At 29.5% G+C, this 239,521-nt stretch overlaps 2 protein-coding genes across 6 annotated transcripts; one reads left to right on the plus strand and one right to left on the minus strand.

The window, feature by feature from the left end:
- Nucleotides 1-2,129: 2,129 nt before the first annotated feature.
- unk (RING finger protein unk) lies at nt 2,130-44,572 on the plus strand. 2 transcript variants are annotated; one of them, XM_075375541.1, is made up of 15 exons: nt 2,130-2,203; nt 2,300-2,509; nt 2,649-2,835; nt 4,533-4,632; nt 9,073-9,208; nt 16,483-16,685; nt 17,868-17,989; nt 20,688-20,855; nt 27,313-27,547; nt 28,596-28,721; nt 29,898-30,052; nt 33,450-33,650; nt 37,137-37,292; nt 41,527-41,688; nt 42,052-44,572. In XM_075375541.1, the coding sequence occupies exons 1-15, from the start codon at nt 2,130-2,132 to the stop codon at nt 42,238-42,240; spliced, it is 2,424 nt and encodes an 807-aa protein (XP_075231656.1). In that variant the 3' UTR covers nt 42,241-44,572. The 2 variants fall into 2 exon arrangements, with proteins under 2 accessions (XP_075231656.1, XP_075231657.1); XM_075375542.1 differs by lacking the exon at nt 20,688-20,855 and having other exon boundaries at nt 2,133-2,203.
- Nucleotides 44,573-75,351: 30,779 nt separating this feature from the next.
- LOC142330573 (putative inorganic phosphate cotransporter) lies at nt 75,352-209,849 on the minus strand. Of its 4 annotated transcripts, XM_075375953.1 has the most exons (10): nt 209,585-209,849; nt 170,891-171,021; nt 107,588-107,796; nt 99,295-99,528; nt 97,079-97,166; nt 94,938-95,161; nt 89,530-89,679; nt 85,808-85,940; nt 82,492-82,730; nt 75,352-80,742 (listed from the first exon to the last, which is right to left on the minus strand). In XM_075375953.1, the coding sequence occupies exons 2-10, from the start codon at nt 170,922-170,924 to the stop codon at nt 80,521-80,523; spliced, it is 1,533 nt and encodes a 510-aa protein (XP_075232068.1). In that variant the 5' UTR covers nt 170,925-171,021; nt 209,585-209,849; the 3' UTR covers nt 75,352-80,520. The 4 variants fall into 4 exon arrangements, with proteins under 4 accessions (XP_075232068.1, XP_075232066.1, XP_075232069.1 ...); XM_075375951.1 differs by lacking the exons at nt 170,891-171,021; nt 209,585-209,849 and adding an exon at nt 128,592-129,045; XM_075375954.1 differs by lacking the exons at nt 170,891-171,021; nt 209,585-209,849 and adding an exon at nt 121,184-121,243.
- Nucleotides 209,850-239,521: the final 29,672 nt, after the last annotated feature.

Raw genomic sequence — 239,521 nt, forward strand, 5'->3', positions numbered from 1 at the left:
TATGTTTTCAGAATAAAATTTATATTTATCTTACACTAATACATTTAATACTGTTTGCTAGGGTAGAAATCAGATTCCCTGCAACATATATATATAACCTAGATATCCTTCAACCATGCTGCATGTTTATCTTTCATGATTATGTTTCACATCAGTGTATATTTTCAAAACTTTAACGTTTTGGTTGAGGTTAGCAGTTAGTCCCAATAATATTCTCATGATATATAGAAACTATTATTATTATTTTTTTAATTTCGTAGTCTACCTGTTTTGCTGGTGTAATAAATTAAGATGCATTTTAGTTTTACTATATTTCAAGCAAGCATTCATATAAGACTTTCTAGATTGTAGTGCAGATGTGTATTCATAAAAATGTTGGGTTTTTCTTAAGAGTATAGCTACCTTAAAAAATATTTAATAGTTATGAAGTAAATCTTACAACAGGATGAATCTGCAGTTTAAAATAAGTCTGGGAAGCATATACTTCAAAGTATCATCATGCATTTAGTATTATTTTAAAACTGTAAAAATAATAAGAGTTCCTATATCAGTTTGTAATTATCAAGCTTAGTAAGGAATTGAAATGTAACTACTGGTATTACTTGAAAAATATGTAAGGCATTACAGATCCCATGTAGGTTTACTTTTAATGATTTGCTTAATCTTTTTTCTGTGGGTATATCTTATTTAAAATATTTATGATGACAAAAAGAATAGTCATACATATTGCTTAGTGGTAACAATAAAGTACGGTCTACATAATTATATATAAAGCTGTTAAAATTGTACCATTAATTCAGTAGTCCTAATTTTTTTAAAGTTATAACTTAGTCGACCCTTAAATTATATTCAACAACTGTAATACTTAGGGCAAGTTTTAGGCCATATTGAGTTGAATATAAATGAATAAATTTGACATTTTAATAAAATTTTTAGTTTGGGAACAACTTTTGTGAGGATTTGAGAACCACTTGTAAAATGAAAAAACTCTTAGCGTTATAAGTGAACTTTAAAGTTCACTTTTTGTATCACCAGACAATAATGAAGAAAAGAACATTACACAGACTTATTTATATTTTTAATATTAACGTGTTTAACATAGTATAAAAGCTTTTCTAACATAAAAGTTAACTACATTAATAATTTATACCTTTAAGTCTGTCACTTGATCACAGAAGAAAAGTAAGTGTGCTGAATTGAACTAAATGTTTATTTGAATATTCTCTCCGTTGCTAATTAAAAACCCAATTCCCGATTAATTACAGTACCAAATGATATTTCTAAATTCAAACTTAAAAATCTTTGCCAAGTTTGTAATTAATATAGGAACAATTTATTTAGTTAATCCAAGGATGTAATTATAATCTTGAATATTTTTAATCGATTCTTTCTTGTCTATTAGCTGCTTCTCAAAAATTCTTTTTTGTAATACATACGACAAAAATTTGTAATAAAGGTGAAAAATCTTCGGTCTCTCAAATTGCAGATGTCTAAAATTTCAACCCAGTTCAATTAGTTTATTTGTCAGAAAGATGTGTCAATTTTAAACGATCTCTATTTTGAATACGCGGTTTATTAAAAGAGGCGGGATAATTTAATAACTTGAATGCCTAAAGTTCATGGCTAAATGAAAGGGAATATGTGCATAATTCCTGTTCAGTACATCGGTCATTAAATACACATCCACAGACCAGCTCATGTTTTTGGGCCACGGGAATAAAGAGTTAATTCTTATTTTTGTGCCCGATACCAGTTTCATTTCTGTAACTGATACGAGAGTTGCCTGAACGTACGTCGAAATTCAATAGTATGAATGAAATTCAATCAATACATTAGTCAAATGATCTTATGCACGAAAAATAAGTTACAGAAACGTCCGAGCAATACATGTAGTAGGAACGAAAAATTACTTTTTAAATAATTAAACTAAATTTTCAATCCCAGTATGTTGTTGGTCATTTTTCTAGTTTTTAAATTTAAGTGTAAATTTTGAGCTGTTTACTTTCTGATCAAAACAGAAATGACCTTGGATCGAGTTCTTTATTTTGGAGAGTTCACGTGATATAAATGACCAATCGTAGTGTTTATATTCTGCAGCGTACCCTGCGCGTTAGAGGTGCGCATAAGCAATGCAACTCCACAAAATGCCGTCGGAGTCGAAACCTTTGTTGACAGCTCAAACCGAGAAGCCAAACCACTATTCGTAAGTATCAGTTTTGTTAATGTATTACAATATTTCCCATTCACCGTTATAAGTAAATTTAACTATAAATTGTTTAAAATCATTGTCGTTTTTTAGGTATTTGAAAGAATTTCGAGTGGAACAATGCCCCTTGTTTCTTCAACACAAATGCACGCAGCATAGACCTTTCACTTGCTTTCATTGGCATTTTATGAATCAACGACGTAGACGTCCTGTAAGAAAAAGAGATGGATCTTTTAATTATAGCGCAGACAATTATTGCACAAAATACGATGAAACTACTGGATTATGCCCGGAGGGAGACGAGTAAGTAATAGGCTACGGTTAGGCTAGCTTTAATGTAATGTAATTTAAATGAGTTACTAAGGTATTGAGAGTTATGATTTTAGTTTCGATGTATGTTGTTGAAAATCGTCGTGTAATATTGTATCTTAATATGTTTTAGATGCCCTTTTTTACATCGCACAGCTGGTGACACGGAACGTAGGTATCACTTGAGATATTATAAAACATGCATGTGTGTACACGATACGGATGCAAGAGGATTTTGCGCCAAAAATGGCCCACATTGCGCGTTTGCACATGGAAATCATGATTTAAGACCTCCTGTATATGATATAAAAGAAATTCAGGTAGGTGTATTAGTAATTTTTAGGTTAATTTACTTATTAATATATGTTTACATTTCTAACCTAACCTTAGAAGGTTCAATTTGTTAGTAAATTTAATTTTTCTGATGTCCTTTGATTTGCTTTCAATTTTATTACTTATTCTGTTAATTATTTTGTATTTAACCTCATTTTAGTTGAAGTTTCTTTAAATTGTTGACTAACATGAGCAGAATTATATTCCTCGTTTCCTTGAATTGCAGTTAAGTAGATGTAGAATGTTTTTGTTACAAATGGTGACTAAAGAGAAAATGTAATTATTTTTATAGTTTTGTGGCACTTTTCTGTTCTGAAGGTTGATAATATGATTGAAGTTGAGTAAAATTATAGTCAATCAGAAAATTATATTAACAAATTTAGATTTGTTATATAATAATTTTATATTAGTTTTTATAAATAAATCTGTTGTGAAAATAGGTGGAACAGTTGCAAATAATATAAAATTATATTAAGCATATTGGGTATGTTTCATAGCTTGAAATGTGAATTTTTGTTAATATTTTTTTAAAGATATTAAAATACAATAGAAAAGCAATTGCTTTTCTAATTTTTTTGTGGAATTTACATGTGACAAGTAGAACTTAAGAGATTTGTTAATTCTTTTTTGGTATCTTATTGAAATAAATATTCACTTAAAAAAAGTACACATTTTTAAATACAACAGTTTACGCTTCCATCATTAATATAAGCTGTCATAATTTGTTCTGATGGTCTAAGTTTTTGAAAGTAATATTTTTTTATGTAAGCAGTATTAAAAAACAGTTTCTAAATGTTTTCTATTAATATTTATAACTGGTCTACGTATATTTGCTAGTGCCACCTTTTTTATACAAAATTGTATAGGATTATAGGATGTATTGTATAGAATTGTATAGGTATCATTCATTTTTCTCAGTACCACATTGTCTTATTGTTTTTATAAACCAAATTTTACCATATGTTAGAACAATTTTTTTTTTAGCATTCTGTCATGACATTTGGTACCATTAATATTATTTGTTTATTACTTTGTTTTTATAACCAGTATATTTTATAAATTATTTTAAAAACTAATTTTTATAGGTGTATTACTAACAGTTTTGTACACTGAAACTGTAGAGCAGTTAGTACTAATAATTTATGTAACAATAATATTAATTGATTCCTTTAACTAACTATATATTGCTTTGTCTATTTGCTATTTGCCTTATTAAAGTTGCTACTATAATTAAATCATTTGAAATTTATAAAAATGTTTTAGAGCACAACCAATCTTTTACTGGAAGAAAATTGTATGCTGTAGGAATATTGTTATATGGTCATTAACTTGACAATTAATGATAAGGTTACTTTAGTTAACTCTCAAACTGTTATGTTGACAAAACCCTCAGAATTTTTAATTATTTAATTAAAAATATTTTTAATTTTTTTTTAATTACCTTGAGAACTAATATTGGTCATAAACAGTATTTTGCCTTTCTAGTTTTAGTTATTAAAATTTTAATTGAAGGCCTTTTAATAATCAAAATAATACTGGTTTATTTTTGCTTAATAATAATTTGTGAATGGAAAACTATACAAAAATTTTGTACGTTCAGAAAAAAAATATTGTGTGCTCCATAGATTTTACAGATTGTGTTGGGATACTGCGCTTAAATTTGCTATTTTATTTTTGATTTCAGGCATTAGAAAATCCTGATGGTGAAGGTAATGCATCTAGCAATGGTCCAAATGTATTAGATAAAGAAAGAAATTTAATGAATGAAGATCCTAAGTGGCAAGGTTAGTACAACCAAGTTTGCATTAATATTATTTTTTTGCTTTCATCTTATTAATTGAAATATTGTTTAATTGTAATTTCTCAAAAATTATTTTTCTAGCTTAAAATAGTTCATTTAGTACTGACAGTTTCTTCATTAAGAAAATGAAATTTTGTTATATATATATATATATAGAGGTGAGTACGTTACATACAGAAGAGACTGAATTTTATATATATCTTATAAATGTAAGCTTACAATTTTTCAGAATTATTTTGAAAAATTAAATTTGGAAATTGATCAATGAGCCAAAAAAATATTGAGGTTGAGAAAATAGTAATTGTTAACAACTGTTGAAGACCGTGTGATGAAGACTTAAAAAAAGATACTGCCCTGTTTTAAAAAGACGAATTTAGTTTCAAGTATCAAGACTAATCACAATTACAGTATAATACTATAACTATTTAAAAAATTATTACAATCTTTTTTATCTGAAGTGTAGAGTTAATTGTGAGTTAATGAACACTAATTGTAACTATTCATTTTAATGTTTCCATAATATATACATAAATTTTACCTTAAAGAATTAATCTTATACGAAAATTTAATAACTGCTAGTTTATATGTAATTTTATGTTCATTTGATGTTGAGAAAACTGCTGCTTATTGGGACATCGTGGTGATGCTTGATAAACACTTAAAAATTCATCTGAGATTTTGGAAAATGTAGACACAAAATATGAATTTCTGTTGAGTGAAAGAAATGAATGTTTTGTGGGGTGGAGGGGTAAGGGTAACAATGATATTCATTGTTACAATCATTTGTGCTACAAATCAACAAGTGTTACATCTTTGTATTACATATGTGGTTTGTGCAAACCTTATATTTTTTCCACCCTATTATTTTATTTATAAAATGTTAAAGAGATGCACAGTTAAAACTTTCTTATGACCGACAAAGTTTGTGTACTTTTTATTTTTATCTTTATTGAAAATTTGTTCTTGAAGTTTCATCTTCTGTTATTTCTTAGCCTCTTGATATTTAAAAAGTGCAAATGTCATCTATAATTACCAAATTTATACTTTTAAATTTTATAATGATTTTTTTTTTTTAATAACTTTAAAATGTTTTTGGTTTTTTGCCCATTTTCAGCGAAATCAACGAAAATGTTCACTTTTTTTGGTATAATTTATGAAATTTTATAGAATTTATTTAAGCAGTATCCTTGCATACAGATCATTTTTTTCTTGTAGCTTGATTATTTTCTATGAAAGTTACATCTTGATGAAGAAGAGACTGAATTTTTAACTTTGAATGACAGCCAAGCTCTTAGAGAACAGCATTGTGAAATCCTAGTTGTAAATGTGGTCATACAAAGTTCTGTGATTCCGGGCCCTGAGCATGCATTATTTTTCCCATGAAAATTGTATATTAAAAAAAAAATCATGCAAGAATATTTATTTAATTCATTATGCTAATAAGGTAATTTCATTTGTAAGAAGTAGGTGCAAGTATATCAATTAAAACTTGTGTACTTTTTAATACAGTATTGCCTAATGTGCATGACGAAATATAATTTTCTTAGTAAAATAAGATGTTGGTATCAGAATCAATAAATTTTGTAATTGAGGAAACTGATTCAAACTCACTGATCAGGATATGTTTTGATCCTAAAGATTTTTTCTTTTATCAAAATTTAGTATATGGAGATAGTAAGTTACAGTTTTATTTTACTGCTTTTTTATTGTTCTGTCTAAAAACTTCTTATATAGTATAACTAATCTGTTGTATTTCTCTAGAAAGTGAATAGATATAAACATTTTCAAGCATTAACCCTTTCCATTTGGTAATATTTAGACCATGCTCTCCTGTCCACATGTAGTTACTTAGTGCATTTTTAGACATTTCAGTAATTATCAGTATGTCTTCTGTGTTTCTTAGAATACTAAATATTATGAAGCATGAGAAATTTTTATTTTTCATTTATCCTTTCACCTAATAAGGTTTGTAACTTTTCAAGGTGTGATATCACTTGACGCAGTCTCCTGGATGTAAACCTGGCTTTGTTTTGCATGTCTTGCAGAAAAAATATGTTTCCCTTCTTCCACTTGGTACTTTCCTATTACTGCAAACTGCACAGTCCTTGAATTTTTTTCAAGTAAGGACTATTCTTTTTGATGCTGCTTTTGGTTGAGCTGGTCTTTATATAATGTCGATGGATGTCCAGGTTTGCTAGCTGGTGCTTGGAAATCTCCAACTAGTTCTGTCAATATTTCTCTGAATCTTTTGTAGGCTATTACAAGTTCCCATGTTTTGATGATGCATGTTATATAAATGAAAGTTGTTAGAACAGACACTTTAAACAACCAAAAGAAAAGTTTTTGCCACCATTTCAAAAACTTTTGTAAAATTATAGCTTGCTATATAATGATCAGCAATGTTTACCTCTCGCTTGAATTTGCTATATTCACTTATCACCAATGGCTTTACAATCTCAACTATACCACTTTTTGTTTTTTTTCTTAGGTACAATCCATGTTTTGTTATTGTAATAGGAACTAAGCATGAAGACGTTCCTTTTATCTCTCCATACTAAAGCAAGAATGTCATCGCCATGTCTGTAAGCTTTTGTCTCATGGACCTTCAGTTTGACATTTTTTTATTTATTTGAACTGGTAATCCTTTTTTATTACCCTCTACTGTTCTAGTGAAATGCATTTTAATTTTCCGCAGTTCAAGAGCCAACTGCATACCAGAATAATACTGATCCGTGAGCATATGAAAACCACAGTCAGGATAACTTTGATGCAGTCTTACTGCAAGATGTAAAAATGTTTGCACAGGCAGGTCAGGTCTAATAAGTTTAACCCACTGGGTTGGTCTAGTGGTGAATGCGTCTTCCCAAATCAGCTGATTTGGAAGTCGAGAGTACCAGCGTTCAAGTCCTAGTAAATTCAGTTATTTTTACACGGATTTGAATACTAGATCGTGGATACTGGTGTTCTTTGGTGGTTGGGTTTCAATTCACCATACATCTCAGGAATGGTCAGACTGAGACTGTACAAGACTACACTTATACATATCATCCTCATTCGTCCTTGAAGTATTATCTGAATGGTAATTAATAGAGGCTAAACAAAAAAAAAAAGAAAGCTCTAAGGTTAGCAGTAGTAGGAGCCCCAAAATATGGTTCAAATGAATATTTATAGCCACATCTTGAATCAGAAACAAAAACTTTTAGATCCTTTTTGTAGGTTTTTGTTTATTAAAACATTTGAAAATGAAGCGGCCTTTAAAAGAAATAGTACTTTTATCAACACATACCTCATAAGCTGGAGTGAAAAACAATTTGAATTTATTCTGCAAATAGAAAACTACACTTTTTACTTTGTCCTACCTTGTATTGTTACTTTTATCTGAACTGGGAGGTGAGTCACGGAGAGACCAGTTGCAAAATTCTTTTTCTTAAAAAGACATCACTGAAAAAGGGCTGGTAATGAGTCCAATTTTTGCTAAAATAATCCTCAGTGGAAGGATTAGGAGGAGGTAAGCCATGTTTATAATGACACCAGAAAATACTTTGATTTTTAATATACCAACAACATCTTTCCATGTATACCAAATAGATCTGCAAGAAAGAGCATTGTTTGAAAGTCTCTCCTGTATGTGGTCATTCATGTATCTATTGGTTTCTTTGACTGTTTCATCTAAAAGCTTGTAATTTCAAAAATAACCTTAAAAAGTCCAGAAGAGATTCTGGTATTTTACCTGGTGGGTTTTTTTTATTCAGACACTATTATAAAAGAAGAATTTTTGAAAATCCTGGATATTATTATATTTACTCCAGTTTACATCTGCATCTCCTCTAACATCATCAGATTCCATATAACTTTCCTCATTTTTGTTATCACTGTTAACAACTGCTAACATTCTCTCTGGTAAGGACTACTTCCGTATTACTGTCCTCAGAATAAGAACTGAACTAATCTTCTGATGAGAAAGCAGCTTATATTTCTGTCTGTCAATTGACAGTTTGGTTCTGCCATGTCCAATAAATAAAATATTTTGTAAAAACAAGTTCAAAATCAGTAAAAAATAATTTATGACAAATAGTTTCAAGTAATGAAAATCATAACCTACTGAATAAGTCACCATAACAAACAGAAATGTTACTAAAAAAAATATATACAAAATATTTGTTTATAAATATAATAAATAACTGGTTGAAAAAACACACGCATGTATGTATCACAAGCAATATTGATTAACTTCATATCTTGCAAAATGAACAACTAACTAGAGCGATGTAAACAACATGCACAATAAACACGTGGAATGGCTGCTGATATACGATATACGAGTTTAATGTTAATTTTCAGAATGTCAGCTATTTGTCGACATATGAGTGCAAAGGGTTAAGATTATTTAATTTATACAATTGCATTTTTTTTTGTGTTTTAGATACGAATTATGTACTCTCCAGTTATAAGACTGAACCATGTAAGAGGCCACCTAGGCTTTGTAGGCAGGGATATGCTTGTCCTCAATTCCATAATAGTAGAGATAAACGAAGAAGTCCAAGGAAATTTAAATATAGGTAAGTGTGTAATTTGCATTTAATATACAAATCATTAGTACGTAGTTATAAAATTACTATATTAACAACTGCATAATTAAAATTTAACAAGTAGTTTTATATTTTTTGAATTTTGGAGCCTTTAAAAAACATTGGTTGTTTCTAATAAATGCTGTTTTATTTCGAATGTTCTCTGGTAAGCTGAATTACAGTAATTTTTATCAAATGGTGATGTCTTAAGTGCATTAAGCCATTCTACTTATGTAATTGTTTATTACATTCCACTAGATTTTTGTTAGGTAGTACTGGATTACAAATTAGTATGCCATTACTGGGACATACTGAACATTTTAAACATATAACTGAGCTTTTTTCGGGAGTTTTGTTTGGATTTGGAATCAGTTTGCCTGAAGTAAACAAATTTAACTGGCTTGTCAGATGATAAAAACTTCCAGGTGAACCAGTAATGCTGTGAGTGAAAAACAGCATTTTAAAATATGATAAACAGATTTATTCTCAAAATTGTAAACGGAATAAGGGAAAACAGTAAACAACTTTTCAAAAGCTGCTTTCTGCATATGGTTCAAAAGAGTGTACTTTAGAGGATTTTAATGTTATTCCTCATAGATTCCAAATTTCATATAACCCTAATGCCAGAAAAATATTGTAATTTGTGATATAAATTGTTAAAGCTTTGTTATATTGCCATCACAATTGTACCTTTCTACTAGAATAAGTTTTACCTGCTTTGCTTGTAAACTTTATTCTCCAGACCGCTGTATTGTTATGTGTTATTTATGCACATTTTTATGGTTCTATAAATCATTACTATTACTGGTTTCCGTTTTTAAAATTAAAAGGTTAAAATTTAATAATCTTATTACAAAATACAGTTTTCTAAATTCTGTTCATATGTACGAGGTCTGTTTAGAAAATAACTGTACTTTATTTTTTTAACATTATTAATTTTATAAATTATTGGACCTTATCCCCTTCAAACCACTCCCCTTCCAGCAGTATTTCCACTATAGAAAGCAGTTCTGGATACCTTCATTTGAAATTGCCATTAAGGTCTGTGACAAATTTGCTTTAATATCATCAATAGTCTTTAAGTGGCATCCTTTCATAACTTAATTTAATTTTGGAAAAAATCACAAGGAGCCAGGTCTGGCAAGTAGGGTGGCTGAGGGAGGACAGTCATCTGATTTTTGGTACAAATCTGAGTGTGGGCGCAGACCATGAGTTGTCTTGCCACAACTCAGGTCTTTTTATGCGGACTTTTTTCATGTAACTGTTGTAAAATGCCTTGATTGTACACATGGTTCACACTGTTTCACCTTTGGCCAGGAATTCAAAATGCACAATCCCATTAAAATAAAAAAAAAAAATAAGAGCATCACTTTGACATTGGATTGAGACTGATGTGCTTTCTTGGGGCTTGGAGATACTTTGCCAATCCATTATGAGGATTGGACTTTTGTCTCAGTGTCATAGTCGTAAACCAATCTTTTATCTTCCGTTATGATCCTTTGCATGAATTTTTTGTCATCATTGGCATGTTCAAGAAGTTGCCAACAAATGTCCTCTGTATGTTTTTTCTGCTGTTCAGTCATCAAATGAGGAACAAACTTTGCTGCAACTCAATGCAATGTTCAATTTTTCAGTCAAAATGTCATGGCATGATCTAATTGAGATGCTAACATCTCTTCTGCAAGTTCTCTGTCAGCTGAATTCAAACGCCTTCCTGGTCGAGGGTTATTTTCAATTGACTAATGACCACTTTTAAATCGTGAAAATCATTTATAACATTGTTTACAACCCAGTGCATCATCTCTGTAAGATTTTGTTTCAAAAGTTGAAACGTTTCTGTAAAAGTTTTCCCCAGTTTCACACAACTTTTATGTTGTATCATAGGTCCCAAAAATTGCACATTTCTAACATCGCTACTAACATTTAAACATGTTGCACTCAAATAACAATAACAGGAAAACTAAACGAGATATCAACAATCCAAGAACATGTGGTTACAGAGGAGGTTATGCAGAACACAATGCTGCCAATCACCACTAAATATGTTCGCGCATAATTAAAAATACTCGGTTATTTTCTGAACAGATCTTGTATATTATGTATTCATAAAATTTTGTGTTACATGTCATGTGAATCTTAAGATGATATATTACATACTGTAATAATGTTTTAAAAAATTTCAATTTTTAACAGAATTTTTAATGACATCGTTTTGGCACTTATGTTTTTATCTTATTGTAGAAAATGATACAGTAATAGATAAATTCATTAATAGATTTTATATTATTCACTTATCATTTACTCATTACTTGTGATTGTAAATAAAGTTTTTCATCGTTACACTTTTGAATATTTTTATTTTTCGGTATTACATAAACAAAATTTTTAATGATAACCTCTTATAATTACATTATTTTATATCTGGACAGTAGTGTTTTTAATTTTAAGGATCTAATTTCTTTCTGGTCAGTGACATTATTATTTTACTAGTTAGTATGAGTGTTAGTTATTTTGTTTACAGTATTATCTGTTAGATAGATAGGTTTACAGAAAAAAATTGTGATTCATTATAACTTCTTTTATTTTATAGGCTTATCAATAGTTTAGTTGATAATTTTGTGGTGGTTTGTGGTTAATAGTTGTATTCTCTAATCTTTTTCATAAACTTAATTGTATGAATATTTTTAATTTTAAATAAAACTGTCTTACTGAGACTGATTAAATTGTATACCTTGTTTTTATATATTGTTTATAATTTAAAAATTTCATAATAGTCAATGCTAGTAACATTTTTATTCTATGCTAACTTGATCACTTTTAAAATTTTTCACCCAGCTATTAAATTTATAAGTTTGGTAGATCTTAAAAATTCATTTATTTTTTGCAGTGACAGTTTTTTGATATTTAAAAAAGTTAATATATATTTATACATTTTTTCTTTTTTAACATTAAATTTTACTTATATTCATAAAATAATAGAATATATATTCCAGATGGCTGAAAAGTAACTTACACCTCCTCCCTAACTATTTTTATAATTGAGATAACTGAATACGGTTTCCGACATTCTTCCTTGTAATAATGGGCCACTTTTAATGTATATATTTCACTCTTTATGATTTTTAGAGGGCTGGGGGCAACTAAACAATTTCAAATTGGACCAGTGATCATTTATATCATTTTAAAAAGTTTGTTTAATTATAATTGTATAATTTTTCTTGCCTAAGAAAAATGATTCAATAAAAACTAAATTCTGATCTCCAATCCAGAATGTCAGCCAATAATAAACAATTTGTTTTTTTCAGATAGCTAGATCTACAGTTGTTTACTTCCCTTTTAATATTTTTTTGTTATTGCTATTATTATTATTATTTTATGTACTATTATTTGTTATTATTATATGCTATTTTATGTGCTATTATTATTATTTTATGTATTGCTATTTTCTCTCTGAAAATCTTCTTCGATGAGGGAGGCTAACTCATTAAGTCCAAGTTTAGAGCTTTGACCTTTCAGGTGGGAAAGTGATGGTTAAATTGTTTTGAAAGGGACATATGTTCATGTGATATATTGGTTTTGTGAAACAAGCAAAACAGTATCAAAAAAAATTAAATTCTGAATATTTAAACCAAAATGGTGACCACAAATGCTATTACATTAATTAAGAATTGAAAAAATTAATTATTAAAATTTTTCAAATGTCTTTTATAAACTTTGGTCCTTAAGAATTTAAGTAAACAACAGTTTGCAATTTAATTACAATTTTATCTTTTATTTAAAAAAAAAGTCCTATATATATCTCAAATTAATTAAATATTAATTAATAAAATTATTTCAGTTAATAATTTTATTGCTTTTTCACCTAATATTAAATATTCAAACTGTCCTTTGTGTTCCACCATGCGTAATACAGACACTGCTCGAAAGCTTTTTTCGCATTGTGAAAAGTTTCTCGGGAAATCTTCCTACATTGTATTTCAATGTGTACCCTTAATTCTTTGAGAGAAGTGCTGTGAGCTATATATGGTTGAGTTTAAATGCCCCTACAGGAAAAAATCCAAAGGGATTCAGGTCAGGTAATCTGGCTGGCCATTCAATACTACCACATTGAACCATCCAACGATTTGGAAACTGCTGGTCTACTGCATTTCTCGTGTTGCGAGCATAATGCAGAGGAACACCATTTAACTGGAAAAACACATCTTTTATCATGAATAAAGGATGTCCATTTGGTCTATGAGTTAATCTCAGTCAAGTAGTAGAGAGCTGGAGCTATCTGCTTGTTCAACAAAGCACAGTATATACAGGTTGTCCCATATAAAACGCAACCCAACCTTATATTGGTAGGTATTGAAATAATAAAAAGGCATGTGTAAATGCAAATTTAATTTTTATTATTACCATCCATTATCATATATATACCTCAGGTTGATTATTCCTGACTTGTATATCCTTGCAGATATTATTTTTTTTATAATCTGGGTGACGTTATAATCTAATTTATCTTAGTAGGCCTACATATATCATTTTACCATAAACCTAGTACTTTTAGAAACTTTTATTAGTTAAATGTTCTACTTCAGTTCCGCGGTCAACTTTTCTTCATTCCAACTGTTTTGTCAGAGAAGCTTTCCTAGCTTTTTGTAATCCAAGCTTTTCCTTATGTCATTACAAAATTATTCTGACTTTGTCTAACCTTTTCCATTTTAAAGAATTTTGGGCAATATGTTTGCCTTTGGCAAAACACACATATGTGCACGTGTACACATATATGCGCATGTGTGTATGTTATGAAGACTTGTTCAACAACCACTGCTGAGAGACAATTACAGAATACTATATTTCTCTGAAGCTTGGTCTAAGGTCACCACTGCATGTTCTTGCCGGAGAAAACAAAATTTGTTGTTTTTTAGCCGCTATGAGATCCTTTTATTCCAAAAGTCCATCTCAATGGAGAGCCAATTGCTATCTCCTAATGTTAAAGTTTTAGGTTTGCTTTTTGATAGTGGTCATGTGGTCAAACTTATAAAACGGTTAAAAATGAGATGTTTAAAAATGCTAGATATGCTACATGTCCTTAGCAACACCAATGGGGAGCCAACCAATCATGTATGTTGCGTTTTTGATTTTCTTTAGTTCGGTTTCATCTGGATTATGGTTGCAATAACTACTTTTCAGTGCGTCATACTTAAAACTCTGGTTCTGTACATCATGCTTTTTTTCGCCTTGGTACAGGAGCCTTTAGATCAATTCCTGTCGTAAGTGTACGTGTTGATTGCAGTGAGCCATCATTTTGGTGTAGACAGGACCAGCTGTTCGCATCTTACTCTGTCTGTCCTAAAGAATAACCATATCACCCGATTTTTAAAGCAGTCCTTGCAAACCTTCATTTAGAACGGTGTAAAAACTATTCACATTATACAGAACCAATGGTTGTTTGTACCCAGCGTTTACTATACTTTTTAAATTTTGATGAAGCTTCTATTTTCCAATCTATCCCTGTTCATATCCTCCATGGAGACTCACCCCATAAATTCTAATTATGACCTCACTATGTATAAAAACAAAAAAATCAACTATTTTCTTTCAGCAAATGTTTTACCGATTTTAAATAAGACAAACCCAGACACAGTAGTATAAACAGATGGGTCGAAACAAAATGATATCGGATAAGCTTTTGTTATAAATGACAGATGTACCAATCTACTATTACAAGTGTCGACAATGCTGAACAGTATGCCATCAATAAGGCCTTGAATATCATTAACACAAAATATCGTCACATCCTTATTTGTAGTAATTCATAATCTTCTAAAGCTTGGAGTGCACGCCAAGCTTTAGAAGATTTATATTCTAGACATCCATCCTATCGTCACCGAAATTCATAATGAATTGAACTGTCTTGACACACAATTAAGTTTCTGCTAGCATATCCTTGTGTTATGTGGCAGTGCACCATAAATTTAAATTAGGAACTAATATCAAAGATATTCTAGGGGACAATATGAGAATGCTATTGATATCTTGTTGATCTTAAGGCCATTCATCTGTATTCCATTATTTAATAATTATTGTAATATTATGTTTGTTCCCAGGTGATAACGCAAAACTGTTTTTGCCTTAAAAAAAAATTCTGAAGAAATACATTTCTGCAGCTTGCTTACAGAATCCCCTTTTCATGGTCATTCCAAGGTTCTGTTCTATAACGTTAATGTAGATATCATCTTTTAAAATTTCCCATTCCAAAATTCATTCTTTAGAGGTTATTTTATTTTACCATAATTGTGGTGCAATTGAATTGTTTTGTAGTCTGTGATTTTATAATAGCTTTAAATCATATTCGTATATGGTGTCTTTATTTTATAATGGTTCATAAATGGCATTAAATCCTTATTTCATAATGATCTTCTCTAAAACAAAGATTGTTATTTTTAACTTTTAAGTATTTCATTTAACATTTTAGCCATTGCATTTGTTTTTTGTATTGGTAACTGGATATTATCTTCAGTTTTTGAATTGCAACTAAATTATCTGCTAATCTTAAGATATTTGAAGAAATTCAGCTCACCTGTTCCAAAAGGCACTCTTAATTTTTATTTGCCAGAACCTAATCTAAATAAATGTTTTTGAAAGATAGCCACAAGCTACATTGTTCTGTCTTACGAACAGCTTGTCTCAGTTTCTTATAATGTTGTTACTAATAATGTGTTTTCTGTTATGTAAGCTCTTTAGTATGCCTATTATAAAATGCTTAAGAACATTTAATGTGTTATGACTAATTTGCATTATATTTTTTTCTTATGCACCAGAATGCAGGCCTACCTAAACGATGAGTGCTTTTTTCAAAGTATGACTTCTAGACAGGTTTCAAAATTTAGATTATTTTCCTATTTTTTAATTACTTCCTTAATATAAAAAAATATCAAAGTATGTATACCCTTTCTAAAACTTGCTTTTTTTAAAATAAATTTTCTTAATAGTAAATACTGGCTTATAATGAATTCTCTAAACCTGCTAATAAATAAATATAGCTTGTGATTATTTGATGAGACTGCCATCTTAAGCAATAGTAGCCTTACATTACTACCTACAGCATTACATTATATGACTATAATACAAGAAGCTGGTAAAACGTCTTAAGGGTAAAAGATTCTTATTAACATTTAAAAGTGGACTGTTTTTATAGTAGGAGACTTTTATTTATTTATTTCTGTTGACATGACCAAAATGATATTATGATATAAATTTTTTTTGTACATTTATAGGTCAACACCTTGCCCTAATGTAAAACATGGAGATGAATGGGGTGAACCTGGAAATTGCGATAGTGGTGATATGTGTGGTTATTGTCATACAAGGACTGAACAACAATTTCATCCAGAAATTTATAAATCTACTAAATGTAACGATGTACAACAAGCTGGTTATTGTCCGCGTGGTGTTTTTTGTGCTTTCGCACATGTTGACCGTAAGTACTGTCAAATTGTTTTAAGTTTATAACATTCTTATATAACTTTAATTAGTTATTATTGACTCAAGTCATTTGTTTTTCTTTGATTATCTATGTAGTATCAGTCAGTGTGATGCATGTAATCAGAGTTATGAAAATTAGAATTAGAAAATATTAGCAACTTTATAGATCTGTGATAATATGATGCAGCTCGCAAGTTGTGTGTGGCTCATTTAACACCGAAATAATTAAAAAGTAGTTCTGGTTTTGAAAATTTCAGTTTTTAACATATTAAAGTTATGATTCACATGTATTATATTTTGTTACTTACATTATCATTATTATTTTACATTTATATTTTTCTTTTTCTTTATTTATTTTTTAATGGCTGGTCTGATACTAATCAATATTCCTTTTTTTCTATGCTAAAAAAAACAATACTTTTCGTACAACCTCATCTTATGTTGTCCTCAGTTTTCTGTTTATTTATCGCAGTCTTTGTCTACATTTTATTCCTTCTACATATCTTTCTACCAGATTAATTAAACCTTGATTCTTCAGTATTCAGCCCACCAACTTAGTTCATTTCATCTCTTATTCTGTCTCAGATTTCTATCCTGTCTTATACGTCTTAAGACATCTTCATTTCAAATTATATTGTTCCTCCTAATTTTCATTGTCCTTAAATGTTAATGTAGTAATTTTAATATTTGTACTGTAAGCAATCAAAATCAGGGCAACCGTTATTTTTTATTTTTACTGTTAATCATAAAATCATATATAACTAAGTTTATTAAAAGAGGAAGGAAAGGTAAACAATATTTTCTGTTTATTTATAAGATTATCTACAACAAACCTTTACCTTCCACTTGAAGATTGTTTCTTGCAAATAAATTTATTGTTAGCTGGACAGGTTGGATGCAGGCAGCATTTGTTAATAAAATTAACAATTCAAAACTCTTTTAGGTAATGGAAGTTGTGACATACTTATGGTTTAATCTTCATTTTTTATTTGGGAAATTAGTTCCACAGCAGTGCTGATTTTTAAGAATGCAATTGGACATTTTTGTCATGCTGATTTTGATGCAGTTTTTGATTAATGATTGCAATAGTTTAAAGGTAGGTTTAGCTGTTATTATCTGTTAAATTTATATTCATATACTAATTATGGATTTTATTGTTTTGTTGCTGTTAACACAGAAGAAATGAGCATAGCTAGAGAATTGGCTGCACCTTTAGATATCGGTACAAATCTAGCCGATATATTATCTAATGCATTACCAGCACAACAGAAAAGAGACCAAAAGAGCAGCGAATCTTCTGTAAGTACTCTTTTTTGGATTAATTTTAATGAAATAATTTTTGATAATTCTATTAAACATATTTTTATTATGCTGAAATGTTAATTATTAAGAAGTATTTAAGAACAGTTTAAGCAATAGGACTTAACTAATAATAATATGTTTGTCTTAAAATAGTTTCTGATTGGTACCATTATCCTCAGAAGCACACATTAAGTCATCTGGATGTGTATTAAATCGGTAAACTTAATTGTCATCAGTAACATGTGATTATATCATCTGGACATGTATTACATCTGTAAACTTAATTGTGACATCAGTAACATATGATTGTTGTGTGATATAACAGTTCTGTAATGTTAAAAATGATTTATGTGATAAGTTTAAAATATAAATATTTTTAAATTAAACCATATTTCATTCACTATTGAGTAGTAAAATAAATTCTCCTAATGACTGCCATGATGAATACTAAAATCTGTGTCTATTATTTAGAAAGTTCTTAGTTCTAATCCTGATAAGGCTAGATTTTATAAAATTCATTTCTCCTTGGAAGAAAAGAAGGGTTGCAGAATTGATTTTTCTATATGTAATAGCCAAAGTGAATAAATTAATTGTGAAAATGTAGCATTATACTGTTAATGTGAATGCAAATTTGTTTCAAAATCGTGTAGCAATATTTGAGAATTTTTTTACCTATAATAATCTTCTGAAAGTTTTTCCGTGCTATTTTAAATCATTCCATGTATGTTTCTAATATATATATATATATATATATATATATGTATGTATGTATGTATATATATCTTTAATAATGAATAGAGAGAATGATGTACCAAAATAAAGAACCCAAAAAATACTTTAAAATAGTGACCTGTTTTACTAATTCATTAAAAGTTAAAAAATTTTTGAACTTTGTCAAAAAAATTTCATATTAGATTAGTTTCCCTTAACCTTCTGTTGACCCTAAATTTAAAGGCTTGCTCAAACTTCACGTACTCGGAATTGCAGTATGGCTTTAAATGTTTCTACTTGCCCCTTGTATTTAATATCTAGAATTATTGATGAATATTTAGAGCACTCATTTTGAATTCTATTTTCTATAATGAACTCAAAATGATTGGGCTTGATGTTGTGTATCAAATACTTTTTGAGAAGTCCTATGAAAAGGTAAAATATAGCCAAAAGATTTCTACTTTGGTCGATCTACCTGTTTGGAAATGTTCTAATCTGATGATAAATAAAGGATGATAAAAATGAGCTGGTACTGCTTCATGTTAGGAATACATTCATTTTCTTGAAATACATTTTTTTTTAAAAGTTGTAGCTCAATTTGAAGAAAGTTCAGGTAACCATTACCCTTCAGTTTACTATGAAAAAAGTAATAAGAAATTACACATTATAATCACACTTTCTTTAAGATGTTAAACTAGTTTGAGGATAATGTGGATGCGGTCCATTACATAATGTTTGTCATATACTGATATGTGGAATTTGCTAACATAAGATAATCTTTGAGTACTAATAGTTTAATCTTTGCTATATCAAAGGTGATAATTTTAATGATTATTTTTTTGCTGTTCTAATGTTTCTGTAAATGATTTTCTTTCCCTTATTGCTTATGAATGTTAATAAGAACATATTAATATCTTTCACTTGGAGAATCACTAGTGAGTGATATTCTTTAAAAGTTTATATAACATTACCAAAACAGTAATTATGAAATGGCCTAGTGTTTCTCTTTTATTGTTCTGTTATTGTAGACAATTTGGAAATCCATAGAATCACTTAAACATGTTGAATTATATTTATTAATCATGTTCAGTTACATACTGAAAGTTAACTGTATCAGTGTGTCAATAAATATAGAATACTTGTACAATCTTATCGGTGACACTACCTTAACAATGAATGAAAATGGTTCTCAATATGGAGTACTAATACTGTATACCATTATAGTGACCCTATTAGGGCAAAGTAATAGATTACTACATTGGGGATAAAATCAGTTACTATATTGCAAGGCAAATATTTCTATATATCTTTTTCTGTATTATTTTTTTTATAGAAAATACAACTTTATACTCTTCTAGTGTATTTACTCTTGATTATTTTAACACAAATTTGTTTGAGAATTAAATACTTTACAAGATTTAGAGTAAAACATTTTTTTTTAGTTTTCTGCAATTAAAAAACCTGTTTCACATTTCTGAAAAAAAAAAATTTATTAACTTTACTATTTCATAGAGATTTCTCAAAAGTATTAATTGCACGACATCGGGACCAATTTTTTTTAATATAATTCTTAAATGTATTAATATCTAAAATCATAAATTTAGCTTTATAAGTCGTGTTTATGTAAGTACAGTACCGCACTGTTTTAACTTTGAGGCTAGAAAAGAGAAATTTTTTAACCAGCAATGACTTGAAAACAAAGCGTTTCTGAACCGGTATTTATTTGCACTTTTTCATTATTTTAATCAGATAAATACAGTATAAAGTTTAACAGGAATCTGCTGGAACATTATGTATGTACTTTACTCCATGATGTCTGTTCTTCGGCTGAAATATTTAAAAATGAAGTCGATATAAGTCTGAAGTGACTTCTGTTACACAGGAATGCAAAAGTTTTCCATTATATTTTAATTTATTTGTACATATTCTTATTTGTAATCTTTCTTGTCGTTTGCTGAATTTTTTGTCATTTGTTTGTATTTAGAACGGTAGTGGTGAAGTTAGTGAGTGCGCTAGCACAAGTAGTTTGGGATCAAATAGTTCACATAGTAAGGCACCTGGTGCACAATTATCTCATACACGTATGGATAACCATGTCGGTAGCCAGCCATCTTCATATACAAATCAGTTACAAAACGATTCGATACAAATGGTGAGTTAATGAAGTTAAAAGTTTCCAAGCCGGTAGATAGTCAAATTACAATACATAACTTTAAATACAAAATGCTGTATCACTAAACATAAATTATTGACATAAAACCGACAGTCTAAGTAATAAGTGTACATTTTAAATTTGTTGTCGATGCGGTACTCTGCAGTATTAGCAGGTTTTTTTTTTATTGCTCTGCCTTAACAAAATTTTTAAAATCAATATCATCAAGCATAGATTATTGATACTTCAAATATAAATTACTTTTTTCTTAAAAAATTTTAATTTATCAGTCTTTTTTTTTGGAATTGAACATAAGGGCATCAAAAGATAATATTTTTTGTAGTATAGAGATGTACTGTAAAATATTGTCAGTGAAAAAAATGATCATTTTGATACCCTTGTTTTTGGACTTTTCCCAAAGAGAGCTAGATCAAAAAAGAAAAAAAACAAGAAGATTCTGAAGTTTACAATAGACAGAGAATGGAGAAAACAAAGAAGAAAATATTGTTCATAATTTTACATTTCATGAAATTCTTCTCCAGTATTTGTTAATAAATTATATTGTACATTTTAGGAATTTGTGTATTGTTAAAAAACCTGAGAAAAACTACTTGAAGTTCCGTAAATTTTAATAGCCGTACACATAAAGAAAATGAAAAGAGAATGCAGTTACATCTTTTACAACCAAATTGGTGGGAGTAAATGTAAACCTATGTAAAAAACTTAATATATAATATGTAACTGTGTAAACCAAATATCTTTGATTTAAAACATCAAATGAAGGCTAACATAAATGATGAGAAAAGGTGCTATTTCACATAAAACTTAAATGAAAAAGAAGTTGTTTTATGCTCAAATTAAAGACATACTCAATATTTATTGAATACAGAGGATATTTACAAAACAGAGAAACAGTGTGAGTTTTGGCTGGAAATGACATAACATCATGAAATGCAAAGGATGGCACAAGAAATAAAAAAGAAGCTTAGTTGAAAAAATATATAATAGTACTACGTGGTGGAATATATATATTATATATATATATATTCTTGGATTAAGGTGGAAGATTTCCAAGAAAAAATGTCTAGTTTCAGTGCAAAAGAAAATAGTATTCTTTAAAAAAAAGTTTTTATTTCTTTTTCTTTTTGTGCTTCTAAAGTTTCATGCTTAATTTTTAATTCATTTGCAATTTTTAAAATTTTCTTAATGTGGAATTTTCAGTTCAGTTGAATTAATTACCATCCTAAAAATTTCTTTCTTTATTTATATATATGTATAATTATGATCCACTACTAACATTTGCATTTTTATTTGTTTTTCAAATGGTACTGTATAATTTCGCTGTTTTGTTGTCACATCTGTGGACCTGAAGGTTTATAAATTTTTTTTTTGTATACAGTAATGTGTAGAATTTGAGTCGGCATGGTAAAATAAGTATCTTTAAAAACACTTCTGTCATTTGTCTTAAAAGAAACTGTTAAAAATATTTATTTCCTTAACATTGGGAACTTGTAGCTGGATTTTTTCTGTAATTTGAGATCATACAGGATCATAATAGGCTACAAGAATGGTCACAGTTTTGTAGAAACTAACAGTTTATTACTTTAATAACAAATCAAACAAATTATTCTTTATGTTTATTCATTATGTAATATATGTGTCTACATAGAGGCGAAGGGACATAGATCCCAAAAATGCCCTTTTACAACAATCATATATGAATATTAATTGTAAATTATTCAAATAAAATTTGAACAGAACTATCAAATTATCCTTTCAAAGAAACAAAAATTAATCTTGTTTACCTACAGAAAAATATTTTTATTAGCAATGAGCGAATGGTAAATAAGTGACTTCTGTTTTTATCTGAATAATTAAAAAACTATCTCTTATGTAAATAAAATTAAAAAATGGCACGTAAATTAATTCACAGTTATTTAATTAAATAAAATTTAATTAGAAAATAAATTGTCTGTACAATTAATAGTATCTACCAGCTATTATGTCATCCTTTATTTGTAGCTAGTTTACTTATGTAATTTTGATTAAGATGTAGTCAATTTTTTTTATTCATTTTTTACTATAAATTACCCAGAGGTCAGTTTATGTGTTAAAATAATTGTCTAGATTTTCAAATGGATTAATGTTTATTAGAGTTGACTGGATCATTTGAATAGCGTATTCATTTAAAAATTTGTTCACTTTGGAAGAACGGGTGCAATTGTACATTCTTGAAAACTTCCATTTCTTTGTGGAAAATTTTTTTATTATTACGTGGCAACTTTGCCGGTAGTTATATGTTCATTGCTTTAGTGAACTATAACCACTGTTACTGTAGAATCAGACTTCAAAATATTTATTTTTTTTTTGGGTGGGAGGTTTTAACTGAATGTTGGATATAGGCTTGTGGTATTTATTTATTTATTGATTTTCATAACTAACAGTATGAAACACTTTGCTCCAAAATATAAAAAAAAATATGTAAAAAAATAAAATAACTTTTTTTATCTTCTTAATACAGTTGGGTCAGTTGCCATTTGAAGTGTCCCAAAAAAGCATAAGCTGGTTGCTTGACCATTTTAAAAAAAAGAAGAAACTTACCCACTGGTTTCCTACATGTTTCAGGATCTTAAAACTATTTTTTTTTAATCTTTTATTTAAGCTGTTTACCTGTGAGCCCTTTTTTTTACAGTGCCCATACCTATTTTTGTGATTGTAAGGGTTACGGAAAAATCATAACTAAAAAACTATTGATCCTGGAAGGATGAAATAAAAATAAATTTAATCATATTTTTTCAAGGTAAAAGATTGCCCAATGGTTTATTTACCTATCTCTCTTCTTTCTATGAGAAAATTACTAATAAAGATGAAGATGAAAACCTATGAAATTTCACTTTGTCAATTTTTTTCAAGAGGCAGGGATGGCATACACAGTTTGAATTATTTTTTTATATGTAGGTATATGTTAGTAGCTTTACTATAAATAATATTAATAGTGATATACTTGCCTCTAAATTTTTATGAATTTTTGAAAACTAATTTTTTTTAAATTCAAATTTTGGCTTAAAATAATGCTGTTGGGGCGGGTGATAAAAATCTCAAATTTGCACAACTTAGTGTTTTTGTAAATGTTTATGGCAAATAAAAAGTTTCTTGTGTACTAATAAAAAAGTTATAACCTCTCAAAAAAATGAAAAACCTGTTAAAAGCGCTACCATTTGACTAACTAAATAAGTGCTCCAAGGGGGTTTCTTGTCTTCTTTGCACTTTACATTTTTTTATATTTAGCTCCTATGTAGTTGAAGTTGACATTCTCAATATTTTAAAAATATTTTTTTAAAATTAATGATAGGTCGCAATTTAATAACTTAAACCAATACCAGTAACCTAATACAATTCTGATTCAAAAATGCTTGTAAAACTGAGATTTCAATGAGTAGCCTACATCTTTTTTCAAGAATTCATTTTTATTTTTATATTGGTTTATTTTTGTAAACACTATTGAAGAAAAAATAAATTGTAGCAAAATTTTAATTATTCTTCAATGAAATATCCTGTTTTTCTAGCAATGAAAGTTTATTATTTAACAATGTGGTTAACCAACAGCTGTGATATCTCTTCTGATAATTCTCTTGAAATTGTGTGAGAACGACCTGTCACTGTAGTTAGTTCAAGTGATGTCAATATTTACAGGATTTTGCAGATTAGTACCCACAGTTGTTCTTTTTGAGACTTTTGAAATGATGCACATGATCCAACTGGCTGGAAAAAATGAACCTGCACATCATCATTTTTGAGGCTAATATCTATCACTTCTATCTTCCACTGATCATTATATATACAAGCATAATAGTCTTTTTCCCTAAGTGAAGATGGTCTTCATAGTCCTTGAAGTCTGAAGTAAAGTAACATTTTACAATGCCTTTTGACACAGGAACATAATTGTGGTAGCTTTTAGTACCAACTCTTTCACAGTAGTCAAAACGGTTTTTAAAGTCTCTGAAATCTTAGCTGTCTCATCTGATTTAATTAAAAAAATTCTTGATGTTTTTCAGCTTGTGATTACAAAATGAATACATTTCATCAATGTTTAGTATCTGTCTGTTAAATGGCCTGTGCAGCTTGCCTTTGCCACCTCTCATTTTGTTGTTCCTCCCATACCATCACAGTCGTTTTTCCCATGGGATGATCCAAAGAAGTGCCATTTGGCTTTCAAGGATGAAGTCTTTTTTGTGACTGCACAAATTAGCAAAATTCTTTTTATTTTTTAAACTGACTTGAAGCATTTTCATTTTTAGAAAATTTGAATCGAACACAATTCAAGATTCTTTTTTGATTTTTCAGATACCTTATTTATTTAAAATTTTAAGCCTTTGATCCATGCTTAATTTTTTCAATTTTAATGAGGTGACACCCAAAATGCTACAAGCAGCATCCAATTTTTCAATATTGTGATGTGGGGCAATGTATTGCTCTTCGCATTCATATAGTTCTTTGTTTAACTGAGAAAAAATACTTTTGAAATGGTTAACACAAAGAGATTTTCCAGGAAATAAATTTAAATTTGGAAAAATGTGTTATTTAAGAGCTTGCTCTAATGTTATTTGTCTTAAGTTTTTTTTAACTGTTTTTATGAGTTCTCAAAGGGTCACAACAGAACTGTCCATACAGGTGAATGAATTTTGAAAAATCATTTTTTTGTGATATTTACAAACACTAGACATCTGAATTAACACATAAAAATTTTCATCACTAAATTCACAAATTCTAATGAGTTTTTTGGCACTGTACCATACACTGTTTTATGACGCTCTTCATTCACATAAATTCCTATGGAACATTGTTTTATGAAAATAATGTAAAAATTAACTGATTTTAAAATTTGTAAATATAATATTATTAAGTAAAACTTATTTATTTAATAAACACTTCCAAACACAGGGTGAAATTTGAGACACCCCGTAAAGATGTCACATGTCACTGACTAATGTCAGACTGACTAGTGTGTAACTGCAAAGCCAAATGATGCAACAAGTATAAATGAGTATGTTGCAACATAAATTTTCCTAATGACTGGAAATTACTTAAGCGCCTGTTATTACACGAACACTGCAGTTGAATGGTTTAAACAAGTCTATTTCAACCATAGTAATAAGTATAAAAATATTAAAGTGCCAAGAAAACAAGAAACCCCCAGAGCACTTTGAGTCAAAATGATATTGCTTTTAACAGGCTTTTCATGATTTTTGAGAGGTTATAACTTTTTTATTAGTATTTGAAGCCAAAATTTGAATTTAAAAAAAATTAGTTTTCAAAAATTCATAAAACTTTAGAGGTAAGTATATCACTATTAATATTATTTATGGTAAAACTACTAACATATACTACATATAACAAAATAATTCAAACTGTGTATGCCATCCCTGCCTCTTGAAAAAAATTGACAAAAGTGAAATTTCACAACTGTTCATGTTCATCTTTATTAGTAATTTTCTCATAGAAAGAAGAGAGATAGGTAAATAAACCATTGGGCAAGCTTTTACCTTAAAAAATATGATTAAATTTATTTTTGTTTCATCCTTCCAGGACCAATAGTTTTTTAGTTATGATTTTTTTCATAAACTCTTAGAATCGCAAAAAATAGGTGTGCACACTGTAACAAAAATGGCTGCCACAAGTAAACTGCTTAAATAAAAAATAAAAAAAAAAATAGTTTTAAGGTCCTGATACACAGAGGAAACAGGTGGGTAAATTTCAGTTTTTTGAATTGATCAAGCAACCACCTTTGGGTCACTTCAAATGGATTGAGCCAGTTGTGATTGGTGAGCTTTGTTTGGTCACAGACATAAAATCAAATAGTCATCATAAGTATCTCTGAATCCTTACTCTTAAGTCTAAAGCAATTCCTGACTTTGTTTACTTTTTTTCACTGATAACAGATTCTTTTAGGGACTAAATATTTTCTGTGCCCATATGTTCATTCTTTCTTTGAAGCAAAAGGAAAATACCCCTTTAAAACGGTTAAAAAAAGCATTCCCAACAAGTCGATCCCACATTCATAAGCTGTGAGTTGTACTGTTGTGCTAAAGAGAAAGAATTTTGGGATATTGTCATGCATGTAAGGTGTGTTTTTTTTTTGTTGTAAAACACCGCCTAAATCTCTAACAAACCAAGCAGAAAAGCTAATCCACAAAATACTATGTGATCTATGTAACTACTTGATGAACAAAGGATATAATTTTACATTTCACATAAATCTGATTACATAGAGATTTCATAGATCAGGTGAGGCTCTTAATATTTAAGTGAATCTTAAAACTGGAAAGAAACAGAAGGTTTTTTGATTTTTCATGTCCATATTAACCCGCATCCTTTCATAATAGTGAACAGGTAGATTAGTAACTTGTATTAGGAGGTTGTTATTAAGTTTTTTCAAATAATTTATTTAATTTTACAGGAGATGATTAAAAAACAAATGTTAGCCGTTGATAATGATCCATTGTTGGATCCTGTAGAAAAGGCGCAAAGGAAACAAAGTTTATATCTAGCTTTAAGTATGAGCAATCATAATCAAATAAATAATCAACAAACAAATACACAACAGCATCAGCAGTCTTCTTCATTAATACCTATGTCACCTTTAGGAAATCATTTTTATTCATCTTCAATAGATCCAATAGAATCAGTTGTCGGTAAGTAGCTTAATTTATTGTTAAACAGCTATATATTAAATATAATAATATTTGTAACATCTTTGGAACCTCAAAACCTTGTTCTACAACACTGTACTTCTTTGGATGTAGCATTTAAGAAAATTTAAGACTGAAGTATAAATAAGATTAAGATCTGATGGGTGAAAACATATGTAAATTGTTTGTTATATACCATTAAAGTTAATAAAACATTGGAGTTGTAGTTTATCTTGCCTGCTACTAAATTTTTTTTGTAGTTAATGCTGTGTAAAAAGTAAATAATAATTATTAAATCTGGTGCTACTGGTTTTTTTTTTTTTTTTTTTACTGCTTTCTTGTATAGTATAAATTGGTAAAGTGGTATGTATTCTGTTTATTGTGTTTTGATGTGAAATGTTTATATAAACTGATTTTGTGTTCATCTTGGTAAGTAGGGGAATCCATTTATTAATATGTTTTCATAATTAATCGATATAACACATTGTGAGTTTGCTTATCAATTGAAATAAAAGTAGAAAAAATAATCAATTTTAAATATTTCCTTTATTTTATTTTTTGAAGAACAGATAAAGTTATACATATACAACAGGTAATATTTGTGTGTGAGAATATTTCTTGTTAGTTTTTAAATGTTACTGTATTGACTTATGATTTAAGTTTTGGTTTAAGAGAGAAGTACTTAAAACCAAGAAAGTTTATCTAGTCTTATTCTGTCATGATGCATCAAAATGTGTATAGCATGTATAGTGACATAAAATAGCATTTCTATTCTTGTTGTGTATGTAAATATTAATTTTGTGGTTCTCATAGATTCTATTATAGAACGTTTGTGCTGGATTTCTATGTTGTAAGTAAGGTTGTGAACGTGCTAATCTTATATTTGTATTGACAAAAAGTTTTTCTCTATTAATGTTTTACTGATGAAAATTGTGTTGTTTTACAGTTTATTAACTGAGTACTTATTTTATTAAATATTTATTTAAATTAACGAGGTGATTGAATAATATATTTGTGGTTATTTATTATACATGTGTGTTTATTAATGTAGGTAATCCACTGGATGATTTACATTTAGATGAACAGTTAGGACTTGTAGCATCAATAGATAGAGACTATGAAACTGGTTCACCGACCACTGTGTCAAATTCAATATCTGCTGGACTAGCAAGTTCAGGTGACACTTATTTATATATCTTATCTCTTATAATTATAATATTAATCATGTATAAAATAAAAGTAAATATATATATATATATATATATATATATATATATATATTTATGTAAATATATATATATATATATATATATATTTATGTAAATAAAAAATAATGTAAATGTTTGTTTGTTCAAAATCTTAAATCTCCAAAAGTTCTTTACCGATTGCTTTGAAGTTTTGACACAACATGTTGCATTCAAATACGTGTGTGTTTTTATATACCTAAGATGTCACACCTGTGACAGGTAAAAACATGTTTTTTTTTGTTTACAAACAGTGCTATCTGTTTGTCATAAAAGTAACATATGCTACACTAAATATTTTAAGATTCCATTTTAATGTTTCTGATATGTGTGTCTGCTATAGACTAAAAAACTACTGGACCAATTTATGCATAGAGAAAAAGCGAAAAATCAGAAAAGGTGAAAAAATGAAAGGGGGAAAGAGAAATAAAAGAAAGAAATGGGGAGGAAAAGGAAAAGTGGAAATGGGGACGGAATATGATAAAAATGAAGATGGGGAAAGGAGGAATAGGATAAAAAGGAAAATGTTAAATTTTGTGAAGTGCTGTAATGTTCCATTTTGTTAATGTTTTATCAAATTTTCAATTGTGTTCATTTAATTTATATATATATATATATATATATATATATATATACACTCAGATCTAGCATTAGCAAAGCACTGCCAGGTTTGTGTGTATGTGTAGGTGTGTGTGTATGTGCATGTGCACGCACGCACTACTAATTACATTACATTTAAATGTAATGTAATATAGTAATTTCATTTAAATTAAACATTAAAAATTAAAATTATCGCATATATAGTGTAAAATATACAGTGAAAAATTAAATATTAAAAATTAAACATTCTTAATAAAATCAAATTTTGAGGTTTTGAAGTTTGAGTACGGAATATAATGGCTGACCTATGATGGCATGTCTATATGATAGAATCTAATTGTTTTTCATTGGTCTGCCATGTTAGTTGGTGAATTACAATCATATTTTGTATTAATAAATAATGAGTATTTGCTGAAAAATAATTACCTGTGTAGTTGTAATTTCTTTTTATTATTTAACAATTCCTCTATTATCCATCTAAATTTATTTTTGTGAATTGTGTACTGCAGGTCTATTGGGTAGTTCAGCTCCAGTAAATATTCCTGGTAGTAGCAATAACAGTTTAGCCGGACAGTTTTCTCCATCTGCTTCTTCACCTTTGCATCATTTACATTCTGGGTTCCTTTCGGCTTCTAGGTTTTCACATCAGGAGCCATTAGATACGGTAAGTGCCTTTATTTTATGATTATATTTTGGATTTTTAAGAGGTGTTTAAAATTTTTTTGAGGTTACTATATTGTTAAATTATGAGAAAATATTCCGTGCCTGACTTTAGCTTTGGTTGCATATTTTGTCGCATGTGGCATTTATATGTTGTTATTCACTTTACAAACTGATTGTATGAGTCATCAGCAAAGCATTGTGTGACAACACTTGAGTGATGTAAAAGGTGTGAGCATTGAACATAATTGTAAATAATAAGAAGCGATGAATTTATTTTAATTCTTCAATCTCCTGGCAAAATTTTACCATCTCTACTGTTTTTTGAGGTTAATATGTTAATGTTAAATTATGAGAAAATTCATTCTGCGCCTGACACTAGCTTTGGTAGCATATTTTGTCGCATGTGGTATTTATGTGTTGTTATTCATTTTACAAACTGATCTTACGAGTCATCAACAAAGCAGTATGTGACTTGAGCGATGTAAAAGGTGTGAGCATTGATCATAAATATTAAGTAATGAATTTATTTTAATTCTTCGATCTCCTGGCAAAATTTTAGCATCTCTACTGTTTTTCTAAGGATTCAAGTATGGTACAGCATTTTTCACATTCTACAAAATTCCCATATATTCCATTCATAAACCTTTAGTTTTTAGTGACTTAATCATGTAAAAAAATTCTATTCTTACCTGGTACCTACTGAAAATTCTGTTAATAACAGTATTGGATCCTGTCCTCTTCCTATGGCAATAATGAATTAAAGATGTCTACCTGGTTGTAGCCAAGTAATGTTATCTGTAACTGGCCGATACAGCTTAACATTGCAAGGAAGTAAGATGTTACCAGGAAGAAAATGATTACTACTGTGGGTCAGTATTTTGTATGTGGTGGGGGGGTGGTTGGGGAACCACTAGATCTGTCCTGTTAGGTGGGTCTCTCTCTCTTTTGGATTATAGATCTAGAAAGAACTTTGAAACTGGTTGTAAGATCCTTTATAATAGAATGTACTTTTTATAAAGTAGAAAAGATATCACATATTATGCTAGAAATCAATCTTATAAGTACATAGTAAAATGCTTAAATGGAAAAAAGAGAAAGTATAATATTAGAATAATAGCCTGTAAAAATCAAACTGAAAAATAAGCAACCCATAGAACTATTTATTATATTAGTGAATGAAAAGCTTCTAAGTAGAGAGATTGAATTTAATGCATAATTACACTAGAGAAAAGAGTATATTAACTTTGTGGTCTATTTTTCCAGTCTTTTTATGACATGCTTTTAAAGTCCCAAAAAAAGTTTAAAGGAAAAATGTAAATATAAAGGGTTGTAATCTCTGTAAATAATGATATTTACTATACAGGTAGAAGAGTATTGTATGTTTTTTTTGGTGAGCTTTAGCATGCTGATTTGCAATGTCACATTAATCTTTGTGATTATGACAACTGGAAATCACTTATTTGGTTTTCCCAATGACCCAATGAAACAGGTGTAAAACTTTGTATTCTTTTATCTCATAGCTCTTTATTCTTGGGTAACTATGCTACTTTCAGGAGTGACTTGTGCTTCAATTCAGGTCACCTACAATAATCTGCTTATGGCTCCTGATGGAAACGATAAGGAAATCAAACAGTTCAAACATACAAGTTAACAAACTAACAAACCAAAAAATAAACATTTACAATGTATTGTATGATTTACTTCAGTAAAAGACAAATATAAAAGGGTGTAGACAATAGACCAATACGAATTGGGTTCACTGTTGCAAAAAATATTAGAACATACATCCACACAGGTACATTATACAGCCCCTTGCCATTTGCATATTAAATTTGTCACTCACTATTATTTCAAAGTAAATTTATATAGGAAACTGTGTTTTTTTAAAGGACTATTTTTTATTTCTTTATGTTGTACTGATTACTGGCATTTTTAATAATTATTAAAAATTTTATGAAAACCAATTACATGATGAGAAATAAATTTGAATAATTTTAACATAAATCAAATTAAACATTTTTATCACTTAATTTGCCTTGTATATTCTAGATGTTTGTTGGAAAAGAATCAAAATAAAATAACAGCTTACAAATGAAAGTTAGTTAAATAATATTTTTCATTTTTAAAATTGGGACTTACTGTCCACCTTTAAAGTTATAAATTAAATTACCAGAAGAAGTAAGATTTATATTTTCTTCAATTATAATATAAGAAATAGAATATTTCTTTTTTTTTTGCATTTTTAATATTTAATTTGGAAATTATAATAATTAAGGTTGAGCTTAAATTATTTTATCTCTTATTATACTACATAATCTAATCATACAAACTCAAACAATTTTTGTAGCATTTGATCCTGTTAACAAAATTTTTTTTTTTTTTAACTGTTCGGTTTACTGTATGTATCTAATTCTTCTGGACTTCTGAAGTTATTTTACTTCAAAAATTAGTTGAGAGAAAATAAAAAGTTGTAAATAATATCATTTCACCAATAAAATTTCCTATTTTTGTTATTTTCCATGAAGTTGGGTAAATTTATCTAAATGCATCAGTGTGTATTACAAAATGTATAAGATAGATCATTATTTTATTCTTATTTAATGTGTGCAGAATCTTTGAAAAATTATGAACTAGTTATGTTGGTCGTCGTATATTAAGACATCAAAATTTAGTTAATATGATAATAACAGGGATTTCACATAATATGTAAACTAGAGAGGGAAGCAAAGATTGAAATTAGAAAACAGACAGCTGGGGATATAGGATTTATTAAGTAATTATGTTGTGATTTAAAGATTAGAACTGAAGGAAATGGAAAAAAGCCACCAGACTAGTAAAATAACTGATGACTCAAAAAAGGTAGTTTTTATGTATTTACATCTATTTTTTTTTTCATCTTGTATAAACAAGGAAGTAATTCAATATGATCTATTGTACTCATAATGAAGTGCAAGAGACCCAGGAGAATGTAAATCCTCCATTTAAGAAACCACGTTAAGAAGAAATTTAAAATAATGAAGAATTGATGATTTGATTGTTATATACAGAGGTAGGAAATTGAGTGTAATGAAACAAAAATTGCAAACTTCCTTGAATCTGGTGGCAGAATAATGTTGTCTTATAAGTTTATTTTTGTTATTGTGACATGATTTCTTCTTAATTATAATGTAGAAAGATTACCGATATACAGAAATGATGTAAATGTTAATTTACTCACATATATAATATTTTACTCCTTTGAAAGTAGAAAAAGTCTTTGAGAGACATATCTAAATCAACCTGTTAACAGCAGTTGTACTTTCATGACACGTATTTTTAATTTAATAATAAAAAGGTATCACTTTACCTCTTACTTCTAAATAAGCATTTGTCTATTTAATAATTTATCTTTCTTTCAGGGTTTTATATCATCATCTCAATTGGCGCAACAGTTAAGTAATAGTGCTTCAAAATTAGGCAATTTCCAGGGTACCGGGGGTGGTCTGTATGATTTTAGCATGTCACCGGGGAGCAGGGCTAACACCCTGCCATTAGCACATTCACCTTTGGTTAATAATTTTTCTGTTAGCCCTTCATTAGCACCGAACACGTTAACAGAGGTACTTTGTTTTATTATTCTTTTTCAGCAATAGTTGTGGTTTAACATTAAGCAGTTAATTTATTGCTGTGATAAGCCTGTAAGTTTTGTTAATACTCAAATCTGCTGTTCTCTTCTTGACAGATGCACTTGACCTTGGAATAAATATAAAAAAATTACCTAGGAAAAATCTTTTAACTGAGGATTGTGGTCAGTGCTGGTTACTCTTATCAGTAGGTTGTGGTTTTGGTGTTCAGATTTGGCATTTTTAATTATTCATCTCATCATTGCAAAAAATTAATTAGTTTGCAGTAATCTGGCTCCAGTCTGTAAAATAAAAGTGTATTTCTAAGTAAATTTTTTTTAACGCAAAGTAATAAAAGAAGAAAATAAATTAACAGAATTCACCAACAGTTTTTAGTCCAGGTACTTAGGCTATGTAGTCCTGAAATCCTATCTGTTTTGAAAATATTTAAAAAAAGTTCTCTTAAGGAAGTGAACTTACCTTATCTGAAAAAGAAAAAAGTACAGTGTATATTTTATAAATATATAAAAAAACATTTTAATTTAAAATTGTATACATTTACACTTTTATCTTAATTTAAGATCATGAATAATTTTTTTTTAAAGAAAAAAATTCTACGACAAAAGTAATAGTAACAAAATGTAAGAAATTTTCAAAAAAGCACTAAATCATGTGGATCTTCTTTTTTTCCCTGTTTTTTCCTGTCCAGGAATAACCGTTCAGATATTACTTCAGAGGATGAGTGAGGATGATACGTATGAGTGTAAATGAAATGTAGTCTTGTACAGTTTCAGTTTGACTATTCCTGAGATGTGTGGTTAATTGAAACCCTACCACCAAAGAACACCGGTATCCATGATCTAGTATTCAAATCTGTATAAAAGTAACTGTCTTTACTAGGGATTGAATGCTTGAACTCGCGACTTCCAAATCACTGATTTGGGAAGACACGTTAACCCTAGACCAACCTACTGGGTTATGTGATACAGATCTAAATTGTAATAATGTAACTCTCAGTTATGTTGTGTTTAACAAAATTAAAAAGTAAACAACCTTAAACATCCAATAATGAGAATATGGCCTTTGGAATAAAAAAAGTTAATTATTCAATAAAAGAAAATCACATATTTAATTTTTGTAATTAATAAAATATAATGGGCATAAAAACTCCCAAGTGTTCTAAAAAATTAAATCAAAATGAATTTATTAGTAGGTAATTTTGTTATAGTTTAAAAAAAAATTATTTAATTATCACCTTATTTTTGTTCGAGTGTATTTATAATCTTATTTTCCAACTAGAGTGTAGAAGTAAGATTATAAAAATTGTAACAAAAAACACTCAAGTGGTAAGTAAAAAAAAATACTCATAAACGAATAAATTCTTCCATTGGGGATCTCTTCCTAACTACAGTTGGGTTACTAGCCATGTTTTCACTTCTAATTAAAATTAATTATACGTGAATTATATTGTTTTAATTCCTTTGCAAGCTTAAGACAATGAACAGCACCTGCATGTGAAGGCATATTATTTTAATTACAATACACTAAATAAACATTCAATTTAGAACTCATTTTAAAGTTGACATGTGGCTTTAAAAAGATTTAATTAGTTGTGTAAAATTTAAAGTGTTTAATATGGTCACTGCATTTCATTATGTGTAATGCATTGAACATACACAAATTATAAAGTTAGAAGGATGAGTAAAATCAGTTTACAATCACAAAAATTTGAAATGTTCTGATGTCTTTTTAAAGTTTATGTATAAGTTTAATAAAAGGTGAAAATTATTTTAAATGCAGAAAAATGACTCATTAATGTTGAAATTGAATGCATAATTCAATATTGGTGTGCACAATATAAAATTATACTTTCTAATCAAAAAGTAAGATGAACAAGTAATTGGAAAAATTCAGCTCAGAATATAGGAATCCAAGAGGGAGGAAAATTTTGAAACAATAAATTGAAATTTGTAGATGGCTGAACGAAGAAACCAGTGCTTCTCAGATTTTCACTCTGCTGCAAATTTTGCTAAGCTTGACTAATTAAATTGGAAATTTTATTGTAATATTTTAAAATGTTAATCACAAGTAATATATGTATTATTAAAAGAATTTTATTACTATGAGATATGATAGCCTGAGAAAATTTACTAGGTAAAATATTCAACATATCATTATGTAACTTAAGTGAGTTTTGTGAACTGACATTTTTAATGGGTGCTGAAGTACATGGAAACAATCTGAGAAAGGTTTGCTGACTGTTATATTTTTAATCTTGCAGTAAGGATTGTCTAATAAGATATTTGGGAGGTTCTTCCAATGGTCGTCATTCACAGTCTGATAATTCAATTTAGAAAGCATATTTTGTTCTGTATAAATTAAAGCATTGAAGAATAAGCCCTATTTTCAGTTACCCATTGAAAATATATTAGTTTATTCTTATGCGCAATATCATTGTATTTAAAAAATGATATTGAATCTTAATAAACCAAAATTAACAAAAAGAACTGGCCACCCCAAAAACTCTTGATTTTTGAGCCCTGTTTACCTTGTACGTTTACTGTTACAGTGTACCTATAAAACATGTTCAGGAATGTAAGACAATCAACAACAGATTAAAAAAATGACAAAAGAATTTTTAGGGAAAGGTACAGAATTAAATCTGCTTGTATAAAATTATCTCCCTGTTATAGTTTCACCCACGCTATACTGATACTTGCATTTCCCATAGTGGTCAATCCTTTTATTTTATGTTTATTAGTAAAGTAACTGGAGGCAGGTGCAGCCAGTTACACATACAGTAACAGTAGCAGTGGCTGTAGTGGTTGAGCCACAGTCATATATTTTCCCAACCCTTAAAAAATTTGAATTAAAAAAAAAACCCGAAAATAGTTTTTAAATATTTATATGAAGAGTATTTGCAAGTCCAAATCTACTGAGTATCTTGTTTATTATAGTTGTGATTGGGAAAATTTACAATCATTGTTCAAACATTTTTTTAACTTTCTTCATTCCCTTTAAAGGTCGATTTCCAGAAATCTAGAAAATTGTTTTTTGACATGAAGATTACCACTCACCAAAAATCAAATTGATTTCTTCTTTTGTCACTGAGAAATTAAAAAAATAACAGGCTTTCAAAAAAATTAAAAAATCAATTTTAACTTAGAATGAAATTCAAAAAATTTAGAAATTGATTTTTATATTTCATAATTAATGTATGAATCAAACCATTTAAGTTTATTCTTTAGGAAACACAGTTTTACTATGAGAAAGAGAACATTTAAGTAACAGTTGATATTTATTAAGTGTTATCAAGCTAAAGTTATGTATTAAGATTAAAATACAAACTTTTTTAATGTGAATTAAGCATGTACTGCATGCCAAACAGTAAAATTACTTACCAGATAGACACAATTCATAATTTGCTTTAAAGGTTTTTAAACGAGTAATATATTTGATAATTGAGCTTGTATTGTTTTATAGGTACAGAGGTTAAGAGAAGAGCTTGCCGGTAATAGAAGTAAATTAGCATCATGGGAAGAAAGAATTTCACAAGCACGAGGTGCATGTGAGGCTTGGCAGCGGGAAGCGGAAGATGCTAATAGGAAAGCTAATATTGCTGAACAACAGCGCGATGAGGTAAGCTGAAATACTTGCTAATCATCTCTCTTCAGTTTTCTCATTGTAGTTTGTATTTATTTTCATGTCTTAAAAAAGCCTTATGTATATATATTATTATAATAAATGTTGACCAAGTCTTATTTTTCAAGAAAAACATCTGGGGACTGTGTATCTATATTCATTTCTGTAATTGAAAATAATTATGACAAGATTATTGTCTTTATTATAACATATTTTAAATAATAAGAAACTTACATTCAAAAGTTAACATCACTGTCTGTAAACCTAAACAAATAGGATTTTACAGATGAAAACTGAGGAACAAATGATGATTCTGGTTAACCAAAATTTATGGTTGATAGATAAGATGATCAAAAAACTAGTATTCAAACCTGAAAAAATGATTAAATTTTAAATTAAGAAATTCCTAGAAGATACATTCTGCATTATGAGAATATAATTTTAAAATTATAATGTAGAGAACATAAGTATGGGGGAAAGCTTGTAAAATGAATCCCTTATGGAGAAGAATTGCATAGGTAGTCTCAAGGCATGAGATTTCAAACTGCTCTGTGTAATTTTAGATGTATTGCCTTCTCATTTAGGATCTCACAGCTTAGATGGAGTGACCTATAAGATACACAAGGCAGTTTAAACATTATTTTTCTTTAAAAACTTTAAGTTGATGTTTTTGCAGAAGATTTGACTGATATTTTCTGTTTGTACATAAGCTATTTAAATGCTTGCTCTTATCTATAACAACACATTCTAAAAATTAGTGACATAAAATGCAAAAGGGAAGCAAAAGCTTTAAAGGTAAAAATCTTACATATTTTCATGTAAATAATCTTACCTTATTAATAATACATTTTATGATTTTTTTCTTTCTTTTACACAGTTATTGATAGAAAAATGTAATAAGTAATGACTTAATTCAATTCTTTTGAAATAGTATCTGACCATATATTTTTTTCTAGAAAGAACTTTGAATGCGAGCAGAAAACCTGGTACAGCATAGAGTACAGCACAGTAGTAGTTGCTCATTGCATGTGGATGTTTTTTGAAACCTCAGAACAAATGTTATTGTATATGTTAATGTAATAGGTGTCACATTTGTATTTTTTAACCAATTGTGGAATGAGTTGAAGAATGTTACTGCATCTGAGTTGTGCCAAAAGCTTGTTGGTATCCAGAGCGAAATAATTTGTAAGATTAAGAAGGCTTTTGGAGATTTTTTTTTACAATTATATGATATAACTTTTCTCAAGACAGCTGAACTTGAGTTGAGAGTGACCAGCTACATTAGGCTATTGACAAGTTGCAAACCAAATTTCATTAACAATATGAACAGTTTGACTATGGAAAATTGTTGGTCAACTGTCCCCAACGAATTGTGATTCACCATGGATCGGTGATGGTTACATACAAATAATTTTAATGAACATATGAATGTACATACAGTGATTGTGAAATTCGTACCAAAGCTGTTTTTGCTTAAACAGAAAGAGGGTAGTTTTGATATTAAACCTGACATGCTGGAGAACACAAACAGCATTTCTTATTCTCGTAAGACTATATTAATTGATGATCAGTCTTTTGATTGATTCTGGGTGCAATCCAGAAACTACACTCATCACAGTGGAAGTCACCATTGCTTCCAAGGCAAGTGAGGAGCTAAGTGAAAGTAATGCTGGTCTATTCTTTTTCTTCTGTGAAGTTGTGCTTTGTAAATACACATCAGAAAACCAAACTGTTGACAACTATCTGGAGTTTCTTACATATCTTTCTGATGCAGTTTAGTGCTAGAGACCAAACCTGTAGAATCCTACACATTGCAATTTTAGCTTAATGTACTTGCCCATTTGTCATGTCTAATCAAAGATTTCTTGGTCTAGCATGGACTCCTTACTCACCAGATGTCGTTACTTGAGATTTCTGATTGTTACCAAAGTTGAGGTGCTGCTGAAAGGGTCCTGATTTGACAGCTTGGAGGACAGAATGACAAACCAACAGGACATCTATCGTAGTCTTTAGGATGATGTGTTTGGTTAACTGTGCAGAGCCATAAGGGAACTTCTTTAAAAGAGACTAGGATTGGAAGCCATTAGAAGGATAAAAGGATGGATACGTTTTGAACAGACCTTGTATGAAATATATAAATAAATAAAATTTGATTACAGGAGGGAGAGGATTTTACTACAAGTTAAATTTTGGGATCATAAGAGAAATAAAATTAATAATTCAGCAAAAGAAAAGAAGGTTTTTAATTCAGAAAAACTTAGCTGTATTTTAATTTTATATTATTTTAACTGAGATGTGTTTGGGGATTTTGCATTATAAACTGTCACATTACATGACAATGCATGAAATTTCTTAAAAAAATTATATCAGACTTAACAGTAAATCTAATTTTTTCATTAAAAAATTATCATGGTTTAATTAGGATACACAACTTAATATAATGTATTAAAATTTATATTCAATTATTTTTCATGAATTAGCTGTGTGGTAACACTAGATCAGCAGTATAGTAATTTTTTAGACATTCATAGATAAGTTAAACAAAAGCATTTTCACACCTACAATGAGACTAATTTTTTCTTTTTTTAGATGCACAAAAGTCTATAATTACTTTCTGTACTTGCTTCAGAATTTCTGTACTAAAATTACCAGCTTTTACAGAACATTTTAAAATTTCTTTTTGTAGAACTTATAATCAGTTGTTTCTTTAAATATCTTCTAAACTGTTAGATTATGTTGGTTACATGAATTCATCATCAAAAGGGTCATGAATAGGCATTGACAACAAAATATGTGGCTTTAAAAGATGTTTTACTACAGGGTGTCCCATATAAAACGCAACCCATCAATTCTCATCCATGAAATTTCAAAAGTCAAGCTTACTCCCCTACTCGTTACTGAAATGGACTCGTCCAACATTTGAACATCGCGGCGACACAGTAGAACACTACCGATAGTAACAACAATGCAATCATAACGTTCAGTGTATTGCTAGATACAAGATGGTGTTTTCGCTAGATGAACGTGTTTTCATTGTTGAGTCGTACTTCAGTACGAAATCAGCGGTTGCAGTGCAAGATTTGTTTCGCCATAAGTACCCAGATAAAGCAGCTTGTAACAAAACATCAGTATTAAGGTTAGTTGCAAAATTGAGAGAGACTGGTTCTGTTAATAACAAGGAACACAAAAGATCTGTGTCAGTGTTGAATACAGATACAGTCACTGAAATCAAAGACCGATTACTTGCCTCGCCAAATAAATCGATCAGCCGTCGTCTGCTGAAATTAATTTGTCTAAATCAACTGTTAATCGGGCGACCAAACAATTACAATTATGACCTTATCGCATTCAAACGGTTCATCAACTTCTTGAGCCTGACAAAAAAAAAAACAGCTACAATATTGTCAATGGTTCCGTCGATTTCTGCGTGAGGGAATTAATGTTATGGATTCGTTATTTTTCACAGATGAAGCACGGTTTTATTTGGATGGCTACGTAAACATCCAAAACAGTAGAATTTGGAGTGCTGAAAATCCCCACGATTATCACGAAAAATAATTACACCCGCAGAAGTTGGGCGTGTGGTGTGCGATATCATGGAAGAAAATAATCGGTCCTATTTTTTTAGAGTACACCATTAATACAGAACGATATAAGGATATTTTATTTCAGTTCATTGCACTCTTGGAAGAGGAAGAGAGACACTGCTGGCTACAACATGACGGTGCGACATCGCACTACACAGGTTCAACTTCTGATTTCGTTGAGGAATTCTTTGGTAATCGTGTTATCGGTCGAGGCTTGTGGCCACCAAGATCTCCAGATTTGACTGCGGCGCATTTTTTCTATGGGGTTACCTCAAAGAAAAAGCCTACAGCAACAAGCCACGAACACTTGAACAATTGAAAGTCAATATTGAACAAGTTGTATTAAATATCCAGCCACAAACTTTGAAAAAAGTTTCAGGAAACGCTGTAAAAGGAATTGAAGCTTGTATTCAAGAAGATGGCAGCCACTTCCAACACTTACTCTAAATGTAAGGTAATGGATGGTAATAATAAAAATTACATTTACATTTACACATGCCTTTTTATTATTTCAATACTTACCAATATGAGGTTGGGTTGCGTTTTATATGGGACACCCTGTATAAGCTAATTCAGTGTAATTATTTATTCAAATTACAATATATAAAAATAATATAATGCTCAATTTTCTTCTTTTTTTACAGGCTGTGTCTCAAGCAAAGGCATTGCAACAGGAAGTTGATTTACTTCAGGGTTCACCTTATTTACATGGTTTGCGTAGGATATCTGAATTGAGGAATTTATCATTAGCTACTTTAAAGTCATTACAGGCACAACTTAGAAGTGATCTTGAGGAAATCGATAAGGTATATTATTCGTTTTTGTTAGCATCTCAGAAGAAGTGTAATATTTGTTAAAATTTTAAAGAGTTAGAATAAAAAATTCTTTCTTATGACAAAAGAGAATATTGTAATTAAGGAAAATTTCTATGTGAATATTTTGATATTTAGTAAGTTTGATATTTAGCATTGTCAATTTAAAAAAAAAGTTAACATGGGAAAGGTTAAAAGGTTGAAATGGATGCATTTATTGTAGGGTGTTACAACAGGAGAAACTCATGTTAGTCCAGTACTTTTGTTGTACCCATCAAATTTGAATCTAAAAGAATAATGTAAATTTGTTGTATTAATGTTACAGTTTATCATTTTCATTTAATTTTGTGTGTGCAGGTGTTATATCTTCAGACTGCAACAAAGTGTATGGTGTGTGAAGAAAGAAATAGAAGTGTTACATTAGGTCCTTGCAATCATTTTGTTATGTGTAGTACATGCGCACCGACTCAGAAGAATTGCCCTTACTGTCAGACACCTATAATAGCACATTCTACAACAACTTCTGCTAGTTCATTGCAGACATAGTCTTCTTCAACTGCTTCTGCTACCGTTATTACCACTATTATGTTAGATGTTACATCCAGCGATAAATTAAGTGTGAAATACGTCAAATCATTTTTCGATCGATCAGTCATTGATTATTGTTTGCTGATAGTGTGTGTTTAACAGTTATTATGCATATGAGTTATTAATTTCATCATCGTCTACATATTTATATAATTAAACTGGGCAATATAACAATGATTAATTATCGATTGGACATTATGCTTTCACATGTTCTTTTTTTATTATTTTGTTGTATTGATTCTTTGTAACATTGTTATTAGTATTATGCATGCATTAAAATATGATTTACAAAAAATGAAACAAACCAGTGGTACAATTATGTAATACTCATTATTTTTTAAAAATTAGATTTTTAGCATTAATTAAATTTCTTCAGTAATGGAGTTCACTTTGTTACATCAGTTAATTTTTACCACTAAATTTGGCAATAACTTAACGCATAATAGTTTTATAAATTTGTAGTGTATGTCTCTCTCTCTCTCTGTGTGTGTGTGTGTGTATGTATGTGTGTGTGTGTGTGTGTGTGTGTGTGTGTATAGTATGTGTTGATGAGTTTTATATATGATTTTTTTTACCTATGCACATATACATCTAACTTTTAAATTATTGAATTACATTTTATTTGTCAAGCAGACACAAATTTCTAATATTTTAAGTATTTTATTATCTAAAACATTTAATATTTTTATAATAAACCATGTTAGTAATGTGTATAAAACATATATATATATGTCTCAGTACACGTATTACAAATATCAATCATAAAACTATTATGATTTAATTAAATTCCTTTATAATAATAATTATTTTCTCATTTTGATGCAGAAAATATTGAATACATTATATTGTGTGACTTGCATAAACCATTTGATTTTACTTTGATCTGTATGTACTATGATCATGCAAAACTGATGTTGAAGTCTTTTTAAGTAAATTACTGCCTCTTATCAAAAAATACGATATACATTTTCATAAAAGAAACAAGTCCCAATAAAAGATTGTGGTTTGGCTTGAAACAAAAGTAGCTGGTTTAATTTTTATTGTGGGTGATAGAAGAAGACAGCTTTATGAGACTTAGGTGTTGATGAAATTTACTTAATAGTTATTTCAAAATTTATTTCTTAGGTAAGTCTTTGGTAAGGATCCTTAGAAATATCTAAAGAAAAAGTGCTTATTGGTACAGCATTTTATTTTTTTCTCAGATGTTTTATTAATTGTTATTCATGAAAGAAAAATCTGTGGTGGTGAAGGAAGAAAAATGGTTCATCCAGTTACAAATTTTTTACTTAATCAGTCTCTCTTAATATTATCTAAAAAAAAGAAAATCATCTTTCCCTTCTTCATATTTTAAATAATTATTGGGTGTTTAATTAATATTAAAAATTTGAATAGAAATCATTCAAGTGATTGAAAAAATAAATCTAAAACTAGATGCGCACTTTTAGGTTCAGTAAAATTTCTTTATTTATGATTTTATTTCTATAAGTATGTTTCATAATAGTTTTCTCTTTGTAGGTCAACATTTTTCTTGAAAGAGAAAAAAGTGATTAATAGATTATCAAAAAAAAAAAAAAATTGTAAACCTAAATTTACTTTTGTAAATTTAACTTAGGAATTTTCCAAAAAAAATTAAAGCAATAATAAAGACATTCGATTAAATCAACTCATCATTGTTTAACTGCATAGTTGTTAAAAATATTCGTAATGTAATAATTTTTACTTAATGAATTTGAATTTCATAATTTTGTTAAATTATTTGTCTTAGTTCTGAGAGTATTATTGTTAATTTTATGCAATTCCTATATTAGTACATATTCTCCTGCGGTTACAGTTAGATTATAAGCTGTTATAAATTTTGCGCATAGCTACTTCCTGCCCACTTATAGAATGTTAGTTGAAGTAAAGTAATGAATAATGTTATCTAAAAAAAGGAAGTTTTCAGTCTTCTTTATGATCTATATTCAATTAATTTTCTGTACATTGCTAAGGTCTAAAATCTTAATTTTATATATACTGTTAATGTTATAAAATTCTTTCTTTTTAACTTTGAGTACTATATTCAATTGACTGATATTTTTATAGTTATGAATAAGAATTTACAATTAAAATAATGCAGAACAGGATTTAATGTGAGAAACTGTTATATCTCTTTCCATTTTAAGAGGTTTTTATTTAAGGATGATGCATAATAGTTTTATCGAGAGTTATTTAACTTTATTTTTCAATTAAAGAATAGTTAATTTTAAATTTAAGACAATTTATATTATTAATACATTCATTTTTATTTTAAAAAGAGACTTATATTACATTTCAGTTACTGGTATTAAATTTTGTATAACTGTATATTGATTGGCATTCATGGTGTAGAATAAATTAAAAAAATTAATTATTTTATTAAACTTAATTTACATAATCCATAAATCCAAAAACATTTCTACACGTATTCCATTAGGTGTGAAAATTTCCATAAAATAAAAAGTATTATACAAATTTAAAAAGAAGAAAAGATTTTCTGTATTTGGTGACTTTTGAATTGATAAATTAAACATTTTTAGTTATCAAAATGAACCATATTTGGCTGATGTTTATTTTGATACATGCAAACATCTACTAGAAAATCACCTTTTTTTAAAATGTTACATTAATTTCTTAACATGAATCATAGTTATTTTATATTCATTATATTTTAAAAATAATTTGGATCTAATATTCTGTTTTATGAATTATCATTATTATTAAGATGAAATGCCTAATTAAGTAGTAAAGTAGAACTTCGCTAATGAGAGATGACTTTTGATCCTTAGACTGATTTATTAATTTATTTGATTCTTAATTCTGATTCCTAATTATAAACTTGCATAAAAAAAATAGTTAAGTTAATATTGTTAAAATTGTACTAGTATGTTATATAAGAATGGAACAAATTATAAAAGGTATTACAAGAGAACAACCTCATTCATTTATATAATGATAAACATTGTCTCATAAACACATCTGCACATTAAATTCCATTATTCTGTGTATATCACTTAGAAATTTTTAAATATGCATATACGAATTTCTTTCTTTTTAACTCTTAGTGGTTGTATTCCTATATTAGCCTGTAGCCATCCATTGTGTTTATTGAGATGTGTGTAAGAAATCAGCTGTATCTTTTGGATAAACTTTAAAAATTCTATAATGGGTGTATCTTACTGGTTAAAAATGAAACATAATCTGTAATTATAAAAATATTGGCTTAGTGTATCAGTAAAGTAGATGATAAATACTAAACTTTCGGGTTTAAAGATTACTTATTTCTACGGTCTGTGTTAAAAGTTGTTTTAGAATAAACAAAAATAATTGTCTTATATATTGTTTATTATTTATACTGATTGTTACCTTTTATTAAATCATGTCATGAATAAAATAAATCTTTTTAACATTTTTAAAAATAGTTATGAGTAAATATTTATAAAACAAAACTTTAAATTTCATTAATTTATAGTATAACTTTTGAAAAAAAAAAGTAATATAAAAACAATAAAATATTTCATTAACCCATTAGTAAAAAAGAAAAAAAAAACATTTGACAGAATTTTATTATATCCTGGAAAAAAATGTATATTTTAACTCGAATAAACAAAATTAATTTTTTTCATAGTTATTATTACTTTTTCCAATAATTTTTCAATTAAAATATTATTGGTTGTTCTGGTTAAAATTATTCATTGTTCTTCTCACAAATGATGTTTTGATTTACTATATACTATTATTTTTTATTTAGAGTTTTTAGTGCAAATATTTCATGACTCATCAATATCACTCACTTGGAAATGGTAATTACTTAAATAATACATTAAATGAAGTGGTTTTTTTGTAAATATTTAAAAAAAACCTTCTTTTATTGTGAATAATTTTATGTAATGTATGAAAGGTATTTATACAACCATTTTTATGCATGTTACTGAAGTTTGAGTTAAATGTGTATAATTTACTGGTCTATCACATTTAAAAAATATTTCTTATTGCGTTTCAATATATTTAAGACTAAACAAGTTAATCAAATGTCTACTTATCAGTTGATCACAAATATGATTGACTGCCATTTATTGTAATTGTCAATACAGTACCTTTTTTTACAACGTGCATTATTATAATTATATATATATTTTTTTTGTTCTTCTATATATACCACCTTACTCTTGACAACGTATTATTAAAGATTCAGTTTTAGGTCTGGAGGATTTTGGATTATAAAAGTTACTTTATGTTTGATTGAAATTCAACTTGTTTCCTATAGTGATAATTGAATAGAGTTTTGGTCAGGTTATTAAGATAAATTTATTTAAAAGTTATATCTTTTAATAATATTTACACACATAACAATTACCATGATTTTTAAGAAAATCCTTGGTGTGATTTCTTAATAGTTATAAAAAATTTTATAAATACTTAAGGAAATATTAGTTTGTGAAAACTGTAAATGTATTCAGTTATAAAAAGCTATCGAAAATTAAATTTTACTAATTCTTTATTTTAAATATTAATTCTAAAATAATCTTTATATTTTAATTAATTTAATCATACAAAAAAATGGGTTATTTTTATATTTTAAGTTATAATTAATATTAAATGAAACAGATACATGCTATCGGTATGAAGAAGGAATATGTGTTTACCTGTGTTGGCTGATCAAATAACTTCAGTATTGTTAATTATTAAATTAGGCATTTAGTAGATAAGTTTTTAAATTTATAGCTGTAAATACAGGGGGGTAAGTGATTACCTAGCATTTATCATACCGGTGATAATTTAATTATATTTGCCAAAGCTTTTCATTTAACCACATATAATTAGGATTAAGATCATGTTTATTTTTTTTTTAGAAAAAAATTTACCCGCATACAAAATTGTCAAATTGTTAATTTAGATTAAGAATTTATTTTGTGATTTAAAAAAAGCTATTTCTTTTAGTTGTTCATTATACTTAAAAAAGAGCTTTTATTATTAAATTAAAATAAAAAAAAAAATTGTCAGAAGAGTAGAAAAAATTATGAATGAAAATGTTTAAAATTAATTGTCCCAGAAGTGCATAATTTTTTTCTGTACTAACATACTTTTTATTTGCATGGTTATAAACCTAGTTTTATATTTTATTTATATTTTTACTTTAATTAAGATTAAAATCTTTATTAAAGATTAATCTTTATAATATTTTTGTTAAAAAACAAAACAAATTAATGTGTGTGCACGCATGTGCGTGTGTGTGTGTGTGTGCGTGTGGGGTGTAGATTTTATGAAATGTTTGACTGTCTGGTACTACATTACATTTAAGTATATGTATGTTTAATATATCTTATTAATATTCAATGCCTGTATTATAAACTAGAGTAAATAAATTTAATATAAAAAAATGAAAGCATAATGTTCTACTTTACAATATTTTTAGTAACTATCAATAAATCACACACACATATATATATATATATATATATATATATATATATATGTATGTGGAAAAAATAAATTGGTGCGTGCTTTGTATTTACTTTAAATGAATTTCTCAGTGGATTTGGTTTCTGTAATAATATAAGTAAAGATTAGTGAGGTGTAAGAATATCTTTTCGTATTACTTATATAATTGTGTGTTTTTTCATGAATATTAAATAACATATTTTCAATAATGCAAAAGAATAAAAATTTAATCAACATTTAATCAGTTTAAATAGTATGAATAATAAAACAATCATTTTTTCAATTTATACATATTACATAGTTAATATATTTGTATACTTATATATAATTAATTATTTATTTAATTAATTGATTCCATTATTAAGTGTTTAGCATATATTAATTAAATAGGTATATTATTGAATAGAATGAAGGATAAACAAATAAACTTTATAACAACTGTCTAATAGAAATTATTAGTTTATATTACTTATTACAATTTTTTTTCAAGTGTTCAATAGTATTTATGTTTATTTCCTTATAAATGTTTAATTATTAAATTCATGTTTTTTTTAGCATATTTGCCACTGAGGTTGTACTTTGCTTGTATTAGAAAATTTGATTTATCAATTTTGTTAAAAACTATACTGTTTAAATTTAAAAAAAAAAATTATTAGGTGAATTTAATTTTTAAAAAAATTAGGATTATATAAAAGCAGTAGGTTAAAAGTACATTGTAATGTGCTTATATTGTGTAATAATTAATAAATGATTATTGATTTAAGAACTGATAATTAAATTAATTTTTTAAGGCATGACAAATCCCATACTCACAAAAAAGTAATGAAGCTATTAAAAAATGGTAATTTATGCATTATAATTTAATGCTGATTTAATTAAAGTTTTCTTTTTTAGTTAGAACAGATCTGTTAAGTATTTTAACTTTTTGACATAATTATTTACAACAATTAATAAGAAATATTTATTTAATAATCTTTAATAAATATTGTAAAGGTATGTACAATAAATTCATGTAACGATTATTTTTAATATAAAATTGCATAGAGCAAAAGGTGTAAGGTAGGAAACCGGCTTACAATTAAATTACACATTGCATAGAGCAAAAGGTTTAAGGTAGGAAACCGGAATTAAATTACACATTTATTTATGTCATAGAAATTTCTTAATTGCAGAAGACAACTGCAGATACAATTTAATTAGAATGGTAAGGAGAGAATAATTGAAATTTTTAAAATTAATGCATTTTTAACAGCCATAAGTGTTACTCTTAAAAATTATAACATATAAAGAAAATTTTTTAAATTTTATGACTAATTTTTAAATTGCATATTTTAAAAATTATTATTCATTGTTTTTGATTTTTGGTATGAAAATCTTATAACTAAAAATATTGTTAAGTGTACTATTTACTTAGAGAGTTGTCTTAGGAATGAAGAATGATTTTAAAGTAAGGGGATGGTGTAATCTATCACCTCAACAATTTAAACTGAGCAGAATGAAGTGACTCGTATTCAGCAGTGGCAGACATATTACAAATAATTGTATGTTTGATTTAAATCTGAAATCAAGTATACCTATCAAGAGTTTAAAAGAACAATTAATGTGAATTGAATAATCTTACATTAGGTATGAATAATTGATCATTATGCTTTACAGGTAGGATATTCAATCCTATGTCAGTTAAGCGGCTTGTTCAGATCTAGAACAAATAGAAATGATACTTCTGTTATAATCTAACTACCCATGGACGTATCTAGTAGCATAATATGAATGTGATCCAAATTTATTTCTTTAAAATATACTTTTATCTTATGTATTATATTGTGACTGGATAAAATTAGAAGAATTTGTTAACTATGTGAAAGCTATATAGCGCATTGATATAGTAGTTTTTAAACTATTATCAGAAGTACATTCCATTTTTACTGGTCGCATTTTATTATTGCAGGTTTGCTTATAAAAAAAAATATTAAATATAAAGGATTCTAGTCGTTAATTAGACCATTGTAGTACTACTTTATTAGTTAATTACAATACATGTATTACTGAAGTCTGCCTTTTTTTTTTAAATAGTTCACCGCATTGTCTGGGGTAGGTTTGATATTTGTTCAAATTGTATTACACATAAAAAATATTGATGCATTCCAAACACTATTTGGTTATAAAATTGGTACTTGCATACATCATCAGTGGTGAATCTGTTGAAAGAAACAAGCTTAAACAGCGGTTATATGAAAATTTTAATTATAATGTAGGTTTTTGTGAATCTCATGTAAGGCAGAATTAACATTACATAATATATATATATAATCGCATAAAATACATCAGTTATTATAAATGAATAAATCGAATGATCTATAAGTAGTATATATGCATAATAGTAAAATAATAAAAATAAATATTGTTATATTTTTATTGATTTGTTTCAGTATTTTTATGATGTAATAGATATAGTATTTTGTATTATTACAAATTATAATATTCTTATACGGACGATATGTGAAATAATTATTTATTATTAATGAATATAATATTAGTTGCGCATAATAAATAAATTATGAAGAGACTTTTTTGGTTATTATTTTTTTTAATTTAAAAATGAATATCATTGAATTTCTAGTTATTAATATGGACTGCTTAATTAATTAATAAATTTATAAAAGAAAGTAATAAATTATTTAATATATTTATGAATATTATGATAATGAATGTTTGTACGTATGTAAAATTTGTATGTTATGTTGTTCCCTTTACATTTTAATAATGAATTAATATATTTATCGTTTTAAAGTGTAAAGGAGTATGTATTTTATATATTTATGTATTAGTTATACTTATATATATATATATTCAAAGCAAAATAATATATTTGTTTATTTATTTCAATGAATATTATTAAAATGATTATTTATGATAGCAAATAAGAAGTATTTTTGTCCTGTTGAAAAAAAATATGTGTATTTAGTAATTATATATATAAATATATATTAATTATGTATATATTCACTTTGCAAATTATATATTTAAGATCATGAAAAATTTATTTTAAAATGTTTTTTGTTTGGTCGAAGAAGCTTGGAGTTAAAATTAAATTTTCCCTCTTGTTGATCTGTATTTCTGTTTTAACAAAAAAGAGATCCACAAATTATGATTTATTTGTCACAAAATTAATGTGTTTATCATATTGAATGTCATTAGTAAAGTTTTATGAATTTCTTTCCATTTTCGTTTTTTTTATTATATACCAGTGATAATACTTCCTTTGAAGTAATCCTTTATATTCTTGCATCTTTACTTACTAGATTATCATTTCACATTGTTTTAAAAGTTATAAAATAAATAATACTTATATGATGTTTATTTAATGAAAATTATTGCTATTATTTGTTTTGTCCAGTAGAATTTATATGTTGCGTAAAAAAACATCTTATATAAAGTAAAAATTAGTCAATGAAATAATAGAATTTTGACCTCTATTATTATAATTTTATGTTTAAAGATGTTTTAGTAGTTAAAACATCCTCTGTAGATGATTAGAGTAAAACAAGCAAGTTTTAATAGTATGGTGTTTTTTTCATACATAACAGTCTTATGTCTATATTAATACCTTTATTGTCTCCACAATGATGTTTCTTGGAACTTTCTTTTGGCTGTAATATATAAATATTTACACAACACACTATCTTAATGGCTAAAGCTAAGAAACTCATTCTGTCATGATTTGAAATAAAAAAGAAAAATTATTTCTTTGTTGTTATTTTTTTGTGGTATCCTTTAAAGATAACTACTATTATTAATATTGTTTAGAAGATATAATAATGAAACCCGATTGTGTTCATTACTATATCTATTCTGCTATAGTATCTAAGCTTTTTCGACCTAGAAAAATTATTTTATTTTTTTTTACGGTATATATTTTAAAAGTATAATGGAAGATTACTTTATCTTACAGAAAAATTTGCTTCTTATACAACCACCAAGTACACACCAAGGTCTTATGTCTGTATTTCTGCACCTGTGTTAAATATCAAAACAGTTGTAATTTATTGATTTTTATTTATTAGAATTTAGGGAATTAAAAATTCCTGTATTCCAGTTGGTCTTTCCTGTATTCCAGTTAGTTTATATATCAAGTATATATATTCATTCATTTGATCACTATAGGCAGGTACCTGATACAAAAACTTTTTTGTTACGATGAAGAAGAGCTAAAATCATTTTTGGAGTTGAACACAAGGACTAGTTGATAAGTAGCTGATATGATACCAATCGCAACATAAACTGGCTGACTAGTAGTATTTTTGGAAGTGTTTTATTTAAATATTTGAATTGATTTTTCTAGCCGGAAAATTTACATTGTAAGGTTTTGGTTGCACATCACTAATGAAATGAATTGCGGGACTGGTATTGAAATGAATATGATGATTATAATAATCTATGTGTATAAAGGTTAGTAATTTTTGTCTTTTTAATTTATTTCTCTGAAATTTTTTGACTAATTGAAAGTGTTTTCATATATGGCTAACATAAAATAGTACACTATTAGATAAGTATGTTTCATATCTAAAATTTCTTTAAAATTAATTTTGGAGATTATTTAGTTTTTAAGAAAAGAAAATTTTTTGGCTTAGTTTCAGCAAGACTAGTTAACACAGTTAAATCACTGTGTAATAAGATGTAATTTTTTTCTTAATGTTTGTTTGACTACATCTGTACATATTTCTTAATTTTATTGTGTAATAACTTTTAAATCTATTTTTTTTTCATTTTCACTATTTTCTATTTATTTTACTAAAATAACTTTTTTTTAAACCTTTGGGACCACCTTTAGGTATTGCTTCAGAGGATGAGATGAATGATTTGTAGCATGAAAATGACATACCTGACCAGGATTCAAACCCGGGGCCTCCAGATGAAAGGTCAAGATGCTACCACTTATACCATGGAGGCTGGCAACTAATCCTTGGGGCCTTATTACATCACCCCCTGAATATTAAATATTTTGTAAGAATCGGCTGTGAGCTTATATTTCCTCTAACTCATTTTTTAATTTCTTCAATATAAACTTTATTAACAGACTAAATTTAACATCATTAATATCAAATTTAAAAAATTTCCATCTTTTTCTTTTAATTTTGTATATTCCGTTGCTTTGTCAGGTAAAATGTCAGTGTTAATTTTGGTGGATTAGGAAGAATGCCTTTATCTTATAAGTACTGCAGATAGTTGAATGTTTTGTACAAGCACCAGTTTACACGCAGTAAACTGTAATGAAATACCTGTAAACCACAGGTTTATAGGAAGTTATTTAATTTTTACATCATACTAATCCCAGAATGTATCTGGCTTTGATCTGTAGAAATTAAACTAAGGAATTCAGGACCAAGCACATAGGAAAAGGAGTTGATGTTGAAAAATGATCATTTTCCAACTGAAAGAGGAACTATTACATGAAAAAAAAAAACAACCCCAACCAGAGATTAACTTTCAAACCATCTTCAGGCAGATGTTGTGTTACAGTATATCTTAGCCATAATTCCGTGGGAGATGTATTTAAAATTCGGGTTTAGGAAAAGCATATATTGATCAAAACTGTGAATTTCTTCCCCATTGATTACCACTGTTAATATGTTGCAACATTTTTTGCTTCCCTCTAGAAACTAATGATGAGTCTTCTCAAAATTAAATTAGGCCTTCTGTAGGAACATTATGATCCTTGGAATGAAACCCTTCAACTGAACTATTAAATATTCTGTCAGTGTTTTAGTAGTAACACCATACCATGGAAATAGTCACTATATGTATATATATATTTCTGAAAGATTTAAATTTGTACATACTGTTAACTGTAAATTTATTTTTTATAGACATATATGAGATGTGCAGTTGCTGCCAGCCATTCTTTATTCTATAAAATAAAGCTGTTGTGCACCAGTTACTGGTTGATTACAGATATTAGATGATATGTTATAATGTCATAGACTTAGAAAAAATACATGTAAAATATATGTAACAGATAGATATACAATAAAGATAATAAACAAAGTTTAAGTGTTTCATATAATAAGCAAAAAAAATAGGAATTTGTTACAAAAGTCTTACTGGCCCGATTTCATTTATTAAACAATGAATAATACATATCACATTTGCAGAAATAATGCAATTCTTTTGATTATTCATTGTTTAATAAATGGAATTGAGCCGGTAAGAGTTTTGTAGCAATTTTTGTCTTTTTTTTTGTTTATTATATGGAACAAACATTTATTATCTATTGTCTGTTACATATATTTAACTTGTGTTTTTTTTTTTAAAGAAAATTCTAAATTAATAACAGATTTTGATAATAGAAATTTGTCTTACCTTTTTTGATATAATTTTTTGTTTTTGAGCTGAAGAAATGGTATTTGTGAGACTTACCATATAGTTTACAATTTCATTGTAATTTTTTTGGATTCACTGCGTTTTGTTAGATTATTTTTTTGTGAATTGCTGATTATTTTATGTATTTATTATTAAAATTTATTGCCCTTTAGAACAAACAAATTGAATATCACGGCTAATTTTTTTTGTTGATAATCATATCAACACTTAATTCATTCACTTCATACCATATTTTTCCTGTTTTAATAAAACTAATATACCTTTACAGATTGAAGATCCATGATCTTCAATATTGCACTTATTACTTTGAAAGTATAACCCTTGATTTTTATTGTTAAATTCAACGAATTTAATGATAAATTTATACATAACAATAATTTTTATTTCTGTTTTATTTATTCTTTTTTTTATAAAACTAGTGTAATTTACTCTTGTAAATTAATACTATTTTTTTTTTGAAAGAAGTGATGGGAATTAAAAAATTGTTTCTTCAGTACTTTCATTTACATAAGAGCATTTACTATTAAAACAAGCTGTAGTATATTTACTCTAGTACATATCAACTTTTTGTACGCTACCTAATATTTTCAAGTACTGCTATCTAGCGGCACGATTTGTAAAGGTACATTAATAAAATGACATATTTGAGTCCTGCGGTTCATCAAATGGGAAAAAAAAAGTCTAACAAAATTTGAGTTATTTTTTTGAAAGTATTCTTTATTACACATCTAATTGAATTGAAATATAATGTTTTCACGTTTATTTTTATAATTTTTTTCCAATTTTCATTTCACTGTTAACGTTAGGTCATGTTTAGAACTGTAAACACAATTCGTTGACTTTGTCGCCTCTTACCGAAAAAGTTCTAATGAATTCCATGATGATGAAAATTATGCAACTTACATATATGTCAGTTGGTTAAAAAAAAAATAAACGTGCTTAATTGTTTTTGATAGAAATCAATGGAAAAAGGTTGCCTTCTGACCTTATTTTAAATAAATGTTGCCAAAAGAAAAAACTTTGTAATATAGAAAGTTAGAGTACATTTACAACCGTACACTGCAAACTATCAATATATATATTTATCGTTGTTCTGTATATCAAAGATTGTTATTCATTTATATTATAGGTTAGTGCTTGGGAGATCATCTAGTTATAAAATTTTGGTGAATTCCAGAAAATATAAATAAATGAAAAAGATTTATGAAAATTGTAATTTTTTTGGAACTCTTAAAATAATTTGTAGTGGTACAAGAGTGTAAAAAAATAATACATTTATTATTCATCTTTTCATTTCTTAAATTAATATTTTAGAACTAAATCATGATAGAATCTTTCAATTTTAAAGCACACATTGCACAGATTCTATAAAAAAAATAACCTTTAAGATTAATATATAATTTACAATTAGCAATGTTCTTTAATTTCTTATAAGATTCTGTATTACACTCAGAATATATGTTTAAAACCGCTGCAGTAAGTACAGTAACTAAAAATTAGATTCAGTTGTCTGAAGTAACAAAATAAATATACTTGTTCATATAATAAAATGATTGAATTTCTCCAAGTGTAAATAAATTGAGATGTGGAGTGTGCTGGACATTTACCATCCTTGAAAACATGGTTTAAAGGAGAATCAATTTAACTGTACACAATCATTGAAAATTAATATCCAAATTTTGTATTAATTTTTAAAACAATTTAAATAAAATATCTGTTTTATTGATTATCATTGATAATAAATGGATTACCTAACAGAGTAATTGGTGGAGGGTTATCGTTGATTCGTAGATCACATGTCCATCCTTGATTTTTAATCATGTTTTTTTTTAATGCAGTAGTAAATAAAATTATCATAATGAAAGAGAGAGGCATTCAAATTTTAAAGAATTGAAGTATTTGAATTCTGTATAACCTGCAAAGCAGTTAAAATTCTTTCTTAATTTATTATGGATTCAACGTATAAGTAATAATTGGTGTAACACTAAGTTCTGCTTCATGACATGCTGGATTTTCAATGTGATTAAATAATTTCAGAGTAGAGAAAAAAATGTTTACCTCCTGCGAAGTTTTCATTAAAAATATTTGAAAAATTTATACAGTGCATTTATCTGATGAAGGCCTGTGCAAAAAAGTTAACAATTGCCTTTTTTGTTGTTACTTTTAGTAAATAGATTTTCAAAATAATAAAAAATTATTAAACACTTAATCCTTACCTTATAATTAAAATTTTCCTTGAAGATTATTTTAAAAAGTTTTGTATGCGAGTATAAAGAGAACATTTCAACAAATTGATGTAATCAAAATAAAATCACCAGTTAGGAGAAACTGAAATTCATATAAAGAAATAGCTGAATGATGGCATATGAAAAGTTTGGTTTTAATTTTTTTTACTAGTACTATTCTTTAAAAATTTAAGGAGGAGAAGTTCTTAGACCATATTTTTTATTTATGTTGAAGCATACTTTTACTCAATGGACTGATAAAATCTCTTATGTTCTCTACATTCAAATTTTTATTGGGATGTAAAAAAATAAGTACATTTTAGAGAGTATTAGTTCATCTTTGTAGCAGTTTTTTACATAATTAATCTGAATTCACTTTTCAATTTTTTTTCAAAATCTAGGTTTCTTACAAATTTTTTTGAGTACTTACATTTTTTCTGTCAGCATATGCAAACAAAAAAAAATTAATACTTTTCACTTCTTTATAATTATGATTAATAAATTTGCACCAGATTAAAAATAATTAGCAACAACATGCAAGTTCGTAATTTGGTGGCAAATTTAAAACCTAAATTTTAATCAACAGTTGATGAAAGTATTATTTTGTAGTTTTTAGTATGGTTTTTTATGTCTTATGTTTATACACACAATTTGGGATTTAAACAAAATAGCTTTTAATTATGATTTTATATTGAAAATAAATCATTAATATACTTGTATATATAAAAATTTTTTCCCAATTTTTATTGTTTATGCCACTTTTTTTAAATTAAATAATGAAGATTTATTTATCTCTCAACAGCTATCATAATAATACTTTTTTATAATTATATGGTTGTCAGTTGTGCAAGTACAAAAAATTTCAGTATTTATCAGAATAATAAATCAGTTTATCGACTTAAAAGAAATACATTTTAAATCAATATTTTTTGACATTAAGAAAATTAATATTTAACATTGTATTAAAATGTATGTAAAACCAGTCAATGTATTTCAAATGATTATAAAGTTGGCCGGAATATATCTGGTGAAAAGGGTTAAACGATTATTTTCATTAGTTATTTAACGATTCATTATTTTATATTTACAATTAAATTTTCTAATTTATTATTTCCTTTACTGTTGTTAATGGTCTCAAATATTTGTAAATTATTTTTTGTGTTATACGTTAAAAATGAGATACTTTGCTGCTTAGATTATATTAAATTCACAGTTTTGTTTAGTTTGATATGTCAGGAGAAATGTATGAATGATAGATGATTTTATTGATGTGTATAATTTATATTGAAATTATTTTATTTTGAATTGCTTTTGTATGTATAAAATACACAGCTTTAATTTATTGTTATTGTATATTATATTAGTATAATATTCTTCCTGATTTTAATAAATCTTCTCAGATCATGTCTTGTTAATTTTTGAGTCTTACTAAAAGAAACATTTGTATAGATTCAGTGTGTCGAGTCAACAGTAAATCCACAAATCACTGTTATGAAATATTTTTTTTTTGTATGGATTTTTATTGGTTGTGAGGGTTTTTTTTTATATAAGTGGTCACTTGTTAATCAAAGTTTTATTTATGGCATATGGTTGTACTTACATATAACAATTATTTAGCTTTCTATTTCAAACAGTTATAATGGAACATATTCAAACCTAATTTAATTTAAGGAACTATATTCATTTTGATTATCTAAGAAGCCTAGATGAAGTAAACAAATTTTTTTATGGTTTTTTAGTATACATAATAGACAGAGATATTTAACCAGGTGTACATTGTTTTGAGAATTTAGTAATGCAAGTGAATTAACAGGTAGTTTTATTGAAGTCAGTTTGTTGACAAGATTAGTTAGCCAAAATTTAAAATTTCAGACGGGTCTTTATAAAAACACTAAAATTAATTAAAACCAGGCTTGTTATGTTCAACAGTTACATCTTAGAATTATAATTGGTCCTGTTCCATAAAAAAAAAAAAATTGAAGTTACTTGTCAGATTGGTGTTTTGACATGTTTAATTTTGATCGAAATCAATTCAGAATTTATTATTTATCAGTTATAACCATCTATGTAAATCTTTAACTGTTACAGCTATTTTGAATAAAAGAAGCAATTTTTCTATTTTAATTACCGAATACACTTATAGTTTTTTTAAAAAATAAAATGTGTTTCTTTGAGAAAAACAAATCATCAATTTCTGATCCTCATATTCATCATGGAGATTATTACAGTTTTATTCCACTGTAATATAAACAATTTAAAACTATCTGCTTCCATTTGCTGACATTAAAACTAATTTGTGTTTCCTGAAAATGATTTTATCAGTTTTATTGTTTAATTTTTGTAGGTTTATTAATAAATTGAGAAAAAGTAATACAGAATACTGATGAAAATTTAGCAATATTTTGTGTAAAGTTCCATTGTTCATGAAGAAAAAATTAACATAATTTTTAAAATAAGTGAATTTCAACATGATGTCAGAAAATAAATAATGGATGTCAAAAGCGCGGTTTTTATTACATTGTAGTTTTACTTTAAAAAAAAAATAATATATATATATAATCAGTTAATTTTTTATAATATTTCTCTTTTATAATATTTTAGTAATTTTTTTTTTATTGCTGTATCTCGTTTAACTTTAGGTAAATTTTCTTGTTTTTGTTTATTTATTTATTTTAGCTATGATTTAAAAAGTTAGTTCTAGCGGCTCTTGTTAAATTATTTGAATTTTAACATTTACCTGATAAATATTTAAGTATTTAATTTAAAATTAAATATTAATAATTTACTTTCTGATAACAAATTGCATATTTAAATCTATTGTTTAAAGACTGATGTTATTTGTAAAAAATTTTTTTATTTCATTATTTATTATTTTTACAAAAATTTCTGTATTGCTTATATTCAAATATTGATGGAAGGGGTTGGAGTATGATGGTGAAATTTAGATTTTTAAACCAGGCCTATGTACTTTTGATTTTTAATAAACTGTACTTTAATTTCTGATCCAAAGCAATTATTTATTTTGATTATGTACAAGTTTTATGATTTTAAATTTATAATGTAAAAAAAAAATATTAAATCTGTAATAAATAATGAAGAACATAATTATTTAGCTACTGGACATTGCCTTTATATACATTTTTATTACTATTAATTATTGTGCTTTGTTAAAAATGTAAAAGTGAATTTAATTTTAATTTTATTTTATTTCTATATGATGAACATCTTTGTTTTAACGACTTCAAATTAGAGATAATATTTAATATTCATTCATATTTACGTGTATTATTATTATTATAATAATTATACATTTTTGTGAGTTGTATTATACTTAGATTTAAAAGTAATATAATTTTTAGTATTAAACTAATGAATTAAATATACATATTAGCTCTTAGGTATTATTTTATTACTTGAATTAATAGTTGTAATTTCATAGGTTAGGTAGGAATTTTTCAATTGATAAGTTATAAGTTATTTTTATTCTTATTGCTATTAGTTATTGTTTTATTATTAATTATTACATAATATGTATTCTAATTTTTTTCTGTAGTGTTGTACAGTGTTTATTTATTATTATAACCAGGTATACATCAGTCTTTTAGTATCAGTTTTTTTTTTTTAATTTACTTGAAGCATACAGTTATAAGAAGTGATATAATATAAAAGAAATTTTTTAGTATATATTATTTTTGTTTTTAATTTCTTAAGAATAAATTTTTAATAATATAAAATAATTATTAATTTATTTACAAATTTTATTTGTATTTTTTTATTTTTTTTTAGGTACGTTTACTATTTCAATTCATAAAAAAAAGGTGATAATATGTTTCTATTTTATGCTTTTTTATTGTAGTATATATTTTATTTTCTAATTTATTGTTTTATTTATTTTATCGATTTTATTGTTCTTTTACTTTAAGAAATTCATAATGATGTATTTGTTGTTAGAATATTATCATTTTTTAAACTTAAAACAGAAAAATTATTTAGTTTATATAAAATTATTAACAAATATATAGACATTGTCACAATTATTTCCATTTTTTTTTTTTTTATTCATGTAATGTCAATCAAAAAAAAAACTTATTCATTCCCTGTTCAGCACTAGAAATGATGTATAATATAGATCAGTTACAATTGCAATAGAGTTAAAAGCTACAGTATTATGAGGTGTGTTAAAAAAAAGACAACTTTTGTAATAACAGTTTAACCAGTTTAATAAGTGTGTTTCAGCGAGAGGTCCTGGCTAATGGGAAATTTCAGAAACATATTCCCATTCTACTTGTTACCTTTCTTAATTCTTTAACTTCAAAGTTGGAGTAAACCCATGTACTAGCCACTTACCGGACTTTAACAAAGTAAGAGTGAAATACCTTAAAATAACAGCATGTTTTTTATCGTAAAATTATGTTTCTAATTCTGTAAAATTTCAGACTAATTTAAAATACTTCAACTAAGCATTTGAGGAAGATTATATGAGCAGATTGCAAGGCTACAAATGATTAAATTGTTTTAAAGGGGGCAGCACATTGACCGATGAAAATCCTAGACCTGGTTGATCTTCTGGATCAACAAATGATGATAACATCGATGCAGTACATACAATGGTTTGTTAAGATCATTGTTTTATCGTCTTGAGAGAAAAAGTAAGATAATGCCACGTACATAATTTTAATGAAAAAATATTACTTGCATCACATTTTCACAAAATTCGTGCCACGTTTAATTAATGACTGATCAGAAAGAGAATGTTAACATCACAAGACCTTGAGCATGCTGACACTGATTAAAACATTTTTTGAAAGACATATCAGGAAGTGAGTCTGGGTGTATCACTATGATGAAAACCAAGATATAATCATTAGGTGTGGAAAGGATTACTCGACAGAAAAAAACCTGCACAAATTGATCAAATAAGAAATTACAATAATTATGGGTTTTTGGACTATTATGAATTTGTTCCACATATTCAAGACTGTAAATAAAGAGTTCTATATGAAATTTCTGTTTTATTTTGTAGGATGGTGTAAGTAAAACGAAGCCTGAACTGTGGAAAAATTGCAGTTGGATTTGCACTATGACATTTCAACTTGTGTATAACTTCTTATTTGTCATTATCTGGGAAAATAAAACAATTGTACTTCACCCACCCTACTCTTCAGACTAGTTCCCAGCAGACATTTTCTTGTTTTCTAAATTGAAGTTAACTTTGAAAAGACATTTTTAAACCGTAAAACAAATTGAACAACTGCACACCATCTCCAAAAATACATTCCTGGAACAGAAAATAGAAGAAACAGGAGTGGAGTATTCCCAGCAGCAGCAGTAGGTATTTCTTTGAAGGTACAAGCCTTAAAACTTAAGTATATTAATTAAATTCTAATACACAAGTTCAATCTTTTTTTAACACACCTCATACAATTGGAAGATGACCACTTCTGAAAAAAAGGTATTTTAAATCAAAATAGAGATTTAATTTTTAGTAGAAATTTTCATGATTGAATATTTTATATGAAATATCTCGGTACAAAATTCCTATCGAGTAGGTGTACTCCGTTACGAAAAATGGATTCAGTGTCAGTTTGTATATTTTTTCAAATATGAATTTCCTTTCAGTTACCCTGATGGTATTTATTTTAAATTTATTTATATCATTAGGCAACAGAAATTTATTATAAATTAATGACATACATCTAGGATATGACAGCTTTATTTAACAGATTTAATTTTTCATTCTAAGAGTGCATAATTGCGTGCTTTTAAACGTTTTTAATAAATTTTCTTATTCTAGAAATTTTGTATTCTGGTTTGCACTACCTTGTGAAAATTCTGGAGCTGCCCACCCATCTCATGAGTCCCAAGTTAGATTTGAAATCATACCTGGATATCCGCCAAATATTATTAAATATTTTTAGCTCATAATGATAACTGAATAGAATGTTTTCAACCAATAAGTAAAAAAAGTTTGTATGTTTATACAAAGATTAATGTAGGAAAAATTTGATCTTAAGATTAATCTATGCTCACATTGCCTCTCAGGTCATTTTAATCCTATCTTTAGCTCTTTTATCTTTATCGTGTAGATTTTCTTATTACTCCAGATTACATTTAATTTTTTTTTAAATTTATTGCTTTGTGTAGTTTTCCCTGAGGGGGAGAAGATAGTTTTATTTAGATTCATTAAGGAAACATTGTTCTGTTTAGTATTTGTTCTGATCATTTCATTTATGTTTCCAGTTCATCCAAAAACCCCTATCTGAAAAATTGTGCTTATATTCTAAATTCATAATGGTCTGATTTTTTACCACTGATGCCATACAAAGAAATTGAGACTCTGAAGGAAATTGTTTCAGAGGTCTGCTTTAGGACCATAATACAGAAATTAGAAGTGTATTCTTAGTGAATAAAATATTACATTTTTAGTGCCTTAGTAGTGATAGTTTTAGACTGCAAAACGTAGAAATTTTACAAAATGTTGGGGTGAATCAATGAATTGTTTATACTGATGAAATTTATATTTACAGAAACATATCACAAAAAAGAAAAATTTCTAACTCAAAACTACAAAGTCGATTAATGTTGTTCTTGTAGAGGATGAGATAAATTTTGGTGTACTATTGAAATTGGCTGTCACAAAAGTTAATTGATAGTTTGCCTTAGAAAAATGTTTGTGATAGACAATGAGTCAGATTAAGAAGGAACCCGTTAAAAGTCAAAGTGCAAATCAGTTAAGAAATTAAATTACTTGTTTTAGAAATGACTTGGCTGCTTTTGAACTCTTTATCAACTGATATTACACTATAAATAGCAGCACATTGATGCGATTTTAGTTCGGAAAGGACATACATCACCTATTTTTGTATTTCAACAATTCTGTAGTGTAACATTTGCACTAATTTGGGCTGAAATGAAAGACTACAATGTCAGCGTGTTAATCCTTGTTAAATTTATAAACTTTCAATCTTTGTTAAAAATAATAATCACTTATTTTTAAAGAAAAACAATTTCCAGCTTTATCAAACAATAGAACTGATTTTCATGTTATTTGGCATAATATTTTGAATTATGAGAAAGTGCCTTATTATGCTAATGTTGCCATTTATAATAAATCATTAAACCATTTTTAAAAGTTTCATAAATTTTTTAAAAATACGATTGAAAAAGATTGAATTTTCTCGCCTCTGTTCATGTGTAAAAATATGTGATTAAATAATTTTGATTTACCTCAACATTATCTTATTTGTTTGTATTTTAAATAATTTGTATGGACTTTATATATTTATATTGAATCTGTTTTGAGACATGAAAAGCTTGACTTTCTTTGATGAGGGTCATGGGACCAAATCTTGTTGAATAACATCGTTTTTGGCTCCAAGTAAATCTGCAAGTTTTTGAAGTTCTGGTAGAGCTTATTTTCCAATAATGGAGGAATGTTCATCATCCCAGGGGTAGGTACTAAATTTTTAGTTTGAAAGTAGCCGAAGAATCCCCAAAACATCCTTAAAGAATGCTTTACAACTTGTTTGATGTATTTTGACGAAACCGCTTACGCCCTGCACTAGAAAATGACTTATCAGAGAAAAGGACTTTTCTTCAAGTCTCAGCATTTCAGTTTTTGTATTTTTAGCCAAAAGAAGCATTTTCTTCTTCGTGGCATGTATAAGAAGTTGTTTTCTTATAGGCCTTTGTGTGTGCCTTGCAACCACTTTCCAGAAGTCTTTTGCATACAGTAGGATTGTGAATTTTCACACCAGCTGATTCTAAGGCTTTGTACTTCAAAACTATTTTTCTGAGGATTAAATTTTCTTGTTCTAAGTAAAATAGCATCATTTTTTGAAATGGTTTTACATTTTCTTCCACAGCGACCTTTTCATTGAGGTGAAATTGTACTCATTTCAAGATTTTGTCAAATATTCTTATTGACCACATCTAGACTATCTTACATTCTGTTGTTATCTGTCTTTGAGTCATCAGTTATGTTCATTGAGTGTTATTATCTTGCTTCTTTTTTTAGGAGTTAAATCCATTTTGCTACTTTTCTAAATTTATTAATAAAAATCATGAGAAGATCACTTTACTAGAAGAAACCAAAATAAAATCGTTAAGCAATATCTGTAACCTCTCAAAACAAACAAGATATTTTCTGGCAATACTTGAAATGAATGAAATTAACTGTACTACATCTGGAATTGGTGATACAAAGTAACTAATTAAAAATGACCTCATCACATTTATTTAAACAAGGCTGTAATTATGTTTTTCTGTTTCTGAGATTTTTATTATGAAAAATCTGTCAACATTCTACATTCATTACATATTCTAAGACCTTGTTTAATATAGGATTTGGATGTTTTGATGCGAGTGCTTTGCTGTTAATAACAGAGTGGATGCACAGTGCTTCATTGGTTTTGCTTTCAATGAAAGCCTGCATCCTCCATAACAGCCAGACATAGAATGAGTACCATCAGTACAGAAACCAACACATTTAGTACACTGCAGATTGTTTCAGAATATAAAAGTATTAAGGATCTCGAAAAAGTTTTAAGTCTTCGCATTAGCAGTGATACTTAAGAGAAGAAAGGTCTTCTGTAAAGTTATTGTTGTCTATAAACCTTACATAGTAAATCAAATGAGCATCATTTTTATTATTGTCTGTGACTTCGTCCAGTTGCAAGCCAAAATTCCTTTCCCTTTAATTTTTCAATTAATTGATCATTGAGTTCTGTTATGATCTGTATTCTGCATCCCAACCCTTTAGGGGAAGACACCCACCTTCTGGCAATTCCACATGCCATACCACTCCCTGTGTTCTGAGCCATGAGGGGCTTCACCAGAAGTTGTCTTTAGACCCTTTAACTGATTATATCTCACAATCATCAGCCAGGCCTCAGTTGAGATAGCACTGTTGCAAATGCCTCAACAGACATTTACATCAGTAAAAATTATCTCAGTCAACCAATGCCTTCATTTTAGGCTTCTATCGGACATTTTCACTTTTTTTTTTCTGCAACATCACCCTCTGAACTAGCCAACCAAGTCCACGGAAGCGCAAACCCCACGCCTAGACCAATTTTAATACCAACACTTGTAACTGTAAATGCCTCAACCATTGACTAAGTAATGAGTCAAAGCAGTGTTAAACTCATACCATTCAATGTGTGTTATATGAAACAACAAAATTGAGACCTACATCATCCCATCATCACCCACTATAAAAATCATACCTGAAGACTGCTCTCAGCAAGACAGTGCCACACCTCACGACTGCATGGACTACCATGTCCTCGGTAGCGCAGTCACCCCTCCGCTGACAGTGGCTCTGCCACCCAACTTTTAACAACTATTGCTCTAAATTAACCACACAACATTTATTCCATCACATCAAAAGACCGCTCTTGACAAGGCAGTGTCACCTCATGGCTACACAGACAACCATGCACTCGGTAGCGGATTAATCCCTCCCCCCTGATGACAGCAGCTGTGCCACTTGACTTTAACAATCAATGCTTTTGAATTAGCCGAGGCTCGTTGCCATGCCTACTTCTGGCCAATAAAATGTCTTGGCTGAAACCCTTGCCACCCAGGATCCTACTCCGTTTAAATACTTCAGCCAATCCACTTAATGCATGAAAATGGAAAAAACCATTCCCTTCAGATCTTCCAGTTAACTTGGAGATCCAGAAAAGAGTTCACTCTCAAGTTCTCTAACTACTCTGGTACATTCAGAATCTTACCAGGGACAGACATGGAGGACATGACCCACCATGTTATCTACCCCGCAATCCAGGCATAGACCTGAATATACTAAATGAAACCTAACCAATCTCTCGAAAAGCACTGTGGTCAGAAAGGAATTGTGTAATATACCAATTGGGGGAAATTCACCTAAACACATGCAAATCGGACACAATTGGAAATATGTCATGCATGTAACGATCAACAGAGGAGTCATCCCACCTGGCCTGTCAAGATGTAAAACGTGATCTTCAATTTCCCGCATATGTTCTAAAGTAAGAAGACCATTCTGTTTGAAAATATAATGTTTCTTACCTGCTATGGCAAGAATATCTATTGGCTTAATGCCAACAAAACAGACTGCCTCCCGCGACAGTCCTGTAACCACCAACAACACTCAACAGAAGGATATGCTGGGCTTTCAAAAGAATATCCTTATAACACTTAAACATCATATGATGAGCCTAGACAGGCACAGTGTATAACAAAATAGCCCTACTTTCATCCTTGTAGAGGATATGCATGGTACAGAAATTTAACTCCCAGTTGGGTTGGATAATTGTGAATTCCAAAAAAGGCAGCAACAGCCTTCTTGGCAACATATTGAAAATGTTCCTTGAATTGAAGATTCTCATCAAGGAGTACATCCAAGTATTTCTGAGCAGAAATATACCTAATGGGAAGGCCAACCATTGAAATCTGTGCTCAGCGTAAATTGGCCAGCTGACATTTCAACAACATCATCGTGGATTTTCTGGGCTAAGAATCATCTTATGCCGGAGAATCACATGCACGGGCAGCTCGGAGTTTATCTTGTTCTGCCAGTCCCTCTCAACCAGCAATAATGCGGCAATCTCAACCATAATGTAGAATCGAACTCAATTATCCAAATAAGGGAACTCAGTATACTATCCAAAGAGTCTTCTCTACTTCTGAGCTGCCATCACAGAGAGTGACAATATGATGACTGAAATAACTGGAGAGAATCATTTCATTCCACGTGCAACCACTTTTCTGCATTTGAAACAAGGCAGAGGGCCACCATAAGTTATTGAAGCCCCGGATATATCCAGAAAAACACCTACATAAACTGGAGGAAGCAATATTCATCACCTTCAATATGGTGTCTTCCGGGCTGGAAGCCATATTGGTCGTCCATCAATAAGTGCTCAATAGTTAACCTACTAATAATACGGAGATACAAAACTTTCTCAAAAACCTTTCAAATTACAGGCATGAGTGTCAAAGACCAATAAGACTAAATAGGGACAATAAAACTAACAGTAGGGTCCTTGTCACCACCTGTAAAAAGAAATATCAGTTCTCCATGCTGGGAAATATCCAGCAGAAAGCATCCTATTAAAAACCCTAGTCAGGGGGCTGAGAATCACGGGCAGTGAGTGAAAAAGGAGTTCTACTGTGTAAAATGATATCCAAGGGCTCTTTATGTTGTGCCATACTACAGACCACCTGATAAACCTCCACCTTTGTAATCTCAAGAGACTCTGCCTCAGTATGGAACTCAGCGATTTCTCAACGAACACGTTGGTGATACAAAGTCTCAAGCAAATCATTTGACGAAATGTGGAGGACATGATCTTTGTCCACCACAACACCATCCTCAGTCGAAAGGGCTTTCTCTACATTTTGTCCAAGAACTCTGTACGCAGTACCCCAATGATCCTTATTTCCTTGCTCCTGAATAAATGAGTGCCTAATTTAATGATAGTACCTGGCCCTCTCCCTGCAATAATTTGCAAGTAGAGCCGTGTGCCAACCGGGATCGCCTGCACATTGTGCGGCTCTTCTGAGTTGACACACAGACCACTTCATTACAGTCAAACCCCAAGTCCACCAGTCTGCTACAAGCTCCTGGCCAGAGCCCCAGGGAGTGGAACTGTCAGCAGCTGCTACCACCACAGAAGTAAAATGTGCTGTCAGGTCATCCAATGGGAACTTGTCCAGGCTCTGAGAAAAGACTTCAAGCTTGGACTCAATAAGATTAGAAAAGTTAGGTCATTCCACCCTCCTGTGCAGGAAGCACTCCTGCGAAACAGGAAAATGCCTAACATGAACATCACGCAGTCCATCAATCAGTTCAAAAAGTACTAGTCAATGATCGCTAGAGCAATCGTAAACCACAGACCAGTCCAGGATCCTACCAGGGATATTTCTACCAATGGTAATATCTATATTAATGCCACGAAAGGATCCATCGACCATGCCGACGTAGGGGGCCAACTGGTCCATTACATTAAAGGCCTCAAAATCATTCTGCGCAATGATACCTTCAACCAATTCACCACTAAAATCAGTGATCCCACTATTCCAAAAAAGTGACTTGCATAACATCAGTGCCTATAAGGGTTGGACAGTTGCATGTCAGTCTAAGGATCCTATTCCACCTCACCAGATGTTTCTCAGCGGGATCCCTATACTGAAAGTATGAGCTGACAGCAATCAAATCCTGACCATTAATGACAAGTCTGATCACTACATGATGTGTGTCAGAAGCCTGTTGTACAAAGACACTATCAAGCAACCTCCTACACATGATAACAGACATACTATTATGTCATAAGTAAAACTTTTTTTCAGCCATAAAAACCTGGCAGATCACCCTTAATCACATATGAGTGCTGCAGGAAAATAACATCGAGGCTCTGTCGCTCAACAATTTTACCTAAATCAACTTGGACACATAAGCACCCTGGGCATCCAGTTGACCAAACTTAAGCATCAAGAGATTTAAAGTATAGCTCAACTGCCCAGAAGTAACAACCGCATTCTCTACTAGAAACTGAGTACTTCTGATTCTTGTGCAATCTTTAGAACCTCTGACTTCTGTGGACAGTCATCACATTTGTGGCCTTCCTTGCCACAATGCGTACAGACCACTGTAAATTTACAAAATTTGGCTCTGTGGCTATACATACAACACTTAAAAAACATATTTGAACATCTAGGTATTTTTTGACCCGACATAATCCAAAGTCAACAAATAATCTACCCTCAGATGTAAACCTCTGAAAGAGACCAGCACTTATCTCAAAAACTCCATAATATCTTTGGGCGTCACGCCTATCAGTTTTAAAGATCAGCCTATGTTCCCACCTATAAGTGGCTTTGTCCAAATCGGTATTCTGTTCCCTTATTAGGGACAGAATCTCCCAGCTGATAATGTTATTGGACAAAGGCACTTTTGAAAGTAGACTACCAGCAGATTCACCAGTCATAATGTTTAATACAGTAGCTGAAAGAATGAATTCTACAATTTAATGGGCTTCTTACATTTTATGATTGTATGTGCTACATTTGTACGATTGCAGTAAAGCATTGCTTGATATTGATGCCTGCTTGTAAAGTCTACCCTTTAGTTAATTTAACTCTTTTAGGTTCCTGCTAAAGTACTCATGAGATTTACTAACTACGCTGGGATGAATGATTTAAAAATAGCATAACTTAGTTTGTAGCTTTCATTCAGGTGACAAAACTTTCTTACATGGAAAACACTGGTGTTTCTCTTCATCAATGTATTCAGTCAACATAAAACTACAGTCCAAATGCCTGTCATTATATTTAAGTTTTTACACTTCTTCACATTCACCACTGTTGATGTGCCCTCTCGCAACGCTTATTGCAATTTAGTAAAAACCCAATCAACTTTTAAAAACTAATGTGCAAAAAACACTTCAAAAAGTTTACTCAACTTGATCATAAAAATATTCACTTTATACAATCTTCAAAAACTAATTCAATACTAAAGCTGTGTGAAATCGACATTTATTTATATTCTAATAAAGTTAACAGAAAATTCAAGGTACCATAAAAATAATCGAGAGATTCCTTTGCATCATCTGTTTACAGTTTGCAAACAGTTACTAAGTGGTTGCACCAGTTCTGCTAGGTATCATATCCAATGACATTGAGTAGAAAATGGAAATAAAACTATGTAAATTTTTTAATATTTCTCGGCTTGCCAAGGTGCGTGTACTTTGGGAACCAATGGTTTAGATAAAGTTATATTTTCAATAACTTCCCTACTGATGGAAAATAAATAGGTGAAGGGACCAACGGCGTATACCTATGATAACATCGTATAAATAGTATGAAGAAATTATTTTCTATTGTTGAACTGAACAAAAACTTAGCGAATAGCTGCCTTAAACTGGCACTCATTTTTATCAAGAACTGGGATAGTAACAGACATTTGATTTTTAAGATGCTATATTTACAACTTCCTGCATACAGTTTACCTGGTTACTCCTTATTCTTCTATTCACATCTATTTTACTTGACAAAGAAAATTAAGATTTTGATATCAAATTTGTTATTTATCACAATGTCATATATATTTTTATATTGAATGAAGAACTGAATTTTTTTCTCAACTTTTTTAATGAATATTTAAAATCAGACTTTTTAAATTAATATTATTTGATCAACTGAAGTAAACAATGGTTAATAATTTCTGATGTTTACTTTAGTTTTCATAAGCTGTTTCATGATTCACTCATTCTCTCAAAAAAACCCTAAAAAACACTCATGTGGAACTTAATTGCATGATTAGTAAACAAAAGTTTTCTGGAACGGAGGCAAGATTAACTTTTCAATTTCATATTAGATTTCCTAGTAATAACTAAAGATAGTGTAGGAAAAATGAAGATTTATGAATAGTAACTTGACTGAAAATTTATGGAAAAGCTTAAGTAGAAAAACAATAAGTTGTTAGATTGTACATTTTATTTTTTTAGCGTATGTAAAAACCTTTTGACTTTTTGCAAATATGAGAGAAGGACAAACAATTTTACAATATTTAATAATATTATTTATTGCAAAATAACTGGGGGAATACCTACTTGTATAAAGAAAGAGGGGGGAGAGCATTTTATATAATATTTTAATTATTCAGATGAGCTCATTCTCAAAAATCTGAAAAAATTGAATATTTCCTGTGTTTAGTTGCTAATCAATCTTTTAGATCTAAATAAAATTCTATTTTCCATTAACATATTTATTTTTTAATTTTTAAATTAAAAAAAAAATTAAAAAATTATAAAAGTATTATAATTTCAAACAGTTAACTTCTAAATGAAACTTGTGAGAACTTTTAGAGAAAGTTACATGAAGGTTAGATATGAAATTAAGAAAATTGCTACGCTACTTTTAATTTAATTTATATAAACCTGTGTTCATACAAATATTGAACTATAGTGACTTCTGTTTACTACAGGTGTTCAAAGAGTGACACAACCTTATGGAAGATAAGATTTCCTTCTTTTGTTGCAGGTTTAATTGAGGAAAAATGGGTTACACAATGCAGCAGAGAATATTCATGTCTCCCAATACATTAGATGTGCCAGTTATACCAACATCCAGAATGCCTTCACAGAAAAGTATGGTGCAGATGTACCAAACAAGTCCTCCATCAAGTGGCTGTACGACAAGTTCCAAGTGACAGGAAGTGTGGCAGATGCAGCCAAAAGCGGTTGACCGAAAGTGCTAACACCAGAAAAGTTGATAGATGTGAAAGCTGCATATTCTGTTAGTCCCAAGAAGTCTGTGCAACATCTATCTAGCCAGTGCGATCTTCTTGTTGCTAGTTCCCACACAGAATTGCACAAGTGTTTAAAGATGCATCCTCACAGAATTTTTGTTGTTCACAAGTTGTTACCTACAGACACTGGAAAATGTGTAGCTTTCTGTCAGTAGTTCATGTCCTCTATAATACCACATGGGGTAGAACTTGATAATTGGTTTGGTTTGACAAGGCATTCCACCATGATGGATATGTGAATGCACAGAATTCATTCATTTGGTGTATGGAAAATCAACTGCATGAGTCTCCTCTACACAAACAAAAAGTGGGTGTTTGGTGTGCAATGTCATGTAGATGAATCTTCATGACACAGTGAACAGAGCACTATATACAGATGGTGCAGCAGTTTGTAAACCTGCAGACCAGCTAAAGTACACATGGTTTCAGCAGGACAATGTTATGGCTCACACAGCAACAACACTATTGGATCAGTGTTTTCATGGACAAGTGATTTTTAAGGGGTTGTGGTGCCCTTGATCTCCTGATTTATTCCCTCCTGACTTTTTCTTGTGAGAATACCTTAAGGATGCTGCTTACAAAACTTTCGTCAAACCATTCCTGAATTGTAGAGCAAAATTGAATGATGTGTTCCTGCAATTCCTCAACAAATATTTAATAGCATGTGACGTCGTATTTAGTTATGTGAATCACATAATGGAGCCCATTTTCAAAAACTACTGTTAAGTTTCTCATTTTCCCATAAGGTTGCTTCACTTTTTGAATACTCTGTATTTAAAGAGTAATAAATAAGTGATTAATAAATCCACTTAGATGGATTTATTAATTAATATATGCAGTTGTATATACAATTTTGTCCATAAATTACTAAAAATGGATTCTATTTCTAAATTATCTTTGTGTTTCATGCAAAACTGAAATAAATTGTAGATACATGAGTTTCAATTTTAGCTCATTATCATCCCATCTAACATCCAATATCTTACCCATTATTTCTCTTTGTGTCTGTTTTTACGTGAGCTATGATTTTGTGTTAAGTAATTACAAAGGAGTGGGCTTCCCCCGTTTACTTTACAAACAAAAAATAACAGGATATACACCAGACTCACTTCTCTTGATAAACAATTACTTTTTATTATACATGCTGCCCCATTCATTTTAGCTAATGATTTCAATGGATGAAATAAAATTTGAAACAACTTTCATTAAGAGATTTTCTTTAAAATTTCAAACAGAGAATCAAATTTCATTTTCTTTTTGGTAGAACAGATTTCTTCTGATTTACTTGCTAGGATGTACTGAAGTTTGATGAATGTAAATGTTTAATGGTATACGAATTAAGTAAACAAAATTTGAAACACTTCTCATTCAAAACATTTTTTAAAACTTTTTCTTGAGGGTTTGCTTCCCAGTGATTGGTAAGTATTAGTGTCCGGGGAACATAATAAAAGCATAATTTGGCTTGTTGTACTTATTACGTAATAAATATTATTCTTGTGTAATATAGTGATAAGTGGTTATAAAAATGCAGCACAGTTCAGTAAGAAAATTTGACTATACAGTAAACAAAAAAAAGAGTAGATCAAAGTAAAATTATAGGTTATTGGCTAATCATTGCCACATATCTGTCTTTTCAGATTTTTAAAAATAAATTCAAAAGCAGAATGTATGAATATTTCATCAAAGTATGTTTACTATAGTAAGTGTTTCTTGCTTGAAAAATTATCTGGTGTTGAATAATCATTATAATATTAATCAAAAAAAGAAAATCTTTAGGATGGAAATAATGTAACATTTTTTTAAAAGCAGGTATGTAAAATTGCAAGAACACAGTGTTACAAGAAATAAACTTACAGTAAATTTTTACATCACTAACTTTAATGATGAAAAAAATGTGAACGGACTGTAAAGTATTTATTATTGTTCTATGCTTTGTAACGAATTAGATCTTATTAAACTATATAGACACTCTTTAAAATCAGGAAGCTGCTGTTAAAAAAAACAAGTATTTTTAAGTCTGTATGAATCAGTTTTCATGGTATTTTTATCCTGTTAACCGGTAAGACTTGTTATAAAATACTGATCCAAATTTTACTAACATCAAAGCAATAATAATTTTGATAATTCTTAAAAGACTAATTCTGATTTTTAAATATCTTGTTAACCAAGAATAACAATAACAATTTGCATCTTTTTCAATCCTGTCATAATAATGTTGATACAATTTCATTTAACTATTCTTTATGTAACAAATTCCCCCACTTTATATAAGAGTTGCTAATATTTCTATTTAATACTAAACTTGTTAGTTGTGATCAATCAATTGTCACCAGGCAGAACACCAGATGATGATAATCAGAAACAAAAATTAATTTAATGTACTTAGCATTCTTTATAAAAATCTTAATTCATTTCAACTATTTATTCAAAACATTTTAAATGTATATGGTGTAAAGCGCTTGCCAACTTATTGACTGAAAGTTTCACCCTCTTTCTTTTTCCTGTTTAGCCTCCGGTAACTACCGTTTAGATAATACTTCAGAGGATGAATGAGGATGATATGTATGAGTGTGAATGAAGTGTAGTCTTGTACATTCTCAGTTCGACCATACCTGAGATGTGTGGTTAATTGAAACCCAACCACCAAAGAACACCGGTATCCACGGCCTAGTATTCAAGTCCGTGTAAAAATAGCTGGCTTTACTAGGACTTGAACGCTGGAACTCTCGACTTCCAAATCAGCTGATTTGGGAAGACGTGTTCACCACTAGACCAACCCAGTGGGTAATGAAAGTTTCACCCTGTTTTACAACTGATGTACTTATATGATTCCTGTCTCCATAAGTCATTTTTCTTTCATACAGTTTTCTTTTTTAGTGTGACATAGAAGACTTACAGATATTCGTTAGAGGATATCTCCAACAAGTACTCAACTGATTTCTATTTAAATGTGTCATAAAAGATACATAATCATGCAATTGTTCTCCCTCTTCAATACTGGTCTGCTGTAAGGTTTCTATTGTACTTTTACCTTATATTTAGTTTTTTAATAATTTTGGTTCTGGTTTTATATGTTTGGAACTCCTGAATTTCACTTCATTTTCATTACTGTTTGGCTTTTCCCTTTCCTTTATAAAACTGCTGGCTTTTATTGCTTTCCAGTGAGCAGTACATTGAACAATTTCTTAAGTTAGGTCCTTTCAGTCAGTTTGATGTCTTGGAAATATACCAGGGCATTATTATACAGATGAATGACTTGACAAAATGAATGATTCAGGAGGGAGATAACACATACAATAGCTTATTGTGTTGAATGGAATTAATGTTTTGTATAATTTCTTACATTTTTCCTTTTCGTTTTACTTTTTATTTATTTTTAAATTGCAACTACCTTTTTTTGTAGTCCTTTGTGTTTTTAATGGTTATATTTCTGACATTTTTTTCAGATAACAAAAAACATTTTTAGTTATATGACTTTTCTTCTTTTACCCAAAACTGAAATATTAGGGAAAATGAATCTAACTTCTTTGACATATTCCAATGCAGTAGTGGTGATTAAGGATACTATATCATTTTTTCATTTCAATTCAGCACCAGATTTTTAAACTTTTATTTCCTTAAGTGAAAGCTACCAAAACAAATTGCTCCTACAAGTCTTACAGCAGTTCAATGAAATACATTATGGATTTTTAAACTCATTTGACCAATATGGTTTGTTAAAGTTCTTCCAAATTAATGACTGTGATTATTTTATATAAAAAAAAACTGGTAGCATTGTTTATTATGATACATTTTTTACAAGAATAATATACAGTAAGCGATATCTATTAAAATATCTTTCACTTTTTATTTTTATATGTACATAGATAAATAAAATCTAATATTTTATAATTAATATAATTAACAAAACGCCAAATACAGTGACTCAGTAAGTTTTAAAGATTTTGGGAATTACTTTTGTAGATTGGATATTCATTTTCATCAGATCCTTCATTATTTCCACTGACCTAAACATTTACCCGAATAAATTTTATCACAAATTAAAACCTTCTAATGTATACTAGTTAATCAGTCATGGTAGCAGTTTATAATATGGAAAACTGTTCTCAAAAGCAATTCTCATAATCTATAAGATTTACTAAATTACTGTAAAGTCTTAAAGAAATTACTTCACAATTATCTTACAATTAAGATTTTAAAACATTCATTCATCAGTGAAAATGTAATTTTGAACACTAATGAAATCATCATCCCACTCATTCTTATTTATATACAAATAATTAATATCACACTCTGTATATAAACTTATTTAATTACTGGATGATTTAGGAGAAAAAGGAAGTAATTTGGGAACTGATTCTAGAGCTTGAAATAGGGGAAAAGTTCATAAAAACATACATCTGAAACCGCTTTTTATTGAGATGGCTAGTGAAAAATTTCACCCAGATTTCAGTTCTCCTGGTGAAATGAGATCATACTGAAATTTTTAAGCTGTTATATAAGATGGTAAGCTTGATAGTTTCTTATGTTTTTTGACCTTAAAAATTGAATAAAATAGATCCTAGAACTGTATCTCCCATAGTTTTCATGATATCCAATGTAAAACAGAAACATTTGTTGAACACGTTTTTTAGGTTTGATGTACAATATTTTGTTAAATGACTAATAAATAAGTAAAACTTTATTAATTTAACTTCTAGAGAATTTAATTCTGAGAAAATTGATGTAATGAAGTCTATGAAACAAAAAAAATCAACTTTTATTATTGCGATGGAAGTGCTTCAGCTGCAGTGGAAGAGTCCAACTGCAACTTAAATATCCTGGACGAGTAGTTGCAAACCATAAAGTATTCTGTAGAATTTTTAGTAATCTTCAAAAGACTGGTACACTTTCCACTGCTTATGTTTCATTTGAACATCAGCTATACATGGTGATGAAAGGGAAAACATTCTTCAGCTGATATACAGCTTAGTCCTGTAATGTGCAAATGAAGAATTTCTACATGACTCGACATAACATTACACAAAGTACAGTATGGAGGACATTTCATGCTCACAGATTGTGTCCTTACCATGTTCAAAAAGATCAACACCTCCAGCTTGGTGACTATGCTAGACAACTGCAGTTTTATCAATGGGTAAACAATAACTACCACTTAATTTATTCATATTATTCTTGGACGAAGCTACTTTTACCCATAATGGCATAAAGAACATAGAATTCACATTGGTGGTCTAAAGAAAACTCGCACGCTGTAGTTGAATCAAATTTCCAGCAACAATTTTCTGTGAATGTTTGGTTACATGATCGACAACCAATTAATTGGCCCTTTCGTACTAGAACATCAAGTAATGAGGAAAAATTATCTGGAATTTTTAAACAGCGAATTTCATACAATGTTGAAAATTTCTCATTGGTGAAACTGGTAAATGGGTTGGACATAGAGGACCAGTAAATTGGTCATCTAGATCACCAAACCATACTCCCTTAGATTCCTGTTTATGGGGAGGATGAAATGCAAGGTATACAGCAAAAAGTAGACATGTGGGGACCTGATCACTCACATTCTCATTGCTGTGCCTACACCAAGGAATGCGAAGATATCATTAGGTTGGCGACAGAAAATATAAAAAGTACAATATCAGTGATGAAATTTTTAAACATTTATTGTAAATTAATGTAGTATAAACCATAGTGAGGATTTTGTAAAAAGTAAATTGTAAGTATTTTTATTTTTCAAAGTTTAAATACCTATTGCACTAAAAACAGCTGTTTTTGATTTCTAAAATTCATAATATTTTTACATTAAGATTTTTGTTTTTAATAATAAAAGTTGATTTTTTTGTTTCATAGACTTTATTAGATCAGTTTTCTTGGAATTAAATTCTTCTAGATATTTTGTTAAAATAAAATAAATTTTTTTGTTAAAATTCACACATTTATTAGTCATTTAACAAAGTTATTTTACTTGACCTAAAAAAACACGTTTTTCATTAACAAATTTTTTGATTTACGTTGGATATCATGAAAACTGCAGGAGATACAGTTCTGGGACCTGTTTATTAGATCTTTAAGATCAAAAACATTAGAAACCAACCATTAAGCTTATCCCCTTACAAATTTCAGTATGACCTCATTTCACCAGGGGGAATTGAAATCTGTCTGATATTTTTTGCTAGCCATAACTTGATAACAAAGCATTTTCAGATTTTTATGAATTTTTCCCATATTTCAAGCTCAAATCAGTTCCCAAATTACTTCCCTTTCCTTTTGAATCATTTTGTAGATTAAAAAAAAACTTAGCTTAAAATAAAGTTTTAGTTTGTATGTAAAAGATGATGAGCATTATAGAGTAAAAATATATTTACATGAATCATATGTTTGTTGTTACATATAGAGTGAAAGAAAAATCATTATTTTTGGTTTGAAATGAACAAGAAAAAAATATTTGCTGAATCTTTGCCCACTGCACTTGTCTGTGCAGTGAATATTTTGTCTGTTCATGAATTTTTTTAATCGTCTTACTTTCCAACCATATACATTTTTGTCTTAGCCACATTAAGAAAAAGAAAAACAGAAAATGGTAAGAAAAAACTTTCTTGTTTATTATTATTTTTACATTAATCATAATAAAACTCTTGACAAATTAGTTAAAAAAGTATTAACACAATACCTATCAATACATGTGTATTAAACTTTAATATTACAAAGCTTTATTAAAAGTGGATGGTTAAACTGTAAAAAAACAAAACTAAAACTGTCTAAACTCCACCGGGTTGGTCTAATGGTAAACTTGTAAATCAGTTGATTTCAAAGTTGAAGTTCTCAGGTTCAGATCCTAATAAAGCTAGTTTACTTTTATTCAGATTTGAATACTAGGTCGTGGATACGGGTGTTCTTTGGTGGTTGGGTTTCAATTAACCACACGTCTCAGGAGTGATCGACATGATTGTTCAAGACCACAAATTTACTGGTATAGTTGCATTACACTGATAAGTCACTCACTGGTAACTTTAATTGTTGATGCAACTATAAATAAAAGTATTAAAAAAAACTGTCTCATATGAAAATATAAATGGTCATATGCAATCAATCTATGACTGGGTATGTTATATTTAACGGTACCAGCATAGGTGAACTTTAGACAGAGATGTAATGGTATTACTAGCTTAAATTACAAAAAAAAAAAAATTATAAACAGATTAATTTGTTAAAGAAAGCTATGTTATACCAGAAGAAAATTCTATATGCAATTTTTAGAGCAACAAATATAAGAAAAGTAAAAAATATTATGGATTAATATTCAGTGCAAAGTTTTTGTCATTTAGATTCATACACCCTTTAGAAAAAATGCTTTATTATTTTGAAATAAAAAATGTCTTTAATACCACAATGTTAAGAATATAAATATTTAATTTTTTATAAAGTCTGAGTTGTTAACTTCAGAAATATAATACTTCATTAAATACAGTAACTTGCTAAGGTGTGTCAATTAAGACAGCAAGTTTTTCAAAAGGTAAATTTTATGTAGAGAAAAACTTTATAAAGAAATTGGCATAAAATATGACCACAGATGAATTATAAACCAGAGAAAATCTATACAAAGATAGATTGGGTCTGCTTATGTGAAAAAAGTGTTCCGAACTCATGATCACTAATTCCAATTACAAAATTAGGATCTGGCAATAATAGAAAAAAATTATAGAAAGACTAAAGCAGAACATTTTTAATGTAATTAAAGCAACTTACTGAATTTTTATCACTATATATGATGCTTTTCTTTTCTTCACAATAATAAATAGTGAGTTAAAGAAATATTTTATGTTTCTTTTTTGTTGATTTCAACTGTCATTGTTTTTACGATTAATAACAACTACTTAATCCAAACAGCCTGCTGTTACATCCAACACACTATAAAACAAAGGTTACCAGATACCTTTTAAAATGACCCAGTTTTTTGTTGTTAATTGTTTGTGATCTTTGGAAAATAGTAAATTAAACAAAGTTATCACATTTCATTTTCCAAGTTCTGAAATGCTTACATTATTTTCTAAGTTTTGTCCTACCTGAAATGTTTCAGCTGTTAAGGAATTATCAATTTATAATGAAGTAATTTATTGTCTTGTTTAGCAGAAAAGGATTCCCTTAAGATAAAAAAAAAAATGTTATAATTATACAAACTTAACTAATCAATTTTATTTTATTTATTCATTTTCTAAATCAAAGTTAGAAAGTTGTTCTCTTCCCAATGTGAAAAAAATCAAACTTAAAATGTTTTATAATAGAAGAAAACAAAAAGTGTGTAATAAAATATATCAGTAAAAAAGTATGCTTTAAGTGTAAGGCAGTAGATAATAGCTTTCAATGTAGTAAATTGTTCTATTGTCCAAGAACATGAGAGTATTAAAGATCCAAGCAGCACGATTTGAAAATATTTTTTAAAGTAGATATAGACATAATATATTTTAAAATTATAAGCTTTATAACATTCTTTTAAGTCTAATCAAATTTTGCCAGTTACTCTTTTCCAGTATTAGGACTAACTCCAGTTGGTCCTAATTAACAGCTATCGTCTGAACCTTACTGACCAGTAACATCGGATAATCAAATTATAAGTAATTATAACTAACGATTGAAAATCTGGGTCCTTCAGCAGATCTCTATAAATGAATTGAGTCAAATCCAAGATTCTATCCTGTTCTTAATAAATTTTAATTTATTATTTGACTCAAACAAGTCAATAAAACAATACCATTTAATTTACACATTTTCTGAACTAAAATATTTTAAATGCTTGAAGATGATATCTCCTGATCACAGTATTAATAACTAACATGACTTTGATAAAATTAGACACGTTAATTAAAAATTAAAATTTTCTTATTTCGTTCTATCCTTAATGCTATCTTTACTTGAAACAGTATCAAAATTTATTCTATTGAGATCTGAATTAACAGCAAATTCTAAATCTGAGTCTGGTTTTGGTTTTGGTTCATCCCATGGTTGTTTTTCACCGGAACCAAAGAGAAGAAATGCAAAATTTGTTATAATTAAGAATAATGACATTATCCAAAATACAACTCTCCATTCTTTTAATGTTCTCTGAAAAATAGAAAAAGTAAAATTTCAATTACTTTCAGCTCTGAAAGATCATAAAATAAATAATCTATAACATATGAAAAATAAAATTGTAGACTGCTCATGAGATCACTGCTAGTTAACTAGGTATTTAATAGCATTTATAATATTAAGTATAAGTATTTGAGTTAGTTACAGGTTTGGTTTTTTTTTTGAATACATTAAGGTTAAGTTACATTACTTGTCTACCACTATTTTTATGGTATGAATTCTATTTCTGTCCACCGCACTTTATTTTAAGAATTATTTTATATTTATAGGCAGTCTGAATATATTGTGTTAAATGAAAAACAAATAACAATTCTACATCTCAAAGTTGTTTATTGAAAGGGAAAACAAAACATAAGTTGGTTAGTGCACTTGGTCTTTTACTACACCACCTTTCATGGATGTTACTTATGCTCAACGACATTAGATGCCCAAAGCTCATATTGCTTTTATTTAGGTAAAACATTAGTTTGCATAAAAGCAGTATTACTACTTTTTGTTTTACACACTTTATAAAGCTCGAATAAATTAAATAGTAACTCTATTCTCAAACCAAACCAGTACAATACAAGTCATTCATTCACAATAATAAACTTTGTGATAATAGTGCACACTGGCTGGAATATGGTTAAACTATTAAATGATCACCAATAAAATTGGTTGTCAGCAAATGGAATACGTATTATAAAAATAGTGGTGGACAGCCTTTTTTAAAAAAATATATATATATTTTAGCATTAAAATAGAGATGACATAACACTTTTATAGTAAAGATGTAGCTTGGTTTTCCCTGTGAAATTTACGTTATGATTTTATTACAGTGTCACTAATTATCACGTAATTGATGCCATTAGTGACCAATTATCATGTTGCTCACTAGGAATGAACATATGTGGAAAATTTCAAGTCAACTGTAATGGAAAGCGGATGAAAATAAATTGGAAGGTTTGATGTGGAAGAAAGAGAGTGGGAGTTAAATAAAAGAGTTTTAATGTTATTTCAAAAAGCTCTGCAGCAGTCATTAACTAGATGAGTCATAGTTTATTATTGAGCAATAGTTACGCACTGAAAACTTGTGTAATCCATTTAAATTGGTCAGTAATACATTACTTCCAGTAATAAAATAATTGCATAAAATCTATAGATGATAAGGCAAGGAGAATCCAGTTGGGCATTTATTCAGATGAGTGGATTGCAGCAGACATACATCCATAATGGCCAATCATCCTTTCAAGCTGAAGAAGTATCTAAATCTACATTAATCAATTGTTGGGCAATCAGTATGTAGTATTTCTTAGTTGCAGTCTGCCAGAAAACTGCAATGTTTAAAGCTATAATACAAAATGTGGCAATGAATATTATTACAACACATTAATGATTCTAATAGCATCTTTTTTTTAATGTGTCTGAACTTGGAAATTCAAAAAAAAATTATATAATGTACCAGACCATTTGATATGTAATATATATATCTGTACATACACAAACAAATGTTAAAAGAGTATATATGCTTTTTAATTACATCTTATGACTTATTAAAGTTATTATTCAGTTAAATGTTGCTTTTATTATCAGGATTCATGCCTAGATTGTTTCTGAATTCTTTCAATCAATACAAGATCAATTACAATACAAGATATATTTAGTATTGTTTCACTTGTTCATTTTTTTTTCAGGACAATTAAAAAATAGAATATCTATTTAAAATAGACACTGCCTACTTACATTTGGAGTAAGTACACCTATTAGGTACGGTGTAGCCATTCCAGACAAGGATCCTAAACCATTTACCAGGGCCATAATAGTTCCAGAAAAATTAGGACTTAAATCTAAGGAATTGACTCTTAAGCTTGCATAAAAGAAGCCCATTAATCCCATTCCAACTGCAAAAAGTGTAGCAACTAAAGATCGATTACAGCCAGCGTATGATGCAAGTATAACACCAACAGCTGGGCCAACACCACCTGAAAAATGAAGAATGTTTTATGAAATAATCTATAAGATATAAATCAAATAAATTCACTAATGATATAAAAAGACTAATAAAAACAATATTTACATGATCAGTTGATAATGATGATTCCATGATTTTATATTAAATGTTGACTAAACACTATATTTAACATTAAAAATTATGAGAAAATGGTGTATTTATTTAGATTTCAAGTACCTATAAATTTTCAACTAAACTACTATGATAATTTAATTGTTTCGTTTTCATACAAACCAAATTAACAATAAATTATGTATGAAAATAATACAATGAAATGAGTAAATAAATAGCAGAATTATATATAATATATATAGATATACTACAATTAGTTATAGTCTACAAATGATATAATATAACAATTAATGAATGGTCATGGAAAAAGAGATTACTGGGAAAAATTACATATAAAAGTCAGACTGTTGAGCAGCTTGACTAAGATCATTCTTCAAATTGTGGTTCATCTCTCAGGCCATTTTTTCCCTGGATCAATTACTTTCCAACTGGGGCTTAAACTCAAATAAGGAACAAGAACACATAAATCAAACATACATATCAACAGAAATGCAGTAAATAAAATACTGGCTGTACATTTTTAGCAGCTACTTTCAAATAATTTTAATCATTAAAAAAATGATTGTTTTAGTAAATTAGCATCTGGTGTGTATACTTTAAGAAAAGTCCATTAAAGGGTTGCATAACTTTCCCGACTTCACTCTTGATAAATTTTTATTTCAAATACACCATAGGGGTTTTTTAAACATCAATGACTTGTGCAATATTTAGAGAACAGCTGCAAAACTTCTATGATCATTAAACAAAATTTTAAAATGGCTAATACTACCCTTTACTTTTTTTAATTTTTTCAAAATAAAAGTCATCAATTTCCCATATAAAGAATTTTTTGAGACATTTTCAAAGAATTTATGTTTTTCCAGCCTAGAAATATTAATTAAAATACCAGCCAATACACTGTACTTATGTATGTACATCTGAAAATTTCTAAAACATTTTTTTGGACTAAGAGGATCTTGAAATTGCTAGAAACACTTATACCCAAAATTATGGCTACTCGTTCACTATATTTTCCCTTTTTAGCAATGCTGCTGCAACAGCAAGAGCGGTTATAACCAAGAATGTAAAAATTGGTAGACTGAATGGTACAACATTGTTTTTATGGTATTATTTTGTGATATGTTAGATATTAAGTTGTTTTGTGGAGTGTCTGCATATTCTAATTTACATCTTTTGAATTTTTAAATCAAACAAATTATAAATAGATGTTTGTTATAAATAAAGCAAATATAGCTTCAAGAAGATTTTTTATCGCTAGGTTTACCAACTATTTCAATTTTGTACATATATCAAACTGTTATGCTTGTAAAATCTTAAGCCTTAAAAAATAATGAACAAATTATTAAGGAATAAGAATGGAATTAAGAAATAAGGAGGTAATATTCACATTGCAAAACACAATTTAAAGTGTTTCCTCATCATATTTACGAGTTAAAATAAAACCTTACAAAATGTTGAAATGAATTGCCATTCACAAGATTAGATATATTTAATTGATAATGTTCTCTACTCGATTAATGAATCCCTTTTCTCATAAGACTAATACATATTAGATTGTTAAAATATTACATTTGGTGATAATAACATTGGTGGTATTACATTTGGTGGTTAATGGTAACCACATAGTCATATTTTGGTTGCAGTTTACTAGGAAAAGTCGCTTTCTTTCACCAAAATCAAACATATATTTGGATATTAACCATTGTAAGCCCAAAAAATGCAGATCATTTTAATCATAAATGATATTATTCAACATAGGATTGTATGTATATTAAACATCACTACTTTCAAAAGTAGTATCTATGAGTGGCATTTTCTTTAGAGAGACAATAAGAAAAACTGAAACTGATATTTTAAAATAATAAATTAATTTCCTTGTTTCTGCAGTGAAAGAATGCAGCATTACACAATTCAATAGTGTAATTTCAAGTTCTAGTGAGTACAAATTTAATATTGTGCATGAACATTTCCATAAAATTAGCTTAAATAGATATAGAAGCATATTTAACATAAAATAATTATGAGAGTAGGCCTCTTCAATTTTATAACTTCTTTCTTTTCTTGCAGAAATCAAAACATATCTGTCTCAAAAAATAGGAGGCATTTGAAGCTAAACATTTGATACAGAACAGTACAAAATGGGAAAATGCATAAAATCAGTCAAATAATTGAAGAAATATAAAAAATTAAAATGAAGAAGATCAGTAATATAATATAGTAAAAATGAGATTAAAACAGTGACCTTCACTTTGGGGCAGAGGATAGCATCTGTCTTTCTTTCAGTGGAAGATTCTGGGTTTGAATTTTTCATATGCCATAAATTTTATGCATCATCATATTTGCAAAACCCAAGCCTCCTTAGAAAAAAATATATTTTAATTCCACAGAATATTTTGATAAAATAATGTAACCGCTACACTGACCTCCATGGTAGAGTAGTAGTGTCTCAGTCTTTTATCTTTAAGCTACTGGGTCAAATTGGCATTTTTTCTGAACTAAAAAGATCTGCGCATGCCTGTGTGCACATACACATACATACTATACACCAAAAAAAATATTCCAACTACAATCTGCAGGCTTAAGTGGGGAGATAGAAGAAAAGATATGTAAATGAAAAAGATAATTATTAATTACACAAGTTAACAATAAATGTATATGAGCAAATCTTGATCAAGCATGGGTGATGCTCCACACCTTTACATTTTCAATAATTTTTATATTTTTTAACACCAATACCTGATCAAGCATTTAATTATAAGAACAAGAAAAGTTACATATGTTTTCTAAACAGACATTTTAATGAGTGATGGAGTATCAGATATTAGGAAAGAGAAGTACTGAAGACCAAGACTGGGGGATGATGAAGATAAACAGGTCAATGGCATTAATCTTGGAGGACCAAAGAAGAAAAAGACCAGTTAACAGTTACATAACATTTTAAATTTAATAATATAAAATTTGAAAGTCAATACATACCTACTGTAGCAAGTATTTTCCTGAGTGTAGTAATACTACAAAAATCATGCTTTAGGACCCAATCTGCAATAACGCCAGAAGATAATGATATAAACCACATAACAAGATATGGCAATGAAGATAGTAGTCCATTCTGAAAAAAGGTTGTTTAGTGTTGAATTATACATACACTACATCGTACACACAATCTTTGTTTATTAATTGAATCAAAATACTAAAGGAAAACTCTATAAATAATACATCTAAAAATAATAAAATTGATACTCAGCAGAATACTAATGTAATAACCTAGATAAAAAAAATCCTGCAAAATGATTACAATGAAAAAGAAAAGCTTTTAAAAAATGTATAATCTTAAGTCATATTTCAGTCCTTGAAAGATACATTGCATACATGTATGCAATGTATGTTAATTATACATTATATGTTAATAAAGAATGGGAAACCTTAAATAACTTTTCAACATTTAAACACAGAAAAATTAAATTTAGCTTATGTGCCTATCTCAAAATTATTTATTTTGGTATGAGGTACCCAAAACACCATGGGACTCCATTTTGAGGCAACTCAAATATTTTATTAAATGAAAATTTTCTAATATATCTATTCTAACTACTTCTTTCTGAACCTTTCTCTTCTGCCTTTAGTTGTTACCACCTCGTCTTCCATAAAATATTATTTTTCCAGCTCTGTACCCCTCTTTCAGAGAGGTATAAAAATATAACATGGAGGTATAAAAATATAACAGTAACATTGACCAAAAATGAGGGTGTATAATTATGCTATAGTCTTCTCTAAACGGGTAACAAGCTAATGATCTACAATAAAATATCTGCTCAGAGAAAATATTCATTAAGGAGATAGGAAGAGTAATGTGATAGAAAATGATTCTAAACTAAGCAGATATATTAAATTCTATGATTCTAATGATCCTAAGCAAGATCTTCACCATTACTGGTCCTTATTAGACCAATAATGGTGAAGATATATATTAAATATTTTAATATATATATTATTTAACATATATATTTTAAAATATATTAACATATATATTAAATATTTTCTGGTCACTTATTAATTTTATTAATTTCAACAAATTAAATTAAGATGTTATTGAATTTAACTCAGTAGTAGTAGTCAAATAAAAATGTTGCAAAGTCCTTTCCAGCTGGACATGTGTTCCTTTATATTGCACCCATTTCTCTCACTCTGATTTCTTACTAAAACTAATTGATTACACCTAATCTAAAATTTTATATTTTTTTAATTTCAACTGGAGACATGTTTTTCAATTATTTAATTAAAGAAGATGATGATGTGGATAATAGGTATGAATACATATCCTTGCCGATAATCAAATATAAGACCAACTGATCTATAAAATCAGCATGCCAATTAATAAAATTAGTGGGCCATCACTAACAACTTTTTCTCCATTATATCAATATCTAACAAAAAAAGCTGACAACACAGTTGTAGCACTTACCATCCACATGGCTTTTTTCTGATGTACGACCTACACACAAAACTTAATTTAAAATATTTATTTTCTTAAAAAATAATATTTTTTGTTTATTTAATTCAATGTTTCTAACTAAAGCTTGCGCACATACCATATTCCATTCACACAGGTATGGTGGTACTAACAGCCATTTTAAATATTATTCATTTATTTAATTCTACTGCACATCTGTGACGTTACAACATAGCAGATGACTAAAGCTCTCTCTTCTTTTTCTGTTTAGCCTTCGAAATCTCCATAAGGTATTATTTCAGAGGATGAATGATGATGATATGTATGAATGTAAATGAAGTGTAGTCTTGTACAGTCTCAGGTCGACCATTCTTGATATGTATGGTTAATTGAAACCCAACCAGCAAAGAATACCAGTATCCACAATCTAGTATTCAAATCTGTATAACAGTAAATGACTTTTCTAGGATTTGAACCATAGAACTCTCGGCTTTGAAATCAGCTGATTTGCGATCACCACTAGACCAACCCATGATAGTTGGTGGTCTAGATATTAGATCATGGATGTTCTTTGGTGGTTGGGTTTCAATTAACGACACATCTCAGGAATGGTCAACCTGAGACTGTGCAAGACTACACTTCATTTAATTCATATACTTATCATCCTCATTCATCCTCTGAAGTAATACCTTATGGTGGTTCCAGAGGCTAAAACAGAAAAAAAACGACTACAGCAGCTGTACATCAGTGCTACACCAGTGCTGCTTGCGGTGAGAGGGAGTACTAATGACACACTATACCCACTCAACCACTAGTTTATTTAGAGCATTTTTTGAGGTAGTTGTGCTATTTTGGAAAAACCTTTTTGGAAATATTATTTTTTAGTTGTTAACAAACGTGCCTAAGAAGAATGAGACCTTAATAAGGCAAAATCTTGAGATACTCAGGATGACCTTGATCTACAGTCTCACCCCGTTGACCTTTTAAGTTGAAAATTTAGGTATCAATGTCCCATATACGAGGGCTATTCAGAAAGTAAGGATCGTTTTGGAATTTTAAAAAACCAAGTACAAGAAAAATCTTTTATTATATGCATGTGAAAGAGGGACTAAAATACTACTTTTCAACATAATCACCATACAAATTCAGGCATTTATCATAGCGGTGGACAAGGTTTGAAATTCCTGTGTCATAGAATTCTGCCGCCTGTGATCTCAACCACTCAGTGACGCATCCATCTTGCACAAAATTTGTGGTAGCCTAGCTTCTGTGAAACAATTTCAAACAATAAAGTCCGTGAAACTTATGTGGGAAACATAGAGAAAGCTCAGTTATTGTGAAACGGCGGTTTTCACGAATCTTTTCGTCAACTTTGGAGACCAGATCGTCAGTCACAATACTCGGACGTCCACTCTTCTCTTTATCGTGAACGTTTGTTCGGCCATTTTTAAACTGAATGCACCACTTCCTGACAGAACTTTCACTCATTACGTTGTTCCCGTACACTTCACACAGTTTCCGATGAATTTCTATTGGTTTTAAGTTTTTTGCCAACAAAAAACGAATCGCAGACCGCACCTTACAACTGGCGGGATTTTCGATTGCAGCACACATTTCAAATTTGTATATAAAAAAATGGGCAGTGCGAAGATGTTCCCGTTGTCATGGCTGGACGCTGACTGAGGTGCCGAGCACGAGCATACCAATATATACGCGATTGGCGTGCGCCTGGCGGCGTCAGGTGGAAACGTTCCTTACTTTCTGAATAGCCCTCGTATATAAGTAATGTGACCAAGTTTTGTCGAAATTGGTCAAGTAGTTCTGGAGATATATGGTGATTTAGGGTGCAACACCTAACACCAAGCACACACATACATATGAACATCCAGAAAATTTCCATCCCGTTTTTTGGGTTCCTTAGGTGTCAAAACGTAAAGATCCGATAAAAACTGCATTGGACTGTTTACCATACTTTCCCTTCTATAGCAGAGCAGAGCTATAGCTATAGAAGGGAAAGTAAAAATGATTTCTGCACACATTTTTTAATAATTTGACAAGTTAAAACTATTCAATTATTTCTTAATTATTGACAGATGAAAATAAATAAACATTATTTTCAAATTTTTCTTAACAAAAAAAATTTTTTTTTAATGTTTATAACTACCTGATTACAAGTTATTATCATTTACTTAATCAGTGTCTACAAAGATACTGAAAATAAAACTAAAAAAAAAAAAAAATCACTTACTTCAGCAATATTAAAGTGCATAACATCACTCATATACTTTGGTAAATCGGTAACCATTGTGTACAATCCCCAATCATGGCCTATCTCAGCAATAATTAATCCCCAAACAGGACCAGATGTTAATATAGACTTCCAAGGTGTTGACAAACCCTACATTAAAGTAAAGAAAATCACTTCATTACATCTAATAATAAAGCCAATCAAAAATAGAATTTTAAAAATAAATATCAGTTGAATTTTAATATAAATATAATTTAAAAACACAGGCACAGGCTTATTGAACAGTTAAAGAGGAAAATCAGCTGGGATCTTTTTGGCCGAATTACAATAAAACTGAGAGATTGGCAATACACTAGTACTTACAACCAAATGATTGCAGGTGGCCTGATATGAGACAAGGCACTCCCTGATTTGATTTTAATTTACTGCACATCCTTTTTCATTTTCAGTACTATCCTCTGAGACTTTTTTGTGTTGTGGAATTATCAGATTATAAGAGATAAGGTATGTTGTCTTATTCAAGAAAAATATTTATGCCCCTGTAGTACACAAATGGCACTGCCACATTTGCTTCAAAACTTTATAATGGAAAATTGTCATAATTATAAATGTTCTATTGTGGAAATCGTTATCAATAAACTTACTGTATGATCAGTAGGCTGAAGCAGCTAGTGGGAGAAATTGTTATTTTGGTTTTGTACATGTATGGGTGGAGTTAATGTATCCATTCAAAATGATTGTTTTTCTGACTGACACTGTGTACCAATCCTCCCAGTCACTATTCTCTCATTATTGAGGTCTGGCCGCTTCATGAACAAATTCTTGCCCAAACAGAGCAGTGCTATGGGCACTCACTTATGTGTAATTCTCATGGAAGCATTAGTTTCTTCCAATCTATAGAAACAGCTGGAAAACCGTTTCAGAACCATTTTAAGATTGACGCTATCACAGTGAGACTTCTGACTTCAGCTGCTTGATAGCCAGTCAAACTGCTGCTCTTGAAAAACCTTTGGGTTTAAGACTCCAGAGGTTAGTCTACACTTTTGTGACATTTCAATATAAAATCTAAGATTAACTTACATTCCATAAAAATTTCTTACAAAAAAATTAAAAAAATATTTTCAAAATTTTTACAAAAATGAAATATATAAAAAAGTATAAAAACACCCAAATGTACTATAGAAAGTTACCTCTTAAGTTAGATATTCATATAGTAAGATGAGATAATGTAATTGATTAAAGAGTCCAATTAAATTACTTATAACAATTCAATAAAACAGGAAAAAAGTTGTTCCAGTACAAACTATTCAAATGAATTGAAATTACAATTGAGCAAGGCAGAACTCAAATTTTAATTATGTAATGATGAAAATGCAGTACATGCACTTTCTTCTCTGTGAAAGAATAGCTCATTTTTCTTTTCATCTCATCTGGCAGTAAACAAAAAATGTGCTCTAAGATTGTGTTGAAATTGTAATATTGACTCAAAAACTCCTGAGTGGTGCTGATTTAATAGGAATGACTATCAATGGTGCACAGCTTGTCCATAGTTTTTAGCAATATTATTATTATTATTAATCCATTATTAAAATAAGCACAATACTAAAAAAAAAAAAATTTCTCTTTTGTTGAAGTTGTATGATAAATTTAGGTAAATACCTCCAGATGAACTGGTATAGTTAATTCAGTAAAGACTTTGAGGAAACTTCATTCATAATTCATATATTGGCAGCCTGTGTTGTATGACTTCTATTATACTTCACAGTAGTAAGGAAAGGAGATGTTGTTGTTAATTAGTGGTTCAGCAACAAACAGCTGGAAGACAGTATTCACACATTTACAGATAACTTTTTATGGTCATTGTTGTTTACATGTTATTCTACTTGTAATACTTAATGCACTACTGGGCAATGTTACTCTACTCATACTACCTACTAACACATAACTTTGAATTTTTTGAATGTTGAAGTACAATATATTTAACACGTCATTACCCTTACTGTGGTAATTTGAAGGTAATTGTACGTATTCTTGATCAGCAGCTTGGTTACCCAAAGTACTGTTTTTTTCTGTGTGACTGGGTTAGTAGGGTAAAAATAAACCATTTCCTTAGAAAAGAATGGTCTAAACGTGAATCACTCATTCTTGAACAGAAAAATGTGAAACATGACCCATTGTGTAATCATAAAAATGTGTATCTACCTCTGTTACATATCAAACTAGGATTAATGAAGAATTTTGTCAAGGCCAAGGTCAATACTCCTGGTTTCATGTACTTAAAACAGAAGTTTCCTAAAATTAGTAATGCAAAAATTAAAGAAAGATTGTTTGTGGGTCCACAGATATGATCATTAATGCATGATGTAAAGTTTGAGGAAGTACTGAATCCACTGGAGAAAGCAGCTTGACAAGCATTTTAAAATGTTAGTTTTTTGGGAAATCGCAAGGTGGAAATTATTGTGATATTGTCAACGATCTTATAAAAAAGTTGGGTAGTATTATTTTGTTAAAAGTACACTTCCTGCACTCGCACCTAGATTTCTTCCCGGAAAATCTTGAATGATGAGCACAGGGAATGCTTTCATCAGGAGAGTTCAGCTATGGAAAAGAGATATCAAGGCAAATGGAATCCTAATATGCTAGCTGATTATTGTTGGACCATCAAGAGGATGCTCTACAGGCGAAATATAGTAGAAAATAATCATTTCTTATTTTCTAGGTGAGTCAGATGTTTGAATATTGTGTAGTTGAGAATGCAGAAAGTATTAAAATGTTTGAAATTATAAATATCTGTCTCTCGGAAATCTTGTGTGATGGGAAAAAACTGATATCATATTTGAATTCAGGATAAAAAATACTATCAGAATCACATATTTTTCTTTCTGAGACAAAAAAAATTATTTTTTTGTTCCCAGTGTTATTGATTATGTAATAGCGAATTATGAATTGTTTCTGTTTATTTAAGATACTAAAGTTTATCAAGGATTGATGTGCATACAGATCCCTTTCTTTTATGATCTAAAGTTGCAATACCTTGTAGTTGTGAAAAGCCACAGGAAAGACAATCAGTTTCTGAAGAAATATTTAGGGTTAATTTACTTGAAGATCTAAATATTAGGGATCATTACAAGAGGAGATTGGATGAATACCTTCAGTTTATGCTGAATAATAATAATACTAATAGAGAGTGGGAAGAGATAACAGATGTATTGTTAAAGGCAGCTTCAGAAGTTTTGGGGAAGCAAAAGAAAAAGGGCAGCAGGAAAAGACTCCCTTTGTGAAACAAAGATATAGCTACTCTTACACAAGATAAAAAAGCTGCTTACTTAAACTATTTACAGAACAGAACTTCTGAAAACTTTAGTGAATACAGGAGGAAATCGGCTGTCATGAAGAAGGAAATACAGAAATATAAAAGACAAAGATGAAAGTGATCTGTGACTGATAATGAACATGATGTACATGGAAGTTAGGGGAAAGTATATAAAATTTTAAATCAGTTGAACTCTGGTAACAGGGATACCTTATGACTTAATTCGAAATCAGAGGAAGTATGATTGAATTATTTTCAGTCTTTATGGACTTCAGGAGAGGGTAACGTTATAGATATGGAAAGTGATGCAAATGTTGATGATCTAATGTTTAAAGAACTCAGTAATGCACTAGGGAGTTGCAGAAATAGAAAGGCACCATGGCCTGACAAAATTAATATGGAGTTGTTTAAATATCCATCAGAAAGATTTAAGAAGAGATTACTTTCCTTTTATAATAGCTGCTGGAAGTTGGGAAGTGTACTGGACTCTTGGGTTGAATCTCTGGTAGTTAAAGTTAATATTGATGGTAATTTATATATCTCCTCTGGTTATTTTGAAACCTTTTTAAATAAACTATTGAAAATGTTTTTAAATTCTTAGTAAATTCAGGGTCATATTGTGCTGCTTTTTAATGTTTACTTTGGACAATACCAGTCTTCTGATGAATGAACTATTGGCTATGTTTGAGTTAGCAGGATGTTTAAATATTTCAATTTTCAAACCAATCAAAATTACAAAGAACTTTAGCCACCTGTATAGAAAATATTTTTTGAAATTTACCATAATGCAATTTTCAACCTTTTTGTACAGATTACGGTCATTCAGATCATAATCATAAATTTCATTAGTATCATTTACTAATGAAAAAGTGCAGTGAGAAAATTATTTCTTTTATTCTTTCAAAAGGATGATCAATAAAGATTCAGTTACAAAATTGAGAACGTTGTTGCCAGAAACAAATTGGGGAAAATAACAACAAAATTAGCTTTGATGAAAAATTTAACAATTTTCTTTATGAGTTTCAGAAGGTTTTCTTTTTAGCTTGTTCTTCAGAAATAAAATAATCAGTTTAAACAAAAAAAGAAAAATAGATAGGAATTGTAAAATCTAGCTGTATGCTAAGAAATTTCTTTGAAATGTGGATAATAAGCTACAATTATAAACAATTATCCTAAAGTTATTTCGACTGATAAAAGCTTATTTTATGACAATTTAATATCTAATTAAAACAAAAAATCTTAGACCACGAGGGCAGTTATCAAAGGTAAATGCACATTTGAAAATAAAACAAATCATAGCAAAGATACAAAAGAACTCAACTTTCTTATTTCACATCTTTGTAGGTAGTAAAGGAATTTAATAATTTCTTTTCCAGTACTTCAAACAAAGCAATTCACCTTTAACATTTTTGCTGATGAATCGGTATTTTTATTTCCTTTTGATACTTAGGAATTTAAAATAAGAATTTAAAACGTAGGAATTTTTAATATTTTAAATATAAAGAGTAAATATTCCATGTGTATTGATGATATTACTGTTAGTATTTTAAAAGAATCATATGTGCTACTGTTATTCCCTTACAAATTTAATTAATGAATCCTTTAGCAAAGGAGTATTCCCTAACTGTTTTAAGACTTAATTTACAAAATTATAGATAAGTTTCATTATTGTTCGTATTTTCTGAAGTATTTGTAAAAATCATGAAAAAAGACTTTTAGCATTTCTTGAAAAGCATATGATATTAAACTTTCAGCATGGTTTAGGAAAAAATTGTTTACTGACAATAGAGACAATGAGATAGACATTCTTTTATTTAGGTTTGTCTAATCTTATAATTCTTCAAGTTCTTCTAATATACCGTGAACATCTACATACCTTTTGTTTTACCTCTAGGACCACCATTAGATATTGCTTTAGAGGATTAGATGTATATGACAATCCCATGCCTGACTGGGATTCAAACCCGGGACCTCCGGATGAAAGGCCAAGATGCTACCACTCACGTCATGGAGGCTGGTGACATCTACATATCTAAGGTGTATGAACTACACTCATAAAAAAAACTAAAAATAAGATTTAACCATTTTTCTGTACCTTATTCTGTTCAAGCTGTCCAATTGTTGTTTGTAGGTATACTTTTTCTTCTTCAGATATAAATGGATGTGAAGAAGGATCATTGTAACATAAAATACACCATATTAAAAACCATACCAATCCTGCTGCACCATAGAAATAAAATACATTTGGCCATCCACCCGGTACATACTGCATTATAATACCGCTTAGTGCACTGGCTATGACTGTACCTATTTGAACACCTGGGAACAAAAAACTTTATGAAACATGTAAAGATTTGGTTCATTTATGATAAAATTATAAAAAACTACATTTGGTGATAATGATCTATGGGTTTTCCCAATTCCAAAATTCAGGTGAAAATTTATGCAATCCATAGAACAAACAGATATACTTCCTAAAATAAGCCGTACTTAAAAAATAATATACAAATATCTTGATAACACCCTATTATTGTGCCAAAGAAACAAGGCATTGTACAAATGTACAAAGAAACACAAGGCATCTATATATATATATATAAAAACAAAACACATCATTAGTTGAACTTTTCAACTATATATAAACACAATAAAGAAATATATTTTCTTTATTTCACCATTACCAAACACAAACACAAAAATACACTTTCAAAATAAACAGAAAATCAACAATGACTGACATTTCATATTGTAAGAAGATATTCTTCATTCTCCTTATTTTTATTCTTCTTTTACTATTATCATTATCTTTGTTCACTTTATCAAGATTGCCCACTGCAAAACTGTAATGGTGTAGTTTATCGTTATCTTCAATTGCAGGTACAGACTGAATTTTGTGTGCATGAAGCTTTAGGCACTTGTGTAGAACCTTCATGATTGTAGACTGTGGTATTCCCATTTCTAAACTTGCACAGCAAGTATATTTACTCTGAAAAGTTTCTCTTATTCAGTCTAAAACTTCCTCGGCGCTGGCAGAGAGATCTGCCAGCATCTTTATGTGTTCTACACTTCCTGTAACCTTATACTGCTGATCCAATATTTAATAGAGTTTATTACCATGATCATGGCCATACTCTAAACAAAAAGTCTACAAACAGTAATAACAAGTCCAATTTCATGAAACCATAGTACACATTACTTTTTCCTGAATTGTAGCCATCGCTCAACTGACAATCCCCTGTGTTGTTACTTCCTAACAGTGTGTTCATTCAAGGTCATTTTCAGTAACTCTAGTTCCTATACTAATGTTTGAAAAAAATTAATGCCTGCTACATTGCTTTATTCATTTTTAATAATCCCTAAATTGTGCTGAATAATTTATTTTCACCTGCTTATAAACTAAACTGTTCCTACTGTGTAATGTTTTACATTAGTGGAACAAGATGCAGTTTTAAACAATGATAGAATAAACATTTTAAAGCCTTTCTCAGCAATGTAATCAATATTGTTATGTATTTGAGTTATGTCGTTTAGAGGTCGGGAATAATAAGTTAAATTTTTTTTTTATTAGTATTCAGTATTCAGTTTACTTGATATCATTAGGCTGGCTGGATTAACCTATTTAAACGAATTTTGTAGAATGACTTCTGAATAAGTGTCATTGATGCTGTTTAATTTTGGTTACAATCAGTCAAGTTGATCAGGAGATGTAGTCACTGGTTACCTCAAAATTTTATTGAAAGGATAGAATAATTTTTGACATAATTCTTTATCTGCTATATCTTATGTATTTTAATGTTCCACCTAATTCTCCTACTAAGTAGTAGTCTGTGGAGAGCGAACCCCTCGATAGCCAGAGCCCAGTGAAGCTGGAAAAGTTATGCAACTCTTTGCCAACTCTTTTTTTCAATTACAACTGTGTAATAATTCCACCAACCTCCATAGCAGAATGGTATTACTTCTGTCTTTCATCTGGAAGGGTCTATTTCTAAAAGTCAGGCCTAACATTTTCAACTTGGTACAGAATTCATTTCTGATTAAAAAAAAAATAGGGAGAGAATACTTGAATTACATATTATTTTTGGAGAGTAGCTATTACCTGGGGGCGGTCAGTATGAGTTATTAGTTCGAATAAATAAATAATTATAAAAAAAAAAAAAAAAACGTAAAAAGGTCCACAGCATAGCTCAAAATAATTAAGAGCAATAAATTATATTTATGAAAATAATAATATTTTACCGGCAAAAACAAGAGCTGCCATTTTGCTTCTTTCAAATGGTGGTGCCCATTGTGCTAATAAAGTACTCAAGGCTGGAAAAGTTGTACCCTGTTAAAATAAAAATATGAGATTAAATGATAAAACATATTATTTCTTAATAATTAAGTAATCTCTGAATCTTATTAGAGATACAATAACTTGTGATATGCACAGATATGTAATTATTATTTACAATGAATTGAAATCAAAAAAAGATTACATTAATTTTAAATTAATTTGATAATACAACTGTTTCTTGTTTCTTAATTCTTATAAATTATTAAAATTATTTTCTAATCTGAACTATTTAAACTATTTATAAGTAATAATTCATAATGCATAGTTAGTTTAGATAGTATAAATTTATTTAACACTATGGTTATAAATAGTGATAAGACTTTTATACCACGATAAAACATTTTAGAAATTAATGGGTATAACAATAAAGACATGTTAATATTAACCTATTTTTTAATGAAACTTCAATTATAATTAGTAATATAAGGTTTTATACATCGCAATGTAATTAATATATTTACAAGTATAATATATTAATGAAAACTGCGACATACTACAAAATTTTTAAATTACTAACTTTGAATGACAATCAAATGCATTAGTTAAAGTTAAAAACATTTGCTGAAAATATTTTAGAATTGATTACAATATACTTTTTTGAAGATGAAAATTATAAAACTTTTGGTTTCAGCTATTTTTGCTTTATAAAGATATTATTGTATCACAATATCAAGATAAGACAATTGTTACCTTAGTTATAAATAAAAATGTTTATTACTTTTAGCTTTAAATATGTATACAGTAATCAATTTTAATAACATTTCCAGTTTTTAAGAAACTGTTCATCATGAATTCAAAATTAAAATCTTTAACATTCTGTATTTAACATTATCACTTACAACAAACTATACATTTATTGTGAAGTGATTAGGTACAGGTATTTGATATAATCACTTGCTAGCAATACAAACTATAAAGAAATTTTATTGAGCATCTGAAACAATGTCCTGTCTTAACTCAGTGTTTTGATATTTTGTATGTCAATGCTTGTAAAGCATTTATTTTAAAATTTTCATAAAATTGTGCACCAAGGATCCTTGGTATTAGGTGAAATGACTTAACAGTTTTTTATAAAACTTTACTGTTTCAAATGATGGCCAGTATAGCTGACTTGATTTGAGCACTGACTGTTGAATTGAGCACCAAAGAAGAGCAATGTTCAGTGATCTGTTTTTTGTGGTCATTCGAAGCAAACGCCGAGGACTGCTGTCGAAAGGTGTTCTGTTGTTGCACGACAATGCCCGTCCACATATTGCTGCCCACACTGCTGAAACGCTCCAGTAACTCAACTTTGAAGTACTGGCTCATCCTCCGTATAGTCCTGATCTTATCCCTTCTGACTACCACTTGTTTGGTCCACTCAAAGAGGCATTAAGGGGCCGTCGATTTACCTCGGACGAAACAGTGAAAGAAGCGATGCATTCCTGGGTCGCAGTTCAATTGAAAACCTTCTTTTATGATGGCATCAGGAAGCTTATGCAACGATGGACCAAGTGCGTTGAAATGCAAGGGGACTATGTTGAAAAATGATGTACATGTAAGCTTCCTATTTGCATTGCAATAAAATTTATAACTACATTGCGGATAATAATTGACATACCCTCGTATATATGTATTTCACAACCACCAAAAACACAATTTCATTGTAAAAATATTAGTGAATCATTTTTGACAAAATTATTATGAAATCAAAATGTTTGTGAATAATACAAATCCCTGAAAAATCCTTACAGCATGAAGCTATCCCTCAAAAAACAATTGTTTATCTCCAATCAGAAAAAAATTGATATTTTTAAAATTACAAAGGTTCACTCACCATGGGACTGTTTCAAAATATAACAAACTGGTTAAGATGAAATATGAAAAAAAGAGGAAGTTACTCAATCATTAAGTCCAACTTAGAGTGACATTACTTTGCTCTTTACTATTTTGTAATTGAAACAGCCGCGGGGCGAGAGAACCTTTGTAATTTTAAAAATATCAATTTTTTGTTGGATTTGGGGACAAACAATTATTTTTTGAGGGATATCTTCAAATTGTGTTTTACAGGTGTTTGTCTTATTGATGAAATGAAACTAAAAGAAAAAGTGAATAATAACACTAGTTATTAATAATATACCTCTCCAAAACCCATGAAAAAACGTAACGCTACCAAAGGATAAACACCTTGATGGGCGACCCATGGTGTAAGGATGGTGAATAAAGCTGTTGAAAATATACCTAAGCCAAGCGTATGCTTCCCACCAAATTTCTGGGCCAAAAGTCCACCAGGTATATGTGTTATAATATAACCAAAATAAAATGCAGATAATATTATCCCTTGAGTTTCTTCATCCCAGTCAAATTCTGCAGTCTGTAAAGTAATAGAAACATAAAATTGTATAAACATGGAAAGATAATAAAAAAATCAAATTTTTAGTAATAAGAAAGACTACAGTAGCAAGAAATATTATGTCTACAACTACAAAAAATGAAATGTCCATGTTCATGCAACAGGAATTGATTTAAAAAGTGACTGGTCTGTGATAGAGTGATTTTAGAAAATTCATTCAGCATTCTTACAATGTGATTCTACAAGGTGTGGCTATTAAATAACGAGACAAAGGCTGTAAAATATTTTATTTTAAATTTATACGTATTTAGTTATTTAGTTGAAGGGGATACTTTCAATATGAACCCCTCCTCAATTCCTACAATGCTCCATGTGAATTTTCCATTATTCGAAACAGTGCTGGAAGTCTTTTTCTGCGAGCTCTTTCACGTCGACTACACGTCATGACGTGTGCTGCTTTTCCTTTCACAGCTTCAGTGGTCTGAAATCTTGTTCCTTTTAATGCAGATTTGACCTTAGGGAACAGATAAAAGTCACATGCTGCCAGTCAGGCGAATAAGGCGGATGGTCTAACACTGGGATGTTGTACTTAGCTAGAAACGTCTTGACAGACAACGCAGTGTGAGCCGGTGCGTTGTCCTGATGAAGAACGCACTTTTTGCAAGTTAAAATTGTTATGTAAAATTTTCCTTCCGCATTTTTTGTCAATTCCCATAGTTTCAGCAATCGCATGAATCGTTAACAGACGCTCAGATTGGATCAGATTACACTGATAGACAAAAAACATTTGTAATGTTTCTTTAAGTGCGATACCATTTCTTGAATTGTTTTTTTGCATACATTACAGATCTGTAAATAGAATTTTTCCATTACCCTTAGTTTTTTAAATTATGCTTAAAAAAAATTTAAGGAAAAATATAGTAAAAATCTGTAAAATCTATAATTTTGCATAGCCATGCCCGTGTTAGAACGATTTCGCTGATGCTTTTCTTTTATAAATAGCCTCAGGCACATCCCGAATTAATGTCCAACAGTAATTGGCTAGCATGTTAGTATTCCATTTCCCTTTATAGCGGCTTTCCATTACCGACCGAAATGTCTTGTGGAAACGTTCACCAAGTTCGTCATTTATCCAAGTTCGTCCGAGGTTGTCCGGGAAAAAAATCCAGATGTGAGTGGAGGAGATGTATTTTCAGACATATTACATCCCATAGCTCTGTATGAAGTAAGAAGTTGATTAACAATATCGTGGTGATTGTCGCATTTTTGTTTGCCGAGAAACTTTTTGCAAACTTCTTTAAATGAAGCGCAAGCTGCACTTACGACATTACTTAACATTGAGTTAAATCCATTATCTTTGACCAACTACCTTATTTGATGACCAACAAATATTCCATCTTTAATTTTTCCTTTACTTACATTTAGAAATTTTTGCTGCGTACAAAAATCCAGGACTGTATTTCTTCATTGTTTTTACGAAATTTTTCATTAGTCCTAGCTTGATATGAGTGAGGGTAAAAATACTTTTTTGGGTTCAATTAAGGGCTCATGAATAATATTTTTCCCATTTGGAGTTAAGCTGTTTCATTTCTTGCACTCTTTGGTAACATAATGTTTTCCCTAGCTCGGCTGTCCCATTTGCAAAGCAAACACATGTCTTAGTGTAGCCTAACTGCATGCATAACAAAATAGCTATAACTTTCAAATCAACATGTATGATCCAGATATGTTTTTTACAATTTATTTTTTCAAGAACGTCTTTCATTACATCATATGTCTCTTTCAAATTAATATCATAAGCGATATTTGTTACCGTTGTGTAGTAGAACCTCTTTTAAACTATACTTGGATGAATCTATGAAAAGGTGCCAGTCCTCTGGTTAATGAACTTGTCCTAAGTGCAAAATAAGCTCATCAATATTTGTGCAATAAACCAAATTATTTTCATCAATAAAGTACTGAGAAAGTTCTTTTTGTTGGCTTCGAAAGCCCAAAATGTTTTGTATTTTTTTGAAGTAAATTTTAACCTTTCAGTCTTGATTCTAGTAGTTCAGATTGATATATTGATAAATTTAAATCCCTAGCCAAGTCATTTAATTCAGCTTGTGATATAAGATGTGGCTTATTGGAAGATAATTTAAAATCAAAATCATTGTTGTCTTCTTCAGTATTGCCTGATTCTTCATCGCTGCTTTCGGAACATACTTGCACAGGTGGTTCAGGAACTGAAATAATTTCACTGTGAGATACAGGGCTGACTGCAGATTGCAATAGAAAAAAATAATAAAAAAGGATATTTTACAGTATGTTTAGATTTTTTTGAAATTCTAGACACACTTGTTAAAAGTAACAATCAGTTACATGATCCTTTGGTTCATGCCAAACCTTGGGTACATCAAATTCCAAAGCCTTCCGTGTACCTTTTAGCCATCCTCTTAAATATACAGAACAATTAGTATAAACTATATGAGGAGCCCACGTCTTATCCTGATCACCAATTTTACACTGAAAGTACAAATGATATGCTTTTTTAATTATAGGTGTAATGTTTTTTCTGTTTGATTTTATGGTATGCTCAACACATACATAACAAAAGGCATCCACAATAATACGTGACTATAATATGATTTAATTCTTTGTCTAGTATTGTTTATTTATAGCTTATAAATTATGTTAACGAAGTTAAACAATAAAATATGAGCTAACAAAATACAATATAGGAGCTTTACATGCTAACTATACGTTGAAAAGTGAAGAAAAATCCTTTAATGAAAATTAAACAAAATTTTCAAAAATGGTGGGTGATAGAAATATTATGAGTTCATATTCGTTTTCAGGATCAAAAAAACAGATTAAAATCATGTATCGCATGTTAGGAAACAAAAATTATGCTTATCAGTGTTACCAATTTTTTCAATATTGTTAACCGTTTTTGACGTGGAATGGCGACCCGGGCGAATATCAACTTCAACTTCTCGGCCATCTTGGAAACACTTAAACCACTCAAAAACCCGCGCACGTGATAAATATTCCATGTAATATATACATATATATATCCATGTAATATAATGTATGTATATATATATATATATATGCATTTTCTATATCTTTGTTTAATATGTAAAAACATGTGTATAAATAAATTGCCTTTTAATATCTTCACGTATTTGCATTACTACTGTTTCATAAGATGCTATTATATACAGAGTGGTTCCAATTTGCACGGCAATCTCTCGGGAGATGATTCTATAGCTAAAGGTAAGAAAAATGTTCATTTAAACTTAGGTCAGAAAACGGTTCGTTAGCAACTTTCCGCTCGCGAAACATTTAGCCCTACTTTCTGTTCTCTCTAAAATTAAACCGTGCTAAAATTCTCGGGGTACAAATCGTGGGTAAATTTGGAGCTAACTTATGATTTTTGATCTAAGAAATAGAATAAAAGTGTTCCCAGACTTCTACCTCACTTAGGCTTTAAGAAAAACGAGGTAAATCACAAAAACGTTTTGTCGGAAAATACACTCTTTTAGGTTTGAAATAAAGTAACTTTTTTGTTAATTTACTTATAAACAAATAAAAATTTCTAGTTTACTTTGTAAGGAATTTAATTCTGAGAAACTAGTGTAAATAACGTCTATTAAAACTTAACACACATTTTAAAAGTTTAACTTCAATTATAGACAAAACACAAACTGGACTGGAAAAGAATAGTGTAGAAGTGTATATTCTGGAGCAAGTTCAAGGTCACGACCTGGGTGGAGTGTCGAAGGTCAGATCAAAGGCCAAAGGTCAAATCAAAGGTCAGTAAAAATCAAAGGTAAGACCAAAGGTCAGATAAAAGGTGATCTATGACCTCCACCCCAGGTCGTGACCTTTAACTTTCTCCAGAACATACACTTCTACACTACTGAAAAGTGATACAATTTTAAACAGAACAATTTTCATCAATATTTGAACAAGATAATTTGAATGAAAACCTGATACGAGGTGTGTGAGAAACGTAATGAGACTGACTTTTTACTTACCAAAGTTTTTATTTTTTCAAACAACAATATTATCCCCTTCAAAATAGTTTCCTTGGGCAGCTATACATCGGCAGAGTCGTTGTGCCCACTCCTGGTAGCAACACTGAAAGGCTTCAACTGGTAGGGCTATTAAGTGGTCGGTCACAGTCTTTTGAATGTTCTCCAGAGTTCCAAAATGACGTCCTTTTAAGACATGTTTCAATTTCGGGAAAAGGAAAAAGTCACAAGAACTCAAATCAGGTGAGTAGGGGGGTTGTGGAACCGTAGGAATGTGTTTTGAGGTAAAAAATTCCCTGATGGAAATGGCCGTGTGACACGGGGCATTATCATGATGAAGCATCCACTTGTCTGCATTGTTTGGTCTCACGCGAATCACTCTTTCTTTTCCTGAGCCTTTCAAGAACACCTTTGTAAAACACTTGGTTGACAGTTTATCCTGGAGGAACAAATTCTTTATGCACGATACCCCTACTGTCAAAAAAGCAAAATCAGCATGGCTTTGATCTTTGATTTGCTCATTCGATATTTATTCGGTCGAGGAGATGGCGGAGTGTGCCACTCTTCGCTTTGCCGCTTTGTTTCAGGATCGTACTCAAATATCAGGATTCATCACCTGTAATCACACGATTGAAGAATTCTTGGTTATTGTCAATCCTCTCAAGAAGATCAACGCACACGTTTCTTCGACTGTCCTTCAGTTCCGTTGTGAGGTTTTTCGGCACAAATTTCGCATGTCCAAATCGTCTGTAAAAATTTGATGTACGGTGAAAGTGTTTTGTGAAAAGTGATTTGTGCCAGCGGAAAACTTGTGCTCTTGATAAGCAATGTTCCGCATAGGTCTGTTTCATCTTTTCAAAGATCACACTCGCGGATTCCCCAAGTTTAACACAAAACTTGATTGCACAACGTTGCTCTAAATTCCGATGCTCCATTTTCGTAATACGCACAAAAACACAATTTCATTGATGGCGCTGTCAAAAATAATGTGTTGGCTGAACGGAGTTGAAACTTTTACTGAGCATGTGGAAGAGATGAACAAACCGGTCTAGCACAGACCGGTAGACACAGCTTTGCCCAGATCGATCGCAGTGTTACCAATCTCATTACTTTTCTCACACACCTCGTATGTTATAGTTTTCTTTTTTTTTAAGTTCCCTGTCAACTACATTTATATTATGTATAGTTGGATTTTCAATCATGAAAATTAAAGTTTAATAAAAGTCAGTTTCTCAAGTACATTTTTTAGCTCACTTTGTTTTTTGGGGGCTTAAAAGTTTATTTATTGGAGTAATTATTTGCTTCAATAAGTCGGTTTGATTCGGTTCAATGTTATTCAAAAGCCCAAAAAAATTATAGTTTATTAAAATAATGTGCGTCCAGTGATGTTCCTTGTCTATCGGTATAGAAAATCAGGTCATAGATAGGATGTATGTAGATAGCTTATATACATAAAAATATATGTGATAAATTTTAATTAATTTTTTCAATGGGTTTTACACACACACACACACACACACACACATATATATATATATATATATATATATATACATATGTGTGTGTGTGTGTGTGTGTGTGTGTGTGTGTGTGTGTGTGTGTGTGTGTGTGTGTGTGTGTGTGTATGTGTGTGTGTTGGCACTCATGAAATTTTAATTATTTTGTTAAAGGGGTTTCAAGATATGAGGTAAAAAATATTAAAAATAATGTTGAATATTCCCCCACCCTTAATCTGTTTGACTTAAAACTGGTAAATTGGTTGACCCATTCTGAAGATGTTAAGAAAAATGATAAAATATAAAAACTGCTTCTTCTCTGCAGTTCCTTTATGGAGGTTTGAATAAGGCCTAACATCATTAAAAAGTATCTTAGCTACGTAAGGGGCACAAAGTTAAGTGAACAAATTTACCTGCTTTTGAGTTGTAGAATTTTGAGATATGAGAATCATAAAATCTGCAAATAGAAAATCTCCATAAAATCTCCCTTGATCAAATGTGACCAGAAATAAATGGCATCAATACCTTATATATAGAAATCACTGAGCTAAATTTCATCCAAATTGGTCCATCCAGTCTATAGAAATCAACCCACAGAATTGGTCTGATGGTGAACTCATCATCACAAATCAGCTGATTTTGAAGAAAAAGAGTTCTAAGGTTCAAATTCTAGTAAAGGCAGTTACTTTTATATGGATTTAAATACTAGATCATGGAGACCAGTGTTCTTTGGTGGTTGGGTTTGAATTAACCACACATCTCAGGAATTGGTGACCTGAGACTGTACAAGACTAGACTTCAGTTACACACATACACATCATCCTCTTTCATCCTCTGAAGTAATACCTGAATGGTATTACTGAATTACCTGAATTCCCGAAGGCTGGTTATGAATGGAAAAACTTATTTAATGCTAATGAAACGGCTTTATTTTATAAATTAACTTTGGACAAAGCATTTAAATTTAAAGCAGAAAAATGTGTCAGCAGTATACATTCAGAATTAAGACTTACTGTTCTTCTGTGTTTGAATATAACGAAATGAAAAAAGAAAACTGTTGGTCATTGGAAGATCATGAAACCCCTGTTGATTTAAGAATATCAAAAAACATCTGGTTATGTGCTTAGCCAATCCAAAGGTGCAGATAACTTCTATAATTTTTAAACCTGAAGAAGCTTGTAATTGAGACTGCGAACTGAGCAAAAAGGTAAGATTATAACTGTTGAGCACACACAGCACTAGGAAACCTCACTGACACAAAAATTGTATTTTTGCCTCCAAACACTACTACAAAGTTACAGCCAATGAATCAAGGTGTGATCCACTCTTTTTAGTTCACCAGACATTTACTGGTAAAAAAAGAATTTAATTCAAATGTTTTGAATGCCATCAGATGATTAATCAACAAAAGACAGAATATTGTATCTTTAACAACAATTGAAAATTGTTTCAAATAATCTGTTCTTATTACACTTTCAACAAAAGAAGATTACGAGCCAGAAGATGAACTGCCACTTTCCAAGTAGATTTGGACCATTGATTCCAAAAATGTATTTAATGGATGTGGTATGGATGATTATTGCATGCTGATAATAATGACAGTATGTTAACAATCTAAAATTCAGCAGATGAAGAAATAATTAATGAAGTGAAACATAGGCAAATCAGTAAAAGTGAAAATGAAGATGATATGACATGACTGAGAATCCATTCATTTTCTTCCATGCAGCTCAAGACAGTTTAGAATTGCTTATGAAATTTTGTGAAAAATAATTTCAGCAGTGAGTTTATAAAACAATTAAATTGTTTAAAAAACTGTTTTGATGATTTCAGGTATAAAAATAAAAAGCAAGCAATTATAGACACTTGTTTAAGTTAGGTTAAAAGATCTAACATTTTATCAATGCAAGCCTAGAGTATTGCATGTATTGGATCATACTTTTTAAGCATGTTTAAGAACAGTATTAAAGTGTTTGTTATTCAAGTTACATTGATTTATTTCAAAAATAACCTCCTCATCAATTTTAGGTAAGTTTACAATTTTTTTATGAATGTATGTGCTTACAATTTTATTCAATATGAATTTAAATTTTGGTTTTAAGTTCTGAAAAATGTCTTATACAATGTTATATTCTTTAATGTTGATTATCTCTGTGTTTAAAGGGGAAGATTTTTTCTGGTATGAATAAGCTCATACATTTATAAGTAGGATCTGAGTATAACGAGCACATACACTGCCAGTCCCTTGAATCCTGTTATAACTGACTTTCACTATATAAAATTATTGAATAATAAAATTATTGTATTTTATTCATGTTATATTAGTTGTAAATGAAAAAATAGTTTTTTAAATAAACAAAGCAGTTAGACATCAATGAATTTAAATCCATACACCTTTAATTGGAGTTATGATTTTGTATGGTGCACTCAATGCATTGTCAACTTATAATGTGTTTTTGTGATTTACAAATAACACAATAATAAGTGACAAACAATAATTTTAACTAATTTGGAGATAAAATCACTAAACTGAATGTGAAGATCTGTGTTATAATTAATACTTACGGTTTGTTCACTGCTTCCAGTTTTGTTCTTATGAATTTGACTACCAGGGCTAACAGGACAAGCCTCTGGATCATGCATGACATTACTCTCTGTATCATCATGTCTGACCATTTGGGTGATGGCTATACTGAGACAAGCACGCATTATATATGCATTTGCAACTCCTAAGAATCCCATAACAGCTAATATATATCGTTGAGGAATCCATACTGAAACAAAAGTATTTAAACATTATTTTTTTGAAAACGCTTATATTATATAGTATAGGTAACACATATCACAAAATATTTAATAAAATACTGTATAACTTGCTTTGCTATCAGATATTAATAAAGTTGTTAATACTAAAGGCAAGAAAATGAAAACTGTCAGATTTGTCAGTGATCTGGTCAGTGAACCAGCAACACAAAAGACATATATGCAATTATGATAAAGCTGAAAGACAAAGTGTTGGAATTGAAATAAAAGTAAACAGTAAGGTAATGAAAGTTATAAGAGTCAGGAATTATAAGTACCATTGTTATAATAAATAGAATGAAGCACAATTAGTAGTTGGAAGAAGAATAAGTGAAGTAATGTAGATATATAAGAAATTTGATTAAAGAAAATTAAAAAAGGGAAAAAATATAAAAACAAGAAAACCAACTATGAAAATGCAATTGTCAGAAGAAAAGCATTCCTGGCATTTTTATATGGCTTAAAATTTATTTCTTTTTCCCTACAATAAACATGGAAATGATAATACTGGTCCACATAAAATTTGGAACTGAAAAGGGACTAGTTGCTCTATATAGTATTTTATATGCTGAATCTGAATATGCTTTCTGAAACAACCCATCACATAACATTCTTAGTTACAAACCCTTGTCCCATCATTTGTGGAACAAACAATACAAGTTAAATACGTCTGTATATTTGCTTATTCACATCTGACTTCTACTCTGATGCATGCTGTAGATCTATATTTGATACTTAACAGTCAAATGATGTCATTTCATGTCAAGCCAGACATGTAGACATATCAGTGAGTCAAGTAATGAGTAATTCAACATGATGAAATTTTCTTCTATATGAGTTTAGCTCTTGGTATGACTTGCTGTGTTCTTTAGTTGTGGTAGTGGTTTTATCATACACATATTACAAAGATTATTTCATAAGTAATGCCATAAATTTAGTGAAAGATTTTTATGACAGAACAACTTTTGGTATTATTTTATTGAACATCAAGATTTGTTAAGTTGTGTGTGTGTATATTGTTGTATATTTTATTGCACTCCTTAGTGAAAAAATTTTATGAAGTAATTAAGTATTTATAAATTAAAATTTCATTATTTTTATAATTAAGAAAATATTTTTGTAATATTTCAGTTTATTTTCATTCATTAAAACATTTTGACTTTTACAGTGAATAAAAAATCAAGCTTGTAAAAAAAATTCTCCAAATATTTTTTGTTACGTTTGCAGAGAATTCACCACGAAAAGTCAATCAAAATCAGTATTGAATCTGCTGAAAACTGCTTACAAACTTTATTTTGACTGTCCCTTAGAGACTAAGATAAATCCTGGGCTCCACATGTAGCATCCATCAAGTGCTACATTAAACTATCACAGTAGTTAAAAGGAAAAAAAGAGCATTTACCTTTTGACATATCTATAATTTGGTAACAGCGTACTAGCCATATAATGACTGCTATTTTTGCTTAACAAATTTTACTGGTTTCAATTCAAACAATAAAAGCATCCTCAAATGTTCATTCACCTATGAGACCAATACTTCATGGTATTGATTTACCAATTCCAATCGCTCCAACTTCTTGGAAAGAAATTTCTAATACCCCAGAAGGCTCAACAAATGAATCTTGAACTTCAATAGATATTCATTACATTCCAGAAGAATCAAATACTGAACCTCACCTCATCACACAAGCAGAACTGAGCGACCTAATTCGTGATTTGTATTTGTTGAAACAACTTGCAGAACTTCTAGGTTCACGTCTTAAAGAATGGAATTTATTAAACAAGGATACAAAAATTTCAGTATATAGAAATAAAAATGAAAGCTTACTGAAATGCTTTAGAAGAGGTGGTTTAATTTGTTCTTGCCATGATGTTAGGGGGCTAATGTCTGAACTGGACATTGAAAATGTCATTCATGATTGGCATTTATTTATAGACTCATGAAAAAGAAGCTTTAAGACAATGTTGTTGCATAACTCAAATAAGTTTCTTCTATACTGGTAGCACATGTTATAGGAATGAAAGAAAAATATGAAAGTATGTCAAAAATTTTAAAAGCTATTAAGTATGATGAATAGTCATGGCGAATGAAAGTCATAGGGTTTCTTCTTGGTCTCCAGAGTGGCTTTACAAAATATTCATGTTTTTTGTGTTTGTGGGGTAGTTGGGCTACAGATAAAACTATACAGTTAAAGACTGACCAAAAAGAAATCAATTTACCCCAAGAAAGGAAAATATTTGTCAATATTTTTATATTGTCGAACAGATCATATTATTTTACCACTTCTTCACATAAAACTAGGCCTGATGAAGAATTTTGTAAAAGCATTAGACAAAGATAGAGACAGATTTAAATATTTAGCTGAGGTTTTTTCACAATTAAGTGAAGCCAAATTAAAAGAGGGAATATTCATTGCGCCATAAATACGAAAATTAATTTGTGAAAATATATCTGACAGCAAACTGAATCCTAAAGAACTAGCAGCATGGACGTCATTCAAAGATGTCATTACTCGTTTTCTTGGAAATATTAAAGCTGAAAATCATGATCATGAACTCTTAGTGAACTTCAAAAATTTAGGCTTCAGAATGTCATTGAAAATTCATTTTTTACATTCTCACGGACTTTTTCCCTTTACATGGGTAATGTAAATGACGAACAAGAAGTACGGTTCTACCAAGATATGTTGAAGATGGAACAATGTTGTTAAGGCTGATAGGATGGATCTATGATGGGTGACTACTGCTGCATGATAAAAATAGAAGACTTCACTGAACACAAAAGGAAAATAAGAAAAAAGGAAATTAAGGTAAACATAAATGCCTGCAAAATAAAGGTAGAAATTTTAATTTTAATTGTAATTATTATTAATTTTTGTATTCTATTATTTAAGAAGTTTCTCAATATTTTAAAGGGTCATATCTAAAAATCTGAGGGTGATGAAGAAAAACTGTTTTCATTTTAAGATTCAGCAAAAAAAATCTGATTTGGAGCACATGACTTCCTTGTACGTACGCCTATTAAATTACATATACACATGTTTTTAAAATGAAACGTATATAAAATTTTATTAATAACTTCTAATATTTTTACATATATTTTTATTATTGTTATTATTGAATTATTATTTATTGTAAAAATGTTTTTATAACCACCAGTTAATAATTATAATTATTTAACAAATATCTATATAATTCTACATACCGTATTTATTCGAGTACCCCCCGCACCTTTTTCTTGGAATTGGAGAGAAAAAATAAGGGTGAGGGGCTTACTTGAAACATAGCCTTTAGCCAGGATAATTTATGTAAAGTAAACGTTTTCTTAGAAATACCTAAATTCAATCACATAAATATAGTTACATTAGGCTTTCGTTTATCAATACCGGATGCCGCTTATACAGAATACATCCTTAATTATTAACATCCTGTTCATATTATCGATATGAACAAAGTTATGGTATTTTTATAAAACTGATTCATTCTGTATAGGCTGCATCCGGTTCTAATGACACTACAGTTACAGTATCAGTTACCCATCGTCGTCTTGTCTATTCGCCATAGTCATTGTACTGTTTGTGTATGTGGACGGTTATGTGATGTGCATTTTATCTGTTTAGTTTATCTTGTAAAGTTTAATACTGATTTATTTTAATTATTGCATTAAAATGAGTACAAAAGGGCAGCGTCTACGATCTTTTGCAGTAAATGAAAAACTCCATGTTGTAGAAGAGGCTGAAAAAATTGAAAATGGGCGGTAGGAAGAAAATTTGACGTAGATGAAAGCTGCATTCGAGACTGGCGTAAGAAGAAACAACTTCTGGTGAAAGACACTGGTAATAAAAGGGCTTTTCATGGCTTAAAACCAAAATACACAGACATAGAAAAAAACTGTATGACTTTGTTATGGAAAAAAGAAAATGCGGTTATGATGTCACGACAGAAATGTGTCAATAATATGCTCGTGAAATCGCTAAATCATTGAATAAAATTGATTTTAAAGCAAGCCGTGGATGAATAACACGATTTTTTGCACGAAATGATTTGTCAATAAGACGAAAAACGACCATTTCTCAACGACTTCCAGACGCTTATGAACAAAAAATATTACATTTACACAAATACATAATAAATCTTAGAAAAGATAAAGGCTATTTGCCTTCTCAAATAGGAAACGCTGATCAAACCCCCGTATATTTTGAAATGCCATTTGACAAAATCGTAAACAAAAAAGGTGAAAAAAGTGGAAATTACCTCTGTACATTGTATTTAAAAGAAAACTCTTCCTACCGTACAGGTAAATGGAGTTATTATCAGAGCACAGGAATCAAGTTGGATGGACGAAACCTTAATTTTAGATTGGATCAGGTTGTATGGCGAAAGCGATCAGGAGATTTACTTAATAAAAAAAATACCGGTATGCTAGTAATGGATAGCTATCGGGAGCAAACGAGATAAAGTGAAAGACATTTTAAAAAAGGGTATGATAGACCAAGTAATTATTCCAGGAAGATTTACATCTCTATTGCAACCTCTAGATGTCTGCATTAATAAACCGTTCAAATCTGCATTATAACAACTGTATAGTAAATGGATGGCTGATGAAAATTTCTTTCTCACGCCTACAGGAAGAATCAAACGCCCAGATTTTAACCAGATTTGTGTTTGGATAAAAGATGCTTGGGATAGAAGATGCTTGCTATTTCCACGGAATTGGTAAGGAAAAGTTTAAAAAATGCAGAATATCTAATGAACTTGATGGTAGTGAAAACGATCGCATTTGGCAGAGCGACGTGGAGACTACCGGTAACTCTTCTACAGACATTGACAGTGATTAATTGAAAATAAAATCCCATATTAAAAAGTGTATTGAAATGATCCTTTTCAACATGATACTTTCTTTTCTTTTTACTGGCCTACTGATTCTGAACTTACGGTAATTAATTATTAATATAATATTAATATTGTAATTTAAATGAACGAATTAAATGGTTTACTTTCTGAATATTTTCATATTTACGTATTTTTTATCATATCTGTTGCACTTTAAAATACCGGTATATACTCGATTTTTTTTTAGATTTTCGGTCCGGAAAATCGAAGTGCGGGACTTATTCGGGGGAGGGGGGTACTCGAATAAATACGGAAATTAGAAAATAGGTGTTTTTAATACATTCTAATTCACCTCTTTTATCTGTTTCAAATTATTTTTACTTCCTTGTACGAAGTAAAGGAAGTATTGTGATCGCGAAAAATTTGGTTTTCAGATTTCAACGAAAATATCCATTTTGACCATCCCTGAATCCGTTTTTCGGCGTGACGTCTGTACGTATCTTGCAAAACTCAAAAACAATTAGCCGAAGAATGTTGAAATTTTGGATTTAGGACTGTTGTAACATCTAACTGTGGACCTCCTCTTTTGATTGCAATCGGCTGAACCAAAAATGTCCAAAAAAGCCCAAAATCCAAAAAAAACTTTTGAACTTTTTCTTTACTGCAGAAATAAGCCATCATAGAGAGATTTTCAACAATATATCAGAAGTGGTATTTATTTTTATTGGTTCCAGAGTTATAGCCAAATAAAATTTTAATTAATGAGAAATATTTGGATGTTACAAAAGAAGACACATCGGTTCGAATCAGACTTCATCTCCTTTTTTTTATTATAAAAGAATTTTACAATAAATAATTATTCAGTAATAACAATAAAAAAATAATATGAAAAAATCAGAGGTTATTAGTGAAATAAAATTTTATGTACTTTTAAAAATGTGTATATGTAATTTAATAGGAATTATTACAGTATGTGTATGTAATAGATTTGGTGAAACATCTGATTATTTAATATTAATTGAAAAATATAATTCAGAATCGTACTATTTTTGGATTTTCTAGTTTAATTTGTATTTAATTATTCTGGAATTTCTGTTTAATTTTATTTACATTAAATTTAACTACAGAGTGACTGAAAAATAGATTATCACAAGAACATGTACACTGAGGCATATATGGCCGATCATTAATAAATTGCAAAAAGTTATTATCTTTTAGTTCATTACTCCTCTGATATTGTCGAACAATATTCTTCCCAAGTCAGAGTTGATCATTATTTCGTTTATTTGTTCCAATCATTTAATCGCTCTTTGGTTTGATATAAATTTTTTTGTCTTAATTTGTGTACTCGTTCTCTAGTTTCAGCAATTGTGTAACTGTCCACTTTATTAAAGAATTAGAGGATCGTATCTCACTTTCAAATGAAATAAGTTTAAATGAAGTTTAGCAAAAAATGTGTATGTGTATTTTAATAGGTGTACAAGGAGCCGGCCTCCGTGGCGCGAGTGTTAGCATGTCGGCCTTTCATCCGGAGGTCCGGGTTCAAACCTCGGTCAGGCATGGCATTTTCACACACTACTTGTCATACATCTCATCCTCTGAAGCATTACCTAATGGTGGTCCCGGAGGTTAAAAAAGGCGTACAAGGAAGTCATGTGGTGTCCACATCAGAATTTTTTTTGTGATCTGTGTAATTACTCTTATTATTTCTTATTAAGTTATTTATTTAATTTCTTACTTTCTTATCATAATTAAGAAAAGATATTCAATGATGATTTATTAAATTAGTAAAACGTTACAAGAATTAGTGTCAGCTGAATTTTTCTAAAATGTATTTTATTATAAGGCGTAATAAAAATGCAAATATAACCATCGAAAATGTCAATATGACTATTATTGGTTACTTGAACTAAAAGTAGAAAACTTTTATCTCTACCTCTGTGATAAAGGCAGAAATATATTTTCATGCTGATAATTTCTAGTTTAGAGCTAAAATAAAATTTAAAAATGTATCAAGTTGATAGGTTCGAACAGTCAAACTTGAAAAATTATAAAAACAAAAATGTTAAGTGTAGGAATACTTTTATATTAAAAAAAAAAAATTATGCATTTATTTTTCTCATAATTTTTCATTAGTACTATTTTCAACAGTTTATTTTTTCAGATAAAAAACATTTACAAGTATAATTCCCATTAAGTCCTTTTGGAAGAGTTACAGCCCATTAATATCTCCCTGTCACTCAAATAATTTAAAAAAGAAGAACCAATCTTTAATTATTTCAACTACTATGCCTTATTTCATGATTGCAGGTCATACTGTTTCTGAGGTACAAAGCTGAATAGAGGCCAAAATTTAAACATATATATGAGGTCTCTTAAAAAACGATTTTTCTTAATTACGCGCTAACGGAGATATTTAGTGACGTGCGGTTGGCAGCATTGCTTTCAGCATAACCTTCTCTGTAAGCACATTTTCTTGGATTGTTGGTATATTGTTTAGTTTTCGTGTTATTGTTATTTGAGTGCAACATGTTTAAGTGTTAGTAGCGATTTTTGTAATGTGCGTATTTCGGGAGCAACGATACAACGTAAAATTTTGCATGAAACTGAGGAAAACTTTCACAGAAACTTTTCAAGTTTTGAAACAAGCTTATGAAGATGATGCTCTGGGTCGTACGCAATGCTGCGAATGGTTTTCACGATTTAAAAGTGATCGTCAGTCAATTGAAGATGACCCTCAACCAAGAAGGCCTTCGACTTCAACTGATGACACACACGTTCAGAAAATCAACGATCTGGTGTCTGCAAATTGCCGATTTACTATCGGAGAACTTGCAGATATGTTTAGCATATCGATTGGATCATGCCAGTACAGTTTGACTGAAAAATTGAACATCCATCAAGTTGCAGCAAAGTTTATTCCTCATTTGATGAACTAACAGCAGAAAGAACTACGAGTGGACAATTTCCGGCATTTCCTTGAACAAGCCAAAGACGATGAAACATTCTTGCAAAGGATCGTAACGGGAGACGAAAGCTGGGTTTGCGGCTACGAAATTAGGACAAAAGTTCATCATCAAAAAATCGCTGCTAACACTTAAACCTGTTGTCCTCAAACAACAATTAACACAAAAACTAAACGAGATATCAACAATCCAAGAACATGTGGTTACAAAGATGGTTATGCGGAACACAATGCTGCCAACCGCATGTCAGTAAATATCTCCGTTGGCGCGTAATTAAAAAACTTCGGTTATATTTTGAACAGACCTCTTATAAAATTTTGCAACATTTCAGAATTTTTGAATTTATTGCAATCAAAAATGTAAAACAATACAAAAAAATCATGGGTGTTCTTTTCTGACTGATAGCAATATCTCTCCCTCTCTCATTTTTTTTGTTTAGCCTCTACAACCACCATTAAGGTATTAACTTCAGAGGATGATATGTATGAATGTAAATGAAGTGGTAGTCTTGTTCAGTCTCAGGTTGATCATTCCTGAGATGTGTGGTTAATTGAAATCCAACCACCAAAGAACATTGGTATCCATGATCTAGTATTCAAATCCATATAAAAATATCTGCCTTTACTAGGATTTCAATCTTAGAACTCTTGACTTCAAAATCAGCTGATTTGCGATGATAAGTTAACCACTAGTCCAGCCCAGTGGGCAGATAGCAATACCTTCCTTCTGATTTAATTACTATATCAACAAAGCAAAAAACTGAAGATGCAATTTATTCAGTGCCATTAAAGGTATAATGTATAGCCATGAAATAATATATAATCAATAAAATTCAACTAACATTTATAGCGCAGGTTGCTGATAAATGGATAAGTAAAAAAAAAGAGAAAGAAGACAAATTAACAATAAAAAAATTCAATTTACTATATCTCAGAAGAGAAAAAGTAATTTACCAAAATGTAAATTAAAGGAATAAATGTTAAATAAAATGGTTTTGCTAAAGAGCCGTAAAAAAATAATTAAACAGAGATAATGTCAAATGCTAAATGGTTAGAATCATTTTTGATCAGATATTCTTTGATACTGCAAGACCCTGGATTAAATCCTTAACTTAAAGGATAAAATTAGTTAAATGTATAGAAGTTATTTTAAGTTGGGTTTGCATGGTTGCCCAGTAACTGTGCTCATGACTTCTTAAAGTAGTAAAAAAAATATATATATATATTCTGTAGTTTTTCTGTAAGGCTCCTTTTCTGTAAGCGAATTTATTTTATGAACATTTTTAACTGTGTGTGTTTTTTTTATCTTTCACTCGACATCGATTAACTGAAAGATATTGAAGTGATTTCTGTTGAGATGTATTCTGAAAGATTGTATTATCTTTGTTAACAATCATAAATACATGTATTTATGTATAATAAGGAAATGGGACTAAAGGAATTGATATATAATGAAATGAGTGGAATATTGTCACTAGAGGGTACAATAATATCCCCATTCAACATATCATTGCACAGTAATGTCACTGATGAATGATATATCTTACATCATATAGAGATATGCAAGTTAAACATCTCTGATGTAAAGAATAGTCACTCATTCTTCAAGAATAACAATATCTGCCTCTTTCAAATCAGAAAACAGAACTGTTTTTAAAACACAGTAGTTTGGCTTTCGAGAAGAATTTGCAAAAATATGCAATTACTCAGTCAAACAAAGGTTGTATCCAACATTATTTAACTTTGAGGATAGAAGAGAATTGTTTTATTTAACTTGTCTTTGGCTATCAATGTTAACCAAATATCACTGATTTTATTTTCTCTATAAAAAGTACTCCTTAAGATATTCCAATTGTTGTTGAACCATTGATTGAAAGATGATGGGTTTGTAAATTATTAACACTCAATTTGTAATTAATGACCTTCTTTAGTGGGTTTCTGGGTCCTTTAAAGAAGACAGTGATGATAATTGTCTCTGAAAGGCCTTTCAAAGAATAGTCCCATTAATTTGAAAGAAAATCATTTATAATTTTTAATAGATTTATCATGTTTCATCATTTTGTTTGAGGAATGAATTTTAACTAAATTGGTCAATACCCAACTGTGACTTGTTCAACTGGCAATATTTTTTTAAATCCGTACAGTAATTTAATAAGTATAAAGGAAAACAAAAGAAGAAAGCCTACCTTTAGTTTGGTGTGACTCAATCAGTGGTGTATTTTCATTCAGATTATCATTTTTATTGATGTTATTGATCATAATTTAAATTAAATTACATAACTATATATTTTCATGATCATTAGATATTTTTATAACCTATAAATTTTTATGATCACAATTTTATCTGACTACATAACTATCGAATATAATAATAAAATATGTGAAATATAAACAACTGTTTTTAATAAGTAATAAAATTATAAATATTTATAAATATGAACATTAAGAATCACACTTCATTCAAATTTTTTGTTTCCTAATATTTTATGCTGTGAGATAACAAAAATGAGAGGTTAAAATTTCAGTGAACATAAATTTATTGCAACAGTTTAACATAGATAAATAAGTCGTATCTACTTATATATGTAATACAACCAATGGAAAAAAATATTTAATATATAAAAACTATACAATCTGTTCATAGATAAAAAAAAAAAAAATAATACTACTCCTTCAATACAATGTTGTCAAAATTCAAAATTACATAAACTTCTAATAGTATAAATAAGGCAGGAAAACTTAAAATTTAAACCAGATTTTGCTCATTCTTATCAACATCACTTGTGCCCTAAAGGTTCACTTTTAGTGAAAGATATTGATTAGTAGAGAAGCCAAACTATTTTTTACCAGTTTCTTAAACTGCATGACAGAAGTTGTATCTTGTTATCAGTAATTATATAATATTTGAAATAAATAGTTTTCTGTAATGACTTAATGCGTGCACCCCCCCTCCCCCACACACACACACACATACTTTATATTTTATATATTATAATATTTTTTACATATTTTTTGTTATGGTATATTATATTACATAATATTTATATTATATATTTAAAAAAAAGTTATTTATATATATATACATACATATATTCACCGGGTGATATATAAGTATGGAAACTGCTTTATACTGCATGTCTGAGAAGTATTTGCAGGCAGAAAGAAATGGGGTTCTACATAGTTAAAAAATAAATCTGCATTATGGTGGGTTTTTAATTTTGGTCTGCTATCTTGGATCTGCAATATTGTATCAAACCTGATTTAAAAAAAAATTTTTTAAATAGATAGGTGGACATATGATACATGATTTCTATTTAAAATTATACAAGAAAAACAATGGTGAAAGCTGTTTTTCTGTCAATGACTTCATTATTAGTTATAAGCAATCAAATTTGAAATGATGGAAAAATTGTGTTAACAATAAAATACGCTGCATGAACAATTTTATTACATTTATTACATTCATAATGCATACAACAATGAACTTTAAACAGTGCTATAATATTGATAATAATAAAGAATAACTAATAATTAATAAAACAACAACAAATTAAACGGCTATATCAACTGATATTATTTACTTTAAGTATTACAATATTTACTTTAAAATTTTAAATAAATGTTTTCAACTGTAAATTACTGAAATAAATTTTGAATGTAAACCATTCTACAATAAATTTTCAAATGCTTCCCCTCTACAACTTTGCAGTGTGCTAACCTCAAGTAATATCTGTTTATCTGTTTATAACTTGTTGTATCATGTCTGGTGGTACATGAGCAGATTCGCCAATTATTCTTCTTTTGAATTTATCAATGTCTACAGGTTTAGTTTTGTAAACATTACACTTCAGGTACCCCAAAAAAAGTAATCCAGAGGATACAGGTCTGGGGACCTGGCAGGCCATTCTATGGCTCCTCTATGACCTATACAGAGATTTGGAAATTGTTCATTTAAAATCTGCCCTGCTCTTAGATAATAATGAGGTGGTACCCCACGTATATTAAATTTTGTTTGCAATATAATTAAATTTGTTTAATTAATTTTTAACCCAATTAATTTAACATGTGATACTATACTTAGTATTTCAATTTTAATAATTGTGTTTAAAATGTAGGAAACCACTTCATTCTACAATTTATTTAATATGGTAGTTAATCTTGAAAGTAACTGTACCAGTTTTGAAATTAACTTTCAAGATGAGTAAAAATTATATACTCGCATATAAAATTTTAAAAATGTGTTACAAAATTCAGTTTACTTCTGCATTAACTAATACAAACACTTTTAATCCTCTAAGCAGGCAATATTTTAATTATATAAGATAATTAAAATACATAAGCTGACCAGAGGAGTCAAATTTTAAAACTATATATGATATGCCAGGTATCAGTCATTAGGGAAGAAATGTATTGAATATTATAGAATGTAAAATTTTTATGAGAGCACCACAGTTACTTCTGAAGTTCACAGAAATATGTTATTGGGTATAGTTATTGATTTAAAAAATCTTCAAACAACTTTCTGCTTTTAAAGTATATGAGAAAAAAATTGATCTGACAAAAGGTAGAACACTGTCTAATTATTACTCAAACATAAACTTTGGGAGTGCTTGTATTCGATGATAAGTTCTCTTGGAATGATTAAATTGATTTTATTGAAAATAAAACTACTGTTTTGCTTTAAGGTGCGTAATAAACTGCTAAACATGTCATCATTGTTAAATATCTATTATGCTTACGTATATTCCCATCTAAAGTATATCATCTCTTGGGGGTTCTATCAATAAGTCAGAATAAGTTTTCAAAATATAAAAATCAGGTGTCTGAGCATTTTTTGTTGCCTATTAGTTATAAGACTGATATTTAGAAAATTAAAAATGTTAACTTATCCTAGTGTTTATATTTATGCATCTGCAATTTTTACTAAAAAGAACAGTTACTTAATTCTTAAAAAAATAATAATATTCATCTCCATCAAACCAATTTTTGTGTAATTCAACTAATATTTTAGTTTATGAGAAGGATTTTATTATACTTCTGTTACCATTTTTAATAAAATACTGAACAATTTTAAAAACCTTCCAAAAAAATGATTTAAAATATAATTTGAAAATTTTCTTTTACAAAACATATTACTAATGAATTTTTAAATAATACTAATTAAAAAATTAAAAGAAGAAACCCAAATTTTCTGCATTCTGTTCAACAGGTGTACATAAATATGCGCTCAAATAATTTTCATTAATGTCTTCTGAATTGTATTTATTTTGTAATTATTTTTTATAATTACTACCTTCATGTATTTATCTTAAAATTATTTCATGTGTTTACATTTCAAATAATTGATATGGATTTTAATCACACCTATATTTTATTTTGTAATTAATTGTGTATCTGTGATACTGTTCTGATTATGATTTTACTACTGTTTCTCTTGATCTACGGAGACAGAACACTGACATATTTCTTTTTTCTTCATTTTTTTAAAAATCTATCCATTTTTGATGTAATTTATATATTATATATACTGAAAAGAATAAAATATTTATTTGTCTACTTACAGATTTAATTGATTTATAGGTACAGTAAACAACCAAATGATATTCAGAAAACATTACTTATAAGCAGATATAAAATTTAAATCATTCCACTCGGCTTTGAACTGGCAACTATCTACAGAGAAAGAGAAGGGTTCACCCACAAACAATTATACCATCCTACATGCAATTATATGAAAATTCTTAAATCACAACTTTACTTATGACATGTTGGCAAGATAAAATCCACTAGCTTTAAGATCTTATTCCTTTAGAATTTTTAAAAAGGTAAAATAGAATATCATATTTCTATGTATTATTTTTCAGTTGATTTAAGGACCTTACATGCTTAAAAATACGTGAAGTTCAATAAGGAAGATGAAGAAAAAACCAGAACATTTGAACAGTTGTAATTGTTGTGTGCAGTTTCTGAAGCTGTTAAATTGTACTACAGGAAACTATTTGGTGACAAATGGAAATGAATCTATTCATAACAGAGCACAATATTTTGTTTCTGTTACAGTAAGGAGCCTTTAAAACTGCTCTAGAAAATAAAGTTCTTTTAATGCCATTATTTTAAATTATTAGGTCACAGGGAAAACTATAAATGATAAGAATTTTAGGATATAAAAAGTAAATAATATTTTACATGTAGCCATATAATTTTTTAATCACAAACAATTAAAAACAAACTATAAAATAAAAGATACTGAATTTGTACCTTTAACTAGCTCAAAAGTAAACAAACAGAATGAATGACAACTGATCAATACACATGGTTTTAGGATTCTTTCATTGAGTTTTGATCTATAAAATTTATTTTGATTATCAGGTTAAATTTTGATAGTAGAGAGACATTCCATCTGGCAGAAACCAGTGCATCTTTGATATCTGCTAAAGAGTCTTATGGATCAATTAGGAACTTACTACCTGGCCAGTTAATCATTAGGGGGGATTAACCCTAATGGTTGAAAACCCTATCAGAAAAAGTTGAGCTAAATGTGCCAGGAAAAAATTGAAAACATCTTATTTACTGATTAATAGTTTTGTTTTGTTTTAAAGATTTATACTGGTGGTAACACTGTCTAGTAACTACTTTGCTTAAAATGTAACTGGAGTCAGAAAAATGTATTAGAAATGGTGAACTAAGTGATTACATGTAATTGTAAACAGATTTAAATTTTTGCAATATTCGTTTTTTCTATTTAAAATGAAAATGTATGATGAACAGTTCATCATACATTTTCATTTTAAATAGAAAGAACTGCGTTGTACTTAACAAACTTCAGATCTTTCATTATCTATCTAGGGTTTAATTTTACATGACATTTTTGGTTGTTCTAAACTAATATTAGTTTATTTTATTTTAAAGTATTTTTGTAATGCAATTTAAGCAATCTAAAAATATAGCTTCTCTGTACAAAATTAAATTACTGCTTATGTAAAACTATTTTAAATGATAAACTGAAAAAAAATTCTTTTAACTGATAAAGAAAATATAATTTATTTGAAATAATCATACAAATATTTACAAAAATACAAGAAATGAAAGAAATTTGAAAATCTTTTGTAAATCAATATGTACGAGTAGGTCATTTAAAATAAGGAAAGAAAAACCCATTAATTTAATCGCAAAAGATTGAAAACTGAAATACGAAATACAATTCCTGCTGTGCAACAATCCTGCAGTATTTTTTAGTAAACAAAATTAGATAACAAGTAAAGTGAACATTCTGTTTTGTATGTTTATTATATCTTTGTTTGAAACTGTCTCCCCATACGTCAAACAGAAATTTTATAACTAGAACAGTATATTTTATAGTATCTTGAAGAATTGTGTTTGCATTTTATCTTGAGAGCTACAGTTATTCAGTTATGTTCAGTTATTTTAAATTTATATTTTTTTCTTCTTCAGAATATATGTTAGAACCACATTGTACCTCTTGTTTTGGTTATATTTTAAAATTTATTTTTAATATTGACTGGGATTCAATGAATGTGTAGCTACTCCATTTAGTTATTTATTTTATGATGTTGAATTCTTTACATGTTTTTCAGATGATATAGGTCTGTTAAATAAACCAACCAGGTTGGTCTAGTAGCGAATGCGTCCTCCCAAATCAGCTGATTTGGAAGTCAAGAGTTCCAGTGTTCAAGTCCTAGTAAAGTCAGTTATTTTTATACGGATTTGAATACTAGATCATGGATATCAGTGTTCTTTGATGGTTGGGTTTCAATTAACCACACATCTCAGGAACGGTCGAACTGAGATTACACAAGACTACACTTCATTTACACTTATACATATCATCCTCATTCATCCTCTGAAGTAATACCTGAATGGCAATTCCCGGAGGCTAAACAGGAAAAAGTAAGGTCTGTTCAATAATCTGTGAATCATAATTCTGTAATTTGAAAGTTTATCTTCGTTTTGGTGGTTTGAGGTGTTATGAATAAGTTTGTTTGTCAATGATGGTTTTTTTTTTTTTATAAAAAAAGGTTTTATTCAGCATTAACAAGTAATCAGTCTTTTGCATCAAGCAGTCAACACAATCATATTTAAAACAAAATGTTATTGTGATTTTTAATAATTTTTATAAATTTACTTGCATATGTTATATTTAAAATAAGATTTATTATTTATAAGAATATGGAGTTTTACATAACCCATGTTAATGTGTTCATGAGTATATATGGTTTTATTAGCAGAGTTATGTGATTGGTTGATTTATTCTTAAGATGATTACTGTGAGCTGTTCTTATTAACTTCTTTTTGGTAATTTTCTATAATCTTCATTGTAAATTGTAAAATAGAGTATATAATTTTTTCAAGTATTCTGAAGTATGTAATCACATGTAAAATAAACAATTGCAAACTGCCATAACCTAGATGTTTCTATTGATGATCTGAAATAACCTTACAATTGAAAATCTTTTTTATTGTTTTAGAGCATTTTTCTTTTTTAAGAGTTTTTAAATAATTTAATTATATTAAATATCACTTTATTTAAAAAGGTGATTATAAATTTACTATACTACTGAAAGGATGTTGTTTCTCAAATGGAACATATTTTTAGGAAATTAAATTACTTGGTATGCTTTATAATAATTTTTATTATTTTTTTTATTTTACCCAATGTAGCTCACAATTTTAAAAGTATTACAGTGCCAAGATGTACAAAAGTATTTTTTTAAATGTTTAATTAATTAATTCTTTCTTTATATAATTATTGTATATATATATATATATATATATATATATATATATACTAGCAAACCTGGCAATGCTTCACTATTGCTAGATTTGAGTACATATGTAGAATAAATGAACACAATTGAAAGTTTGATAAAACATTAACAAAATGAACATTACGGAACTTCACAAAATTTAACCTTTCCCTTTTACCCTTTCTCCCTTTCCCCTTTTCCTTTCCCATTTCCTCTTTTTATTTCACCTCTTTCCCCATTTCCTTTTCCATTTTCATTTTACCAATTTCCTTTCCATTCTACTTCCCATTCCCCCTTCCCATTGCATTCCCCCATTTCTTTTTTCCATATTTTCCCTTTCCTCTTTTTTCTCCTTTCCCCTTTCCATTTCCTTTTCCACATTTTTCCCTTTCTTCCCACTCAGAAATCAGATCAGTAGTTTTTTAGTCTGCAACGAACACACATATCAGAAATATTGAAATGGAATCGTAAAATATTTAGTATAGCATGTGTTGCTTTACGTCCAACAGATAGCATTGTTTTTAAAAAAAACTATGTTTTTACCTGTCACAGGTGTGACATCTTAGGTATATAAATGTAGGTATATAAAAAACACGCGTTTATTTGAATGCAATGTTCTGTCAAAATTTCAAAGCAATCTGTGAAGAACTTTCGGAGATTTAAGATTCTGAACAAACAAACATTTACATTTTTATTTATATAGATATATGTATACTGTTAATGATGAATCTTTAATGTTTGCTGTAACAATTTGTAAAATTATAATATTGAGACATAAAGGAAGAACAAAATGTAAACTCTCACAAGGTATCAAAAATCAAAATTTGATTGTAAATTAATGATGAAAGTAAGTGATATATAATAATCATTTTATGGTGTGATATAAGATACATAACTTAACTGTTGGAATATTGATAACAATCAGTTCTATGTTTAACAATAGTTTTAAAAATTAAGATATATATTAGTTTTTGATCACTGAATATGTTACTGCATTAAAATTTTTAGTTTTATATTTAATTCTGTGTACTTTATACGTAACGATTTCTTTTGTAATAAACATTATTGAACAGCTGTTGTAAATTTATCAGCTTACTCTTGATACACATATGACAGATGTTTATTATTTACAAAAATTTTTTATATGTCTTAAGAAAAGACAGAGGTAGAAATATGTTTCATACATTTTATTTAAATAAATAGTGTTCACTTACAGCTTTTGAATCATATTAAAAAGCTGGGAAAAAACATAAAAAAATAGTAGTTAGACATATTCAAAATGTAGTCATAAATTTTTGTATGATAAGTGATTTAGTTATATTGTAATAAATTTTATTAAGCTTTTACAGAATTCTTCATTTATTCACGAATAAGATGTTTCTTTATGTTTTACCTGGATTTATAAATCAGACAATAATAATCTTTATTAATCAAAATAATTTTTCATGTTAAACCCTAAACATAAAAGAGGCAGAATGTTTCTGTAAAAATTAAAATTAAATAATAGGAGCAAGCTGTACAAGTACATAACATGTAATAGTTGGAAAAAGGCAGTGGAAAAATGTAGATCCTTTGATCATGTGTGTGTACTAATGATAATACATCTTGAAACAGAACTATAAAAACTAACATGCTTTTCATATATAAATATATAAATCTTTTTTTTAAATATACATGTACAATATAAATCTGCCTTTGAGACAAGTATTTTAGCACATTTTTTGAGAAAAATAGTTAATCTTGATTAATTACTATAAGAATAAATGAATTATAACAAACTTTTTAATTTTGCTACAAACATCTTACCTGCAAAACTCAGTTCTTTTATGTACTATACATAATAATAATAATATTTTATCAGTTTTTGAAACTTTAATTCAGTAGAAATGAAAATCAATTCACAAGACAAAAAGATAAAAACTAAAAAAAAAATTAAATTTCTAATAGTAAGAACCATGCTTTGAAAATTAAAAGCTTAATTATAGATACTGTAACAATTTTTTTCTTAAACTTATTTTAAGAAGTAATATTTCAAACAAGAAAAAAGTACATAATATCTTATATTAAAGTATTGTGATAAAATTATTCTTTATCTTACATATACAGTTTGAATAAAAAATGTAAAAACTATTTGATTATACACTTACAATAAAAAATGCCTATCAATAAACACAAAAATAAGATACTACAACACAGTTACAAAACCAAAAGCGAGTTATGCAGCAGAACCACTCTTCCACTTGAACAAACAATCAACGATAGACAGACTCTAGAAAGTCGATAGAAGAATTGGAAGAACCTGTATCAATAAAAAGTACCAGAAAGACGGGCAGTGTTGGATTATGCCCAAGAAAGTTTTGTACAAAGAGTTAGAACCAATCACTAATACCATGCATAAGAGGAGACTAGGATTCTTTAGACATATCATGAGCATGCAAGCTTCAAGACTTCTGAAACAGCTAGTAAAGTATAATCTCAACACAAAAAACACCAAGACAAGATGAAGATGGATCAGAGAAATAAGAGAGGATCTGAAGGAAATTGGCCTTACACCACCAGAAGACACCACAAATAAAATAAAATTAAACAAGAAAATCAAGAAAAAACACTTGTTTCACACTCACAAGAAAAAACTCTCACACAAACATTTTCAACACTAGAAAGGCCACAAAGATTGGGATATATGAAAAAGTACTGGGAGGACTTCAAAGCCCAAACAGTCCTATCGAAGAAATTTGGATAATGGCTGCCTAAAGTGATCCTATCTGGTTATAAAAGATAATAATAATAACAATAATGACGTCGGCAATGGAAGCAACAACATCAACAATAATAACAATAATACAGTTTGAAAAGTGTTCTACTATCTGATCAATACTAATTAAAATCTGATTTTCAGAAAACTGTTACTATTTATTTTCTAGTTTGTTATTAGATTAATTTCAAAAAAACTATCATTTATTATTAAATAAATCTTTTATTTTGATCAGTACATATAGAGATAATGTCAGGAATGGGAAGATATACTCCAACTAAAAAAAAGAATCTGCCTTGACATTTTCCTGGATGAATCTAGGGAAACCACAGAAAAAGCTTGATAAAAAATTTAATATACATTTAATTATAAAATAAAGTTGTAGATGTGTAATCATATAAAATAATAAGATACTAAATATAAGCAATAATTGAAAAAAAACTCACTATTTGGAAGGCTTAATGAAAATTATTTATGTACATCAAACAAGATGTAGAACATTTAGGTTTTTAAAAAATATGTAGTTATTATTATTATCCAAAAATTCACTGACAGAGTAACATTGTTTCTGTTAAAGAAAATCTTTTAATTTTACTTTTTAAAAAAACGTGTAAATTTTAAGGGTTGGTGATTTATTAAAAATTTGCATCGTGTTGAGTTACTTGAAAACAGTACTGTTGTTTGCTTTGGCAAAGTGGATATTGATTATTGTTTTTTAAAGAATAAGAGACAATACTTTTTAGCACCTTTTTAGGGAGTATTTTTAATTGATAGTCATGTAATCATTTATTTGGTATTAGTAACAACTTAACACTTTTTGTAAGTTTACTTATAATGTATATCTCAAATCATTTAAATATATTGTATATTACATTTAAATATTTGTATAACGACATAAACAAAAAATGTAATAATACAGCTTACTATCATTTCAATAATTTAATTTTTGTATTTGTAAAGTAATAAAATTAAAAAAAAAATTTAGAGGAAATACATAACCAAAATATAGGCATTTTTAAAAAATATAAGTCCATTTTTTAAAAAATTGGGTTAGTGCTGCCATCTATTAAATTTTAACGGTTTTATAAGTTAAACTAGTAATTTTAAGGAAAAAACAGTCCATGTGCGCGATATTCACGTTTGCATATTTTTCATTCAGAGAAGTATCAATTATATTGTTTTACTAAAATCACGGTTTTCTCGAAAAGAGTCAAACGTGATTTAGACTGTTCTTTGCCTGAGGTCTGTTCATGTATGGATGTATCTATAAGATATTACCCCCCCCCCCCCAAATGGTATAACATCCAACTTCCTGACATATGCAAGATCTTTTATAAACGAATTACATTTTTCGTAAGATTATAGGTAATAAAATATATCAGTTATTTCAATGTATTGTATGAAATCTTATAATAAAAGAGTAAAATGATAATGAATAACGTTTATTACTTGCTTGTAAATAATAAAATATTCTATAAATTAATCTTCTTTTCTTTCGTCTAAACCATTTAATAATTGAACGCATATCACAGATTAAAACTAGTGCACAAAGCAGCAGCCAACAATTGTGCATTAGAGGAAATCAATTCACACCACGGTTTAACCGGTACGCATTTTCATATCTGTAATGCTTTATTTAAAAACACGCGGTACAATTATGAAAGCAAAAATATGTCAGATATCATCTAAATTTAACAAATAACTATTTTGTTCTCGAAAGCCGATATTATTATTTAGATAATGATTTCTGATGATCTTTCTGATTTTAAAGGGAATAAATGGAATTATAAAAACTGCAAGTCAGTAATAAGACCGGCTTAAGGAAATAAAATAACACACATACACACACACACGACAAACGATAAGATACCGACACTCGGTGAGAGTAAAGACAACACTATCTGCTGAAAAATATACGTTGATATTTTTTATTGTTGTAGTAAACATTACAGATACGCTACGTGTCAATTAGTTTGAAGAACAGCCCGCATCAACCTATGTTACGTCTATCGTGTTCTAAGCTTTGCAACTTATGATAATAAGTATATATATATATATATATATATTATACATATAAAAAGCACAATAAACTGTATGCTGTTATAATTACAATTATGATAATAGCAATTATTTAAAATGTTACTTTCGTTTTTTATTTATAAAAATAAATAATAAAATGAATAAATCAAAAGTATGGATATAAATTTATTTTCACTTCATTAAATATAGTTAGTAAGTAATAAATAGAATTTAATTACTTTTTATTAGTATTATTATTCGCCGGCCTCCGTGGTGGAGTAGCACCACGGAGGCCGGAGACTACCTACCTTTTATCCGGAACGTTCTGGGTTCGGATCCCGATCATATGTTAAAAATTCATCTATCATAAACTATTTATAAGCTGTTGTTTTGAGAATAAACAAATAATAATTATTAATTTATATATAATATATTTATAAATAATTTATATAGAGTGTTAATTAAGTATGAGAATCCTTAAATAAAGGCAGTGTAAAGCAAACATTTTGACGCAAAAAAATTCAATTCATGGTTAGTTGGTATTTTTAGCAGGCTAGTGTCAAAATGGTTCAAAAGTACACTCAAAGTAGTAAATTCAAACTAAAAAATAGACCGTTTTGAGGTTGGAACATTTGATACGGATTTGAATATTAGATCATGGATACCGGTGTTCTTTGGTGACTGGGTTTCAATTAACCACACTTCTCAGGAATGACCAACCTGAGACTGTACAAGACTACACTTCATTTACATTCATACATATCATCCTCTTGATATAGCTAAACAGAAGTAGGCTAAACAGAAAAAAGGAGCATCTGATAAATTACATTTTTTTTGTTTGTTTATTTATTAACAAGCTATTTAAGCGCCTCCATACTTTATTAAAATTGTGTGTGTGTGTGTGTGTGTGCGCGCGCGCACATATACCGGATGACCGAAAAGTAATTTTCACCCCCTCTAACTTTTTTTATAATTGAAATAACTAGATTAGACGTGGTTAGTGGCATTCTTCTTTGTGCCGAAGGGCAACTTCAATGAACGTACATTTCACTCTTTTTGATTTTTTGGCGGCGTGGGGCGGGAAAACTTAAAAAATTCAAATAGGACCAATACTAAATATAATACTCCCCTAAAAAAAATCTAATGATATCAAACAATTTTAAATTAATCTTTTAATTATTTAGTTTCATTAAAGTACGATAATGTCCTTTACAGAGTGGCCGTTTAGTTTGGAATCGAAGATTATTTTCTGGTTACTTATGCACTATGGCATAAATGAAAGATGATCAAGTAGTGATAATTCTTGTATTAAATCCGATAAGATAATTTTTATGTAAAGGAACGAACTTAATTTTACTTACTGATCAAACACGAACTCCCACCGGTTCACAAACAGCAAGATGCACTGCTTTCCAAAATCCCCATGATGAATTGTAGTGTACATCTGATCCATCATTCTTCGAATCGACAGTCTAGTGTAAAAATTGCTCCATATATCCAATGCTAAGGTTGTATCAGACGTTGATGTAATCGGCAATCGTCTTAATTGATTTATGCTACCTCATTTTGCAGAAAGCAAATGCAACTAGTCGGATGAAATATTTCCTGGATGCTCGGAATCGGAAGAAGTGTTCTATGGAATGGGTAATGTGTCCGAACTACCTCAAGCCGTTGGATCATTGGTCCTCCATACGTTGTGAAAATCCAGAATTTGAATCATCCTAGAAAAAAAATTAAGGACGGACTAGGTGCTCATATTTCGAAGATAATTCAAAAACAATATTTTGGAACGTTTGAGGAAGTGTGTAGAAATTGATGAAGGATGTAAGAAGCAAATGTTGCATTAAGGAAGTGTGCTGTGTCAATAATCACATCGGTTCTAGATTTTATGCTCGGTGTTACGTAAATGACTACCTGCTAAATCATCTGCTAAACATCTATTTGCTTATCTCCGTGGTGGAGTGGTAGCATCTCAGTCTTCCATCCGGTGATCCCGGGTTCGAATTTCGGTGAGGCATGGCATTTTTTATACGCTACAAAATTCCATTTCTACAGAGTGTTCAAAAAGTGACGCAACCTTATGGGAACGATTAAGTTACAATAGTTGTTGAAAATGGCCTTTATTATGCGGTTCACATAATTGAATACGACGTTGCATGCTTTTAAACACGTATTGTAACGTTTATTGAGGAATTGCAGCGACACGTTCAATTTCGCTTTGAAATTCGGGAACGATGTGAGGATGAGTTTTGTAAGCCGCAACCTTAAGGTATATCTACAAGAAAAAGTCAGGAGGAGATAAATCAGGAGACCGAGGGGACCACAACCCCTTCAAAATCACCTGTCCCTGAAAAACACTGATTCAAGAAAGTCGTAGTGGTGTTGGCTGTATGAGCCGTAGCATTGTCCTACAGAAACCACGTGTACTCTAGCCGGTCTGCAGGTATAATGCTTACAGATTGGTGCGCCATTTGTATGTAGCGCTCATGAAGATTCGCGTACGTGAAACTGCACACATCAAACATTCATTTTTTGTTCGTGCAGAGGAAACTCGTGCAGCTTATGTGGATTTTCCATATACAAAACGCGTGAATTCTGTGCACTCACGTATCCATCAAGATGGAATCGTGCCTCGTCAGATCAAAACCAATCATCGAGTTCTTCGCCATCTGGCATTACAGATGACATGAACCGCTGACAGAAAACTACGCGTTTTGCAGTGTCTGCAGGTAACAACTGGTGAACAACACAAATTCTGTACGGGTGCATCTTTAAACACTTGCGCAGTGCTGTGTGGTTACTACCAACGGAAAGACCAGACTGGCTAAATAGGCGTCCCATAGACTTCTTGGAACTAACAGAATATGCAGCTTGCACGTCGATCAATTGTTCTGGTGTTAGCACTTTCGTTCGACCACTTTTGGATGCATCTGCCACATTTTTGGAACTTTTCGTACAGACTTTTGATGGAGGATTTGTTTGGTGCATCGGGACTGACCATACTTAACCCTCAAGTCATCATACATGTCGATCCACGTACTTGACTGGTCCATGTACGGTTAAATTCCCGAGTGTTTTCTATTGAAAATAAATCTAGTAACGATGTGGGTTGCTTGGTCGATTCGATTTTTTCTATTGGGATCCCATTTTAATACGAGTTATATTGTTTAACCCTCAAGTCATCATACATGTCGATCCACGTACTTGACTGGTCCATGTACGGTTAAATTCCCGAGTGTTTTCTATTGAAAATAAATCTAGTAACGATGTGGGTTGCTTGGTCGATTCGATTTTTTCTATTGGGATCCCATTTTAATACGAGTTATATTGTTTTTTTTCTATAACGAATTCTACAGGATTAGTTCAGTAAGATACGAAACATTATTTAGAATACTACTTAAAAATAAATTTAATACATTTTGTTTATCACATCCCTTTCGTTGAGATCTAGTATATAAATTGGTTTGCAAAAAAAATTAGCTCATCATTAATATATTTAGGCATAAAGTTGTATGTAGAAAAAAATTTGTTATTTTTAAATATAAAGAAACTTTATGTTAAGAAAATGATCGAATAAAAGTTTAAGCTTGATCAAATGTGTTCTGATTCAAGAATATCTCGCGAGTACCCAATACGTGAAAGTATTAAAAACAGCTGATATTTATTGGTTATCATCTGTCTTTTTATCTATAGTGCAGTCAATTTCTATTAGTATTACAAAATTTTACCTTTGATATTATAAAATGTTTTTGGTATTATAAAATATATCTTTTATTCTAAATTATATCTTTGGTATTATAAAATTTACCTATATTACCATTAGACGGCTTAAAATTTCAACTCGTAATTTTTTACGAGTACAAACACCAGTAAATTACACGCTCAATAAAGTTTTTAATTAAATAATTAACTGTAACTTATCGATTTATTCATACATATATTTATAGATCATTAATTAATTTATCTCAAATAATAACATTATAATTAGCAGTTATCGAAATAGAATTGTAAAATGCCTTAAGGGTCGTTCATACATATATATATATATATATATATATATATATATATATATATATATATATATATATATATATATATATATATATATATATAAAGTTACTGCGCGTTTCGACAATTTATCTGTAGATGCAAAAGAACCGTTAAATACAAAAATAGAACTTAAAGATTTAAGTAAACATTACGAAATGTATAAAAGCACGAACAAATATTTCACAATCCTATCCGTAAATAAATTACAAATAAATTTCTTGTAATCATCCCTATGTCTACTAAACAGTCGGAACACAAAACAAAAACCAAAACCCGTTGAGAAAGTGATTATGTATTTTTAATCTTTAAAAATAATATTTATAATTTAGATTACAAAAGGAAAACTAAAAACAAAATTGAAACTAGAATAAGGATCATCGGCCCGTTATACATATGGAAGACCAGAGAAATCAGCTCTGGCCAACATTGTTTGGAAATCTGACCAGTGGCGTCGCGTATAGGCACTGTGGAACTGCAGCACCCCCTATTTCCACTTGACATTATCGATAAGTTTAATATAATGAGTCCTTTTTTCTTTAATTCTTTCCTTATACTTGTACAATATATAATCCTTAAGCTTAATGTCAGTAGCCATCACGCAGTTTATGAAAAACATAAAATTTTTGTACGAAACTGTGCGCTTCACAGTTCCAGTGGCGAGGTGTTTGGCTGTTATGCGCATGCGCAAATAGGAAGTTGCACGCGAGGGGGAGAGAGAGCACTGTCGTTACCACAGTTCCGACCCTGGCGTGCTGGTGGAAGGTAGTTTTTTTTTATTCAGCATGTGTATGAAACGTTCCTTGTTCGTTCCCTTTTCTAGTTTAGTCGGTGGAAGGAATATGAAAGTGGTTTAGTTGTTTTCTCAGTAGCGATCAGAAGATTGCGGAAAGCAAGGGCTCTTTGATTGCCAAATCTATCCAAAAGCACGCTGGAAGGACGAAAGAGAAGGTAATTAGTAAAATCTAATTATGTATTTGTTTCTGTGTTCATAGAAATTTAAATTAAGCACCACTGAACAATAGTGTTTTTAAGCGGACATTTTATTAAGCTATTATCTAATAATACTTTTCTTCCCCCATACGGTCGGGGGACCCTCTAAGTACTCAGCCGCAGGCCTGTCCGGCCCGGCACCCTCCGGCGTCGAATTCCCCGTCGAGCTTCCTCCGAGGCATGTAATCTGTCATTCACTTTTTTAACTTAGTCCTCTATAGCCTTTCATTCATGGGGTCCTCTAATCGTAATTCTCTGAGCGTCTTCTGGATTAAACATGACCTCTGCGCCCAACGCTTCCAGCATCTGTTGGCGTTCATTCTCAAATCTTGTACAACTAAAATAAACATGTAGAGGGGTCTCCTCTTCAGCACACGTGGACAAAGGTCCGAGTGGTCCAAACAGAATCTGTACAAGTAAGCTCTATAGCCTCCATGGCCCGCCAGGAACTGCGTTAAAGAGTAACCCAGCGAACCATGAGTCCTTCGGTAACAGTTTCTAATATCTCCGATAATGCGGTGCGTCCACCGCCCTTTCGTCCCCTCGTCCCACCTGCTTTGCCAGATTGCTAACAACTCATCTTCAATATCAGTAGAAATTCTACTGTTATCGGGATTGAGGTCCCAGTGCCCGGAGTCTTTTTCTTTGTTCAATCAGCAGGTCTATTGGTAAAAGGACAGCCAAGACCTCGGCCGCCTCCTTAGAAACTGTACGATAAGCGCAGATTATCCGTAAGCAGCATCTCCTGTGTGAAGCCTCAAGTCATCCAAAATATTTCGCGTACTTAGTGACGCTCCTCCACAATTCAGCCCCGTATAACATCGTGGCGTATGCAACTCCCACCATCTCGATTCCCCCCCGAGGGGAGAAGATCCCTGCCTCGTAGCGTATCAGGTCGCTACACCACCCCCTCCGTTCCTAGCCAGCAGTGGCTTTAACGGAGTGCAACTCCCACCAGCAGTCTTATCCGCAACTGGGTCGGGGGCCACCGCAGTTGGATAGGAGACCGGCAACCAACATCATCGTCTTCTCTGCTTTGGCAGCCGCCTCGATGGCCTGTATTCCAAACCGGAGCCTCGTGTCGACCCAGACCCCGAGGCATTTAATCGCAGGTCTAGCGTCGATCGTCTTCCCTCCAAGATGAGTCTCAGGTTCGGGCGTCTCTTGGCGAAAGAAATTGCTAACATCTCTGTTTTATCAGGGGAACACGTGAGGCCCACCCCCACCATTCACTCTTTGATGGCTTGATAGGCATCGCACATCTTAACGGTAGCCTCGCGAACTGTGTTAACCTCCACCGCCAAAGCGAGGTCATCTGCGTAACCCACCAGGATCATCCCCATTATCTAATAATATTAAAAAATATTATCTATATTGATATTTTATTATTTATTCGGTTAAACCGAATACGGTTTTTAAGCACAATGTGCTTGAAAACCGTATACCGTATTCTTGAATGTGATAAACTGTAGAATTAGTTTATTATCCTGCTTCCAGCTATTCTATTTGATTCATTTTTTTGGTTCTTTTATTTTACAGAAAACTTTAACTATGGCCTTGAAAAGGACCAGAAAAACTTTCTGGAGCAGCACCCCCACTAATCTTAGATACGAGTCGCCACTGAATCTGATATAAAATAGATTTATTAGAACGTAATTTAAAAAATTTTCCCGAACCAAAAGGAATTACTTGGTGGGAGATCTTATTTTATTTTCAAGAATAGTGAAAATGCATTATTGATTACCAGTAGGGAATTAGTATCTAACAGTCCTTTGGAATTAAAAGGTTTTGTACAAGTTTTTTTACAAGAACTGGATTTTAATTGTTTCTTATATTTTCCATCAGCTTCCAATGTACAATATATCCTAGTTCGCTTATTAATAGTTCCTTCTGATTTCATTTACATATATATTATAGTAAATTTTATTAAAACTTAATAATTTTAAAGTCAGTTATAACTAATTATCTAAGTTTAAAATACAATTTTATTAATTTATATGAAAAAACACACCAAGACTAAAATTTTTAATTTTATTTTTATTCAAATCATTAAAAGAGGCAAACGATTGGATATACTGATATAAAAAACGTTTTAATGCCATAAGATTTATTAATTCATTGTAGAGAACTTAATATGCAAGATAGATAAAATTAAATAAATAAGTAGTGAAGATTACTGCAACAAATATAAACATAATATTGGCGAACGACCGGTCAAACAAACGTCTGACACGTACGAAAGGTTTAACCTATAACCATTAGCTGTTGAAATAGGGTGACGAAATTTGCAACTGCAAACATATCCACTACCGATTACATCATTGTCTATAGAAGAGTAGCAAAAAGTTGTTTTCCAAGGTAGACAAGTTAATATAGAGTGTCGTCTTGGGAGCGACCGAGATAATAAACGGATTTCTAAGACTGTAAAAAAAAATTAATAATAAAAGTAAAATCTGAACCGGTGGAAAAAAGTCTTAACAAAAATTGGTTCACAACTTTAAAATAGCTCAATTTACTGGTCATTAGTTATTGAAGCGATAGAAAAATAATATAAAAAGGACAGGTCGATGTAGGCTATATTATTTATCGGACATCGATTTGATCAAAATGATTTTTGTTAGAGCCACTTATAAACATACTAGAATTTTTCTTTTTCAGATCTGGTAGCAACACTCTTCAGGTTTGTTTATGTTGTATCTAATCATAATAGCTGATAAATTACTTCTAACTTGACCTCGACGATGATATATACACATTATACAAAGTATTATTTTTTAATTTAATGAAATTTAAATTAATTAGAAACCCACCAGGTTGGTCTAGTGGTGAACTTTGGAAGTCCGAGAATTCCATTGTTCAAATCCTAGTAAAGTCAGTTATTTTTATACGGATCTGAATAGTAGTGGGTACCGGTGTTCTTTGGTGGTTGGGTTTAAATTGACCACACATATCAGGAGCAGTCGAACTGAGACTGTACAAGACTTAACACTTCATTTACACTCATATATATCATTCTCTGAAGTATTATCTGAAAGGTAATTACCGGAGGCCAAACAGGAAAAAGAAAGAGAAAAGTAATTAGAATGCTCAGATAAACTACTTTAAAATAATTCAACGAATTATTTATTATTAGTGTCAATATTAATTTTTTCTTTACAAAGAAATAATGAGGTTGAAATTCAAAAAAGGGAAATGATAAATCATTTCTTAATTTATATTTGCAAAATAAATTGTGAAAGAAAAGAAAATCTTTAATAGTTAAATTAAACAGTAAATATTATATATTATTAAAATATTAAAACGTAATCTTAAATAGACTTTCTATATCTCACTGCATTGTCTCCTTGTACTTTCACTTTAATACAATGAATAATAACGGCGTTAAATGAATGAGTACATTTATCTTTTTCTGTCATCAAATCAACTAATTTCATTATTATTAATGTCCTATACTAAAATCGTTTCACATAAAGCGATAAGTAACCTATAAAATATAACAATAAAAATGTCTTGTACAGGATTAAAATTAACTATTGCAATGCTCTACAAATTTCAAAAACCGGAAATTATTTAGACATAAAGAAATTTCTACCTTGACTCGTAATTTTAGAAATGAGAGTTACTTTTGGGATCGCTTGAGGATCGTATTATAGGTACCGCAATGAATCTTGAAGCTTGGACTACGACGGCTAGTATGGTGCCTGTTTCCAAACTGAAAACATTCAGTTTAATTTTCACGCGCAGAAATAAATTACTTTCATGTAAATACAACTTATTATTTTATCTTACTGGATGGTATTACGGATTACTTTTAAATATTTTCTAATTCTGCTGTTTGTACTTAATAAATGATTAAGCATTTTTCCATAAAAAGAAATGTTATGGTATATTTTTAAATATTATAAAAATGTAGGCCTATTTTCAACAAGTATTATAATTACGTTAATAGACAAAAGTCAAATGATAAATTAACTAACATTATAATTTTATAAACATTGCTTATATAGACAGACACTTCATAAGGTTATCATGAATTTATTTATCGTAAAAATAAACACCGGTAAGTCAAGTATTATAACTCAAGAAATGAGTCACATATTCTAGAATCATGTCAAGAAACAATACTGCTGGATTGTTTGTTATAAGTTTTACAAATACAGCCAAACCATTGTAAAAATAAATAATTACCCATAAACCTACTTACTCAATGCTTGAATATGATCCAGTTACTAGCTGTGTTATACGAGTATATAGAAGCTCAAAAAATGAAAAATCTCGCAATTTCAAATTTTTAGTGTTGAAAACGTACTTCTAAAACAATAACGTCACTAAAATAACTTTTTACTCCTTCCCTGATGGAGGCTCCAAAATGTAAAAAAAAAAAAATAATCGAAATTTGTCTTTTTAATTTATCAAAAATAAATTTTAGTGAATATTTTAATCATTAAAAAAAAACTTTCTGATGCATGAGCCCCTAAATTTCAAAAAGTTGAAAATATATTTTTCAAAATTGTGATACTAATATTACAAATTTTGGTTGTTGCTTTAATTTTTTGGGCTTCCAAAATTAAAATTAAAAAAAAATAAAATAATATAATCAGATAAGTCATTTTATGTTTAATAAAAACAAATTCTTTAAAAATCAATAACATTAAAATCAATTACAAGATTTTTTTTAATACATCGATAAATAAATAACTGAAACTGGCTAACTGAACATTTTTTAATTATTTTATCATAAAGATACTAATAGAAATTAAAATGATTGCAAAAATAAATTTCATAATTTAATCGGCATAGCCGGGAAACAGGTTTTTCTGTTTTTTAAATCTTGTTCAAATGAATCCTTGAAAGTATCGAAAAGAGAAAAAAATATCTTCATCATACTTAATTGATAATTCCTTGTTATGGGCAAAACACAACAAATATATATTTTTAAACAAAAAAATTAAATAAAAGATATAGTAAATAAACTGTATCTTGTTTAAATGATAAAAATCACGTGGTCCAATGTTACCTCACTTTCAGTGTAATAGATATACAGAGTATGACTTTACTCCTTCAATTGTTTCTACACCAGCTAATTCAATACTATTACTAATATATTAAAAACTGTATGAGTATTGTATACAATATTTAAATTTAAACTGATGTTTACATGTGAATACAGATAAAAAAGAATTAAGAATACCATAAACTCTCTCTGTTATTAATTTGACGGCGTCGCGTTATAAAGAAATTTCGTTAAAAGAAGAGGCGTCTTATAAATGATACGTTTTAAAAATTAAAACTAATTTTTATTAAATTTCGTACTTTTTTTTACCTGAAAAACTATCCAATGTCTAAAAATAAATAGAATTAGCGTATATGTAAATAATATAGACTTATTACGTTACTTACAGAGAACCATTTTTCAAACAGATATTGATACTATATGTATTAGATATTTAAAAATACTTTAATTTACGTACAAAGTCGGAAATAAAACATATATAATATTTCCGGCTTTGCGGTAAAATATGCAGCTCTGGCTATCGAGAGGAGTTTCGTCTTTGATAGATTGCTACTCAAGGAAAATTAAAAATAAACATTAAAGTATGAAAGTAAAAAATTATTCTATTTTTTGAGTAAAATTAAAATACGGGACCCATATTGATTATATTTTCCACTTTCTTGACCAACAGTGACCATATTTAAACGGTATCAATGATCCATATTCAGAAATCGTAGTATAAAATTTCATAAAACTTGTAATCCTATCCTATAGATTAATTCTATCTGAAGATATCAGAAAAAACGACAACTTGAAAAAATCAACAAAAAAAATTCCTTGCGCTATTCTCCGCAAGAATTTTTAAACTGGTTAAGAGGACTACTGGAGGATAAGTTAAAATAATCTCAAATTTAAGTTATGTTGTCTGTTGTCAACCTTAAATTAAGCGTTAACTCAGGAGAAACTCAACCAATCTTCATCAGATTTTCACAACTTTTCGTTATTTTATTTTGTATAACATTTTTGGTATAATTAATTATTTTGTATAATCTTTTGCACAAGAAATATACAAAACATAAATTAAATGAGAAAAATAAAAGAGGTATAATCTTTTTTTTTTAATTTAATATTAAATATATTTTTTGTTTATAAGAAACTTAAATTATTACAACCGTTATTTGATGAAGTAATTAAAAATAACCAGTAGATCCTACACACAAGCATCAACTTTAAATTCACTCACCACTGTGATTCGCTGTAAAAGGGAGTTGAAAAATATACTAATACAAAGTTAAAATAACCTCAAATTGAATTTATGTTGTCTTTTTTTGGCCTTAAATTGAGCGTAACTCAAAAAAGACACTCAGCCAATCTTAAAATTTTCATTGCACAACTTGAAATACACTACTACAGAGTATCTGAATTTAAATGAAACTGATGGAATAGTTTTGGAGATTTTCGAGTCACAAGTTTTACACATAGGCCTATCTATTTATATATGTATATATAAAAATAAGGAAATTATATTTTAAGAGAATGGTATTTTCGTACTCCTCATAATTTAAAACGTAATGAAAATCCAATTTCACCCCCAATTCCTCTGTGCGACCGAAAGTAATACAGACTTTCCGTTCAAAAGTCGGTAAAATAAAATATCGGCTTATTATCTCCCATCTTCAAATTGTTCAAACGTAACCACAGTAACCAGTAATGTAATGGAATCATCTGTCAGTATAACAACAGGATTTATTGAGAAACAAGAAAAAAAAAACGGGGATTTTCCCTACTCTTTTACGAAGGTTTGAATAGAACCGAATGAATCAAAAAGTATCATAGCAACCTATGAGGCATTAAAATATTGAAATACGAGACTCATAAGGTCTGTAGTTTACTGATCTCTTGCCCAAATTTAACTAAAATTAAAGATATAATCGAACAAAGTTTTATTCAAATCTGTCCATCCAGTCTGGAAGTAACAAGCAAAAAATTGGCTAATATGTATATTTTTTTTTTGTAAGAGGAGATCATGAACTGACAAGAACTGCAAAATAACGATTTCTAAATGATAATCTGATCAGCTTACTTTTCCTTATATATCCGTTTAGCTTTACAGTGTAAAGCTAAACGGTGCACTATTTATCTGGGAAAGTAAAACACATTTTATTTAATCTTATTTAAAATTAATAACATTTATATTTAAGATTCATAACTTATTAAAAAAACCCAACTAAATTCTATTTCAATTGTTCTCACTTATTGTGTTTCAAGAAGTAATTATTCTTTTTTAACAAACTAAAGTAGTTTTGATTCAAAAGTAATTATGAATACATATTTTTCCACTGTTGTAGGGAAAATTTCGGTTTTTTCTTTTGATAATAAAGAATCTAAAATACATTGATTAGAATAGGAATTGTGAAGGGCCCAGCCGGTTCTTTTGTTAAAGAAAAATATTCGTTATAAGGAGATTGTTGTAGAGAGAGTTTATTGTGTAGTTCGATATTGACACAAAGCAGTAATAGATCATTCTTTTGTTCCGGGTTCGCCTCGGATTGGAGTAAAATAAGTTATCGAAGTAAATTCAGTTCTATCAGCCAGAGATTTATTCATAACTCAATAAATTTCTATTTTTTTTTTTACGTACGTTTGAAAAGAACCAGTTTTGTTTCCTAAATCCAGAATTTCAACATTCTACGGCTAATCGTTTTTTAGTTATGCGAGATACATACGTACGTACAGACGTCACGCCGAAACTAGTCAAAGTGGATTTAGGGATGGGAAAAATGGATATTTCCGTTGAAATCCGAAATTTTTCGCGATCAAAATATTCCTTTACTTCGTACAAACAGGTAAAAACCTGTTTGTACAACTGACTACAAAGTTGTAACACTTTCCTGGCATTGGTTATTTATTGTTATATAGTGATAAAATAATGATACATCACAAAAGAAACATTTGTAAGATTTAACTTCTAGGGTGAAATCAGAAAAATTATCATTATATGTTTACATAAACATAAAAAAGTTAAAAAAATTTTAAATTGGTATTTTTTATTTTTTGTTGCTTCCCTGCCTCCAAATAACCTTCCAAACATTTTTTTCTGTGTTTACTACGTTAAATGGAAGAAGATTCTACTAAAAAATGTGCAACCAATAAATAAAAAGTTACTTAAAATTCCCTTTTTCCGGGTGGAGGGGGAAAATTACGATGCAATTTTATTGTAATACTATTATTAAATTTTATTATTTAAACTTTTTAAATAAACCAAAAAAAGTTTTGAAAAATTAAAAAAAAATTTATATTTTTAAACTTTGATCGACTCCCCCCACCGTGAATATTATCCTCAAAGTATTTTTATTTTAGCCGGGCCTGATTCTTCCCCTTCCCGTGGTTAGAGGCAGGCAATGCTGGATGACCGAGACCCGGTCTCTGGCGGGCGGGCTGGGAACGACATAGTCGGGCCTGGTTACCGTCCGCTGAGGATTTGAGGCAAGCAATAGAAGATCCAACCGGGAGGGCCGACCTGCCGTGTCAGAATTTTAGCCTGTTGGTGGGAAGGCCTCCTTTGAGTTAAAGGACACGCCCCCGGGCCAAGTATACTTAATTGGATGTCCGGCTCGGAGATGTAGGGATATAAAAAAAAAGTGTTTTTATTTGGATCGCTTGCACTATCCCTATGCTTGGGAAGACATTAAAAAAGTTCGGTAAAAAAAATGTAATAAATAAAAAGAGAGATTTTTTTTAGATTTTTTGAAAAGAGGAATTTTGGGAAAAATTTTTTATTTAAATGTTAAGATAAGAAATGCACACATGTATTGAGATTAATATAAAGTGATGTTATGCTTGCAAAATTATTAGTAATTTGACCCCCAAAAAACCTCCTCACCCTTTAAAAATATTGACCCTAAAATTTTATCAATAAATTGCCTCATACATACGAGTCTCTATACAAAATTTCATGAAAATCGGGGTATTTCCAGTCAAAAGTTATTATGTTTCAAACACGCCAACACACGTACGTATATACGAAAATTAACCCCACTTTTTTTTTGTTTTTTGTTGTGCCCCTGGGTCATGAAACATTGAGAAATGCCAAAAAACCCATACTCCATTTTTTGACTGATTACCATATAGCATAGCTCTAGATCTCTGATGACAGGAAAATAAAATGTGGTTTGTCAAGAATTCGATTAAAAAACGTAGCCCAATTATTTCTATCCAGCGATTACAAAGTATGATAAAAATTAGAAAAAAAGAAAAAGAAATACTGAGACGACAAATTCAGGATCGCAATTAAAAATAAGTGTTTATTAAAAGCAGATGTGCTACAATTATAGAAAAAATTTCAGTTGAATTTACAGTACCTATCGTCTGTATTTTTTGCGATATGTACTAGAATAAAATGCTTATTACAGCGTATATAATGTCTTTACGACTATTAGTACAAGAGCTAATGAAATTAAAATTAAAAGAAGATAATGTTTAGTGAATCAAAATGATAAAATATGACTTTATTTACGACTTATTTTATGATTTTATTTATGCACTAAATTTTGTAATAATTACGTTCACAGCTTTATAATTTATGTATTTTTATTTGGTTACAATTTAATGACTCCCAAGTTATTATTACTAAAATATTATTATTAATAATTGTTGTATTAATTAGTGTGTAATAATATTATTACTTTGTTAATGAGTTTTATAATACAGTTTTTCTTTAAAGCCTTAATTAAAATTGATAAGCTCTTCATTATTAATAAATACTTATGTTTATGTATACTCCTGTCTAAATCCTCTTGAACAAAAACGAGACAAAAGATAGAACGATTTTTTAAGGTACAAAGATGAGCTGTCAGATTATTGTTTAGTGCTCATGTATGAATCATGTACACTGATATTAAAAAAATTAAATATTAACCTGTCCTTGCGTTAGTATTTATAATGTGCAATCCGATTAAAAAAATTATTACTTACTTTTAATAAAAACTAGGAAAAAGGCGGGCCTATGGCCCGCCGCGAAAATGTTACATGGTTTATGATTCATTACATGTATAAATCGTTCGAACGAATGAATCGTTCGAGAAGTATAAAGCGTTCGAACGAATGAATCGTTCGTGCGCTGCGCGCAGCCACTCGGCGTACCATCATTGGTCCGCTCAGCACCAATAGCAGCTAAAATAAAAATGTGAGCATATTATAACAACAACCACACATGCACCATCCGTTTTTTATGTAGAGCTCTAAGAATACCCACACTGTATCAAACCAGAAAACAGAAATTGTTTTCGAGTAATTCGAGACAGTATTTCAACTTACGAGAAAGAGTCTTATTATGTTTTCGTTGCTATTTTTATTAAATTATTGAATCATTTAAAAAACTCTTCTCGCCATTTTATTTAAAATACAATTAAAAGATTGTATTTTATAGATATAATAATACTCTGTCGATGAATTTTTAAATAATAGTAATTAAAAAAGGCTTTTGCGCAGGCCGATTTTTCGTTTCCGACGCCCTCACTATTTCGTTATCAGAAACGCACTACACTTTCTGAGTACAACCAGTGGGTTGTACAGTGGATCGAACATATGTAACGTTCGATTAACGAGTAGATCCTACATACAAGCATCAAGTTTAACTTACTCACCTCTGTGACTCACTGCATAAGTGGGCATGAAAAATACAAAAGTACAAATTCAATATACCCGTAAATTGAGGTTATGTTGTTTGTTGTCGACCTTAAATTGAGCGTAACTGAAGAACGCCTCAACCAATCTTTAACAAATTTTCACGTGCACAACTTCAGAAACATTATTACAGAAACATATCTAAATTTTAATGAAATTGATCTAGTAGTTTAGGAGGTTTTTGAGTCACAAAGTTTATACAACAAAAGCATATTTATATATATATATATATATAAAATTTTAAGTGAAAGGTCTTTTCGTACTTCTCATAGCTCAAAACGCAAAGAAAATTCAATTTCACTCCCCAATCCCAACGAAGGACCGAAATTAATGCCGTACTTTTCTTTGAAAAGTTGGTAAAAAAAATCCTGTTCAACGTGTGTCTACGTAATATAGTTTTCATTAACATTTTTTTTTAGCCTCGGGACCACCATCGATAGGTATTGCTTCAGAGGATGAGATGAAATGACAATTTTTAGCGTGTGAAAATGCCCTGCTTGACCGGGACTCAAACCCGGGACCTCCGGATGAAAGGCCGAGACGCTACCACTGACACCCCGGAGGCCAGCAGTTAACATATTTTCTATACCTTCCTTCCATAACACCTTTCACATCACATATAATAAAAACACATTTATTTCAAGCTAAGTAGTGATAAAAATGGAGTATTAATAAAATAAGGCAACACTAAAATAAATTTTCAACTCTTTAAACATAAAAAATGAAATTTGGTAAAACCTTGAAACGATTTTTTCGGTATGAGATACCTAAGAGGCTCCCAACAGAGGCAACTAAAAAAATTTAATGGAAAGAATAGGGTTGTAACACATAATTTTAAAGGGCATTGAGAAAAAAATATTCTTAAGTAGGCTATTTCAATAGTAACAAAATGATGGTTTTCTAATCATTTAATGCTTTTCACAGCTACTTTCAAAAGCGGGTAATAGATTCTCTTAAATAACTGTTTAATAATGTAACACTAAAAAAAATTAACAAATACTCCTGTTTTTACATGAGATCCCTACTTTTGAAACTAATAGTAATAAAATATAAAATGACGGCCATTTTATTTAGGGTTGTAGAAGCCAAATTTTTTTCTCGATTTCCTTTAAAATGAAACGTCACAATCATACTCTTTCCAGTTAAAACCTTTTTAGATAACTTCTTCCACAGGGGTTTGGAGGTGTGATGTCTTATGCGGAAGAAATAAACCGTTTCGAGGTAAGACCTTTTGCGAAATTAAATTTTTCTAACTTTAACGGTTGAAAAGTTATTTAAGGGTTTGTTTGATTTCTGAAAACTTTGTATACTCGTACACTTTGTTGTATATCATATTTTGTTTATCACTTTTTATTATTCTTCATTCCTTTACGCTGGCTAGTATTCAGTTATTGAACAAAGATAAATTAAAATATATACATTTTTCTAAAAATGCGTCGTACAATTTAATTAAAGCATAGTAATATATTACGTCAATGGAATAGTACAGAGTGGTGATTACAAGTACAATAACCTGACGTATTAACAAAAATTATTCAATTATTTCGATAAAAAGTATCAATGAACAAATATTGAAACGCCACTAATTATTATTATTATTTAAGGTTTTTAACTTAAAAGTGGTCATTAATTTAGAATGACGTTGATTTTTTTTATAAATTTTAAATAGTAGTGCGCATCTTGAAGGTTAGAAAAGATGTAAATTAACTCTTAAATAATTTTTAATGAAATGACGTTATTTAATAAATGCTGCACTTTTAATAGAGTTATTCTAATTAAACATTTTTTTTTACGGTATTGTTTATTACACTTATTTTATTTATATGAATCAAACAATAAATTATAAGCATTATATTGTATTCCTTTTTTCAAAAAAAGTAACATTAAATACAAAAAAGAAAACAGAGACAGATTTGTGAACGTAAAAACTACTCGTAGTTGATTCGTTTAAGTGTAATAATTTTTATGACTTCAAAAAAGAAGGAGTTGAACAGTTCTACACGATGTTTATGTTTTTCTTTACCGACGTTTCCAAGAAAAGTACGGTAATATTTTCGATCGCACTGTGTGATTGTAGGAGGAGGGTTGAAATTGACTTTTCTTTACGTTTTGAGGTTTGAGGATTACAAAAACACCATTACTTATAAAGTAATTTTCTTATATATCTATAATTATGTATAAAATCTGTATCTCAAAAATCTCCAAAATTACTGAATCACTTTAATTGAAATTTAGGTATGCTGTAGAAATGTATTTGAAGATGTGCAGGTGGGTCGTTTTTGAGTTACGTTCAATTGTTCCAAAAAATTAGAAAGTTTTTAGTTCGAAAATCTCCAAAACTATTAAATCAATTTCATTGAAATTTGGATATGTTATAGTAGTGTATCTAAAGTGGTGAATGTGAAAATATCATGATGGTTGATTGTGTTGTTCTTGAATTACCCTCAATTTAAGGTCGATAATAGATAAAATAACATAAACAGAATACATTAGAGAAAAATATCAAAACGCTAAGTAAAAATATTTGTTTCCGATTTGACCCGCTTGATCAAATCACATTTTTACCTTAAAAATTATGAAGTATTAAAAATATAATTGAAAAAACAGATAAAGTATAAGCAATATGAATGAAACAAAAATAAAATTAATTCGGGTCTCATGGAGAGTTTTTCTTCTTAAAAGTTTCCATTTCATTTGTTCGTGCACTAATATCTGATAACCTTGGATTTTTAATCTTAAAATTAAAGCCTTTTTTTTTTTAATACATCTATAGTTTCCCGCCCCCCGGACCCGGACACGCAATTAAGCATAAACTCAGCTCCTGGGGGTGCCTTCGCCTCAAACTACCTCGGAAGGACGCAAGGCCCCGTCCAGGCAGCCGGGACTCGGTCTTTTTGCATGTCATGCCTCAAATGAGGAGTTCACAAAAAGGAATTCTTGACCGGCGTCAAGACTGCGGTCTTGACGCCTCGCCTATAGTAAGGAACTCCCACGGGAACTACGGTTTTGCAATCCCCCCAATGGCATCTCAAAGGAGTCCCCACCCGATCATTGAAGGTGGAAGACCGAAACCTCCCAACAGCTTTTTGAGGGACAGCTCTCCCTCGGGTGGAGTGGTCCCTCAAAGACACCATGACGCTACTGTGAAGACACAACTCCTGACGCAGATGAACCCGTCTTGTAGCCTCCACCTCCGGGCGCTTGACCGTACAACTTACAGGATATTCATCAAGGCTCCTGCTTACAATTTTTACGTGTATGGCCGGCCTTACCACACGTAAAACAATGGCCACTTCTATCTGCACCATTACAGGATCTGGCCCTATGGCCTAGACTCCAGCATCAAAAGCAGAGTTTATCGGAGGCACACCGCGCCACCCAACAGGCCACCACCCAATGCGAGCTCGCCCATCGACAGCAGTTTGTCCGCAAGGATGGGCAGTACAGCTAATGTTACTACTTGCGTCGAGTCGTAAACCGGCCGCATTGATAAAACATCTATAGTGATCGACTTACCAGTTATTTTACGAATTTCCCTGAGAAACTTATCCTGCATCGTAAGAGCATCCCCGTCCTTAACAAGGACGTGGACCCTCCTACCACCCCTTCCAGCCAGGGCCGTGGTAGTACCCTGCACTTTTTCAGCGATATCTCTGCTCAACTGTTCGGCCGCACCACAATCGGCTCGCACCTGGAGGTGAAGATCCTTCCTCTGGCTCTTCCATACGGAAAGGACTCCAGTTTCACCCGACGACAATGCACCCTTCACGGAGCGGAGATCAGCGTATGACTTCCCCTCTTGATCACCACCGTGGTGGTCAGTGGCCCCACCGGTCGCTTCTTGCTTTGCGACATCAATGTTAACGACCCATGTTCGGCCCAGGCGGCCTGTAGAAACAGACCGGTCAACTCTGTCCATCATCCAGCACTTGGGGAACTGATATGCAGATAACAGAGGCCATCCCACGATCTCCAACCGTTTAGACGATTACTAAAACATAATCCGTCCTTCCAAGATTTATCTTACACGCATCATTAACCATTACTTTGGTTACCATTTTTTTAACATGCATGTTCTGAGCTTAATAAAAAGTGGGGTTATGCTTGCAAAATTTTGAGAGACTTGACCCCAAAAAAATTATCTACTCCATCCCCCGGAGATACTGACCCCTCCCAAGAGTTTTACCAAAAGATTGCTCTATACATACGAGTCTCTGTGTCTAATTTCATCAAAATCGGTTTATTCAGTCAGAAGTTATTAAACTTCAAACACCAACGCATGCACACGCATACGTACGTACGAACGTTAACCCCAACCTTTTTTTTTTGAGGGGGGGTTCCTGAGTCATGAAACGTCGAGTAATGAAAAAACCCAACCCCATTTTTTGACTGATTACCGTACTTTCCTTCTCGCAGCATAGCTATGATGCCAGGAAAATAAAATTATATGTATGAGTGTAATTATATGTTTAACAAACACAACATTGTTAACGTAACTGCTAAGTTTAACGTAACTGCTTTCGAAATTAATAAAACTTAATTATGCATACAGACGTAGTTAGAAAATACTTAACATAACTTCATAAATTAGTAAACAGAAAAATATTCAGTAAAAAAAATTCCATTAAATTTTCCAATAATCTGGACATGGTGTTAGAAAAAATCTTTACTTATTAACAGAAAAAGAAAAGAATAGTAATTCATTAATTTTAACAAATATTCTGTTGATAGAATACTACATATTTGTTAACATTTAATACATAAATTTACGTGTACCCTATTTTTATAAACATATCCTATTTATCTGTGATGGTCGGTCCACTTCATTTAATAGTAGTATAAAAAAAAATTAAATGGATTCATAAAATAAATTTTTACGAAGAAAAGAAAGAAGGAAATTATACAAAGTTTCGGTGTGTTCAACGTTTTATCTGATGCTTAGACTTCGGACGAATATAGGAAAGTTTATACTTTTAATATTGGAAGGACAGGTAGAAGGAAAAAATTGTGTAGGCAGGCCACGTTTGGAATATGTAAAACAAATTGTTGGGGATGTAGGATGTAGAGGGTATACTGAAATGAAACGACTAGTACTAGATAGGGAATCTTGGAGAGCTGCATCAAACCAGTCAAATGACTAAAAACAAAAAAAAAAAAAAAATACTTTTCCGAAGAATATAGTAAGATTAGCTATATTAAAGGGGAAAGTGTGATCACGTCAAAAGTGGGGTATCAGTTTTTAGAAAATCTCTACGTTTTACGGTTCATGTACGAATAACTTTATTTTTTTGTTCAGTACGTACATCAAAAGACAACTCTCTGCAAAACTTAACAGTTCAGAATATCGTATGGATCGAGATTGTTACATTTTGACTATGATTCCATACGATAAGTGGAGTCTAGGTGTAAGACACGTTTTAAATTCTTCAATTTATCGCAGAAACATCCGATAAAATATCGTGGTGAATGATAAAATAAGGCTAATCAATTTACCGATAAAATAAGGTGTAAAATGCCTTCACGGAAAATTCAAGTTGCGTACCGACCCACTGATCCATGATTACTAAATGGCAGGCAATTGGGCACAGAAGGATGCCGCTCTCATGTTTCTATCAGCTCCTCAGGGCTGCCACTACTACTTTTAAAATTTCCCGTTTCCCTGTGCCACCCTACCTACTATATTTTCTACGCTTTTAATTAAGTATTTACAGTTTAGACCGATTCACTGATATTATGCAAATAAAAAATACTGTTATATGTTCAATATTCTATTCTGATTTTGTTGATAAAATACAAAGAAGTAACATTATTTTGTTAATCTTTTCAATTTTTAAAGTCTGGGTGCGCAATTTACATGGGTGCGCGTGGTATATGGGTGTATACCGAAAAAATTACTTAATATCACCTATTACTGATTACCGCAGCAAGCTTGGAACTTTTAAAAAAGGATAGCGATAGTGAAGTATTGCATATTTATGTCTTTATAATAATTTATTTTTTTAACATTATTCTAGAGAAATAAATTTATCTTACTTCATTCTATAACATTTTAAATTAATCATACTATTAAAATAATGTTTGTCATGTTTGAAGAACTTAATCACTATTAATGATTATTTATTTAGCTATTACAACATAATAAGGCATACTGTAAAATATAATTTTAGATATATTAAATGTGGAGAAACATTAAATAAGAGTAATGGAAGTAATTTTTGTATCAAAAATATGATTTTAATGTAAAAATAATGGGATCTTAAATACATATGAATCAGAATATCAATATGTGTACTCATATTTGTTTAAAACTTAGAACTGTCAGACCGATCTAAATGATTTTTTTACCAATGTTTGTATTTAAATCTAAGGATGTTTTCCTGCAAAACTTTGTTTATATAATTCCGTAATTGGGTGAACAATAAAGCTTAAACCAAGCCTTGTATATTATAACGTCATTTTTGTGTTCTGTTGTATTGAATCGCTTACTAAATCAGGTACTTTAAGAAATCATTTTCGAGTAGAATTCAGAGAATTCTACTGAATTTTTATTTTAATATTCCATTCATTAAAATGAGGTAAACTGTCCTCGAGATATCAAATTCTTTAGTAAAACTGTCCAAGATAAATATTTCGGCTGGCTTCTATTTTTGCGTCCTTCTTTAGCCGAACAAAACTCTTTCCTCTCATCATGTCCGACAATATACTATTTTTTTATCTTCCCTTCCTCTTTTCTCTTCTATAATTCTTCTCTGAAAGCTCCCATCTCAATATATTCCAATCCATGATATTTACCTCTTTGTAATATTTTTCAACCGACATCTTTTCCCCGGTATTCATCACTTTACTTCATATTATTTTTCACGACTGCCCAAAAAGAAGTGTAATATATTTAGGGTATATGTTTGTATGAATATATGTCTATTTGTTCTCTCGTAGCAGCTCAACGGCTGAACCGATTTAGATGTATGACCCCGCGTTGGAATCCTTACGTTACCGGGAGTGTCATAGGCTCTATGTGTGTGTGTGTGTGTGTGTGTATATATATATATATATATATATATATATGTAGTAGTGGAAATTTTCCGGTTGAAGCACAAACTTTAATGAATTGAATAAATGACCTGAGAATTGTAAGCCTGTATAACTGTATGAGTTGGGTTTGAACTGAATGATTCGAATTAATCGAATGAATAATATTAATAAAATAATAGAATTAAATTTACGTTTAATAAAATAATATTGAGTAAATCTAAAACATTTACTCAATACGAGAAAAAGATTCGTGATAAGTAAAAGAATCGTGATAAAAGATTTTCTCATCACGAGGTGATGCAAGCACCTCGTGGGAGGCTAGACTGACCATCACCATCAACTGGTAACAAACGAGTTTCCCTGGGGCGCTATTTTGGGAAGTGCGATAGGGTGCTTATAATATCTTTGCAAACAATCGTCCGATTTTCAAAATTCAAAAGAGGAATTTATTTATTAGTATAATACAAAATCACGATGATACAAGATCACAATGGTACCAAACCAAAACCAAAAGAGCACTATTTGTCATCAATGTTTTTTTCGGCAGTCGTGTTTTAGGCAGATAAGAAAGCTACCAATTATAATGGGTACCATGATTCGACTTCCGGAAAATTCGTCATATCTTCGTATTTCACATCCCCTAGACCCCATATATATTTCAGTTTTTTGTGGACACGATAACTGCCGTAATTTTGCGCCAATCATTTTCAAATTGCTCCTTAAAAATAACTCGTCCCAAAATCTCGGTCGAGTTTGTTAATGGCCAAAATCGGACTATGAGGGTGGAAATGGGGGGCTTTTTCGGAAAAACAAAATATCACTATAACTTTTTTATTAAGTAAAATATCGAATTCATTTAAACTTTCTACTATTCTTTGGATAAGGGCCTAAAACTTAATTAAATAAAATTTTTGATATCACCAACCATTGGCTCAGGGGGTGGAAAATATGGGGTTTTGAAGACAAAAAAAATCATATCTTCCTTAATAGGTAAATTATTGAATCGGTTGAAAGAGGTCGTAACTCCTCTAATCATTACCTAAAACTTTTGTCTGAAACGATTTTTGATATGACCAACTCTTACGGCAAGGGATGACCAAAATGTTGCTGGAATTGTAAGATGGGGCTTATCGTATCCTAAACACGTGAATCTTTTTTCACATGCAACCATTGTTATATTGAGTAAATTTGAAATTTTTCTCAACATTAAGGTGGAAATCTTTTTTATACCCTACTTAGCACCGGTGATCTACATCTGCCTTCTGGCGTGCTGAAAGGGATTTTTTTAAAATTTTTAATATTTATCTCTTGTGTCATTCCATTTCATTTTCATCATTTTCCGCCATAACTAAATTTTAAAACGTTGAAGATATTTCTCTTTTTGTAGTCCATGTTTTCTACACTATACATTATGACACACTACAAATAAAGCATTTTGTCAATTTTTTCCTTAATTTCATTGTTATTTTTCTTGTTATTAATAATCCTTGAAATCTTCCAAGCTTTGTTTTTCATTGTAAATTATGCTTCTTTTCCCTCAGTACATCTTCCATTTGAGTAATTATCTTTCCGAAATAGGTAAATAATTTTACTCGATTTAATTTCTTCCTCTTTAATCAAATGCTTTTTATCCATTCTTATAAATTACGTTTTCCAACATTGATTTTAATTTAAAATTGGTATCCTGCTGTTTTTTAATCATTTGGAATTTTTAATTTATCTCTGCAGCTATTGCCTAATCGTCTGCATATTTAACTGTCTTTACTTTTTCTCAGCTATTAGGCATAAAATTATATTGATTAGATTTTTTGTAAGTAGGCGTAATGTTTTTTAGTAACGAGATTAATTTACTTAAATTCTCTTCGTCTATAAAATTAAAGTTAAATCTGCAGATAGTTGCTGAACTGGGTTTTATTTTATTTTAGTATTAGCCTATCATAGAAACTAAACCAAAATAAAGGTTTTTCAAGAATAGCTTTGATTATTTTAATCCGTGTCCTTTAATCTCAATTTATCATTGTTCTACTATTTTTGACGGGACTCAGGCAATGTAAAATGTAAGTAGAACTATGTATAACTTTCTTCGAAACGTTTTTAAAAAAAATTCAATTTATAGTTTCTATCCCCGTATTACGAGAACACCTTTTTAAAATTATTTATACGTTATAGATAAATTTGTGTAAAATATCTCTTAGGATAACAAATCAAATTTTAAATAATTTTCTCACAGAATATTTTTTACAATTATGATTGAGGCTATTAAATAAGATGTAGGACCCGGAGAAACAAGGTAAATCGGTTTGTATAAATTATACGTAATACAGGGTCATTCACGGGAACCGGATGTTTTTGAAGTGGGTTGTACACGGGCGTTCGTGGTGGGAGGGGCACGTGGCTGGTGTCTGACGTTTTCTTTGTTCATAGCATTTCCATTTTATTCGTTGAGATGGAGCCGTGGACGCTAGACCAACGCCAGTATGCGTGACAGTTTAGTGCGAAATGACGAATCCGTAACTGCTGTTCAGCGAGATTTCCGCCGTCAGTTTAATATCCATCGTAATGTAAGTGTCCCTTCTCGTAACACAATATTGCGATGGGTAAACAAACTTCGAACAAGCGGTTCAATACTGAAGAAAAAACCACCGGGTTCCTGACGAACTGTTAGCACTCCGGAGAACATCGAACCAGTAAGGGAAGCCATTGTCAGAAGCCCACGCCGCTCTATTCAGAGGCATTCAGCAGCGCTTCAAATGAGCACAAGTACGGTAAGACGAATTCTGCATACAGACCTGCATTCCCATCCTTACAAGATAGCTGTCGTGCAGCAGTTAAACGAGCAAGATTTCACGCAGCGATTACAATTTTGTCGATATATGCTTACCGTTTTTGAAGAAAATGAAAATTTGTTATCGTTAATGAGTGACGAAGCCCATTTTCATCTGAATGGCTTCGTCAACAAACAGAATTGCCGGTATCGGGCATAAAGAAACCCACATCAGCTTCACGAGAGACCACTTCATAGCCCAAAGGTGACGACTGTCTGTGTCTGTGTGCAAAAGGAAAGGTCGGTGTTGTTGGACCGTATTCTTTTGAAGAAAATGACGCTGCCGTAACTGTAACAGCTGATCGTTACATTGCGATGTTGAATACGTTTTTCATCCCTGAGTTACGAAACCGGGGAATCGATTTTCAAAATGTGTTATTCCAGCAGGATGGAGCTACAGCGCACACAGCGAGGGCAACGATGGCTGTTCTCCGTAACTTGTTTCTGGCATGACATGTTTCCAGATTCGGCGACATTCCTTGACCCCCCTCGGTCCCCCGACTTAAGTAGTTGTGATTTTTTCTGTGGAGGTTTCTGAAATCGCGTGTGTACAGCAATTAACCGCGTACATTGGAGGACCTAAAGATCGCAATTCGTTATCACGTCACCCAGATTGATGTAGACATGCTGCAAAGAATTGAGGCCAGTTACCGTGAAAGGCTACAACAATGTGTTGCCCAAAATGGACATCACTTGCCGGACATAATTTTTCGTTCATGAGTAAGTAACAAATGCTTTGATTTAACAAGTGTTTCAGTACCAATAAAACTATTTTAAAGTAAATATTCAATTTTTTATGATTATTTTAAAAACATCCGGTTCCCGTGAATGATCCTGTACATTATCATGCAAGCCTATGTTTGATATATACAGAGTAATATTTAAGTATAGAAACAGTTTATACTGCATATCTGAGAGGTACATGAAGGCAGAAAAAAATGGGGTTCTACATAGTAAAAAAAAAACTGCATATAGTGGGTTTTTTTTTTCGCCATATTGAATGAAACTTAATGTTTTAAAATAGGAAGGTGAACATATGACACACGATTTCGATTTAAAATTTTACCAGAAAAACAATGGTGAAACTAGTTTTTCTGTTAATGTCGAAAACATTTATTTAAAGATTATAAAGTAAATATTGTAATATTAAAGTAAATAATATCAGTTTATATAGGCATTTAATTTGCTGTTAATTATTAGTTATTGTTTATTATTATCACTGTTTGTAGTTCGTTATTGTATGCATTTTGAATGTAAAAAGCAATAAAATTGTTCTTGCCGTGCGTTTTACTTCGTTTTATTGTTAACACGATTTTTCCGTCATTGCAATTTTGAATGCTTATAACTCGATAACGAAGGCATAACAGAAAAACGGGGTTCACCATTGATTTTCCTGTAAAATTTGAAATCGAAATCGTTTGTCATATGTTCACCTTCCTATTTTAAAACATTAAGTTTGATTCAATGTGGCGAATAAAAACTAAATCCACCATAATGCAAGATTTTTTACTGTATAGAACCCCATTTCTTCTGTTTCCAAATACCTCTCAGATACGCAGTATAAAGTTGTTTCCATAATTAAATATCACTCTGTATAATGTATAAACGTAACATAAGCCAATTTCTATAGGTGGCGGTGATTTTTACATGAAAAGTAAATATATACAGTGTTAGAACAACTGCGCTACGGTTCTCATCAGCTACATTACGACCTGAATAAATTAATAATTATAAATAAAAATTAAATTAAATCGTTTCAAAAGGGTAATCGTTTGTGATTTTTGGTAGAATATAATTAGCCGTCTTATTGTCTTGCGATGACGACCGGCAAATATGCAATAGCAATTATATTATTATCTGATCGTTACAGTTATTTCCTAAAAGATTATTTTAAAATAAATTTTTTGTTGCAAAAAATACATTTGTGTTAGGCAATTAGAAAGAAAGATTAAAAAAATATCCTCGTATAGTGAGAGCATCAAGTCTAGTTAGGTTAATAAATAGCCGAAAAAGTGCTTTTCTCAACTTTGATTTGTAGAGAATACACTATAAACATGGATTTCTTGGAATTTTTCTTTCTTATCCCTAAGAACTACATAACAATGTTAAGAACTTTAGACTCATTTGGCAAAAATATAACTGACTATTATAATCGGAAATATTTTTTTTTTTAAGCGGCAACAATAATAATTTACATTTTACAATCTGTTTAATATGACACCGAATCTATTTTGCTGGGCGTATACGCATGCGTAAATGCATAATTTTTTCATCCTCACTGCTTGTAAGAAACTGAATGCAAGAATATCGGAGACAGCGTTACCCCCTACGAATTACGGTATAAGGATTTTCGTCCATTGCTATCGATTATATATAAGGCGAGGCTGATATTCATCGGATGTGAATGGTAGGAAGGCAATCCACTCCTATTAAAGGGATTAACAGTTTTCGATGAGAATGCCGACTGATGTACTTGTTCTTATTACGCTCACCTTACCGTGACGGATACTCTGACCGAAATGGGGACGAGCCCAGTCTATCTTTATGCAATTGATCCCAGAGCCGATTTTTAGACTTGTTTCGCTTCGTACAAATCCATAAAAAATGAAGGATGCGTACTGGTTGACTAGACTAATAATATTTCATAACATAAATTTTGAGAGAATTTTATTTTTCATAATATTAATTTCGAAAAAAAGAAATATTGTTCGCTGTGCATGTTCGTTGAACCTCTGTCTCTTCTCTTCTTATAACCTTACTTCCTAATTTCTGAAAAAAAAAACAAAGTTGGCGAAAGTACAGATTTATTTTATTTTTTATCCTTTTAGGAAGGGGACACATGGACAACCATAGAAAAACTGGCGTGAGATCTTGCTGAAATCCGTAACCGTAATAAAGTCAGTCTAAGCACAAACAAGTCTCACTGCTGAGAGCCCATCTCAATTATAATGATCTGCCTAGAACCGGTTTCCCGTAACGAAGAAATCGGCGAGATATGTGGAATTACGCAATGAGATATCGGGTATGTATGGGCAGGGTGGGTGGTTAACAATTGTACTTGTTAATTGCGCTGTTTATGAACTTGCTTTGTTGTAAGTCAATCATGTTTTTACTTTTTCCTAGTTTTATAAACCGGTATCATTTCTATTCATTTAAATGTATCGTTATATACAACAAGAATACCGTAAACAGAGTAATCAGTATATAAAGCAGATAAAAGAGTAGTGGTATATTTAAAAGCAGAACGACTTGATTCGAGAATATCTGTGCCGAATTTTTTCTTTTTCTTAAAGCATTATTTTTTTAGATATCATCAATTGCTTTTTAACAGCGTAAAACATAGCAACTTCACACAACAAGTGAATGAAGTGGCCTGTATAACTAAAATAATACTTCAGAACTGAAAATATAACTACGTAATTACTTATATACTAGGGTACTTGAGAGTGAGTAATAGTTCTTTTTTTTTAAATGAAATTTTAAAAAATTACTAATTTAATTGGTTTGTTTTTAATATATATAGATATATATATATTTAATATGATTTACAGTTTTTATGTAAAAATTAATTTTAAAAACCATACAGGTATTACGTACATAATCTCATTATTAGTAGTTAAGTAATAAATACAAAAAAGACACTCGAATTTATCTTTTAATTAAAAATATGTTTATATAAAAATGATCTTACTTTCATTACTTGCCACTAGTAAAACAAAATACCGTACTTATTCGCGCATTTTTACTAGGCTAAGTGTACTTCAGAATTTTTTATAGTTTTATCAATGTACCGAGTATCATGTATATATATATATATATATGTTTTTGTGTATATTGTAGTACTTAATGACAATTTAATTTTGAAGTACATATTTTAGTATTTAATTTTTAATGCACAAAAAATATAAATAGAAATCAATTGAAAATTATACGTGTTAACTTTTTTCTTCAAAACTACACCATTATTTTTTTGAGAACGGGTCGTACGCGAATAAATAGATACATATTTTTACATAAATAAATTTAACTAATGTAATGAATACATAATTAAAAAGTAAATAAATAAAAATTTATTTTATAAACAACAATTAACATTCGAACATTACTTATTCCGGACAAAAAAAATTATTTTTTTAAAGAAATCTGAAAATACAAAGCAGTATACTTTTCTTTTGAATTTTTATAAATTCAATGTTTATCAAAATAATAGTTATCTAATTAATGTATTTTCTATCAGACCGATTTAAGTTATAATTCGTTCAACCCAGTCCATTTTCAGAGTAAATTTTCAACGACAGTATTTTTCAGTACATTACCTTCAAAGACCGAAATTAGAGAATGTCATTATTCTCCGCTGAATGTTGACACAAAACAAATAAGTCGGTGAAAGACCGAAATATTTGCTTATTCGGACCTTGGCCGGTATATGTCGACAAACACAGATAAGCTTTGCTGGGAGTCGAAACGATAACTAGAAATTAAAACAAATATCACCCGACACCAATTTCTAAGGTATATATAATAATTTTAATAATTATGAAAAACCCTCGTAAAAAAAAATTAAACTTAAGCTAAACATAAACTACGTTCGCTTCGCTCGCTAACCTCGTCTAAGTAACGTTAAATATACAAATTATGTATGTTATTCTCCAGCACTGGAGACGATTAATTCAACACTGGATTAATCAAATTCACCGCATTCAGTATTCACTGATGGTGAAAGTTGGATAAAAATATTTTTATAAAAATACAAATGGTAAGCCATCTGACCATTCATTTGTATCTTATCGTTCATACATGCAATTAACATATTCTGTATATCCTGATTGGCCCTTTTAATTTATAAAATGTAGAAAATTGGATTATTTTTTATAAATGAGGTAAATTTAATTATCGCCTCCAATGTTGGAGAGTAACGTATATAAATCGTATATTTAAAGTTAATTAGACGAGGTTAGCGAGGGAAGCGAGCGTACATTATGTTTGGTTTATATTTAAACTTCCTTTTTTTACAAGGGTTTCTCGTCATTTATTTACCTTAGAGATTGGTACTGGGTGAAAAAATTTCTAGTTATCGTTTTGACCCGCACCAGAACTTATCTGTGTTTGTCGACATATACCAGCGAAAGTCCGAATGTATAATAATATAAGCAAATAATTCATTCGGCTTTTCACCGTCGTATTTGGTATGTGTCGAAATTCACCGGAGAATTCGACATTTTCCAGATATCGGTCTTTCACGGTAACATATTCACACAGCTATATTTTTTATTTATTTATTTTTTGGAAGCTTGTTGTAAATCAATAAAACATTGTTAGATAAATTGATAATTTGTTAGATTGTTCTGTAACCCCACCGGCTTGGTCAAGTGGTGAAAGTGTCTTCCCAAATCAGCTGGTTTGGAAGTTGATAGTCCCAGCGTTCAAGTCCTAGTAAAGTCAATTATTTTTACACGGATTTGAATACTAGATCGTGGATGCCGGTGTTCTTTGGTGGTTGGGTTTCAATTAACCACACATCTCAGGAATAGTCGGACAGAGACTGTACGAGACTACACTTCATTTACACTCACACATATCATCCTCTGAAGTATTATCTGAAAGGTAATTACCGGAGGCTAAACAGGGAAAATAAAAAAAAGATTGTTCAGTAAAAATAATCAATCAATTTGTTAGGTAGATATTTTGTTAGACAGATTAGAAATTCAGAGAGTGGAACACTCTCTGAATTTGTTACTGATTTGTGATTTGTTACTGGTAACAATGAACTTATTTGCGACCACCTCAAAATACAATACATGACGAATTTAGCTATTATCCGCGACCGATTGAGGTATACGTGGTTCCATCGGGTATCCAATTGTGTTTAGCTGTAGTACAGAAAATAGCCAACATTTTAAATTTATCTTAAAATCATTTTCATTTTCAAATTTATTACTTTATTAAATCATTCACGAATTTATTTTAATTTTTAAAAATATTTTTTAAATTATTTTTATAAAAGTTTATATTAATTATTATTATAATATTTTTATTAACATGATTTTGTTATGGAATATTACAGCATTCCGTGATACGTGTATATTTAATTTTTGTTTTCAATTTTTTGAAAAAAACCATTATTTGAGAGGTTTAGTATCAAAATCACCGATCTCCACTTTTTGACGAAATTGAGTTAGCAGTGAAATCAAAGTAAATTTAATGTAAGTTTTGATGGTAAAATTGTATTTGATCAAAAAAGTTTTTAAGTTTTGATAGTTTTTTAAGCGAGTAGAACTAGAATTTAAATCAAAACAACCGTCCGTTGTAGTTTCGGGATAAAGATTGCCAATGTTTTAACTGACCGATTAGAGAATAGCATTCATTCCTGCTTTTTCATTACGTTGCATTTTGTTAGATTAGAAATAATTTGAATGGTAAAAGTTTAAACTTAAACGAATTAATGTTTCTAATTAATGATTCTACCACTATAAACCAATTTTATAAAGTTATTTATAGAATGGAAGTCCACCCAGAACCTGTAATACCAACAAAAACTTAAAAAAAAAAAAAATACTCCAAGAAAAGAAGTAGACAAATTGAAACTAAATCTCTAAAATAAGTTTAACCGATTTCGTTATAAAGGATGGATAAATTTTACTAATTAATAAGCTATGTTAATAATTTATCAAATGATTAATGACAACTGTTCAACAAACACATTTCTTTGCTAATCTTGTTATCAATCGTGCAAAAAATGTACAAAAAATTATTTTTATTCTGATTAACGCTTAAAAAAATAGTCATTTATAACGAAATACATAAATTTTTTTTCTACTGCATTCGGAAAAACTAAATTAAGTTAGTATGGTTTTTATTTTAAAATCATGAACGGCTTTAATTTTAATCTAATTTATTACATGCAAACTGTCCCTCTTCGTATGCACTTAACTTTTAACTGATACACATGATTTTTACGAAACTTTGGTGAAATACAGAACGTTCATAAAGTCACGCAACCCAAAACGGATCGCGATCTTGCATTAGTTAATTTGTTATTATTCCTGGTAATACAGATATTGCGTTTGGACTGTACTAGACAAGGTCAAAAAGCATTGATCATTTAATTTGTAAACTTCCTCCTATTTTAATAATTTAGCAACAGTGAAATTTATCTGCCGCTTTTACCTTCTACAGTAAATTATTCGTGAAATTTTCTCGACCGACTGGACTTTCGATCGGGATTGTTCATAAATCTACAAAAATACTCAAGTTACGCTCGTATCGAATTTCAAGTAGTGGAAGAAAAAGAATCTTACTTTAAGAGACGACTTCAGAACTGTTAAGTGGTTCAAACGTTTCATTCAAGTTGGCATGTATGTTTGGGACAACGTTCAAATTTAATTTTTATTCAGATAATGCTTGATTTAAGTTTTTTAAATACAGCTAAAACATAGAGTAGGGAATTCTGAAAATCCTCATATTTTTCATTAAAAAAAACCCATCGAGTTCTCTTTACGTAGATGTTTGGTGCGGAATTTCTCGACGAAGAATGGTCAGGCCAATTTTATTCATAGAAAGATTAACGATAGAATGCTATTCAGAAATTATTATAAATGTAGCCTTCTTGTAACTGAAGAGGGAATCTGCCGGTTATTGCAAGATGATTGGTTTCATTGAAGATTCGAGTAACTACACGAATCTTCAATGAAACCGCAGGAAACTTCCTGCGGACTATGACCTCCACGGTTTCTGGATCTTTTACCACCAAATTTTTATTTACGAGGTAAACTGAAAGATACTGTTTTCAACAGTTCACACATTTTGAATAATTGAAAAAAAAATGCAGTAGAGTATTTCTAACATGAAGGTACGAGTTGAGACTTTCATCAATGCACAAGATGGACAATTATAACATTTACTGTGACTTATAAATAGAAAAAAAAAAAGTTATATATCTATTTTACTTAGTTTCCTGTACCGTGTAACTAAATGACTTTTTTCATTATATAAATATAGTTTATATGTGTGTTACGTAATTTTATGAATTCTTTGTATTTTAAGGAAATAAAAAAATAATCAAACAAAACGGTTTATAAAGGCCCGTTATACAACTTAACATTTTTATCGGTTGCTTCTTTTTTTAAATATTTTCTTAATTATCACTAACTTAATATAAACCTAGTAAAACTAGTAATAAACCTATCTTTCGTCACCACCGCTATCATTCTCGTAGAAAAATTTATTTAAATATAATAAAAGTGTAAAAATATATTTTATCCTATTACAAGGTGAAGTAAATATAGTTCGTTTTATACGAGGATTGCATGACTTTATGAAAACTTTGTAGTTTTTACTTATTTATTCAAAAACCCTTATCTTAATCTTAAGACCTTATAAACATTTTTATAGAGTTTTTATAAAAGTAGTTTCAAGAATTCAAGGGTTGGACTCCCCCCATGGGAATAAAGAAACGCTTTGTTTACCGGATGTTTTTGTACTTTTAACATAAAAATTTATTTGTTACGAGTGTTTGATCATATCAAGCTGAAATTTTGTATACTGCTAGGATACTTAGAGGTATACTTGTAAAAAAATAATGAACCTGATCTCTCAATGAATTTCAAAATGGCGGCTTTGTAAACATTTTAATTGTTAAAATCTTTTTAACTGATGGTTTATTTAAATGTTACGTTATAAACAAAAAAAAATAAAAAAATAAGTTAATTATGAGAAAGAAAATGACATCTTATTTATTCAGTTCCGTTCAAAAATAACAAATTTATGGCCAAAATTCTTTGAGACAGATTAAAAATACCACTTTTCATTTCCTCCCGAATAAAATGGAATAACGTGACACGATGTCTAGTGGAATAATTTCATTAATGTTATCATGTAGTAAATTATAATAATTTAATAATATTGTAAATATTACAATAAAATAACATATTTCAATCATGAAAATATTATAATAATAAATAATATTAATATTGAAAAATGATTTTCATTACACATTTTTTGTTTAATGAATAGACACTGGTTAAGATTTATTTTTTTCAATTTTTTTTTTCAATTAAGATTTATTTAACAACGCTAATCTTACTCAGTGTTTATCAACATTCTGCATAAGATAAATCCACTTGTTTCGGGTTTCTGAAACAAGCTACACCAGCATTGCCTGGTGTACGGCTGGTTATTTATAAAAATAAAATTGACTGAGAATATTCATTAAAAATTATGTTTATTTTTTCTTCTACAAATTTTTTTAAATATCATTTTTATTAAACCATAAAATAATTTTTAATACTATCAAAATAGTTGAAAAGATATATATTTTTAAAATGCAAACTTAATTTTATACAAAATTATTATTTTCTGTAACTTCCTCGTTTATATATACCAGGGCTTTATTTTTAATATGCGATGTTTTAACATCAATCAGTATTTGTGTGAAGGACATTAAAGCTATTCAATAATTACAAATCTAGCATTAAAAATCGATTTTTCACGATTGACAGTTCTTTAAATTTTTTTACGTTTTCAGTTGTAAATAGTAGAATAATAATTTTTTGCTTATTGTAAACCACATTACCTTTTTAAAAAAAAAAAATATAATAAACTACTATAATTGCTACAAAAAGTAATTGTTTCTTACAAGCGTTAAAATATGTTTTCCTTTTTAGTTCATTCTTATGTGAAATGTATTAATGTATAAATCTATATAAATAAAAATGTAAATGTTCGTTTGTTCAAAATCTTAAACCTCCGAATGTCCACCGATTGATTTGAAATTTTGACACAACGTTGCAATCGAATATGCGCGTGTATTTATATACCTATTATTTATATACCTAAGATGTCACACTGTGAAAGGTAAAAAAATGTTTTTTTGTTTTTTTTTTAAATAGAGCTATCTGTTGGACGTAAAAGCAACACAAGCTATATTAAATATTTTACAATTCCATTTCAATGTTTTCGATGTGTCCACTATAGACTAAAAAACTACTGGACCGATTTACGCGCGAGGAAAAAGGAAGAAAGGGAAAAATCGAAAAAAGGTATAAGGGAAGAAGGTAAAGAGAGAAGAAGGGGAAAATTGAAAAAAAGAAAAAAGGGGAAAAGAAAATGTAAAGGGGAAAGGATAAAAAAGGGAAATAAGAGAAATGGAGGTAAAGGGAAAAAGTAAGGAAAATAGAAAAATGGGGGAAAGTAAAAACGGGGTAAAGGGAAAGGGGATATGGTAAAAATTAAAATTGGGAAGGAAAATGGGGAAAGGGAAAGGTTAAATTTTGTGAAGTTTTGTAATGTTCATTTTGTTAATGTTTTATCAAACTTTCAATATATATATATAAATATATATATATATATATATATATATATATATATATATTAAATGAACACAATTGTATATATATATATATACTGCTAGTATATATATATATATATATATATATATATATATATATATATATATACTGGCATTTCCCGTCGCGGCATAACTCGTGAAATACATAATCAGAATTGCAAACATAAGTTACCATCGCAATGCTATGGAATCTCATAAAGATTGATTAAATTGCGGTAGCATAAAACGGCAAATGTTAAAAAACAATTTATATTTTTTTTACCCCTTAATATATTAAAATTAAAAAAAAAACGAAAATAGCTTACCTACCGAAAAAGCCCTAATCGAGTGAATATCTTGTTTAGTATAGTAGAAAATGAGAAAAATTTGCAATCATTGTTAGAAATTTTTTTACCTTTCTTCACAGCTTTCAAAGTCGAATTTCAAAAAATTGACAAATTGATGTATATAAAGATATTCACATGAAAATTACCCAACGAAAAATCAAGTTGATATCTATCTTCATTTGTTACAGAGTTAATAAAAAAAATTGTAAAATTTAATGTTACCCTATTTTAACCCTTTAAACTCGGAATTTCAAAAAAATACTTTCTTAGAGTGCACTTAAACCGTAAGAAGAACAGCGTGTAAAAAAATGTTAATAAATTTATTTTCAGTAGTTTCTACCGGGCATTGATTATGAATCAGCCACGACTTGTTTCATATATATATATATATATATATATATATATATCTAATATATATCTTATATATAATAGATATTGTTAAAAATAATAAGAATAATTTATTTAATATAAAGGACAGCTACTTATGCCTTTGTAAACTGTATTTTCAACAAAAACAATTACGTACAGATAACGAGTATAATTTGAAAAAAGAAATCGAATACAACATTAAACACACTCTACCAGTAAAAGCAGAGCACAAACAATATTACTATAATAAACGTCCGATACTGTGTTAATTATTTTAACCTTGTCCTACTGCATAATCAATACAGGAATTCAATCTGTACATGCATATTACCTCCTTAATTTTAGTTCTGAATATGTTTTCATTGAACAGAAAGAAGTCAATTTCCTTATTGTAAGCATTGGCTACTTCTTTACATCGCTCATCAGATCTTCAATCGAACAAAAACAATCTTCGATTCCTTAATGAGGAACAAAGTATATGAATCTGAATATCTTATTCCTGGACAAATTTTCCGTGCATCAGACGATAAAAATGCAGGGAATCTCAGAGAAGTCTTCTATCAGCAAGAAGAGGAAAGTCGAATTCTTGACGGACACATTCTTTCGCCACAGGTGGTGGTGGGAAATGAAACTTCCTCTTAAGCCACGAGAGAAACCTTTCCTAAATACTCTCAATCATAATAGAGGTGTATTCTCGGTCACAATTTCAGATGAAAGTACAATATTCAAGATGAGACCACCTCACAATTGACTTGTAAAAAGAGTACAGATGTTCACCTTTTAAAGTTACGCGCCATCCATTGTAAGGGACAAAGATTTCTCCTAGCTTTGTTGACTATTATCTCCACGTTATTTTACTAAGAGAAGCTTATCATCAAACAAAATTCCTAGATCCGTCAGTTCATATACTCTATGCATCACCAGGGCTTAACGGTAATAACAGATGGAAGTCTTCCTTGAGAATGATACAACCTGATTTTTTTACACGTTAAAAGACATAAAGTTGGTTCGTGCCCAATTATAGATTTTATTAACATTATTTTGTAAAATATGATAAGCGTCTTGTGCAAATATAGTATTATATAATTTCAAGTTGTCTGCATGCAGTTGAAATTAGCAATCAATTAAATCAATATCATTAATGAATAAAAGGAAACAGAAGGGGACCAAGATTTGATCTGGGGAACCCCGGAAGACATAGGAAAAGAGAAAATAAAAATATGTTAAATTCCTTTGTTTTAAGATTAAAAAGATAAAAAAATAAACAATCGCCTCAGTAGCACAGGTGCATGGTTGCTTGTTATACTGGAAATCCCGGTATCGATTCTTGGTTAAGATGTGGAATAATTGTTATTAATTAATCCTGATGTTCGACATTCATAACATTTACTAATAGCTTCATAAGTGATGCAAATTAAACTAGAATTTATAGAATATTATTATTATTTTTTCGTTAAACCATTTTTTACTTGTAAAAAAGAAATATATTACGAAAAAATCATACACTTTGAGGTAATTCAACAATTATAATGTTAGTACGCTTGATTATTAAATTATTATTAACCGTATTAATTAATTAACTTCCTTTTTCTTCAGAAACCAATTAATTTTATCTTATCATTAATAATTTACATCCGGGGATAAGGGTAAATAATAAGCTCTTAACGTTGTTTATAATATACGTATAATAGAATATTCTCTCATAAAGTAGATAAGATTAATCGACAAGGGTTGCTCTTTAACATAAAGATATTAAATGTTAATTAAAACAATGTTTTTTCGTATAAGCTGTCTGCATATGATAACAGTAAAGTAATAATAGTTTTAGGAGAATTATTAAACATATAAATTATCGTACTGTTTGAAACTAATTTAATTATCACCACTTTAGATCATGAACAGCTTGTTGGTCAGTCCTCTGCGTAGTAAAAAAAAAAAAATTACAACGAATTTTGAAATTATGAATTATTTGAATTTTATTTAGAACTTTGGTATTAATTTCGCCAATTAGTATCGAGTTGAGACTATACAAGATTACACTTCATTTACATTCATACATATCATCATCATTCATCCTCTGAAGTAATACCTTACAGTGGTTCCAAAGGCTAAACAGAAAAAGAAAGAAAGTATGGAACTCGATAATAATCAGTAATTATTTACATGAAAAAAAACTGAGGTTTTTCTATACAACTGAATTTATGGAATTATTTTTGAAGTATCATTCGTAGAAGGACTTCTTTTGCTATTAGAAAAATCTGATTTGGTACCACATGACCTTGTACGCCTATTAAATTACGTATACATATTTTTTTTAAATGAAAAGCACGTAAAATTGTATTTCATTAAAAACTTCTGATATTTTTTCATATTTTTTATTATTATTCTTTAATGATTATTTACCGTAAAGTTTTTTTTACAATCTCAGGTTAATAAATCAATATATTTAAATAAAAAAAAATAAAAAATAAAAACAAAAGAGATGAAGTCTGATTCGAGCCGATGTGCCTTCTTTTTGAGGTCCAAATATTTGATTAATTAAAATTTTATTTGGCTAAACTCTGGAACCAATGAAAATAAGTACCACTTATATATCGTTAAAAAGCTCTCAATGAGGGCTTATTATTACCGTTAAGAAAAAGTCCCAAATATAAGTTTTTTGGACACTTTTGATTTAGTCGATTGCAATCGACTAAACCAAGGGGAGATGCACAATTAGATGTTACAACAGTCCTAAATCTAAAATTTCAACATACTACGGCTAATCGTTTTTGAGTTACGCGTGATACATATGTACGTACGTCACGCCAAAACTAGTCAAAATGGATCCAAGGATGGTCAAAATGGATGTTTCCGTTGAAATCTGAAACTGAAAGTTTTCGCTATTACAATACTTCCATTACTTCGCACAAGGAAGTAAAAAGCCGGTAATGAATTGCATAACTTGACCGGCATAAACGGGAAATTATTGAACAAATTCAATTTGCACAATTATTTTAATCTTTATATCTTATGATAAAAGAATCTCTTGTTATTGAAAAACAATTATTAAAATTACGGATTATTTTTACATAAATGTGTTACATAATTTCAACAAAAACTGTTCAATTTAGCCAGCTTCAATTATTTCTTCATCGACATATTAAAAAGTTCTTTAAAAATATGCCGTATTTAAAATTTTTTTTATAAATAATTTTTTTGCGATACATATATCGTAATAAATTTTAATGTTATTGTTAAAAAAAGAAAATAGTTTTATCTTTAGGATCTTTAGGAGTAGGCTGAAAAAGGGGTAACATGTAAAAATACTCAAAAACAACCGATATTAGTATCGAATCTATAGTTTTCGGGGTCGCTAGATTGATTGGTGAAAGCCCCGATGGCATTTAAGTCCAAGTTTATTCGAAGAAAACTCTGTAGAACTTTCTAGAAGGGTTGGGGAAACGAATAAAGCTCGGTGACGTAAATAAAATTACTTTGATTTTACATTATAGGTAGATTTGATTTCTTTTTCGTCTAATAAAGACTGGGTTAAATAAATATCCGCAAATATCCGGGTAATCAGAAAGTTAAATATAAAATTATTTTATTTGATTATATTTTAAATCTTTTTATTTTAATTTTTGAACCAAGATGGTCAATAAAGAAAACCAATAACCAAACCTTTTGATATTAGTATATCAGCATCACAATTTCGAAAAAACTATTTTCGGCTTTTGGAAAATTTGGAAACTCATGGATCAGGGGATTTTTTAACGATTAAAATATTCTATAAAATTGTTTTTAAATAGAAAAAATATAAATTAAAATAATAAATTTGATTTAAAAAAAAAAAATGGGAACTTTCTCATCAGGGTAAGGGTTTTAAATTATTTTAGTGACTTTTTTTGTTTAAAAAAATACGTTTTGAGGATTAAAATTTTGAAATAACGGAAAAAGTTTTTTCTCATTTTGGAGATTCTCATGCTCAAGGGGAAGCATTTGCATCAACTTAGTTTTTAAGAAAATAATCCTTAAGTGAAGAAAATACATTTAAAAAAAGAACTTTAGTTATATGAGCAAATATGATATAGCAGGAAAAGCAAAGATATATAACAAGGTTTTTTTAAAATTTGATGTGAATCATTTACGAATAATCAGGGCTACTATTAAGAGATTTTCTGATGAATATTATGTTCTCAAAGAATGTCTGGTTTCACATATTTAATTCTAGGATTCTCATATATGTTTTTTCCGTTCGAAGAAGTATTATCGTATACCGTAATCTCTTTGAATCTGCAAACTTTTTTTTTTAAGTGAAGTCAATCTAACAAATATACCGAATATTAGTATTTATTAAATAAGATTTGTTAAATTTTATATATATATATATATATATATATTTTTTTTTTTATATATATAAAAATATATATATATATATATATATATATACTAGCTGTACCCTGCCACGCTTCGCTGTGGCACATTGTGTTGCGGAGTTTGGTCTGATTCAAACGGAGAAATAGCAAACGTTCCGTTTCAATTTTTGCATACACATCCACAATATACTGGTGACACAACTGACGGCATTTCAAAATATAATTGTCCTCGTTACTCCGAATCATTAAGCGGTATGCGTAAAAGTTCATTGAGCTGAACTTTGTATTGATTTCTGCACCGTTTACTGGATTTATCATTTTCACATTGAAATATTATCCATCGGCACCATTCCAAAAGATAACTGGATATATTGTAAAGCATCGTAACAACGGTGAGTTTCTGCGACGTTTTTCAATTGATCGTTTCTTCGATGGAAAAAACCCTTTTTCAATCCCTTAAAAGGCATAAATAGTTATGCTTAATTTTTCTATTGAGGATGACAAAAATTTCAGCTCTGGTGAAATTAGGAGTTTATGAATAAGGACTTTTGCATAAACGAAACTACACAGTTAGACTCCTTTATAAAAATTTGTTAATAAATTATTCATCTACATAACATGATAATTTCTGTATATAAGAGTACTAAAAAAAATCCCAGTATTTTTTTACAAAATCTCTTAATAATACGTTATTACAGAAATTGTATACATTTCATTAAAGCATAAATCTAAATAATAATGAAAAGAAATTTCTTACCCCTTTTCATACAAGGAATCTGTTGATTAACCATTGTTATAACCGAATCCGTTCTAATTTAATATAATTTTGATTTTTTTCTTAATGCAATTACAATAGTTTTCTCACGTTTTCTTCAATATTGTTTGTCCCTAGAAAAAAAATCATTTGTTAATAATGAACGATTAATTAAAGATTGATAAATCTACGCTAATATGGTTGAATAAACAAAGCTAATAATTTGGTAAATTAGTTTACAAAACCAGATAAAATTAGAAACTAATGTTAGATTTCTAATTATAATTATAAACCCTAATTCTACGATATTGTTATAAATTATCTATAAACTATTTTATACAATTAAAATCGCGGAGAGATTAAGGAAATAAACATGAGTGAATGTTTGCTAAATCAACATTCAAAGCCACCTGAAATCGTGTTGGTACATTGATATATCGAATAGAGTGGAAACAATCCAAGCTTGAACATTAAAAGGTTTTGGCAAGTCATCTACAGAAATATCAGCCCGATAATTAAACGGTCTTGTTTAGCATTCTATGCTGAAGGTTAGTCAAAATGATCAAGTGAAGACTGAAGACACTGATTACAGATGTAGAAGGGAAAACGCTGATAATCAATGCCCGTTAAAGTTTAAATTAATACTACAACTAAATATACGATCCTGATACATTAATTTGGATATATTTTGGGGTAAAATTGATGAGAACACTGGCTGTTGATATGTTTAATTTGGATCTAATATATGCTTAATGAATGGTCATTATGGATCAGTTCAGAGCAGTTTTAATTATACCTTGATTTGGGCTACCTTTCCGATTTTCGGAAGAAATATCTAGCCAAAACACGTCTAGAAAAAGTCGGCGTAATGATTTTGGTGATTAAACCGACCGGTCATTTTTAATAATTTTATGAAGCAATTGATTGAGGAAAATGTTTTCGTAAAATATTAACGCAAACGTTTTCGAAATTCCATACCAGTATGAATAATCAAAAAATTTGATATTTAGGATTGATAATCGTTATATTTATATTCCTAATATATACGTTGCAATATGTTCAACTAGTGAAAAATAAGCAACCCCCCCTACGGCCCAATGAGTTGAGGATTATGTATATGACATGGAAATGACTCAGGCCAACCATTCTTGAGACGTGTGGTTAATTGAACCCCAACCACCAAAATACATCGGTATCCACTGTCTAGTATTCAAATCCGTATAAAAGCAACTAACATTTACTAGGATTTGAACTTTCTTTATCTATTTAGCCTCCGGAACTACCGTAAGGTATTACTTCAAAGAACGATATGTTTGAATGAAAATGAAGTATAGTCTTGCACAGTCTCAGGTCGACTATTCCTGTTACCGGTGTTCTTTGGTGGTTGAGTTTCAATTAAGTACACATCTCAGGAATAGTTGACCTGAGACTGTAAAAGATTATACTTCATTTACATTCTCTACATATCATCATCTGAAGTAATACCTTAATGTGGTTCCGGAGGCTAAACAGAAAAAAAAAGATTTGAAATTGTCTGATTTCGAAAATCAGCTGTTAAACAACTGATTTGCGACGACGAGTTAAGCACTAGATCAGCCTGGTGGGGTTAAATCGTTATATATATATGTTTAAAAAAATGTAAAATTTGAGCAACGTGGTATTTATTCCATGATTACCGTTTAATTTGGATATTCCAAAACTCCGCAAAGTGTTAGTAGTTTTAAAAAAACAAATTCTGTAGCTGTAAAAACGTAAATTATAATTTGTCTATTAAAGTAATTTATTCTAAATTAGTGAGACTAACTATGAATTAAGAGAAATTTTACTTCCCAGGAGTTATAATAGGCGTTCATACATTAAAAAAAAAAAAATTAATTTCTTTATAATGTAAAAGAATTATCTTCATATCATAGTGGCGGAAATCTGATAACTTTCATTCAACCGGTTATATTGTATAAGCGATTTTATTATTCCAAGAAAACATTTTTTATTGCCACAATATATATTTAATATAACGAGGTCACTTTTTAGCCTGGAACTTTACTCACTTAATTGTATATAATATTAACAGTTAGTCTTTTCCTTCTACTTTTTTCAATAAACGTAGTTTTACGGTTGGTAAATTTTTTGCATATTATAAATATTAATTAGTTCTTTTGAATTTATGATTACAATTTCTAAATTATCTGTTATTTAACAGTAATCATCATAAAGAGATTATGAAGAAGTTCAGTCACCTTTAATATTTATGAGGATACTCTCTCTAAAATAAATTTAAAAAAAATACTTAAATCGTTTTCGGATTTATAAATTTTTTGCAATATGAAGTTACTGAATACCAGAGCAGAATTTATTCTCCTATGTAATTACATCTAGACATAAAACAACATTGCAAAGTTTAGTTGAAATAGCTATATATAAACACAAACGGCTAAAAATAAAAAAAATAAAAAATACGGTTATTACCAAATTATTTACATACCAAATATATTTCAAACATTAATATATTAGATACCAGATTACTTTTTGTTGAAAACATAGTTTTCATAATCACTTTAAATTTCAATCATTAAATTTTACTGTATTTTTACAAAAATCTACCAACTCATTGAAAATCCAATCATATCATTAATATTTATGTTTGATAAATTAATGTAAATTTAAATTTCACTAAATTTGTCAATTCCTTACCTGAAAATTAGGATTACATACGTATACACAAACATACAAAATAGTGATAGATAACAGCGTTATTCTCTATAGAAACAAGTTATGTTTGCTTGATGTCGTAGCCGTAATAATTGTGCGTAAGAAATTAGGCAAGTTATTCTCAGAAATGGCCTGACTATATCTAAGAATAACATCTGAATAAGGAAAGTGAAACATTATTTGTTTCCTGTTTCTTATCATCAAGATGAAAATATGCTAATGAATATCAACGTAAGAAGCCAACGAAATATCAGTAGGCCATTTAATAGCTAACATCTTGAAAACAGAGAGAAATAGCGATGCGCGGTTTTTGCTATCGATATTTTCGTAAAAGGTTTAATGGTAATGATGTGTCATATGAACATGGTGTGTGTCATTTTAAAAAAATAAAATTGAATCCAACATTGCAGAAAAAAGATAGCGGCCAAAGTTTTAAAATAAGATAGCGGCCAAAGCTCAAAATAGGTATGGTACTGTTCAGGATTCTCTAAATTAATGATTGTAGAAAATAAATTTGAAGGAATCTTACTGTATACATATTATGTATTAATATATATTTATAATAACGTCGTAAATCATTCATAATCAACGACCTGCAAAAAATACTGGAGATAAAAATTAATGAAAATTTGTATACACGTTCTTCTTACGGTGTAACTGCACACTAAGAATTTTTTTAAAAATTTAATACTTAAAAGGTTAAAACATATATTTTAATTTTTTTGAAACCCGACTATATTTTAATATTTTGGTTACAAATGAAGATATCAAATTGATTTTTGGTGTGTGTAATCTCCTGAATATCTAAAAATAGATTTGTAGATTTTCTGAAATTTGGTAATGAAAGGAGTAAAGAAAAAAAAATTTGAACACCGATTACAAATTTTCCCCATTTCCGGTTGTACTGAGATGTTCAGAAGAGTTGGGCTTGCAAATACTATTCAGATAAATATCTAAAAATAATTTTCAGGATTTTAAATTGCGATTGTTTAAGGGTTGCGAAGCTATACAACACGGGACTCAACCAAAACAGCCACTGCCACTATTACTGTATGTGTGACCGACTGGCTGCACCTGCCTCCAGTTGCTTGATTAAAAAAACATAAAATAAAAAATAAGACCGCGATGGGAAATGCAAGTAATCTGATAGAGCGGGCGAAGTTGCGACGGCGCTACTAGAACGAATATATATATATAAATACACTAGCTTGGGTTTTGAGCTTTTATCGACACCTTTGGTTCAGTCGATTGCTATCGAAAGGGGAAGTGCACAAATATATATATAAGTGCACCGATATATATATATCGGTGTTTATAAAAGAACTCCTTGGTTCCAAAAAATCATAATGAAATAATGGAATCAGTTAAAAGCAACCGGTTTTCATATTTATATTCATTATATTAATAAGTTTTTTATCACAAATATTCATCGGGGTCGGCCCAACTGTGACCTTCAATGCGTATCCGATCGGCAGTCTCACTCTCGGTCATGACGACACCGCATCCTGACCCCCGTGGGGGAAGACACACGCGTTGTGACGATCCGATCGCCACACCACCCCATCTGTTCATTTCCCTGACGGGTTTTACCGGAGGTTGTCTTATAGATCCTCTATACCTAATAATACATTACAGTCATCAATTTGGCCTCCGTCAGGATACCTTCTGTGCGAATGCCTCGGCAGACATTTCCATCAGTGTATTTACACAACTTACTACCGCCCTCGTATGGCCTCTTCCAACATGACCACCTATCACTACTTACAACCCTAACTATCAAATTAACCGATTCGCGTAAGCGTGATTCTCGAGCCTGCTTCTAACACCGAAGGTTCTACACAAAATCTCTCCCCATTTATAACTTTAATTTGACTATGCACTCAGATCATTTCTTGATTGAGTCTTTAAACACTCCAAATACACTAAGTAATTTTATTATCAAAACTTGTAGAGTTTAATTCTGACAAAAAGAACATCTCGCTTTTAAGTTTGCATGTTAATTGCTTTCAGTAACTTTATCTGGAATTTTGATTGCCTATAGTGTATTTAATAGTTCATTGAAAAAGAGAGACAACGAAATACGAGTTCAATTCTAATTCACCTTTCCTGATTCTTTTGTATCGGGATAATTTTTTTTGTGATTACAGTTAAAGAGTTTTCGAGTGTAATACACGATCACCGACAATCATTTGTTAGTGATCACTTGTTAATAATTTTTATTTTATAGAGAATTGATTGACATTATCAGTACGTTAATGTTATATTATATTATTTTAAAGTGCAGTATTTGTAAAAGTTAAAGTATTAAAATATTTTTTATCACTTAAAGTAAGGTTATAACGTACTTAAGTAAGTCCTTTTGTGTCTACTTAAACAATTTAACGCAATTATTTACACAACTTAAAACATTTTTTTTATTTATTTATTGGTGTAATTCATTACAAAGAGGAAAATCTGGAGGCTACATAACTACCTTGTACGACAGTTGAATTACATATAAACATTTCTTTTTTACATTCAGAGGTTAATAATAATTATTAGTAAATCAATATATCAAAATTAATAAAAAAACAAAACGTTAAAAAAGGCAATGTATTCGGATTCGAACCGATGTGCCTTTTCTTTGTACCATCCAAATATTTCATTAATTAAAATTTTATTTGGCTATAACTCTGAAACCAATTAAAATAAGTACACTTTATGATATATCCTTGAAAAGCTCTCAATGAGGGTTTATTACTGCAGTTAAGAAAAAGTTCAAAATCAACATTTTTTTTGGATTTTGGACTTTTTTGGACACTTTTGGTTCAGTCAACAGTCCTAAATCCAACATTTTAACATTCTACGGTTATCGTTTTTGAGCTATGCGAGATACATATGTACGTACAGACTTCACGCCGAAGCTAGTCAAAATAGATTCAGGGATGGTCAAAATGATATTTCCGTTGAAATCTGAAAAGCGAAATTTTTCGCTAGTGCAATACTTCCTTTACTTCGTACAAGGAAGTAAAAATTACTGTGATTTGTGTGTAGTTTGATGTAAAAAATAAAATCATTTTTAATAATCATTTAAAGGGTATTCAAATACGCTTATAAAAATTAAGATTTAAAATGAAAAAACATTTTTTTTTTAAAGAGAATTACTTGTACGCTATATTACAAATCTATGTACTAATAATTTACATATATTTAAATAACATAAGTAGTAACCCATTTTAGTCGGTAAGTTATTTATGATTAAATAGGGGAACGTTACGTTAAAATTCAAGAAACTTTTTTCAATATGGATTATGGTAGATAACGTGAGAGAATAAACCGGCTTAATTTTTGATATCATAAACGAGTATTTAATTAAAATATATAAAATAAAATTATTATAATTAGCATGCGGCTTGCATATTATACGTGTAATAATGTAGTGAATATACAAGACGTTCGACCTTTAAAATTTCTCACATCGTTCTACTCGTACAATACAATCGGTTAAAGTTTTTGCAGCACAAAGTCAAACAGAACAGATATATACAATTATGTTAAACTTATGTACATCACGTTCTCTGTCTTGTTTAAATATGACGATATATAATTATTATTCAGAGAAATAAAGGTTAAAATTAACATGAAAGATAATTTATGAAAACAACAGTTTGACCTATTAAAACTGTTTTAACACGAAGCTCCGTTAAGGGTACTCGTAACCGGTAAGGTGTCAAAAAAAAATATTTTTCTGGAATTTCTTCTCAGTTTATTTTTCAATATTTTCTGAACCGTTTGATATAAGATTCATAACTATCTATTAACAAATAATTTTTTTATAATTTAAAAAAAAATTGCAAACAGCAACGCTCAAATTTGCCAGTAACACTGGCAAATATAAAGCCAATATTTCAAAGTTTATCTAATGAAGATTTGTTGAAAAAATGTCTCCATGGACAGACGTAGAACTACAACGTGTCTCTCAACTACATAATTTGGAACCGGTTGCTAAAAAATATTTTTTTGGGAAAGGAAACACTTGAGTTTGGAGTACATGATGCAGTGTCAATATTTAATAATAGAAACATTAGCAAGTGTGAAGTTCTGTAGCATATTGGAATCAATCCAATTCTTAATACTGTAAAAAATATAAAAAAATATTGACGAAGAACGGGTAAGCGAAACGGAAAAAAACAGTTCAAGAAGTGCAGAAAAAGGCAAGACAGACAAACAGAAATAAAAAGCTAAAGATAGAAAATCAGGAAGATGACACTGATGACTCAGATTATGAGACGGCAGTTTTAAAACAGGTAACTTAAAAAAATTGTTTATGTAATTTTTAAATCCCATTTCCCAAAAATCATATTTTTCTATATTTATGATCCATTATCTTAAAACCACTAAAGATAATAACTTGAATTTTTTTGTCATTATTCTATATGTATATATATTTCAATACATCGAGAATTATGAAGATAAGTGAACAATTATCCGTTAAAAAAATAACAATTACTAAAAATGGAAAAACGGTTTACAGCTATAATTCTAGATGCATTTAATCTACTTAGAATACCAAATAACCAGAAAAAAATTGAAGACTATAACATTAATAGTTCCTGAGATAATGGATCTTCAATATAACTAAAATTAAAATAGCAAAAAATAGGAGTTTACAAGTGCCGTAATCCAAACGATAACGTAATTAGAATTATGGAAAACAAATAAATTATGTTCTACATAAGATAGTACAAATTTATATGAATAAATAGCCATCATAATGGATATAATCAGAAAGTGTCAACTCGTACGTTCCAGTACCTCGTACCTGCGGTGGAGGCATCTCTGGACGTCCGGGATCAGTCTATAGATTTATCTATCCTTCGTCGACTGATCCTCCTATCAGCTGCGAAGAAGGGATCCCTCCATTTCCGCCTTACTTATCACGTGGTAAATCCCCTTTTTTCTTCGGCAGGTTAACCACCACCAATAACATTAACGAGGATGTTGGTGTCATTATTTTTATAAATATGGCGGAAGAAGTGTAGCTTGAATACTCCCTGATTTTCTCTTGGGACTGTGTCCATAGTTAAACCAGATCCGGCCCCAAGGAGAAGTAGCAGATAAAGAAAAACTCTAGGGGTACTATTTATTTATTTACGGGATAAATTATGTCTAAGTTTTTATTCAATATTTCTTGTCATGATATACTTACTCTAAAAAAATGGTCTTTTTTCTTTTCTAAATTTTATTTTTTACGTAAATCTTGTGTTTTTAATCTAAGAGAATTAAAATGTACATGTTAAAAGCCCTTTTATAATTAACTAGCGAGAATTTTTTTTCTTCACTAAGTATATAAATATGAACGCGTTTATCAATTTTTATGCGATCAGAGTTTTATTTTAATAAAAATAGATTAGCTTTTAAGCTGAGCTGAGTAATATAATAATTTAATACCTTTTAGCTTAATATTACGTAATAGTGATAAAAGAGTATAAAGATAAAAACAATAGAATACTAAAATGCAATTGCTCTTCAAATTTATTCGAAAAACATATTAATAATTATTGCTGAATAATGAAAAATAAGAAACATAAAAAAACGATTAATACAAACCAAATATATTACAACATACAAGTAAGAAAATAATCGACTATAATAATTATGTTGAAATCTATTACTTTGAATACTAACAATTAGCAAAAGTATATAAATAATTCAGTTAATTTGCCTTTAAAACACTGCAGACGTACTTAGTTTTACATATATATATACGGATTGTTCGCCGAACTTCAAGTACTGATTTAGGACACCAAAATGAGCAAAAAAAGTAATTATGTATAATGACTGGATTAATCAAATTTACCGTAACACAAACACACACACATACATATATATATATTTTGAAAAGAAGAACAAGTCTCATACAGTATACTCTTTTTATTTAATATTAAAAAAAAAAGTTAAAAAAATTCCTTTTGGCACGCCGGAAGACGGAGGTAGATTTCACCAGTGCTAACTAGGAGATAAAAAAGATTTCCACCTTAAAGTTAAGAAAAACTTCAAATTTACTCAATACGACAATGATTGCATGTGAAAAAAGTTTCACATGTTTAGCATACGACCATCTTGTAATTCCAGCAACATTTTGGTCATCCCTTGCCGTAAGGGTTGGTCATATCAAAAATTGTTACAGACAAACGTTTTAGGTAATGTTTAGAATACTAACGACCACTTTAAACCGATTCGATACTGTGCCTATTAAGGGAGGTATGATTTTTTTTGTCTTCGAAACCCCATTTTTTCCACCCTATGGGCCAATGATTGGTGATATCGAAAAACTTTACTTAGATAAGTTTTAGGCCCTAATCGAAAGAATAATAGAAATTTTAAATGAATTTGATATTTAACTTAATAAGAAAGTTGTAGCGATATTTGGTTTTTTCGAAAAAACCCATTTCCAACCCCCATGGTCCGATTTTGCCCATTAACGAACTCGACCGAGATTTTGGGTCGATATATTTTATGTATCAATTTGAAAGAGATTGGTGCAAAATTACGGCAGTTATCGTGACAAAGAGAAAGTGAAATATATATATATATATATATATATATATATATATATATATATATATATATAAATGTATTTATAAAATTTTAAACTGACGATGGTTTTCGGGTTTGGGGGATGTGAAACGCGAAGATATGTCGAAATTTTCTGGAAGTCGAATCATGGTACCATTACAATAGGTAGCTTTCTAATCAAATCCACCTAAAAACCACACTAGAAAATAGTTTTTCCAATTTTTTTATTTTAAATTTAACTTTTGGAAATTGGTTTTAATTTCTAAGTTCAAAATAACTATTAAAAATTTTCCCCGTCTTGATATAAAGCTAACCTAAAAAAAGTATTTTATGTTAATATATTACTTCGGTAAATGAAGTATTGTGATTGCGAAAAATTTCGGTTTCCAGATTTCAACGGAAATATACATTTTTACCATTCCTGGGTCCATTTTAATTAGTTTCGACGTGACATACGAACTTATATATCTCGCATAACTCAAAAACGATTAGCCGTAGGATATTGAAATATTGGATTTAGTATTGTTGTAACATCGAGTTGTGTATCTCCTCTTATGATTCCAATCGACTGGACCAAAAGTGACCAATCAAAAAGTGGTGGCATCAGTTATAGCTGGAGTACCGCCCATAGACTTACAAGCGCAAATAAGAGTTTCAATAGTGGCCGGACGGAACAGAAAGGAAGCAACTGACAGTCTCTGCATGGCTTGGTGTGACAGATGGCGGAATTTGGACAAAGGAAGGTGGACCTATGGGCTCATCAGTGACGTCAGGAACTGGGTGGAGCGAAAGCACGGTAACACAGGCTACGAATTCACCCAGTTCCTGTCTGGATATGGATGTTTCCGGGACTATCTGCACAGGATGGGCAGATGCCATACGAGTCGCTGTCATGATTGCGGCGGACTGGATATAGCAGAACATGAGGTGTTTTTTTGCCCTAGGTGGCGCGACTTAAGAGTAGTGCTCGAGGATCAGGGTGTAAAGGGGGCCAACAATATAATCGAGGTGATGCTCAGCAATAGCGGCAAATGGAAATGTATCTCGACTACGGTCACATCAGTGATAGGAGAGAAGGCCCATGAAGAGAGGCGGCAACAGGCTGAGCAGATGCGGATGGATAAGGATATGAAGTTCGGTGACGGGTGATCAAGGGGGGGGGCAGCTTTTGGGGTTTGGGAACTGGGGCCTGTCGAAGTCGTCGCCCCCTGGGGATGCCTTTCGGTCATCCGGATTCGCATAGTAGAGTGTCTGGGTGATCATGCAGGGGCTGTACATACCATATGGCTTAGATCCGATCCTTGCATGATAAGAGGGGAGGTTTTTTAATGGGTGAGAGCCCCGCATTGCCCTACGGAAACAAAAAAAAGTAAAACAATAATAATAATAAAATTTATCTTAGTTCACCCTACCCTTAAAAAAGATATATTGGGTAACTTTTTATTGGTCATACATTTTTCAGTGGAATTTTTTAGCTTCTTCCATTTAACATAGTAAACGTTGAAAAATCAAATCAAACAAAATTCTTGGACGGTGATTTTGGAGATGGGAAACAGAAAAAATAAAAATAAAATAGCGATTCTTTGAATTTTTAAACCTTTTTTGGTTTATTTCAACATAAAATGATAATTTTACAATAAAACTTCATCATAAATTACCCCCCTTCCAACAACAAAAAATCTTAATAACTTTTTCATGTATAATTATTTTTCCACTGTATAAGAATAAATAACCAATACCAGGAAAGTATTACAACTTTGTTGTCCGTTTTTTTCTTTTATGTCTTTTAGGTAGTGACCTTTTCCTAGTATAGTTTTTGAAAATTTTACTTGAGAATAGTTTACTTGCTAGTATCCTTTTCCTGATAGGTCAAGTGTAGTACTTGTTTTTTGGTTTTCAATTAAAAAAAATATATATAATTTTATTATTATTAAATATTTATAGATTTAAAAATTAAAATTAATCATTTTTATTTTTAAAAAATTCTGAAACGACATTTACCGTTAGATTACACTGACATCATCTTAATATATCTGCTACGAATATTTTTTTTATTATTAATTTTCATCTTCTTTATGAATATATATATGGAATACCAAAGGATAAAATTAATTTTATTTTATTTTTTATTAAAAAGAAAATTATATACTTCTCGTATTTTTATAATAAAGTAATGCTTCCATGATTACCAGTGATTTAAGAATATTTGTACATTTGGATAACATCATATACACTGATCAACAGTTTTTTTTGTTTAACCTCCATTAGGTATTCAGATCATTGCTTCAGAGGATGAGATGAATGATTTGTAGCGTATGTGAAAATTCCATGCCTGACCGGGATTCGAATCCGGGATGTCCAGATGAAAGGCTCAGACAGTACCACTCGCGCCACGAAGGCCGGCACCGATCAAAATTTATTTAAAAAAAAGATCACGATTGATAAATTTCTTTTTTTAAAGGGATAAGTTTTAGTTGAGTGTCTAACGCGAACCACATTACTTCGCTTAGAATAAAATAGAGTATTCAAGAGATTTTTATTACTATATTTAATTAAATTAATATTGAACACTTTGTGTTAAGAAGTTGAACTGTCATCGGTTCAATTTTAAGTATTCTCGAGTATTATGTGATTATATCATTAATTAGCCTCAATTAAAATATTAAAATCCATCTCAATTGAAATATTAAATAATGCTAGCATTGTTTTCAGCCTTCACTCCTGCTTACAAGCGATTCGATTTGATATTAATAGGTTTTCTTCTAAAATCATTAAATAAATTTTATATAAACGCGCGAGATTTAATTAAGATATTTCCTTATAAGGGAAAAATACAACGGGTTTAATTTAAATATGAGATAAATTATTACATTCGGTACCAGCTGCTGAAATATCGTCAGAACGTCTGGGAACATTCTGTAGAAACTGATTTCTAATATTTTTTACTAAATTTTTTATCTAATGGAGTTTCCTATTTATATATCATAATTTATTTGATCGATTTTAAATAAAAATAAAAACGTCATTAATATTTAAAAACCCATAATGGTGTATTTTAAATAAAGATCTATCAAGGGGGAAGCCGGAAAAGTTATGCAAACTTTTACCGGCTTTTTTAATACTGTTTAGAAAATAAATAATCATGGAAATTTAATCCGAATTTATGAGCTATGTAAAGCGACGTCTTACTAGAAGATGCAATCATAGTATATAAACTTTAAGTCCAGTAAAGTTTGTAAGCTAATTTTTTTTTTTAGTAAAATACTTGTTTCATTTGTTAACTGTAATTGAAGATAAGGAAAACAGCTGTTTCTACATTTTTACTTCCTTGTACGAAGTAAAGGATATATTGTAATCGCGAAAAATTTCGATTTTCAGATTTCAACGGAAATATCCATTTTGACCATCTCTGAATCCAGTTTGACTAGTTTCGGCGTGACGTCTGTACGTACGTATACGTACGTACTCGCATAAATAAAAAAACGATTAGCCGTAGAATGTTGAAATTTTGGATTTAGGACTGTTGTAACATCTAGTTGTGCACCTTTCCTTTTGATTGGAATTGACTGGACCAAAAGTATCCAAAAAAAGCTTAAATCCAAAAAAAAAACTGAATTTTTTACTTTTTTTTAAGTGCAGTAATAAGCCCTCATTCAGAGCTATTCAACGATATGTCGTAACTTATTTTCATTGATTCCAGAGTTATAGCCAAATAAAATTTTAATTAATGAAATATTTGGATCTTACAAGGGGAAAAAATTGGAAATTTTGAAAAATAATTTAAAAATATAAAACTATTTTGTTTTTTTAAAGCCTATGTTGTTTTACCTTTTACACATTCTCAAAAACGATTAGCCGTAGAATATTGAAATTTTATATTTAGGACTGTTGTAACATCTAATTGTGCACCTTTTTTTGATTGCAATCGACATTTAGAATAATTATGTTGGTAATAATCGTGTATATTATATCTGATTTTTTAATATTAATTGAAAATTATAATTTAGAATCGTATTATTTTTGGATTTTCTTAGCAAAATCTTCTAAAAATTGTATATTTATTTTTAAAAATGATCATTTTATTTAATTATTTGACAGAACAATAAAATACAATGTTTTGTTGGTACTAACTGTACATTTTTGAATTGTATTCAATCTAAAGTGATTGTTGAAAATTATTTTATTAATTACCGTTGACATTTGAATTCAAATAATTTCTTTTTAATATTTACTACTAGAAAATTATTAGTAAAATTATTTTTATTTAAAATAAGAATGATTTGTAAATTATTAATTTCAAAATACTTTCTCTATCCGTCAGATTTATATTTCAAATTTATTAAATGCAGGAAAAATGTTTATATGTAATTTAACAGGCATACATATGATGTCCACAAGTCATTTGATGTCCACGTTAGATTTTTTCTTTAATAACAGCTAATGAATCGTAATATAACTGATATGAGTGAAAGGCATAAATTGCAATATTTTTTTAAACCTTTTTAATAACTAATTAAACTAAGTAAAAGTTGTATGAAACTAGACTTGAAGGTTAAAAAATAAATGTACTTCTATAGTAGTAAATATTAAAATCTGTTAATTTTTAAAAAAATAAGAATATTTTTCTAACTTGGAATATTCGAAATAAAACTATTTTTACCATATTGCAAATAGAACAGTAACAGTTATTTTGGAAAAAAAAACAAGAAATTTTAAATAAATAAGTACTCAAACAAGCCGTTAATGAAATGCATTACTTTTCCCTACTACGTGGGTTTTGTTATGTAATTTATTTTCATTTCAGTCATTTTAAGCTCTACTTGTATCTTTATGATAAAATAAACCCTTTGTATTAGAAAACAATAACCAAAATTATGAATTATTTCTCCAACATACGAATGTATTACATAATTTCAACAAAAAACTTCAGCCAGCTTCGATTATTATTATTATTTATTCATTAACATATTAAAAAAGAAAAAGAAATGAGTGTAATAAATTTAAGGTTATTGATAAAAAAAATTAAATGTAAAACTACTACTTGTTTGATTATATTTAAATTTTAATCTTTGAAGTCAAAATGCTCAACAATATAAACTAATAACCAAAGGTTTTACGTTCAACATCCGTATGACAAAAATAATTTTTTTGGATTTAAAAGAATTGGAATATATATATTTTTTTTGTAAATTACTTACAATTTATTTAAATGTATTCTTTTTTGTTAATTTTTATTTTAAATTTGCCCTTAAACACAAAAATTAAAAAAGGCCAATTTTCTTAGATTTTTTTGTCTAATCTATATATTTTCCCGTTATTGTTATAATAGTATATATCGCTATACTTGGTAAAGTATCCAAGCAAGTACTTACCAAGTACTTGGTTGTATATTATTATTCATATATTTGAATTGTTTTTCAATTTTGAAAATATAAATTAACTTTTATCCGAAATGTCTCGGGTTCGAATCCCACTCAGACATGGAATTTTTCATACGTTACAATATTTCCATTCCATGTAACTACCCAAATAGTAAGAGTAATAATAATAATAATAATTAGCCTCTATCTGTTAAAATGGCTAAATCATCTTGTCAGATTTTTCAAATTAGTAATCAGCATAATGCTAGAACAGGAAATCTTTAGCAATCGAAGTTTTCCGTATGTAATTAAACGTGTAATAATTATCAGAAATAAAAAGTTTCATTAAGTTATAAAGTTTCATTAAGAAATAAAGAAAAAACTACTAGAAATAATATTTAAATATATTTCAATAATTAATGTTCTTAAGAATATTTATTATTATTTTTTTTTTAATAAAAAAATGAGAGAAATGTTTTGAGCATGTTATGCTGAACAACATTTATATTAAATTGTTAGTTCAGCGGTTGAAGAAATACTTGTGAAACCGAACTTGTATATATAGAATATACCAGGAGATAAAATAATTCAGTACAGTATTTTTCTGAATAAATACAAATTTTCTTGATTAATTTCAGTTAAAAAAAAAGTTTTTTTTTAACTGGTATGTTTTTGATCTATCTGAAAATTGTTTCAAGGAATATTGTTAAATAAATTCTGATCATCACTCTCAACACTGTCAAATAAAAATTTTACCAGAACTGTCTCAAATTCTTGAGAAAATCGGTGTAAAGGTTAAAAAATTTGGAGTAGAAAAAACTCCTTTTTAATTTAATTTTAATTTCGATATTTTAGGGAAATTATTATAATTTTAACACAATCATATAAAAATAAAACTTTAAATAATTCATTTTCTTAAAATTCCGTATTCTGTAATTATATATTCTATGCATATACACATAATTTTATTTATAATTTACTTCCTCTTTGTATAGAGTATAATTAAATTAATTTTTCCTGTTATCAAACAATGTCTTATTATATTTTTATTAAGGTTTGTTAAACACAGGCACATTTGGTGATAATAATAGAAATAAAAAAAGTAGATTAAATTAGGTTGAGAAATAAAAATTAAATAATTTTTGAACTCACAACAAAATTGCCTAAAATTAATATATATTACTTGCAATTCTATTTTAATTTTTATCTCGTAACAGAAGGTTTAACACGGTTCTCTTGAACAAGCTTCTCTTATTTAGTTCTTTATAATTTTGCTTTCTATTATCTTCACGTTTTATATATATATATATATATATATATATATATATATATATACCCTTAAATAACTTTTCAACTATTGAATGTAAAAAAATGAAATTTATCGAATGTATTTACCTCGAGACAATTTATTATGTTGAAATAACACCACAACACCCCCAAGCATCCAGGAGGAGTAATTAAAGAAATTTAAATGGAAAGGGGTGGATTTTGACACAAGTTTTTTTCTCAATAACAATTATAATTACAATCGGCTCTCCTGCGGAGGTATAAGTAAGTTTCATGACAAGAAGGTCCTTAAGGAACCCCCAAAATAAATAGTACACAATAAACAGTTGTAAGCAAACTTAAAGTCAAATATGAAATTTCAAGCTTAGTCATAAATCACAAACCAATAATTTCAGCACTATATAGTCCACAAAACAAACATTAATAACAAATAAAAAAGAAAAAGAAAGAGAAGTAACGAGAAATTAGATACGACACCACTAAACTTGACGGTGTTAGATTCCAAACTGTTACGCAGACCCTAAGTCGAGTACATGGGTTCGTTTCAACCGTCGGACGTCTCTGCTGTTATCGAGTAGATTAATTGCAAAGTGGTTTACACGATTCTCAAGCCTCTGCAGGTATTTGACATTGCGTTATCGTGCAATCTCACGAACCGATGGGAACTCCAGATAATCCTGAATCTCATCATTCCGCGTGAACCACGGAGCTTCGGCAATTACTCTCGCTATTACTAGTACTAGTTGTTCCCCACAATTCTACACCGTACGTCTAGATTGAGCACAGGTTAGTCTTGTAAATTAAGATCTTGTTTCATAACGTGAGGCTCGAGTTCCTCCGTAGCAGCTAATGAAGTTCCCTGTACCTTGCGTTTAACTGTTTCCTTTTCATCCTCACGTGACACTTCCAGGTCAAACGCCGATCCAGGTGAAGTCCCAGATACCGCACAACATTTTTAAAGGCGTTGAAAAAATAAACGTATGACATAATAAACATCGCGCCACGGTTTTAACCAAAGTGGCAGTAATTTAATTTCGGGAAAATTTCAAAATGGTGTACAGTATACAATTTAAATAACAGCTCATCCACTAAAAAATTTAATTTGTTATTTGTTTCTATCTCAAAACTATATATTTTTCGATATCTTATTATCTAATAAAATTATCGAATAATTGGCTAATATCTCCAGGAATATAGAAAAAATTATATCTTTTTTATCATGAGAAAGGTTTTCATAATATTATTTCTTAATACTTAATTGAGTGGAAAGGTTGAATAGAGTATTTGGTAAGCGATAATGTATACACAGCTGCAACAACCGCATAACCTTCACTATCAATAGCACACTATGTCTCACCGCAACAGTACTAACCGTTGGTCTCGGGTTTGATAAATATTAGAGTCATCTGCTCAAGTTGACACCATCATAAACAGCAATGTCAATGTGGAATTTAGTGTGATTGAGATACAGCTAAATATAGAGAATCTAGATAACAAAACCTATTGCTTATTTCAAACTGGAATGAAATGCGCACGACTGTTTTTTACTGTAAAATGTTTCACGTTCTACATTTTCATATGCTGAGAGGTAATTCGCTCGCGTCATTGAAATATACGGTCTTTGCTATACAATACATATCGCAAGCGATTATGACGTCACAGCAGAAATGTAATCTATACAACACTAGAATCCAATTGAATGACTGATGATCTGAATTCAATGATGTCCTTGCAGAACGTAAGATAACATTTCTGCTTTCTGATTGACCAATCGAAGTCTCCCGCTTTTCCACCATTACTCCACTTTTTAAAGACGCCACCATAAATAAATGCTGTTCTCTAATTGGCTGAAGATCCAAGATGGCGTTCATCAAGAATCGGCTATTATCTTATTGTTATCATTCAATCGAAACCACTACAATAGTGTAGAACGTCGTACTTAATCTCTTATCAATTTACTGAGAACCGAGTGAAAATAATAACGCGCAGTGGGCGAAAGTTAATGGGATAGACTTAAGCTTAGAATCAAAGGTGGAGGAGGAGCTGAGTATCAATGAACCACCAGTAATCTACCTTTACAGCTTGCTATTCTCCCTCTACAATACTACCCCGCTATCCCACCCGCCATAATCCTAAGGAAATAGCCTACAGCGCATCCATCCATTATTTTAAGATAACTCTTTGATGTAATTTTAAACAAGGATACAAGGCAAGGGAGTTACTGTTATGGTGAGAAATATTCTGTGAGAAGAGAAATGTTTCCGGATATCAGTGATCAATTAAGTAAACCGGACTGCCACGAAACCCATCTGGCTGATTAGTCTAAATAGTTCAATATGGTACAAATAAACAGTTGCAGATTGTACGCATAACCGCTATGGTAAACGATTATACTAAAATTAATTTTCGATCATAAATTTAAAAAGAATTTTAAAAATTCGTATCTGACACAAAAAGTGATGAAGTGGAATAAAAAAAAACTTATACACGTTCGGGTTATGAAAACTAGATTTCCATTTAAAATTGATACTGAAACGACTTGAACTTTCAAAGGCCTTGAAATTTTCAAACGTTTAACACGATTTAATAATCTATAGTAATACTCCTATTCTAAAACCCATAATAAATCTAATTCAAAATTTCAACTGCACTAAGCTACCCGGTAATTGTTACACAATAAAAAAGCGTTAACAGTAAAACCGAGCCGAATTTTTCAATTTTAGGAGCCGCTAATTTTAGATAAGCATAGTAATTCCATACTACAATGCGCTTAATATTTTCTTTAATAGTTTAAAAATATGGAATTTCTTTCCTGAATACTGAATTATCATTCTACAATAATTAAATTTAAAAAAATTGTTAGAATTTTTTAATAACATATATGTCTAACAAATCATAAATTGCCTTTAAAAAATGTTTTATGAATTGTTCAATATTTATCCACTAATAAAGAACATTAAGGTGGGTAATTAATTTTTTTCTCTTTTATTGAACTACTTTCGTTAAAACAGAAATATTTTTTTACTCACGCAATTAAGTTAGCTCCGGGAGCTAGTTAGGACTGGTCGCTTAACTGTTTTGAGGCTTAGTAGCCGTTTGAGGCACAGGCATTCGGTCTTTTACTTTAGGGCAACGAATGGGATGGTGGCGGGAGAAATGTCATGCAAATCAATATCTTACAAAAACCACTACAGACTAAACACAGTTGTGACATATAGAATTCTATAAATGAAATGAAAAAAACGAAAAGACAAATTAAATAAAATTTTTTATTTATGCTAAGAGATATACAAACGATCTTTGAAGTGTGCGTTTTGTGATCAAATGCAAAACATTGTTGTGAATGCCGTCGGTTTCTTGTTGAATGCTTGTCTTCAGTTTATCGACAGTGTAAGGATTTTATTCGTAAACTTTATTCTTCAAACAATTCCAAAGGAAAAATCGCACCTAGACAATGCTGAGGAACGCGGAGACCACCGCCCTCGCTGACAGTTTGCTCTGTTAGAATCGCACTAATACGTACTAATGAATCGTTTGATGCCTGACACGTTGCTTCGTCTTGTTGGAAGAAGCCGTATTTTTTTCACGGTCTATCAACTGAGCGTAGAATTTTCCAAAACATTTACGGTTCACTTGTATTAACCGTCCGATCAAAAAAGACTGACCCCACTATATGTTTACTAGAAAAACACACACCATTCACCGATTTTCTCACGGTAAAATGGGCGCTCAAACTTCTGGTGGGGGTTTTCAGTTATCCGAAACCTATTTGAGTTAATATACACAGATAATCTATCTGTCTATGATAGGTATCTTTTAATCTTTTTAATCTTTTTCTGTTTAGCCTCCGGGAATTACCGTTCAGGAATTACTTCAGAGGATGAATGAGGATGATATGTATGAGTGTAAATGGAGTGTAGTCTTGTACAGTTTCAGTTCGACCGTTCCTGAGATGTATGGTTAATTAAAACCCAACCACCTAAGAACACCGGTATCCACGATCTAATATTCAAATCCAGATAAAAGTAACTCGCTTTACTAGGACTTCAACGCTGATGATAGGTCATCGATAATGTTTTTGAGAAGCGAGCCGTAATATTTTGACAGTTTTACAAAAACGGTCGGTATCTGTTTACCGTTCTTAGATTCATTCTTTTATTATATGTTGACGCGTTTCGGAACTACTCCATTGTCAAAACTTACTTGCTTCGAGAACCTAAATTTATTGAAAACAGGAAATAATATATAAAATTAAAAGATAAGTGTAGCCGTTAATAAAAAATAAACAAGACGAAGGCCAGATAAGAGGCATGGCATTAAATAAAGGGAGGGACGTTGACTAAATTGTATTTAAAGATTAGAAGGAATTTAAAAGTACTAGTAGTACAAGAAGTTTCAACAATTGAGCAGTTCCAAAACGTGTCAACATATAGTAAAAGAATGAATATAAGAAAGTTAAACGGTACTCAACATAGAAATTACAGTGTTCTTAGTAAAAAATATAGTAATAATTATATTATCTTAATTACAACCAGTCGTATTAATTAAGATGTTTCGGTTTGTCTGTTCTTTTAAGCTGTTGAGCAATCGTTACAAGAAACGATTTCAAATTTAAATCATGGAGAATCTTACGACATGATGCGTATTTATACAATTCTTTTGTGACAACTTATGTATTGGTTTTTCAGATCGGTAGACATTCTTCTTTGAATATCGGCTATAGCATCTGGAACCTAACGGAAGGTTAACTATTTCGTTTTGCGTTTGAAATCGGCCCCGTTGTACACCATTTTTTTTAACAGAATCGTGTATGCTTCTCTTTGATGGGATACTGGCATTCGGAATATTTTCCACGAATACTTGACGAATTTTTTAAAAGGATACAGAAAACATAAAAGCTTCCATTATAGCAAATATTTTCTCAATCGAATTAGGCGTTTTAGAGAAACACAACTGTAAAGAACGAAACTATACAGAACTGAAGGATGAACAGTTTACAATTGATAAAAATAGACAAGAGTAGTAACACATACAACCAGTAGTGGCGTTAAAGTAAGACTCAAATACTGCAGTTCGGCCAACTCGGTTTGGTTTTAAGTTGCTGAACCGATGTATACAGATATATCCGAGCTTAGGTAAATATTTTTAATTGATTTATATACAGCCGGCCTCCGTGGCGCGAGTGGTAGCATCTCGGTCTCTCTCCCGGAGGTCCTGGGTTCGAATCCCGGTCAGGCAAGCATTTTTCACACAAGCTACAAAGCATTCATCTCATCTTCTGCGGAAAAAAATTGTTTAGCTGCGAATCCGGAGGTTAAAAAAAAATTGATTTATATACAGATGTACCAAGTTACATTGGTACTACGTACCAAGTTTAATACTTAAATATCTGAACTTTTCAGATATGATCAAGGGGTTGAGAAATTGGAGAAACCCCTTTACATCACCATAAAACCAGCTCCGGTTCAAAGTAAGCGTGTTGCTAGCGTGGATAAAGACATAACTTTAAGATAAAACATTTTAGATTTCATGGAACCTTAACTATACTGCGCCGGATAGCATTATAGACGCCCCAGGTCACCGTACTGGAAATTTCCTGAAGCACTTCAATAAATTTGATTATAAGCATGCCTCTCCAATAATTTTCGTTACAAAAAAATTTGAAATTTCTTTACTACATTTATAAATGATGCACAAAGATTCACCGTGAATAAAATTGAATTTTTTAACCGAAATAAAATAGAATGTAAGAACAAATATTTTATCATATATTACATACGAACAGTAATATTATTTTAATGTAAACATTTACTTGTGATTTATATTTGAAAGCTTCATAAATATAATTATAAATAGTCATAAATATTAGTAAATAGTGTTATAAATAGTTATAAAGGGAACATATTGCTGAATAATTTGATGTGATTGAAATAAAAGTCTGATGAATCATACAAAAAAAAGAAGTATTATAACTATTTCTACAAGTTAAAAAAAAATTATTTAGGAATTTGAAATAATTTTTTAATAATTTATTATAAAATTTATTTCAATGAAAAATATATAAAAAAGAGATTCTTTCATTTTTTATTTATGTTATAAACAAACCAAATTTTTTTTAACAAAAAATTACGATAAAAGATGTAATCGTAATCTGCATAGCGCAGTATTAATAAAAATATTGATAAAGGTCTATCAACAAGCGCTGTGAAAAAAAAGAACTTTTTATCTTTGTAATAAATGTTCAAACGTAGAAAAATATTGCGAAGTGGAATATATATCTTCATTTAAAACATTATGTGACATTTTATGACCTTCAAGGCAAGTATATATTTAAATACTGTAAAGTACATTTGTAATAAAGACAGTGTAACAAAAAACTAGTAATAAGATAATACTGACTACAGGTTATTAGTGCATTAATATTGTAAGGTGTAAAAGTATCTTTATGTAAGACACTGTTGAAAGGGTTAAAACATGTAAGTCCTTATAAATCAAGAAATTTAATTTTAACATAATCAAATTAATCTCACATTACATTTTTAAAGGTTAAAGATAATACATAAAAATTAACAAGTGGAAAATTAATATTTCTGAAAAGTACTCATGGAAATTAACTGATTTAAAGGAGAGAAATTTGATGATTAAGTTGAAAAGATTGACTTGATTATCAAATTTTGTCATTCACTGGTATGAAAATGTATTAGGCAGCACTTAGTAGATATTTTCAACCGAATCGCCTTAGAAATACATTAGTAAACGACGCTTAGAATCACTAGAAAATAAATAACTTCCCCCTGATCGAGTCGACCGGTTTCGAAGCCGATATTATATACGTATTCAGTACGTAGAATGGTCAAAGGAAAAAAAAAGGCTGGACTTAACTCTTCTTTTTTCGTTTTTTTGTTTAACCTCTGGGTACCATCGTTAGGTATTGCTTCAGAGATTGAGATGAATGATTTGTAACGTGTGTGAAAATGCCATGCCTGACCGGGATTCGAACCCGGGACCTCCGGATGAAAGGCCGAGACGCTACCACTCGCGCCACGGAGACCGGCCAAAGGACGGAGGTTCGACTTGAATTAACTTTGATCATCTAGTTGGATCATAGAAATCTCTCTCTCTTTTCCTCTATCTTATTTTTCAGCATTAAGGGATTAAACTTATTTTCTTTGTCTTCCTTGTACTGTTTATTTAAACCAAAGTAGAACATCAACGAGAAGAAAAAACCTTGTTAAATGTTGATTCTGCAATGATGTCTTTGGAAGAAAAGATTCGTTCGGTATATGGCACAAAGATATGCCACATATTAGTCTAGATTACAAAAGTACCGGCCTCCGTCGGGCGAGTGGTAGCATCTCGGCGTTTCATCAGGAAGTCCCGGGTTCGAATCTCGGTCAGGCATGGCATTTTCACACACGTTACAAAAATTGTCATTCATCTCTCATCCTCTGAAGTAAATACCTAACGGTGGTCCCGGAGGTTAAAAAAAAAAAAAAAAAAAAAAAATTACAAAAGTATCCAGGTTATCATCGAAGTTATGCAACTCTGGTTACCGAAGGTTCAACCTTGAGAACTACTATTTAGGAAAAAAATTATTAACCAACTTTAATAATTACGTGAATTCTCTTCAGCACAAATTATTCGATTGAATTAGTTAAATATTCTTATTTTTGCAATTTCATTGCTCGCTGATTTTCTTACAAAAAATGTTAATCGATGTTAGTGACGCTACAAAAGTGTAGGTTAATTTTTAAATAAGCCCGCAAATTTAGTGTGGAATTAAAATCTGGATTTTATGGCTCTATTTTAAACAGCTTATATCTTTTTTCTGTTTAGCTTCTGGAACCACCGTAAGGTATTACTTCAAAGGATGAATGAGGATGATATGTATGAATGTAAATGAAGGTTAGTCCTGTACAGTCTCAGGTCGACCATTCCTGAGATATGTGATAAATTGAAACCAAACCCCCAAAGAACATGGGTATCCACGACCCAGTATTCAAATTCGTATAAAAGTAACTGTCTTTACTAAGATTTGAATCTTAGAACTCTCGACTTCGAAATCAGCTGATTTGTGATGACGAGTTCACCACTAGACCAATCCGGTGGCCGATTCAGTTTATATCAGTTTCATCCTGCAGTACGTTATTATTAACTGTATAAAATTGGCATCAATGATCCATATTCAGAAGTAATTGCACAAAATTTCATAAGTATAGGTTAATCCCGCATGAAGTTATCTAGTAAAACAATAACGGACGAAAAAAAGCAACACTTAGATTTTTTTTATTAATTTCTAAATGTACTCACCATTTGTGTAACCAATGGAAGTCATGAAAACTTTCAAGTCCACAAAAAAACCCGACATTCATAATTTGATTATCATAATATTCCTTACACAGTACAGCCATCAAGTCGGATTTGAACCGATGTGCCTTCCCCTTTGTTAGATCCAAATTTTCATGAATTAAAATTCTATTTGGCTATAACTCTGGAACCAATGAAAATAAGTACCGCTTATGATATGTGGTTGAAAAGATCTCAATGAGAGCTTATTACTGCAGTTAAGAAAAAGTCCAAAATCCAAATTGTTTTGGATTTTAGGCTATTTTGGACAGTTTTGGTTCAGTCGATTGCAATCAAAAGGGGAGGTACAAAACTAGATGTTACAACAGTCCTAAATTCAAAATTTCAACATCCTACGACTAATAATTTTTGAGTTATGTGAGATATATACGTACGTACCGATGTCACGCCGAAACTAGTAAAAATGGATTCAGGGATGGTCAAAATGAATATTTCTGTTGAAATCTGAAAACCGAAATTTATAGCAATAAACTTCCTTTACTTAGGAAGTAAAAAGCAACCTGCTTTTATCTTTAGGGGAAAACCAAGTATAAATCAAGATACACATTTTAATATTATAAGGAAATAGAAAAAGAAAGAATTTTTATACATCCAAAACAGTTTATACACAGCTGTTACACCGAGATTAATAATTAAAAATTGATGTAAAACTTCACGAAGGATATTAATAAAGAGTATATTCCTAAAACTGGTCGAAAATCTAAATTATTATCGCTTAGTTATATTTCAAAACATTATCTTTAATTATAACTTTTTTTCTCCGCGGATAGGTCTTCAATAACCACGCAAATATCATTTCATATAATTTCTTCCAGAAGTTCTTCATTCTTTCGGACTGATTAGCTCTTCTTTCTGCAGTCCATTCTCCTCTGCTCAATTTTTTCTTATCACTTACAGAAACCTTTAACTAAAAAAAATCATCGATCTAGTCAGTCATTTTCTGTAACGTTTGACTTTTTGAGCACTTCTTTCATCTATCTAACATAACTATCATGACAAATAATTCCAGAATTTATTGAAAATCTGTTCGTTTAGCCTTGATTTGTTCATTCAGATTATACGTCCATAGAATTTTAGTCGTCATTTTCTTATTTTTACTTCCATGTCCTCAATTTTATCGTATATATCTTTATTTGATCTAGTCTGTGACCTTCTTGGACCATAAATCCTTCTTAAAATTTTTCTTTCTATCTTGAGTTGATTTTCTATTCAGTTAAATTTATAGTTTTCATGCCGTACTGGTCTTAGAATTATGCTATAATGCCTTAATTTCGTATTTATAGAAAAGTTCTTTTTATTGTAAATATATTTTGTGTAAAAGTTTAGTTGTTCTAATTTGTGTTTGATCTCGATTACTAATTTACCTGTTCTGTTTCAACTAATTATTTCTCCACGATATTTAAAATGGTTTTTGATCTTAATTTTATCATACTTTGTTTCTTTTGTCTTTGAAAAGGAGATCTGCAAGCCTGTTTTTCAGCTACATTTTCAATTGGTTAATTTGGTTGATTGCTTCTTGTTCTGATTCTTAAAAGAGTGCTAAATCGTCGGCAAAAGCTAGATATTCTTTCTTGATGTTCTAATTCTATGTTCGTATTTTTGCATTTTTAAGTCATTATTTTTCAGAACGTTTTCTTAACTTTCTCTAAAACCAAATTGCAAAGCATTGGTGAAAAATTATCTCCTTCTCTTAGTCCTGTTTTTATTTGAAAAATTTGGTGCGCTGGCTTTACCTAGAAACCTGACTTTAGATACATGTTGAATAAAGTGAGTTTAATTCAATTTATGAATTTTTCGTTAACTTTGCATTCTTTTAATGTGTCAAATATTATAGTTTATTATAATATTATAGCTAATTAATATTATTATTATTATTTATCATAATAATAATGTAGTTTGAAGTAAAATATTAAAGAAGATGATTATAAATTATTACCTAATAACTAGACAAAAACATGAATAATTGATAAGAAGAGAATTTAGTTTTCTAAACGATAAAGAGTAGGAAATTACAATTTTACAGCATGAAGTATTAACAGATTATGTGATAATAAGAAAGGATTAGTATAAGTTTAGACGTAAAGAGTGGGAAATTACAATTTTATAGCGTGAAGTATTAACAGAATATGTGATAATAAGAAAGGATTAGTATAAGTTTAGACGTAATAAAGTATAAAAGGGGCAATAAATCCCGTGTTCTCCCTCTCTCCTATTATCGTTAATATTTAAAATTGACTTATTATCTTATTACACGGTAAAATAAGCTGTAAACACGATAAACTTAAGGTAAGAACTAATTATTATTATATACAATTATATAACCTAGTCGAAAGATAAGAGTTTATATAATTCGTAAAGAAAATTGCAATATCTAAATTTATCTTTGAGAAAAGAAAACCATTATACATCGATATTTATTTCAATCTTAATTTTTTTTAAAGAGTAATCATCATTACTCCATAATTAAGCCATAGATTAGGCTTAAATATGTTAATATTAAATGAAATAAGGAAAAATATGAAAATAATTGCCATATAATTTATTTTTCTTGGTAATCATTGTTTTCTATGAATTATAAGAAAAAAATTAACGAGAGAACAAATATTAATTCATTACAATACCTGATTATTAATAATTTGGGACTGCAAGGTTACTAAAATTAATTTTAAAATAAAATTACAACGTTATGAAAATTATAAAAAGACAAACTGAGGTACTTGGTTTCACTTGGCAGATATACGATTTTATTGGTAATCAATTAATATAAATACTTATTTTAAAAAAATAAAATTATTTTCTATAATTTCTATATTTATAAAAAAACCTAGTATCAAGTAAAAGTATACATTTGTACTAGAAATACTACATCGTTAAAACGTTTAAACTTAACAATAATGCAAAGCTTAATTTATAACAGCCTAGCCTTTTTTTAGCAGGAATTACGGAATATTTACAAAGTATACTTTTTAGTTTCGATGAACTGAATTTTTTATTATATACATAATATTTTATTATAATGTTATGATTTATTTAAGTATTTCAAAGTTAGAACAAGATTTTCGTCATCATGATGAGTCTGGTAATTATTTCTTGTGAACGGAATTTTCATTGTGTACAATAATCAAGCATCCCGAGCGGCAACATTCAGCTGCACGTTGAAAACAAAGATATTCCTAAATGCAACCATCTATATTTAAAGTTGATTTTGAATTTTGTCGATTGAAATTTCAATAACCAATTTCAAAGAAAAATTTAATAGTTTAAATTTTAAATTTAAGTTTTTGTTTTAAGTACAAATTTTTTTTTTAATAATTAGTTCGAAGTTTTGAATGAAAGATGTATAATAAGAAAAGAGGTCAGGCTGGAAGAAAAAGTTCAAAGAAAATTACAAATATTTTTTTTATTTTCCATCTGATATAAAAAAACTCAATGTAAATAAATACAGAACTAAGGTTTAATTATGCTGAGTCTTTCTAAGCTTGATTTAATCATAGAAAACTAACATAATTTTAACATTTATATACAATGAGATACGGACAGTTTTAAATTAATGTGCCCAGCTTATAATCCGGAACCCGAAACATTCGGATTAAAGACCAAGACGCTACCTACTTCATCACAAATACCAACAAATTTGATTTTTTTATTATTTTGAAAAAAAAAACTAGTTATTTGTGTTACAAGTAAAAATTAAAAAAAATATATATATTTTAGTGCGTAGACTCGTCCAATGAAGTATTCGACAAGTTGTTTGGTTGAAAGTGAAAGGTTAAGATTTCACTGGTGCTAAGTAGGAGATAAAAATATTTCCACCTTAAAGTTAAGAAAAACTTTACTAAACACGACAATGGATGCATGTAAAAAAAAAGTTTCCCATGTTTAGTATACGACAAGCCACATTTTCTTACAATTTCAGCAACAGTTTGGTCATCCCTTGCCATAAGGGTTGATCATAGCAAAAATTGTTTCAAACAAAAGTTTTAAGTAATATTTAGAGGACTTTAAAATAATTCGATACTGTGACTATTAAGGGAGGTATGATTTTTTTTGTCTTCGAAACCTCATTTTATCCAACCCCTAGGCCAATAGTTGGTGATATCAAAAAACTTTACTTAGATAAGTTTTAGGTCCTTATCCAAAGAATAGTAGGAACTTAAAATAAATTCGATGTTTTTTTTAATAAGAAAATTAGAGCGATATTTTGTTTTTTTCGAAAAAGCCCCCTATTTCCTCCTCCATGGTCCGATTTTGCCCATTAACAAACTCGACCGAGAATTTGGGTCGTTATATTTTACGTATCAATTTGAAAGTGAATGGCGCAAAATTACGACAGTTATAGTGCCCACAAAAAAGTGAAATATATATATATTAACTTTTGAACTGACGGTGGCTTTGGAGTCTGGGTGATGTGAAACGCAAAGATATATCGAAATTTTTCGAAAGTCGAATCATGGTATCCATTACAATAGGTATTTTTCTTATGAGATCTATCTAAAAGGGAAGAATTCGACTTAGGCTGCTAAAAGATTTTTTGATGTTGATGAATATGATACGGTATCACCTGTGTCACAAAGCTGGTTCAAATGTTTTCAAACTGTAAATTATGATGAGATGATGCTCCTCGCTCTGATCGGGCAATGATTGAAAAAGTCGATAAACACATGGAAAAGACTGAGCAAGATCAGCACATTAACAGTGTGATGTCAGTAACGAACTAAACAAAACAGTTTTGAACCGTTTGAGCAAAACTGTATACAAAAACAAAACTTGTTTTTTCGATGTCATATGATACAACAATAAAAATTAAATGGATCAAATTTCAATCTTCGAATCGTTGGTAAAACGGAACGAATCGATTCATTTTTGAAACAATTTACATGGGCGATGAAAAATGGCTTATATAGGAGAATAATATATGAAAAAGATTGGGTCGAAGCAAGGTGAAGCTCTGCAAACCGGAGCCGAAGCCAGGATTGACGGCAAAAAAATTAATGACGGCAAAAGTCAAACGCGCGCACGCGTGTATGTGGTGGGATAAAAAAAGGAATTGTTGACTATCAGCTGAACCGATTGATCAAACAATTAAAAAAATCACTATCACTATGATTACTATTGATCACTATTGATTAATTCTAACCTCTATTTTCCGTACGACAACGCTCTTAACGGAATAATGTTGGCTTTAAAGAGGCCTATAAAAATCACTTCTCAGTTTTTCATCTAGAAAACACAGTAGTTCTACAGTAATGGGACTATGATTTTACCTTAAAAATGGCATAAGGTGGCCAATAAAAACGGCATATATTTAATTTAATGAAATTTATTTGAAACATAGAAGAAAAATTATTTTACTTTTGCTTTAAAATAATGAAGAAATCTTTCCCCCAACTCTATAACTCTCTCTCTCTCTCTCTCTCTCTATATATATATATATATATAGAGAGAGAGAGAGAGAGTACGTACAATAACATAGAGTTTATTTAAAAGAGCAGTTAAATCGAAATAATTGTTAACATTTTAACTGTAATTAAAAATATAAACGTTTTCTGTTATATATTGTAAATTTTATTTATTTTACTTTTGTGCTGTCTTTAATAGTAAACTTAATTAAAATAGTTTTTTTAATTACTTGTAAAATTATATTTTAGTTGTACGTATACGTATAACAATACGTATAAGTACTGTTTTGGTTCAGAAAAACTGATTTTTTTTTGGAAAAAAAATCACTTATCTTCAATTATGTTTAAAATAACTTAATATTTTAAACGAAAACATTACGGGAAAGACGTCATTAAAAAAAAAAACGAGTTTATAAACATATATATTTTAAAATGTATATTTACTTTTATATTATCTACAATGAAATCTCATTAAAAAATGTATTGTTATAACTTTGACACAACAAGGCTAGACAATAGTTTTATTAAAACCAACAGTACAAATTGTTCTTTTAGTCTAAAACATAAAAATGAATCTGACATTTCCAATAAAAAAGTAAATGTAAGGAAACCGAAACAAATAATTTTTTGATTATATAAAATGCCATAACCAATAACCAATTTGTATATTTTGTATTTAATCATTCAATAATCGAATAAATGTAGAAAATTTTTTAATGGTGTTAATTGAGAACGGTGGTTTTGAGAATGATTTTTCTCTCATATGCCCAAGAAGAATGGTATACGAAATCAGTCTACGTAAAACAGTTCCAATTGTATCTTTGATTTCTGATTAAATAACCCTGGGAATCTTGTTACTCTTTGAAAATTCACATAACTTCAAAAATATATAACAAAATTATCGTGAATATTTTCTAAAATATTCTCTACAGTACGGGCCTTTTATGGCTATTAGTCATTACTTTAATCATGATTTTTTTTTTTGAAATGATGGACATCGACTACTTTGGTCATTTTACCCTATGGAAATGGAAATTTTTAGCTTATGAAAAATGATATGCCCGATCGGGGGATACAAACCGACGACCACCGGATGAAAAACTGAGATGCTACCTCGCCGCCAATTATTTCAATATTATTTTTTTTTGTCGATTTTCTCATTCAGTCATCTTGTATTCTAATAATATCTGAAAATTATTTGTTTAATAATTTAATTTATAATTTTTATTAATAATTATCTCATTATTAATACGCATATCATTAATTATTCTTTACCATTGTATTATTTATTAACTGTATACTTGTAAACCTTCTGTATTTTTCTACATAAAAAAATCTAGATGAAAACAATTGGGAAATATTTTTTCAAAAAATATGATGTGGACTAACACGACTTCCTTGTACGCCTATAAAATTATATTTAAACATTTAAAAAAAAATGAAAAGTATGAGTACATAAAATTTTATTTCATTAAAAACTTCTGATATTTTTTCATATTTTTTTTTGTTATTGAATTATTGTTCATCGTAAAACTTTTTACAATCGGAGGTTAATAATTATTAATAAATCAGTATTATTTAAATTAAAAAAGAAGTTAAACGAAAAAAAGGAGATGAAGACTGATTCAAATCGATGTGCCTTGCCCTAAGATCCAAATATTTCATTAATTCAAATTTTATTTGGTGGTAACTGTGGAATCAATGAAAATAAAAAAAAATGAAAAAGCTTTCAATGAGAGCTTATTACTGCAGTTAAGAAAAGTCCAAAATTTAATATTTTTGGATTTTGGGCTTTTTTGGACAATTTTAGTTCAGTCGATTGCAATCAAAATGGGAGGTATACAATTAGATGTTACAATAGTCCTAGATAAAAAATATCAACAGCCTACGGATAATCGTTTTTTAGTTATGCGAGATATATACATACGTACGTACAGACGTCACGCCGAAACTAGTCAAAATGGATACACAGATGGTCAAAATGGATATTTCCGTTAAAATCTGGAAACCGAAATTTTTCACGATCACAATACTTCCTTTACTTCGTACAAGGAAGTAAAAAAAGAAATAATTTCTGTGTATGTGATCATTAAAGCCATTTAATTTTGATTATAATCGGTTTAGGAGAAGAATACATCTCACAGGACTTGTATCTTACCCAAAGGATTGGTAAACGTTTCTCATGTAATGCCTCTTAGGTAGTAAGATACTTTCTTATCTTTGGTCTTATTCAAACCTTCATAAAAAGGTGGCGAAAAAATGCACTTTTTTGTTGTTTTTGGACACAAAGTAACATTCTTGTATGAATCAGGTGATCCAATCGCTTTAATAAATACATACCACTTTGGTTAAATATTTTTATTTTTCGTCAGTTATCTTTTTGTTTAATATCTTCAGATTGGACACATCGTTTTTTGTGATGTTTTATTCAATGAATTATTTCTGAATACGGGTCATTGATGTCTTTTTTGGTTACAATTAGAGAGTGATACGATCACCATGCTTCCGTATCTCAAAATTATACTCGAAAAGTAGAATAATTTTTTTTTTACATAATTTTTTATTTGCGTACTTATATATTTTAATTTTCCACTTAATTGTTTTCCTAAGTAGTAGCAAATTTAAAGATTTCAAATTTTTAAAATAAATTGTTTACAGTAGAAAATAAAATAATCTAATTTTATACACTCTCCATATTTCAGTCTGTTTATCATTTTATTTAATCGTTAAATTTAAAGCAAGACAGCGTTTATTTAGTAGATTTTGTTGACAATATAAACTTTAAAAGCAAGAAAAAATATTTTTTTAAGCATTAACTAACTCAGCGAAGCATGAGCTCTGATATAATACGGTCATTACGTCATTTCGTGCTTCCTCGTTCAAACGATAAGTTTATCTGATAATTGAACGGAATGCGATGACATTTTTATAGATTTCTTTATTTTAAAATAAAAATTGACATTTAAAAATTAAAATTCTGTATATAAGAGTATGTTTTTCCGTATATAAGAGTTTAAAAATTACGACAAATATATTTTTAATTTATTTTTTAAAGTTACCCTGTGATTGTTAATTGATTAAATTAATTGGTAAATTAAATTACCCGTTCACAAAATCACAAGAACGAACTGTTACATAGAAGGTTCTGGAGTCCGATTACCGATTTGACCTTCGTATTTTTTTATTAATTTTATTTTTTTTTATTACCTTTTCATAAATAAATTCTTATATGAGATTTACGAGTTAAAAAATTATGAAAAAATAAAATATCACAAATTATTATCATTTTTTTAGATATTTTTTTTATTTTACAACTCTACTATAATATGAGCATTAAAAAAATAATAAATATTCTACGTTATGATATTAAATTATCGGCAACAAATCTTATTGTTACTTTAATAATGGGGGTTTTTTATAGGTGTTTACGCGTCGTCCGTGATACATGAATGTCGGTCGTCGTTACTAGCTAACTGTTAAATTACATAATCTTAACCTAGCTTGGAAGAGACGGTGTTGCCATTCACGATAAAAATATCAAATAATTCTGACAAAATAAATGGTACCGTTAAAAACCAATGTAATTACAGATGTTTGGGAAAAATATAACATATTTAAATTTATTTCTATGGAGTGTACAATCATTAGAAATTAGTTAAAATATTTCATTTATAATTTAAGATAAGATGAACTTAACTATCCAAAAAAGTGAATTACATATTTTAATTCTACACCAAAAGTTGTGCTAAAATAAATTAATCTAAGTATGCCACAGAATTCCTAATATGAGTTCGTCATAAACGTTTTTAAAATAAAAAAAATCGCTTTTGGCACGCCGAAGGGCGGAGGTAGATTTCACGGGTGCTAAGTAGGGGGTATAAAACATTTCTACCTTAAAGTTAAGAAAATTTCAAATTTACTCAATACAACAATGGTTGCATGTGAAAAAAGTTTCACATGTTTAGCATATGACAAGCTCCATCTTCTAACAATTCCAGCAATATTTTGGACATCCCTTACCGTAAGAGTTGGTCATATCAAAACTTGTTTCAGACAAAAGTTTTAGGAAATTTTTAGAGGGCTAACAACCACTTTAAACCGATTCGATATTGTGTCTATTAAGCGAGGTATGACTTTTTTTTGTTTTCGAAACCACATTTTTCCACCCTCTGAGCCAATGGTTGGTGATTTCAAAAAACTTTACTTAGATAAGTTTTAGGTCCTCATCCAAAGAATAGTAGGAACTAAACAAATTCGATATTTTACTTAATAAGAACGTTATAGCGATATTTGTTTTTTTTAAAAAAAAACCCATTTCCACCCCGCATGGTCTGATTTTGGCCGTTAACAAACTCAACCGAGATTTTTGGACGAGTTATTTTTAAGAAACAGTTTGAAAGAGATTGGCGCAAAATTACGGCACTTATCGTTTCAACAAGAAAGTGAAGTATATATATATAAACTGTTGAGCTGACGGTGGTTTTGGAGTCTGGGGGACGTGAAACGCGAAGATATGTCGAAATTTCTTGGAAGTCAAATCATGGTACCCATTACAATAGGTAGATTTCGTAAGAAATCTACCTGAATTATTTTTTCAGCATAATTATGCTGAAAAAATAATTCACAAAGATAGTTAAAAATTTAAACTACTTCTATTTCCCAATTAGGATTACCTGTAATTACAACAGTTTTATAAAACGTAAAAGTATTTAAAATTTTTTTTCAAATAGAAATTCAAACAATTGCTGTTTGTAATACCAATAGGGATTGCACAAAAATATAACGATTGTTAATATTTTTTTTTGTTTTTACCTACCCGTCTATATAATTTTATTGAATACGTAAGAATATAAACACCATATATACCATAATTCCCATGTATACACATTATACCCATATGCTAATCTGGATAAACTTTGCTTGTCGGATTTTTTTTAATATTTTGACCTTTCATTGCCACCTCTAATAAAAAATTAACTGTAGCGTTTAAAAATTAGAAAATTTTCGGTAAGAATATGTGCGTATGTATCGTTTCCTTATATTTCTATATTGGTTGGATAAATTTGGATAAAATGTAAGGAAATGATTTATGTTATAGGGAATTAATGCCATTTTATTTTGGTAACAAGGGGACAGGAAGATAAGGATCTTATGAGCCCCTTATATCTCAAAATTTTAATCAAAGAGTAGGTGAATTTTTGCAGATAATTTAATGTCCGTTAAGAAGATAATATACTTTCTTACGGTGTTAATCTTATTTAAATCTTCCTACAAACGGGAGGGGGCAAAAAACCCATTTTTTCTTTCTTGTTGTTTCTAGTCTGAAATCACATTTTTGTACTATTTAAATGATTAAAAAAAAAAATTGTACAAATTAGATGAACAAAAAATTACAAAAACGAAAATAACCTTTTTTTTGGTCAATTAACGTTTTTCTTGATATCTTTCACACTGGATTAATCAATTTTTATGAAATTTTAAACGATAACATCTGAATATAAATCAATGATGTGAATTATATACAGTTAATACGAGTAATATGGGTACGTATTAGCCCGTCGACCAATAAATTGCAAACTTTTGAATTACTGTTAATATCACCCAATATAACCATTATATTACCATTTTTATAATCATTTATATTTATTTATCTTATAAATGTAATTTAACCAAACTTAACCTACGCTCGCTTCACTAACACCTTAACTAATTAACACAGTAATGTTTTGAGTATTTAAATAGTAAATTCAATAATTATTGCGATTATTTATTACTTAAATAATCAAAACTAGTCGAGGTTAGCGAGCATAGGTTAAATTTGGTTAATTTATTTTTATAAGCAATAATGATTATATTTTTGATATGTAAAATATATTAATTATCCATAACTTTGAAGTATTTTCGAAGTTACGGGATCATTATGGTTATGATCGACGGGCTAATACGTAAGTACCGTAATATGCCTTTGAAGAAAATCGATAATACTTTTTTTTTAGTTTGACAACCATAAATCCCATAGAAAATTTGTATTCTCAATAAAAATTGTCATCATATATATTAAATTATTACTCTCAATCACAAAATATTGATTATGTGGAATCACCAACATCGATTAACGTTGTTTATAAGAAAATTAGCAGGCAATGAAATTCTATAAACAAGAATAGGTTTTAAAATTAGACGAAATTATGCCGAAGCGAATCCACGAATTATTAAGGGCTTATTAACAATTTTCTTCCTAAGTAATAGTCTACAGAGAAAGACGCTCTCGTAACCAGAGTTACAAATAAGATATTTAATATGGTAATTTTCCGGGAAAATTAAATTTCATGAGAAATTACATAATTCTCGGAAATTATGCAATTCTTTGTTTTTATCCGATTGCGTACATAAGAGGGGTGTAATGTGTAACTGTTATGTATGTCTGTTTGTTTCCTTCTGTAGTTTCACAATAATGTAACAAGTGTTCGATCTGGAAGTAAAACCGGAAAGGTTTAATTAGCAGCGGGACTCTCTCCCCCCTGCTACACGAAGGGGGGGAGAAACAATTAAAAAAGATACGCTATTCAAATCAAATTTTATTTATGGTATTCAATAAAAATGAAATACACATTGGCTTTAGTGATTTCTTCGAAAAATTCATCGTTCTCGAAATATAACAGAAAAATTTGCTCAGCGAAAGGAAGAAGGAATATATCGCGGGTAGCGTCCACCTACAGGTATGCCTGTATGCGTTGCGTTGCATTGCTGTTCACGATTCAAATTTCTATCTAAGTAGCACAATGTTTCAAAAAACAAAAAATTAAATCAGCATCATATCTAGTTGATTGAATTGTACTGAATAGTAAAGTTATGGTCACAACAAAAAAACACTAAATAAAATAATTATTAAAAAAACATATAAAACCTGACTACTAATTGTACATATCTACCTAGAGTAATTATGAAAAATCAATAAAAAAATAGTTAGACGATTTTTTTTTTCTTTTCTTAGGGGAATTTTTTTCAGGATACAGTAAGTTGGTCGGTGGTGAGAAATTTAATATTATTTATACATTTTATGTTGTATTCGGGTGCCTGTGTAGGCTAATATGAGATGGTAACTTTAATGAGATCTATTTTGTTAGATTAACTAATTTAATGTATTTTGAAAAAATGTCTGTAAGAAAAAAAAGAAAAACATATTTATTTTTTGTTTGTTTTTCATAATTATTACAGTTACGATTAATAGTCAGAAATAATTATTCTATTTTGATATTATTCTAATAAATACTAATTTTAAAATATTTTCTATCTTTAATATTTTTTAGAGTTCCCCCCCCCCCATATTTATGTAACGTTGTTTCGAGTACTATATTCTGCCATTTAATTTTTTTGCTAAAATAAATTTTACGCATTTTATAAATCCTTTTAAGAGTATTTTTCCCGTTCAAAATTAAAAAAAAAGTTAACAAAATTTTTATTCTTTTCCTTTTAAAAGGTAAATTTTTTAAAATTTTTATTCATGAAATTTTATTTTCACTAAAACTCATTGTGAGACCTCCATTCGAAATTAAATAAACATTTATAAAAATTTCTTAGAGAACAAAGATGACATTACATTATTAACTTGTGTTTTTTTATATATATGTTCATTGAAGCATCGGAAAAATTCTATTTACGCGTTAATTGGTGACCGTAGGGCACACCGAAAATGTTGAAATAATGGAAGTTTTCTTCATTCTTTTTAACAAAAGAAACCAAGAAAAATTGTATTTTTACCAATATATATATATATTTTATTTTTAAAATTATTATTATATTTTTGAACAACCGGTTGGACTTATTATCGCCCGAAAATCAAAACCAATGAAATGTTACAATGTTGGTAAATGTTACAAATGTGTAATGTTGGTAGTTTAACTACCAAAAAAAATTACGTATTTTTTTTTTCAAAAAGGCTATAAGCGAATAGAAATAAAAGTAAAAATTTTTGCAAATAGGGTGTACAGCAAATGGAAACTACAAACAAGGTTATAAAACGATTCCCCCCACAAAAAAAAACAAGTTTTTCTAACTAAGTTGGGTATAAAAACCCATCATTCAGAAAAATAAAGTAACAAAACAAAAGATAGTCTATAAAATTTTCAACCCGGGAAAATATTTTCAAGAAAAATAATAGTTTTTAGAAATTATAAACTTGTATATTAAATCTATGATATATTCAGAATTGACTTGATGTAGATTTACGTCAATGTAAGTTTAAAATAATAATAATAATCTTGTAAATTTTATATGCGGTAAACAAATATTTACACTCATATCTGTGTTTTCTTCCTGATATATGATACAATGATACAGATAAAAGCTGTTTGATTGACCCGTATCATTTCTATTTATTCAGCCACAAGTGATATTATCGCTCATTACAAGAATATTATTCAGATACAAGCGTATACGTGTTGTGTTATATTAATTAAATAAGACAATTCAAAATATATATTAAAGAAAAAATAACAAAATTAAAATGTAAACATTTTTGGTTAATTCATACAATTATGGAATTAAAATAAATTTACCAGTAAATTTATCTCAAAGTTCAAATCGATAAAGTAGTAAAAGAATATTTCGGGCCAGTGGTTCTTGGCATTTATATTTATATCGGCAGATTCATTCAAACGCACGAACGGATATTCTGCTTTATAAATAAAAATTGTTTGTTAAAAAAAACAAAAACAATTATGACACAGTTAAACAACTCATATGATAATTTAAAGAATAATATATATATATACGTATACACTTTTTACAAGGTCATTATTTAAATTTAAGGAAAAATAATTTATTAAATTAGTTTGCGATGGTGTTTTTTTTAAACAAAATTTCTTCTTTATGGATTTAAAAAAAATATATACATATATTATTCGTTTGGATTTTGTAGATAAAAAAAAAATAAAATTTTGTGATACGAGTGACTTAACTGTACATGTAATATATATAAATAATTATTATTAACAATTAAACATTGTTTTACTTACTTTTAATCAAATAGCGTAGATTTATAATTAATTGTAAATAATAAAACAAATATAAAGCACTTTTATTTTATATATTATGATTTAAAAACAACATAGAATAGAACAGTTAAAGTTACAATGAAAGCGAAAACACGATTCGATGTTGACACAGTCGGTTAGTATACCGTGAATCATATTCACCCAGCAGACCTATACCGAGGAATAACGGACGCGAGACTGATTGGGAGTACGAATAGAATGAGCGAAAGCGAAGTGCAGAACAGTTGAACGGCGACGTTTGCTACCGGTTAACTCCCGCCTGATCAGGCGGCACGGCGCAATAAGACGGGGGAAAAGAGAGAGATAGAGAGAAATATAGATAACAATGTGTCTGTACATTGAAGGACTCTCAAAAATTAAGGTAAGATAAGGAATTAAACCGACTGTGTCTGTTATGTTAGTTCCAGTTATTTTGAAACGAATATGTTTTATCATTATTCCATAATCCCGTTCTAGATAACGTAAAGTGTCAACCCCTGTGTTATATTTTGTGAAAGGTAATTTTTTCACATTTATGTTAATATTTTAAGAAAATATTTAGATAATTTCTATTTGAGTAAACTTTTCCTGTGACATATAAGATATATCATCTTATATATTTAAAAAATTGGGCTGAAAACTTATTTCAACTCACTCTGGCCTTCTGCCGAATGGAATAGGCTGATTTTTTTATTTTATTTTGCTCGGATGATCCCACGGATGTCATCAAGTGTCATCGGACCTCAAACTTAAGTTCCTTCTGAGATTCCTCAAAAAATCCTCATTTATTATTTAATTGAGGAAATTACCGAGATTATTTCTCTCACGAAAATCAAGAAAAGATCTTGCGATGCTTGATGAGATATCTGCAGGCCATTCCGAGCAGAATAAAGAAAAATCAGCCTGATCCGTCGAGCAGAACGCCCAGACGAACTGGAAGTAGGTTTTGAGCAGGCAATATACTAAAAAATCTTTTTTCCAGTCCGTCCGGGCGTTCTAATAGACTTTTTTTTTTTATATTCTGTTCGGAATGACCCACAGATATGTCATCAAGCGTCATCCGACCCCAAATTTGAATGTTCTATGAGAAATCCTAAAACAATCCTCATTTATTCCTTAATTGAGAAATTTCCGAGGTTATTACTCACTGGAAAATCATTATGAAGAAGTACCGATGCTTGATGATATATCTGCGGGCCGTTGTGAACGGAATAAAAAAAAAATCAGCTCAAGCCGTCCAGTAGAATGTCTGGGCATACTGGAAATATGTTTTGAACATACATTTTAACTGTGGTAGGATAGGAAATAGAAAAACAATAGTGCTGAGGGTGAGACTTTTGTAAATGTAATTGGTTTTCTGCTGACTTTTTAAAAATACATAACATTATTATTAATTTGTAATAATAACACTGCAGAGCAGCAAGGGACCACTAATAATTAATTAAAATGTAGGTAAAAGGAAGATGATTGTTTTAATGCATTTATATGCTATGTTGAAAAATAACTATACGACTATTACAAAAGATACAACTTTATATCTTCATTAAAATGTAACCTTAATGTTTTTAAATTTACTAAAAATAAAAAACTTACCAATGAGTACGATGAAATGTGGTTAAATATCTAGAAAATCATTGTGAAAAATAACTTACTCAATAAATATTTTCCCAAAAAGTTTGCAACTTTTATTGAGCACATTTTTTTAATGTGGTAATTTTATGATGTTAAGAAATCTCCTATAATACAGTGGCCACAAAGAAATACATACTCACACATTCACACACTAAAGTTATTACGAGGTGTACTACCTAATAATTATGTGATTTAACTTGACATATTTTAACTTTCTCAATGCTAAAAAGTTTAAAAGAATTAAACTTGACAAGATTGATGTAATTAAAAATTTACTGATGTTTTTCCATCGATTAAAATTACAAATTTCTTTCTAACAAGTGATTTTATTTAAAGATTTAAGTAGTTATGTTTGACATTTAAAGTTTTCCTGTTTGTAAAATGTTTTATGGATTTATTGAAGCACTTTTATAATAACTGCTAAGCTAATAATCATTATTAAATATTCATTAAGCTTACCATTTAAATTATAATATCGTCTCTTAGGGCTTCTTCAAAAAGGCAGAATGACTTATTAAGGTACAGAAACAGGCTATTAGATCACTGTTTGGCACCCAAAAGTATGAATCATGTAGACTAATATTTATAAAATTAAAAATGTTAACCCAGCGGGTTGGTCTAGTGGTGAACTCATCATTGTAAATCAGCTAATTTTGAAATCAAGAGTTCTAAGATTCAAAATCTAATAAAGGTTTTGAGCGGTTTTATAAGGATTTGGATACTAGATCGTGGATAAAGGTGTTGTTTGGTAGTTGGAATTCAATTAACCACATGTCTCAGGAATGGTCAGCCTGAGTCTGTTCAAGACTACACATTTACCGCTTGAGTCTGTTTAAGACAATACAATTACAGGTACATTTACAAATACATTTCAGACTGTGTACAGGTGCCTTGGCATCTATTGTTGACATCATGTCACTGTGCTGTGTTACTCTGTAACCTGATATTACATAAAATAAAATAAAAATATCTTTTATCAATATTTATTAATGTGCATTCTTTGTTAAAAAAAGAAAATCATTTATTCTTAAAAATAAAAATATCCAGAACTGTTTTTGGATGTCTCAACATAATATTTTGGCTTACAAGAAAGAGCCTTATTATGTTTTCATTGCCATTTTTAGTAAATTATTAAACCATTTCTAAATCATTATATTAACCATTTTTATTTAAAATAAAAATAAAAGATTTTATTTTACATAAACAATATTTTCAAGAAATTTTTAAACAATTATAATTAAAAATTAAATTATTTTATAATTGTATATTTTCTGTTTTGCTCTGATCATATTTTCCCTTGATCCATCCAGGAAAATGCTGTGACAATTCCTTTTCCCATGTAATAATATATATAACCATGATATAATAATATATCTTTTCTATTTTCAATAAGAATAGAAAAAATTATTTAATATTGTCAAAAATCTGTAATCAACAGAGATTAGATAGTCGGAAACATTACTTAATCAATAATGATGCAGAAACTTTACTAGTGAATAAAGATGGGATAACAATATTTAAATTACTTTTTTTTAAATAAATTTTAAATCAAAATAGCTATCTATATTCCTTCCTTTAAATTTTTTTAATTGAGGGAATATAATTTTGATAAATCTATGGTTCATCCTGTCTCTAAAAACAGGGTCGGGTAAAATTAATTTTATCTTATCCTACCTTTTATAAGGAGAGTGCATTAATTCATAGTGGACTGTATCAAATGGAGATTAAATTTTTTATTAAGATTACTTATTTTTTATTGGTCAACAGTTGTTTTCAATTTTATAAAATGATAAAAATATTACTTGTTTTTCATACAATTTGTTTATTTATATTATAAAGTTCTGTATATACTTTATCCTCATTATCTACTGATGATGACTGGCTAAAAATTGAAATAGCCATTTCTTCTATTTAAGAAATTCTGTCTGTAAATCGTCTTTAAGCGCTTTCTTGTTTTTTTGGTTCATTTTAAAGAAAAATTTAAAAAGATGTTATTTATATATATATATATAGTTTTTGACATTGGTTTTATTATTTAAAAAAATAGTTTTACAGTTTGTAGTTTTATTTATAAAATATGAATAAACCTACAAAAAAAATTGTTTGAAAAAAGGTGTGGAACTTACATGTTGATGAATATAAGAAGATGAATGCATTGAAAAGCATGTACAGATTACTGAATGAGCTTTTTGGAAATATATATTTTTTTATTTTATGTTTTTCAGTTGTATTTCCTGAATTTTTGTGTCAAAATAGTGTGAATATAAGAATAAATTTAGTTTATGTGATATAAATAATCCTCCAATTGTTAAATGAAGAGTGTTATAGAAAATTTAAAAAATATATATATTTTTTTATTTATTTTACATGAAATTCCTTTTGTGAAGAGAAATTAGGTTGTCATTGAAAATAATTTTACATTTAATTTATCTGTAAAAAGCTTACAACAGGACCACTAAATGAACTTTAAAAAAATCATCAAAATTGGTATATCTAGTAAAGAATAAGTACAGTATGTATTATAATGTAAGGATTAAAAATAATATATAAGAGAAACAAGTCACTAATAAAAATAGATAACACTTCTCAATAACAATCATCCCATGCTACGCAAAATGTGAGAAGTGGTTTCCTGCTGCTACTTCACAGCTCACAAAAATGAATGAAATATTTATGGTAATCTCTTTTCACCACTAGTACTGGTTGTACAGTGAACATCATTACTTTCAGAGAATGTAAGTATGATTTGTGTGCATAAATAAATTTAAAAAAATCATACTGGTTGAATTAAGAACTTCCTCCAATTTATGAAATTGCTTAAAAATTGGTAGATAATGACCCAAACAGAACATAGTTCAAAATTTAGCTATATACCAAAGAGTGCTCTTGATTATCTAAAAACGGATATCATAAACAGTGAGGATACAAATATTAATGAAGAGTGGATAAGTTTAAAAAAACCATCTACATTAATCATATTTAAAAAGCCGACAACATAGTTGTAATACTTCATGGAATTGGTTATTTATTCTTAAATGTGGAAAAATAATACATGTAAATACACAAAAAAGTTTTTGGAAATTTCAAAAAATCAATATTTTAAAATCTTGATCGGCTCCCTCACCTCCAATATTACCCCAAAGTGTTTTTATTTTGTGGTCAGTTGCACTACTGTGCATAGGAAGATATAAAAAAAAATTTGGTTAAAAATATGCAATAAATAAAACGACACCAGCGTTTTTGATTTTTGGGAAAAGAGGAATTTCAGAACAAAATTATGCTTATAATAAGATAAGCATGCAAGTGAGCTTAATTTAAAGTAGAGTTATGTTTCAAAATTTTGAGAAAATTGACTCCAAAAAACTATCTACCACACCCCTTGGAGATATTGACCCCAAAAGTTTTCCAACAAACTGCCCCATATACACCAGTCTCTGTGTCTAATTTCATCAAATTCGGTTCATCCAATCAAAAGTTATAAAGACTTCAAGCACACCAACATATATATATATATATAAATGAACATTATATATATACATATGAACATTACCCCTCTCTCCATAACTTTTTTTGTTTTTGGGGTTTCTTGGTCATGAAACATCAAGAAATGCAAAAAAAGCCCATACTCCATTTTTTGACTGATTACTATATTTTTCTTCTTGCAGCCTAGCTCTAGAGTATGATGCTAGGAAAGTAAAAGGGAGTCAGTTTTCAAATCTATGTATTAAATCTTTTAATCTTTGTATAAAATACAAAAAATTACTTTGTGTTTGATATTGAAATCAAAAGTACCTTAATTAATTTGTGTTTTAGAGGGATATCTAGTAAATTGAAAAATTCAATTCATTGATACTTTCTCTATCAAAGATATTTATTCTGCTATAAGAGGTTAAATGAACAATTAAATGACAAACATATTACAAGCATTTACTTTTTATTAAAAATTATCAACTTTACACCAGTCCAGTGTAAAGAAATGCTACTCTTTTACAGTACAATTAAAATGTCAATACGAAGAGTTAATCAAATAAACTTTAAAGGACAGAATGTAAATATTTGCAGAAAAAAACCCCAAAAAAACAACATATACTGTATAAAATTTAAAGAAAATGAAGTAAATAGAATATTTTATTGATACCTTAAGTTTCTGTAATCTTTATTGCGTTAAAAAAAAAAAATGCCACAATGTTTCCTTAAAATATACGGACCTCTACATTATGATCATATCAGTTCCTGGTGACAGTAAATCAACAGAAGAATCATTACTAACCCTTTAGATATTTAAGAACTTCCGTTGGTACAGTACTGTAACAGTGTACTCACCTAGTGGTGGGAAACACGTGTTCACTTGGCCTGCTCTGTTCTTATCTAATTATATCATAACCTTGAATTTAGAGTATTGCCCACTTAAAAGTACAGACCTTACTTAATATAGAGCATCATATTGTGTAAAAAAATAATTGGAGTGTAATATATTTTCTTTAATAAAATTTGAAAATATAGGTATGTTAATTTTTTTAAATAAAATTTTCTTTTCCTTTAAATATGGAATATTTTACTTTTTTTTTGTAAAATAAAATTATCTTTCATTTTTATTATTTAATAATTTTTTTTTTATTAGTGCTTCTGTTTGATCAAATAACAAAAAAAAAAATTATAAAAACTGAAAAGAATTTTTTATATCTATTGTGCAATTATTATAAAACAAAGCAAGTCTTCATGTCTTCTGCAATCAAATATGAGGTAATGAAATGTATTAGGTGCTTACTGTTAACGAGTTATTAAAAATTCTAGCAAGTACTAAACTGAATTGTTTTATGTTCATTGAACACTAATGAAAAAACCTTATAAACTTTAAAATTATTAAGAATTTATGACTTGCTTAAAGATTAATTGTATTTATTCTTCCAAAGACTTTTCTTCCCAGGCACATTTAAAAAAAAGTGGCTAAAATTTGCACCTTTCAACACATCAGGCTTCCGGAAGAATGAGTACTATTCATCCTAAAGTGAGTCGTTTATAATTTTTATTCATTAATTTATTTATTGTAGAGGGCAGCAGGGATAACTGCAAGGTACTTCCGCATCAAGGAGTAAGCTCGTTGAATGTTGTAGAGAACCCAGTCTATTCAATGAATGCCAAAGCATTCTCGACCGACTCAGAAACATCAACTTCTGAAATACTGGCACAAAAGATTTGGAACTGTTTCACCTGAAGGACCAACAGATCAACAATTCAAGGAAGGTGTGTTTGCAATCTCAGAAGAACGATTATAAAATCTACATAAAAAAATTCTTTTATTCTGACTGGTGTATAATAAAATTATGTAGATCACATGAGTGATAGGTATGTATAAAAAATAAACTTCCTTGGTATTTTCCTGGATGGATCATGGGAAACTATGATAAAACCTTAATCAAAACAGCCTTAAAAACTAGACAGTTTATTATAAAATAAAAAATAGGTCTAATTAAAGTCCATAGTAATTATTTAAAATATAAACATATAAAATATTGTATTTACCTCACAAGGTAAATACCTATGTGAGGTAAATGTATAAAATAACTACAAGAAAATTCACAACTCGGATGGTGTAAATAAAAATTATTTGAGCCCATATTTATGTACACATTGAACAAAACGCAGAAAATATAGTTTTTTAAAAATTTTCCATTGGTATTATTTAAAAAATCCTTGACAGAGTAATATTGTTTCTGTGAAGTAATATTTTTTACTTGTATTTTAAATAATTGGTGGGAAAAGATTTTTAAAATGGTAGCCAAAGTATTTTGTGGAATTTTATGATAACAGTTTTGTTGTTTAGTTAGACAGAGGTGGATACTGTATTTTCAAGTTATTCTTGATGGATTAATCCTACTGTAAGATGATTTTGAAGCGATCTCTGTTAATAACAAAAAGTAGGATTTTTTTCAAAGACCTCTGTACAAATAGACATGGAAATTAAAGAAGGGGTCAATTGGATTTTACGATTATTATGTCTTCCCTACACTTTGTCAGGATACTTAAATCAGCTATTAACACAACCATTATAAGCCCATTTAAAAACTACAGTTCTACCTGTAAAAATTTTCATAAAGTTTTAAAATAATAAAATTTATGATTGAAAAAAAATATTTTATCTAAATAAATAAATTTGTTTATAAAACCAAAATTAATAACCAGTCAGTAATTCAAACACAAACTGGATTTATTTACTATAAAAGAATATTGTAAAAAAACATAATTCAAAATAAAATTTTCCAGACATATATACAAACCCAAGAAAACTGAATAAAGAAAAAAAATCATACAAGAAAATTATAATTCAGACATAAATATAAATAATTGAACTAAATTATCTGCACCTAAGCTAAACATATCCAAACAAAGAGGTTAGTATGTCAAGCATGTGTTAAAATAAATAACTACTATTTCATCACTATCCAAAATTAAGTGTCTTAAAAAATATTTATTAACGTTTAAAGTAAAAGAATATATCTAAATACCAGTACACAAAGATTAAATGAAATTCAGAATGACTAAAAAAAACAATATGTTATTATAAAAGATTATTACATTTGTATGATGTAATTTGAAACAGTTCCAGCAACTGATAATGCACACAGGTCACTTGTTTCATAAGCTTAGTAGACATAAGAAAACTTGTTTCATGAGCTTGTTAACTAAATTTTTACAAAAATATTTCAAAGCTGAAGTGAAAATTTTGATAACTAAGTTCATTTAAGACTCTAAAACATTATACATTTTTTGAAAGTGCTAATTTCTGGTGTCGTATTGTAATTATTTAAAAATACCTTGTAAAAGTACTGTTGACTTTTCTATGGATAAAACTAATCACATTATTTAGCTCTTAATATTACTGTGTATAAGAATAATAAAAAATCATTCATTTTATTGCAAAATAAGTTTTATTATTTAATTTTTATATAAATTTGTTCCAGTCTATTCAGTCTGCTGTCTGTTGCGTATACTTGTACAATTCAGTTATATGAAATTCATTGATTAAAAATTACATGTGAGCAGGAGTAGGATAAAATTATTCTCTATCGCTCTCTCTCTCTCTCTGACAAAATTACACCTGTTAAAAACAAGATTCATAGCAACATTGCACGTACAAACTTACACAACTCATGCTGGAAAAAAAAATTGGTGAACTGTTGTATGCAAATGAACCACACTGGTATGAATGAATTTCTTCCAATCTTACCTAACACAATCTGTGAAACGTTTTCTTTAGTGACCACAGTCCTGTTATTTATTTATTCAAATATTGATATTAGTTTGATTAATAAATACTTGTATTGTTACTTATATTGTTACTTATATTTGAATTGCATTATAAACAATCATAGGCGACATGATACAAAATGTATGTCACTTATAAAAATGTCATAAACTTATTCCATACTTTCCTTTCACAATCTCCCATAGCTCACTTTCTCAGGAAAAATGTGAAGCAAAGTAGTTTACCACTGTAATCTTTGTTTAGAGGAATGTACTGTTACATCAGTATGCCAAGCCCTTCAAGATGTAGATGATATTCAGTCTTACTGAATTTAACTCAAGGACTGGTTGACATACATGAACATCATTACTCCCAGAGAAACCAACTGTTGATTAGTAACAATTGTAATTAAGTTGCTTTTCAAATGTCACAACCATAACAAAGACTGGCTCAAATAGCGTTAATGTACCCTTTCTGAGGAAAACAAAAGATTATATATTTTAAATTGTCTTTATTCAGTAGGGGAATCTGATTACTCAGTAGGAATAATTCAGTAGGGTCTGATTATTGATTAATTAATGTCTTCAAATATTCTCATACAACTATATGAAATGAAATTCATATAAAACCATTCCCTAATGGTAAATTAAGATTGAAAAATTATTTATTATAAAAACAGTAGTATACATCATTTTCTGAATTAAGAATCCATTTAAAGAGTTCTTTTTATAAATCTCTAAGAAACAGAAACTTAAGAAAAGTATTTTCAACTGCAGTAGAGTTCATTCTTTTGAATTTATTTGAACTTATTTTTCAGTTTAAACCCTCTAAATGCCACATATCTAAAAAAATATTTGAGCCATATTTTTTTACCTGACATCAAATTCTAACATGTAAACAATTTCTATTTAAAAAAAAATTATTATTCAGTTTGAAATATTTTTGGTTATAAGTATAATTAAACTATTCTAAATTATTTTTTTTTTATTAAAAAATGTTTTCATACCAGATTCAAAATTGAATAATTCAAATTAGAATTAAACTGAATCAGGATAAAAGAAAAGTAATGAAAAATGTCCATACTGATAAAAATAATGAATAATATGCGAAGTGTAAGATTTAATACTTAATATCACCTCCATTGTGGTAATAAGAAACAACATCACCCCTCACTTTTCTTAATAATCCTGGCTATTCTTGGAAATGGTTATGTTATTTTTTTAGATTGACTTGTGTCACATATTAGACTGTCTAAAATATTTTTGTTGTGACATTTAGCAGTCTTGATGTAGAATCAACTGAAATGAAAGATTTTTTCAAGACATTTACTGTAACTGAATAAAATATGCTCTCAATCTATCGGTACAAATTCACCTAATAAAATATATTTAACAAAACTTTTGAAGAACAGGCCTTTTTTTTGATAAATAAAAATTTAGAGATCTCAAATTTTCATATTCAATTATGTCATATTGTTTTAGGCTAAGAAGTACATCTTCAGTCATTAGGCTTATTGTTAATCACTGGACAGGAAAAAGAGTCACTGAATCAGTCGATATGCAGACCCTCCTATGAAATAACTAAGATGCATTGGTCCCAGCATTCTCAGTACAGATAACCTAATAAGGGCAGACTTACACTCACAATATCGATAATCAGAAAGAAAGAATTATGAATAAGGAAAAGAGGCGGGTGGCTCAATCTTCTCAGGACACTGGGCAAGAACCATTAGAGCCCTAGGACATTATCAATTACTAATTGTCATTTGGTCTGTGATGCAAAATCTTCCATGGTTTAATAACAATGTATTCTGAAAATTTGAAAGCAATCGATCGGTTGGTTCTTCGAGATGAAATACATCTAAAAAACTTCTCAGTTATGTTAAGAAACATGGGTAAAAATTTGGTTATCCCAAACAAACAAAAACCCCTTCTTTATATCTTAATCAATAGTATATATATATATATATATAACTAAAATCAATAAATTTGAAATTATCTGAACAAATTTGTGTATGCATTTCTCCAATAGGCAGAAATAATTTATCTATGTGGTTTTTGGTTACATTTATTATTACGTTAATTGTACTAACATAAAATTATGCTGAATAATGAGCAGAACGTTATTTTTATGAATAACAAAATAAAAAAGATAAAAGATATGTTAAGTAACATATCTCTTATATGAGATATGAACAGTTCCATCATACTATAAGTAGAATTGTTGCCTAACAATTCTACTTATGACAAAGCTTTAGTTTTTTTAAGAATAATATTAAAAAAATTAAGTTCCTGAAAATGGAATTTTTGCCGAAAGTGCTGGAATGCATAAAAAGTTTTGTTTGTAAAGTGGGTTTTATATTTTAATTATTTATTGACTAATCATATACAGTAGATCAACAAATTTCGTTTTTTTAAATTTAAACATGAACATGTTTAATTATATGATTTAATCACATAAATCATTAATAGATTTTATTTTATTTTCACATTCAGTTCTAAACTGAGCTCTTCAATTTCTCTTTCTACACACATTACTTTTTCTAAATACTTTAGTGGAAGTACAACCAGTGTTTGTTATATATGTCATTATTTTAAACATTTTAAAACTGGATATGAAATTATGAATAAAACAATTATTTTATTAACCATACTGAATATTTACTAAGGTAGAACATTAACTATGGAAGAAATTATTTAGTTTACTCACTGATTTAAATGAAGATTTACAAGTGTAAATTATATTAAAAAGTAAATTATAAGCGTAAATTATATACTTAAAAAGTATATTAATTATAAAACTACAGATTTATTGGTAAATGACTGTGTGATTTCCTTGATATTTCTTGGGAGATGATGATCTTGTGCGATTGTTGTTTCTTAGCCTCCTCCTTTTATTTCTTTTTAAAAATATTATTCCTACATTCTAAAAAGGAATATAAACAGTAATTTTAAGCGCAATTTTGAAAAAGCAGATTTCCTTCTTTTTAATTTTTTTAGTAATGTTAATTGGATCGATATTATGATGTTACTCATCTAGGAGTTAAGTTTTTTTACAGTGTTATAAGTAAAATTATGAACCAAAATATTCCAAAAAAAAAAGGTTTTTAAATATCCATTTTGGTTTAATAAATCGATAATCATTTTAATTAATTACAAGGGAAAAACTCAAGAAAACATTTAAAAAAAACAAATCCCATTATGATTGATGAAGAAACTGTAAAAAATTAGGGTTGTAATGAAGAGAGCTTACAATGATTATATTTATTACAAGAAAAAATAAAGATTTCAAAAAAAATTTCGTTTTTAAAATTTAAATGTGAACGTATTGTCGGGGATTGCTTAATTATATATGAAGGGTATGATGTGTTAGGTGGTGAATGCCTTGGCACAATGTTTTTGTTTTATGTATTCAAAGAACGATGAGATGCCAAAACCGATCGCGTAAATTTCGATGCTCGCGCTAATACATTTTTGTCCGTTAATTTTGTTTTCTTAATTATTAATTTGTTTCCTTTTTAAAGCGTAATTTGGACTTGATCGTTTATCTCCATACATATTTTAACAGCCCGATCCATCGCGCTACCTATTTCATAAGCAGGTTGAAATATCTACGATAATTTTAAGTATTTACATACAACGAGTCCTTTTTCCGTTAATTCTTTCTTTATACTTGTGCAATATATAATCCTTAAGCTTAATATCAGTAGCCATTTCCCAGTTTATGAAAGACACAAAAATCTTTGTATGGAACTGTGCGCTTCACAGTTCCAGCGACGTGGTGTTTGGCTGTTTTGCGCATGTGCACATAGCAAGCAGCAAGTAGGGAGAAATAGCACTGTCGCTTCCCCAGTGGCGATCCTGATAGAAGGTAGTTTTTTTTTTACTCAGCATGTGTATGAAACGTTCCTTGTTCGTTCCCTTTTCTAGTTTAGTCAGTGGAAGGAGTATGAGAGTGGTTAACTTGTTTTTTCATTAGCGATCAGAAGATGGAGAGAAAGGGCTCTTTGATTGCCAAATCTGTCCAAAAACACGCTGGAAGGACGAAAGAGAAGGTAATAGTAAAAACTAATTATGTATTTGTTTCTGTGTTCATAGAAATTTAAATTAAGCACCATTGGATTATAGTGTTTTTAAGCGGATATTTTATTATTATCTAGTAATATTAAGAAAATATTATCTGTATTGACATTTTATTATTTATTCGGTTAAACCGGAATACGGTTTTAAGCACACTGTGCTTGAAACCAGTGTATCATATTCTTGAATGTGATATAGTGTAGAATTAGATTATTATCCTACTTCCAGCTATTCTATTTGATTCTTTTTTTTCGGTTCTTTTATTTACAAAAAACTTTAACCATGACCTTGAAAAAAATTTCTGGAGCAGTACTCCTACTAATTTTAGCTACGAGCCGCCACTGGTTGCGACTAATATTATGCTACATCAGTTACCTGACTTATTATTCCCGAACACGATTCAAGCAGGTGCTTCAAAGATGTTTCTATTGTCATCCTACGGGTTAAGTATGAAGTACAGAATCTAGCGATAAGTCTTTGGTTATTAACTGTTTTTACTTATTTTGTACTAAGTAATCACCTATGTTCAATAGATTAAACAAGATACTTGTTTAGTCTAAAATCATAAGATGCGAAGACGCATCTTCGTCTAAAATCGTACATAATTGTAATATGTAAAAATAATATTTTATATGTAATCAAATATATTTTTGTAATGGTTTTTGTTTTTTTTAAATTTTTTAAGACTAGAAAAAAGTAAAAATATTTATTTTTACACATCGAAGTTACATACGTGTACTAAATTTCAATAATTTTCATACGATAGTTCATGAGAAATGAACATTTTCAACTAAATGCTTGAATTTAGCGTAGGGATAGCGCGTGGCGGGGGGTCATATCAAATTCCGACACCGTAGTGCTGTATTGTCATCGAAGTTACATACGTGTACCAAATTTCATTGATTTTCATACGATAGATCAAAAGACATAGCAGTTGCAAGATTTGATTATTCCTAAAGCGAGTTAAATAAAAGCTTTTAATAACAATAACTACTCACTTTAATTTGATTTCTTTTTTTGAAGTTCGATAATGAGTAATATTCATTTAGCCTGTTATTTATAAATTCTTGTGTAATCTTAATTCTGTACAGAAGAATTAACAGGAGAGTGGAAGAAGTGTTAGGAGAAGACCAGTTTGGTTTCGGGAAAAGTATAGGGACAGCGGAAGCAATTTTAGCGCTCAGATTAATAGTAGAAGGAAAAGAAAAACAAACCAACGTACTTGGTATTTATAGATTTAGAGAAGGCAATCGATAACGTAGACTGGAATAAAATGTTTAAAAAAATTAGGGTTCTAGTACAGAGATAGAGGAATACAATACAAGCATTATTGTTTACGATTATAAATTTAATGTAGCCGAACATAAACTATCCTCGCTTCGCTCGGTAACCTTGACTAGCGAGGATAGGATAAGTTTAAGATTATATTTATAATTTCTCTACAAATACCTCCAAACACCCACTGATTTGGAAAACAAAATATGCAAAAAATTACACATTAACTAATTAGCCAAAACGTGTATCGGCTCATTACAATAAGCCTGAAAAAAAATCAGGCTGATTAGAAATTGCGAGACAATTTCCCTATTTGCCGGGCGGATTGCAAAATATCGTAGGCTCTTTACAATTAGCCTGATTTTTCAATTTGCCTACGACATTTATACTTATTCACAAGCATTTAAACCATTTTTTTTTTTTACAGAAACATTTAAGGCAAATTTGATCCATAGAAAAATAATAATTAAAAAAGGATTCTGAAATGATCTATTCAGTTAAACAAAATTATAAAATCTAGAAAAAATTTAATTCTGAACTAACGGGTACTGTTCGTTAAACGATAGAAAACGTACTGGAAAGTACCTTTAATTTCGTAATATTAAATTTTTTATGGAATTTTAAAATTAGCTGATAAAAAATAAAAATAATTTATATTTTACCATTGTAAGAAAACCGCACGGGCGAAGTGAAAACTCTTATGGCGGTCGTAATCGTTTCGAAGTAATATACGTATTATAGTAATGATCCTAATATTAATAACATTACTTGGACGAATTAGAGAACAAGGCATAAATTAGTACTAATAACGAATGTAAAATATATGTATATATATTATTACAATTATATAATTGTTTATTTTCATCTACAGTATGTGTACTTTTTTTAATAATAATTAATAAATACTTTTTTTTAGAATTAACATATTAAATAAAAAAAATATTTTTATATATATATATTATGTAGGAGTGCAAATAACTTTTGTGTGTAATGAAAAGTATGCTTTCAAATATATAATGTCGCATTCTGTATATAAAAAAAATACATAATTCACTTACCTACGTAGTGACTGGCAGAATGACTCTTCAGTATTAAAACAATGATGCACGAAACATATACACTGAAAGATAGGTAAAGAAGGTTACACGAACATCGAACAACTATAAATGTAAAACGAAACAGAAGCCGCTCACTACTAACCGTTTCTCTCTCGCTCGGACAAACTCGGAAAATCCGAGTTTGTCCGAGCGTTTCACCTCGGAGTATGACAAACCAGATTTATTCGCTACGCAGCAGACTCTCCTACACTCGGGTCTTTTCGTTTCACCGAATTTATACAAATGAGCATTTCACTTCAAAACCTGACGGATCAGACATTCAATGCCCATCCAAAAGAGTGTGGCGCGCCTAAAGAGATTCTCATTCAAAAATTCTGGTCAATTAACTGGATTAGTAAAGTTAAAATGGAACTAGAGGTTTTAAGGGTGGAGGTATAAATTATATCCTAATCGTATTATATATATATATATATATATACAGAGTCTTTGTTACAGAAAAATAAGGTTTTACTTATTAAAACAATTTACAATTTTCAGGAGGTTAGAGATTTTGATAAAATATTTTCAACGGGATATTATGATGATTTATTTACACTATTATAAACTAAAATACATGCAAAATAAAGTAGTATTTTTTTGGAATAAAATGTTTAACAAAATTAAAAAAAGAGGAAGGATAGTTTTCGCCATTTTGAATCTTTGATTACCTCATACATAGTTATTTAAACTTCCTGCGTTTTCCTGAGAATTGGCTTGGCAGTGGAGGATATTTAATATTATCTCTAAGTAGTTTATGTTTGGTCAACAGGTTTATCTTGAAACCCGCTGACCAAAATAACTGAAATTTGAAAGAAATATTTGGACAGAAAGCTACGACCCGTCGGCCAAGGTACCATTTTTTTTAAAAATTATTTTTAAGCCTTATTGAAAAACACTGGTCCGAATCGAGGCAGACTTACTGAACAAATTAATTACTCCAATAAATACATTTTAACCCCAAATAATAAGGAATTGAAGTTTTAATTAATTTGTAATTCTTTATCCATTTTTCAACGGAAATATCCATTGTGACCATCCCTGAATCCATTTTGACTAGTTTCGGCGTGACGTCTTTACGTATCTCGCGCATACGTACGTTCTCGCATAATTCAAAAACGATTAGTCGTAGGATGTTGAAATTTATGGAATTAGGACTGCTTCAACATCTAGTTCTGCACCTCCTCTTTTGATTGCAATCGATTGAACCAAAAGTGTTCAAAAAAGCCAAAAATAAAAAAAAATTGGATTTTGGACTTTTTCTTAACCGCAACAATAAGCCCTCATTGAGATCTTTTCAACGATATATCACAAGGGGTACTTATTTTCATTGGTTCCACTTATAGCCAAATAAAACTTTAATTAGTGAAATATTTGGTTCATAGGGGATGGCAAAGCGGTTCGAATCAGTATTAACCTTACTTACATAATAGTTTCCACTTACCAACAATCTTTAATAGAATTGTTAAAGTGCTTTTGGATTATTAATCCATCCTCAGGAACAGTAATGTGTTATACATTATAATTATTTACTGGACATATCATTAATTATACTAAATTGAGTTTTAAAAATGTATAAATATAGTCATAAATATTAATATCAATATTAATGTATAAATATCAGTCATGTCAGTATTAAGGTCTCAATTGATATTATGATTATTAGTATGAAGTTTATTATTAGGGCTTATAAAATAAGCTATATTTTATAAATAATTTATACGTATTGACGTATAAATTTAAAAAAAAAGTTAAATTAAAAATTTTAACTTAAATTTAATTATAATTATACATAGAGAATTTATACACGTTAATATTAAATTAACAACTTCAATAAAATCCCTGATGATGGAGAAGCGACTCCGAAAGCACTAGGACACATACATTGAAAATTGTTGGTAAGTGGAAACATTAATTTATACAAATTGTATTAATACCAATGATGCCAAATATTTAGAAAAATAAATTTTAAATATGCAGTTTTCCAGCTGCTGCCGGGTCTGCCTGTGTTACAGTTTTTGTTTATTTTTTATTGGCTAATTAATTACGAATGAAACTAGGATGATTGGAGTACCTGAGAAGAAAAGATTAGAAGCTTTTGAAATGTGATGCTACAGCAGAATGCTAAAAATCATATGGGTGGAGAAAGTGACAAAATAAGAGATCTTGCGGCAAATCGATGAAGAAAGAAGCATTTGGAAAAATATAGTTAAACGAAGAGACAGACTAATAGGCCACATATTAAGGCATCTTGGAATAGTCGCTTTAATATTAGAGGGACAGGTAGAAGGAAAAAATTGTGCAAGCAGGCAATGTTTGGAGTATGTACAAATTTTTAGGGATGTACGATGTAGGGGGTATACCGAAATGAAACGACTAGCACTAGATAGGGAATCTTGGAGAGCTGCATCAAACCAGTCAAATGACTGAAGACAAAAAAAAAATTAAATCAAGAATAAATGTTTATAATAAATCTTTTGATTAAATTAAATTCAAATAACATTTTGTATTGATAATGGTGATCTATAAATTGTATTTCTATTCACTGAAGTGAATGTAATTTTATGTGATATTTATTTATTACATAACTCTCAAAAACATTTAATTATAATAATGCATATTGAATGAATTTATTAATAAAATTCCTCTAAATTTTATATCACAAATAATAAGAGTGTGGAGTGCTCTTCATTGTATTTCATAGCAAATTACCAATGAAATGATTACAAAATATAATGTAATACAATGAAGTGTGCCCTTGAAAAAAAGATCAAAAATAGTCTAAATGAAATGAACATGTACTTTCACATATTCAAGTTTCCACTGGAACACTCAAAATCTGGATCATCCTAAACCATCTTTTTAAAAAAACAAAGTTTTATTTTAGGTGACCTTAGGATTATAAGGCTCTACAAGTACCACAAAAAAAATACAGTACGAAATGTGGAACGAATAGTGAAATCTACATAAATGAAACTTAGGATAAGTAATGAGCTCAATCTTAAACAGTACTTCAGTTTACTAATTAACTTATTTTTTTTCAAGTATCAGTTACAAAATTCAAAGTATTTTTTTCCAAATAGATTAGTTAAGTACATAATGTCATATGACTTAAAGTACTACAGTTGTCTTAATAGAAACAAAAATTTTGAAAGAAATAAGAGAAAAGAAATAAATTGAACAATGAAAGATATCTTCCTTATTTCTTATAATTACTTATAATGTTAGAAGATCTAAAGAAAACTGCACACATAATTAGAAATTTTCTTTTAGCTAAACTTTATTTTTTTTTAAACTTACTTAAATTGGTGTTATTTCATGCAAATGTTTAATTTCATGAATTTTATTGTATAATAAATGATGTGGAAGGATGGGCAGAAATGAGGTAAGATTATTTAAAATATAACCTCAGCTTTTCATAAATAAATATGGTAATTTTATGACTGAAATAGTTTTATAGTTAGTTCTGGAGAGATATATAAATATTTTTTCATAAAACAAAAAAAACAAAAACCAAATTAATTATATAATAGATTTTATTTTTAATTTTATAATCTCAAGAAGAGTTTATTTAATAAAAGTTATTTCATAGATGAAATTCTAAATGCATCAATATTTTTAATAATAAATAACAAATCGATTATTTATTAAACTGATAATAAAACTCAAGGGAGAATTTTGTACAAGTTTAAATTTCTCATGAACTATGTGGCTTTTTAACGAATTTTACAGGTTTGAAAGTATTGTTGCAAACGGCATTCTTTTTCATGGTGCCTCTGTTGAAGTGGCAAATAACATTCTTTGCTCCAGAGTCAAACAATGTAATCTTGTTGTATTTGCTTGATTATACAGAGCATGTCAGAAGGGGCATATTGATAGTAGTAGACTTCTTGAACAAAATGTTTGGTAGGTTTGAGGCTTGACTAAACCAGTAACATATTAATTAGTATGGCTCTTTGATTCTGTACCCGGTCATGTGGTAAAATAGAATGATAGTTCAAATTAACCACTCATCCTGTCCTGTTATTCCATATGAAGTATGTAGTTGCCTACAGGGCCTAATCAAGAAAGTTACACTAGATAGACCTTCATATCATATAAATGAATCATCAATTATAAATAAAGAAAATACAAAACAAATTTAAGGATAAAAAGGTTTGTCACAATTACACACTTCATTCTTTGCCTAAACCAGTCTCTACATTAACATATTTGAACAAAAAACTATCAACATACATACGTAAATAAATACTACATAAAGAAATAAAAATAAAATATTGTCATGTCTTTAAAAAATGAAAATAATAAAAAAATAAAGACATTTAATGAAGTTAAATTTAATACCAATGTTTATATACACAATTTTCAAGGTAATGCACTCGAAACAAAAACAATTATCTTTGAAAAATACTCTGAATTAATATTAACATGTGAATCAAATGTTTTCCTCTATAAAAAATTTTTTCTATTGTTCATCAGAAACAATATTGAAAATGTTCTAGTTTTCATCTTTTTTCCATGTTTATGTTTGATTTAATAAGGGGCAGACCAATTGAGGTCAAAGAAAATATTTAACATTTAATATTTAACATTTTATATAACAGTCAGGATTTTCAGTATAACAGGGTCCAACTTGAACCAATATCTAGCATTATAGAAAACCTTTAACACATGCTACTATAAAAATTATGAAAAATGTACAGCTGTACATGAATAATCTTTGTGAAAGCTAACATTTATTTTCTACTAACTTTTTAAACTGTAATTTTTTCGTTGTGTGATAATTTTAAAATAGCAATAAACAATTGTTATTAATATCTCTGGTTTTTACAAATAAATCGAAAATCTTATTTTTTTCATGTTTGATAAGTATGTAAAAAACCATTAGATGCTTAGTAACTATGTACTTAGTAAACTGACCACCAAGTTGGTGTAATGATGAACTCATCATTGCAAATCAGCTGATTTTTTACGGATTTTAATACTAGATTGCAGGTACCAGGTGTTCTTTGGTGGTTGGGTCTCAATTAACCACACATCTCCGAAATGATCCACCTGAGATTGTACAAGACTCTACACTTCATTTACATTCATACTTATCAGCCTCTGAAGTAATACCTTATGATGGTTTCAAAGGCTACAAAGAAAAATAAAAGAGAGAGAGAGAGAGAGAAGTATTTAGTAAACTGAAGAAGCTGCACCCTGAATACTGCATGCTAGTATGAAGCTTGTTGAAAAGATAAGGCAAAATTAGATATCTTATAACTGGATGAAAGAGCTAATTTTAAGTAGAACTATTCATATACTTGGGATTTACTCAGCATCTGCTAGAATCTACTACAAACTTATAGTCAGCATATATTTATGTTTAACTTAAGACATATTTAAGGTACGATTGAAAAATGGTTAGTACACTAAAAATATAATTTATTTTTAGATTCACGGTGAGTTTGTGTATCTCTTACTAACCACATACATTAAGATCAAATCTTAATATTATATTATGAATTAGTAGAAATTCCAATATAATTTTTGATATTTCAGTCTGCTTTTATGAAATGAATTGTGAGTGAAATTAAAATCTTAATTATAATTTGGAAAAAATATATAATTTCAATTCAGAAACGTAAGTTATCTAAAAGTATTACACATTCTTTTAAGGGTTTGACTAAAACTTAAACTACGATACACAAGATTGGCATAATAAGGGTTTACAATGGATGTAGTAATGAAAGGGGTGATTTCAGAAAGATTATAATTTTCTATATGGTTGGTAAGTCTTTTACTTCAGCATAACTGTCGTTAGCTTCAGTACTAAGTATTAACTTCAGTATTAAGTTTTGGGGTGTGATTTTGTGTGGAGAGAAAATTGATAAAAACTTTAATATCTGACCAAATTATACGTATAAGAAAAAAGATAATGTACTTTAAAAATGGTAGAACAAGTATTTGCTCATTTAAATAATAGACAAAAAAAGACACCCTTAGTAGATGGAAAAATTTTTGATGTGAGTAAAACAATCATTCACCACTCCTATAAAAGTTGGTTTTGTTTTGTATTTTAAAAAAATAATCATTTTATATTATATTAATAATTAAATTCAGACATTATTCATTAAAAATAATCCGTTTATCTTTAGGCTTAATACATTATTAAGCTCTAAAATGAAAACTATACATACTTATGTGAAGTGGTTGTTACATTAACACTTTCTTTACTAACTTAAAAAAAACAAAACTCCTTATATGAATACTGCATTTATCATTATATTAAAAATGTTATAGTCGGTACACCTCATAAATAACCCATTCCCAGAAAAATAAAACATAAAAGATAAAACAGGCAGATAAAGTGGTGCAAGAAAAGTAGACAGGCGGAGTTAAAGAGATTAATTAGATTATTTTTTAACAGAATGGCTTAATTGATCCTCTGGTAATAGAACTCATATATATATATTTATGTATGTGAAATATTAGTTTTAAAATCTGTATGCTGGCATTTGTCCAAGTTTTAAATCAAAATTTATCAAATAGGTTAATTTCTAGTCTCCGAAGAAATTACATTCTGAGTTTTTTATAAATTGAACTGATTTCTGTGTATTACAGAGAAATGTGGTATAAATGAAAGCATTGCTGTTCTGCTGCACAAAAATACTGTACAATACTTTTGTAAACACAAGCTTTAACAAATCTTCCATAACTACATTTCTGAAATACGAGGGTTATTTTTTTCAAGGTCTGATTGGTCACGAAGTTAAAACCACAGTAAAAATTTTTATTTGTAACAAGTACTTACATAGTTATGCTATTTCTCTACATAGTCACCACTCCAATTTAGACATTTGTCTTAGCTTGGTACCAACTTTCCAATACCCTCGCCATAGAACGGAGCCGCCAGTGTTTTCAGCCATGTTTCTACACTGGTCTGCAGCTTGGTGTCTGTGCCAAAATGTTGTCCACCTAGCCAGGGTTTCATGTGAGCAAAGAGGTGAAAATCGGATGGAGCCAAGTCCGGGCTGTATGGTGGGTGATCAAACACTTCCCAACGAAAACGCTGCAGGAGCTTCTTTGTTACAGCTGCAGTGTGCGGCCAAGCATTGTCATGGAGAAAGACAATGCCTGATGACAACATTCCTCTCCGCTTATTCTGAATTGCCCTTTGTAGTTGTTGAAGAGTCATGCAGTATGAGGCTGCAGTGATGGTCGTGCCACGTTCCATAAATTCCACCAAGAGAACTCCATTCTGGTCCCAGAACACAGTAGCCATACACTTTCTGTTGGAGAAGGTTCGCTTGAACTTTGGTTCACTAGGAGAATGAGAGTGCATCCACTGTTTGGATTGTTCTTTTGTTTCTTCAGTTTCGAAATAGACCCATGTCTCGTCCCCTGTGACAATTTTGCTCAAAAAACCTTCATTGTGGTAGCGCTGGAAAAACGTTAGGGAGGCGTCCATTCTCATTGTTTTGTGATGGTCGGACAGCATCTTGGGAACCCATCTTGCACACAGTTTGCGGTACTGAAGTCTCTCACTCACAATGGTGTAGAGAGCTGACCTTGAAATTTCAGGAAACGAATCACTCAATTCAGAAATTGTGAACCGACGATTTTCTTGAACTGCCTCATCCACTCCCTCAACAAGATCATCGGTTGATACTCGCTTCCTTCCCTGACTGCCTGCATCATGAACATCTGTACGTCCTGCTTTGAAGTTCTTGCACCATTGTCGCACTTTGCTGTCACTCATTGAAGTTTCACCGTTCACATTACTTATTTGTTGATGAATTTCAGCTGCATTACACCCCTCAGCCTGAAGAAATCGAATTACCACACACACTTCACACTTAGCTGGAGATGCTATTGTTGAAGACATGTTTAAATGCTAGCTGCGTATTCAGAACTAAACAAAGAGACCCGGCGTGATTGAAGGCCATATTAGAGACGCTGCGCAACACATATGTGCAAAGGTTCATCCGATTTTTGCGTGGGTTTTTATTTCGCGACTAATCGGACCTTGAAAAAAAAATAACCCTCGTAATATAATTTCTGCATTAACTATAACACATAATTTTTTAATGTGTCATATATAATATTGCAGTAAATAAATATCAGCTAATCATTTACAGCAACAACCATTTCCTGTTTTTATTAAAACTATTGTAATCAATACTGAATTCATCACAACTGGTGTGCTCCTATTTTGGAAATCATGGCATATGGGATTTATTGGAACATTTTCAGTAATTTTATTGAACATTTTAAAAATTATAATGACGCTTTGTTCATAATAACTATTAAAACTTCTAGTGGAATAATTGGCAAAAAAAATATTTTCCAGCCATTTTTTTGATATTTACATAGTTCATCACTTCATGATAAGACATCAAGCCAAGTACAGTGATATACTACCAAGTTTAGCTTCTACAAGAAAGCCATTTTTCCTCTTTTGATGAAAAGTCACCAGTCTATTTTCCACATTGTAATTCTATGATAGAAACTTTGTACAACTATCAATATTTTTTATATATTATGTCTCACATTACACTACTCTATCTTCCATATCTCAAAAAAAAAAAAATGTTTCTCCTGCACTTAGATAATTTTTAGTTATTTGTACACAGTAATATTTATGTTAATGATCTGAATTAGAGTTTCACAGAAAACTGATTCTTTTTTTGGCGATGTGTTTTTTTTTTTTTTTTTACAGTATGTTCTTAATTTTTACTACAAGTTCCATTTCCAAAATTATATTAAAAAATCTTCAGCATTAGGTATTTTTTTAATTTTTAATTCCTGCTTTCTAGTAAATTCATTTTATTTAATCTTTCATAATAGTTTCTTTTTAATAAAACTACAAGGAGTGCAGTGTAAATGAGCATGCTCCAACAAAGTACTGCTGTTCATACCTTTTCTTTCTTTTCCTGTTTAGCCTCCGGTAACTACTATTCAGATTAATACTTCAGAGGATGAATGAGGATGATATGTATGAGTGTAAATGAAGTGTAGTCTTGTACATTCTCAGTTCATACCTACTTGAATTAATGTGGTGAAAATCATATATTAATGCTAATATTTTTTATTTATTTATTTTATACTGGCAATAACACATTCCCTCTGAATACAGTAACACAACTTTTATTTATAAGGGTGATAAATTTCTACTTTATAATGTCAAAATATTGAGGGACCATAAAAGTTCAGAAAACTGTTTACAAAAACTTTTTACATATAACTGCAAGTAGATGGTTATTTTCATTATTAAACAATCATCAATGATCACTAAAGAAATAGTATATAATAATAAAAAAAATTAAAACACAACTGCCAAAAAATTAAATAAGCTGAAATAATAAAACTACAATAAATTGAACTAAAAAAAAAAGAAAACAAGGTATGGAAATAAAGGAGTAAACATCATTATGCAGTAATTAATTAAAAATAATGGGTGACCAATCAACTTTCAGACAGTTTTAATTTGTTTAAATACATTTTTCATGTTGTAGAAATAGCAGGTATTTAAGGTTGTCTAATGACTAAGTTCTCACCAGATCTTGCTCGATAAGAAAATTTTGACCTTCAACGGAAATATTTAAATTTCAGCCAGGGGCTCTTTAATATAGGACAATTACTATTCAGATCCCCCAACTGTATTTAAATATTTTTGTTGAAGGATAAAATTTTCTTATTGATGTAAGACTTGGCGAGAACGTAATCATTAGACATTTTGTATTATACTAGCACATTCCCTATTTGAATTTTAAAAACTGGAAGATTGGCTCCAAAGATATAACATTTCCGAATAACAATGATCTGTTAGATGGAGAGTGTACCTGATGCGTGTAAAAGTTAGCTTTCAACCTACTAACAAATACCACATTTAAATTTTGAAAATTGGACAATTGTTTGCAGAGATAAGAGCACCCCATTGCACCTCTCAAAACAGTGCCCCAGGGGCACCCTGTTTGTTAACAATTGATTGTGATTATTGGTCTAGCCTCACAAGAGGTGCTCGCATCACCACACATTTTAGCTATTCTGTGAATTTATGCACATCAGAATGTACAGAGCTGGCTATATTGTACTGTAAATACACATTAACATTACTCATTTAGAAATAAAAATGTTAAAATTAATGTAAGATATATATGTAAAGAAAGGTAAAATCAAAATAAAAGTACCATTGTATTTTCTTATAAAAGTTTACTTTTTTCCATTTCAGCCACATATGGACCAAATTTAATACTTTTCTTAATGTCCTTCTTGCTTTCCTACCAGTACTTTTTGAGTCTTTCACTGAATTTTTTCCTAAATTCTGTTACTACTATTTTTTTGTTTTAAAACTTCTTCATGGAAAACCTTCCTTTCTGAAATATTTTTTTCTTTATTACTTTTACTTATAGTCGCATCAACAATTTAAGTCATTAGCGAGTTGTAACTGTACCAGTAAATTTGTAGTCTTGAAAAAACTCAGGTCAATTACTCTTGAAACGTGTGGTTAATTGAAACCCAATTACCAAAGAACACCGGTATCCACAATCTAATATTCAAATCCAAATAAAAGTAACTACCTTTGATTTGAACTTGAGAACTTCAAAACTTTTTGAAATTTGCTTTCATTTTTTCTTGATTACTTTCTGGAACAGAACGGAACGCAAAAGTGGCAGAAGTTTCACAAATTCTCCCTTCGAATGGCAGAGCCTAGACAGTGTCCCTTGCTGCTGTATGATTCTGTTAATCGGGATTGTTTCAAGGGTTTATTTTAATGTCGGGTCTAACTTTCAAGTTTTGTTATATTTTATGGACGGATTTGTGAAGAGCGTTCCATATTCGTTCGGACCAGCGTTCTCAAACCCATTTCTGGGTCCGACCGCGGGAGACTAGGCTTTTAAAACCTGTGCTCTCGACGTAATTCCCCTTGATTAATTTCTGATTTTCTAAGCACTGAATTTCTATTACTGTTTTGTTTAAATCTGTTTAACTTTATCATATTATACAATTTTAATTTTTTTTTCTGGTTTAAAAAAGGCAAGTTTCCTATAAATACTAATAACACTCATCCATACGGATGAGTGATTATAATTTTTGTTCATTGCTGCAAAATTACATCTTGCTTGCAGATTTCTTAATGGGTATTTTTTCTTAGCTGTTTCATTCTATAGTTCTCCAAGGTATTTAAACTGTTAACGTTTACTTTATTTTTTAAGATCGTGAGTTAACATGAAATTAATATCTATTATACATTTTCTTTTTATGCGAGTACTTATTGTTCATCAGCATTATAATGTAAATTTAACCTTTGCTTGTTACCAGGTAAAAATGCTGCTTATTAAAATAAAATTACTATATCTAAATTAATTTCTTTTTGAAAATGATAAAAAAAAAATTTGAACTTATTTAATTTATCAGTGGGCAAGGTTTAATCATTTATTACTTTGATAAAGAGCGGAATTTTTTTCAATTGCATTGACTGTTGATAGGTGTATAAATTTTTCTTACTGAGATTAACAATCAGCTTTAAAAGATAAATATTAAATCCAGTATTCACTTTTCACAAGTTTTTATAGTGAAACAGTTAATTACTAAATTATGACATTTTTTGAATTCCTATCTACGTCAGTATTACCTATACATCCTGACATTTTACTTTCCCATCTAGATAGCACTATAGTTCTAGAGGGGAAAGTATTGCAAACAGTCCATTTTGGGCATATGCGATTTTCACCAGATCTTGATGTTTTAACACCTATGGAACTAAAAAACCAGATAGGAATTTTCCGGATGTTAATGTTGTATGTGTGTACGTTCAATGTTGGCTTCTAAATCACCTTATATATTAAACTTAGTCAGATTACTGGTATACAAGGAGCATTGATGCCAATAAAATTTTCAATGTAAAAGGTAAAGGGAGTGAAGCTGTAGAGCAAGGTCACCCTCAGTATCTTGAGACTTCAACTAATTAAAGTCACATTTTTCTTAGGTACATTGTTAACAATTAAAAAGTATCAATATTTGCAAAAAAATGCTTTATGCCAAATCACACCCTCATCCCAAAAAATGCTGTAAACTAGTGGCTAAGTGGGTATACTGCATCAATAGTACCCTCTCTCAACACAAGGATTGCTAGTGTCGCAGTCAGCCTTTAAATATTAATTATTTATTTTAGTTGATATTTCAAAGTTTGGTAGCAGTGATGTACAATGGTTATAGTCATCTGCTACGTTGTGATGTCACAGGTGAGTGGTAGAATTAAATAAATTAATAACATTTAAAGTGTAAAATATAAATTCAGTCTAATAAATTAATAATATTTGGAGGGTAAAATATTAATTCAGTCTGGTTGGATCTTGAATTCGATTGCCCAGTTGACTTGGTACCTGGTGCATTAAGCCTTGTGGCTACACCAGCCTGCCGACCGTAAAACGAAATTTGTTCTATGTAAGTTGTGAAATTACATTAGTTTAGTAAGTGCTGTTTGTCACCACTAGTACCACCACATTCGTGCAAATTAAATACAGTGTGCATGTGCGCATTAGTGAAAATTATTGAAGTAAATAAACTAAAAAATATATTTAAAAAAAATTAAAATATTTTAAATTAAGTTGTGTGTGTAAGCCGTGCGTCAGAAATAACTGTGTTGTCAGTTTTTCAAAGCTATTTAGTGAGCCAAAAGGTTGTATGAAATAATAGTACCATATTACAAAGTTTTTTATTTTTAATTTGATATACAGGTTTTACTTTTTGAAAATTGTGTCAGTTAAATGGCCACTCTAGTGGCCAAAACATTTATTATTCATTAGTGAAAAAATCACCTACGATAAATTCCAGTAAAGTATAGTTTATTTTCCTTACCTCTGAAATAATGCACTAAAATCCAGTAGTGTAATCATCTCGTGGTAGTTACTATCACAATTCAGTTATAGTCCTAAAAAAAGTAGGGTTGGATGATGCTGAAAACTGACACCCTTACCAAACTATATCTTTAGTCCTTGCAATAGTTTGATAAACACCTGTTCAGGTCATATATTGCTCCATTAACGACAGTTCTGTTGACGTAAATCAACATATAATGCGCTTCATCAGATATATAAGCTTTTTCAAAACAGACAGATTATCATATGGTATTAATCCTGTGCAAGTTTTGTATGGATGCAATATGCATATAAACAAAGGATTCCCTGAGAAACTGCTGCTGCTGGGTAGAGCATGTCAATCTTACAGCCACTGCCCGTCTCACTTAATCTACTGTTTTTGGAGCACATATCATGCGCTAAGTACCAACAAACTGATTAGTAATATTCCTGATAGCAACAAACTGTTAAACCCACTTTAATATGGTACACCTTGATGGGAGAGAATCATACGAGCAATTTGAGCAAGTACTCTTACTCTTAAGTCAACCTGCACTATTATGTTTATTCCATGGACATCCTAAAAGATAATGGCCATTACCTTTCCTGTTGAGGAATTGTAAACATATGCCTAGCAAAGATGTGAGGGTACACTGACCAATTTACCACGATGACAAAAAAAAAGTACTTAAAATTTGCAAAGATGGCTGTTTTCCATGGTGCAGTTGTTCCTCACTACGCTTCACACATTCTTATATGGTCTATGATTGAAATTTGTTATAACTTATTGGTCCTCCCATATAACTTCAATTTTTATCATTTAAAAATAATGGTACCACTAATAGTTGTGATTGTAAATATACATTGTAACCAGTTTTTACTAACTTAACTAAAATTCATTGAATTTTTATATATAACACATTATTTACTGAAAGTTTCATTTTATAGATGTAAATGAAACTTTTAAAATAAATTTACAAAATATTTATATGAAAAGCTATGTAAAAAAATATACAACAAAAATGTTCATACTAAGATCCTTTGAAATTGTTTTTAAGTAAAAAAAAAGTCTACTTTAAAATTCTGAACACACTAATTCCAGATACTTAACAAACTGTAAATTATTCATTATTTTTTTTTTTTGAATGAAACTGTTAAAAAAGATGAATATTTTCAAGCAAAAAAATTACTGAACTACTTTTCAAAACCTGGACCATATGCACTTTCCATCATATCAGGTTAAAAAGATTAGATACTGTAAAATTAAAAGAATGCAAAAAAAAAGAATAATTCATTATTTCATTGTGCAAATAGTTAAAATATTATAATAATAAAAATTAAAAATTAAGAACTTAAAAAATAATTAAAATACTCTACATTAGTATAAGCGGTATATTCTAATTTTGTATGGGTATGAAAACTAGATACTAACAAAAAGATGAGAGAAGCTAACAGACTTTAAAGAAAGATCATCACTATCCACAGAAACAGAATCTGTAGAATAATTACAGATAGAATTTTTCTTTTTTTATTAAATAGGTGACCTATTTGTTAAAAATAAATATAAAAAAGCATAAAATATTTAAAAAATAACAATAATAAAATAATAGAGAGGAATTATGAGAAATATATAAAATTAAATGCAATGAATGTAATATTTATTTATATTGGTAAAACCAACAGATCATTTAAAAAAAGATTTACAGAACATTACACAGTATACAAAAACAAAAAAGAGGTCTATCTAA

The sequence above is a fragment of the Lycorma delicatula genome, chromosome 9 (genome assembly GCF_047948215.1).
Source record: "Lycorma delicatula isolate Av1 chromosome 9, ASM4794821v1, whole genome shotgun sequence".
Classification (NCBI taxonomy): domain Eukaryota; kingdom Metazoa; phylum Arthropoda; class Insecta; order Hemiptera; family Fulgoridae; genus Lycorma; species Lycorma delicatula.

What these genes read in the sequence shown, in the direction of transcription:
- LOC142330573 (XM_075375951.1), bottom strand. Translation starts at nt 128,715, where the DNA reads ATGCACAATTGTTGGCTGCTGCTTTGTGCACTAGTTTTAATCTGTGAT. An exon ending in TGCACTTTAATATTGCTGAA is followed by an intron (nt 85,941 to 89,529) that starts GTAAGTGATTTT and finishes ACCTTTTTTCAG; the next exon opens with AATGGACTACTATCTTCATT. An exon ending in TAGGTGTACTTACTCCAAAT is followed by an intron (nt 80,743 to 82,491) that starts GTAAGTAGGCAG and finishes TCTATTTTTCAG; the next exon opens with AGAACATTAAAAGAATGGAG.
- unk (XM_075375541.1), top strand. Translation starts at nt 2,130, where the DNA reads ATGCAACTCCACAAAATGCCGTCGGAGTCGAAACCTTTGTTGACAGCT. An exon ending in ATGATATAAAAGAAATTCAG is followed by an intron (nt 2,836 to 4,532) that starts GTAGGTGTATTA and finishes TTTTGATTTCAG; the next exon opens with GCATTAGAAAATCCTGATGG. An exon ending in CCAAGGAAATTTAAATATAG is followed by an intron (nt 9,209 to 16,482) that starts GTAAGTGTGTAA and finishes GTACATTTATAG; the next exon opens with GTCAACACCTTGCCCTAATG.